The sequence below is a fragment of the Anopheles arabiensis genome, chromosome 2 (assembly GCF_016920715.1).
Source record: "Anopheles arabiensis isolate DONGOLA chromosome 2, AaraD3, whole genome shotgun sequence".
Lineage (NCBI taxonomy): Eukaryota > Metazoa > Arthropoda > Insecta > Diptera > Culicidae > Anopheles > Anopheles arabiensis.
This window is the reverse complement of record NC_053517.1, coordinates 97,062,329-97,285,783: the sequence shown is the minus strand read 5'-3', so window position 1 is coordinate 97,285,783 and position 223,455 is coordinate 97,062,329. Positions and strand designations below refer to the sequence as shown.

Genomic DNA, 223,455 nt, shown 5'->3' with positions numbered 1-223,455 from the left:
ACAGGACCGGGGTCTTGCTTTGGCAAGGAATACAGCGGGTTTGTACAGTTGCATAGTTGACCTCGAGCTTACTATCCGTTCTGATTGATGGTTCCCGGTTCCGGTAAGCCGTTTAAACTTCCCTTCAAACGAGCCGGAGATGTTTATTTATAAATTCACCCAACTATTGCGCAAAACTGTGTAATTTCAGGACAGTTCTGGGTAAAAGACGTTTACGCAGCTACGATTAAAACTCCATTATAATGCCGGCGAATCCTTTAATTGATGAGTGAAACTATTTTAGCACAGTTTTTATGTCCGTTAGCTGCCTCGAAGTCTTGAAGTTTCTGCTTCCACGCCTTAAGACAACTCTGACACCTTGAACAGTTTGACGTTTGCTTCCGTTTCTTTAAATTTAACCCCTCCACACAAAAGAAAGTGCCTAGGAACCTGCTAGGAATTCTTGGAACCAGTGCGCTAGTTTAATGCGGCTAGCCTGACGAACTTCTTCTCCACATGGCAGCCCCTGCTTGCCGTTTTGATACAAACGATAAAACCCCACAGGCGGTTGCTCCAGCACCGTCACCACCGTCATTGTCGCCTTCGCATGCATCTTCAACAGACATTCTCCATTAGAATTAGGTCCGGGTGTTGATGAAGATAAATTACACTCAACCAGACACTCCGGGGTGCCGCGACCATCCACGCGAACGGAATGTGAAGTTGACGTCCCGACGGGAGGGACCCACTCATCCGCGCCCACAGACCAACCGCGCCAGTCAGGCCCAGCGTGTCTTTAGTTGCTTTTTTATGTTTTAAATAAAGATTAAATTTCCTTCCATCTCCCCATTGTTGCTTGCCACTGTCCATGCACACGCACAACCCGCATTAAACACGAGAAACTACGGAGGGCGCATGAGATGCCGCACGGAAACTCCTGCCCCAGAATGCGTACGGCGTAATCTTCTGCCCAACCATGGAATAAAGGCAAGCCACCGATGTTGACGTTCAGATGACGACGTTGCTTTCGCCTGGCAGGATTAGACTAGCCTATCCGCAGGAGCTTAACGTCACTGATTTACCGCAGACTTCGGGGATGGACTCCCCTTGCGCCACTAATCCACTTTCAATTTGTCCGCATTTGACAAGTCTTGGCCACAGATTTCTTTACCAAATACTCACCCAGAGCTCAGAGCCAGCTGGCTAGCGTGATGATGTGACATCGGAACGGCGGAAGCTCTGTACCTCGATGTGCTGCAATGTCACCGTGCCGCGCTTAAATGTCCTTCGTCATTACGCGGTTGTGGTGGTAGAAGGCAAATTTTCCATTAAATCCCATCACTGTCGTGGTCATGCCATCAAACGTAATTGAGCGGTGAGCATACATCAGATAGGCAAACGAGGATGATGCAACTGATTTGTTTCGCTTTTTCTCTCAGGGGCATTGTGATGGTAGCATATGGCTATTGACTGGATCATTGCAAGCCATTTAGGACAGGATATATCAATTCAGTATTTGATGCATATTTTATTATAGGTATTCGGTGATATTCACACATACTTTTATAAGTTATTGTCATCGGAAGGTCGTTAATTTAAGCATTCTATTTAAAATTCTAAAAATTGTTCAAAAAATATATTTTGGTCTGCAGATGAAAGCCTGAATGTATGCAATATATTGTATCGCTAACTGTTATACGATGATCGATAATGAAATTTTGTGCTAATTGTTAAAGTATTATAAACATACACATGTAAACTCTTTCTGAGTATGATTTAAAAAAACAAGTATTAAAATGCCTTTTGGAATCATTATATTCGTCAAAGGTATCGTATAATCAGATGTTTCTACTTTTTCTAGCCTTTAAAGAGTTACCAATATATACTATTGCATACCTTCAGGCGCTTATCTACGCTGTAAAGGAGAATGCTTCATATTCGACGATATGTTGCATTCATTCATAGTTTGGTATGAATGACTAAGGATACCCAACATTGTCCGGGATAGTTAACATATGCTCATGACATTTCAAAAAATAGACACTAAAAATAACTTACATTAAAATGCATTCTTTCATTACTTCCCAACGGGTCCTGATTCCTTGCCACTTAATTTACAACCCACAGCCAGCATTACTAAGCAGCACTCGTTTAATAGCCTACTGCCTGCGACCATGAGTTTGCAAAATCGCACAGCAAATCACAACCGCTCGACCGGCTTCTTAATATTCTCACGTATCCTGATTCCTTCACATCGGTTGCTGCCCTTGCGTCTGGGAATTTCACCAGCAACCCCTTCCATACGCGAGGGTTGCCGATTTAGGGAAGCCGCTTGGAGCGTGATTTGTAGCCGGTACCGGTTTCCGGTGCAATCCTTTTCCCGACCCAACTCCTGCTTGTCTAGCTAATTTATTCTACCTTTTTAGTAGATATCACTCTTTCGAACTTATTGTAGAACTGTCCTACTCCCCTGTTCTGTCAAAGCAAGCATACAGAAGTTGTATGCAAACGGTCAAATCCTTCTTGATGGACTCCTTCCCGTCTTTAATTATTGTTCCTTAAGGTGCGCTACCATAAAAACTGCGTCCTTTTCCCGCGGCTTTCAGTGTGTCTTTCTCCCTCTCGGACACACGGAATCCAGTCCTGTTTCAGTCGGTCAGTTCGGTGGCTGGTACATTCCGTTTCCGCGACTAAGTACACCATTCCCAGGGCTTACATTTGCAACTCCGGCCCTATACCCGGATTGACCGGAAACCGAACTCTCCATGACATGGGCGAAAATATGTTGCCACCGAGCACGCAACGAGTGGGCATAATTTAACGTTTGCTTCTGGTCTATAAATTACAACGCAGCAACGCGGTATCCCTTCAGCTTGCTGCTGAAGGAACATCTTTCCCGCGCGCCGTTAGTTTGTTGCATTGCCATTTTTAACCAATCCTAGCAGCGGTGAGCGAGAAAAAAGAGGATAATTTATGCAAAGCACAAACCGCAACCAGCAGCAACAACCAAATTATTCGGTTCATCCATAACCGTACAAGTACACAACCGCCAATGTTCTTCACAGGATCCACAAATCTCCGCTGCCACGCGGCGTTTGGGGCTTCCGGGGTTTCTTCCCTTTCTCGGACAGCTGACATTGTTTTTGCAAGCATCCGTTTTCAAGTATCGAACAGCTCCGGTTTGGTGCTCCGGTGTGGTTTGGTGCAGAAAATACACATCCCACCCGATCGGTGTGCCCTCCACTCCGCCTTATTTATGGGTCGCTAAATCATGCCCAACATCAAAAACAGAACTGCATCCGTTCGGTTCGATTGTGGTGCTCTTTGGTTCGGTAGAAACAGTCACAAATAACAGCAAGAATGTTGCTAATTTCCACACGAATTTAGATTGGCCGTGGTGAAAATCATTGGGAATTATCTTGAGACTAGGAACAGTTAAGAACAAAATTATGCTTAATTAAAATGGTACGAGTAGCCCAATTACGTTGTTTACGCTATGAGTTTTTTTATTGTTTGTTGTAATAAACACAAAAGTCATATTTTTTGGTAAATACGTCCAAATGTACTCCATATCATAGTAAAAATCATTTAAAATTTCCATTATGTCAAGTAAAAACTAAATTTGCAATCTTTCAGGCGAATAATTGAACTTAACAGTGAAGAATATTTTATTTTCTTTATTTCTAACTAAGTTTTAATAGTCCCTCCCTTATTTATTGCCAAAAGTAAACTCAGCAATGCACAATCCAACGACCCATCTTATCACCTTCTGTGCAGCATTTATTAGTCATGCACTGTAACACCGGCACGATAACACCGTTCACATTTCGAACAGGGGTTTATTGCTCATCGCGCTCTCACAACAATGTCCATTCCAGCGCGTCATCGTCCTTCTACGAAGCACCCTTGCTGCCCTTTATAGCGGGCAAAATAGTCAATCTTCCATATCTTACCCACATCGCTAACCCAGTTCCCAGTACTCGTCCTATCTCAACCGTGAGCTCACCGACTAATATCACAATTGGATCCACCTTCACCCGTATGTGACAACTCGCCAGAGACATCCCGCGCCTTCCCACACTTCATAGCGACGACACTGGAAAACCCTTTTCAAGCGAAATCATCTTACATTAGTCGGTTTGGCGGTACAATCCATCGCACTTCTATGTAGCGCACAGCGTTCTCCACACTCCCCACACACTACATCAAACACTAGCAATGACAAATATGTAGAAGAATTGATTTCTTCACCAACCAACCAACCACATGTAGCCAGCGGCTACAACCCTTTTCCCCGAATTTGCTCCGGTTGGCACCTTCTGTGCAAACCAAGTAAATATAGCAGAAAATTGCATTATAATGCCTGTCACATTCGATAAGGACGTTCTGGTTTTGCACTTGTCATAAACAATTGCAATGAAAATCAATTTCGCACCGGTACCGTTTCCGTTGTGTCTGTTGTCCTATCTGGCGTGTACTGGGGAGCTATATCTGCTTAAAGCTCCGAGCTGCCACGTTCATACATTCGAAAAGGATTATTTCGTCTGCAATAAAAGAACACAATTTGTAACGAATATCGCTCGGTTGGAATGCATCTTTTCAACATTATTATTCCTCCACTCTACCCAGAAGAGTTGTCGAGCTGTAATTGTAGAGACAAATTCCATCTCTGCTACTAATGGCGGTTTATTAAGACCACCACCACCACCAGCACCACTCAGCCAAACACACTAGCTGTAATTTACGATTTTTGTTATATTAATTGCTAAACTTACTCCCACAAGAACCGACAACGGATCCAAATTCAAAACAATATCGATTGTTTTGCGTTTGAACGATGAATGCAATTCGCTCTTGCGTACTCTTGCGCAACCACTCCCGACAGACGGTACAACGGTACTATCTACAAACCACTACTACTTCTACTACCCCCAAAACACCAAACACCATAAATACCATTGTTTCCTAATATTCAAATTGCATCATAAATTTCCCGTTGGAATGTTTTTGTTGTCCGGAAAACGGACGGATGCACATCTTTTACCTTCTATTCTGCTACTCCCGCTTCCAGCGAAGGAGCAGATTCGAGTCGCGCTGCAGTAACGACATCGGAACTTCTACGCAAGAATCTCTGCCACCTTCTTAATCTTTGCAGCCGCGTGTGTCTTTGAAATTCGATGCGATCTCATGGTGTACCAACAACATCAACGACTTTTTGCATCCTCGGTGCGCTCGGTTGGTGCCTGGTTGCGCTGGGAGAAGAGTTTTGTCCCGTCATCTCCAACTTTTCTTATAAAGAGTACACGGAAACACACATACGCGCGCGCGCTCGTTGGGGTATGATGTGGGTGCTTAATGTGAGTTTTCTGCAGCTTCGTTCTGTAAACTGTTGCTTCACAGGCTTGGTTCGGGGTGCTAGAAGGGTTGCTACATGGATGAGCAACGGGTCAAAGTTGTGTTAGGAAATGCACAAGCGTGGTGACTTTTAAAGCGTAAAGTTTGTGTATTGGTTTGCATAAACGAGGATTAAAGGTTGGTGTTTTACTTTGGAGAAGATTTACTCGCTCGTAGCGCAACAATTGAGCGTGACTTTCACAGAATGTTACCACACCGGTACTATACGTTTGGAGGATTTAATGGGAATATGTACAATAACAAATGAACTTCATACAGCTTGTTTATGTCGGAAATACGTTAAAGTACAAAACTGCAGTCTGCTTATCACATAGTTGAGGTTGAGGTGAGGTTAAAAATTATAATCTTATACTACAGGAGCAACACATAGGTGAAGAACGGTTAAACTAACGGAGAATCTATGCCAAATGTCAAGGATGGTCTAGACATAAGTGACACTAGCAATGCCCTTCTTCGTATACCCAAGGATAGGGCATTAACGAAGGTCTGAGGTTGGCAATACTTCTACAAAGTCAAAGGCTACAGACAATGGTTATGTTGTGCTACTTATAACTATGGAACCTTGCAGATTGTAGATAACTGATAACTGATTGTTGAGTGCTACAATAATCAGATTCTGGACAACAAGCGATCAATTGCTAGAAGTTTAGATCTAAAGATGATATAATAATGATATGATCAGCAATCAATGGTCTTGAATAGTTATGAGGATTCAAATTTCTACATGTAGTTAGAGCAAATTCCTGCTGGTAGTCTTTTGAAGTATGACTGCAATCCTAGCATGTACTTAGGCTCTCTTCTATTGTTTGACTCTGTAATCGTAGTAACTCTAAGTCTCCCTTAGCACCTCCCAGTCTTGCCCATTGTTTGAAGCTCCAAAGGTACCGTAACAGTTGTAGACGAATTTTAATATCTCGTGTACATAAACTCAGATTTAATACCTTAATTTAGCTCGATCATATAAATACTTTATTGTTGTTTTTTTACTTCTTTTCATTTTGATCGTTTCAGTAAAATCCAAAACATCACTGCTTCAATAATTATGCCAAAAAAGCCCGAAAGAAACTGCGATCCACTGAACTCTGCTCTGCAAACGTTCACACCCATGGTAGCCTTAAAGTTTACTTTGTGGCCGGATGAATCATCCATCCACACCAAAATTGGAACGCTTTTAGTACAGCATTTTAAGTAGCAGTAAAGTGATGCCCGCACCCAGCATACTCCAGGTGACGCCACTCAGCTTGGACGAACCCTACGGAAGAAGAAAAAAAAGACAACAAAAAGCGAAACAACGTAACGTAAACATGTAACATGATAAAAGCTATTCGAAATAGAAACACCAAAGCATGAACGTCACCACGACGTGCGGGCGTTAATTTCTTAATACCATACCGAGCGGCTTGTGGACACGGATGACGAACCCATCCCGTTGGGGAACTTGTAGATCGTCGTTTGCGCGTAACCGTTTTTGTTCTGTTGCGTGTCTTGCGAGACTATTTCCGGATTGCCGAAGGGAAACTGTGGTCTGCACGGGGCAGAGAAGACAAAACAAAAGGTTACATTAAGTCCATTGTGCCCAATCGATCGCTTCACACCACTTACGGGGGGAAATTCGGGAACCCTTGGGGTTGCTGTGGACTTCTCGCGATCCTCACCAAACTGCCCCGGTTGATATCACTCGGTTGAAGATCATCGATAGCTACGGAATGAACGCATACGGAGCGTAGACAAACGTGCGACAACACTGTTAAATAGCTCTACAAACAAAATCACCACTCCAGCAAAACTAAACCAAACAAACCTGCGGCACTGGTCAAAGCGATCACCGCCAAGACGCTCACAAGCAGAAGCGAACACTGTACCGAAAACGAAGCCATCCTATCGCGACAAACTCGGAAGAGAAACTGAGCCCAGGTTTATGCGCAACACACGATCATTCCCCTTCCCTTGTGGGGGGCATAAACATGTAGATGACGATGACGATAGGTCCATGCTCCAATGGACCACCGTTTAGCACTTCTGTGTTGGTGAGCGTTGTGGCCATGCTGTAATGCGGAGCGTCGGACACATTTTTGGAGCTCGCACTTGCGACTGACTCACGCCAAACTGCGTCGTTATCTTAATTTGACGTTGACCTACGCACCTCCCCCCACGGGGTTCTGTAGTAATTCGTACACCTCCATTCAAGGTTTTAGCGTTTTGTTCTTGTGATGCCAGGGTCCATGTTCGCCGACCGGAACATAAACAAAACACCAACACAGATCTAGCGAGTAGTGGGGTGTGTGTGTGAGTGTGCGTTTCCGACGCATAAAACATTGGAGATCGCGGTTGATCTTGTGCCTCTTCAGGTACAGCAGGTGTGATGCAACACCACCACAAGCGAATGGGGCAGACAAAAACAAGACCCAAACTATGGCAAAGAACGAACGATCAAAATAAAACCGCGTAAACTGGTTTCGGTCCAGCGGTCACGCACTGTAGCAACGAGGTGCGTTTGGTTATGGACAAAATTGTAACAGTTTAATGATTAGATAACATTGGCCCGCAGCAGTCGTAGTGAAGTTGTAGCAAAGAATCAACACCTTGTGTTCCATTTTGGCCGTGAGTAAGCAAATGAGTCAAGCACCAATTTGAATTTTAAGTAAATACAAGCTCAGGTTTACTTTGTCTAATGTGTCACCAAGGAAGTTCGAACGAGTGTGACATGGAATATGGCTTTATCTGTATGAACTTGGAACAAAAAACAACAAGTGGTTCAAACGCATGTATGTTTTGAAATGTTTAAAAATGGTATGATATGACAAAGACATCACGTCATTGGGCGATGGATGAAAACTGTTCCAGCTTGCATTTAAATCTAAATTTTAATCTAGAATTAATCAAGAAGTATAGAATGACTAGAAAGACGTAACCATTACGCCTAAGTATACACTTTGGAACTGGTTTAACAATTGGATCATCAAATAGAATGCAATAATCACTTGTTGGAATGATTTAAATTTTTAGACGCATCTTGCATCATGAATAGTGCCAGGCTTCGGTATGGCTCTTAGTTGCAAAACTTCATCGTTTTTTTGCATTTTTTTGGCTCTACTGCAACCGTGACGCCAAGGTTTAATTAGAAACACGGCCTACAATTCGGCAGGTTATAAATCTATAAATCTTCTATCGCAAACTGCGTTACTTGACTGAATTTCTAGAATTTATAGATCCAATATCCATTAGAGAACATTAGCCAGGCACACATCCTGTACCTAGAATCTCTTTTGAGGAAGCAAGTACTAATACCAACGTCCAGTTTTAGGCAACTGAACAACTATTTTTTAAGCTCTTTCTAAATTCTGAAGCGTGCTATTTTCCTTTTACCCTTGCCCGTAGTCACCAATTTCTATCCAAAATTCATATGTATCCCAATCCCAGACTCTCTCACGGTTCATGTCTAGTTTTCTCAGAATATGTTACAGAATGTGTATCACACGTTAGTACACGTTGCTGTTCAGCAAATCTCGTGTCCATTATTAGTCTCTTTTTTTCCTGTTACTTCAATTCCAGTCCCAGTCAAGTCTTCATTTTCATCCTGTGCTTTTCGTTGAATTACGTTCAAACAAATAATACATCCCTTTTCTTTCCAACGCTACACATTGATTTTATTTTTAGAGCCAGATGTGTCAGAGCGATATAAATCGAAACACAAATTGATAACACAATTGGAGCTGCCCAATCCATTCGCGTCTGAGTTATGCTAGAAATAGACACTTACCCCAAATGATATCTACCAACGATGGAATCGAGATTGAAACACATCTTAATACGATTATACATCGCATGGAAATGGACCTTTGCCAGCGGATGTTTCAGAAGTCGCCTGGAGATTGCTGGCACATGAAGTGCTGGCCTCTTGGTATGAACCAACCTCACACACAAACACGTGCTAGCCCATAACCTATCCCAACTGCGCAAACAGAACATATTAAATGCTCCCACCATAATGATAACGCTTTTATCGTCCAGCACAACGGGACACAGGGTCTGTCCTCTTAACCCAAAAAACAAACAAGTACTGGCCACTTTCCCGACACACGAGTGTAATGTAATTAAGAAACCGGACACTACACAGCACGGGTATGAAAATAAAAACTGCGCCAACTTTCCCAAGCCCTTTCCCAGCAGTCTCACACACGTGTACACGTACGGAGCCCGCGGGGAAGCACATAAACATAATTGTGATAATTGAAAAGAGTGCGGTTTTCTGAAACCCCACACACCACTTAGACCGGTAAGGACGGCGACTCTCTTTCCGGCTGCAACGGATGACGTTTTGGGCTAATTTTCTAATGTCTCCGCACAGTGCTGCGTCCTGTGCCGAGCCACTGCCACGTAGGATCGGAATGCGCTGGTTTCAATTTGTCAAGCCCGGGGAAGTGGGTTCATTTTTGTCCAAATTAAACACAAATTCAATTTGTGCCCACAAAGTGCTTGAGACACCGAGAGCCGGAGACACTGCGGATGGACATTTGAAGTATGAAATGTTGCCGATCCTTAATTGAAAGATCATTTAATGTTTTTGGAACACATCGAATAGCATGAGGCCAATGCAAAAAATTGCTTCATCGTGTTCGGGGTTTAGTGTCCGTTTTGGTGAACTTTTTAAAACGAAAATACCTGCAATTGCCCAACATGTCCCAAGCTTTTATATCTTATGCTACGCTGAATCATGTTCATGGTTATTTTCCCTTTTTTCTGATCGAAAAAGCCATTACATGGCTCTAATATTGAATGTAAGCCTTTGTTAAGCTCTTCTCACATTCACACCTGCCAACTACCAGATGGGACGATATCCCTTCCCTTGAAGATGAATCCCTGTAGAGTACCCAAGTGAAGCCCTAACCCAGATTGCAGCAGTACTGAATTTATAATCACATTTCCCTCAACTTTACTCGCGCCAAATACACGGGAGCATTGCCTTTCCTGTTCCCTTGCTCCCAGCGAAAACTTCCCCATGGAACTACTGGCTTCACGACCGTAAAAAAAATCCCCCACTACACACTACCAACATGAGATAAACCGAAATCCCGGTGCGCTAAAGGTCAGATTCTTACCAGAGCTGGACAAGTTGACTTTGGAACTGTGGTTTGGAAAGGAACGGAAAACCCGTTCCGGAACCACCACCAACACCACCCTCAAAACACCACACTGCTTGACCAGTGACCAGGACCGTTGCAGTGTCTGTGGTGAAAGTTCTCTTCCCCCTGGGCTGAGCCGCGCGACAGCTATATTCCCAAAATTCCATCCCAAACCGGGATGACACGTCTGTCCGCTTCCCGAAAGCAGGATCCGTCCTGTTGCCAGCGAATGGATATTCCTGGTATGATAAATGTTTAATTTTAATTTAAACTCCTTCAGCCCCTTTAGGGAAAACACACTCACACACATACAAAGATAAGGCCCTATGAACCAGGAAGTGACCAGACTGGCCTGCTTTTAATAATTTTGCCAATTGACCGTACCCGTAAATCGAGCGATTAATTATGAAAGTGCACCATTTGGAAGGGAGATGGTTGTTGTTGTTGTTGTTATTCGTGTTGACCAGCTCACGATTAGATCAGTATGGATCAAAGTATGCCATCAGGATGGTGAATGTCTCCCACAAATCGGTGTGGTGTAGCATGCTGCAGCCTGGATACACCTGGACCAGATGCAGCTTTGGGCTTGTTTCTGGAAGCGCGAGTTTTAATGCATGCATAACGTCAATCAGTGGAAAGTTGGGCGTGTAATATCTTATGCTAATTAAGTCTGTCATATTTGATGATGCCAGTGATGCTTTGCTCCAAGGTGCGATGATTTATTTGGTGTTGGTTGTGGATTCGTTGCTGAGGAAATGTGATATATTTGATGAACGGTATATCAATCTGTTGTGTGTAAATTTAAATTATTTTGAAACCGTTCTTTCATTCCAGCAGACAGTCTAAAAATGAGTAATATGTCTGAAAATCCATTACGAATAAATGATTGTTCTACATACAATATTGCAATCTGCGCAGTATAACAGTATAACAGAGTTCTTAGTGATCATTTCATTGCGATCATGATCAAGTAAATTCAATTATATTGATTTCAGCGACAAAAACTTTGCAATAGCTCAATGTGAGGATCGTTTTAGACTTAATCCAAAATCTAAATTAAACAATTTAACAAATGATTGGTAATCGTTACAATCAAATATTATCTATAAATATTTCAAAATATTGTCAGTTTTTTGAAATTTCAAAAAAATGACTAAAAGCCTCTTTAAATGAGACAAAGAAGAAAGGTGACATTGTCCGTAAATTAAACTAGTGTAATTTTGATTTTCACTAGCGCATTTGGTGGCGGCTGGTGGAAGCTTTTTTGGTCATCTAGGGAATGGTCGTTCTGGATTTCAAATTTAAGTAGCTTTTTCATCGTTTTTGACGTAAAAATGACTTAAATGCGCGCAGAGCATTTGCATCAACCTATTACAACACATTTTTCGTGCAGTTTAAGTAAAACACATGGAAAAATAAAATATTTTGTGAAACGATACAAAATGTTGTGACAAAATGGTTCTACCAGCCGCCGCCAGATGTGCTAGTGAAACTTGAAATTACACTAGCGAGTACGGACAACGTTCCCCGGCCTTAAAGGGATGATTTCCTATACCCAATATTCTTTCGACCTTCCTGATCTATCGATGCATTCCTCCCTCCTTCAAAGCTCAAGGTACTGCAAAACTCTCCATTACGCATCTCGCACTGCCGGAAAACCATTAGCTTCCTTCAGTGGGCTCAAGATTATCCAGCCAGTACCGCCTGTACCGGAATGCCCCAGAAAATAAACTGCTTCTCCCCTCCTAATGAAAATATATACTTACACATCTACACGGGAAACAACGGGGGGGTCCATTCGGCAAATCCAAAACCTACCAAAGATCCGCCCCACACTGAAAACCGTATGCCAGCCGTACGTACCCGGCCAACCATCAATAAATCATAAATTATTATGATTAGGAAATATTTCTCCTCCGGCCGGCCAATGAAATATTGAATTTGTTTATTACCCGTCCGCACTCAACAAATTCCAGCAAACCTAGCACGTGCCACCTGCAGCAGCAGCAGCAACAACAGCACCCTTCAAAGTACGCACAATCACCACCAACGACGAAGCGAATAAGGCACCAACCGTACACAAAAGTTTAATTTTCTACCGACGCTTTTCCCTTCACACCGACATACACCTTAGCGAAGGTCTTTGCAAACCAAAAACACCAATACAGTAGGAGAGCAGGTTGGGGGACAAATAATTTATTACGCAAAATGCACACCTACCTCACCCCGTGATTACCGTTTTGCTTAACGCAAATGCAATTTTGGGCCCGTTTTTTTCATCGCATCGCGTAATGGCGCTAAGGGTGAATAATCTTGTAGCCCCGTTCGCCCAGCCCGCTGTGGCCGTGCTTGCGGTCGTAGCTGGAAACGTCATGATGATGCTCCTCCTGTCCCTGCCCGTTCGCGAACTCCCCATGATGCTTATCGTACGAACCGTGCTCCTTGCTGCCCGCCTTCTTGTGTGCACTTTCCCGGTGAGCGTGATCCTCGTGGCCACCCTTCGCATGCTGTCCGGCCTCATTGGAGTGTTGCTCGTGCGACGACCCGTACTTCTTAAACTGCCCGCTGTGATCGCTCGTATCGTAGAAGATGTGCTCCTTCTTGTACTCATCCTTGTGATACACGTTGTGATAGCCCGTCGTTTTCGAACCCTTCTTGTGGTGCTTTTTCTCGTGATGCTTGCCACCCTTGGTACGCTTTGCCTCCGCGTGATAATCGTTGTAGTGGGAGGCTTCGTCGTGATGCGCATGCTTGCGATCCCCACCGTGCGCGTAGTGTTGCTTGTGATCCTCCTTTCCATACGATCCCTTGCTGCCGTGTTCTAGCGCGTGCTTCTTGTCGTATCCTTTCTCCGACTTGTCACCCTTCTTTGCGTGATGATCCTCATCGTACGCTGAGCCACCTTCCTCTTCGTGGCCGTGTTCTACCACCCGATAGGCTGCATGATCATCCTCATCTCCATCCTCATCACTGCTCTCTAGCAATGCTTTTCGGTGATGATCATCCCCTTCGTCGTGATGGATGTGCACCGAGGGGAAAGATTTCAGTTCCGGCAGTGTTGGAATCACCGACAACCCATCAAATGGTGTGCCAAGCTCAAGCGAATGTCCTGGTGAACGACTGAAGTAGAAGTAGCTCGATGCAGCTTCATTTGCCGAACGTTGTACACGTGGAGCAGCACTCACTGAGGCAAGCACTAAACACGCACAAACCAAAGCAATACTTTGGATTTGCATCTTGCTAGGCACAAGTAACACAACAGATCACAACAGATCACAACTCACAAATCACACGTTCACTTCCCAACGCGGCTGTTCAGAACCGACTACGACACAATCGATCGGTGCACCTATTTCTTATACCCTCGTTGAAAACTACCACCCCAAAAGCCCCCTTCGCGAACCTAATCGAAGGCGACGAAAAGCTTACGCCGGCGGTTAATCGTGCGGGCTTTTGACTAGGTCTTCACGCCTCAACGCTTGTTTTCTTCTCGCTGCTACCCCGGGCTGGCTCCATCTCAATCTAGCTAAGGTGTGAGATCTCTGCTGATCAAATCAATGAAGGATGACGGATTTTTTCGGCACCAAAAACCTTTGGTTGTTTCGCACATTAACTTTAGTTGACAATAATTTAATCAGCCATGGGGTATACCGGTGTACAAAAGACCCTACTGTTTACTCAAGGCCCTTCTGTGGTGTGCTTTCTTGGTAGAAGTGTTGGTGTGGAAAATCATTATCAATGGCACTTGGGAAACAAGACTTGGGGGGCTTAGTTTCATTCTGAGACTTTGAGATTGAAGGTTGAGGATTTTTTTGGTTTTTTTTCTGTATGTGGAGATCGGAAACCAATTTGCATGTGAAGATCACTCCACTCACATCGGTTGATGAGTTTTCTATGCTTGGCGTTTCCTTAAACGCTTCATTTTCATTGAGGAAGGAAGCTATTAATGACGACAACATGTAATCAATGATATACAACTTTATTTCTTGGTTTATTTCCTGCAAATTTTTAATTAAATCGCAGCGAATTATAACAAATGACGTTTAAATGTTAACATGGCGACATTGTCCCAAGAGCACTTAAAATTAAGTAAAAGAAGAAAATAATAATGAAATTGGTTTTGTAGTAGAAAAGGCAATCTAAACGGTATTATTTAAGTATTAAGTAAACAAAAATAATAAGCATTAGGAATAGGTTAATTACACCGATATGGACATGAACATGATCCTAAAAAATAGCCCAAAAGTCTAGGCAGTTACTTCTGCCATTATCTCAGTCATTGGTTCAGTTCATCTTTAGGTACACTTTAGGTTGTATTTCTGAAGCTTTACTTATATCTTAACTAATCCTCTTCTTCTTCTGTTTAGAGTAACGTACTACGTGGACATACCGGCGGCCTATACAGCGTTTTGACTCTTATTCAGTACCACGCATTCACCCTACCCGTATTGCCTAACCAGTCCTTGCTACGGGGGGACTCATGATTAAAGCCTGAGTCTTGAACCCATGAAGGGCATATTATTAAATTGTACGAGTTGACGACTGTATTACGGGACCGCCCGAAGAACCATGGCTATGATTACTGAATATATTGTTCTCGCTGACCCAATCAGTATTGGTTACTGATACAAATCACGTTCAAAAGATCCTATCTTTTTGAGTTCTTAGGTCCAATTCCAATCGCTGTTTTGATGACTCTTCAAGTTCTGGTTCTGGCTTTTATTTCTAGAAATTGGAGAATTTATGTAAAATAATGTCTTTTATACCTTTTTATGTGGAGAAATTATCAAAATTCAAATACAGTATTAGTCAGTCTTTGGAGCCGGTCTCGTAGTACAGTCGTCAACTCGCACGACTTAACAACATGCCCGTCATGGGTTCAATCCCCAAATAGACCTGTTAGAGATGTTTGTTAGCAATTCTGGACAAACACAGTTGAAGAGACACGAATTCTTCGGACAACAAAACTCGTACTTTGCGAACATTCGTACATTTTCCCCAGCTTCGAATGATCAACTTCTACAAGCAAAAGATTACACCCCGGGTAGTCTCTCGTACTTTGTAACCATCACAAAAAACACACGCTCCTGCTCCCAATGGGTGTCTGCAGCACTCGTATTAAAACATTAAATTCACACAACACTTGACTCAGCAAATAATCGTAATTTGTTGCATACCACCGCCCTGACCCCCGTGAGCAAAAATACACCCAACCCTCATCATTAGCGATAATACCACGAAACACGTACCCGTTCCGACTGTGCTTTACCCCACTGCACACACACACACACACTCCCCATCCCACATGTAGCCAGGATTAACAACAACAAATACATTTTCTCACCTCACCTTAACAAACCCTCGGGCTCAACACAACACTTTCCACCGTTCCCCCGTTTGAAGTCAACCTTTCGCGTTGGCTTAATGCAGTACGCGACAAATTAAGCACTGTAGCGTTCTATTTTTTCGGCAGTGGCCAGATTTGGCGCCCTTCGGATGTGCCCTCGCGGTGGTGGGAAGCAAGCAAATGCAGCAACACACTGTACATGTGTGTGTGTGTGTGGGTTTTTATACATGTACTTGCAACATAAAATCTGGTATGTAAGTGGTTTTTGTCGCTTGCTCAAAGGCAAAAGCTCTCTTGCCCCGCTTCTCGGTGCAAGAAATGTTCCACACCAGAATGTGTCGACAGTTTGCAAGGAAGCAGCAGTGCTGTATCGGTAGTATGGGTGTAGTAATGTGTGGTTCAGGACATTGCCACAGACCATTCGTGCCTTTCTCTTGCCCACAGCAGTACGCCCGTGTGCCGCTCACCACCAGACAACGGCTGTACAACGAAGCTTTAAAGCAGTTGAATGCTCTACTGCATAAACAACCCAACTCGCACACATACACACACACTCAGAGCGACAATAAGGACATTGAAGAACGGAAAAGAAAAACAAACGTAATAGGAAATGCATACCAATCCCAGACGGTGTGCTGTTCCGCGGTTTCGCTTCGTAATAGAATTTAATTAGCCACATGGGTGACTTTTACCTTCGAGCGATGCCACAATAACGGGCAACGGGCGGCCACAAACAACACGACGTTCCTCGTTCGTCGTGACGTGCAAGAAAACGGTTCTAACTTTCGTGCCGAGGACAATAGTCCAGGGTGGAGAGAACTAGGAGAGAAACTGGAAAATAAAGCACATACACACACACACACACACACACACACACACACACGAGCGTGCCCGCAGCATGGTTGATATTGTTCTCCACTCGATCACTCTTTCACACGTTTTTCCAGTCCCTCGTTGTTGCTGGACCGAAATCTTAATCAGTCTAATTCAAACGAAAAGTTTCGGTAGTGTGTTTCGGAACCCAGTCTACCCCGTGTGCTGATGAATATGGATGCCGTCTCCGTGGATGAAGCTCCCTGTTATATCGCTTACCGATCACAACAATGGTCGAAAAGCGAAGGCAAAAACACACACAAACGCCCGCACAGAGCGATGCCATAGCGATATCCCTCCTCATAATCTAATCAACCGGAATACATCTTCGTCAAACGGAACGTGTCACGTGCATTTTTGTGCTAATGGGTGGAAATGGTGGAACCACTTGGAGATTATTGGGACAGCGAAAGCTGGTTTCTCCGGCGCTGTGAAAACCTATTATTCTGCTGCATGATTTATGCTGCATTTTCAGACAACATTTATGAGCTCTGAAAAGGGAGCAGGAGACAAGAAGGGAGAAGCCGGTGCGGTGGAACTGTTTGTTTCGAAGGAATCATTCATTTATTCTGGCACGTTGTTGGCACACCGGTTTTATGCGCGCGAATCCCTTCGGGCGTTCGGGTGGACATTCGGTGAGCCGTAATTTCTGGTAATTTGTGTGACACAAGAAGAATTACATCTCCTAGCGACGATGATTTATGGAACGGTGCTGGCGAAATGTCGTCTGAAGGATGTGGCGGTTGTACAACGCCCTTTTTCGTCTTAATGCAAAGTTTTTTTGTTTATTTATTTTGTAAATGAAATCTAATTGCTTCGGGAGGATTCATAGAGTATCATAGTTTTGTGTTTGCCAGAAAATTAAGCAGTCAATAAGGTCAATGAGGTTCGCTGACATTTATTTTTATGAATCTATACCTCATCACGCTGATAATAAATTAAAAGCAAGTTGAAAGTATGCACTTCATGTTTCTGTACGCGTTCACAAAGAAATTCTGCTTCAAAAACTGTGAATTGCACTGTTCAAGTCGTGGATGCATGTTCTACGGTGGCGTCACCTAGTGGAGAATAGCTCAAACATCAAACAGTGCACTATGGTCGATTATTGGCGATCGTTGGTCATGCAATTCCATACAAATTAAAAACTTCGTAAGCAATTGTGCATTCATAGTTAAAGGAATATCGCGTACGAGCAAATCTTGCTCTTTAGGATTTAATATGTATATTGAATAAATCTGCCGTTTACCTTATTACACCTGGTTTCAAATCAATCGGAAAGAAAGAGCAACACACACATAAACGATTACTCGCAGTTCATAAACATTAAAATTTATTTGACATTTTAGCTCAATGCTTAATGTTGTTTCGAATTTGTTGATAATGAATAATTTAATTTAAAAAAAATAAGGCTACGGTAATTTTTTTACTGTAAACGTACCTAAAACATTCGATCATTTTATATGCCTTCAAAACGGAGGTGCTGGTGGCATCTTGACGATTAACTGTTGTTCAATAAGTCGAATACCATCGTGCAGGTATTTGCTCATAAAATAAAACAAAGCGTACAACGGATCTACTCTATTTACCTTTAGTGGCCCTTGGCATGGAATTGGTGCCTAAAAATTCACTTCTACTAGAAACTGGAAGTATCCATCTTTAAGGTGGACAGTTTGCGGCCCGGTGCCAAGCTAGTGGTTCTCGTACCGCTCACCGAAAACAGTGCCTGGTTGCGTTTTTGCACTTCCTTACCGCTAAGCCTGCAATCAAAAAGAGAACAACGGTCGGTAAGCTTATGCCCGTTCGTCTTCCAGTGTTTCTCGCGCTACTTAACCTCTGTTGCAGCAGCTTCCACACTTTGCGCTTCCACACAAACAGGAAGAAGATAAACACACCGCTGATGCAGTTACAGACGTCCGTCGCATACACTAGCCAGTTTTGCGTGTCAGCGAACCAGGTAATGAACTCAAACGTCCACGTTACACCCATCACTACGAATAGTCGGACGTACAGGCCATATCTGCGATGGACGAGCTCAATGAGGGTGTCTAATATGGTTTACTTCATGTAGCTCACTCACCTATTTCGTTCGTTCGTATACTTGCTGTGTCGTCCCGACTCTCCTTGAAGAGCTGCCGCTGTCGTGCGCTCTATGCTGTTGATCTTTGCAGCAGTGCTGATGAAGAAGAACAGATTGGCACTCACCAGCAGCACCAACGGAAGGTACAGATACAAAAATGATACAAATTGCTCTCCTAAAATAAAAAAAAACGCTAATTGTCATATGTAATCCAACATTAAAACCCTTCCATACCCTTAAAAAGACACTGCCCATCTCCGAACCCTGGCCGCAGGCTCGTATACATCAGTTCGGTATGATCAGCCACCAGTGCGATCGCCAGGAAGATCAACGGACTGCCAAACCCGTAGCAGCAGTACAGTAGAAATTTTCCCTGATCAGTCGTTCGTCGGCGCCTTCCACCGAACGTCCAGAAGATATCGAACGCCATCAAATTGAGCCAGAAGAAGCTTGACATTACCGAAAAGTAGTACGCGTATCCGATGCCCGTACACCAATCGGGTGAACCATCGAACACGCTGCGCTTGATCAGTATCAGTGCCAGATAGCTAACCATCAGCATTAAGACGTAACACATCAGCGACTTCCCAGGGATGTTACGTAGGTCCGGTATAAGAGCGTAGACGATCAACGTTGCTACGAGAAACGGTATGGAGATGATCATGCCTAGAACCCAGAACAGAGATTATTCATTGTATAGCTTAACGGGAAATAGTTGTCTACTAGCAATACAGTGCTGATCATTTCATATCATGCATCAGCTTCGTTTTCCAGCACACATAAGATCATGTTCTATTTTGAGATTCTGTGCAATATGGGTTGTGGTCGTTCTAATGGATAATTCTGAATATCGGAAGATATCAGGGAGTTGAAGATTATCTTCAACTTCACAACAAAAACAAGGACGCAGGCCAACTCCACGCACAACAAACAGAAGATCTCATAAACCACAACCTCAGCATCCCCAACTCACCCAGGGAATGCCACCGATGCACCTCCAGATGCTCGTCTGTTTCCATTATCCACACGTGCGGCGTCGAATCTTCGGCGGGATTTATGCAGTACGTTCTGCTCGCGTACACTTTCGCCCCATACGCAAAGCTTCCATCCTGCAAGGCATCATAAACATCACATAACACATTACCGCACTATCGCTTTCTCTTCCGCCACGCTTTCGGCACCCATACATTAATTAGTTCACCTTCGTGGCCCGCGATCTGTAGCGAGTAGCCGGGCATGCTGCTCCAGGCCGGTGGCGTCGCATAGATCAGCCAGTACTCGCTGCTCTCCCGTAGATCAACCTCCTCCAGCAAGTCCACGTCGCTCCAGCTCGCTCGGTTTAGGCTGGTTCTATTTAAGGGCAGGGCCGATTGTTCACATTCTGTTCGATTAATGTGATAGCAACACACGTACACACACTTGCGCACGGCACACACGCAGCTGTAGCGATGGTTGTGGTCCGAGCGTTGGGTGTAGTTCTCGGACGGATAAACATTCCCGGCGAATCGAATAGAACCTTGGAGATCTGGGACACCCTCCGTTAGATCGATCCGTTCTGCAGCGGGACAATCGAAGGGATCCATCTGGTCACCGTAGACGACTTTAATTTGAATGATTGCACAGTAAATGATCAAGATCATTTCAGCATAGAACCGACTGTAGAGCTGCATCACACACACTTTTTACTACGCACTTCTTCACCATCGACTTGAGTGGACCACGTTTCGATTAGCACTGCAATGGTTGTATCTGCCACCTGTAAAACCAACCGGAGATCGTGACCAATCGCTTCACTACATCTCCAACATCCTCTGGGGGAGATCTTGCGGCTAACAATCGCCACCGCGTGTGGGAGCACTGAGAACGGATTTCGGCACCAAGAGCACACAGAAAGAAGCATCGACGAATCTTTGTTTATACACAAATCCGAAAAGGTCCTATTCCAGACAGACACCACCACCACCACCCCTGGAGAAATTACTTAACACCTTAGCAGCCGAACAGATTTGGAGCAAAACAGTGATACTACTCTCGCTCTCTTTAGCCCGGCTGGTAGGTAGTTCTATTTTAAGTACATCGCCTTGCTCTCGCCCCCACCCACATCCCAGAAATCCGTAGGGGCGATAAACATACTTACGATTGTGTACCGAGAGTTATCGAATGTCCATTTGTGAAGAAAGCGAGGTAGAAGAAAACGAGCAACAACATAAAAAAAACTCCACACACTGGCTAATCACTTTCTCCAAACCACTGCGAGGTGAAGATGTTTCAGAAAGTGGGAATTGAATGGTACATACACGAACAGTAGTATTGTTCTCATTTTGCTCGTCCACATAGAACTTGAAGCACAGAAACGCTGATGGCTTGACATTGAACAATTAAAGATTTATTCTTCGGCTTAACACAATACTACTATCTCTTGTATCGATGCAATACTCTTTACACGTTGTGTTGTTGTAAAATTCGTAAACTAAACATACACTATTTCAAAACGTACAAAGCAGTTTTGTAGTTGAATTCAAACGACCAGCGACGATACCGCACAAAACATACCAAAATATACAGAATGTAAAGAGCGCACACTAGCAACAGATGGTTGTTATCTGGCTCTGCATGGTTGTGTTTACCTAATGCGTTGAAAATATCAAGATTTATGAATCACTTTAATGCATGCATGTTGGTGAGTCATTGTGGCTGTTGGTGCGATCGCTTGTACTTCTTCGCGTATCTAACTGGAATAGTTTAATCTGGATATAGAGAGGTAGATAGAACTACTCTGAAGAGTACAAGGAATTAACACTGATTTACATTGCGAATGTCTTACATTAAGCTATTTTCGAATAACTATTGTTCAAATGCTTGATGCTCGTTAAGTAACTTTTCATATAATTTAGTCGATTACAGTTAAACATACAATTAGGTAAGTATTTTTGCATATTTGTTGTTCTTCTTATCAAAATCTCCCGCCAAAACGTGATTGGAAATGACGGTTGGAGTTAAATTTTTAAATGAAACTCGATGAAACTGTTGCTCGACCGACTCGATTTGAAATATTTCAAAGCAGCTGTGAAATATTTCAACAGTTTGAATTGTTCCTATCGATTTACCAGTTTTTGCATGAGTATTCGCTATTCCATTCGTGTTGCGTGTGACTTTGGAATACTTAACGATTATTTTACGTACGGCTCGTACGACTCAACAACATGCTCGTCATGGGGTCAACCCTAGAATGGATCGTCCCCTCGTAGCAAGGACTTACTATACGGGTAAGTTATACTGAATTAAGTCTCAAAAGCCAATATATGCCAACAGGTCCCTATAGGACATTAAGCCAAATAGAAGAGGAAGGATTCATAAATTTAATGCTTTTTTTCAAAACGATGTAGTCAATGACTGTTTATCTGTGAAGAAAGTCTTTATCCGATATCGACAGAAAAGGAAAGCCCTACAATACAATGAGGTCATGTGATCGAAGATGCATCATTTCGCACGCTCCACACACACACACACACTTAAACCTTCCCCAAAAGATCAGACGAAATGTGCCATAAAAAAGCAAATAACGATATACTTGCACTGATTGCCAGTTAAGGTTGGTGATCATGGCCATGCTCGCACGCCTAATGGTCAATCATCATCCGTACATGAAACAATGGTCGATCACCAATTGAAGACGGCAGTACATTAGCCCGCGGTTTTCGCGAATACATTAACTGCTGCAGCCGGTCGGTCGCTCGGTCGGTGCGTCGTGCTCGCGTCCATTGTGTAAACATTCCATCAATTCCCGTGAGTCACATCCGTCAGGCGCGTCTCCGCGTTTGCCTTCAGGTCGGTCGTACGCGTCGTGCTGATGGTGCTGTTGGTGTGCTGATCGTTCCGACTGGCGGAGGCCTGGGAGAAACCGAATCTGCGAACGGGTAAACACGGCGTCACGGCCATGGGGCTGACTATGTGTTGGCGATCATCATGACCTGCCCGGAATGCGGACGGGAGTGGGGGCACGCCCGCACGCCCTTCAGAGGGAACAAGAGAGGGCTGGCACTACTGGGGCACACAAAAGGGAGAGGGGGGAGCATCGGAAGGAGTGAGGTACTTACCGTTTCAGCAGCAGCTGCTTCACCTTTTGCTTCCACACAAACAGCACGAATATGAAGATGCCCGTCAGACAGTTGCAGATATCGACCAGATAGATCAACCAGGACGGTTCGCGCACCAGCCAGGTAACGAACTCCACCGTCCAGGTCACGCCCATGATGATAAACAGCCGCAAATACAAACTATATCTGCATGGGGAGGATGTGAAATGAGCACAAAGTGGGTCGCAACTTCCAGTACACTAATGGTGGACCCGGTCCACCAGGGGCACACCCTTACCTGTTGCGATCCTTCTCGTACTTGGTGTGGCGCCGGGATTCCCCAGACAGGGCGGAAGCGGTCGCCTGCTCCATGCGAAAGATGCGGTACGCCGTCACGGCAAAGAACGTCACATTGGCACTCACGAGCAGCAGCATGGGAAGATACATGTACAGGAACCCAATCAGCATCTCCGCTGGGACGGTGAGCGCACAATGGAGAAAAAACCACACAACGGGGAACGATAAGAACGATAAACTAAACCCTTCCGGGATCTAACAGGTGCTGACACTTACTGCTGACGAAGCACTGCTCCGCACCGATCTGGGGCCGCATCGACTCGTGTACGAACTCGGTGTTGTCCAGCAGGGCTACAAGCGCCACGATCGCCAGCGGTGCACCCCACCCGTACAGGCTGTAGTACAGGAACTTGCGCCGCTCGCTCGACCGGCCCCGGCTGCCCCCGAACGTCCAGAAAATATCGAACGCCATCACGTTCAGCCAGAAGAAGCTGGCGAGCAGGGCCGCGTACACCAGATACCCGGTCGCGACGCACCAGCCCGATCGGTAGCTGTACACGCTGAAGCGCAACAGCGCCAGCAGCAGGTAGCCGACGGTCAGGCAAGCCACGTAGCACATCAGCGACTTGCCGGGGATGTTTTGCATCTCGGGCAGCAGGGCGTACACGACGAACGTTGCCACCAGGAAGGGAAGCGACAGGATGATGCCTGTTGGGAATAAGCCGCACAGTTTCGTTGTTCTAGTATCGTGTTACGGGACGGGGCAAACACAGAGAGCGTGGCTGCAAACATCGTTAGCAGATCCGCTCATACCCCATGGGGAGACGACTCCATGGTGTTGTGGCAGAAACTCGGCAAGATTACCATCTACGTTTTGGGGTGGAGTGCACCATCTCGTTACTTAAGGCGATTGGTGCGAGCTTTAATCGATTCCACCTGCACTGCATTAATGCGATATTGTTTGTGGTGGTGTTTGTTTTAAAATATTGCTTTTTACAGAGTTCTTCAGGATATTTGCATGCATAATAATGAATTTAAATTTAATGCACACGTTTTCCCATTGGATTTTACTCCTCAAGAAGCCTTATTAGGCACTAATTTTAATAATTTCAAATTAACACATACAGACGTCCCCAGAGTTACGACCCCCTCGAGATACGACGCTTCGCAGATACAACGATTTTGATTTTGACAGTTAAAAGTTGTCATTGAAACGAAACTGGTATATTTTTTGAATTTCTGTGCTGATACAGGGTTTCCCACGATTTATTGGTTGGTTCCCATCAATTTTTGGTGGATTCCCATATTTTTATCGTGCGTTCCCACGATTTTTTGGTCGTTTCCCAGAATTTGTTGGTCTATTTGTATTGATATCCAATCGGAAAATACCAATAAATTATGGGAACGAATCAAAAATCTATGGGATACGACCAAAAAATCGTGGGAACGCACCAAAAAATCATGAAAACTGACCAATAAATCGTGGGAAACCCTGTAACCGTTACAAACACATTTCCACAGATTCCACAACTCTCCGGTCATGAATATCTATATCGCTTTTGAAGGAAAATTAATACGTACATTATTTTAAATAAAATACACGATTTCATTAATGCCGACTCTTCAATTTCGGTTATAATCTTTATATTCACAGATATTCGACATACGACTATTTCGACTTACGACATTTTTTCGGTTCCAAATACAGTCGTATCTCAGGGGACACCTGTACTAATAGGCTATTCATAGGGTGTTTGGTTGGATTATATCTTTTCTCATGAAAATAAACCTTTTCTAGCTTACCTAAACCATCGAATTGCACGCGCGCCCATGCGGGACATGTAAACATTTTCCTGCGTGTGGCTGTGCCCCCAAGGACGACCCCAGAATACGCCCAAAATACGCGTGTACACAACAAATGCACGCCTGCTTGGATCGTCGCCGCTCCCCGCCAACTTACCGATCGAGTACATGCGATGCATCGCGAGTACATCCACCATTTCACAGTAACCGGCGAGTGCGGTCGGTTCGCCGGCTTGGGCTTGCAAGCAGTAGTGCCGATAGTCGTACGTCGACGCACCGTACGCCAGCAATCCGTCCTGAAAGAAGGAGAGAGCACGTGTCCCAACATGTTTGCATGTTGCATCGAAATTGAAACTTCAATGTTTTGGCGACATCGCCTACCGATCGCACGATGTAGTCTTTCCCGTGTAGTGTTAGCAATGAACCCGAACATTCCGGATTGAAGTAAAGCAGATGGTAGTTCGGGCTGTCCAGCAGGTTGCGCACATCGTGCACCGTCCCATCCGGAGTCATGGAGAAGTTCACGTTCAGCGCCACCGGTGGACAGGGTTCCCCTTCGGGCGACCCCATTGGGCAGCAGATGTGCAGACACTGGCGCACGAGACACACACATCCGCGGACGGTTGAGTTGGCATCGCGAAAGTACTGATTGGACCCGTACCGAACGCCATCCAGCTCGATGGAACCGTCTGCATTCTCCACGCCGTTGCTAATATCGACGGACTCCACCAACGGACAGGGAGTTTTTGCTGCAGCGACGTCACCGATACGGAGGACCAGCGTCCCAAGGCAAAGCAATGCCATCGAATGCCACCACCAATATTGCCGCCGCTGTGCCAGACGTGGTCTCATCATGCCCCGATAAGAAGGCACACGTTGCGTCACTTCACCGCACATCATCATCACAGCTCACTTGGGGCTTTTGACGCGCGCGCCCGAACCCAATTTGTACCGTAAGAATTTGTGACCCTTGTTTTATTAACACGCTTTACTTTCGCACCGTTCAGACCCTATCATTTAAGTCATCAAAACACACACACACACACACGGTTTTGCTTTTTTAATCACACTTACTAATCAATCATCACTGCACCGCCTACTTGCTGCTGCCCGCATGCTACTACAACCATAGCAACGCTTGCACACCCTTTTTTCGCGCAACACAACTCCCCAAACCAGGAAGTCCAGGAAGAGGAACAGCTCGCGGCCACGGTCGAACGCGTACTGCTGCGATGTTGTCCGGTGGTGGTGTGTGTTGTGTTTGATCTGGAACACCCTCCGTTAGATCGATCCGTTCTGCAGCGAGACAATCAAAGGGATCCATCTGGTCACCGTGGACGACTTTAATTTGAATGAGTGTACAGTAAATGATCAAGATCACTTCAGCATAGAACCGGCTGTAGAACAGCATCACACACACTTTTTACACCGCACTTCTTGCGCATCGACTTGAATGGACCACGTTTCGATTAGCACTGCAATGCACAGTGTAAAAAAATAATTATCGCTCACAATATTGCATTATTGCCTAGTAGTCAACAGCATCATTAACAATAGTAAAGAATTAAACCAAAGGCGGAATAAGTTTCTTACTAACCACTATTTCTGTATTACGCGCTAAAAATGCCGAGTTTTTCATGGTTGGTTTTGAAAAGAGCTGATTCCTACCTTACGACCTTTTTAAACTGTTTTTCCTCTGTTCAGTTTTAATACAATAGAACGTCGTTTATCCGGGCAATTCGGGACCAGACGGTTGCCTATTAATCGATTTGCACGGATAATGGTCCAAGAAATGTCAAATTCATATAAAAATTATAAAATTCACTAGTTTTATGATTAATTTACCTTGAATCAATCGATTAATCGTTAGTAGCATATTATTTTAATCAATAACTATAGGTTTAACAACTGTTGATGAACAAAAATGAATTTCGAAAATACCACTAGACACTACAGAGCTGCACAAAAAACTGGTTTCCCACTTGGATATCGCTGCAAATGTTCGCTTGAACAGCTGTCACATTTATGCGCACGGTTAAACCGCCCACCGGTTAATCCGCCTCCGGATAATCGTCGTTCTACTGTATTTATGCCTGTTTGTTTCAAATAACCGTCCCCGAGATACACGGTTAATGGGGACCGAAAACGGCCGCAAAATACCGCGTATCTCGAATTTCCGCGTAAGTCGAATCTCGTGATTTCCTGCTGAAATATCACAAATTTTCGTGTAATTTTGCAAGTAGGGGGCGGTTTTAGTCACTTTATTAATTATTTGATATGATTCTGACTGAATATAACTGTTTTAAACCTTTTGAAATAGTTTTTAACATTCGATCAAAACGGAAATTATTTGGCAATTTGAAATTGATGTGTCAAATCAGTACAATTTGCTCAAAGAATTGTCAAATTTAGAAAACCGCGTATTTCCGAATCCGCGTATAAGAGGTACCGTGTATCTCGGGGACCGCCTGTAGTTGGATACTGGTGCTGTATGGCTCCTACAACAGCACATGTCAAAATCGCCCGCGCTTTCAAGAAAAAGTTAAACAATTTTCGGGGTCGCGGATGATCGCAGCTAATTTCAACAACAAAACGAAGGAAAAACATTAATCTTTTCTATGATATACGACTCACGAGTGAAATCGATTCGAATAATAAAAAATCACTCTTCAAAATGGCAATATAACAAAAAATCGGTAGTGATGTTTGGTTTTCGATCATTTATAAGCTTTAAAAACTTTTTTTGCATAATATTCAGACATAAAATAAAAGTATGACAAAAAAAACTTTCCAACGAAACAGTGATGGTCATAATCTGACCATAATTCACCAAAATATGATGGTTTATGTTCGGTCGAAAAATAGTAAAAATTTGGACCAAAAATCATAAAGTTTGTACTTTGATGGCCTATATCTCAGTAAGTTTAAGATAACAACGTGAAATATTTTGGTTTTAACTAAGTTTTTAAGAAATTAATTTTAAGAAAATGTGTATAGTATTAGCCTGCGATAAAGTTGGTTTTTCGATTTTCATACAGGCGTTTGCCCAATGTGCAATGGTTGTATCTGCCACCTGTAAAACCAACCGGAGATCGTGGCCAATCGCTTCACTACATCTCCAACATCCTCTTGGGAGGGAATCTTGCGGCTAACAATCGCCACCGCATGTGGGAGCACTGAGAACGGATTTCGGCACCAAGAGCACACAGAAAGAAGCATCGACGAAGCTTTGTTTATACACAAATCCAAAAAGGTCCTATTCCAGACAGAAACCACCGCCACCACTCCTGGAAAAATTACTTAACACCTTACCAGAGCCGAGTGATGTTTCAGAAAGTGGGAATTGAATGGTACGTACACAAACAGTAGTATTGTTCTCATTTTGCTCGACCACACAGAACTTGAAGCACAGAAACGCTGACGGCTTGACATTGAACAATTAAAGATTTATTCTTCGGCTTAACACAATACTACTATCCCTTGCATCGATGCAATACTCTTTACACGCTGCGTTGTTGTAAAATTAGCAAACTAAACATACACTATTTCATAAAGTACAAAGCAGTTTTATAGTTGAATATAAACGACCAGCAACGACGCCGTACAAAACATACCAAAATATACAGAATGTATAGAGCGCACACTAGCAACAGATGGTTGTTTTCTGGCACTGCATGGCTGTGTTTACCTAATGCGTTGAAAATATCAAGATTTATGAATCACTTTAATGCATGCATGTTGGTGAGTCATTGTGGCGATCGCTTGTACTTCTTCGCGTATCTCACTGGAATAGTTTAATATGGATGTAGAGAGGTAGATAGAAGTACTCTGAAGAGTACAAGGAATTAACACTGATTTACATTGCGAATGTCTTACATTAAGCTATTTTCGAATAACTATTGTTCAAATGCTTGATGCTCGTTAAGTAACTTTTCATATAATTTAGTCGATTACAGTTAAACATACAATTAGGTAAGTATTTTTGCATATTTGTTGTTCTTCTTATCAAAATCACCCGACAAAACGTGATTGGAAATGACGTTTGGAGTTAAATTTTTAAATGAAAATCGATTAAACATTTGCTCGACCGGCTCGATTTGAAATATTTCAAAGCAGCTGTGAAATATTTCAACAGTTTGAATTGTTCCTATCGATTTACCAGTTTTTGCATGAGTATTCGCTATTCCATTCGTGTTGCGTGTGACTTTGGAATACTTAACGATTATTTTACGTACGGCTCGTACGACTCAACAACATGCTCGTCATGGGGTCAACCCTAGAATGGATCGTCCCCTCGTAGCAAGGACTTACTATACGGGTAAGTTATACTGAATTAAGTCTCAAAAGCCAATATATGCCAACAGGTCCCTATAGGACATTAAGCCAAATAGAAGAGGAAGGATTCATAAATTTAATGCTTTTTTTCAAAACGATGTAGTCAATGACTGTTTATCTGTGAAGAAAGTCTTTATCCGATATCGACAGAAAAGGAAAGCCCTACAATACAATGAGGTCATGTGATCGAAGATGCATCATTTCGCACGCTCCACACACACACACACACTTAAACCTTCCCCAAAAGATCAGACGAAATGTGCCATAAAAAAGCAAATAACGATATACTTGCACTGATTGCCAGTTAAGGTTGGTGATCATGGCCATGCTCGCACGCCTAATGGTCAATCATCATCCGTACATGAAACAATGGTCGATCACCAATTGAAGACGGCAGTACATTAGCCCGCGGTTTTCGCGAATACATTAACTGCTGCAGCCGGTCGGTCGCTCGGTCGGTGCGTCGTGCTCGCGTCCATTGTGTAAACATTCCATCAATTCCCGTGAGTCACATCCGTCAGGCGCGTCTCCGCGTTTGCCTTCAGGTCGGTCGTACGCGTCGTGCTGATGGTGCTGTTGGTGTGCTGATCGTTCCGACTGGCGGAGGCCTGGGAGAAACCGAATCTGCGAACGGGTAAACACGGCGTCACGGCCATGGGGCTGACTATGTGTTGGCGATCATCATGACCTGCCCGGAATGCGGACGGGAGTGGGGGCACGCCCGCACGCCCTTCAGAGGGAACAAGAGAGGGCTGGCACTACTGGGGCACACAAAAGGGAGAGGGGGGAGCATCGGAAGGAGTGAGGTACTTACCGTTTCAGCAGCAGCTGCTTCACCTTTTGCTTCCACACAAACAGCACGAATATGAAGATGCCCGTCAGACAGTTGCAGATATCGACCAGATAGATCAGCCAGGACGGTTCGCGCACCAGCCAGGTAACGAACTCCACCGTCCAGGTCACGCCCATGATGATAAACAGCCGCAAATACAAACTATATCTGCATGGGGAGGATGTGTAATGAGCACAAAGTGGGTCGCAACTTCCGGTACACTAATGGTGGACCCGGTCCACAAGGGCCACACCCTTACCTGTTGCGATCCTTCTCGTACTTGGTGTGGCGCCGGGATTCCCCAGACAGGGCGGAAGCGGTCGCCTGCTCCATGCGAAAGATGCGGTACGCCGTCACGGCAAAGAACGTCACATTGGCACTCACGAGCAGCAGCATGGGAAGATACATGTACAGGAACCCAATCAGCATCTCCGCTGGGACGGTGAGCGCACAATGGAGAAAAAACCACACAACGGGGAACGATAAGAACGATAAACTAAACCCTTCCGGGATCTAACAGGTGCTGACACTTACTGCTGACGAAGCACTGCTCCGCACCGATCTGGGGCCGCATCGACTCGTGTACGAACTCGGTGTTGTCCAGCAGGGCTACAAGCGCCACGATCGCCAGCGGTGCACCCCACCCGTACAGGCTGTAGTACAGGAACTTGCGCCGCTCGCTCGACCGGCCCCGGCTGCCCCCGAACGTCCAGAAAATATCGAACGCCATCACGTTCAGCCAGAAGAAGCTGGCGAGCAGGGCCGCGTACACCAGATACCCGGTGGCGACGCACCAGCCCGATCGGTAGCTGTACACGCTGAAGCGCATCAGCGCCAGCAGCAGGTAGCCGACGGTCAGGCACGCCACGTAGCACATCAGCGACTTGCCGGGGATGTTTTGCATCTCGGGCAGCAGGGCGTACACGACGAACGTTGCCACCAGGAAGGGAAGCGACAGGATGATGCCTGTTGGGAATAAGCCGCACAGTTTCGTTGTTCTAGTATCGTGTTACGGGACAAGGGCAAACATCGTTAGCGGATCCGCTCATACCCCATGGGGAGACGACTCCATGGTGTTGTGGCAGAAACTCGGCAAGATTACCATCTACGTTTTGGGGTGGAGTGCACCATCTCGTTACTTAAGGCGATTGGTGCGAGCTTTAATCGATTCCACCTGCACTGCATTAATGCGATATTGTTTGTGGTGGTGTTTGTTTTAAAATATTGCTTTCAACAGAGTTCTTCAGGATATTTGCATGCATAATAATGAATATAAATTAAATGCACACGTTTTCCCATTGGGTTTTACTTCTGAAGAAGCCTGACTAGGCACTAAATTATATCATTTCAAATTAACACATACTAATAGGTTTTTCATAGGGTGTTTGGTTGGATTTTATCTTTTCTCATGAAAATAATCCTTTTCTAGCTAACCTAAACCCTCAAACGGCACTGCCCTTACAACCAATACATATTAAAAGTAATTAAAATCGTCCATTTTTAAATAATTTACACAAAAAGTAATTATTCTTCATCATAATTCCTGTTCAGTCATGCACTGATTTGAGTTTAAAAGATGAAATATCCATTAAAATCACAAAACATCCTCAATTGTGAATATCTTAAGTATCTGACCAGCTCATATTGACTTTCCGCTACATTGCAACGGGACAACACACCTTGCAAAAGTACCTATTCCGATGAAATCGAGATGTTGTTACCTCCCAATATTTGCCTTGTGACTTAGAAATAGATAAAACCGTTCGGTTCGTTGTCAATAGCTAGTTTGCTCCTGGAGGCATTAAAACGTGATCTAACGCTTATTTACAAATGCAAGCTACCGTAAGCTAATAATGTTTTGTCCGCTTTGTCTCTGTGACTTTTATCTTTCAACCCCATTTACTGTCAGAAAGATTTATAAATAACAAAGGTTCTCTATTGAAATAAGAAAAGCAAATGCCTATCTATTGCTACCTTTCATTTCACGCTTATCTAAATCCCGGTTCTCCTCCCCAAAAAAAGAACCCTCACTATCGCGCTAAACTCGTTATCACCTTTTTGACCTAGCTCAATCGGAATTCTCCCTTGCCGTGTCGAAATCTACAACACAAGCAAGGTGCCCCACCGTTCGAAAACAAATCCACTAATGCATTGCACGCGCGCCCATGCGGGACATGTAAACATTTTCCTGCGTGTGGCTGTGCCCCCAAGGACTACCCCAGAATACGCCCAAAATACGCGTGTACACAACCAAATGCACGCCTGCTTGGATCGTCGCCGCTCCCCGCCAACTTACCGATCGAGTACATGCGATGCATCGCGAGTACATCCACCGTTTCGCAGTAGCCGGCGAGTGCGGTCGGTTCGTCGGCCTGCAAGCAGTAGTGTCGATAGTCGTACGTCGACGCACCGTATGCCAGCAATCCGTCCTGAAAGAAGGAGAAAGCACGTGTCCGAAAGTGTTTGCATGTTGCAAGATCTAAATCGAAACTTCAATCTTTTGGCGACATCACCTACCGATCGCACGATGTACTCGTCCCCGTACAGTGTTAGCAGCGCGCCGGAACATTCCGGATTGAAGTAAAGCAAATGGTAGTTCGGGCTGTCCAGCAGGTTGCGCACATCGTGCACCGTCCCGTCCGGTGTCATGGAGAAGTTCACGTTCAGCGCCACCGGTGGACAGGGTTCCCCTTCGGGCGACCCCATTGGGCAGCAGATGTGCAGACACTGGCGCACGAGACACACACATCCGCGGACGGTTGAGTTGGCATCGCGAAAGTACTGATTGGACCCGTACCGAACGCCATCCAGCTCGATGGAACCGTCCGCATTCTCCACGCCGTTGCTAATATCGACGGACTCCACCAACGGACAGGGAGTCTTTGCTGCAGCGACGTCACCGATACGGAGGAACAGCGTCCCAAGGCAAAGCAATGCTATCGAATGCCACCACCAACACTGCCGCCGCTGTGCCGGACGTGGTCTTATCATGCCCCGATAAGAAGGCACACGTTGCGTCACTTCACCGCACATCATCATCACAGCTCACTTGGGGCTTTTGACGCGCGCGCCCGAACCCAATTTGTACCGTAAGTATTCGTGACCCTTGTTTTATTAACACGCTTTACTTTCGCACCGTTCAGACCCTATCATTCAAGTCATCAAAACACACACACACGCACGGTTTTGCTTTTTTAATCACACTTACTAATCAATCATCACTGCACCGCCTACTTGCTGCTGCCCGCATGCTACTACAACCATAGCAACGCTTGCACACCCTTTTTTCGCGCAACACAACTCCCCAAACCAGGAAGTCCAGGAAGAGGAACAGCTCGCGGCCACGGTCGAACGCGTACTGATGCGATGTTGTTGTGTCCGATGCTTGTAGCTATTTTCAACAATATCGCACGCGCGCACCACACATCACACCCTGCACAAACGCGGGATGACGCGAATTTGGGGTTGGGGCACGCGGTTTTGGAGTCGAAACAACGGAACAGATCATCCAGCTGCGCTGTGCCTGTGTGTATATTTCAATTCCCGCGGAATTCTTATCGTTTCTCTTTGCACATCACCAACCGAAATGGTTGGTTCGCATACTAACCACTACCTAAAGATATTGGAGCCGCGGACACACTTACACATCACCGCGATCCAAGCCGCGCGGATGAATCATTTCTGTGGAGCAGCCGCTTAGTCCACCCCAGCGACCTTCCCTTCACACGGGGGTGGAAGTTTTATGTTTCGTCGTCCTTCACCAACGACATAATTACACCAAAGTGTGAACACAGGAACTCAAGATATTTAGCGCGCCGTTCGCTTCTGCGGCCTTTTTATGAGCTCCTCCTGCACCCAGTCCCTCAGAGTCCTAATAGTTGCACAATGAAAGTCTAATTAAATACCGATGCTCTTGCTCTCTTTATATTGTCCAAACACACACACACACACGCACCCTCTGGTCTTTTCACCGCCATTAGACCCGATCAGCCAGAGTGTTTATGTTACAGGGAAACCCGTTGGCGTTTTACACTTTTTACAGTCAATAAACAATCGACACGACCACACACACGCCCGCATTTCCTTATGCCTTATGGTTTCTGTTGTATGTTTGTGTGCGATTGTTTTGCTTGCCTCTGCTTCCTCTTCCAATCATTTTTACCACAATCTCAATTTTACAATTTATTTTATGTTTCACTTCACGGCACTTTACACCAAACAACGTCCGATTGACCCAGTCTCGCGCGTGTGTAAAAGGCGACGATGTCACCCTCTGCGACTGCAAGCCAACCGCTGCATGTAATGTTTGCGATAGCGAGATTGAGAAGCACCGATGATGATTGATAAGAAAGTGTTTGGAAAATAAGTCGTTCCATTGATATCGCAGGGTTTTTGTAGGGAGCCTTTTTTCTGTTAAGATTGTTTCATGTTGCTTTTTTCGTTTTTAATAGCATAATAATGTTTCACTTTATTCAATATTTGATTTTTGAATATAATAGCGCGTTTCTTTTTTATGTAATATAAAATTGAGAAGCATGGGAATGTAGAATTTTTAATTAATTCAATCTATTCGGTTCAAACTTTTGGTCCTTTTGAATTATTCTGATTGGTTTCATTCAATTTTACAATATTGTGTATTGAATAATTTTAGTGTTTTCCATAATATTTTATAGTTTAAAATTTGTATTCAATCCCACATGCTAACGACTATTTCAAACTAATCATTTTCCAGCTCTTCACAACAATACCTCCAAATGTTTACATTTACTCACACCATTTATGCAGATTTTTCCAACAAAAAAAATCCTATTCCATTTTTATTGTTCGGGAAACCCCCATCCAACATAACGTCGTTTCCCGCCGGCAGACAGTGATGAATGTTTGTTTATGTTCTCGCGAAAAAAAAGTAAGAATTCCCTCTCTTCAACGCAAACCATACCATCACGATCATTGGTTTGGCTGCCTTTGGTCCCATCATCATCATCATCCTCATGCTACCACCGCCACCGCCCGATTTCGTTGGAACCAATTGTTTAACAATTTGCGTGTGAGTGGTTCCCATTTCCGTTGCCAGCTCTTCCCTCCCGCAGCTACGGTGCCCGGTACCTTACAACCAGTAAACAATTGGGGCGTGTGAAAGAGGATCTTCCTTATTTTCGGAACATTTCATTGTACGCGTTTGAACTTCCGCTTTCATCCTGGGAAACTGGCCCCGGAGAAGATGAAACAGTGGTGCGTGAGTAATGTGCGATGGAGTCATAATATTTATGGCAAATTCAACAAGCACCACATATGCCGGTGCAGTGTTACGATCGTAAGTGCATTTTGGTGTAACTATGGGTTACGGTTCCGCGAGGATCGATCGCATTACAGTACATTCTTTGCATACGCATCCCAATCCACTGAGACTCAGCTAATGAACATTTGAACTTGTTTTAAAGTTTCTACATGCATTGTTTATTGGTTTTGGATTCGGGTGATCCTCTTAATTCAATAACGTCTAAGTACACTTTACAAACTACGTCACATCGGTTAAAACTAAATCTGTCAATTTTCCTCTTGTCATCCTGTTCACTTTCCACATAAATGCGATCTTCACGGTGAAACAACTTTTGCAAAGGGGTTTTTTGTTTACTTTTGTTTTCCCCTGCTTTTAGCTCTTTTCAGAAGTGAGGTAGGTTTGAGTTGTTTTACATTCGTTTTTCCATTTCACACACATTTTTTGTACTACATCTAACAAGAAATACTGTTTTTATTGTTGTTGTTGTTGTTGCGCTTATACGTTCCTTGCACACATCAACAACATTGTGGTGATGATCGTCGCAGTCCAGAAGGAGCTACCGTCAAGAGCCAATTGGTAGAGCCGAGCTATTTCGCCTCTCTCTCACGTTCGTTCTTTGGTTTGGAACAATGTCTCGCTCGGTCATCGTATATGAGATTTGGCGCAAAACCTTCGTGGGGATCGAACGCCTGTTGCCGATCGTGCCTTGCGCTTACTTCCAGCCGGCTTAGATCGCGTTCGACTCACGCGTAACCAGCGGGTTGTCCGACTTGGACTCCTGGTAGGACGAAACCATGGTGGCCGTTGTTCGCGTACTGCACGATGACGTCTTCTGCTCCTGTCGGATCTCCCGTATACCGAACCTGGACGGGGAGTAAGAAACGAAGCAAGACAAACGTTTTCTTCGGTTAGGCACACAACGGGCAGAAAAGCGGCAAGCGCTTAGCGTAGAAGTTATTAGATTTGATAATGAACTTGTTAGGTGGTTTCCAAACACCTTTACAATGTTTGTTAATCAACAGAGTACAGATAAACGTTATTCCGCAGTAGTCACCCAAAATAAGGGAGTGTAGAGAGAGTGTGAGAGGTTAGGGGCAGCAGAAGAGGGAATTATGTTAGAATTCACCACCTTGGGACATTCAAAGCTTACACAAAAGACAGGATTATCGCAACGATCATCACCAGAAACCAAGCAAAGCTACACACCACTTCCGCCCATGGGAGGGAGCAATTGTCAGTAATTGTACAGTTTGACAAACCAAACTAGCGCCCAGTTCGGTTTCGGGTTACCTCTGATCACCTGACAAACATCCCCACGGCCAATGAAAAGACGACAGCACGAACAGCACGCCGGAAGCAAGAGACAGCACAATATCACAAGGGAGAGCATCATCATCGAGCATCACAGCACGAACATATACACCCGGGTCACGTAGTAGTATTGTCCCCTTTCCTTAAGATCCACACACAAAAGTCACACGCACACACACACACACACACACACACACACACACACACACACACAAACAGGCACACATAAACATGGATCGCAATGGGCAATAAAGAGACAAACAAAGAAAGAGAGAGGGTAAGAGAAGGAAAAGATTCAAATCGCAACAATCGCGAGATCAAGTGGTATCGAGGTACGGCACGGATTGTTCTACCACAATAGCTAGACACCATGGTTGACATATACTAAAAGCGGCAAAAGGTTCTTCCGGGTCTTCGAGTCACAGCGGCACAATAGACATACTCCGGGTGTCAGCGCACTACACACTAGCGCGATGATACTTACTTTTTGTAGATTAATCGTTTAATTTTCTGCTTCAACACAAACAGGGCGAAAATGAGAAATCCTTGAATGCAGTTACACACGTCCGAGACGTAAAATATCCAGGCATTATTATCGACGGCCCAGGAGATAATCTCCAGCGACCAGGTGACTCCCATCACGATAAACAGTCGCAGGTAGAGTCCGAATCTAGAAGAGAAATAAACAAAGCACAAGGTTAAACCACCTGTCTGTAATGATTTACGTGTCACGGATCTTATCAACACGTGTTTACATCGTTACGATTTTGAAGTTCTCCTTGTTCCTATCGTAATTAATTTTGGTTGTTTACTAGATACTGATCTTGTACAACAAAACGCTACTGAGATAGTGTGTAAGAGATTCAGAAGGTTGGAATTACATTTCACGAGCGTTTAATATTGCTGTTGGAACCTGTCTCGGAAAACAGTGTCTTATCATATCTACTTTCCTCTCATTTTATCCTATGACCTTTATCTCGGCTTGGTTATCAGCTTGGTTTCTATTACAATTATAAACTATGTGATTATTTAGTTTGAGATAAATTTTAAGTCCGTCAAATGGAATGTGGCTCGCCAGCTAGAAATTTAAGCTCAAGTCGCACTAGTAAGGTTTACGAGCATAATTGTTGTGACTTCCTGGATATTTGGAAAGCTAAACCTAAACTATGCTGCGTTTTTAAGCAACTGCTGCCGAGTATTGGCCAGTATGGTAGCTGAATCAGTTATCAAGTTCATAGGATGAAAGCAGTTACTGTACTGGATCCTGGGCCAGGACTGAGACAGGCCAGGTACAGTTTTTTTTTTTTGCAAAATGATATAAGAAAACCGTCACGGGTGCAGAACCAGTTCCAGGTCCGTTACGAATTCGGGATCAGTTCCAGGACTGGTATGGATTCTAAATCATCGCTAGGACGGCAATGGATCCAGGATCAATTATAGATCTGGTATAGGTGCATGTAGAGGGGCGGTCCCGTGGTACAGTCGTCAACTCGAACGACTCAATAACATGCCCGTCATGGGTTCAAGCCTAGAATGAACCGTCTCCCCGTAGCAAGGATTGACTTTTCGGCTGTGTGGTAATGAATTAAGTCTCGAAAGCCTGTATATGCCGGCCGGTCCGCGTAAGACGTTACGCCAAATAGAAGAAGAAGAAGAAGATAGATGCATGTTCAGCTTCAGCACCAATAATAACGATCAGCTCCCAGTATCAGTATGGAACAGTTCTAAGACCTATATGGGAGCAGTATTAATTCCAGAACGGGTTTGAGTTCATCGACCAGTTCCTTGTCGTTAGGGGTTCAGGATGAATATTAGGATCGGTATAGGTTAGAAATTAACTTCAGGATTGGTAAGGATGCATGCATGATCAGCTCCAGGATTAATGCGAGTTCGGCATTATTGCCAGATCCAGCATGGGTTTAGCGTCAGTTTCATTTCCGGTACTGGTTCAAAATCAGTGTCCTGGGATGTGCATAATTGCTTCGTTTGTACCGTGCACTTTCTACTTCTGTTAGGCATCCACGCTGCCAGATAGTCAATCCTTCATACGGAGGGGGGGGGGGCTCATATGAGACTTGAACCCATGACGGGCATGTTATTAAGTAGTACGAATTTTGGACTACGGGACCGCCCCTACGGGAGTTTCTAAATATCCTCGAACAAATTAACTAGTCAACATCAAAAACTGATAAATATTCTAATTATATGCTGGGTTCTGTCATTATCCTGTTTAATTACAATTGTATTTACATGCCTAAATGGATGGTAAAATATCGGTAAGACTACTTAGAACGTTACCTCAAGAAGAGAAAGTAAGCGAATTCAACTCTGCTTTACATCTGCGTCACATATTTGACGATCGTCATTCTAAAACATTACATACTCTCAACAAGTTCTCTATAATAATTCTATAATATTCTTTTTTTGAAATTTTGGATATTAAGTACTTTCAATTGCCACACTAGTGATCTTTCTATACACTAACTATAGGTGCTGTTCTTATATCTTCAATGGCTCCTACCAATTTTTTGGGAATTCGATGTTATTTGTTTATAGCTATAAACCATTCCAATACAACCCCTATCTTTCCCAATTCTTATGATTTTTTACCTATCACGGTCGTTGTCAAGTTTGGTGTGCCGTTTCGAGTCACCCCGGCGCACCACCGAAGTTTCGCACTGTATCTTGTAGATACGCAGCGCAGTAATGACGAAAAACACCACATTCATAAACACCAGAATCAGCAGCGGCATGTACAGATACAGGAATTCAATCAGCTTGTTTTCTAAAATCCAGAAACAGAACATCGGTTAGCATTTCACCCGCCCAATTCACCAATTACAATTACTTACCAACAAAGAGACACCTGGTCGTACCAAACTGGGGCCGCAAATAGATCGGCAAGATGTCGGTGTAATCCGCTATAATTGCCGTCGCTACCAGCAGGATCGGGCAGCCCCAGGCGTACAGTGAGTACAGGAGAAATTTCTTCGTTTCCGAGCTGCGAACACCCGTGACGCCTCTGCGGGAGCGATGGGAGAGAATCAAACAAGCATAACGCTTTCGTTTAAACACAGCCCACGACGAAGATTGGCACAGCGGGTCCACCTACTTGAACGTCCAGTAAATGTCGAACGACATCACATTCAGCCAGAAAAAGCTGACCATAAACGAGAAGTAAACGATGTACCCGGAGATTACGCAGGACGCGCTCAAGCCGGGGAAGACACGCAGCTGCACCATCGACAGTACGGTGTAACCGACGCTCAAGCCCAGCACGTAGCACATCAGCGACTTGCCGTGCATGTTCCGCAGGTCCGGTATGCAGGCGTACACGAAGAAGGTGAGCAGCAGGAACGGAACGGACAGCAGCATGCCTGCGAACGATCGACAGCGATTAGTGTGAGTGTGTGTGTGGGATTGGCTAATCATAACGACCTCGCCCCGCACATACGGGGCCGGCGGGATACAATTAGCAAACAGGACGCTGATTATGATTGGCATTCGATTTGTGGCGGCTTCCAAACAGTTGGGAACGCCACCACAGGAAAAAAAGTACTTTATTGCCACCAGTAAATTGGGCGATTAGGGTGTACGTGGAGCAGATAGGCATAAGCCATGACCACCCAACTCGGCCACATTCGGGTCCAACACATTAGCAAGATTAACATGTGCATTGCGGTAAGGGAAATGTCAACAGTTGATAAGGTTGCACCCCATGTGGATACGGATGAGTCTTGTGGCATGAAAGTAACTCCAAATGCCATCTGTGATTCGTAGCACCATCCTAACTTCACACCTATCCCGGAGAGCTTCACCATGGGAAACGGACACTAGCCAACGATCAAACGATACGAGTTTTCTAATTAATCATCACCACTGTCTCCTGTTACTACATCAGTCATTCCCGCAGGGAGCATCAACATAGGGAAGGAATGATTAAACTCTCTGGAAGCGCCACTCCATTAGGCTAATAAATGATAGTTAAGGGAGTTACAGGCTGAATGAAAATAGAATGCTCATTTACTGCTGATGACGTTAGTGAGGTTTATTATTATAATGTTTTCTTCTTGTAAATTGAAACCTTTGTAGAAGGATTTAGCATTTTAGTAAATAGAAATTTCTACAGCAATTTTCCACCCCAAAAACTACACCATAATTGGCGCCCCATATAACCCTCTATCGCGCACCGACCCAATTTGATATGGTTTTATCAGTGATCCCTACCCGAAACCAATCTATTTACCGTGGCATCGGTATCACATACCATTTTGATGCTCACTCGCCCCAGCTGGGAGAGCAAATACGATGTAATTTAATACACCTCTCCACCTATCGGCTGCACCACCAGTGGCATTTTTGGATGGCGCCAAAAATTTTAATGAATGACAAAAGATGATGACCATCTAGCCACTGCTGGCCACCCCTTACATTCAAATGCAGCATATGGTCACGCTGCACGAAACAAGCCTGGAGCGGGAAAATTGTATTTAAATTTGGAAATGCTGCTATAGTTCACTCGCCCAGTAGACTCGCCCAGAGTTACATCAGTGGCGAAGGATGTCACGGCGGTAAAAGCCCTTCCTGGCCACTCCCTTCACTGTGGGTAGCGTAAAACAAACAGTATACCTCGCAGTTACGCCAAACCCCACATGCTTCCAAAACAAATAGCGCTGCTTCCGTTATCGTACGGTAGGGTGGAGGCTTTCTTTTACGCGTTTAGTACCATTCTTCGATCCCTGATCAGGCTTGGTTTTATGTGTGGAAAGAATTTTTATTTGGTTGGTTTGCCTGTTCACAAATGTTCAAAGAACCTGTATTTATGAGAATTTATTCAACTCCTAATTCAAAGTATTTTTCAATTAGTTCTGAGAACGCTTATCGAGAAGAGACTATTAAATTAAGAGCGTGTTAATAAATTGAAAATGGTAAATAAAGGAAAATAATACAAAATTAAGACTGTTGAAAGATTCAAAATTGTTCGATAGATGTTATAATATACAACTGAACAATTACCAAGAAGAAAACTATTATAAGAATGTGAGAAACTAACTTAAGAGCATCAAAAACAATAAAAAGTTAGTCAAATTATAGTCAAACATTGTATGATGCATAATAAAAATGAAAATAATAAATAAAGTAAAAAAAAAAACAAATAGTAAAACATATCCAAAGAGAAAACAAAGGATCATAGCAACAGAATACAGCATTGGTCTCATGTTCTTCTCAATTGGACCAATTTAATCCATTAAACAAGATACAATACGGATCATTTCAAGTATGATAAAAATGAGTGTGGGATCTTCCCTAACAACACCACGGCCACTTAACACGTGCCAATGCAAATTAGTTTTTACGTCATCGGAGTTCGCCCGAGCATGATTGGCAATTTTTTTAGCTGTCCTCTTCCCAAGGGGAAACCCAAACTGTCCCACCGAGTCATCGTTCTGGCTTCTGGTGGAATAATTTAGAACTTTTACCCTGGAATCTTCCAGTCATTCTGCTTCTCACGATCTATGCCCTTCGGTACCCTGTGCCTATCTATGCCATAGGGTGTGACCTGTGCCCAATGTGTCAAACCGTCCGGAACCCACCCATCCCGGGTTATCGATAATTGGACGCGACTAGGTTATTAGCTTTGTCTGGATAGTACCAAGGCCAGACATACAGACAGATGGCAACTGGTCGAGATTATTATCGGGCCGGAAAACATTAAAAGACTCGGGGAGCGACAGAACAGCACCCCGCGGCGTAGATGACAACGTACAATTTGGCCACATTTGCGAAACACTACACAGAGGGTCATATTGTTCGGGGTACGAGATGCTGCATGTAAAGCCAAGGTCACACTGTACGATAACATGGGGAAGTGTATCTATGCGTAATACCATAAGTGGTGCTAGCTCAATACACCCGGTACAATGTCAATATTGTGCCCGGTTGTCGTTTAGCAGTCATAAACTTCGTCTCGCCTTACACATTGCCAGTTGGGCAAACACACGCCCAGTGTGATTCCTGCTCACTGGAAATTATACCAAACCGCACAAAACCTCCAATTAAGCCGAAATTGGTCCCAACCGATCTTTTACTTACCGACCGGATAAAGATTGTACTTGAATTCTTCGTTCGTGGTGAAGCAGACGAGTCCGGAGGCGAAGCCATTATTCTGTCTCGGCGCTAGGCAGTACTGGTTCCGTTGGATAAGCAGCTCGTCCGCAATGATAAGGCTGCCGTTCTGTTGGAGAGCGAAGAGGTGCACATTAAATTAGTTATTCGGAATTTGGAAGTTTGGAGTATATTAACCAAAAGCGAACAGAAGCATGACCTCAATGACTTCTTGAATCATGCCTATACTCCATCAACAAACTAACCCGCTATATTTAGAGAAGCTTTTTGCCGATTTACGTCACACAGCATGGATGGTTTGCATGTGATCTTTCTCGAGTGTTAGTCATCTGAAGATGGTGCTCACGTTTGACACGCTTGTGTACAAAGATCAACCGGAAAGGAGGGATGATCATGTTAGCATCATCGTATTGTGTTTTCTTTGCGAGTCTTCAGGTAATCATTTGCGAAATAAGGAGGAGGAACAAAAATATGTGTGTAGGTAGATTTCAAAACAATCTTACAGAAAAAAAAGCTACAACATGACACAATCTACGATTGATCGTTTCATCCTTCCGTGATCTTTTGACATCTACGATCGGTTGATGTTTCGTTATGCTTTGCCTGGGCTTTGCTATAGCACCGCTTACTACACATCGAAATAAAATGTATAACTTTATCTACAGCGAAGGTGTTAAATCAAATTAACGCTACAAATGGGCAAAAACCCGTACCATTCTCAATCAGAGAAGGTGGGAAATCCACCCAACAGCCAATATCAAGTGTTGCGACACTGTGTAAACCACCCCAAAAGCCTCACCCGCGGACCAGATGTGCTAAGTGTATGGGTAAATAGTAGAACCCACTAAAGCCGCACTCGACCCGTTGCAGGAACGACTCATCATCGAGCATCGGGATTGCATATCTCAGCATTTATCATTATTATCGTAGCACTTCAAATTTGCACCTCAGCTCAGTCACCTTCCGGCCTTCGGTGCGTACGTTCGCTCGAACGTGCAGAGATACGTACTGCGGATGAAGAATGTCATAAAGTTTACTTCTGCATGTCGGTTAAGTACATACCGTGATTGCTTCCATTATTATTTGAGCCATCCCCATTGATTCCTCTTTCCTAATGTTCTTTCCCATATTTGTAACCGTCGTGTGTGTCAAACTCCCGATCAGTCACATGATGATGATCATAAAATTAATTCGAATGATTTGCGACACACTGCTTCTTACGAATCTTCACGATCAAGTTAACACGCGCTTGTGTGTGTGTTTTGGCAAATTGTTGTGCCACTCACACGTTCGTACGCGGCAGCCGCTAAGCAAATCAAAGGTGTTAACAACAGACCACAATCTAAAAGCCTGACTGCAAAACTAATTCAAAAATAAAACAACCAAGCATTGCCAAAACCCTCATCCATCATTTCGAAACACGGTGAAGGAAGTAACAATACACAATCAAACCAGGATTGCGATATTAATTCTCATTCGTTAATACGTTCCATCTTCGAATCTTCTATCAATCTCACCACCAGAACAGTTGAAGATAGATCATATGGAAGCCCACCCGTTGGAACTTGACGTATTCCGAAATAATCTTACTTCCTAGACCTTGAGATTCGTAAATGACACGACGCTACGTCACTTGTCAAGCCTATAATTATCTCCAAATCAATGGGATTTTAATGCGCTTTTAAGCTCTTAAGTTGCCATGCACTCGAAACGCCTGTATAATGAATCTCCCTAGTAACGATTCCTCTTGAAGCTTTGGCCCGTCCTAACATAAAGGTGCCTACTTAGATTTGGTCAACCTGTGCCTGTGCGATCTTATCGACGGGGGCTTATTTTGATGATTAGATGATTGATGTCTTTGTTCATTTAAAATGTTTTGCTTAGATCATTAGAAACTATAAACAATGTTCAACCTAAAGTGGTATTGCTAAAAGAATTCTCTCGAATAAATGGTATTTATTCGGAAAAGGCCTTGATGTCAAACAAAGATTTAAATTAAAAGACTATAAGAACTTTTTCTGTTTCTGGATCACGATCTGGAGGTTTGGATCAGGATCTTCAAGTCTTAAAATTTCCTGAACATTCTCCCTAATAAAACTGCAATGAAACAACTTACGACTCCCAACGACATCCCCAAACTTACCCTCGCGATGCTCCACTCGTCGGCCGAGCTTTCCTCCGGCAGCAGCTCGTACACCTGCTCGCACGGCTTCCCGTACAGGAACCCGTACAGTGAATGGTTCCGCAGATCGACCGCTTCCGTCGCGCTCACGTTCACCAGGATCGGCAGATAGTCGTCCGTGTGCGTGCACCGCTTCCCAAGATACTCGTGCTCGCCGCAGCACAGCCGCACACAGATCCGCACCGCGCACAGGCAACCGCGCACATAGTTCGGCACGTACCTTTTCGTAGCAAAGTCCTGGTAATCGTAATCGATCACCCGGTAGTACGTCTTGTTGTAGATCACACCATTGTGCCGGATCTCATCATTCGGCAACCGTTCGCCATCGGTAATGTTGACCGAATCTATGAAATCGCACGGCAAACTGCACACACTAGACCGCACACCGAACAGGACGAGCAGGCAGGCAACTATCCTGGCCGCATGCATCCTTGCTCGCGTCTGCAATCGTACTGAACCACCGAAACGCGGAACTGAGGGAATATGTACCTTTTTTTTGCCTTCTACTGCTTCCACTTCTCCTTCTCACGCCTACCTGCAGTCCATCTTTATCCCGCCAAAGCACACGCTAAAAATCGTCCACAGCTTCCGAAGATAGAGGTTTTTTTTGCATACAGACAGCGGTTATGTCTACCGAAACCTGTTCCGGTGTGGAATTTTTGGAAGAACGGGCCTGATTCGGGAAATTCAAACACTTCTCTGTTCTCGTTATGTACACCACAGCCTTTCTAACGCAGGTCAGCGAGCGAGTCCGGTTTCTCTGGAGGAAAGGAAAATGAGTAAAAGAGCAGAGAAAGAGCAGCAAATCAGATGGTCGTAAATTAAAACTGGTGTTGCGACCCATCCCACACGGGGACATCATCAGGGAAGATGGCAATAAAAATTAAATCCATCGCTCGATTCTATACCGGAAAAAACGTGCCTCCTAAATTTAAAAAAATGCAATAACTCCCCCCAGAAAGACAGCCACACGGTCATTCACATATGCCACCTGAGCCGAGGAGCTTCTGTTTACCCCGGTGAGTGACCATGCTGTTAGACAAAGAAGCGCCGTTTACGGTGTTTACGCTCACCATCGGTATCACGTGTGATCGAAATATGCTTTCCTGGCAGGGAACTACAGACAAATATTGGTTCAATTTTGATGAATTGGTATCGCGTTGTGTAAGGTGAGTTAAAGCAAATAGCATTCGAACTCTGACCTTTGAAAGAGTAGGAACGGCAAACATCGGGGTACCGTGGTGTGTAACGGTCGATAAATCAACCGTTTTTGGGTAGTATCAACGGTTGGTGTAAAATAAAACCATTCAGGTACAGAAATTAACAATAAAAATGTGTTGATAGTAAAACAATAGTGTCTTTTGCTAAAATGTTTGAATATCAACACAACCATTACAATCCACTAAGCATCCTGTAGCCAGATACGTCACCAATCCAATGGACTCAGTCCTCAAGCAACAAGTGTTCATCGCGTGACGCCAACTCAATAAAAGTCGTTAATTAACATTTTAACATCACGGTCGTTGTCGTTGTCCTTTCCGCTCCATTTGATCCCTTTTCGGCAACGGCGTTGTACGGCTTCCAGCATCCTTGTCTGCGTCGTCCTGTTGGCGCCACCCAAGCATCCAGATCAACGCCGACATAATTTCGACGAATCGACGAGATGTGTGAACAAATAGCAATGAACAAGCCTCTAGTCGCACAGCACCCCTCGCTATGCGTTAAAGTAAACAAAATCAACCGAAAATAGCCCAAACTGTGCATGATATTATCATGACAGAAATGTTTCATTTCACGCCCGATAACAACTTCCCTCGTTCCCTTTCCTTGCTTTCTTTCTTCCTTCCTTCCGACTACAAATCAAACAAACAACGGCAGGAAGCCGTTTTTTGCTGCACAAACAAAGCCCCATTCGAAACGCCAATGGGGATAAACGAAACGGCCAAGAGCGAGCTCTAGTGTGTAATGTTGGCTGCAAAAGAGTGCAATTTGTGTTTTATTTTTATCCATTCTGCGCGATTCTGGGAAGGCGATTATAATGCGGTCTTTTACTTTTCCAGCTTTGAAGCTGCTGTAAGGGTAAGCACCATCTTTTCTCCGAAACTAGTTCTCCAGCTGTTCGGTTCTGTATGTGGCGATCAAGTAGACAAGTTTACAGTGTACTAACTGCACTGTGTCTACATGATTGTGTAGAACTCGTTCAAGAAAGCAAAGCAAAGCTACCCCATTTTGCGTGAAAGATTCATAGTTCATTGGAAATAAACAAATAGCATGTTACTAAAACAACATCAACAGCTATGATCTATGAATGAATTTTTTTTTTTTTGCTAATCAACACGAAACAAATTTCCCTCGAGTGAAAACCGTTGCTAGGAGCGATCTCACGTGTTGCACGCGATCAATGCGATACATCTAGCACACATCACGCTAATGGAATTGTGCTGCAAAAAAAAAGCGGTAGATGGAATGAACATTCTCATAATTATCGGTTGATTATTCGCGCGCTGACGTCAGGAATGGAAATTGGTGATGGGGAAATATGCAAGAGCTCAATCCACCTTGTAATTATGCAATCTGTACTCCAAAGTAGAGACGTTCATTTGGCAAATTGTTTGGTAATGTAGATCACAAACAATAATTATTAAATTAGGAACCATTTAACTTTAAGACGATTCCCATTTTAGCCGTAAATTAGCACTAAATCGAACATATTGCACACATTTTCGATATTGGTGATCTGTCCATTCTGTTTGATCTATTACTTTGATCTTTCTATTAATTATTGAAAGGCATGTATACTTCGCTTGATTAGTTAAAGATTCATTTTTGTTTTTCAATTTTTCAACAAAGCTGACAGTAGTTCATGAATGTCTACTATCAACAATTAATGATTAGTGATAATATAGTGATAATTTATTGATCATTTAAAATAATTAAGCTGTTTGAAACAAACTAATTTCAGAATAATAAAAACAATTTTAAAGATAATGAAAAACGTGTATACAATTTGTAGTTAGTTGCCATTGGATTACGTTGCCATTTATGATAAGTTATTCTTACAATGGAATGAATGAAGACAAGAGGTTTCAAATACATACAGTTTTTCGGATCATTTTACAGTGTTTTACAGTGTGAGATGTTTTTCAACAGCACAAATTTACGACAGCTGTTGAATCACACATTGATAGTGTTGAAACTATTGCTGGAACATGGGAAACTGAACATCAAAAATATTGTAAATCAACTTTGTACTACAAATGGTTAGGCTCTTTCGCCAATGACCCATACAACCTGTCTGATCGCGATCTCTTAGTACAAGGCCGAAGCAGATCAGTCATTATTATTTCTTTCTCGTAGCGAAATCATTTCCCTAAACAATGCCTCTACACTCTTCCGCTGTTCAATTTGTTATACTACATGTTCTGCGAAACTATCCAAATCTCTATACTCCTTTACTCCTTTACCCTGTACCGGCTGCTTGCTGTTTGCTGAAAGATATTCAAAACAATCCACACGGTGTTGCCATGCTACACATGGTATCACTATACCCGGTTACTAGGTACCAAAATGTGTCAACTGATTTGTACCACCCGTCTCCGTATAGTAAACATTTTACAATGGAATAGAAGTTGATAGTGATCTGCCATTGAAAGATGACCCGCTGGCGAACGGGACTATCCCACCCCCAGCCCTTGTCATTGCAAACCGGATACAGCCGTGTCACGAGCGCATATTAATAATTAGCAACTGGAATAGTGTAATTCCAACGCTCGATGAGCGCGGAGTACATTACGCTGCCTGGGAAAAGCCATCACGAGCAAACGGTTTCGTTACTCAGAAATGCGGAATATTTTGCCTCTATTGAGGCGCCGGTTACAAAATAAGCCGCTGTAACCTGCTAAAAACAGCATCCCAATCGAAGATCACCTCGCTTCCGCTTGCGTGGCAATCAACGTGAAATTAATCTGTCCAGACACACTAAACCTGTTCGGGCGAGACTAAAACAGCTCTGTTCCATTCTTCCTCTTTGGTCGACATTTTCCTTGAAAAGGTCGTCTATTTTATGGGAGCTTTGAAGTGACCTTCAGCGATCCTTCAGCGACATCAGGCAGCACGCAAAAGGTCGTGCACGCAGAAGAATCAAAGTTTGAAATTGATTGTCTACAGAAAACCATTCGAAAAATAAAACAAATGCAATTAGTTGGGGAATTTAATTACTTTTGTACAAGATATCACTTCCTGCTGCTTCCTAAGCATCCTCTTTAAATGTCAACTCGTCTTCGGTCGCCATTCTTCTGGCTAGCCTACTATGGTTTAATGCTCTTCGCCGATAAAACATTGATCAGTACTTCACGTCGCGTCGAAGCCTCACCTTCCAAAAGCGTCTTAAAATCATTTAAACAACATACAAAAAACACCCATCCCCAACAAAAGCGTTTCAACATTTCAACCAACCAACTAACGACGACGGAGCTGGGTAGCGGAGTTTTGTTTTGATTCCACTTTCCCCCCTCACACAAAATACCGGTTTTGCGGTGGAATATTATAGTGACTGTTTTGTCCCCAAAATGTGTTGATGTAAGCGCGCGGAATCTTGGAAACTCAAACATCATCTCCGCAAGGGTTTTGGCCTCGTTGATGCCTGTGTTCCGTGATGTCTCTCCCTCGGTGTGTGGGTTTGTGCTATTTATCAAAAGACGGTTAGAATTGCCCAAATAACATGTTAATCGTAACGTGTTTGAATTGTGTGATCGTTCGTTCCGAACTGAGGATCAAGTTGAGAACTCATCAACAAGCAACCAGTTACACAATATTACCAAAAAAACTGGTATTTATAGCTCAACGCTGCCGTACCTCCAACTCCAATTTCAACAATGATGGAGCAGTTTGTGAGAACCACACAGCACAAAACAGAAGTAAATGTCACTTTTTGCTTCACCGGTACTCAACTCAAGCGCCATTAAACAGGGAATCGGTACAAGAGTAATCAATACGACAGCGAGAAATAAAAACCACACTACACACAACCTGTTCAGATGTGTGTCTCTCCCGCATCGTAATGCATCTCCCACCCCAAGGTGAGTTCCTTTCACTTCCATACAACACGCGGGATTCCGCCCGACTGCCCTGCCCATCATCGTCATAAACCCGGCTACAACCAGGAAAAAACCCGCACTGGTTTACTATACGCCTTTACCAAACAGTTACCAAATGGTAATGTTTTAGTTTGACTGAATTACCATATATACATGCACGCATAGAGCTGCAGTAAACAGCAGCTCCACACGAGTAACTCATCGGTGTTTCTCTCCCTGTGTCCACTGACAGTCCAGAGATAGAAAAAAAATGATTCATTGATAAAGAGGCGCGAAAGGTACCAGCAAAACAACACGCGCGAAACGGAACCAACCTCCTCATCATGGGACTTATCCACTAACGGCTTCGACGACGACTGATAAGCGAACGAACCAATATCTTATCGAACTTCTTGGGTGCATCTCGAGTTGCTTTCATATACACCGATAGCAAACCATCGTCAACCTTAACGGCACTGTGTACCATTTGCCTGATTTGCCTCGGTCGTTCTTCTGATAAACACTTGACATGCACTGTAAAACCTTGTCCGGTAGACTCACGCTCAAGGATGTGTTCAGAGCAGATCAATGATCTTTTCTGTTGTTCGAGGATCACCTCCAATAGCACAGTTCTGGAGCGGAAAGATCTGAAGTTAACTTCAGCTGAGCTTTCAGTGCCAACCAGTTAGACCTGTGGACCTGTCCACCAAACAAATTAACACGACATCAGTTCCGGTTTCTCGATCGTACGATCGTTCAGGCAAGTAGCACGAATGTCCAATAAAATCAGGACTACTACAACTCACACCACGCGTGATCAGTATCCCGCGGTTCAACGATTAGAAATTAATTTACCAGACAACCAACCAACCTTATTTCCTATCTTGCCCGGCAAAGATGCCCCTTCTAACCGGTAAGATCACACACACACTGCTGTTGATCACTCGCGAGCCCGCGTCGCTAACTTTGCTTGTGGGGCTATCGGGGTTGATTATCTTCGATTTTGTTTTCGGTAAGAAATTCAAGAATTCCCCAGACAAGATATTGCGGTCACAGACACACTTACACAAAATCACCCACACGCGGAAACGACTCGCCGACTCACTGTCACTCCCGTTTCGCACTGGAGAACCAGGAACTTCCGACCGGTCGAAAATCCCGAAACTCCCGAAACTGGCACACAACTTCTGAGCCCGTACCGGCCAATAACTTGTTTCACCACAAATCCACCTATAAAACTCAATATAGAATGGGGAAGATCACACAACTTCGATCCACACAAACAACACCAGTAAACAGGTTTCGATTAGGAGCCCCCGAAAACTCTTCACGTTCGGGTTTGTTGGCTGGCTCACGCGACAAAGTGTTTGAATTGTTCAAACGGATAGTTTCGAGTATTTCTTCAGCACGATGAAACCACGCACGTATCACACACTTCGAAAACTCTGTCCACACACCACGCTTGCTCGGACGCGCGAGTTCGCTAGCCGCACGTTCGCCTTCGCTGGCCGTTCGAATCGGATTGAGCGACGGGCGATGCGCGAGAGCCCACCGAGAGCCCGTCGTCGCGCCGGAATGCAACGCACGACGGGCGTGCAAAAATGGTGGTCTTTGTTGTTGTGGTTGGTGTTGAGGGTTGTATCGCGGCACGAGATACGGTTTACAAGGCAAGACGACAAAACATACAAACACACAGACGTACACACACACACACTAGACTAGCAGCTGAAGTCAATCATCGGCAGAGCCGACAAGGGGTGTCGCGGAACGTCCGTTGCACGCTGCGCTTGCACGGTGGACGCGATTGATGGTGGTTAAAATTTGAAAACCGTTAGAATGGTTTATGGGGAATTAATTTGAGGATTTTGAAAACATAACCACAAAAATATATTTAAAATAACACACACATTAACGACAAAATCATATAGTTTGGGGTAAATTGATATGACATGATATATACCGTAAGGCTTTTTAGAATACATTAACGTTGCTATATTTAATCCTAATTATATTACTACGATTTTTATTTTTTTTTTCTTTGGCTCAACAACCGATGTCGGTCAAGGCCTGCCTGTACCACTTATGGGCTTGGCTTTCAGTGACTAATTGATTCCCCCCATAGCAGGATAGTCAGTCCTACGTATGGCGGCGCGGTCTACTTGGGGATTGAACCCATGACGGGCATGTTGTTAAGTCGTACGAGTTGACGACTGTACTACGAGACCGGATTACTACGATTAACCTTCTATAAGTTTACATTGATTTAACTTACAGGGGTTCTGATAGTTGTGGGACACTTCCTTGACTCTTACTTATGGGAAGTAAACTTCATGTGATGGAAATTTGACTCTATGGCACCCTTATTAGACAGGTCCATTCGAAATTCCTATTAGATTTGTCCAACAAGGGTGCTATATAGTTCGAGTCCCATTACATTAAGTTTATTTCACGTTAGAAAGAGTAAAAAAAAGTGTCCAATAGATAAGATAACTCCTGGAAAATCCTGTATATATACTTATATTTATTTAATTATTTCACCAAATTTTTAATTCAATAAGATAACTTGAATTATCATCAGAATGACACTTTTCTCTTATGTGTATAATGAATAACGAAAAAGAAGGTTATTTAACCTGGAAATATGTCATGATTACACACAAGGATTTTTCAGATATAGTTTCATATTATTATTTACTTATTTTTGATAACAATCGTTATTTTGATCGTTGTAGTCAATAATACCAGTTTCCTGATTTCAATAATCCTACAATATCTTCTAAATTTCTAGCTTTATTGACCGCTCCGCCGATTTACTGTTCTGTTTGATTTTACACTTCCTCTACACTGCCGGATGATAAGACATTCGCTTTGCTTGTTAGGTGTCTCTCACAGCAAACATACACGATACACCTTTACAAGCATCTCTCTAACGGCGTTTGTGTGTATGTTATTCAAATAAAGTCACGTTTCTACCGATTAGAAGGTGAACACTGAACTAAACTTCCGTTCGAATAAAGCCGGCTGGTTTTTCCATCCTCACCACCCAGAACACATGTATTGTAATCTGCGCAATAAAAAGAACAAGAAAGCAACAGCCGTGAACTGCGTGTAAAGACGATATGTCTATATTTTGAATCCTAATCACGAACGCAGAAATCCTTGACATAGAAAAACCTGTATTTAAAATTTTGGCCCCTTGGCCAAAAATTCCAAGATCGCTCTAAGAGGTCCAGAACCACGCACACACATACTCCTAGAACACGATCGGCCGCACGCGTTACGGGCATCCATAAATTAGCGCAGGAACAAGTTTTGCCGATCTCGAGAGGACAATGCGTCGCATATGTTATACGCCGAACGATCACTTACTCTGTTGTAAACATTAACGCTTTCTCTACCACCACCCCCCGGGATTTCACTGGAGTTCTTCACTCACATCCACCTCCGTTAGGCGTTAGGGTTTTTTTTGGTTTGTTTGATTTTTATTTTTAGCGATGCGTTTTTCCCCCCCCGGGCTTTTACTATCGGAAGATTATCCGTTTGAAATATTTGCGATTGCACCGTGCTCACATAAATCTTATCCGCGAGCAGAGATTAAAATGATGGCAATAAACGTTCTTTGGTGGGTTTTTATTTTATTTTGCATCTACATAAATGATCTCTTGAGAAAAAACAGATTTCGCTGCTAATTTATGTTTAAGCTTAACTCATTTTTCTCTTCAAAGATACACTAATCACTTGACGCATTATTATGTATTATGTTTTAAGCGTTCTTTTCGGCTTATTTTTGCCAATATGTATCATGGTTTTATTTTATTTCAGTCCATTTCCTTCATGGGAATGATCAGTTAATGGCCTCAACAAAAATTATGATCTGTTCTGATTTACGGGGAAAGCTATCATTGGTCGTAGACGGTGTAATGATCTTCCAGTTTTCCCGTTTGATTTAGAACTCCTAAAACTGTCAGTAAAAGGCAATTTATTATAGACTTGTTTTTTATGTTTCAACCAATTAACGGGTGCTGAAATATGTGTGAAAGTTGTTATATGTTGAAATTATTAAGATGTAAATTAAATCATTATTTTTATTATTCAGGAGGGACGGCTGTAAATTAAATCATATCCACCCCACAAAGTAGCATAACAATGGAAATGTAAGATCAATGATATTATCTTTAAAAGGTTTTTTTATTCGTCAATAAGCAGAAAAAATTAAAATAAATTAAACAAAAATGTTTCTCCAACGGGTTTCCAACGAAACAATCAACCACGGTTCCACCACAGTTGATTTACCAGTACGCAGCCAAACACACAAAGTGCGCAGCCACGTGCGTCGCGAAGGAGTTTTCCACCGATTGCCCAGTTTTCCATATCCAGTCCCCGACGGTGAAGAAAAACTCACGCACACGCACACTGCTCAGTTGTCCCGTGTCATCTCATCGTGACTGTACACACAAGCCAAGTCTGCCAGCCGTCCAAGCAACCGAGCGAGTCTAAACTAAACAGAAGGAATAAATGTAACATTAGGATTTGTTCGTCCAGCGGTGTTTATCGTGCTGAAATGTAGTGAGCGTGTGAGTAAAGCCCGGAAACAAGTCACCATACATCAAATCGAGTGATATAAAGCATTTCAAGTTGGATAAAGTCGAACCGATTCGATAAGGGAGGAGGGGCGTTTGTGTGCTTCTTTGTTAATGGCTTGGAGGAAAAAACAGGAACGACGGTGAGAAGCTAAAAAGTTAACAGGGAGCTGATGTGCTATTGTCCGTTCTTTATGTGGAAAATTGTGCATCTTGCGAGTGGTGGGGTGCCATTTTTACTGTGTAAGTGTTTTCTTCCCCCCCAGTGCACTCTGTATTTTTTCTCTCTCCTTTGTGCTTCATGCGAAGGATAAAGTTGCATTACCGCGTAATCCAGAGCTTACTATGTTGTATCGTAGTATCCGCGTATAGCGGGCGCAGCAAAGCCACCACCACACCAACACAAACCAAGCGGCTCGATTGACCTACGTAGTTGTAGTAGTGTTGGTATTTGTTTGCTCAAAGTGTGTATCAAAGTGTGTATTGGCACTCTCTCTGTACAGGGCGCATCCGTTTAAACATAAAGCATAGAATGCTCTTTCGAACCGCGCACAGTCGCGAGGCAGCATCAAAGGGGGAGTAGTGTGCCGACAAATGCACCGCCGTATCGATGCCTTACCGTATTCTTCGTGGGTGAGCAATGCTATTAATGCTCTTCGCTAAACGAGGAATGCAGTAAAACGGTACGTTTTTGAGGACCCCTGGTGAAGAAATGTGAAATGAGTGTTTTGACATCGGGAAATCAGGTGGGAATGTGATTAATGGTTGTTTTTAATGTGTTTGTGTGTTTCTTTTTATGGACGATAGCTTAGAAGCATTATCGACCTCACACAGGGTATTATTTCATAATACACTATTGGCTTATGCAGTTGTGAAACTAAAACTGGCAGGAAAATTTTGTTTAAATCTGATTTAGCCGAATTGTTTTTGATTGTGGTTTTGCGTATGAAGATAATTTTTCTTAACTCGTCCAGCAATCTTATCTTATATATTTATCTAAAATCAACTCTAAGTTGATAATGATGGAGATATTTTGATGGGATCATTTGATAAATTTCTTTATAATTTTCAGTGTTTCTTTTTTTAAACCAAATAAAACTATATAATTTCAATGGTTTTAATAGAAAGCACACCCATTAAACAACAAATGTAATGCTTCCTCTTACAAAATGTGATATTGTCCACTGTCGATCGTATACGATCACACATTGACGATCATCAAAACGGTACGATATGTACATCATTTTCCAAAAAGCCGCCAATTTCGCTGGCGGTTGATTGACGCGGTTGATTGACGCGCTTGTTGCCGAACCGCCACCCTGTCTAACGGGCTGTGTGCCTGCTATCTGGTGTCGATTTTATTCTGCCCAAAACTGAGTTTTGAGAATTAGCGAGAATTCCAACAAGTGGTTGCATGCCGTCTACTGTTTGCACAGCCCGATGTGATAGTTTCGCTACCCGCATTTCGACCACCGAATTTTGTCTCCACAAGTCGGATCTGCCGCTGTCTTGCAACATGTCATGCAGCTCCGCACGAAAGTTGTTTAAACTATTTCCGACGCCGGAAAACAGTTCCGGGAAGATGTATGTTTCCCGAACACAGACAGTTTTGCTATTTGGCAAACATAGCGCACATGTCAACCGACACTCACGGATTACCTAGTTTATTTTGGGGTTTGCAGGCTTCCATCGGACGCTCAAATCATGTTTATTTGTTTTGCTGCCTAAAAATTGGTTTTGTTTGTTTGTGATAAAAATCTGCTTTTACTTTGCCGGTGAGTGCGGCGGTACACATTAACGAAGAAGACTTTGGCATCTGACATGCGGCAAACATACGGCGATAGGGCATAATACATTGTAAAATGTTCATAAGAAGCAGATACATACAGCTGTGAGGTAAAGCAAATAGAAGAAAAACGCCAACCATGCACGACACGGGCAAGCATTTATCGTTGTAATTTATAAAAATGGGATTTATGATCAACATGGTAGCTACTTTGATACCTTCTATTTGATAGGTTATATTTCAATCTTTGTTATGCAAATTCGTCAATTCTATTTCATGAAAGTATATTATTGAAAACCAAATATCATAATAGATAGTGCCTTAGCTTTTTTAGCATAATAGTAACTAAATTTGGTTTTAAAATTTCCTCCAATTACTTCTCAATGTTAAATTATAAATTATAAATTCTAACTGCTTCTATACTTAAAATCAATTCCAAATGTAGTAAATGCATTTTTGTATCGAAAATAATTTATTTGTGAAACGGAAAACAAATTTAACCGAACGTTCGCAGCCAACAGCTGCCACAGTTGAACTCACCCTTTTCTCAAAACACACGATTCATAAAACGAGTGGCTGCGTACTGCCTCACACCGTAAAAACAATGTTTGACACATGCAATGAATAATTTCGTGTCCCAGCGTGCTTACCGGCAATCTCGGTCACGAAAATGACCAAATGAAATAATCTTAATAGATCCAATGTGAAAATAAATAGCTCTGTAACAATCGGATTTTAACATCCAACCGGTAATTTCAACCCCCTTGTGTCACATCCAACGCAAACAGCTGTACAAACCTTGACCAAAAACATAAAACAGCCATCCCCCTTGCTGGTGCAGCTGTGTTGGTGAGCTCGGTTCCGTTCGTGTGTGTTGTGTGTACCACCAGCAGAAGCAGCAGCAGAAGCAGCACCAGTAGCATAGCAGAAGCATAACTTTCTCGTCCTTTACACCGTCGATGACACACAAAAGCGTGCAGAGACACAAAGTGCAACATTTTTAAAGGGGGGCACAGCAGGGCAGTGAGTGTGCGTTGTGTGGTGTGGTGCGGCAGATGCTTCTAGTGGGTGTGCTGCTGCTTTGTGTGGTGCGGCTGAGCGTTTGTGCAGCAAAAAGAAAACGTCTTATCCACCAAACGTGTTGTAAGTGCAAATCAAAAGCCAAATGAAAAGTGTGTATGCATGTATGTGTGTGCGTGTGTTTGTATCGGGGAGAAAATCTCACACGCACTCGATAATTGTCGTGGGTTGACTTCGCTTGTTTTCTTTCCATTCCATTTCGATACGGTACGGTGAGAGGGTGTGTTTCGTTCGTTCAGCTGCCTCGGTTCAGTAGCATTAAACCACGCAGCATTACCACCAATACCAACGGGAATACATCAAGGAGATTCTTCTCCGCTGCCTTCCTCCCTCCTTCCTTCACTCCGAAGAACCTCAACTCCAAGACACAAACAAACAAATTACGGCTTCTGGGGGTCTGTGCATTTCTTCCACCAATTTGGCTCACGGTAAAGCGCATCCAGTGTGCACATGTGCAAGTATTGACTGTGTGTGTGTGTTTGTGTAAGTGTGTATAAGGAGCAAACGAACCGAAAAGAAAAGAAAGAAAAAAAGTTATACCCAACTTATGCTTTCTTGAGTGCTCTCCTCCTTCTCCACTGCTTCCGAGCGTTCCCGTCATAATTTCCAGCTCCGCCGTCGCCGCGTTATTGGCTAAACACACATATCCGTCGTCGTGAGGAGGGGCAGAAACGAAACAACCAGCCAGCCAGCCAGCCAGCCAGCCAGCCAGCCAGCCAGCCAGCCAGCCAGCCAGCCAGCATAATCCACTCCCGGCACGGACCACGAACCACCGATTCTTTTGTGTGTCGGTGGCAGTGTTCAGTGTTGCTTGCTTCTGTGACGTGCGTGCGCGACTGTGCACTATGCAGTTTATGCTTCCCCGCCGAAGCCTTACTACACACCCAAACGCGGGGGGTGCTTAAAGTCATAAAAAAATTGGAAACAAAATACAAAAGTCAGCTTCTTTCTCCCTTCTTTTCCAGCGCGTGCTCTCTCTTGTTCCGTCGTGTTATACACGCAATCGCCGCCGCTCTACCACACGGCGTAACTTTTCCAGCCAAACCACCAGCAGTGCAATGAAGTGGTAGGTTCCGTTCGGGTTTTAATGGAGTGTTAGAAGGAGTATTTATTGAGTGGATATAGTGCTCCATCCCGCCCCCCGGGATAATTCTTAAATTCCAGTGTTTTTGAAAGCAAAGGGAAGCCGCTCAGTGTGTGTTAAAAGTGACCAGAGCAACAACGGTTACCAAGCAAAGCAGGCGGCCCGCTGCCGAAGCTGTTGATATCATCATCAATCGTGAAGATCGAATTTCCTGTGCGTTCCTTTTTCCGATACCGGCCGCATTGAGTGCGCGTGAAAGTAGTGGCGTGGAACGCTATTTCCACCTTCTCTTCCTCTCTCCTTTTCAAAGTGTATATGTGTGTGTGAGTGCGTTTTACGGCGTGCAACCGTTAAAAGCATAAATTCTAATCGACCCCAAAAACCCCCCAATCCTCCCCAAGTGGCACGGTTCAATTCGGTGCTTCGTGTAAAAACCTGAAAAGTTAAAACCATTCAACCTAGCCCCTGTGTGTATGTTGTGTGTGTGTTTGTGATTGCGTGTGGAAATAAATTTCCCTTTACCGACGTGCTGGAGGGTACACACATACACAGTGTGCCTCGATTCGCTCGTAGGCCGGCAGCGGTCCATTAGAACAGTGCGGTGCGCGCCCATTTCCCACACGGACGCCGACCGTCGCGGGTCCGGGGGCCGTCGAAATTATGTTAAAAGTGATTTACATCCTCACGATTGCCGGTTGTTTACACACGCCAGTGACTTTCGGTCGCGAACAGCAGCAGCAGTACCAGCAGCAGCAGCAGCAGCACCAGCAAAACCAACCGAACCATTACACCTCCGACAGTTCCAATGGGTAAGTGAAGCCCTGACGGGCGTTTATGGGCATAGATTTTAAATACGAAATTAAACACATACACCCCACTTACTGGTCCTTCATCCCATACCCACTGGACGAGAAGGCATTTAAGGATTGACTAAGGGGAGGAGGAAAAAGCCGAAATATATAAATCGCTGCGGACTAACTCGACCAAACGGCAACCGGCAGCACAGTCCCTTTTCGGCATGGAGATTAGTTTTATGGCTTTTGCAGGATTTTTACTTCCTTTTTCGAATGGTTTTATATTATTCCGCTCACGGTTACGATTATTGCCCGGTACATTGCACGCCCCAATATTGACCACGTCCATTCCTCCCCGTGTGGAGTGACTCAAGAAGTGGTAAAAACGCAAAAAACCAATCTGGAAGAACGCCCAAAAACCCACCGACCGTACTGACCTAAAGCCGGTCGACGTCGTCGTCGTCGTCGTCGTGGTGGCGGTCGTTGTCGTGCAGCTTCCACCCGCACAGCCTCGGATAACTAACCCAATGACCTCGGTTGGCAGTGCGCTACCGGAAGTCGAATTCGGTCGAAATACCATTTTGCTCGACTTCCGACCACGGTTGTACGGCGGGCGACGATTTGTTATGGAATGCCAAATTTGTTGGCCCTAATCCAATATCCATCCAAGAATAATGCTTCCCAGCGCAGAGAGAGAGAGAGATACAGGGTACTGGAAGGAGGAGGATATTAAACTTTTCCTCCCTCAGTTCGATTTGCTGGTATTATATAGAGGTGGGCATGGTGGTGGTAGGAAGATGGGTGGGTATTGTGCAGCCCAATTCAAGATAGAGATAGGGACAGACATTAGGACGCCAGTGGAGCTTTGCTTTCGAGAGATACGGGAGCCTGTTTTCCTTTCGCTGGGAAAGCAAACATTCCGCACCACACATCGTCGAACTCTCCCGTGGACGGTTGCTTCCAATACGCACTTGGAGATAATTTATGTCAAGCGATTTAATATGTAGATGAGGTTTTGGTCTTAAAGGGAGTGTGAGATTGAATTAGAAGAGTGCAAAAAAAAACGCCCGTATCCTCCACCCCCGGAACAACAAGCTCTAAATGCCCACACACCGCAGAGAGCGAGGAACTGGGGGTCATCTGCAGCCTGCTTGCTTGGTGGAAAGCTTAGAATCCGTGTGGGGAATTGAAAATTAACTTCCCGCAAAACTCTCCCAACGATCCTATTTTTCCAGTCTGGTTCCATCGGGGTTTTGTCCTTTTAATAAATGCAAATATTTGTCGCCCCAACCAGCCATCGGCCCTCTCCAACAGAGGGTTTTGGGGTTGACAGCAACCCTTTTTCCGCCGTTGACTTTAAATGATCTCTCCAACAAGAACAAAAGTCACAGCTTTTTTTTTATTCCAGTCATTTTCCTCATCTTCTGCTTGTCTTTCGTGTGCGTGTCCCCGCTCGGGAAAAAGGACAGACACAACACGTACGCACCACACCTCACCCACAGTTCGATTTTATCCCGCACCAGGATGCTACTATGCTGGACACGAACATTAATAATCCTTGTTTATGTTTCGGATGCCAACGCACTCACACTCTCCATCCTTCTCGGGCACACTGAAACGCTCCGGATGGCGACGATAGTCCTGTCCCATCCCACCACACACACACACACACACGGAGAAACCGGATATACAAGATTAAGCCATTAGAATAACTAAACAGTAGAAGCCTAACGAGAAACCGAGCAGCAGCAGACCTTCCCGAAATCTGTCCAGGCTCCACCGCAGCAGCAGCTTCTTGTTCCGAAGAATCGGGTCGGAAGATGCGTGACAAACGCTCCAGGAGAAAGGGACAGGCGGACAACAGCAGGATGGCAAATGGATTTGTGTTTATCGTCAAGCTCGTTTGCTTCCGGGTTCCGGAGTCCCTCGGAAGAGCGGGTAAACGGGAGTGGATGTGCAGAACAAGGATGAATTATTAATACATGCAATCAATAATAACGACATAAAGTCTGCCGTTGTTGATGAACCGTTATTTGATCGCCGTTCGTTCCGTGTGTGTGTGTGTTTTCATATTTATCCTCACATTTGGTTGTCGGTTTGTGGACATGATGCTATTTGAACTTTCGTATAGCTGCTACTGCTACGCTTACGGAGTGATTTGAGTGGCCATATTGAACCATTTTCCGGTCATAAAAATTGGCAGAAGAAACTATTCTCGTTACTACTACTACTGCTACTGCAGTGTAATAAATATTTCATTCGGCAAGAGAGTTGCAGATAAGGTTATTCACCGTTATCACTAGATTAGGAGGTTCATTGTGGTGGATAGGAGGCACTTAAATCACTTAGAAGAAGGAAGTAATCAGGAAATTTATACAACAATTGGATAAAATAATAAATGTGTAACAACTCTTCAGGATAACAGGAGCATCCTTCCCTTTTTGTTGTTTCAATCTCGGTTCTGAACTGCCAAGAGACCTCTATGGGAGGCTATCTATGAATTATTGATTTTGCTATAATAGAGTAATCATCCGGTGTATGTGAGTACGTTAGTGAAGCCATGGGTAAAGCACAATGCTCTGGGAAAGCATTAAGCTTGGTTGCTCATTTAAGCACTACTAAAATACTAAAACTTTAGCTCAGTGGTTGAGTTGATAGTTGGAAATGATTTTAGCCAAACATACCACAGACTAATATGCGACCTTAAAGTAGATGTCTAAGCGACTTTTAGTCAAAAAATATATTCTCTTTTTGGGTCCTGTTTCGATTTGATTTAGATTTGAACTAATAGTCATTGATGTAAAAGAACGAGGACTTATCAGCATCAGAAAATTGCTATTTATTGCAGTTCTAGTTACCTCAACTGAAATGTTTGCATTTATGCAGATATTTTGTTGATAGCATCTGTTGCAGGATTTTTCAATTCATTTTCGTCAAGAAATCGTCAACTTTGTTTAGAATTTTAAAATTTTAAAGTTCTCTGATAAGCCAAATTATCTATCTAACTTCATGGCACATTCATGCACGCCTTGGATTTAATAGGTCCCATGTTATTACTTTACAAAGTGTAAAATATCACTTCACTTCGAGGAAAAAAACCCCAAAAAACCTGCCATGTTGCTCATATTTTACAATGTTTACTTTAAACATAAAACAAAGCCAACAGAATGCCTTTAGCAGATGACAAAATCACCACCAGGCGCTAGCTTAAAATAACCACTGTTTTGTATCTAAAATAATCCCCCCACCAAACGAAATGGACCTATTTCTTTCTCCCCGCACCGACGGGAAGTAATGTGGCGACACGGCCACAATCAAACAGCCATCCATCAGTCAATCATTCTGCTTTACGACATCGTCCCATCCATACTGTCTTTGGCCATTTCCTGCTCCATAACAACGAAATTTACTACCTCCCCTGGCCCACACCCGAATTCATCACGCTCTCTCCCCCTGCCAGGGTCCATCATATTGCGCCACGTCCCCAACGTGCCCGGGCGAGTGGACATGAATTTGTCATCTTAGTTTTTAATGAGCAACCGCCACTGCAGTCCAGTAATGTTGCTGCTGCTTCATCTCCTCTCCGTAGTCCTCCACTTGGCATGGAAAGCGACCACGGATGACAAAACATTTACGATGCCCACTGATCTAGATCCGAGCGAGATGCATTTGTTTACACTAGAGCGCGGTGCACGAAGGACCTCCGAACCTCGCTCGGGCGATATTCGAGACGCAAGACCAGAGAAACGGACACTGGATAATTAATGTGATGAAAACGGCCACCACGAATCGAGGGGGAAAACGGTGGTGGTGTTGTGTCAGGCGACACGACTTCTCAATCATTCAGAAGCTCTCCGTTAGCGAATTGGTCGTCCGGGTCGTTTCCCTCTCCCCCCACACTGTTTCATTTGCCATTCCATTTTACGGACCCGTGTGCACCGGAAACCGTTCCAGGCGACACTTCGCTTGGTGTGTCATTTGGAGCGCTTGGGACGTAAATTTACAACCACCATACGGGCCCCGCCACGTACGACCGTTTTCCGGGGCCGAAAGACCCCCAAAGTGGTCGTAGTGGCAGTGCAGAGACATTCTACCCGTCTAGTATTCGGTCCTGTCTGCCAGCTCTGCGAGATTGATTGTTCTCTAGGAGATTGCAAGAACGGACGACAGGCTTTTAGTACCCGCGCACGAAACAAAAAAAACGAAAACAACCATACATTAAACCTTAGAAAGCTTTTTTTCATTACATTTGCTACACGCGCTCCTCTGCCCCTGCTGTTGGTGTTAGCGTGTTCTGTAGCGCTACCGGGGGGGGGGGGGGGGGGGTAGTACAGAAAGTTTATTGAATTTTGGCGTTCGTCCTAGCGGTTTGATTGCATATTTCATTAACTGTTAGCTCATTACCGAATTGTGTTAAGTGTTGTTGAATTAAAGATGGCCCCCGGCCTTTTCACACCGAACCGATTTGCATATAGGGGAATTCTATTCTATATTCCATAATAAATTCAGGAACTACTTTTGAGGGAAGGAACCACATTTTCAGGAACCATTTTCATTACGTTGAGTAGTGACTTCAATTATTAATTTATTCCCAAATAATAACTGTAAGTGCGCGATTGACACGTGATTTCCATTTCAATTTGAACCTCATATGACCTTATTACGAGCACCAACAAGTTCGTAACGTTTTGAAGTCAGATGTAGCAAGTTGATTGTTAAATAGATTTTTAATCAGGCAACACCCTCAACCAAATACAATTGATACAATATAAGTTTTATAAGCTCCAGAAATGGCAAATTTTGTAACGAATAGTGCATTTTTACAGAGAAATTGGCCTGCCAAAGGCCTATATATTTTAGTGGATGTTTATGGTAGCTATGCTCTAGCTGAAAGAGCTTGTTAAAATTTACTTGTACAGGTTAAAGATTATAATTTTGAAGTATAAAATGAAAAGGATGACTTTCAGGATGGACATCTTGAATAGGGAGTTCCATCAAGAGATCCTGAAGAGTTCCATGAAGAGATAACACGCAAAGACATTTGAAGTAACTCAGCAAGTCATTTCCCATCTTCTAGCTTCAGCTTCGAGCTTCAGACTAACATATTTGAAACCATGACTAAATAACCAATTTTCTACAAAAAACTGTCAAACTTCGCTGAAAAAACTGAACTTATAGGTACAGCAAATAAAAATAGGAAGTCGCTTTGTTGTTCTGGGAGCCTTATACAAGAAATTGTATTGATTTTGTCCACTATTCAACTAAACCTTTCATGCACCAAAACCCATCCCATCATCCCCAACTCAATATCAATTATCTCTTATCGAGCATAAAAAGAGCATCAAACCTTGATGACCCCACCGGGGCTGACTATAAATGGTTCCAGAAAGTAAACATGCAATTAAACTCCATCGTACAAGCAAAAGCACGCCCTCGGAAGAAACGCCCCCATGAACTATACACAACGTTTGCCACCGTTGTTTGTTCACTATACTCATATTTCTTGTTCCGTCGAGCAAAGAAGACTCCGATACAAAACGCTCCAAATGTACAGCCGCACAACACACGGTAGCGTATGCGTATGCGTTTTGTTTGTCTTTGAAGCGTCAGTCAGTACGCTTCAGCAGAGGATCCATTCACGGGGAAAATCTCCGCGCGTCCACCAGCAGCAGTACGTAAAAGTGACGCAACCCGAGCCCGCTCGTGCTCTTGCCGAACGCGCGACTAAATAAAAGCCAGATGGTGGCGTGGTGCTCGACTTTTTAATAACGGGCCTTCTATCGCTTCTTTCCATCTAAAAAAATAAAGGAAGGGAAGGCTACTTTACCGACTGCATACTTCTTTGCCTGTTTTACGGGAGGAAGCCCCCCAGCAAACCACCACCACAGTTCCATGGAAGGACGCACAATAGCCAAGAAGCAAGAAGGCCCATAAGCCATCAACGGCAGGCTTGAAAAGTGAATCACTTAAAATTCACATTTTCCACAGCACACACACACAAACACATGCACCATTTTCTTTGGCTCCTTCCAACACACCGGGAAACCTATGCGAGCGTGTAAAGTTTCCACCGCCGACGTCTTGGAATAAAAGTAGGGACGATAATTTCAGCATTTTGTTTGAACTTCTCTCCATTCCCGTGCCATTTCCTTCTTCCATAGTTCCGTGGGCTTCCCTAAAGTTCAAGCTAACTTTCCATCGCACCATCCATGTTTGTTTGCACTTCTTTTCTAATTGTTCACTCCCCTTCTCTCTCTCTCCCTCTCCTTTTTCCAGGCTGACATTTACGCCGTCCGGTACGGCCGGATTCGCCCGCACGGCGTCGACGGGCAATGGCAGCAGCAGCAACAGCTACTCACCAAATGGCAAGTTTAAGCGGCGAAAGAAGACGGAAAAGCTGCACCAGCAGCAGCAGCCGCAGGATGCGCTTGAGGAGGACACGATCGAGCCGGGCGTGTGCCAGGTGTACACCGGCACCACCTGCGAGCAGTACCTCCGCAACCAGACCGTCTTCGTGACGCCCGACATCACGATGGAGATACTGGAGGAGCGACTAAAGTCGGCGTACGGTGTGATCCGCGAGTCGAAAGACATGAACGCCAACTGTCGCGTGTACGCACTGCCCAGCCTGTGCTACAGCATCCTGCCCGTCTGCCGGACGCCCGAGCTGACCAACCATCAGTACTTTGCGAACCGTGCGGCCGCCGAAGCGGCCCAACGGGCCGCCACCATCGGCCGGGGGAAGATGCGAGCGCACGAGAAGAAAAGCAATCGCAAACAGCTGCTGGTGAAAGCGGCCCTTTCGACAGTCGCAACACCGTACGAAGAGCGCGGCAATGGAACACTCACCACCACGGAACGACTGCGGGTGTACTTTAGCGGTGGCGTAACGCCCGATCTCGGTGGGCGCTTTTTTGACGGTGAAATTGTGACGGAAAACTCGTTACCACCGCGGTACGATAATGCGCGCCGCGGTCGACGAGCTGCCGGCCATCAACAGCAGCAGCAGTACGTGCAGCCGGGCGAGGAAATAACCGTCCTATCGTACACCTCGTCCTCATCGGGGCCGAAAAAATCCTACCCACCAACGCGGAACACGGAAAACCTGCGGCGCATCTGTCGGAACGACTGTGAGCTGCTGGAGAACGAGCTGTGCCAGAAGGAGTACGCTATTGCGAAGCGACATCCAACCATCGGGCAGAAGCTCCCACTGGAGGAGTGTGACGATCTACCGCTGCAAAAGAGTGTCGATGGGACCATCCTGAACGGCATCGGAGGGCTAGGGAGTTCGGGCGATATGGAGTGCATGCGGTTGGGGATTGATTTGGACATTAAACCGAACGATGACTGCTACTGGGAGAATGGCGCTAGCTATCGGGGCATCATGGACCGGACGAAGTCTTCGAAAATTTGTATGCGCTGGTCGAAGCTGATGCACACCATGTCGGAATTTCCACATCTGGCCGGTCACAACTACTGCAGGTTGGGTTGCGATAAAGACACCAGTCTATTAAACACAACTGTTAAACTCCAATCCCTTTTTTTACAGAAATCCACCACACGCCGGTCCAATGGATGCTCCCTGGTGCTACGTGGACATGCAAAAAACCATCGAGTACTGTGACATCCCGAAGTGCTCGGAGCGAATGTGGATGTACATCATCATCGGGTTCGTCGCCGTCATCTCGCCCCTGTTCATCGGTATAGGCGTGTTTTGCTGCCGAAAGTATCGCAAACATGGCGTCTCGAACATCCAAAATGTAAGTTCTTGTATACTGCTTTCTAGAAGAGAAGTTATTGAAGCTTTCACTTCTCCACAGATCAATCTACCTAACGCGGACAAGAACATCTACGGTAACTCGCGGCTCAACTCCCCGATAGAGATGACCTCCCTTATTGCTAACCAGTCGTCTGCGGGGGCCGCTAGTCGTAATGCCGAAAACGGTGGCATTCAGGGGTTAACGACGGGCCAGCCCGGGAATGGCCATAACCCGGGCCAATCATCTCAGTCGCGTAACAACGGTATCTCGCGCGTCCCACAGTACACACTGCAGGACGTACGGTTCGTGGAGGAGCTGGGCGAGGGTGCTTTCGGCAAGGTGTACAAGGGTGAGCTAACGCAGAAGAACGGCGAACGAATCTTCGTTGCGGTGAAAGCACTAAAAGAGAATGCGAGTGCCAAAACGCAGGCAGACTTCAAGCGGGAGATTGAGCTGATATCGGACCTGAAGCATGACAACATCGTGTGCATTCTGGGGGTGGTGCTGAAGGAGGAACCACTCTGCATGCTGTTCGAGTACATGGCCCAGGGTGATCTGCACGAGTTTCTGATCGCCAACTCTCCGAACGAGGGGAAATCGCTTAGTCAGCTGCAGTTTCTACTGATAGCACAACAGATCTGCGACGGAATGGAGTATCTGGCTAGCCATCATTACGTGCATCGGGATCTGGCAGCTCGGAACTGTCTGGTGGGTGACAACTTGACGGTGAAAATCTCCGACTTTGGGTTGTCGCGTGATATCTACAGCTCGGATTACTATCGGTAAGTAGGTTCTTGGGAGGACTCGTATAGAAAACGTGTTTCTGATACAATTTCTGTCCGCTTTCTTGCAGTGTTCAGTCAAAGTCACTTCTTCCCGTACGCTGGATGCCTTCGGAATCAATTCTGTACGGGAAGTTTACCACCGAGAGTGACGTTTGGTCGTTCGGTGTGGTGCTGTGGGAAATCTACAGCTACGGTCTGCAGCCGTACTACGGATACAGCAACCAGGAGGTGATCAATATGGTACGCGCCAGACAGTTGCTACCGTGTCCCGAGTCCTGCCCAAGTGCTGTCTACTCGCTGATGGTGGAGTGCTGGCACGAGCAAGCAGTACGACGACCCACGTTCCCAGAGATTGGCCATCGGCTGAAGATATGGTACCAAGCGCAGAAAAGAAGTAAGTGTTAATGCGTCTACATTCGACAACAGTGGCAATTTGAAAAATTAATCACCCGCCTGTTCTTTCCAGGTGAACAAAACGAACAGGGAGGTTTCAACCGCAAGGGCTCGATGCTGAGCGTCAACACGAATCGCATGTCCTCGCAGGGCAACTTGAACATTGCCACCCCGTCGTCCTCATCCAGCCATCATTCGCTGAGCCGGGAGCGAAACGGAGACGGTCGCTCCGATCAGCAGCTGCAGATGCAACAACAACAACAGCAAGCACAACCACTGCTTGCCCAATCGCAGCAGCGCAAACATCATCATCATTCGTTGGAGCGCGAAAAAATCCTACGAACAAATCAATTACAACATCAACAGCAGCAACAGCAACTCCAGCAGCAGCAGCAACTGCAGCAGGCTGGACCACCCCATACGGTCACTTCCCGGCCGCATCATCAACATCACCAGCATCACCATTCGCTGGACCGTAGCAACAGTGCGGCGGCCGGCCGGCTGGACGAATCGAACGTCTCCGCTGGCGATCAGTTCGAGACGCAAAGCAACCGCAGCTTCTACCACAATGCGAGCGCGAGTCGAAGCAACAAGAGCATTCACTCGATGCAGGAACCGGGACAGCACCATCACACCAGCAACCACCATGCCCATCCGCACCAGCAGCAGCACCATGGGCACCACGGCGGCCAGCAGCAGCCATCGATGGGACACCCGCAGGGATACAAAAACTTTAGCCTGCCGCGGAAAAGCATCGACAGCGGGCACGAGTACGGGCTGGACGGTGCGTCCGGTGCGGATCTGGCCAGCCTGGCTGCCGCCAGCTGCAGTCCCGGCTATCCGGCCGCCGGCAACCGGGCGGAGATGAAGGCGCGCCCACCAAAGGACCCGCACCGGCATCACCACCATCATCACCATCACGGTTCGGGCCGGAGCAGCCGGAATCGGATCGATGCGGTGGCGGCCGTTGGCAGCTCTATCTCGTCGCTGCCCGGTAGCAGCGATCTAGCGTCCGAGCTAGACCGTCAGGCACAGCACATACCAAAGAACAGCACACAGTCACTGGTTGCCGGTCAGCAGCAACAGCAGCAGCCGATGGCTGGAGCAGCACAACCACCGATGCCACCGATCGGGCGCAAACCGAGCCACAGCGGTAGCATCCTCAGCGTGGCCAGCAGTACGAGCGAGCAGGCGTGTGGGATCAGTTCCTTTCAGCCCGGTTTCAGCTCACCCGCGCCGACAGTGACGGCGAACGGAATCGTCACTGGTGTTGGTGACGCCCCAATGCTGCCACAGAGCGCTCTAATGCAGTCGTCTTACCACGAAGGCTAATGCGTTTCGTTTCAGGAAAAAAGGCCGTTTTATCAACTAGCGTAGCGTAGATAAGGATAAACAGATACTCCCCACACCACATCATCCCCAGTGAATATGTTCTATATGTCACCTCCTGTGTGGCATAGAACACAACCAAATAGAAAGAGCGTTGGGAGTTGGCAGTAGGCAAGTTCGGTTTCATTTCAATTCACATACATTCACATACATACCCGCTCAAAACCACAGCACCGGATCCTCGATCATTCTGGATGGTGTGCCATGTTTCTCGATCTCAAACATTGGACTGCTAGTGCATTAGGAATTAGGCGTTAGGGAATGGGACACACCACGTGTTCATTCATTTTCCATTCAAATCTCATTTCGTTTGTATGTGCCACGCATCTTGGCAGGATGTGCTGCTTCAGACGCTTGGAAGCTCGCACATCCGAGGCTGTTCCATAGAGTAGACATCGGTAGCTATTGCTACATCCCCACAACAAACACATCTTTACCATTTCCCACTCTTTACAACTGAGCATAGGTAAATTAATTCACTGTTTTAAGGTACTTCCGTAGTTCCAGTAGAGCGAATGTCAAAGGAAGAAAGAACCTCAAAGCAGATACTAGCCCGTGTTCTCTACTAGCTCATTTTTTCGACTAATTTATTATCATCTTAAGTTGTATTGTAAGCCACGAAAAGGGGAAGTAACTGAAACGACCGTCTACGTGTACCCGTGCACTCTACGCGGTGCATTTGGATGACATTTTTAACCCGCACCCAGCAGTTCGAGATTGATGCATTTTAAGTGAACTGCCAAACCACGCAGAATCACACCAGGAAGAAGCAGCAGACTCAATTGAATTCACAATTTCAACCAAGTCATCGATAATTCCGTACCATCAGAGCCTGTATAGTCTTATGTAGACGAGTGGGGCACAAACATGTGAAGAGTTACAGCCGCAGCACAGCAACAACCAACAAAACAAACAGAGAACTAAGAGACTATGCATCTGTTTCCGGGATGGCAGTATGCATTTCCCAAACGCTACACGCCGATGGGAAGAAAGGATGCATTAAAGAATAAATAATTTAAATATCATAGTAAGGCCAGATGTTTAATGTTTAAGAAGGACAGTGAACGGAGAAGCGCACAACAAAAGGTAGAAGAAAAAAACGCTCCAAGGAATGGAAGGAACTGTTGTGGTCGCAGCCAGGAACAGAAGGAATAGTCAGTCAGTCAGTCAGTCAGGTGCCGTTCAGGGCAACAACCCGCAAAGGACAACGTCGCATTTAGCGACATTTTTATGAAGTGAATGAAAACCAAAACCGTGTAATAATAATGTACTATTAGTAAGGATGATTCATTCTTTTTTTTTTTTGCATGTGAGAAAATAAATTCACCAACGGCAACAAAACCAAAACAAGCTCACCCGAGAGAAATGATGCGGGAGCATTAGCCAGGATGAACGAATTTGTCGGAACAATAACACACCTGTGTTGCGTGTTTTGATATGGAAAGAAATTGTTTAGCATATCTTCAAAATGTATTTTATGCTTCAATTATCACCACGGTAAGTTCAATGTACAGATAATAGTTATCGGACATGTATAACGTCTTTAAATTAACATAAATCAACGGTATACATGGACTGGGTTCCAATCTCGTAGGGTCCGAACATGACCTCACCCGTACGTGTGCCGCCTGAATTTGTAAATATATTGCAAAAAAAGATGATAGATAATTCATCTTCATTTTCACGGGTGTATTTTATAGCTCTGAGTAACGACATGAAATTGATTTGATAAAATTTATGACGTAAAAATTACAGATTAACGCAACTTAGCAATGAAATTTCAAATTAAGGATGGTGACTCCTCTAATTCGTTTTTAATTTAAAAAAAACAATCAGCATGCAACATGCACTAATGTTTAGGAGTGATCATAAGGTTCCATTCCTAAAGTTGTCATAACAATGTCATTAAAGCAATCAGAATTGATTGCATTAGCTTTTTTAAATTAATTTATACCGGTACACGGTGTACTAAAGAGCATTATTGCACCAAACCATGCAATTACTTTCTTTAATGTGTTCGATCGATCGATGAGCACACCTAATCAAGCAACATTACCGAGCAGTCTGGCGTGGAATCGGATAGTGAATCCGCGAAATGGGTTTGTTATTTTGAAATGATTCATCTTTTTCTTTACAAACAGCTGATAAGGCCATCAAGCAAACTGCACCGTCTGAGCTGGTGTAACCGGTTATTATCATATCATTGAGAGAAAGGGCAGGGAGGGACGAGTGCATTACAATCATGCTTCTAGAGAGGTGAGTACTGCAGCTTGCAAGGGAGAGAACCATTCATTAATTTCTTCACCCAGTGGTGCTTAATGCATACGGAAGATAGATTTTAAATATTTGCTTTTAAATACAATACCGTTCTATGTTACATGAATGATTATCGAAACACGAATATTTTGTGTGTCATATGAAACTAAATTTGCAGCTTTCAGATTTGCAGGTCTCTTTCAAAAGCCATCGAAAATAAAGGTGCGTGCAATGTTTCACCTCGTCCCTGATTAGTGTCAACACACAAAAATACACAGCACATCGCGACCCTTCAAAACAAACAAGAGACTGCGTCCACTGGAACTGTCTACTCTCGCGACTCGCGCAACAAGAACCTCACGCGTTCGCGCAAATCTTCAATCTCTCTCTCTCTCTCTCTATCAACACAGCGCCAAAACCCTTTTTGCGCGATGTGATCATCACTCGCTCACGATCAGTCGTAGTGAGAGGAACGTGTCCAGCGTCGGTCCCTCGTGTTTTGTTACGCGTTTGTTTTTTTTTGTTTTGTGCAGTTCTTTTAGTGTTGCTTCTTGTGGTGCTTCGTATTCATATTACCCTCCTATTGCTGTTTGTCCTTGAAGCGGTCAATTTCACAACTTTCGCCTTTTACAGCAATTCTACACAAAGTGTCCTAAAAAAGGGGTTAAATTAAAGCAATGTTCTCAACACTCGGTAGCTACATTTGGGGAAGTTCGGAAGGCGATAGGTAAGGGATGCTGCTGTGAAACTCCAAATTCCTAGCCAAAAGTGTGCGTGTGTATGTGTGTGTGGTGGCTTTGTGCCCCGAAACTACCATCCAATCATGTTTGCGAACCGTGCAATCCATCATACTACACCATCTCGTTTCTATCCATTACACTCGTTCACACGCCGAGAGTGTGGCAGAAAAAAACAGCAGCAGTTCTTGAGACCGGTTTCAAACCCGAATCCAACCGTACCACCATGTACACAATCACCCTTTAGCATGACGCGAAAATTGGCGTGTGAGAGCTATTGTTGGATTGTGTCTGTGTCCGTGTGTTTTTTTTTTATGTTTTGTTATGCTCTTCCATTCGTCATGTCTTTTTTTGGGGTCGTTTTTTGCATCTGTTGCTGAGCTATTGAACATGTTTAAAGAGCAAAAAAAAACATGCACGACAACAACCTGGTGGAACACGGAATTGCGTGATTGCGGTTGTTTGTGCACATTTTTTTCCCCTACTTGTTGCATTCATCGCCCGGCCCATAAATCTCGTCCGGCGACGTGACAAGCGTCGTTAAGCGACCGAGAAATAGCGGCGGGTAGATAGCAATCATGCACGGACGACTAGATCCTGCACTGCCTATGGTATATGGTAGAGACGTCATAGTGCACCGATCATGTCACGAACTGCATACCAGCTTCCTATCAAACACTCTATAGTGGAGTAAACAATATTGTAAATAAATGCTACACTCTTGCGCTTACTCCACTTCAACACACTCCCCCTTATCAATGGCAATCATTGCCCGATGGACATATAATGATAGGTTTTGTTGTGGATCATTTTTTTTCCCCTCAGCCCCCTAACGGAAGTCACCTTTACAATCAACGGCAAGCCCTACACCGGTAAGTGCGTTGGTGCAATTAGCGCTGAGAAAAGATGCGATATGTGAGTGAGCGTGTCTGACTGAACGATCTTGAATCTTGATTGCAGTTGATGCGGGCAAGATTTCGGTCGATACGTCGCTGAACACGTTCATCCGCAACCATGCCCAGCTGACCGGTACCAAGTTCATGTGCCTCGAGGGTGGCTGCGGTGCCTGCATCGTCAACGTGAACGGGCTACATCCGGTCACCAAGGAGAAGAAATCATGGGCAGTCAATTCGGTAGGCTTTAGGTGCTTCCTTCACAAGCAATTTTGATTGCAAAAAAGGCTTTGCTTTTAGTGCCTGTTCCCGGTCTACGCATGCCACGGGCTGGATGTGCTAACGGTGGAAGGAATTGGCAACCGCAAGGATGGCTACCATCCGATCCAGCAACGGTTGGCGCATCTGAACGGGACGCAGTGTGGCTACTGCTCTCCCGGTATGGTCATGAACATGTACAGCCTGATGGAAGCGAACCGCGGCGCCATCTCGATGGAAGACGTTGAAAATGCGTTCGGTGGCAATATCTGTCGCTGTACCGGGTATCGGCCCATACTGGATGCGTTTAAATCGCTGGCAGTCGATGCCGATGAGAAGCTGCTCGATGCCTGTCAGGATATTGAAGATCTGACCAAGACGTGCCCCAAAACGGGAAGTGCGTGTGCGGGCAAGTGCCCGTCAGCGCGGGATCGTGCCGAAGCGAAGCGTCCGGTGCGGTTGGTGTTTGAAGATGCGAAGGAATGGCACCGGGTGTCGCAGGTAGCCGACATCTTTGCGATCTTTGAGCAGATTGGCACCAAACCGTACATGCTGGTCGCGGGCAATACGGCGCACGGTGAGTGTGGGATATCTACTGGTAGCTTCCAACGACTCTAATTAGCATATCTGTTTGAACAGGTGTCTATCGACGTAGTCCATCGCTGCAGGTGTTTATCGACATCAATGCAGTTGAGGAGCTGCACACGCACTCAGTAAGCAACAGCGAGCTGGTGGTCGGCGCCAGCGTGTCGCTGACGGAGTTTATGCAAATACTAGACACCGCGGCAAACAAAAGTCCAAACTTTGCCTACTGCAAGCAGCTCGAGAAGCACATCGATCTAATTGCCAACGTGCCGGTGCGCAGTGCTGGCACTATCGCGGGCAACTTGAGCATTAAGAACCAGCACCATGAGTTCCCGTCGGATATGTATCTGATTTTGGAGGCGGTCGGTGCCAAGCTGACACTGGGTGAGCTGCTTCTTCAAAGACGTTCTTCGAAAAAAGATGTTACTGTAATTTAATCAATCTTATTTGTTCCTTCAGTTGAAGCGGGCGGAAAAACGAGCCTCATATCACCGTCCGAGTTCGTCCAGCTTGATATGCAGAAAAAGCTGCTAAAATCGGTCACTCTGCCAGCGCTTGATGGCACGCACTATGTCTTCCGATCGTTCAAGGTAATGCCACGATCGCAGAATGCGCACGCGTACGTCAACGGTGCCTTTCTGACCAAGTTCGCTGAGGACGGTGTGACGGTAGAGTCGATCCGTATCTGCTTCGGTGGAATCAATCCAGAGGTAAGGCACTTATTACATTGGAAAGCCTCAAACAATCTCAGAACACTCATGGCCGTCTTCCCATCTCAAACAGTTCACCCATGCCACGGCCACGGAATCATTCCTTGTGGGCAAGAACCTGTTCGACGCAGAAACGATCCAAGCCACAATGAACCAGCTGAGCAACGAGATCCGTCCCGATTGGGTCCTACCGGATGCTTCGACCGAGTATCGCAAGAACCTGGCAATGGCACTGTACTACAAGTACCTGCTGAATGTAGCCCCGGACGGCACCGTGCTGGTGAAACCGTCCTTCCGTTCTGGCGGTACCGTCCTGGAGCGACCACTCTCCTCCGGCCAGCAGTCGTTCGACACTTACGAGCGTAACTGGCCCCTCACGAAGAACATTCCCAAAATTGAGGCACTCGCGCAAACATCGGGCGAGGCTAAGTTTACCAACGATTTGCCTGTCCAGCCCGGGGAGCTGTATGCCGCGTTTGTGATCGCTACCAAGCCCCACACGCGCATCGGCAAAATAGATGCCACCGATGCGTTGGTAAGTGTGTGAAGAGTGGTCTTTTTGGAGTATGGGAAGAGTTCTTAATTTGTCCTTTCCCTCACAGAAATATCCCGGCGTGGTTGCTTTCTACTCCGCGAAAGACATCCCCGGCACGAACAACTTCATGCCCGCCAGCCTCGGCAACCAGGAGGTGGAAGAGATATTCTGCAGCGGTGAGGTCCTGTACCACGGTCAGCCCGTCGGTGTGATCGTGGCAGAAACGTTCAACCAGGCCAATCACGCTGCCATCCTGGTGAACATTCTGTACGAACGCATCACGCAGCCGCAACCCATCTATCCAACGCTCAAATCCCTCGTCGACAATCAAACCAAGACGCGCATCTTCGACGAACCCGTCACAACAACGCGCCGCGGATCGAGCTACCGCGTGAAGGTGTCGGCCGCCCGGAAGGTAGCGGGACGGTTCGAAATGGCCGGCCAGTACCACTACACGATGGAGACGCAAACCTGCGTGTGCGTACCGATCGAGGACGGTATGGATGTGCACAGCTCAACGCAGTGGGTCGACCTGTGTCAGGTGGCGATCGCATCGATGCTGAAGGTGCCGGAGAACAGCCTCAACTTTACCGTCCGCCGGCTGGGCGGTGGCTACGGTTCGAAGATTTCACGCGCCGGACAGATCGCTTGTGCCTGCGCATTGGCCGCCCATCTGCAGAATCGCCCCGTGCGGTTCGTGCTGACGATCGAGTCGAACATGAGCTCGATCGGCAAGCGGTACGGCTGCATCGCCGACTACGAGGTGGACGTGGAGAGTAGCGGCCGGTTCGTGAAGCTGACCAACAACTACATGCAGGATTATGGCGCGTCGTTGAACGAATCGGTCGGCGAGGCGACGTCCGAGTTCTTTAACAACTGCTACGACACCAAGACGTGGAAGGTGGTGGGCAAGGCGGCCAAAACGGATGCACCGAGCAATACCTGGTGCCGAGCGCCGGGCACAACGGAGGGCATCGCGATGATTGAGAACATTATGGAGCACGTCGCGTGGGAGCTGGGATTGGATCCGCTCGAGCTGCGGTTGGCCAACATGCCCGAGGGTAGCAAGATGCGGGAGCTGCTGCCACAGTTCCGCGCGGACGTGGAGTACAACCAGCGGAAGGCAGCGATCGACCAGTTCAATGTGGACAATCGGTGGCGCAAGCGTGGCATCGCCATTTCGCTGATGCGCTATCCGCTCGGGTACTTCGGTGCGTTGCATGCGCTCGTAGCGATCCATGCCGGGGATGGGTCCGTTTCGGTAACGCACGGTGGCATCGAGATGGGCCAGGGCATGAACACGAAGGCGGCCCAGGTGGCGGCGTACGTGCTCGGACTGCCGCTGGAGAAGATCAGCATCAAGCCGACGACTAGTTTGACTTCGCCTAACGCCATCGTCACCGGTGGCAGCATGACCAGTGAGGCCGTGTGCTATGTAAGTGTTTGGTGTGCAAGTAAGCCCGTTGCGTTAAGCGTATCTAATCTGATCTTCTCTTTTATAGGCCGTCAAGAAAGCGTGTGAGATTCTGCTCGAACGCATCAAACCGGTTCGCGATGCGCATAAGGACGCACCGTGGGAAACCGTTACCCAGCTCTGTTACGCAGGCAATGTGGACCTGTGCGCTACCTATCAGTACCGTGCGACCGAGCTGAAGCCTTACATCATCTGGGGCTTAAGCTGTGCCGAGGTGGAGGTGGATGTGCTCACGGGCAATGTGCAGCTGCGCCGTGTCGACATACTGGAGGATACTGGAGAAAGCTTGAGTCCCGGCATTGACGTTGGACAAATTGAGGGTGCGTTCATAATGGGCGTCGGGTACTGGCTGACTGAAGCGTTGTTATACAATGCAGAGGACGGTGCTCTGCTAACGAACCGTACCTGGACGTACAAGCCGCCAGGTGCGAAGGACATTCCGGTGGACTTCCGCGTGCGCTTCCTGCAGAAGAGCTCCAATCCGGCCGGTGTGCTCCGGTCCAAGGCAACCGGTGAACCGGCGCTGAATATGTCGATCGTGGTACTGTTTGCACTACGCAACGCGCTACGTTCCGCACGGAAGGATGCGGGACTGGCGGACGATTGGATCTCGATGGGTACCGCGTCCACGCCGGATCAGGTACATCTGCTTGCCGGGAATTCGATCGAGCAGTACAAACTTAATTAACAACAAGATAGTGATTTCCCTATTTTACATGACATATGGTGCTGGATATTGATATTGAATATTCATTTATGAGTATACATTCTATACATCTCTACATATTCTATATTTTTGCAAATAGAAAAAAAATGCAATAAACATTATCATTTAAACATGTGCCATGCGTTTCATGCCTAATTTAATTTACGAAATTATTTCATACCTGAATCGTCGTAATCCAATGGCTGGGGTTTGACAACCCTGTATCAGTGTACAACTTCATTATGGGCCATAATTCAAAAATTAAAACTATTAAAAATACCTCAGCATTTATGATGACCATGTTAAAATTAGAAGCTACGGTTATAAATATTCATCAATTGATTTTTTTTTAATAATGTATTATTTTCCGAAAAAGAAACACACTAACAATTCCACAAGATAGAACCAAAAGGGTTGATCGTGCAAAAAAATGGATCTCGATCTGCAACGGCAAACGATGTTAACCGAAATCTACAGTCAGTCGCTGTTGATCGTTAGACTTGGACGGTAGTGTGTCTTCATTTGTGGTTATCATTCTTACAGAGTTTGGTGTGCGGAAAGGCAGTTTAAGATGCTTTCATCAATTGGAACGTATCTTTGGAGTAACTCGAGCTCAGTTGAAAGGTAGTACCCGTTACAGTAATACATGTAGTGTAGGTTCAAAAACTACTTTTGCCGGTCTGGTGGTACTCGTACGACTTAACAACATGCCCGTCATGGGTTCAAGCCCCGAATATACCGTGCCCCCTATGCCCCGTGTATAAAAATATGAAAAATATTTAAAACAAGAGGAAAAAGTTGGTTCATTATAAAAAAAATATTGTTATACAAAACAAACTGCGTCATATAGTTTGAAACCTGGCTAACGACTAACTACGTATTTCTGTAAATTGTCTTTGAACTTGATGTTATATACTTCCGCGTACACTAGTTGCATGTTTTAATAATAAAAAAACACCAATTTTAACAACTTAAGACGACCGTAATATATAATACGCATTTTATCTACCGTAAATTTAAGTGATATTTCATTTCTTCTCCACATATCTCATTCCACTGATGTTCGTTCTTAACGATCTTCACTCTGGATCTCTTTAGTTCTTAATTTCTTTACTTATCTCTTTTTTCTTAAACGCTCATCCTTTCACTCGGACGTGTGGTCACTGGTTCTATTCCGAAAAAACTGGTTATTTATGGTTTTTTAATGATCGATTCTTTTTCATACGTTGACATTTCATTTGCTTTATCTTCATTCTTGCATTCGTGGCCAAGGCTTGTTGATGAGCTATACGCAATATTTTGCATACGATATTGGTGGAAGGGTTTTTATGGCTTTCGTCGTTAAAAATTCGTCTCTTGTGCGTTTTATCTTGTTCCTAACGTTCCAGAGCTGATGAATCTTTTCACTGTATCTATTTTTAGTCCCCTTTCTGAAGTAACGTTCACCATCAATGGGATTGCTTACACAGGTAACGGATACTAAAATGCAAATTTAAATGTAATGCAAACTTAAACACCAAATCTAAATACCTACAGCCAAAACTGAGAACCTTTCTTTGGACACTTCGTTAAATACGTTTATACGAAACCATGCACACCTGTCCGGTTCTAAGTTCATGTGTCTTGAAGGAGGATGCGGTGCGTGCATCGTAAACGTATCCGGGCTCCATCCCGTTACAAAAGAAACTAAATCCTGGTCCGCGAATTCGGTAAGTTAATTCCACAAATAACCTAGGGGCAGTACTCTAACGAACTCTACCTAGTGTCTCTTGCCCGTCTTCGCTTGCCATGGTTTGGACGTCAAAACTGTCGAGAGTCTCGGCAACAAACGCGACGGTTACCACCCAATACAGGAGCGTTTGGCACACATGAACGGAAGCCAGTGTGGCTATTGCTCACCCGGCATGGTCATGACCATGTACAGCTTGATGAAATCGAAGCAGGGAGCTGTTTCGATGGAGGACGTTGAGAATGCGCTGGGTGGAAATATCTGTCGTTGTACCGGCTATCGTCCGATTCTTGATGCGTTCAAGTCCCTTGCGTCGGTGTCCGAGCAAGAGCTGCCTGACATTGAGGAGCTTAAGATTTGTCCGAAAACGAACACCGCCTGCTCGGCCAAGTGCCCCGTGGCGGCCAGTCTCATCGAACAGGGACGCCCGGTGCACCTTGTGGCTGGGGATGATCGAGAGTGGCATAAGGTTTATACACTGGCGGAAATATTTGCCATCTTTAGTAAGATTGGAACACGGCCATATATGCTGCTGGCAGGAAATACAGCACACGGTAAACCGTCAGAAAATTGTGGAAGATTCAAGTTAAACTAAATGAGTAATTCAATCGATTTGTCACAGGTGTTTACCGGCGTAGTGAGTCTCTGCAAGTATTCATCGACATTACCTCAGTCGAGGAACTTCGTAACTACTTCCTGCGAACAGGAGAGCTGATCGTCGGAGCGAACGTTACACTGACCGAGTTCATTGAGATACTGGATAAAACGGCCACAAAACGACCAAATTTTAGATACTGTGGAGAAATTGCTCGACACTTGCGGCTGATTGCAAATCCTGCAGTACGAAATGCTGGAACGATTGCAGGCAATCTGACCCTCAAGAATCAACACCCACAGTTTCTATCCGATGTTTACATTCTGCTAGAAGCTGTTGGAGCAAAATTAATTGTCGGTAAGGTACACGATAAGCTATTGAAAAGGTAACAATCACTCAAACTATTGCCTTTTATTAATTCATTTCAAAAGCTGACTCTCTGGCAACGTACCAGGCAAAAACTGCGCAGGAATATTCGCAAATGGACCTGACGAAGAAGTTGCTGAAAGTTGTATCACTTCCCCTAACTGACTCGTTCAACACGGTTTTCAGATCGTACAGGGTGGCACCACGTGCTCAAAACGCTCACGCTTACGTTAATGCAGCGTTTCTACTACGTATGGCCAGCGATAAAATGACTGTCAAGTCGGCTACACTCTGCTTCGGCGGTATCAATCCTAAAGTAAGATGCATTACAGTAAATCTTCCTTTAACAAGCGCACTCACATACACTGCATCTTATTGGACAGTTTACACACGCCGCTCGCACGGAAAAATTGCTTGCTGGTAAACAGCTTTTCAATAACACCACCATTCAGCAAGCGATCAACACACTTGCATCGGAGCTACAACCTGACTGGATCCTACCGGACGCTTCAGCCGAATATCGTAGCGGTCTTGCAGTTTCTCTCTTCTACAAGTTTCTGCTTAGCGTAGCGACGGATAACAATGTTCCGCTTGATCCTCGATTCCGATCAGGATCCGCTATGCTTCAGCGCCCCCTATCGTCCGGACAGCAGTACTACGATACGAACAAGAAAAACTGGCCCGTAACGAAATACGTCCCAAAGCTGGAGGGGCTGGCCCAGACGTCCGGTGAAGCGAAGTACACAAACGATTTTCCACCATTTCCTGGGGAGCTGTACGCCGCATTTGTTGTTGCAACGCAACTGAACTCATCCATCGGCAAGATTGATCCCACGGAAGCATTGGTATGGATGAACAGATTAAACGCCATTTTTAGTCCATTTTTCATGCCCACATAACACCCATTTTTTGCAGAAACTGCCCGGTGTGGTAGCGTTCTACTCAGCGAAACACATCCCGGGAGTGAACAACTTCATGTCCGACGGTATGCACTTCTACTTCCCAGACGTGGAGGAGATATTCTGCAGTGGACGCGTACTGTTCCACGGCCAGCCGGTTGGAGTGATCGTGGCCGAGCGGTTCGATCAAGCAGTACGTGCTGCCAAGCAGGTGAACATCATTTACGAACGTATCTCCGACGCACCTATCTGCCCCACAATTAAGGCGGTGTTGACCCATCGATCCAAAGATCGGATTGTAAGCCAACCGGCCAGTAGCCGCACCAGTCCACAGGTAGACGTTCAAGTGTCGAAAAAACTGCAAGGAACCCTTGAACTAGCAGGACAGTACCACTACACGCTCGAGCCCCAAACGTGTGTCTGTGTGCCGATGGAAAATGGTATGGACGTCTACGCGGCAACGCAATTTATCGATCTGGTGCAGGTTGCGATCGCTGCTGCACTCAATGTGCCGGAAAACAGTCTCAACCTAACCGTGCGCCGCTTGGGCGGTGGCTTTGGTGCAAAGCTAACGCGTTCCTCTCACATAGCCTGTGCGTGCGCTTTGGCAGCCCATCTTACCCGACGACCGGTACGGTTCATCATGACCATTGAGGCCAACATGAGCACGATCGGCAAGCGGTACAGCTGCGTCAGCAACTATCAGGTAGAGGTTGATAGCAAGGGCAAGATACTAAAGCTTGCCAATAACTTCATGCAAGACTACGGCTGCAATCAGAACGAAAACGTTGTCGATGATGCTAAGGTAGTGTTCGGACTGTCGTACAATTCCAGCGCGTGGAAGGTGGAAGGCAGTTCCGTTCTTACCGATGCACCTTCCAATACCTGGATGCGGGCCCCGGCCACTACCGAAGGCATTGCCATGGTAGAAACAATCATGGAGCACATCGCCTGGATCACTGGGGTCGATCCGATGCAGGTCCGGCTATCGAATATGCCGGCCGGCAGCAAGCTGGTTACGTTGATGCCTCAGTTCCGTAAGGATGTGGAGTTCGATAAACGGAAGCAAGCAGTGGATGAATTTAATGCGAAAAATCGCTGGCGTAAGCGCGGCATCGCCATGGTTCCGATGCAATTCCCATTGGTACATTACGGTGCTCTACATGCACAGGTGTCCATTTACGCGAAGGATGGAACGGTAGCGATCAGCCACGGGGGTATAGAGATTGGACAGGGAATAAACACCAAGGCGGCACAGGTTGCAGCCTTTACACTAGGTATTCCGTTGGAGAAAATTGCCATCAAACCTACCACCAGCATGACGTCCCCGAACGCCGCAATGACTGGGGGTAGTATGACTAGCGAGGTCGTATGTTATGTGAGTAAAAACCGGAATTCCTCTTTTTCATCCTAATTCACGAGCGTTTTCATTACACCTTTTCAGGCTATTAAAAAGGCGTGCGAAATACTTAACACTCGTCTGCAACCCGTCAAAGACGAGCTTAAAACTGCCCCGTGGGAAAAGATCACCCAGACGTGTTACGCTCGCGACATCGATCTAAGCGTTCTGTATCAGTACAAAAAGTCCGATCTTAAGCCCTACAGTATCTGGGGTTTGAGTTGCGCCGAGGTGGAGATCGATGTACTTACCGGACAGATACAGCTTTCCCGTGTAGATATTCTCGAGGATACTGGCGAAAGCATCAGTCCAGGCATTGATGTCGGCCAGATCGAGGGAGCATTCGTGATGGGAATCGGCTATTGGCTAACGGAGGTCCTCGTCTACGATATGAGCAACGGTGCGCTGCTAACGAACCGTTCCTGGAACTATAAGCCACCGGGCGCGAAGGACATACCGGTGGATTTCCGCATTCGGCTGATACAGACCGGTGACAATCCGTACGGGGTGTTACGATCGAAGGCAACCGGTGAACCAGCCTTAACCATGGCCATTGTGGTGGTGTTTGCACTGCGATATGCCTTGCGTTCAGCGCAGAAGGATGCCGGACGGCCGGATGATTGGATTCCGCTCGGATCAGCATCAACTCCGGATCAAATTTTCCTCAAAGCGTCCAACGCCTACGAGCAGTACAAGCTTAAATAGAATGCATCCTTTAGCAGAATTAATCAATTAATTGGTGGAGGGATATACATAATATACATATAATAACCTGGACAATACTGAAATCTTTTTTTAAGTAATAAATACGATCTACACAGATCAAATATTACAGTAATCTGATCTCACGCCTCAACATTCTCAACAATGAATCACTCTAATCTTCAAGTATCTGCCAATGTCTAGAGATAATCAGAATGACAATCAACGTTTGAGTCGCACCGACGCGTTGAGATAAAAAAAATGGATAAACACAGCGATGATTTGCAATAAGTCTCAACACTACACACACTCATCATTACGCAGCAAAAAACACCAACTCTTCACAGATTGTGCCTGTTCGTTCGGTCGATTCGATTCAGTCTAGCGTTGACCGTGCTATGATTAACATCAATTGAACCTAGGGGCCGTTGTGTGATACGAAATGATATCTTCCAAAAATAATGTTGCCGCGGTGGCATTCCTATGCCTGGTATTTGTGATAGGGAACAATCGTGTGATGGTGGAATCGGCCAAAATTCTTGGCATCTTCCCCACCGCCTCCAAATCGCACTGGATTCTTGGTTCTTCGCTCTTGAAAGAGTTGGCTCAAGATGGACACGAGGTAAAGTCTATCAACGGATCAAAGTGAACTTATGTGATTAAGTGTTTTGTTTATCGTGTGATAATCTTAGGTAACAATGATAAGCCCGTTCCCGTTGAAAAATGCTCCCAAGACGTACCGGGATGTTAACATTGCATACAACACGAATCTGTTTGATGGTACGAGCACGCGACAATTCTTTTGAATTAAAAGTTTATAAATTCATCACACTCATGTTGCACCTCGCTTTCAGATATAATGGACGAAGTGTTCGAAAAAATCGATGACAGTATTGTGGAGAAAATGATGGAGCTAGGGACTTTTGTGAATGAAATCACCAACACTACGCTCTCATCGCCGGAAGTTCAAGCACTGATACATTCCGACGAGACTTTTGATCTACTGATCCTAGAAATATTCCTAGATGATGCGTTGCTTGGCTTTGCCGATCGGTTTAACTGTCCAGTTGTCGGAATGTCAACTTTTGGTGCTTCCTCGTGGGTGAATTCGCTTACCGGTTCCCCACAGCCCTTATCGTACGTACCGCATCCAATGTCAAGTTTTACTGATAAGATGAACTTCTGGCAACGGCTCGGTAACGTACTGTTTACCGCGTTTGATGAAACCCTACTCACTGCCATGTGCAATCCAATACAGCAGAGGCATTACAACCACTACTTTCCCAACGCTACTCGCTCACTGGATGAGATGCGCCGCCACGGTGTCTCGCTCGTGTTGATCAACAGTCATTTCAGCTTGAGTTTTCCCCGACCATATCTGCCAAACCTGATCGAGGTCGGTGGGTTCCATGTCAACCGTAAAGTGAACCCTCTTCCTGAGGTAAGTCTTACAGCACACGCTCATTGAACACTTTTGCTTACAAACCGTCTCTAATTCTTCCCAAGGACATCAAATCCTTTATCGAACAATCAGAACACGGTGTCATCTACTTTTCGATGGGATCCAACCTTAAACCATCCAAAATGGACAAGCAAAAGCGAAACGACGTCATTAAGGTGCTCTCAAGTCTTAAGCAAAACATCATCTGGAAATGGGACGACGATACACTTGTGGTCGATAAGAAGAAATTCTTGATCGGAAAGTGGTTCCCTCAGGACGATATCCTGGCACACCCGAACGTCAAGCTGTTCATTACACACGGTGGTCTGCTGAGTTGCACCGAATCGATCTATCACGGTGTGCCGATCGTGGGCATTCCGATTTTCGGCGATCAACTGCTGAACATGGCACGAGCGGAACAGTCAGGCTGGGGTATCGGGGTTACCTATACCGAGCTCAATGAACAAACGTTCAGCAAAGCGATCACCACCGTTCTCGGTGACCCAAGGTATGTATTATCGTTCAACTCGACTTGAACAGTTTCTAACTAAGATTGTATCCTTCAGCTATGCTGCAAACGTTAAGACGATTTCCCGTCGAATGAGAGATCAACCCCTAGCGCCAATGGATACAGCTAAATTTTGGGTTGAGTACGTCCTCCGGCACGATGGCGCAAAGCATCTCATATCTTCCGCCCAAGATCTTAACTTCGTTCAGTACAACAATTTGGACGTCTACTTGTTTATTGGAGCAGTACTTCTGACTATCTTGTTCGTCATTAGGTCAGGATTAAGAAAGTTGTATAGAACACTTTTAAAAAGGAATCGGAGCACGCAAACTGTCAAAAAGACTAATTAATTTTAGCAAAATTATAATAACTGGCTATTTGTACAGTAAAACTTCAAAAATGATCAGTAACAACTTGCTAGAATAATTCAATTTCGCATATAAACAACAACAAAAAATGCCAATAAACAAAGGATACACGTGTACACATGATAAATTATTTTCCCAGCCCAGCCCGTGCGTTTACGCGTCGATAATAATTATCTCTGACACAACAATGCGCCGCTCAACTATCTGACCACATGAGATTGCGGGTAACATTCGGCTCTCAGCCAATCCAAACGCCAAGATGAACTGCTCTCAGTCGTCAGTCGAAAAGTGAAAGTCGCTCCGAATAGTTGAGTGTTGTTGTGGCTTGTTATTTATAGTTCGCAAGCGGTCGAATTGAGACGGTAGCAAAAATGGCCGTAGTGTTTACAATAAATGGAAAAGTATTCAATGGTAAGTAAAAGAATCAACGCATTCTACAATATTGTATTCAATTATTGTTTAGTTCAAGCGACTGAAATCAACGTCAATGTTTCGTTGAACACCTTCGTCCGCAACCATGCCCATCTCAGTGGCACCAAGTTCATGTGCCTTGAGGGAGGCTGCGGTGCTTGCGTCGTCAATCTGAGCGGAGCACACCCGGTCACCGGAGATGTCTTCTCCTATGCTGTCAACTCGGTAATACACACTCCCTATCATGCCCCTATAACGGCCACGTGACTAATTTTATCTCCACTTCTGCAAAAACAGTGTCTATTTCCTGTTCTCGCCTGCCATGGCATGGACATTACCACCGTCGAGGGTATTGGTGACAAGCAGCGGGGCTACCATGCTACCCAAAAGCTGCTGGCCCACTTCAACGGTACCCAGTGTGGATACTGCTCCCCTGGCATGGTCATGAATATGTACAGTCTGCTGGAAGCGAAAAAGGGAAAGGTCACCATGGGGGAGATCGAGAACTCTTTCGGTGGTAACATCTGCCGCTGTACCGGCTACCGACCGATTCTGGATGCCTTCAAGGCGCTGGCCGTCGATGCTGATCCCAAGCTCAAGGCAAAGTGCCAGGATATTGAGGATCTTACCAACATCTGTCCCAAGACCGGATCGGCCTGTGCTGGCAAGTGTGCCACGGCAGGAAAAACTAACCCCAACAAAGGCCTCCATCTGAGCTTCGAGGAACAAAAGGAGTGGCACAAGGTGTACAACGTAAGCGACATCTTTGCCATCTTCGAGAGCATTGGAGATAAGCCGTACACGCTCATCGGAGGTAACACTGCCCACGGTGTGTACCGTCGAAGCGATGGAATTCAAGTCTTCATCGATATCAACGCTGTCCAAGAGCTGCGGACCAGTTCCGTTGGAAGCTCTCTTACTGTTGGAGCTGGAACTTCGCTGACTGAGTTGATGGACTTGTTGACCAATACGGCAAAGCAAAACAACAACTTCTCCTATTTCGAGCACATGGTCCGTCATATCGATTTGATTGCCAACGTGCCTGTCCGTAATACTGGAACCATCGCTGGTAACCTCAGCATCAAGAACCAACACAACGAGTTCCCATCCGATCTCTACTTGATCTTGGAGGCTGCCAACGCGACACTGACGATCTGTGAGTATTTACAATTGTTATAATGGACATTGGAACATTCCTTCATCAAACATTCTCATCCCTATTTCAGTGGAGCCCCAAGGCAAGACATCTACGGTCCGACCGTCCGAGTATGTCACCATGAATATGAACAAAAAGCTGCTCCTCAATGTTATCCTTCCTCCGCTCTACCCATCCGTCTACGTTTATCGCACATTCAAGATCATGCCCCGTGCTCAGAACGCTCACGCATACGTCAACGGAGCCTTCCTAATCAAGCTGGAGGGTTCTGAGATCATCTCCAGTAACATTTGCTTCGGTGGAATTGATCCTCAGTTTACCCATGCACTCAAGACGGAAGAGTTCCTCAAGGGTAACCTTCTTACCAACGAAACGATTCAAGGTGCTCTCAAGACTCTGGCCGCTGAGCTGAATCCCGACTGGGTGCTTCCGGATGCTGCACCTGACTATCGTAAAAATCTTGCCCTATCATTGTTCTACAAGTTTACGCTTCAAGTTGCTTCAGTATTGCGCTTTCCACTGAAAAATGAGTACAAGTCCGGTGGATCAGTGCTGAACCGTGCCATTTCTTCAGGAGCTCAACAATATGAAACAAATCAGCAACAGGAACAGTGGTCACTTATGAAGAAGATCCCAAAAATTGAAGCATTGTATCAAACTTCAGGAGAAGCAAAGTATATCAACGATTTACCCACATTGCCCGGGGAACTGTATGCTGCTTTCGTGCTTGGTACTAAAGTTCACGCCAATATAGCTTCCTTTGATGCGGAAGAAGCTTTGGTAAGTATACTCAGGGCTCGATGAGAAGGGATCCTTAATTACATCCCCTATGACAGCAAATTCCAGGTGTGATCGCGTTCTACACGGCAAAGGACATCCCCGGTGTTAACGATTTCATGCCCGTTAAATCAGAGTTTAGTCCCAATGTAGAGGAAGTGTTCTGTAGTGGACGGATTCTTTACCACGGACAACCTGTAGGATTGGTGTTAGCCGACACGTTCGAAGCCGCCCAGAAAGCAGCGAAAACAGTGTGTATCCACTATTCCACCGACACCGTAACTGAGACGATCCTTCCAACGGTCAAGGATGTCGCTGATGCCAAGCGTCACGATCGCGTTGTTAATATCGATTACGGATTCACTGGGCAGTCTTACGGCGAAGCTACCATTCCGGAGTCCGCGATCCACGTTTCCGGATCGTATGAATCCGGCGGCCAGTACCACTACACGATGGAAACACAAACATGCGTATGTCTGCCGCTGGAGGATGGTATGGAAGTACACACGGCTACACAAGCGATTACTCTCACTCAAATTGCTATATCGCAAATGCTAAGCGTTCCAGAGAATAGTCTAAACGTATCCGTGCGCCGAATTGGTGGTGGATACGGTGGAAAGGCATCACGTGCTGTTCAGGTCGCCTGTGCCTGTGCGCTGGCATGCCATCTAACGAAGCGTCCAGTGCGTTTGGTAATGACGATCGAAACAAACATGGCCGTGGTTGGGAAGCGATACGGTGTCGTATCAAACTACACAGCTGAAGTAACTCCCGAGGGAAGAATTCTTCGTCTCCACAACGAGTTCCTGCACGATGCGGGATGCAACAGCAATGAGGCACCCGATTTCATGCAAGGCTATTACGGCAATTGCTACAACAAGGACATGTGGTGCGTAGTGTCCAAAACAGCTCTTACCGATTCCGCCAGCAACACGTGGTGCCGTGCGCCGGGATCAACGGAAGCGTACGCCATGATCGAATCCATCATCGAGCACATAGCGTACGTCACCGAGAGTGATCCGCTGGCAGTGCGTCTTCAAAACATGCCAAACGATTCCCCAATGAGACCACTGCTGCAAACCTTCCTCGCGGACATCGAGTACGATCGGAGGAACGGTGAGATCGCTCAGTTTAATTTAGAAAACCGTTGGCGGAAGCGTGGCATCGCGATCGTGCCGATGAAGTATCCCGTGGGTTACTTTGGAACACTGCACGCGCTCGTCTCGATCTATCACACCGATGGCACGGTTGCCATTACGCACGGTGGCATCGAGATGGGTCAGGGCATTAACACGCGTGCGGCGCAGGTTGCGGCCAAGGTGCTCGGCATTCCGGTCGAGAAGATCGCAATCAAACCGACCACCAATCTTACAGCACCGAACGACTTTTGCACACAGGCCAGCATTACCAGCGAGGCCGTGGCTCATGTACGTAGTTGATGTTTCGGTTAAAATGGGTCCTTTCTTGACGCTCGTTTTTTTTTTTTTTCATTTCTTTCTTTCAGTCTGTGCTAATTGCGTGTGAGACACTGCTCGAACGGATTGCCCCCGTCAGACAGCAGCATCCAGACGTTTCCTGGGAAAAGCTGACCCAGCTCTGTCACTCACAAGGTGTGGACCTTTGCGCCACGGCCATGTACAACGGAGTGGAGATACCATCTTACAAAGTCTGGGCGTTAAGCTGTGCCGAAATCGAACTGGACGTACTTACCGGTTGTGTGCTGTTGCGACGCGTCGACATACTCGAAGATGCCGGCAAAACGCTTAATCCCGAAATTGAAATCGGCCAAATCGAAGGAGCATTCATGATGGGCGTGGGTCTTTATCTAACAGAAGCACTCATCTACGATCGAGCAACGGGCGAGCTGCTTACTAACCGGTCCTGGAACTATCGTCCACCGGGAGCGAAAGACATACCGGTCGATTCGCGGATCCGGCTGCTGCAGAACACCATCAACCCGACGGGCGTACAGCGTTCCAAAGCTACCGGCGAACCGGCGGTAAATATGGCCGTGGTTGTACTGTTTGCACTGCGGAATGCTATCAATGCGGCTCGGACGGATGCGGGCATGCCTCGGGAGTGGATTCCGCTTGGGGTGCCCTGCACGCCGGATCGAATTCTACGCCATTTGGGCAATGTGTACGATCAATATTTGCTTCATTAGGGTAAAAGCAAGCGGAAACAGGTGTCATATTTCCCTGGAAGTAAAGAGGAAACAGTAACATTGGAACTTCGTCGTTAGTAAAGTGGATAAAAGGAATTCCTTCTTTGGGGAGTGTTGAAACGCTTTCATAAATGATAATAAATTATGTACTTTTACATCCCGCGTCCAACAATATGTCCATCACTGTATTACATCACACCGAAAATAGAGGCAAGCGAAGTTCACAGCATGCCTATCTAATCAACATTTGTGCCGGTGACGCACACACCCTTCCCGGCTGCTCCATTCCCTTTCCGCGAGCTATTTTATTTTACCGGCACGCCAACGCCAATGCTCGTATGTAGTGGTTCTAATGTCGTATCGCGTCTGAGAGCATTTTGCGCGCTTGGCGGGAGCATAATTCTCTTGCGTGAGCAACAGCATGCCCACCCAACGTGTGCCGTACGACATTGGCTCACAACACATTTAACCAGGCGCGAGAAACTGTGTTTGAAAAAGCGATAGAATAAACAAATGGATGATTTTTGTATAGACCGGCTTTTTTCGTGTGTAAAGGGGGGATGGTCTCTCATCCCCTATGTTTTGCTCACCACCATCAACGTAATCGCGTGGCCGAGCCAAAATTTGCCTCCACGGCCTTGGTGCTCTCTCGCGGCGCGTTAGTTGTAGTGCCGGCGAGCTACCGAAAACGTGTGGGGCCGAATTTTGATAGAGGGGCGCGATTGGACTTTTTTTTCTTTCTAAATCTATATACCCCTTTTCATTCATTCGTTTGCAAATTGTTTGTGGAGTGGACGATATTTCATACAACAAAAAAAAGGAACGGTGATGGTGCTGCTGGAGATCAACTTCACGATCAACGGAAAGGTGTACAATGGTGAGTGGCGGAAGGAACAATCGAATCTATGCCATGATACAGCGAAAAAAAGCGGGTCGAATGAAAGGAAGGGAGAATTGTTCGCTGATTTGACTGTGTTAGATCATATTAGTTGAGTTTTGTTGTAAGGTGTGAGTTGAGGTTTTGCACTTGAACAGAGATCTGCAGCTGATCTTTTTCGGATATTCGAAGTCTAGAAAAAGATGTGGTTTTCATTTTAAATTAAATACATTTTTCAGTTCAATGATAAACAAAACTGTAAAATAAAACCATTTTTTCCATGAAAATGGAACAATAACAAATTGTTTACAAGCTTTTTCTCACACGACGCCTGAAGTGCTGCTCAAATTACAACTCGAGAAGTAAATTGTTTTGTCTTGCCGTTATCATCCTTTCAAGCACTGTACCTCAATGGCACTGCAAACATAGCAATACAGTGCCGGCGTAGTAATTTACTACGATTTCATTACTTTATACTCAATTAACTACACCGCTCAGTGTATTCGTGTGTCTATCCCAGTTACGATTATACAACGGATCCCGATTATCACCATAATAGGTCCCCCGAAGGCAGAGGTTTCATTACTCACCGTGGTCGACGACTGTGCGATTCGATTCCAGTAGTAGATGGACAAGATTTGTCCTCAACGTCGCGTTCCGGTGGGTTGGGTGGGATGACGGCGTGACGCACACGCACACACACCCACCACCAACCACCATTAGCCGGCCACTAAACAATTGACCAAGGTGACAGAGCACATTTTTGCACTAGAACCTGCCCGTTCGATAAGCGTGGCGTGTGTTTATCGCGATTTTCTGCCACTACCAAATCGTTGCAATCTTCGCGCACGCTCCTCACTCGCTGACGATCAGTCGTAGTGAGCGGAGCTACTTGGATTCCACAGTGCTTTTGTTGTTTGAAATCGCTGCGCGCCAGTGCTACTTCGATTCAACACTTTTGTGACAGTTTGATTTCTGCAGTTGTGCTCATTTGTCAACCACTTCCAGTCTCCAGTTACCGAAAGTGTTTTTGAGTGATTTTTGCACAGTGTTGTGAAATTAGCTGCAAATTATCTTTCTGTGCCCAAAAACCGTCCCCATCATCATGGAGGTGATTTTCTCTATCAATGCGAAACCTTATCAAAGTGAGTATCGTATGGTGCGGGGCAGAACAAAAAAAACTTAACGACCATATCGATAAGATTATGACATCACGCTATCATCAAGGAAATAAAAGACACGATGATATCGACGTTTTTGCAATTTCATAATCAGCTATTCTTGTGATTTGTGTGTCTTTATATATATTTCATTATTGCAGTCAACTCGACGAGTGTGCCGGTTGATACGTCCTTAAACACTTTCATCCGCAACCATGCCCATCTCAGTGGCACCAAGTTCATGTGCCTTGAGGGAGGCTGCGGTGCTTGCGTCGTCAATCTGAGCGGAGCACACCCGGTCACCGGAGATGTCTTCTCCTATGCTGTCAACTCGGTAATACACACTCCCTATCATGCCCCTATAACGGCCACGTGACTAATTTTATCTCCACTTCTGCGAAAACAGTGTCTGTTTCCTGTTCTTGCCTGCCATGGCATGGACATTACCACCGTCGAGGGTATTGGTGACAAGCAGCGGGGCTACCATGCTACCCAAAAGCTGCTGGCCCACTTCAACGGTACCCAGTGTGGATACTGCTCTCCTGGCATGGTCATGAACATGTACAGTCTGCTGGAAGCGAAGAAGGGAAAGGTCACCATGGAGGAGATCGAGAACTCTTTCGGTGGTAACATCTGCCGCTGTACCGGCTACCGACCGATTCTGGACGCCTTCAAGGCGCTGGCCGTCGATGCTGATCCCAAGCTCAAGGCAAAGTGCCAGGATATTGAGGATCTTACCAAGATCTGTCCCAAGACCGGATCGGCCTGTGCTGGCAAGTGTGCCGCGGCAGGAAAAACTAACCCCAACAAAGGCCTCCATCTTAGCTTCGAGGAGCAAAAGGAGTGGCACAAGGTGTACAACGTGAGCGACATCTTTGCCATCTTCGAGAGCATTGGAGATAAGCCGTACACGCTCATCGGAGGTAACACTGCCCACGGTGTGTACCGTCGAAGCGATGGAATTCAAGTCTTCATCGATATCAACGCTGTTCAAGAACTGCGCACCAGTTCCGTTGGAAGCTCTCTTACTGTTGGAGCTGGAACTTCGCTGACTGAGCTGATGGACTTGTTGATCAATACGGCAAAGCAAAACAACAACTTCTCCTACTTCGAGCACATGGTCCGTCACATCGATTTGATTGCCAACGTACCTGTCCGTAATACTGGAACCATCGCTGGTAACCTCAGCATCAAGAACCAACACAACGAGTTCCCATCCGATCTCTACTTGATCTTGGAGGCTGCCAACGCGACACTGACGATCTGTGAGTATTTACAATTGTTATAATGGATATTGGAACATTCCCTTATCAAACATTCTCATCCCTATTTCAGTGGAGTCCCAAGGCAAGACATCTACCGTCCGACCGTCCGAGTATGTCACCATGAATATGAACAAAAAGCTGCTCCTCAATGTTATCCTTCCTCCGCTCTACCCATCCGTCTACGTTTATCGCACATTCAAGATCATGCCCCGTGCCCAGAACGCTCACGCATACGTCAACGGAGCCTTCCTGCTGAAGCTAGAGGGATCTGAGATAATCTCCAGTAACATTTGCTTCGGTGGAATTGATCCTCAGTTTACCCATGCACTCAAGACGGAAGAGTTCCTCAAGGGTAAGAACCTTCTTACCAACGAAACGATCCAAGGTGCTCTCAAGACACTGGCCGCTGAGCTGAATCCCGACTGGGTGCTTCCGGATGCTGCTCCTGAGTATCGTAAAAATCTTGCCCTATCATTGTTCTACAAATTTGTCCTTAACATTGCTCCCGAGCTGAATGCGTCCGTAAAAAATGAGTACAAGTCCGGTGGATCCGTTCTCGATCGACCACTTTCGTCTGGCACGCAATCGTTCGACACGATTAAGGAGAACTGGCCGCTCACTAAGAACATCCCGAAAATTGAAGGGCTGTTGCAAACTTCCGGCGAAGCGAAGTACGCGAACGATTTGCCCGTCTTTCCGAACGAGCTGTATGCGGCCTTCGTCCTAGGTACGGAGTCACAAACGACGATTGTCAACATTGATGCTTCGGAAGCGCTGGTATGTTGGGCAAAGCAGTACGAGGAGTTAAGAATTCTTTGTTATTTATAAATTTTTGCTTTTGATTTAATTCTAGAAACTACCGGGCGTTGTTGCTTTCTACTCGGCAAAGGACATCCCTGGGGCCAACAATTTCATGTACTTCAAAGGATTCATGGGACCTCACGATGAGGAAATTTTCTGCAGCGAGAAAATCATCTACCACGGCCAACCGGTTGGTCTGATTGTCGCTGAAACGTTCAGTCTGGCTAACCGTGCCACCAAACTGGTGAAAGTACAGTACGCAACAACGGCGTCCGTACGTTACCCGACCGTAAAGGATGTGCTGCGCGCTAAGGCCACTGAACGGTTGCACGATATGCCGTACAGTACGCTGGGCGAAGAGTTTGAAGCTGCACCCGCAGGTGCGATCAAGGTGAAGGGAACCTTTGAAATTGGTGGCCAGTACCATTACACGATGGAGACGCAGACCTCCGTCTGCATCCCTATCGAGGACGGTATGGACGTGTACTCCGCAACGCAGTGGATCGATTTCACGCAAATTGCCATCTCCAAGATGCTACAGGTGCCGGAGAACAGCCTCAACCTGTACGTCCGTCGCTTGGGCGGTGGTTACGGAAGCAAGGGTACAAGGGCCACCCTGATTGCATGTGCGGCGGCCCTTGCTGCCCACAAAACCCGCCGGCCGGTGCGTCTGGTGATGACGCTCGAGGCTAACATGGAAGCCATCGGTAAGCGGTACGGTGTCGTCTCCAACTACGAGGTGGACGTCCAAAAGGATGGCAAGATTACCAAGCTGCACAACGAGTACGTGCATGACTTTGGATCCTGTCTGAACGAGTCGATGGGCCACTGTGCCGAGTTTTTCCGCAACTGCTATGACAACAAGGCGTGGAAGACGGTCGCCAAGGGTGCCGTTACGGATTCGGCTAGTAACACCTGGTGCCGTGCACCGGGCACGACCGAGGGCATTGCCATGGTGGAAACAATCATGGAGCACGTCGCACACGCGACCGGGCTGGATCCGCTCGACGTACGCATGGCGAACATGCCGAAGGATTTGAAAATGTACGAGCTGATGCCGGAGTTCCGTGCCGACGTCAAGTACGATCTGCGCAAAAAGCAAATCGACCAGTTTAATCGTGAGAACCGCTGGAGAAAGCGTGGCATTGCCATCACGCCGATGCGCTACCCGCTCGGGTATTTCGGTTCGATCCATGCGCTGGTGTCGATCTACCATACGGACGGCACGGTCGCCATCACGCACGGTGGCATTGAGATGGGCCAGGGCATGAACACGAAGGTCGCCCAGGTCGCGGCCTATGTGCTGGGCATTCCGATGGAAAAGATTAGCATCAAACCGTCGGCCAACATGACGTCACCGAACGCTATCTGTACCGGTGGAAGCATGACCAGCGAGACCGTGTGCTTCGTAAGTGGAATTGTCGTATGGTTGCCTAATCGTATCAAATGCTAACGTTCTAACTCTCCTTGCACAGGCGGTAAAGAAGGCATGCGAGATTTTGCTGGAGCGCATGAAACCGATCCGGGAGGAGCTGAAGGACGCACCCTGGGAAACGGTCGTGGAAACGAGCCACTTCAAGAACGTGGACCTGTGTGCGACCTACATGTACAAGGCGGAAGATCTGCAGGCCTACATCATCTGGGGTTTGACCTGCAGCGAGGTGGAGATCGACGTGCTGACCGGCAACGTACAGCTTCGTCGGGTTGACATTTTGGAGGATACGGGTGAAAGCTTGAGCCCCGGTATCGATGTCGGTCAGGTGGAGGGTGCGTTCATTATGGGCGTTGGCTACTACTTGACCGAAGCGTTGGTCTACGATCCGCAGACGGGTGCACTGCTGACGAACCGCACCTGGACGTACAAGCCGCCGGGCGCGAAGGACATTCCGGTGGACTTCCGCGTGCGCTTCCTGCAGAAGAGCTCCAACGCGACCGGTGTGCTCCGATCAAAGGCAACCGGTGAACCGGCCATGAATATGACCGTGTCCGTACTGTGCGCTTTGCGCAATGCAGTGCTGGCCGCACGTACCGATGCGGGGCTACCGAACGATTGGGTTCAGCTCGGTGCGCCATCCACGCCCGATCAGGTGTATCTGATGGCGGGTAACTCGGCGGAGCAGTATCTGCTGAACTAATGCATTTTGCGTGGTCCCATACCATTTGCTTTATTAATTGGTGTTTTATTTGGTTGAAATGCAATGCTTGCATCACCTGTATTGTAGCATGGAATCAATAAACTATAACGAATATAGAAAAAGAGATGAAGAAATTACAATTTACCGGCATATAGGAATGCGAAATGGTTTTAAATGTGCAACAATCAGTCCGAACATCTGCATTAATGAATTGTGAATATTGGGTCTCAGGCTCAGCCGATATTTGAATTCGTGAACCGGCAGAATTCCATTCGAATTCCATTTTAAGATATCATATGGAATAATAATATCTTGGTTAATTAATAATATATACATTCCTTTGAAGGCGTAAATTAATACTATACGGGGGCGGTCGCGTAGTATATAATCGTGAAACTGGTGCCGCTTAATACCATATCCAGGCCCGACATATGGCCTCATTTGGACCGTCTCCCCGTCGTATCAAGGGACTGACTTATCCGGCTGCGTGGTATTGAGAGAGAATAAGGTCTCGAAAGTCTCTGTAGGCCGGTATCATTGCGTAGGACGTTAGCTAAATAGTAGAGAAGAAGATGATATATTACTTTAGTTCTTCTTCTTCTTCTTTGGCTCAACAACATTCCTTTAGTACTTCCACAATATTATGGCACAACACCGACCTTTATTACAGGCATGGCGAGTCTTAGCTGTAGATTGGGAGTAGATTAAAATGGGATGCGATACATGTCCGGTATGATAGGAGTCGGTGAGGCTACCATTAGACCACCAGGTAGCTCCATCTTCTCCTGTGCAATTAGCGTATCATATCTGATGACGATATGTTTCCCTTACTGCTTACTTTCCCCATTATCATTGTATCCTCACAAGCGAGAACATTCTACGATAAGTTGGTTGATAAAATAGCGATTAATAGAAATCTATTTTATCACTCAGTTAAAGATATCTGGAAGACGCTTTCAATCTATTGATAAGATACAACCATCGAGGTTTCGATAAAAATAAATAACATAAAAATAAACGAAAGCCGCATTCATTCTCTTTCCCACGCATCAACGATTCCCGAACAAAACCTACGCCAATTTAGTGCCCTTGGCGTGTGACCTTAACCCGTTCCAATTATAGGGTGCCAAAATTTCGAACTCCAAACCGTTCGAACCGGTTCAATTCACGCCGGGTTGGGCCAAGCACAGCAATCGAAACGCCTCCCAACCGGTGATGATTTAAATTCCGTTCACGTGGAAACAATGCCGTCGATCGTACCAACACACGGTCACCTGTACTGAACGGCTAAACACACACGCAAAACCCCACTTACGCTCTCAAACGCTCTCTCACGCACCGACAACAACAAGCACGTGAAACCTCTACGCCTCCCTGCCCCGCGATACTGTCACGCAAACACAATAGGCCGCCCGGCGTTGATAAGGTACGTACGGGCTCGGAGTGTATAAAAACCCCCGGCGCGACACTGCGCTGCGTTGATGAGAAGTCGCGACTTTAGTCTCTCGCTAACTCGCGACTCGCGTGCACGTACGCCCGTTGCTCAAACGCTGTTCTATCGCGCAAACCTACAGCAGGGAGAGTGTTGTGTGTATTCTTTCATCGAACCGCGTTTGCGCTAATCTTCGTCTGACACGCGCCACAAGGAAAAGCCAGCCCCAAATAGCCATGCAAATAGTGTTCACCATCAACGGGAAGGTGCACAAAGGTGCGCACAAGCAAGTATACGAGAAGGGAAATCTTATCGGGGTGCCTCGAACGATCGTTTTGGTTCGATAGGGAATGGCGAGTCTCGGCCGTATCAGTGATAAATTGCCATCCGTGGTTGTGCGGGAGGGGTTCAATACGCCGGCGAGTTAATAATGAGGGAACTGCGCGGTGTGTCTGTGTCCGTAATAGATATACCATCATGCCCCAACAGCTCTGCTAAATCGGTTGTTATCACCCAGCCTATCTGCCGCACAGCTCTCTCTCTCAGTCACAGCAGGTGCCTAAATTCAGTGTGTTATTATATATTTCTGCGTTTCTCGTTTTACCCCATCCACCATAGCTAACAGCAGCACCGTCCCGATCGATACCTCGCTCGGCACTTATCTGCGCTACCATGCTCAGCTCAAAGGCACCAAGTTCATGTGCCGCGAGGGTGGCTGCGGCGCCTGTATCGTCAACGTTAGTGGTCAGCATCCCGTCACGAAGGATGTCATATCACGGGCAGTCAACTCGGTACGGTAACATAGTGGCCAATCATTATACTACCATTGCTAAGAGCTTCTTCCCTGGTCTTTTCAGTGTCTATTTCCACTGTTTTCCTGCAACGGGTTGGATATCGTCACCATCGAGGGCATCGGTAACAAGCTGGAAGGATACCATCCTGCCCAGCGTCGGCTGGCCCACTTCAACGGTACCCAGTGCGGATTCTGCTCCCCAGGCATGGTCATGAACATGTACAGCTTGCTGGAAGCGAAGAACGGACAGGTCACGATGGAAGAGGTGGAGAATTCCTTTGGCGGTAATATCTGCCGCTGTACCGGCTATCGGCCGATTCTGGACGCCTTCAAATCGCTTGCGATCGATGCCGACCCGAAGCTGCTGGAGGTATGTCAGGACATAGAGGAGGTTCCCAAAATTTGCCCCAAAAGCCGGGAGGGAGCGCCCTGCACCGGCAAGTGCTCGCTGGCAGCACAGGGCGAGGAGGCGAACGATATTCATCTGCAGTTCGTTGGAGGGCGCGAGTGGTACAAGGTGGAGAATGTGCAGGCCATCTTTAGGATATTTGATAAAATAGAAGCACGATCGTACATGCTGGTTGCGGGAAACACTGCCACAGGTACGTCCAGGTGATCCTCACTCAAGATCAATGCGAGCTTCACACATCTACCTTTTTTCAGGCGTTTATCGACGACCCCACGATCTGGAGGTGTTTATCGACATTAACTCGGTAGCGGATCTGCGTGTAAACTATTTCAACGATGCACTGACGATCGGTGCGAACGTTTCGCTAACCGAGCTGATGATCATTCTGGAGGAAGCGACCACTGCCAAAGGGTACGAATACTGTCGCGAGCTGGTCAAACATCTGGACCTGATCGCTAACGTGCCGGTGCGCAATGTGGGCACGATCGCAGGCAACCTCAGCATAAAGCATCAGTACCGAGAGTTCCCGTCCGATGTGTATCTGCTGCTCGAGGGCGTTGGTGCACGTTTAACGATCGGTAAGTGCTTCTTTGTGGCCTTATGTGATGTTATGATGCTCTAAGATAACGCCTTTTCTCAATTTTAGCCACTTCTACCACCTCCACAAAAATCGTCACGGTGGAAGAATATCTGTCGATGAACATGAGCAAACGCATCATACTTAACATCCTACTGTACCCGCTCGACCCCGAGCAGTACTCGCTGCGCACCTACAAAGTGATGCCGCGGGCACAGAATGCACACGCGTACGTAAATGCGGTATTTCTACTGCAGTTCCAGGACTCAAAACTCCGCACCGCTTCCATCTGTTACGGTGGCATCACGCCCGGCTTTACCCATGCCGTGCAGCTGGAAAGCTTCCTCGTTGGGAAGGACATCTTCGACGGCTCGGTATTGCAAGAGGCGCTCGAAATGCTCCACACAACCATTGCACCAAACTACGTGCCACCAGATGCTGCCCCCGAGTACCGGAAACAGCTGGCCCTGTCACTGTTCTACCGTGCCGTACTAAGCATCGCAGCAGATCGCGGCGTACCGATCAACCCACTGTACGCGAACGGTACGCAGCCCGGCAAGCGGATGCTGTCGAGCGGCCGCCAAACGTACGATACGATTCAAGAGCATTGGCCCGTAACGAAGCACATGCCAAAAGTGGAGGGACTGTCCCAAACGGCCGGCGAAGCGGACTACACCGATGACCTGCCGAACCTGCCCGGGCAACTGTTCGGGGCGTTTGTACTCGCCACCAAACCACGCACCTGCATCGTAAGCATCGATCCGTCCGAAGCGCTGACACGTGCCGGGGTGGTAGCGTTCTACTCTGCCCGCGACATACCCGGCAGCAACAATTTCATGCCCACGGAGCTGGGCAACAAGCAGGTGGAGGAGATATTCTGCAGCGATCGTGTGCTTTACCACGGCCAGCCGGTAGGCATTGTGCTCGCCGAAACGTACGACGAAGCGTACCGTGCCGCGAAGGTGGTTGAGATCGTGTACGGTCCACCGGACGGGGAACCCATTCTGCCCACGGTGAAGGATGTGATTCGGGCAAATCGCACCGAGCGCATACACGCGAGCGCTCAGCTGGAAGTGGGCGAACGGTACGAAACCGGCGCGGGATCGATCCGGCTCGAGGGCAGTTTCGATCTGCCGAGCCAGTACCATCTGTCGATGGAGACGCAACAGTGCGTGTGCGTACCGATCGACGACGGCATGGACGTGTACAGCTCGACCCAGTGGGTCGACATCTGCCAGATTGCGATCGCGCGCGCCCTGCGCGTGCCGGAAAACAGCCTCAACTTCCGCATACGCCGGCTGGGCGGTGCATTCGGAGCGAAGATATCACGCGCGTCCCAGGTCGCCTGTGCCTGTGCCATTGCGGCACACTACTCGCAGCGCCCGGTACGGTTGATCGTCTCGCTGGAGGATAATATGGTGGCGATCGGCAAACGTTCGGCGTGCGTCAGTCGCTACGAGATCGAGGTGGACGAGCGTGGCCGTGTGGAGCGATTGCTAAACCGTTTCTATCAAGATTCTGGCTGCAGTTTGAACGAGCCGGTTGAGCAGGTTACCTTTCTGTTTTACCGCAACTGCTACGACACGAGCAGCTGGAAGGTGATGGGGCACAGCGTGCTGACGGAGTCTGCCAGCACCACCTACTGCCGTGGCCCGGGTACGAACGAAGGCATCAGCATGGCGGAGAACATGATGGAGCATATCGCGCACCGGCTCGGGCTCGATCCGCTAGCCGTGCGGATGCAGAATCTTACCGAGGATAGCAAAATCCGGGAGCTGCTGCCCATGTTTGCGCAGGATGTGGAGTATGAAGCGCGGCGCGATGAGATTAATCAATTCAACGCAAGCAACCGTTGGATTAAGCGTGGTCTAGCGATCGTACCGATGCGCTACCCGCAGTATTTTGTCGGTACGCTGCACGCGCTCGTGTCAATCTACCATGCGGATGGTAGCGTGGCCATCACTACCGGTGGCATCGATATGGGTCAGGGCGTTAACACGAAGGTGACGCAAGTTGCTGCCCGTGCCCTAGGCATCCCGACGGACATGATACGGGTGAAGGCAATGGCAAATATCACCTCACCGAATGCGATCGTGTCCGGTGGCAGTATGACGAGCGATGCAGCCTGCTATGCGGTGCAGAAGGCGTGCGAAATGTTGCGCAAACGCATCGATCCTGTGCGCGAGCAGCATCCGGAAGAGTCGTGGGAAGCGATCACACAACGCTGCCACCAGCAGCACGTGGATCTGTGTGCGCTCTATCAGTACAACGTGACGGAGATGCAGCACTACGTGGTGTGGGGTCTGACGTGCTCCGAGGTGGAGGTCGACATCCTTACCGGCAGCGTGCAGATTCGTCGCGTTGACATACTGGAGGACGTAGGGGAGAGCATCAGCCCCGGTATCGACATTGGACAGATCGAGGGTGCGTTTGTGATGGGCATCGGGCTGTACTTTACCGAGCAGCTCGTCTACAGCGGGGAGTCGGGCCAGCTGCTGACTAACCGCTCCTGGAACTACAAACCGCCTGGTGCGAAGGATATTCCGGTTGACTTTCGCGTCAAGTTTTTGCAGCGCACACACAACGAAAACTTTGTACTGCGATCGAAAACGACCGGTGAGCCAGCGCTCAACATGACCGTGTCGTTGCTGTTTGCTCTGCGCATGGCACTGAACTCGGCACGCAAGCAGGCCGGTCTGCCCGATGAGTGGTATCCAATCGGTGAGTAGTGTTTGGTTGAAGGTGTGACTCTAGGAGGAGTAATATCATTTTTGTTTCTTTCTCTCTTTTCCAGAGGTGCCAGCGACTCCCGAACAAATATGTCTGCTGGCAGGCAGCACGATCGAGCAGTTTAAATTAACGTAAAAAAAGGAAATCGATGTTTTATTTTGATAAACTCGATAACGCATAATTCCTTTGTAGCATTTTAGTGTTCAATCGAACACTTCTACGTTCTATATGTCGACAATTGTTTAAGTTTCTTGTAAATTTATCTTTAAACCAACCAACAACGACATACATGAAAAATTTAATAATTTGATTTATCAATTTAATAAAAAATATAACTACGATATTTAGTAAGCTACTAAAGATGCAATCAAACTGTACTACCAGCACCGTATAAAGGGTTTACCTCTCTTAATACAACTGTTCCCGTTTATACAACGAATCCCACAGCTGCATGCGTCTCATTTCCGGCAAATCGATAAAGCTCACACCACCATTGTTAATGTTTAAACACTTGTACGGCTCCACCTTTGCACCGACCGGTTGCCATATGTCGCCAACACTGCCGCCAACATTCGGGCTGCCCACGGTCGCAAAGTTAGTAAACAACTCGACCTGTTGCGAAATGTTTCTTTAAAGTGCTTTTAAATACTACGCAAACACTACGCAAACCATATTACTTACCAGCGTTTGCATCGTCCTGTGCTCCATCGTGCCCACATTCGGCACCGGGCTGAACACGTTCTTAAACAGGTACGAAAGATCATCCGCATGGGCGGTACCGCGAGCGTTACGATCGCAGAAATAGATGCGATAGTGATTATACGTTTCCGAATCCACTGCAAACCGGTAGACGAACGTTTTGGCCGGCGTTTGGGAGCTGATCCTCGAGCAGACGGTACGGTGCAACCCGTGCCAGAAAAGCTTATCGGTCATGAGCTGCAGAGAAAGGAAGGGAGGAAAAAACAAACATAAATGTTTGACAAAAAAGTCAGATTTGTGGTTCTCATGTGGCTACCGTTAAATAGCCGTCCCGATTGTCGAACGATGGTTGGGATTCACCGTAGTAGAACTTTTTCAACTTCAGCCCATACTGCTGGCATGTTTGTGATCCACGCACCAGCTCTAGCTCGGTAGGTACGAGATACTCGAAGTTTTTGAGATTATCCATTATGGCGGGTTTTTCCTTAATGGAGCTCAAGCAGAACAATCCTTCCTCCGAGTTGCCCCCGATCAGTATGTCGATGTCGTTGCTCCATGCCTCACGGCACATTTCTAGTGGTGCCTTCGGAATGAAAGTGCTTTCCGTTACATACGGTTCCACCACCGGACCAAAAGCGAATAGGATACGGTTTTCCAGTTCCTAAGAATACATGAGAAATCAACATTCTTTCCTTTAGACACCATATCGTTGCTTCGTATTCTTACATTCGGAGTTAGTAGCAGATCCTGATGCTTAATGATCTCCTCGGCCGGTGCTGCTCTCAGCACCTTCAGCACTTCCGCCTCGCCTCCCTTCCCGTTCCAACCGAGCGCTTTGGCCAACCTTTCCGCCATGCCGCGTCTCGGCACCGTAGACCAGTTGTTCAACGTACAGCCCGACATCACTATCGCCCGCCGGAACAACTGTCTCGATTGGCTCGATACCATATGGTAGTGGACCGAGCAACCACCGGCACTCTCACCGAACAGCGTCACATTGTCGGGATCGCCACCGAACTGTGCGATGTTGTCGCGCACCCAGCGAAGTGCCACATTCTGATCCTTCAAACCACCATTTCCGGGTATACCAAGCTCCTTCGAATCGAGGGACAAAAATCCTGAAAGCAGAAAACGGTTTGCTGTGTGAGAAAAGAGAATCACATGGGAATGCCACACATCCAGCCGTACCGAAAGCTCCAATGCGATAGTTGAACGTAACCAGCACAATGTCCTTTTCGATGAGATAGTCCGGTCCGTACATTTCGGTCCCGCTTGAGCCGCGCATAAAAGCGCCCCCATGAATCCAAAGCATTACCGGGCGCAATTTTGCCGGTTTGAGCTGAAACAGAAGAGAAAAACAGTAAGTTGTAATCTAGAGCACAAACGTGTTGAAATTGACCACATCTTTGTGACCACAAACAATGTCACTGCCTACTCGTAAGATAATAGAGCAGGGCTGGAAGAGATTTCGCCAGAGAAGCATGAGAACACACTATTTGCTATCGTGCCACCATGATTAGACACAATTGCGAAGGAGTCATGGCAACTCTGACCGTTTTGTTACCTCTTTCGTGTACACATTCATGTACAGGTGATCCTCACTGCCCACGATCTTGTTCAGCAACTTGTTGAACTGATATCCACTGGGGCCCTGCTGGGTGCAGTCCAGCGGCTCCGTCCATGGCTCTGGCAGCTCCAGATCCTTCCGAAGATGATGTAATCAAACAAACAATTAAATACACTTTCTCAAGAGGTATCCACCCCCGTAGATATCTGCTATCTATTCTACCTTAAAGCGTCGCTCACCGATCGGTGGTTTACAGTAAGGTATACGCTGGAAGTTCAAGTACTCGACACCGGTGGCGGCCGTTTTCTTCACGCCTCGCACTGGGCCGTACTGCGTCACAGCGACAGGGTGATCGGGCTGGCTCATTTTGAATACGTTAGCAAACAACAACCGGAGCAGATCACGTTTGAAACACGTCTGTGAGACCGCACCACACCGCTAGTAAGGTGGCGGAAAGATACCTTTGCTCGGGAAGTTGGTAGCTGGTCCACGGTTATGGCTGAATGTAATCTAGCGGGTGGGGGGGGGGGGCGTTTGCTGATAGCACTCTATCGATAAGGGTGGCAAATCGTTCGCTACTCGGTCTATTATTAAGTTTTATCAAAGAGGCGGCAATTGACAGTGGTGAGATAATTGCACAGGTCAGCCGATCGATGATAAAGGTCAACAGTGTTATATTATCGCATATGCTTCTATTTGCATGAAAGTGCTGGGTTTATCCATTTCTTATTTTATGACTATGATTATCTACTTTTAAATTTTACAATAATTTTTATTTATTAAAATAAATATGTTTTAAAATTATCCATCTTCAACACTCTCTTAATATATTCTGTAATATTTACGCTTCAAAATAATTTAAAATATTATTTTACAAAAAAAAAACGCTCTTGCGTAAGAAACACTGACCTCAAACGCAATCAGCGTTGTTGCGTGCGCAAAGCACCCCATCAGTCGCGTAAAAAAGGGAAACGACGATCACCACAGCATTATCGCCCAAACCGCGGCCTACTGCACAACCACAACTCTCGAACCATTTGTCATCTAGAAATCTTCCAACAGAGGTGGTTCAGTTTACTTCTTGCACGGTTCGGGTTGTGATTGTACCAGAGCAGTTGGTGCTGTGTTGTGTCCCTTTTTTGTTCGTCTGATATTTTAGAGCTTTGAAAATCCAAATCATATCAAGCTGCAATGGCCAACAGCGAGCTGATTGTTAGCACCGGCTACGGACCGGTTCAGGGCACAGCCCGGACATCGCTCTACGGGACTGGGTACGTCAGCTTCCAGGGCATCCCGTACGCGAAACCTCCGGTCGGGGAGCTACGTTTTAAGGTAAGATGAAAGAATTCATTTAAACAATTTAAGACAGTAGACAGTAAGAAAGTTCGCAACTAAGTGAGTTGCTGGTATTAGTGAGCAACACCCTTTTCCCAGTGTTAACTATGCTCAGAGTGTTTTGCCGGTTGATTGAATGAGTTGGCTCAGTGTTGTTTTATCATGCACCGGGGCTCTCTTGATGCATGATGTCATTCCATTATCGTTTACTCTCAAAACAGTGGTTCTCAAGCGAAACAGTTTGATATTATTTTTATTTTAATAAAATAAACAAAATAAATAAACATCTCTTTCCAGGATCCCACGCCACCTGAAAGCTGGACGCAGGTTCTCGATTGTACCGAGCAATGTGACCCTTGCTTTCATTTTGATCGGCGCGTTAACAAAATTGTCGGCAGTGAGGACAGCCTGAAGCTGAACATATTCAGCAAAACGGTAAGTATTGTCTGCCTACTGCCAACATAATTACTTGCATTAGCAAACTGTTATGATGCAACTTACTAACCCTGTTCCAGATTAAACCCACCAAACCTCTGCCCGTCATGGTGTACATCTACGGCGGTGGATTCGTCGAAGGTACCAGCGGAACCGAACTGTACGGTCCGGACTATCTGATCGAAAAAAACATCGTGCTGGTAACGCTTAACTATCGCGTCGGAGCACTCGGTTTCCTCTGCTGCCAATCACCCACGGCCGGTGTCCCGGGCAATGCGGGCCTGAAAGACCAAAGGCTGGCGCTCCAATGGGTGCGGGACAACATTACGTCCTTCGGCGGCGATCCCAGCGCGATCACCCTGTTTGGACACAGCGCCGGGGGAGCGTCGGTACAGTATCACACGATTGCGGACGCGTCGAAGAATTTGTTCCAGCGTGCCATCATCATGTCGGGCAGCACAATGTGCAGCTGGGCCCTTACACCCCAGCGCAATTGGCCGGAAAAACTGGCCAAAGCCATCGGTTGGCAGGGTGAGGGTGGTGAGGAGGCGGCGCTGCAATATTTGCGCCAAGCTTCGCCGGAAAGCATTGTGGATCATCAGGAGAAATTATTCGGTCCGCAGGTAAGTATCTATTTTAATGTCAATGTCATTTATTGAAAACTGATGCGCAAATGTTTACAAATTGCAGGAAATACAAGAAGGTCTGCTTTCTCCGTTCGCGCCAACGATCGAACCGTACGAGAGTGAGGTCTGTTTCATCCCACGATCGCCGTTCGAGATGTCCCGTACTGCGTGGGGAAATTCCATCGACATCATGATCGGCGGAACCTCCGAAGAGGGCCTGATACTCCTGCCGAAAGTAAAGCCACAGCTTCCAAGCATGCTGCAGGATCCGCGACTGTTCGTAGGCAATGTTCCCTTCCATCTCAAGCTAAGCCTCGAACAGCGGATGGCTTTCGGGGAGCAGCTGAAGCAACTCTACTATCCCGATTCTAACCCCTCGATCGACAACCTGGGTGGATTCGTGAACATGGCCTCGGATCGCATCTTTTGGCACGATCTGCATCGTACCATACTGGCACGGGCCAACTACGCCGGCACTGCCAAAACGTTCGTGTATCGCTTCTGCGTTGATTCTCCATTCTTTAACCACTATCGTATCCACATGGTCGACCCGAACGCACGTGGGACGTCTCATGCGGATGAAATTTCTTACCTGTTTTCGAACATCTTCGCGAAACCACTGGACAAGAGCACGCTCGAGTACCGTGCCATCCAGCACTTGGTGGATATCTTCACCAGCTTTGCCACCAACAGCGATCCCAACTGTGACAGCACCGCCAGTCTGTCGTGGACGGCCGTCCCGAAAACGGCACCGCCGTACAATTGCCTGAACATCTCCAACGATGGTGTGGAGGTCGTGGAGCTGCCGGAATCAAGACGTCTGCAGCTGTGGGATTCGTTCTACGTAAATGATGCACTCTTCTAGACAGTACGATATTATTCGACGGAATTTTGAACAATAATAAATTCTATATGAATCGTGTGCAACTAAACCCTATCTGTATGCACCTTTCTATCGCCCGTCAACAGCTGACAGTGGAAATGTCACAACAAATCCGAACAGCAACCAAAACAACACTGACTCATTCCAAAACAAAAAAGTCCATTATGCGAATAGGAACGCACTGTTTTACGATTCTATTCTTTTTCTAAGCGTATTTGATAATTCAATTAGGTTCCTCCAGCAACCAGCCAGTCGCTTTTGCGGTCCATGCACGATGGGAAACATTTTCGGAAAAACTAAAACAAAACCCGTCAGTCGGGTGACGGAGCAGGACAAAGCTGTTCTGGTAAGAAATCTTCTTTGTCACAAGTTGTACGGAACTTCTAAACCTCTTTTTGGTTTCTTATCTCTCCAGCAACTAAAACAACAGCGTGATAAGCTAAAGCAATATCAAAAGCGCATCGAACTTTCGCTGGAAAAGGATCGCGAGCTGGCCAAGAAATGTTTAGCCAGTGGGCGGAAGGAGTACGTATACGGTTTCCGGTTTCTCAATACAACGATAATTTTCACTACGGTATCTGCTTCTCCCACTTTCCCTAGACGTGCCAAAACGTTGCTGCGCAAGAAAAAGTACCAGGAGAAGCTGCTGAGCAATACGGACGCGCAGCTGGAAACGCTGGAAAAGCTTGCCTCCGACATTGAGTTCGCACAGGTCGAAGCGCAGGTGGTGAGCGGACTGAAGGTAGGCAACGAGGCGCTTAAGAAGGTCAACGAAATCCTGTCCATCGACGAGGTGGAGCAAATACTGGACGAAACAAGGGAGAGCATCGAGAAGCAGCAGGAAATCGACGCCCTGCTCAACGGTGTGCTGAGCGAGGAAGACGAGGACGAGGTGTTGGCCGAGCTGGAGGATCTTATCGGTGCGGAGCAGCCAAAGGAGCTGGAAACGGAGGACATCTCCACCCGGTTGCCCGACGTTCCGGATGAGGAGCTCGTTCAGGAGCGCAAGCGCAAGGAGAAGGGTGAGTCCAATGCCGCGTGATTCGCTAAAGAGATAGTAAACCATCAAACTACTTATTCACTTTTGTAGATACATCCGGAGCGAGCAAAAAGGTTGCCTTGGAGGCTTAATGTGGATGTTTGGGGTAGGCTGCACCTAACACAGGGCCCCCGTGGCTGTTCCGTGGACTGTTGCCATCGGTTTGTATGTCGCAATTTTGCAACGATTTGTGTATGCTTCATATACATATGCCTTTATGAGCGTTTTATGTTTTTTTTTCCAAACGTTTTGGAAAATCTGTGTAAATAAACATATTCTAACTATGGGAAAGCGGTGCGCAAACTTTGTGGTTGTATTGTTTACTTAAATAGAATAACATCACAGGAATGCTAAATGTTTTAGATAAACCTTTTTTCGGCATGTATTAGAGTAAAATGTTTCGCTCGAATTGAATAAAAGCAGCGCTTTCGGGTCAAAAGCCCAAAACCGAAATAAACAAATCAAACGGATTATGGCGATAACAGCTCCCACTCGGATTTCAAATTTATTTGACAGCTCGGCCGATGCTCCCCGTCTCGCTCACACACGCCGTCTTTGACATCTCTGGTTTTGCTACGTGAATCGGCGAGAGCAGGGCGAAGAAGAGGAAGAAAAAGCTGCTAGCTTTCATTTGCGGCGCCCCGACAGAGCGGCATATTTTCTTCCCTAATCCAATTGAACTGAAAACTCAAGAAACAGGCAGCAAAGCAAAGCCGAACTGATCTGTGCAAATTTAGTCGCCCGATTCCGCTGCACGTTTGGCCCGTGGTGTGGCGCGCGTGTGTAGTGTGTGTGTGCGTGTACGTGTACGTTTGCAAAAAGGTGAGCGACAACGGCACGGTGCGTGAAAATTCGTGACCACAGCAGGCAGGGGGCAGGGAGCCCAGCAGTCGCTTGCTCTGGTTCGTGCAGGTTGAAAAGAGTGCCGGCGGAAGCGGCGGCGGCGGTGGCGTGCACGGTCAAGTCTATTTGCTTCCCCGGTCCTAGCGCGTGTCCGTGGCTGTGTGTGTGCGTGTGTGTATGAGTTTTTCTCGGTTGCCAAAGTAATGTAGAGTGTCCGTAGCCTGCCCTTCCCCGACTGCCTGTGGCGTGTGTGTGTGTGTGTGCGTGTGTGCAATCGATCAAAGGAAACGCAGAGCGCGGTTCCTTCGCAAATAGGAGTCCCAAAGCCTCCGGAAAAGTGCAGTCTTATTACGCCAGAGAAAAGAGTTGCTCCTCATAGTTTTAAGAAAGCAAAGTTCAACCGCTGGTGACGGTCACGCACAAGTTGTCGCAAGCTATCTTTAAGATATTAATTTTCGTACCACACGAGATGGCCAAAATTGCAATAATTGCTCGCTCTCTCTCTCTCTCGTATCATCGCGCAGAAAGGGCACCAAGCCGCTCGTAATTTCTTCCTCCTCACAGGGTGGAGTGGGGGGAAGTACAAGATATGAGACACCTCCCCCTTGGACCCCCGGGCGGACGGGTAGGCCACCAAGAAGCAAGAAGAAATCACATTTGCTATCCTGCCTCCACGTGTCCCTGTTCTGTGCGTGTCTCTCGCTCCCTCTCTTTTCGATATTCCCCTCTCCCTTCGGCGTCAACATCGGTCGTCGTCGGTGGTGGAATCTGCGCGCTCCTGTCCCGGTTTTTCTCGCCTTTTTTCTTTACTCATTTCGCTTTCTGTAACCGCGTACCGTCGCTGCGTGTGTGTGTGCGAATATGCTGCAAGTGCGCGCGGACGAAATTTTAGCGTGTGTGTTAGTGTATCTGCACGATGGAGTAGAAGGGACTGCGGTTACAACTTATAGCACGAGATAAAAAAAAGTCCTCTTATTTTGTATTATGTTGCCCTTGAAGAAGGAAAAAAAATCGAATAATTTACTTTTAGAGTTAAAAAAACTAGTTTGTGACGGACCCTTCGCAGCGCATCCTTTTCGGCGCGCGGGAGTGTTTACTTAGAACCTGCGAGAAAGAGAGAGAGAAAGAAAGCAAGTCCGAGAGAGGGGGTGTTTTTTTTTTGGAATTAAAGGGTGTTCCTATCAAACATTTCACTACAGACTGGTATATTTTTTATTTTTGGGAAGTAATTAAACATGGAAAGGATCAGATATTCATCATTTTTACGAATATTAGTCGCTTGAAGCATAAAGCAATTTAACTTTTCTTCATATAGGATTTCTTAGTAGAATGTTAAAAATAGCCGTTGGTACAAATTTTGAACGGAACACCCTTTATCAGGATATTTACTGGCGCAGGAGCATCAACAAAATGCGTAGATTCGCTTTTGTTGGATGGTTGTTGATCGGCCCGGTCCTTCCCAGGAGTGTGTAGCATAATTTGCCTCAAATATTCTCTAATCACAACTAATGATTACCATTTCTCTATCATTTCGTTTCACACAGACGTCCACACGGAGGAAAGATCCCTTTCCCTCTGCATAACATGGTGACTTTTTGCGCGTTGGAACTGCATACGTACGATAAACAATTTCAGCTATGTTCGCCCCAAGCAGGTGTGAAAGAATGAACGTACATAATTAGTGAAAAACTGAAACGACACGTGTGGAACAAACACAAAAAAGTGCGTCTCCTCTCCCTGTCCGTAACGTGCGTGCGCGACTGGCCCGCGTGAGTTTGTGTGTGAGGAAGTGTAACTGTGTGTAGTGATTAGAAGCCGGTTCCGGATTTGCCAGGATACTCGACACCGGTACCACCAGATTGTTTTGGCTGGACGCGTAACGACGAACACAAGACCGACCTGCTGGACTGGAAAGCAATACGAAAACGAACGAACAGTGTATCGCTGGCTTAGCAATCGCGTCTTCCCAGCTGCGCAGAGCAGGAGTAGGAGGAGGACGAGAAGGAGCCGGGTGGCCATCACCTCACCGTACCATTATTAGCACCATATCCGTTGGAAGCTGTTGCAGAACGCCGCTGCCAACTCTCTTTATGCACTGACCCTCGGTGGCTGTGAAGATGCCAATGTTGTCACACTTTCAAATGAACTTTCGCGTGTTTCTCGTACTGGCGTCGAAGTTATGGACATGCATCTGCTTCATGTTCAAGCGGCAGGTTCGGGCGGTAAGTTCGGTGTCCCACCGGTGAAATGGGGCGGCCTTTACTTTTTCTGTTCCTTATATGCACCTGTTACTTCTCGCCTTTTGCGTTCGATTTGTGTTCAGAGTAGTAGTAGTAGTAGTAGTACCAGCACCACGTGCGCTTCATTTAGTGTAATTCGTTTCAATGCTTTTCGTTTCCGGTGCAAGGTGGCTGGTAAAATGCTGGACCCAATACGGTTCATTGGGTTGGCTTTTTTCATAATAATTATGTTAAAAAATTCAATGGCAGAATTGGTAAAACAATAATATTAAAAAAGAAAGCAATTGACATACCAGCGCTTCATATCAACGCTGAATACATATTGAGATAGAACACATAAACATAAGCGGATAAGCAAGGGTGTTGTTTGTTATATCAATTTATTCCGTTGTTGAAAGATACTGCACAGCCTGCATAATGTTAGCCCCCTGGCTGAAGAAGATGGAGGAAACAATCCAACAATCCGGGCCACAAATATGTTAATACAGTCATCGCTCGTTTAGCGAAGAAACGAAGAGCACTTTGAAAGATGCTTAACTGGTCCATTTTGCTTTAAAAAAAAGCAAACACACATTTCACACTTGTCTCAAATGTGAATCGAAATATGGAGAACTACCATATCTCATCCGTCTGTGGCTCGTTTTTGTTTATTTTGTCCTTACTTTTGGCATGATTTTGTCGAGCGATGAACGCGCCAAGAGCATGAGTTTGTGAGCGTGCCAACGAGCGTGGCGGTAATGGGTAAGAAATATCAGTTTAAGTATAGCAACGGAAGATTTTGCCCGCGTTTGCGGGCGGGTGAAATGACGAACACCACAATAGTGGACAATTATAAATATCTCACCGAAGCCGAAGTTCATTCATGCCATGCCGTGTATTATTACGTTTGGAGCATGTGTCTTTCCTGAATAGTTCAGCGTTTGTGTGGAATGAAGCAATGAATTTAATTTCAAAATGTTGCTTCGAATTTAATTTCAAAATACGCTTCAAAATACGTAATTACTATATTGTTTTAGTTGCGTTATAAAAACACGACCAACTCGGAAATAAGGCTCCTTTCATTAGGAGGCATTGTAATTAAAGCAAAACAGCCTTATCTCGTTGCATATATCGCAATGTGGACCTGATTATCAGCCGAGTTGATTGTGACCAATATACGCGCACCACGGCGACGATGTGTGCGGGATAGAATTACCGCGTCATGCTGACTAATGTGTGAACCACCAACCGACCAACCTTACCGAGAAACATCCAACGAGGTTGATAAATCCACCTCCAGCACACACGAGGCCATACGGTTGAAGTTCCCTTTAATTTGATAAATGATAAATTAAAATCCGTTTCACATGTATCTCCTGCATATGGCAGACGGTTGCTCAAAATTTGACCACCCAAAAACATGCACCCAAAACTCGCTTGGATCGTCGTCCCAAATGCGAACCCTCCACACGATTGACGTCCGTATTAAGGGCCGTTCATCTTCCGCAGATTAGTGGCCCATTAGCTCATGTCGAAATCGTACCCAAAAAAAAAACGAGCGGCTCTGACGCGCGAAACTGAATTGCGTTTGCCGCTGTTAATGTTAATTCAACAACATCGCATCGGTTTTGAGTGATGGCAACGATCGATTGCAAAATCATCAGCAGCGCGAACCGTACATTCGTCCGACGCAGCACATCTGGTGGCCCCGAGGGAGACGGCATTAAACGGAATGACGCGGTGCTGAAGTTTTGACTGCATTTCAACTGCAGTTTGCATTTCGGGTTGGATTGCATTTGTTTGAAATTGAAGCGTTCAAGGAGAAATGGGGAGGTTCGTTTAATTAAGCGCTCAGGCCGGTTTCAGTTGCAAGTTGTAAATGTTTTTTAGCATATAAACAAGTTTGACAATTTATTATAAATTTTTCAAAAGTCAACTTTAACCACAAAACCTTTTACATCACTCAATCCTCTGTTGGGCCTCTTGTTGGTCTCACTGTTTTGTGGCTCTCCGGCTAATCAATTTGTTTCACGATTGCGATGGTGGCGCAACCAACAATTAGAGGCATGGAGGAAAAGCAACAACAAACCCCGCCGGTTCCGTCACACCTTGCAGACACAGGCCACAGGTTAAATTCAATTACCATCAAGCGGGGACACACACTAGCTTAATGGGTGATAAAAACGAATCGGAAACCAATCGCTTATCCAGCGCACGACACACCACTGCAATTGCCGCTGCTGCTGCATCGTCGCAATGTCCGCTGTGGTGTGGTCAACCGTACGCTGTATAGGGGTCACCACCAACAGCACAGTTCACACCCAGCACAAATTGCATAACCTCCCGCCTTCACCCCCTTTTATGCAATTGGCGCCTTCACTCGCCGTTCGATTATCCGCTATTAAAAATGACAAACCGCCCCGCGACTTTGCAGCGGGTTTAGAGACAGCCAGACACAAATCCGAGCGCGCTCGCGACTGCGGCGCTCCTCGTCGCCTACTATGCGTGTCCCTTGCACTGATTGTTTGTGGCAGCACGTGTATGTTATGTTCATAGTGTTCATGCAATGCACACACCGTGCTGTCGATCACAGCGGCGTTTCCCGTTGTGCTTCGTTGTGTGTTTGTTTGTGTCCTGTGTGTCTCTCTGTGTGTACGAGAACACCTTCACCTTTCTCCCTTTACTCTGCTTGCGGTCGTGCCTGCCGCTGTATAAACAAACTGCGCTCGTGCTCTGTTACGGCGGTTGCTTCGCTTCATTCGCTTCGTTCACACATTTCTCGTTGGACGAGGCTGGGGTTCCATTCATAAATTCTCGCGTACTAAGCCGCGGACACAGCGGGCTCGTTTCGATAAGCTGTGATGACTGATACTTTTTTAAGTGTGGAACAGTAATCACAAATTAAATATCATTTTAGCCAATTTAAACATATTTTGTTGATGCATTTCACCATCACCAAGCAGTTTCCGATCGATGACCAACACATAATTTCTCATCATGAAACCAAGCACACACCTGTGAGACTGCTCTCCCACATTCAATTACTACCCAATATGATCTAATTTTAGCTGGTCCGGGCTTTGCATCTCTGTGCTTGCTTTTGCGCGTGTCGGTTAATGAAAATGGTCGTGACGAACGAGTTGTTTCTTTCGGTTTATTTTGTTTTGGAAAAGCTGGTCTGCTCTTCGGCGGATATAAATAATGTTACATTCTCATGAAGACAATACTAAAACGAAGATTGGCACTAATGATGATGAAGTGTGTGCTACAGTACTAAAGAATTATGCTTGCTTCTGCTTGGCGGTCTTAGGCAGCGATTTATCACTTGTACATTAATTCGCTTTCTGTAGTAGATTTTTGTGTGAAAAGAATCTTAAACTCCGTTACAGTATGACTTCATCCCCTTTCGGTTGTTTGAGTAAAAACATCACTGGTCCACATTGTCATACCAAAGGCCGTGTGTTGTAATTTTAGTTTTTTTTGTACGCTTTACTGCTTACTACCTTGCCTATCTTTTTCACGCTACAATTATTGAACAACACAAACCAACACCACGTAGCCGATAAGCCACAATATGTCACGAACTCACACTTCCATTTAAAAAAAAAAGGCATGCAAAGTAGTAACACTCCCCTCCTGCCACTACCACCACTACTTCTACTACCCCGCGTTCTGAACCAATATTTTGCCAAACACAAGCACAAGTGCGCCATTAGCCACCATCGCCCACCACCACCCACCGCCACCCACCCGCGAAATGATACGCTTTATGATTTTCTCTTCAACGATAATTGAACTGCCTTAGTTTGTACAGCATCAACCGGTGAGGTATCAGCTGTTCCCGCTGTCGCCGGTCTCCCGCCACCGGCTGAGCATGGTCCAGCGGAAGACGCTTGTGCTGGACCTGGACGAGACGCTCATACACTCCCACCATGACGCGATGCCGCGCAACACGGTCAAGCCGGGGACGCCGCACGACTTCACGGTCAAGGTGACGATCGATCGACATCCGGTGCGCTTCTTCGTGCACAAGCGGCCCCACGTCGATTACTTCCTGGACATTGTAAGCAGTGTGTGCGCGAAGCGCGTCTATTTGCTTGTCCCCTTTCATTTCATATACTTTTCCCTCTTTGTTTGCCCAGGTTTCACAATGGTACGATTTGGTCGTGTTTACCGCCAGCATGGAGATTTACGGTGCAGCCGTAGCCGATAAGCTGGACAACGGACGCAACATCCTGCGACGGCGCTACTACCGACAGCACTGTACGCCCGACTTTGGCTCGTACACCAAGGACCTGTCGGCGATATGCAGCGATCTTAATAGAGTATGTAGTGGCGTTCTATTCCCTCCCTTTTCTCTTCTAATCTTCTTTTCTAACTCCCATCGCTATTGTGCCATTGCTTCTAGATATTCATCATCGACAACTCACCGGGTGCATACCGATGTTTCCCCAACAACGCAATACCGATCAAATCGTGGTTCTCCGATCCGATGGACATTTGTCTGCTGTCACTGTTGCCACTGCTGGACGCGCTAAGGTTTACGAACGATGTGCGATCGGTGCTGTCCCGCAATCTACACCTTCACCGTTTGTGGTAGCAGGTGAGCAGGAAGGATCCGCGCCCAAACTCCTCTCTCTCTCTCTATCTCATGCTTTGTGTGCTAATTGTCGATCACATCTCTTTTCGTTGCAGAATTTAACTAATTTTTTATGGTGCGCTGTGAGACTTCTAAAATCTTACAAATACTTTTTTATTTTATTCTAATCTTATGATTACTTACCGGTCTAGTGAAGGGATTGTGTGTGTATGTGTCTGTGAGAGTTCTACTTCTGAGTACGGCGTGAAACAAAAGCGTTAGTAGAACGGAATGCATGCAAAGACCATCGTCCTCTCCGGGTTGTGTTTTTAGCACAGCCGAAGATGGTAAAAAGTATCATCGAAAGGGGGAAGGGATAGGGTATATGCTCTTCTCCAACTGTACTGTACCCGTATACCCGACAAACTTCCTACGTGTGTTACGTAGCTTATTGACAGGCTAACACCACACACCCACCACCACTCCTCCTTGCTGCAAACGCAAAGCGGTACCGGGGTGGTACAACACACCCTATTTAAGGTTAACGAATCGTGGTGGACATCGAAAAAAATTAATGCCAAGCTGCTGGTACTAGAATGGTGCGCATATATAGCGAGGGAGAGGGAGAGCGAACTCTGCTACTATTGCTAGTGATGAATTCTAGTAAGAAAAAAAAGTGGTGTGTCAAGCATTTGGTATGATTCCTACATTTCAAGGTAATCGCTTCAAACGCGTGAAGATTGTAAAGCACACCTTGGAAGGTATCCTCGCGGAAGGGAAAGGGTGTGTGCTACAACAGTAGGGGAAAGGAGTAGGAGAGAGAGAGTGTATTTGCTAAATATGTTTTGTTATTATTTTATCGTCAACCGATCAACTTCAAGCCAATGGTTAGTACCATGATAACCATTAGGATGAGCGCTTTTTCGTTTGAAGGGTTCCCGAAAACCACATCCTAAACCGCGGCGGTGAGCATCCTCCACACTCGTGTTTGGATTACCTTTTTTTGAAAATATTGTGTGTAAAATAGTAGTTTATAGTTCCAATCGTTTTTGGATATGATTATTTGTACGAGGCTCTCCTTTTTTTTTTTTTTTGTTATTCAATCAACTAAAGTGCGCTATGTTACGTTTTCGCTTTGTTGTGAATAAAAAAACGAATAAAAAAACGAAAAACAAAATCCCGATTTGAAAGGACGCCGGGAGGAATTCGATTCAAAGCTAAACCAATAAGAAAATCACGATGTATTATTGGACAAAACTGTAGCTGTACAGGGCTCGCGCGCGCTTTCTATAATCAAACATAGTTAATTTTCTACGAAAATTAGCAATTAGCACGGTTAAGTTCTGCGTTTTTCTGGAGGGGACTGTTGTGTTTGATCAAACGCCTCCAACATATAAAGTTACGTTCACTTTCAATGAAAGCGATCAACGGGGGGCGCTAAATCAGTATCTATAACCACCGCCCGCCGCGTGTATGAAGTAATCGATGTGTGAGTAACAATCAAGAAACTGCATCGAAAATCGTCACCCTTTGCCCTCTCGCTGCGTGTGACAGCGCAACAGCAATTTGCGTCCTGAGACAGCAGCTTACAGGCCGCCCATTCTGCGCGCTACCATCATTAGCTATAAGATTTCAATCGCGAAAGAGACATTCTCAGCAGCTTCAAATGTGGTGTAGCCATACGGGAGGGTATGAGGAAATCGCTATCACAAAAGCTATCGTCGCGAAATAGCTAATTTAATTTGCTCAATCAGTCGCAGCAATATTTGGCGATAAAGAGAACGGTTGGCAGAACTTACGGTATTGCGTCCAAAGACAGACAGACAGAGGGAGATAGAGAGAAAGAGAGTATGGATTGTTCGTGAATATTACTCAGTATATGGATGGTTTTAATGCTTCCGTGTTGTATCTATCTTTTGAACTGGATAGTAACTGGATTTGTTCGTTACATTTTGATCCACTTTTCATGGTCAGACTCCATTTTGATTTTAGTAAATTTTGTTTGCTTGATTTACGTGTTTGCAAAACGAAACGGAAAATACAAAAGACACCGATTGGCTCATCTTAAACCTGTAAACGATGCCCAATTACACCATCAAAAGAAGAACACTTGAGAAAAAGGAGGAAACAAACATGTATTTACATATAAGTGAACGACACACGGTACAAATGAAGTAAGCAAAAGAAACACACACACACAAACAATATCATGACGTAAGTTCGCCGGCACAATGTTGTGCGTGCGTAATGATGATGATGAAGACGATGATGCTGCAGATGTAAGCATAACATCTAAGCAAATTAAGTAAGCGTAAAAAAATCACACCCAAACACAAACACACTCAACGCGCAATCCAAAGAGAACGTGCAGAGGAAATATGTATGCGAAATTAGGATGAACAACACAAACACATGATGAGCATAGGGGAAAAGGGAAGGAAGCAGCAGCAGTTGTTACACAATGTGTTGCGATATCGGTTTGTTTGCACATGTATAAAATGAAACACCAGTACATACCGCCCCCGCCCAGCCCGCGCCAATCCATCCGGTCAGCCGGTTTTGGGTTTTGATAAAAGATCAAGAAAAGTGTAACCATAAACCGGATACATTCATTGCATTTTCTTTTGAAAAATAGAACCGTTTTCTAACACACGCAACGCAGAGAAAATGTGGCAAGCGGCACCACACACATGTATTTCCCATTCATCGTCAGTCAGCCAAGTCAGAAAGGCAGCAGATACTCTTGTGTGTTTATGGATGCGAAGTACTGCAAAGTACTGCTGATAAAACCAGAAACCAGAAGGTACCAGAGTGACAAAAACAAAGGTGTTAATGCACACATACAGAGAGAGACATTCAAATGAGCTCTCGAGATAGAACGATGATGCCTGCTGGGCATGTCGAAATAGACAACAGATTGTAAATAGTACTTGTTAGCATGATGATTGAAAACGTGTGTGCAAACAGAAGCACATTTAACCGTAAGCGAAGCATGTGAAAGGAGCAAACAAACTCGACAACAACGCATACCTAGAGGGGGGAGAGCATTAAAAAGCATTAGGACATACCGGCAACACACACACACACACAAACACAGTACAGAAAGATGGCGAAGCTGGGCACACATTTGTGAGGACGAAAATGGAGCGGTGGAAAGCAAAAATCTGGAAAAACAATAGAACGTAATGGAATGTACTTGAGGGATGTGTTTTATTTGTCCATGGGGCGTTGGATATCTATTGAGAAAAAAAAGAGTTCTTGTATTGTAAAACACGCGCTGTTTTAAACTGCATAGACTTGAGTTGATTTATTTTCCTCTAAAAGGTACATCGTTCTGTATTCATCAGTTCCCGGGCGGACCGTCGAGAAAGCTAATTTTAAGTCATTTCTTTGCATATTACGCAGACTATTGTTCTGTTCGATCCCTTTACCTCTGTCCCCCTTTTACTGCAAATAGGAAGTATATGCTTGCTTTCTTGTGTTATTTTTTCTCTCTCTCTACCCAACCCAATGGCTTGTTATTTATGTTTCTAATTACCCAAACTTATCCCACAAAACTAAACACAAACAAACAAACTATTTACCAATTGAAGAACAGCTATATGTACCCGATTGTTTCCCTCCACAAATCCACGTACTGAACCTGACTGAGCGCTGTTTCGAGAGAAAGAGAGTTAAAATTAAATCCTTACTATCTGGAGCGTTTCTAGTGAACATTGAACTAGATTGTGGAAGCAGCAGGGGGTTTCGTATAATTAAAACATAATGTACAAATTCAAAAACAAAATAGTTTCTTATGTCGTCGACTGTGTGTTAGGTACGGGTAGGACAAAAGGGAAAAAAACTTTAAAATCCTTTGCTTAAAGTTTTACCCCATACTGGACCCGACATACTGGGGGGCACACACATACGGGTTGGCGTGATGATGGTTATGGAACGTTTCAACATATTGCAACGATTTTGAGATCGATCGATATCCTTCCATCTAAATGTGTCGCTTTTCAGTTTCATGTGATCATCGCTCGCCTTCCTTTGTCATAAATCGTCAAAAAATGCCGACGGTGTGAAATAGATGGCCCTTTTACAAAGTGCCTCCACCGTGTTCCGTTCTGTTTTGGTTTAGATGCGCGCTCCTTCGTACGGCGGTTGTTGCCATTTGCGGAAGCTTCACTCCTCTCCAGCGATGCGGTGCGTTCACATTGTTCGACCGATTTAAGATCTGTGATGTAGGACGAAAAGAACGATTGTTATTAGCACCAGCCGTAATGGGTATTGTGACGATGATTTTAAACACATCGCAGCTGTCTTTTTTGTTTGAATTACATAATCTCCAGGCTGCTGTCGCTGTTCTTCAGGACGACATCATTTTCACTCGACCCAGAACCCGACCCGGTGTCATTGTCGTCGTGCTTGTCGTGCTCGCCCTCGCTGCTGGCCGGTTGATGTTGCTGGGAACGTAGCTGCCATGCCGGGATGGACGGTGGAACGACCGGAAGGTTTGGTGCGGCGAATTGTTTTCTAATAGAAGGAATGGAGGTAAATTAAAAACAGATCATCACCAACAGACCTGCCCTTACCTGTTCAATAGGAGTCCCTTAATCGAATCAAGATCGCCCTTAAAGTTGGCCAGCTCCTTTACGGTTGCATTGGTTTGGTTGACCTGGTTCAGTTCGGCCTTGATTTTGCTCAGCTCGGCACTCAGCGTGTCAATCTTCACCGTCATCGTCTGATTAAGCTCCGTCAGCTGTTCGGTGACGGTTTTCTTCTTCTTGCTGCGGAACAACAGCGGTTCAATGAATTTCTAGAAGCAACAAAAGAAAGCAAATAATCAAACAACTGTGCCCCTGTGCCTGTATCAGATACGATGGGGCTTTGGCGTGTAATCTGAGAGACACATACGGGGTACTCAACACACATAAAGCAAAGCGCATTTAATGAAATTGAAAGCAAACAAACAAAAGAAAGAAAGCCCAACCACCAACCGTGTTGTCGTCACACAGATAAGCGTGTGCGAGAGAGTGATTTGTGTCTTGTATTTTTTTATATATGCATGACGACGAGTATTTGGGAGGCAAACAGAAAACATCAATCCGTCCTAGTCAGCCGAACGATGCAGGCACACGTCTTCTACTTTTAAATACCTTATAGAACAAGTACACGCCATACATCAGTCCGCTCAGTAGAGCCACCGAGCTGAGCATGTCCTTCATGCGGGTTAGGAAGTTTTGCCTTGGCTGAATTTGGTAACCGGGCTTGGCATAGTTACCGCCACCACTCGACTCCACACCCATGCTGATGACCGTCTGTTGTGTGGGGCTGGTCGTAAAGACGCCCGCTCGCTCGCACGCAATCTGTATCTCATCCTCCGACAGTCCTTTGGAGCGCAGGAAGGCCTGCTTCTTCGTTATGGCACTGCGAACTACGTTCGGGTTGTTGAGGAACTTTACGGCAGTCACGATCTGCGGGAACAATTGTGAGACATGAGAGAGAAAGTAGTGGCGGGTCATCAAACTAGGTGAACGACACCAATAGATGAGACGCAAATGACCTTTGGTTCCAAGGCATTGAGTGGAAAGTTCTACTTACCAAATGTTCCCGCGGCGGCAACGGTGGTACGGGTGCTGTGGTTTCGGAGGTGCCAGTCGAGTCAACCCCCGCGGAACACGACGGCGGCGGCGATTCCGCGCCCTCGTTACTACCGCCTTCGCTCATGTTGATTTTCACCGAGAGATTAATCTTGACTGATGTCAACCGCCGCGAGCCGGACTGATAATGGGTGGCGTGCGGCGTTTCTGCTGCAAACAGGGCGAGGATTAAGCGGTGCCGCTTATCATCCCCCTGTTACGGTAGCACTGGCGTTTTTACTAGCAAAGGGGTACACAACGACGCAGCCCCGCAACAATACGAATAATCACAAATTGTTGAGAGAAAAATCACGTTTACAGGGCACACGCACACACTAAACACATCACTGCGCGGTACTTTTGAGGGAATAGATGGTTTTCCTTGCTTTGCAAAGGGTTGTAAATGCGTGAAAACTATTTTAACTACTCAGGATGGGCGCATTTACGCAAATTAGTAGAAATCGTAGCTAAAAAATTATTTGTTTTCATTTCCCCTTTTATCTGTCACAGCGAATGACAGGTCGTTTTGGCAGATTGCTCACGTTTACATGCTCGGTTCAATGAGTTGGAATTTTCAATTCAACGTAATATCACGCTCAATCGTTGGTTTTATTGGATTTTTAGGTGTGAAATAGCAAAAAATGTCATTTTCTGTCTATAACCTATATCTCCTGTCCCATTTTCAACGTATGTACGGCTTTCCGGGACTGAAAATGAATTGATAACGCCTGCGTTGACAGCTACAAGCCGGTAACGTTTTGTTTATGTGTTCCCGGAAAAGCAAACAACGAAACCATTCCACAGCGGCGTGCTCGCTCAACTCAGCAATGGACGCGGTACTGCAGCCCTTTTTAAGCTTTTTTAAAAGCAAACCAGGCAAATTCATCATCGCTGGCGGATTGCTGATCGTGTCGTCGGAAATCGTGTACGAGCTGTATCTATGGGCGCGTAAACCAAGGCCAAGGCAAAAGTCATGTGAAGTATTTTTCATCAATCGGCGCAAGCTAGCGCAGCCCCTGCCGAGCCCGCAGGAGTTTACGTACGAGCATATCAATCGCATCATAAGCTACATAAATCGAGCAGAGAAATCCATCTGCCTGGCGATGTACATATTCACCATGCGCGAAATAAGTGAGGCTGTAATACGCGCGAAAAAGGAACGGTCGGTCGTGGTGCGTGTGGTTACGTGCGAATCGATGGTCGGCAACGAAGGTTCCCATCTGCGCGATCTGATCGCTGAAGGTAAGGATAGCATTTTAAGGTAAAGAATTGAAACCCCACGATAAGTTCTTTCAATCTTTTGCAGACATAAAGGTGCAGTATAAATACAAAAGCGAGTACCTAATGCACCATAAGTTCTGTCTGATCGATACCGACTGGTACTGCGCCAACTGTCTGATCGAATACCATACCGAGCAGTACGGGGAGCCGAAGAAGAATATGCAGCACACCATGTTCGATAAAGCAGTAATGAGCGACCGGGCAGGATTGTTGCAGCGGTTCGGTAGCTCGTGTGCCCGATGCAACCCGTCGAACCGTCCAAAGCAAGCCGTTCCGCGGCGAAAGAAGAGCAATGATCCGCTGCCGAAGCATGGAGTTCTCATAGCGGGCTCCAGCAACTGGACATTTCCCGGCTTGACCACGCACTGGGACACCGTGACCATTTCCTCGCTGCCGGAACTGATCGATCCGTTTGCAGCCGAATTTCAAAGAATGTGGTACGAGCTGAACGATCCTTTGAAGGAGCATGCTACGAGGGAACCGCTGTACAAAACGAGACGCGGAATGGAAGGGGCACACTCATAGAACGTGCCAGCGTCGTGGATAAATGGATAGGCTGTATGAAATTTGCCACATTGCATTTAATGTATTTGGAAGATTTGTTTGTTTGATTTTGAACTTTTCTTTGTGATGCAACACGCTTTCAAAGCAGAGAATTTGTATTCCAGACACGTGCTACGAACTCAATAAAACATTATACTACTCTACGCTAATTGTGTCTCATGTGGTGTCTTTAGGTTAGGTGGAATATGATCGGGAAAGCCACGCTACGGGTTTGGCGGTGTTGAATTTCTTATTGCACGTTGTATACAGAAAAAGTGCAACTCAGCAAAATTATCATACACGTTCATTCGTGGTGGATTACGTTTGCTTTTTTAGACATGGTTACATTTTTAATCTAATATCTATATCTTTAACGATAAATAAAGGCAACCGAATAAAATTGTATCACACAATACTCACTTAGATTTCACAATAATTCGGTATAAACCGTCAATTCGTATTGCGTCTGTCATCCACGCGACAATCAACGTACAGCAAATATTTCTTTTGGTCCTTTTGCAACTGGAGCACACCCGCCAAAGCACGTGTTGTTGGTAAACAAGTTCCCAACACGCGTCCCACACTTTCTTTCTACAACGATGGAAGATAATTTAAGTTTTCGTACAGTTTTGGAGTGCAATCATATCGACGTATTGCTGGATCTACCCGAGCTTGATCTAGAACATGAAAGTAATCTAGTGTTGGATGTTTTTCCCAACGAATGCACCTTTACGGCAGCACCGTATCATGCCAGGTATGAAGCAGACACGGTGCCGTAAGAAGAGTGGGAAATAATTGTAATTTCATTATTGTTTGTAGAATACCTTTACCCCAGCCAGCACAACCGGGGAAAGCGTTTCCAGAAAGCATTGATTATGAGAAAAATACGGTAACGTTTCGTGTGCCACTGGAAGTTAAAGCTAAAGCTGTTGATAACGACACACCATCTTACCCGTACGGTTTCTGCCATTTCTATAGCGGTCCCCTTGCATTGGTAAGTCTTTTTTGGAATCTACCGAATTCTAAACAAATGATCATTATGATTTCTTGTATTTACAGGAAACAAGCCAAGAGCTGAAGGTGCTTCCCAATCCGCAGGAATGCAGCTTTTCCCAACGGTTGGAAATGAAGCAAGCGGCCGAAAAGAGTGACTTTTCCGCCGAACACTACGGCATGGACTATATTCAGTTCAGCATCGATCAGCTGGGCCTCGATTTGGACAACTTGCCCACTCCCAGCAAACTTACGGCCGACCAGTCGTACCGAATCCGGGTGATAGTGGATGAAAAGGTACGTGAGCAAGAAAGCTACACCTCGATCGAAGATCATCGCGCAGTGCTGCTTGGATTGATCGATATACTGTTGGCGGCTGTGTACGATCAGCTGACGAACAGCAACGAGCTTAATGAGGCCAATTCGCACATCAACATCCATCGAATATCGGGCACGCTGGCGTACTTTGTAGAGTACGACGGTGTGGAGCAGATGTTACGTTCGTTTTACCGTCGGTCCTGTACCTATCCTTACTATAGAAACAAGGACATTGCGCTGACCTGTGTGAAGCAGGTGTTGTACAGAGTGTCCTCCGAAGGCAGGAAGCAGTGGATACAGCAGCAGCTAATACACACGTACGAAGCATTCAAGCGAACGGACTGTGCCGTCCTGAACCATTACTTTATCAAGGATTTTATTCGCTACGTGGAGCTGGGTTTAAACGAGGAGACATTGCTGCAATGCGTAGAAGAGGTCGAAAAGGTACAATGGGTGATGTTGGGCTGTTTGCGGTAAATAACTAAATTTGATTCATTTTTCCTTCTCTAGATGCTTCCTGATATCCATCAAGCAAGTCTTGGGTTCGGCGAGGAGAGCTTGCTTCAAAAATTGCTGCAGGATATAATGGGACAGGAGGAATCCGATTCTACCGACTCAGATGATTATGAATCGTCCGAAGAAGATAGTGAGGAGAGTGACAGTGATAATGAATCGGTTGGAACCGATACGGACGCTAATCCGAATGAAAATGTACTGGAGAAGCTAATGAACCTTAAGCTGTCAGGATGAGCCCTGCGTTGTAAAATTAATATTGGAGGAAAAACACATCAAAATTGGACTCAAAACTCAAAAAAATAGTTCAACTCAGCTGTGCAGAGATGTGGGATTTTATTTATTTCATTTTTGAGAAAATGTTTTACAACTAAAATAGTGTTGGATATTCATGGCCATCGCCTTTGTCAAGAGTTTTCAAAATAGTGGTATTATTATGTTGCACACAATCACACGGTCTTTTTAAGGTGTTAAATTAATACATTTTATATTCTCCTCTATGAGGAATTACTTACCAGTTACACACACGCGCGCGCGTCTAGACGCGATAGAGATATAGCACTCAAAAACTATGAGATTTTGACTTTTCCGTTTATCTTTTTAGTAATCCACATACACACCTCTCCTCGCTTGCTCCCAGCTCCTCAAAGTCTTCGGGTGTTTTAACCTAAAACAAAACAAAAACCGTAAAATTAAACAGTGTACCAAAAATCGTTACAATTACTGCCACAACACACGCACCTCCACTGCCTGTTCGTGCGTCACACACTGTAACGGCATCGTATCGCCGATAGCGGCCTGCTCACGCAGCTTCCCCTCGATGCGGTGCCACGTTTTTGAACACTTTGCCAGCAGCGTCATGTTGCCCACTATATAGAGCCCTTCGCGTGCACGCGACAGCGCTACACAGATGCGATTTTCATGCGCCAGAAATCCGATCGTATCGGTACCGCCGTTGGCACCGGTTCCGCTGCGCACCAGCGAGAGTAAAACAATTTTACTCTCCTCGCCCTGGTAGTTGTCAATCACGGCAATACGTACGCCGTGCAGGGATGGACGATTTTTCTTCTCCTGTTGACAGTAAAAACAGCAAAGCTATAGCAAAGCGCCCGCTCAGCTCTTTATATGGATGGTAATAAAAACTTACCGCAACGAACTGCAACATTTGCCCGTTGTAAGCCGTCAGTATGACAATGTCCTCCGGGGTGTACGTGCCTTGCGCGAGCAGATACTCGCACAGTCCGAGCAGGAATCGACATTCAAAAATGTTTTTCTTCGATTTTTCATCCCCTCCATCGTCTCCCACCGACGAATCGTTCGCTGGTCCGCCTCCTTCGGGGTAGTTGTGCGTCAAAAAGAACAAATTCCGCATCATCCCAGCTACGTTGGGACGTGTTGCAACCGTTTCAGCATCGTCCAGCACCGGATAGATGAGGGGACGCAGCAGGTCGGCCATCTCCGGGCGCATCCGATGCTGTACGGTCATCGTGGCAACGCTGAACCGGTTATTGATCATACGCTCGAACAGCGACAGATCCATCCGATAGCGACTGGAAAGCACGTACGTGCTCGTGGTCGGTCGCAATTGCTTGTGATCACCGATCAGGATGCACTGCGCGGTGTGACGGGTGAGAGCGGCCACAATGTGCGCTTCAAGCACTTCAGCCGCCTCCTCGATCACGACGATCGGCGTACGCAGCAGCTCTAGCAGTGTGCGATTGCGAGCGGCAAAGGTGGTCGTCATGGCAACTACACGAAAGCCCTGTATGAGCTTCAGCGTGTTGAGCTGGCTCAATTCGCTCAAACGCCGGGAAGCGTCCAACAGCTCTTCCTAAAAAAAAAGGTAAAATTTGATTATTGAAAATTGCTTTATTTTAAAAGCATTTTTTTTGGCCCTTACCATACACTCCTGCATTGCCTGCGTCATACCGTCCAATGTCTCCTGCTCCTGCTGCAGCGCATCGAACCGCTCCACCAGCTTCAGGTACTCTTGCTTCGCATTGTAGTAGCTGATGCGCAACCTTCGATCGATCCGTTCGTCTTCCTGCAGTTGCTTCACGTTGTACGCATCGAGCAGTGGGTGCTTCGACTGGCCGCCCATCCGCACGATGCTGTCCGTGAAGCGGGTCACACCGCACAGGAACTGATCCAGCGCATGGTTGGTGAGGCAGATCACCAGTATCTGCTCGCCCGTGTTCGCCAGCAGCGTCTCAACGATCCGCAACCCGATGAACGTTTTCCCCGTGCCCGGCGGTCCTTGGATGAGTGAGAACCGGCTCGTGAGCGCCATTCGGTACGCGTCGAATTGGGACACGTTCAAGCCAGCCGCAGCAGTCAGCGCTTTCGTCGGCCACTCGTCGGGCTTCTTCAGATCGAACTGTATGCCGGCGTAGTTGAAAAGATGGCCACCTCCCTGGTACAGATAGCCGGGCAAACATTTGCCGGGCAGTGTCACATCGACGATGTACGATTTCAGCGGGAAATTGTCTTCCCGCAATCGGCTCAGCGCGTTAAAGGTTTGGTGGTACGGTTCGAAAAAGATTTCACTCTCAATCATCAGCAACGGTCGATTGAACAGGTTCATACCGTGATCGGCACCCATCGGCTGATCCTGCCCGCCTTCCCTTTGCTTCTCCATCCGTATCAGCTCCACGTAAATGTACCCGTTCAGCAGCTGAGCCGCATCGCGATTGCTAATGACGGCGACTACCAGCTCTTTCAGCCCCGCCCCATCGCAGAACAGTACCATCGACCCGTTCATGAAGCGTTTCGTGTTCGGCAGCGCTAAGCGTTTGTAGCGCGCCGACAGGTTGGAATAGCCGCGCTCGGTCGGATCTAAATCGACCAGTATGAGCTGCTCCTTCGCCGTCCGACGATTGACCGTGCTGGGCAGCAGCAGCTTGACGGGGTAGTGGATGCGAACGTTCTCACCGACGAATGATTTGCCCGGCCCTTTCGTGTCCACGTGCTTGCGGTACTTTTCGATGCCGGTGCGCAGGGGAATTAGAAAGTCTTCCTTCAGCAGATTCAAGTGTACCTCCAGATAGTGCTGCACACTTTGGTACTTTCCCTTCACGATGTTTTGCTTCAGATTGATCGGAGGACCGGCGCCGTCCTTCAGCTCCCGGATGGTAGGATAAATCTGTAAAGAAAGGAATCGGATTGTTGGTTTTCCGCCTATACGCGCACAACACTCTTGCGCTTACACTAATCTGCTTGGTTGCCTGTTCTTGCTGTGTCTGCGTGTCCCTTGTCAGCTCTTGCAACAGCTCCACCTGTGCTTTATCATCCGGAGGTGCACATTTCCTCAGCTTCTCACAAAACTCCACCGCCTGTTGGGATAACGGTGGCGCAACGTGCCGCTTCGCTTCGAGCAGAAACTTCAACAACACCTCCATCATATCGTTCCGCGCCACGGTCGGACGGATGATTTTGCTTTTCTTCTTCTTCTTCTCCCCCTCAGCCGGCTGCTGGAAATACTTTAGCAGCTGCTCCCAGAAGTGTGCCTGCTCGAGCAGCACCCCGAACAGCTGGCGCACCGTCTCGTACAGCGGCAGCGTGGCAAGTTTGTTCATGATTTTCATCAGCACCAGCAGCAACTCCTCGCCGTACGTTTTCTTCGCAAGCGTGGCGAGAAACTCTTCCTTCTGCACGCAAATGTCGGCAAACATGGAGAGCGTTTCATTTTCCAAAATGTTGGCCAGCTTCGTGAGGGGAATGGTTTGCACGTACTTTCCGGGCGGGCCCTTCGGTAGCTCAAATTTGGCGGTGCGATCGGTGCCAGCACTTTTGATCGAATCCACGTAACTGCCCCCAACGTCTGGAATGAAAGGCACAAATTAACAGGAACCAGCGGTCAACAGCTTTTCTCCGCCCGCCCGTCTAATACCGTTTAATGTAAACTTTAAATTTTCCAACAATTCCCGCACGGACGTTCCCGGTCCTTGCGCATCATCTTCCTTGTCGTCGCCTGCCTCGTCGAAGCTGTCCGCGCTGGTTTGGCTGGGTATTTTTACAACGAAATCTTCCTCGTCCTTGTTGAACCAATCGTCACAATCATCGTCTTCTTCAACATTTTTCGAGTTCGACATTAAATTTGTGCGGCTTTTTGTGCAAATTTTCACAATGCTTCAGTGCAGAGAAATGGAGAGATTGTATGGAGAAAACCAAACTAAACGTATCACAACAAAAGCTCAATGAAAAATGTCAAACTGACAATATGGTTTTCTTCTTCTTTTGCACACACACACAACAATAACAAAAGCGTAGCGAAATTGGGAAATAAATATAAAAACAAATTGCTTTCTTTTGCTTTCACTCTTGTTTCAGTAGTAAAGCGTTGAAACTAGTGATGGGAAAACTGAAGTTTACTTCGGAATCGATTCCGGAAAGTAGGTCCGGAATCAGCTCCGCAATCTGAATCGGCTCCGGAATTGATTCTAAGCACGGAATCGGAATCGGATAGGTCCGATTCCGAGCTCCCACCACTAGCCAGAATTCTTAATACTCAATTCAAAGCATTTCTTCTTTTATTATTTTAGTACATCATTTAGAGTTAATTCAATTTAAATAACTAAAATAAAATAAACCTACCTCTGGCACAAACTACTCAGTTTTGTCTTCTACCTCCGCTTAACTAAACGAATGAGATCATTAACATAAAACGCTTCTCGCTGGATCGTTCCCTTTCCCAGCCCTTGCAGACCTGCTTATCCCGTATCCGAGGTACAATCCGAAGAATCGTCGGTCGAGCTGCTCTGCGCGGAACGGAACGAACGTCGCTTCTGTTCGCCGCTCGATCCACCGCCACCACCACCACCACCAGATTTACGGTTTTCCGGACTTTGTTCCATCTTCACATAGCCAACAGTGGAATTTTCCCTGCTACCACCTCCGGCCAGCACTTTCTTCCGCTCCTTTGCACCACCCTCCGGTGCTTCACTCTTGCTTGTGGATGGTTTGCCGCTTCCGCCGGACGATCCCTTAACAGGAGTGGACACAGCAGGCGCTCCACCGCCAGCACCAGCCTCGGCACCCGCACCGTCCGGTTGGTCCCGCTTCTCGTCCAACGTTTCCGCCCGGCTGGCCGTATCGATTTCGTCCTCCTCGTCGAAGCTGATCGGTTTGTTCTTCGCTTCCGCCTCGGCAAACGCGGCCGGATATTGGTTGCCGATTTTCGTCTTGATCGTGCGAATCTTGCGGAAAATGTAGTCCAAATCCTTTTTCATGTCGTGCAGCAGTTTGGTGTGCTTTTTGAAATCATCCGTAGCCAGCTTCAGCCGGCTAGCGCTGAGCGCGTTGCAGTTGAGCAGCATTTCGTTCGTCTTCTCGAAACGCTGCAGCCTGCAAATGGGAGCGAAGGTATGGAGCGTGTTAGCCCCGTACAGTGGACACGGCAACCTAAACTAAAACACTGCTTACATTTGCTTTTGGGCGCGTATCATAACTTCGACGTCGGTTTGATTCACCAATCCGGCCAAACCCTGGACGAACACTTCCGGGGCGGTGTAGTTCTGAAAGCACTCGATGCTGAAATCACTTTCCGGCCGCCCCGAGTGCATGCTGCTGCTCATTTCCGAGTTCATCATGACTGCGAGGGTTTCTGGTTTCTGGGTGGTTTCGATATTGCAAAGGTTTTGAGTGAAAATGTGCAAGATAGTTGCGATTTTTTACATTTGGTGCGCGAACAGCTGTACAAAGAACAATGTTTTCCGTAAACAAAGACGGTCGATATTGTTATTGTAATTGTGCTGTAACGGTACGTCACTCTAGTAACGCATACATTTTTCACCGGGGTGATTTCGAATGACTTTTCTTCCCGCAGCAGATAAATCTCTTTTCAAATGTCGATTACGTTTTACCCCCTTATTTCTATTTATTCTTCAGCTTAAAATCTACAAAATGGATACGACCGTGTCTTGTAACGACAGTTCGCTTAAAATATATCATCGTGATCGTAACACACCAGCTCACGATTGTCCTTGTGTTTGCCCTTCTGCGACCGGTTGGTAGCAAGCGCGGACCAGACGGCCGACGAGCCGGCATCGTTGATCGGATTGATCTGGGGCTGACGGCGGGCCAGCTGCACCTGCAGCTGTATTCCTCCGACCGTCTTCGAATGCAGGTCGGCGATCGCCTTGTCGGCCGATTCCGTCTTCGAGAACGTGATAAACCCTCGTCCCTTCTCGATCTCCATCGATATGTTGAGAATTTCGCCAAAGTCGCTGAAGTGCTTCTTGAGAAAGTTCTCCGTCACCTTGTTGCCCGACACGTACACCGTGTTCCCGGAGCGTGGTTTGTCCTTCGATGCATCCGCGCCCGGTTTCGATTTGTCGCTCTGGTCCTCCTTCTCCCGCTCGTTGGCAAATTGTTGGTAGAGGTTCTGCACGCGGCTCGTTTCCTTCTCCGCCGGACTGTTGGGAGTTTCGGCCGGCGTCGTCGACGCACTGGTCGCACTGCTGGACGGGACGGGAGGCGTTGCGCTGGAGCTTTCAAACTCCGTTGACGCACCGAACGATTGATACTGACCGGCGGGGGACATTTCCGGCTGGGTTCGCTTCCGCTCCTGGCCCTTCGGTCGCTTGAAGGAACCCTCCTGTTTGGGCTGAGGTTTCTGTATCGCCTGTATGGCGCCGCTCTTCAACAGCTTACGGGCCACCTCCCGGGCATCTCTCGCGTCGGCCGGACGCTTGGGAAGCAAGTTCTTCTCTGGTTCCTGTTTCGGTGCCTTCAGTGCTTGGAGCGCTTTTTTCTTCTTGCGCAGCTTGGCGTACTTTGCCTGAAGCATCAGCTCTTCTTCGGTAAGGTTTGACGGGAAGTGGATGTAAACCATTTTGGAGGCGAGTACGATTTGCACTAAAATACTCTCCAAAAAGTGTTTGAAGAACGAACGTGCACGAAATGTTTTGCTTTGGCAAAGTTTGTTTGGATTGTTGACGTAAATAAAAGAGAAGCGTTACACCCAAGGTTACTATATAGTGCATAACTGCTAATTGTTCATTTACACGTGCGGATAGTGAAATGAGAAAAAGCATGTACAAAATACAGCCATCGACTTGAATCACATTGGGAAAATAATCAAAAACCAACTCAAGTGGATACAGTTTCACTTGTCCAATCGTTTTAGGCGTGCTGTAAATAAAAATGAAAAGAATTCCTTGTGTTATTCTTGTGCACGTGTGCACTCTGCTGCAGTTCTGCCATCGCTCGTAACGGCTTTCTGTCAAGAAGATGGCTGTCATTTGGTGACACTTGACAATGCGTTATTTCAAAGACCGAAATTCAAAAGATCAAACCTGTAACGGCCAGCTGTGGAATGTTCCACAAATGTTCTATCGTTTTTGTGGTTTAATTTTGTGTGGTAAGTTATTTGTAAGCGCAATAATAACCAAACCATTGCAAGTAAATGTGTTCTATTGTTGGATAATACATTTTCTTTCATATTTTCCCCATTTTTCTCCTGTGGAATCTCATCCGGATCCCTCAACCAGTGGCTAAAAACACAGCGCCCGTAAGAAGCATCCTCGCCCTTTCGGAAATTATTAAATGCCAGACTCAGCAAACTGAAACGAAGGCAATTGTTGTAGCGAAGAAAGAGGGAACGAATCGCATCGCGCTCAAGGTAGCCTTTGGCAAAAAAAAAACTGCTGCTGGACCAGACCGAAGGACGAACGAGTTATCGAACGCCTGCAAAAGGTTGTGAATAAGCGTACAGTTCTAAACGCCATCCCAAACCAACGCCATCCTCCATCGAGTCGCTGTGCCAGTTTTAGGCGTGTACAGGGAGAGAGAGAGAGAGTGTGTGCGTGTGTCGCCATTGGGAAATAGAAAACGGTGTGCGCGTTCGGAGCGGTGCGGCACGGAAGCGTAGCGGAGTGTGTTAAAGCAACAATTCTTCTCCAGACTTGCATCTCAGCGCCCAGCTGGGGAGCTCTCGGTCAGTAAGAAAGCCAGTGGGCAACACGTCACTGGCGAAGCAGAACGCCTCTATCGCCGTAATTATCGCGCGTTTGACATAAACGTACGAAAGGAAGGGCAGACCAGAGGAGGAGGAGGAGGAGGAGGAGCAGCTGCATCTATTCACCATCCGCATTGCTAGTGCGCTAGAGTGTGCGGAAGAAAAGAGGTCTGGGGCAAGCGGAACCACAACGCGTCCTAAAAGAAAAGGAGAAGGTGTGCGTGTGTGCGTTTGGTTAGCGCAGATCAACAAGAAACGGGAGGAGAAAGAATGGCCCAAAACATCAACCCCGAGCGCGCACAGTCATCGAACCCATCGAAACAGAACGATGAGGCGCTGATAAACAACAATAACCAGGCGGTTAGCAAACGGTGAGTGCTGTTTCCACTATTTTCCGAACCTGCGGCATGTCGTCAGGAAACGGATGTGCGGAACTACTAGTAGAAACACAGATGAATTTGCGCGCGTGTGAAAGAACACAGCCAGCTGCGCCAGATGGCCGATGACTCCATCGTGAAATGATGGAAAACGTAGACACCCTTGTCGTACTGCTGCCTTTGGGTTTTGGCAATGGCGAGTGTCTCTTGCACAATTTTGTGCAAACCGTCGTTTATGTTTTGATGTTAGTCAATCGCCAAATTGCGCAATTTGTTGTGCACTATTTCGATGAATCTCTTCCGTAGCTCCATGGGACATGCATTGTGTGTTGCAGGAGAAAGGCAAGGGTGGAGCACAGTGAGGGTGACGTAGTAGGGGGGAGCCCTATCTGTCATGGCGTTACGCGTCTCAACATTCTTGTAACTGTTTTTGAAAATGGTAACGGTTTCTCTGCCGCCGCCTCCTACGTGTGTGTTGGTGCATATTCTAGCGCAACGTATAATCTTCGCTTTCGCTCGTGAAATTTAGGCGCAATTGAACGGCGGATAGGGCACAGTTCTAGCGCATCAGAAAATGCGCGCTGGAAGAATGTTTGGTTATGATTTGCATGGAATACCATTAAGTTCATTGACCTTTGCCGCCTTTTCCTTAGTTGCAGGTTGTATACAGATTTACAGTGCAAATGAGATCATTGCAATAGCTCTGGTACGCGAGTTTGTATCATTAAACGTTCTCTCGTTCTCCTTCCCACAGACTCCAAAAAGAGCTGATGGCGCTGATGCTGTCGTCGGAAAAATCGATCTCCGCCTTCCCGGAGGGTGAAAACTTCTTCAAATGGATCGGCACTATCAGCGGCCCGGACGATACCGTCTACAAGGGGCAGAAGTACAAGCTGCTGCTGGAGTTCCCCAACTCGTACCCGTACTCGGCACCGAACGTCAAGTTCATCACGCCCTGCTTTCACCCGAACGTTGACCTCAGCGGTTCGATCTGCCTTGACATACTGAAGGACAAGTGGTCCGCGCTGTACGACGTGCGGACGATCCTGCTCTCGATTCAGTCCCTGCTCGGGGAACCGAACAACGATAGCCCGCTCAACTCGCAGGCCTCCCAGCTGTGGCCGAACCAGGTCGAGTACAAAAAATATTTGGACGATTTCTACGAGAAGAACAAGGACTCCTAAAGTGGTGGGCGTGCGTGCGTGCGGGACTTGTGAGTGTAGCTTTCCTCTCTCCTCTCCCTCCCCGATTCACCGGATGCTTTTTCGCAGCCACCTCCTCACCAATTGGATCCTTAAAACTACCGACCCTACACATCCCCCCTTTAATTAGTAGAACAATTTAATGATAGGAGATTAGCCAGAATCAGCCTTGTCGTCGTCGTCGTCTGAGTCAGTCCCATCAGGAACCGGATCGGTCAGTGGGGATGTTCTTGATGTGTGGGTTAATTTATTCGCTTTAAAAGTGCACTTTTCGGATATCATTTGGAAGGATAGGAAGGAAATTAGCTCAGTTGCAGAAAGAATAGAAGACTATTGCTCTCAATGAATTTCAAACGTTTTCAAACAAGTCCAACAAGGCAAGTCCGTACTAAAAGCAATGCGTTAAATTTAGTTTATTCAACAGTTTTAAAGCCTTCTCTTTCAATGACTCCGAGAGGTAGCGAAGGCGAAGATTAAACTACACCATCCATCATCACCGCCTCACCGATTGGAAGGAACCGACTTTGTGTTTATTGTGTTAGCTTTTGTTGTACTTTTCGTACTGTTAACAGCAGCTTAGGTTTGAGGAAGCGGAAGGGAGATTTTGATTTACTTAAAATGGTTGCGACCTGAACTAACCGTTCGCAAAACCTAACGCGTGTTGCCCTAGTAGTTTATAGTTAAATGAAATTCACCATGTAACATGCTTGTTTTTAAGGCTCATTTTAATTTTGACTATCATTGTATTTGCGTGAACCTTGTTACTTGAGTCGCAACAGTTTTGCGTGGTTCAGATTTTCTTCGGGCACCACTTTATTCTCATTCAATGTCAACAATCCAAAAGGTTTAGCTTAGCATTAATGATTTAGGCACATACACAGAAACACACAGGCTACGATTCGGAAAGCTAAAAAAGCGAAAGACGGTGAGACAGTTTAGTTAGTTTGTTTGTTTGTTTTTTTTTTTTATGTGACCGTTAGCACATGGATGGCACGTAGCTAGCTGATGGGACGATAAAAAAACAAAAAATCAATATCCTTAGTTGTGTGGTGGCTGCTGGCCTCATCTCCCTCTCATACACTGCAATCTCGGCCAGAGTACGGGGCGCGGGCAGGCTGAACGAATCGAATACAGAAAAGGCTAGCCAGTTTCAATAAGGGTCTGGAAAGGGAAAGAATTTATGTATTTATTTATAATTTTGTGTGCAGTAGAAAAGCGAAATATGAACTTGGTCGTTTAAATCACAGCAACTAAGCGGAATCAAAATCTGGGTGCGCGTGTCTGTTTGGTGTTTTATTATTGACTGATGACAAAAAGGAGTGCTATTTTAAAGATGCATCGTGTTCGAAGGGAAATTATGAAAATTCCGGAAAAATTGCCAATGATTTTGCCAAACGAAGCGCGATAGCCTGCTCTGTTTCGTTTCTGGTGACGTCATCGCCGAACGTAAACAATCAATAAACAGCTGTCAAATGGGCCGAGGGCAGCAAAAACAGCACACAAATTTGTCGCACAATGGAAGAAAACAATTCGCTCGTGTATGGGCTCGAGTTTCAGGTGAGTGAAAAGGGCTGTACACTGATCCGCAGACTTGTAATTCTTTTCACCATTTACGATCCGGGCCGCAGGCGAGAGCTCTCGCGTCGCAGCAGGCCGAAAGTAACGACGTCCGGTTCTTCGTTGCCACGCAAAGCCTCAAGCCGAACAATCAGCTGCACGTCGTCGATCTGAACGAGGACAGCTCCGCGCTACAGTCGCGCATCTTCGCCCATCCGTACGGGGAGGTATGGCGGCTAGCGGCAAGCGCTCACGACCCACGCCTCCTGGCCAGCTGCTACAGCTTGCTGAAGGGCACGCAGGTGGTGATGGAAACGGCCCTGCTTACGTTGCCCGAATCGCTCGAACCGAAGGACGGCGAGGAGCAGGAGTTCCTTGCGTTCGAAAACGTGGAAAAGCTGGCCACCGAAGGGTACGGGGTGGAGATACGTACCACCGAGTTTCATCCGACCGACGCAAACCAGCTGGCCTGCGTGGTGGATGGAAAGATAGTGCTGTTTAACCGGGCGGAAGCGGCGACCCGCGTCGTGGCCGAGATAAATGCCAAAAATGTGCCCAAATTCACGACCGGCCGGTGGTCTCACTTTCACCAGGGCAATCATTTCATAGCGCTGCATGACTGCAGCATAAAGTAAGTGGGGTGGAGGGGAGGGAGAACGTGCTAGAATAACGCTCCAGTTGTGCAATGTTTAATGTGTGTCTCGTCATACCTTCCAGATCGTACGATGTGCGAGATCCCAACCACGTCGTGTGGAGCATCGACGAAGCCCACAGCCAGCTGGTGCGCGATCTGGACTGCAATCCGAACAAGCAGTGCCACATCGTGACTGGCGGGGACGATGGCGTGCTAAAGGTGTGGGATTTCCGCAACACCAAAGAGCACGTGTTTGCGCGCAGCGACCATCACCACTGGATATGGAGCGTACGGTTTAATACGTACCACGATCAGCTGATACTGTCCAGCGGGAGCGACGGCAAGGTGCTGCTTACCTGCGCCGGAAGCGTTAGCTCCGAAGCGCCGGAAGTGATCACAGGCGACGGAGGGGGTGGTGAGCAGGGTGCTGGCACCGAACCGAGGGAACATTTGGCGGACGGACTGCTGCAGACGTTCGACCAGCACGAGGATTCCGTGTACGGCGTGGAGTGGAGTACGGCCGATCCGTGGATGTTTGCGTCGCTGAGCTACGACGGACGAATGATAATCTCCAAGGTGCCCAAGCAGTACAAGTACCAGATACTGCTGTAAATGGCTCTCGTTTTTTTACCAGTATCCACAGCACAGAGACAGCCACATGCCACTTGTTTTCACCAATAAAGCATTCCTTAATTTATTGCAAAGCTCGTTCAACGCTCTCAGCATGCACTGGATGCATATCGTTTCGAATGTAACACTAAACGGCAGCTGCGACGATTCATGACGGTACCGTTCCGTTTTGGGGGAAAGACATACCAAGAAAAGATAGTAATTTATTTCTATTATTTAAATTTCACTTTGCTTCACTGCAGATTGGTTACAAAATCCCTGACCATGGGTGGTGCTACAGACGAACCTATATCCACAGACGGTTATAGCCAAGGACGTTACAATACACGCTACAAGAACGGACAGCGCAGATCGCGGAACACGCACACGAACGGGAAGCTTTGAAAGAATAGTTTGTAACACAACTGTTGCAGAAGAAGGGAGGGGAAAAGACGGGGGGTGTTTTGTTTGTCTTGTTTTGTTTTCCATCGTCGCCTAGAACTTAAACTCCTTGTACTTCTTCGACTGTTTGCTGGTCGTATCGGTTTGCTGCCGTTTCCGTTTCGATTTTTGCCGCGCCACGTGCTCCGCCAGCATGTCCGACAGGTCCTCCTTCTGCAGGTGGCTTTGCTGTTCGCGCATCTGCTGCTCGTACCGCTGCGCCATCGCTTCATTGTCCAGATCGAGCTCGGACGGATCGAGCGCCAGCTCGACCATACCCTCCCGATCCACCGGCCCACCGCCACGACCCGGTCCGCGGCCACCGCCCGCACCAGCCGCCGGGCCACCTCCCGCACCGGCCGGACCGCCCCCACCGGCGGCCGAAATGTCGTACACGTGCGTCGACGCCATCATGGCCGCACCGATGCGCTCGTTTCGCTTCTCAGGCAGCACGTGGTACAGCACTGGCGTCTCATTATCCTCCATCTCGCTCTCGATCTTCTTCTTGCGCAGCTCGATCGTGTCCGGCGTCTCCATGCCGGCCGGCACACCGCTCGTCAGTCCGGACGGGGTCACCAGTCCCTCGGCGGGCGTAATCAGCCCACTCTCGTCCGGCTGGGCCGTCATGTCTTCCCCTTCATCCTCCTCCTCCTCGGACGATTCTTCCGATTCTGACTCGAGCTCGCCCCAAACCGTTCGATCGATCTCCTCCTCACCCATGCCACCCTCCCCGTCCATACCGGCCACGCCGAACACGTCGCCGTACAGTGGCTTGCCGGTTTCGTCGACCGGCGGTTTGCCCCACCCGCCCGCATGGTACCCGAACGAGCAGCCCTCCGGGATCGGGGCGTTCAGCCCCGGTATCTTCAGGTTGGGATAGCTCGGCGGCGGCCCGTACCGCTGCTGGGCGATAAGCCACGGCGGCGGTATCTTGTGGCAGGCCGGCCCGATCGGCATGCCGAGCGCGATGCGCAGCTCCTCCGACAGGTCGCCCGGTTTCTTCTCCTTCAGGCGCGTCTCGAACTCCTTGCCCTCGTAGTACAGATCGCCGTGGATCGTCATGCGCGGCTTGGTCTGCCATTTGAAGAACGCGTCGTGCAGCTTCTGGTAGTCGATGTCGATCTTGCCCATCTTTGGCCGGGCCCGCTCGCGCATCTTTGCCTTCAGTGTCTTCGCCTCGTCCTTCTCCTGCAGCGAGGCGCGCATCTCCATGATGCCCGTCTTTTTGATGAACGCGGGCAGATCGAACGGCGGCTTCTCGATGCCGCGCTTGCCCTGCAGGTACTTGCGCTTGAAGCACCAGTGCCGCGGCACCTGCACCGTGTTCCGGTGGCTCTTCAGCTGCACCAGCAGCTTCGGGTCGCGCGCCGTCACGTCGTGCATTTCGACCACGTCCGGGCGCGTCACCAGCTGCTTCAGCTCGGCCACCGTCAGTCGGTTCAGCTTCTTCAGCTTGCGCTTGGAAATCTTCTCCTTGTCGTCCTTCTCGTCCAAATCGCCCAGGTCGTCGTCGTCGTCATCCAGGCCGTCGTCTACCTTCTTCGTCTCGGCGGCCGCCTTCTCCTTCTCGGCCTCCTCCGTGCTCTTTACCGCCTCTTTCGATTTGGTGTCGAGCTTGAAGATTTCAAACACGCGGTAAAACTGACGATACATCGGTCCGAGATCCGCTATGGTCACCTTTTCCGGCACGTACTCAATCTCCACATCCTTCAGGATGTCGTCATCGTTGGGTGTGCTTTTCTTTCCCTCGCCCGCTGGCTGTGCTTTCGTCGCTGGGGCTGAATCTTTGTCGTTTTCTTCCCTCTCGGCACGATCAATCGGTTCTGCGTCGCCGTCTTCCTTCTGTCCGTTTGTACGATGAGCGGCTTCTTCGTCTTCCGCTTCGTCCGCATCACCGTTTTTCTCTTGATCGCCATTCAGTTCCTTGCCCTGATTCGGTTCCGTGTCCTCTCTGTCTTCACTTTCCTCCACCGAGTGCGCTGGATCCTCCGACTCGGTGGCTGTGCGTTCCTCCTCTTCCCCATGTTCGCCACCGTCCCCACTCGGCTCTTGGTCCGGTTCATTCGAACGGATTGGTTTATGCTTCGAATGCTGCGTTTTGTTGACTCTCTCGGGCTGCTTCTGTTGCTGCTGCTGCTGCTGCTGCTGTAACCGCTGTTCGTGTGCTTTTTGCATCTGCTCACGACGCGCCTTGCGGTTTTCCTTCTTTCGTTTCTTTTTGCGCCGATTTTTGTCCTGCTTGCCTTCCACGCGCGTTTGTCCCACGTCTGAAAATGCGCCATGCAGTGACGAATCGTCCCCGTCCGCGTCTGCTGCGCTCGGTTCGTTTGCATTCTCATCGTCCGATTCGGCCTGTCCTTCCTGCTCTAGATACGAGCCCGGCAAAACGGAACCGGCTGCGGCCAGCGTTTCCTCGGCTCCCAGTTCCTGGGCGCGTATGGTCTTCAGTGCCAGTACGTCTTCCAGCGCTTTCGGCAGTACCAATTCGGACGGTTTCTTCGCACTATCGTCGGGATTGTCCACCTGCAGCGACATCAGTGCTGGCGGTGGGGACAGCTCCGGCTGTGGCTGTTCTTGCGAGTCCTCTTCCTGCGGCACGTCCCTCTCGTCCACCAGTTCGGTTTGCTGAGCGTAAACCAGCTGCTGTTCGTCCTGCATCATCGGGGCCATTTGAACGGGCCATCCGCCACCATCACCACCACCACCGTCCATTTCTAGGGGCATACCACCCATCAGCATCTCCGCGGGCGCCATTGGCGGTGGTGCCAAGGTGCCATTCGTTTGTTGCTGAAAGCAAAAGGAAGCAAATGAGTGTTGTTTCTTCTGCACACGATAGTTTTCGTTTCTTGCCGCTAGACACAAACAACACTGCATCTGGAGGGTGAAATTTGACGCCTAGCTGTATAACTTACCTCAAAGTTATTGTCCATCGTGGTATAATGGACCTACCGAGCCCGGTTACACTACACAAAGCAAGATTATGCGACAAAATCACAGCGAAAACTAGTAATTTTCATCTATCGAGAGCGGCCGAGCAGAGAGTTGTTTGGTATTGCAACTTGACATTCTGCTGCGGGATAAACCGCGACGGGCTACCATGGCGCACCTGTCAGATGGCTGTCAAATTTGGTCCGCTTTGCGATATGGAGTGGGTGAAATTATATCCCACTCACTTTGGTTAAAATATACACCAGAAAACATTAATTATTGCGTTAATTTTGCTTTTTGAAGAACGGAACAAGTTTTGCTAACAATTTTTAATTACGTACCGTTATCGACGGCTCGGGAATATTATCTCGCTGATTATCCCTCTAGCTCTCTCTGTCTACCAGTTCCTGTTCGTTCTCGCGTCACCCCGGATAATCGAGAGACGCCATTTTTAATTTGAACTACTACACCGACAAGCATGCCGTGAGCTCTTTCAAGTTCTTCTGTCCGATCAAAGAAACAGAGAATACCACCCGGACAGTACCCGGAGTGATCGATCCATAGAAAATCGCCCATCATGTGCTACTGAAGCGAACCGGCGTAGCTTGTTCCGAATTTCCAAGTGCTTCCCCGTAACATTCGCATATAACAAGCAGCCCAACAATAAATACAGCATCAAGATGCTTGAGTTTGTCAGGCCGTTGCAGAGCATTCTGCAGATCAAGCAGGTCAACTCGACCGATCTCGTATGGCGGCTTCATTGTCGTGTGACGGTGTTTCTGCTACTGCTAGCGTCACTGTTGCTATCCGCCCGCCAATACTTTGGCAATCCGATCGACTGCGTGATCGGATCCGGCACAGTGTCCTCTTCGACGATGAACGAATTCTGCTGGATCATGGGCACCTACATTAGCAGCGATCCGAACTTCGGTACTGTATTCCATGGCACGCCGGCGTTTGTGTGTGCGCTGGATGTTAGGTTACCTGCTGTAATTGTTTTTGCGTGTGCTTGCGTTTCTTTCCTTGCTCTTTCTACAGTGTTGGATAGCACCGATTTGGTGAAGATCAATGCCAAGATTGGACACATCCCGGAGAGTGAGCGATCCTACCAGAAATACTACCAGTGGGTCGTGTTCATACTGGCGCTGCAGGCGTGCATGTTCTCGGTGCCCAACTTCCTGTGGAAGGCCTGGGAGGCCGGTCGTCTGCAATCACTGTGTGATGGTTTGAGTAAGTATCCAAAGTTTCGAGTCATCCAAACAGTCCAAGGACAAAATTTAAGCTATTTCTTTCCACTGTCAGCTACACCCATCCTTCCGGATCACTGGGAGAAAACACGCAAGAAGCAGCTGATCTCCTACTTGTCGGCCGATTTCCCCCGCCTGCACCGCACGTACCTGCTGCGTTATTGCTTCTGCACGCTGCTCAACTTCTGCAACGTGCTGCTGAACATCTTTCTCGTGAACGTGATCTTTTCCGGCTTCTGGTCGAACTACCATCCCGCCGTCAAGGCACTGCTGTCGTTCGATTTTCCCTCCTGGAACCGGTACAACTCGCAGGTGTTTCCGAAAATTGCCAAGTGTGATTTCCACTTCGTCGGGCCGAGCGGTTCGAAGCAAAACCGGGACGGACTGTGCCTGCTGCCGTTGAACGTGGTCAACGAGAAGATCTTTGCCTTCATCTGGCTGTGGTTCCTGGGGCTGCTGGTGATATCGATGCTGAATCTACTCTTCTGGATAGTGGTGCTGTGCAGCAAAAGCTTTCGCCTTTGGCTGCTTACCGCTCCACTGTACCCGATTCGTACGTCGTACGTCGTACGTGCGCTGGACGGTCAGGGCGTCGGACAGTGGTTCTTGCTTTATCAGCTGTGTCGCAATCTGAACCCGATTGTCGGTCGAGAGCTGGTCCAGAGTGTGTCGAAGGCGAAGGGACACAATGGTCACAAAACGTTCCGAATGCCGAAGGGCGGTGAACCTGACTTTTACACCGATCCGGAAGGATACGATGAGGAAGGCGTATGAGAGGACGGCGAGAAGTTATGATATGTCCGCATTTTGCGCAAACCAGGCGCTTGGACAATTTGCGCGTAAGCACATTCGAAATGTGAAAAGCTGAAAGCAGTGGTTTCGCCAGTCCGAGTTCAGCGAAACGGATTCCTTCCAAGTGTTTGCATTCCTGGCGGAGTGTTCCTCCCAAAATGCACTCACCCCGCGTGCAGTGCCAAATCGTGAGTTTCCTAATTTTTTCATATTGTTTATTACCTACCAACTTAAGTTGTTGTTATATATTGCGTTTTACGTACGACAAATAAGTTCGTATTCAGAAATATTTGCGATAAGAGAGAACTCATTTGCGATGAATCTCATTGTATTTAGCCTTGTAAGTGCCTTGATAAATAAGCGGAACAGCAGGAATATGACACTCCTTGGGAAATACATGTAAGCGTCTGTGAATTAGATATATATATACGCAACCAAACGGTCCATGGTTGATTTAAGCACTGCCTGTTGTCGAACATTGCTATGAGCAAAATAAAGAAGCATTCATTAATCTAACATTTCTTCAAAGTGACGTCAATGATGATCTCTAGGCTATGGTGAACGCTAGAAAGCTTATTCAACAATGTAACGGAAAGTAACGCACGTGCGTCCCCTGGGACTGCGCGCATCTATTCTCTCAGCTAATTCCCCTAATCATAAGTAATTGACGGCACGATTTCTGCTTCTTACTTCCTTTTACTTTGGAGCTTTTCATCAATAAAACCCACGGCAGAACGCACAACGGAAATGCATTCAAAAAACCCGCGTTCCTCGAGTGATTCGTGTGTGAGTGGCGCCATCTATTAGAGAATAGCTGTACTACATCTCGTGGACGAAGGGGTCAGGGAAGTTGAAAGAGAGCTTGATCGACTGCTATCCAAGCTAGGCGAGGAAGGGAGATCGCTAGAGCAGAAGAAAAAAAAAGCAAATATCTTTTTTTTATAACAAATCGACGTTAGCGAAATATGTTTGAATCGATTTAACGGTTAGAATTCCCTTTGGTCCGTTCATTATGCGATAAGTAAAAGAACTAGTTGAATCAAAATCTCTATAATTCTATACCCAAATTAGCCAAAAGTACATTGAACGGTTTGAAGTGCATGCAGTTGAGCATACAATCCGGCATTTCTGCCCTTTCTCAACAACATAGAACTAGTTACCTAAGTAGCTGTTGCCATATGTTTCACGAACCCCCCCCCCCCCCCCTAGCAACGTCTACTGTTGCTACCAAACGAATGCTAGCTGTTATTACGTTGCCAACAAACGGCGCCACAGCTCACACGCTTCCCTCGCGGCGCACCGACACATACCATTTAGGCCTATTCGCATCTAAATTACCCGGCAGTAACGAAATTCCGATGGCCAGCAATCCACCAACCACCACCAGCAAGGTGAAACCTCCAACGCTGTCCTCAATGTTTACGCTGTTCGCCAAGTACCGTCCGACGCTGAACTCCTTCCAAGGCGATGGAAAACGCATCCTGCTATCGCAAAGTGACTACTGGATGCAACAGGCCAACCTGATCGGGCCCAAACATTTCACCCTCACCCAGACGGGGTTAATATTTTTCGAGTTTAGGTAAGGTCATGTATGTGTGGTGGCACACGCTGTGGCAGGATGCATCGCGTGATTACAAGCATTTCCCAATCGCTGGAGGAGCATAGATCGAACTTTGCGTGGCACCATATGTGTGATGGGATGGGCAAAATTGCAACCTTCACTTTCACTGCCTGTTTCCTTCACACATTTACAGAAAGTCTACCCTGGACTACGACGAGTACCTGCAGTTCCTGGCGCTGCTTTGCAACGAAAAGCAGATCAGTGTGGAGGAGGTGAAGGAAAAGTTAACCAACTGTGGGCCGCCCGGTATCACTTCCTGACAGTTTGGAACGCACACGCTAATGTCGTACCTGAGCAGCATCCTGGACGATCGTGAAAGTACGCAGGAATGTGGCCTGTCTGTAGTAGGCTAGCGGATTACCAGTTTGCACCACAAGTTACCAGAATGTGTAAGCATTCTTCCTTTCATTCTTAAATGGAGTGGAGTTCCAAAGCCATCCGATCGGTTATTGTATCTAAATTGCCTTTATTTCTGCTTCATGCATTATACAGCTCTCGGCCAGAGCTCGTCACCTACTAGTGAGAAATTGTGGAAAGCGTATTTTATATTACTTTATTATCGGTTCGAGTGTCTTGCCCTCCTCCCTGTCAGTCCCAAGTCTCGCCATCATTTGCTCGATCGTGTTCGTTCGCTCGTTCCTACGGTCAAGGATCGCATCTACTACCCCGTCTGGGAGAGGGGGGACAGAGCATTCTGCATCCGCAATACATCATTGACACCGTTACCGGCGTTCGTTTGGTACCATTTAATATCGCACACAAGCTCACACAACAACACCAACCCTGATCCTGATCCTGCTGCTGCCGCTGCTACTTCCTGAATTGTTTGCATCGGAGTTTTTTTTTTATCAGCGCCAGGGGTTTTTGCAAAGTTGCACAACAAATATTGCAATTATTAGAACGAGGGCGGTACTCGGCTGACTATAGCTTACATTTCTCAAGTAGATTAACATTGGTTTAGAGGAAGGGGGAGGGGGGAGCAACATTTCCGAAGATAGGAGAAGGGCACACGACAATTTACAGCATTCGTGTTCGATACGTAACTTAATTATGTTCAATATTTAGTAAAACATTTGCTAATAACCACGGTGTGTGTTTATGTGTGTGTTGTGTGTGTATATCTAGGCGGCTCTCGAAAACCCGAAACAATTCGTATTTAATGCAGATTGCAGCATCAGTTCCTTATCTTCAGCCAGAGCTCGTTTCCCCGCTCCCAAACCGGTACACGCTTATGACACTAGCACTAGCAGTTAGAGCATCTTCCCCGGCCCCTAGCACGTGAATGCACGTGTATGAAATGTGAAGGGTATGAATTTATGTTTCATATGTATAATATGGATGAATAAATGTGTTCCTCTCTCTCTCGTGCCGGCTATCCCTGTTGTTGTAACTGAAAACAGGCTAACTTTTGTTTCTTTTGATACGCTTTTTACCTAAAACATTTAAATACCCTTCCCCCCATTCATGACAGGGATTGCCCAATCCGGCATCATTCCTGCCTTCCTGAGCACATCAAACAAGCCTCATCACATCTCATGGCCACATCCAATGTTTCACAATTACCGTGTGGTTTTGTTAATTCTGCTTAAACCTGCCCCATCTCCGCTCGAATATCAGTTATGTTGTGTTAATGTTAATGTGTGTGTTTTTTAGCTTACTTTTCTCACATTCACATGCCTCCTTCTTATGTTTCTGTTTCTTTTTTTTTTCTTTTTTTTCATCTTCTCTAGCAAACTCTTGTTTTATACAATCATATTAAACTCATAATATACATGGCTAAGTGCGGTAAAAATAATAATTCAAGACTGTATAAACGTTATTTAAAAAAGAAATGAAGAAAAACACGAACAACACATAATCAAAGGACAGTAAACAATATTGCAAGCCAGCGGCATCGTTAATTGAAAGGATATTCTCTCAAAACTGGAAAAATTGCTACACAAAAACCAACAGGAAAGTGATGGGAAATTGTCCACCACACACGCACACCACCAAAAAAGGTATGATTCTAACCTGATTACAAAAAAAATCAACTCAAAAGCACGCACAATTGGATTTGAAAAAGCGTAGCCATATACGCTACTTTCGTGCACTTTTTTCGCTATCAATCTAAATAGTTAACCTGGACCCCGGAGGGTGGGCAGAAACCCGGGGTTCCACCAAATGTTCTACGTAATTTTGATTAATCTTTTTCCCCTTCTATTTGCAACTGTGCTGCATATTTGATCGGTCTTTTTAGCCTGCTGTGCCTCCTTTACTAATCTCTTCTAGTTTGCTCGCAAACTGTAAATTTTGGTCCGATCTGCGCATGCGCGACGGGTTTTGTTTCCTTCCATTTGGTGCCTAATCTCTTCCTGCACTCATTCCTCCAGTGGAGCTGCACTTCCAAACTGTTTCTTCACACACACGCACACACACCACTATTTTGTATTGTTATCTACCGCTTTTATCACACCGTGCTAATGCTAATGCGCATCCATCGACTCTATAGCGAAACGCACACGCGCACAGGCACGGGCTGCGCAGCAAAAGACGCCGCCGCCGCCGTCGGCGCTTGCTGCTTGCTCATGTTAGGAATGTGTTGCACTTTACGGTAGTCTGTTTTAAGAAGTGACCGTCGTAAACGGCCCATCAATGTTGCTAATCTTGAGCGAGCAGTAGTAGAGCGCCTTCGCAAAGAGCAGCACGGAGATGAGATAAAGGCTGATGTACGCCACAAATATGCCACCGTAATCCTGCAAAGAAGTGCACAGTGGAGAGAGGGTGGTTAGTGTGGAAGAGCACGCGTGAAAGGAAGGACGGACCGACGGAGAAACTTACCCTCACGTAGGTGTAGGTGGCGAATGTAACGCCGATACCGATTGCCAAAAATATAATTCCACCAAGGAAGTGTAGATTGCGTCGCTTGCGGCAAAAGTCGGCCCCGACCGACGAGACCTTGCGACAGTGCGGGCATCTCGCCAGATTGTTCTTCAGCGTATCAAACTGTTTTAAAATGGGAGAAAGTAAGAGCGGTTAGTAAAAGCGGCAAGGCAAGAGCAACGCTGGACAATATCGCTGGACGGCGGCCGTACCAAGAACGTGTCGTGACAGTGGCCGCAGGTAACGCGGCACATCCCGGGCATTGGGAGCAGCGGCGGCGTGACCGGGCTCGGGGCCAGATTGATGATGCGTTTGCAGTTGGGCCGCGGGCAGGCCACCCGCTGGGAAGAGCTCTTGCAAATCAGCAGACAGTTGCACGGGCATCGTACGTACTTCTTGCCGGCCGGTGCATTTCGAATGGGCTAGAAGAAGAGATAGGGGGGAGGGAAAAGGTGAAAATTGTAGCAATCAAAATAGGGGTGGCCGATGGGTGGTAATGGGGTATCCCCTGCTTTACTATGGTACTGAAAATTGGGCTCAATTTCAAGCTTAGCAACTTAACTTCTAAGGTTTTTCTTAGACATGCATCTGGCAAAGGTTAGCGCCTGTGTATAGCTCGAAATGTCCAATCCAGCTGCACACACACACCGAGAGAACCACGGAACCACAGGAAAGCCTACATTAAACAGAAACACCCGTCCCGTGAAGCCGCCCGGGAACGTGTCCACAAGCGTCAAAAGCTATCTCGTTTTCCATCCTCACCGCCATCATCAAACATACTTGCAGCGCAGCAGCGTGTGTGTTAGTATATCATATACCCAGCGAAGGAACAGGAACAGTTCCAGCAAACACACTGGGCCTGGGTGGATTAAGTGGATCATGTTTCATTGTACCAAAGCCAGCCAGCAGCCGCACAGGGGACAGACACAGTGTGGGGAGTTGGGATTCCGGGTGAAACAAAACAAATATCGTCCAGACCGGTGTGTGGTGCTGTTTTGACCAGTAAAAAAAGGCTTCACACACAGAGGCGTTTCGGTGTTTGGGTCTGCGGCTAAAGATCTTGCAGTGTGCAGTGGTGGGCCAGCAGGACAGAAAAGCAAAAACTGCACATGCAAGTAAATTGAGCAGCTGCGGTCAGGCGGCAGCGGCGGCAGACATGCACAGCTTACTTGCACAGCATTCCAGCTTCCTCAGCCCTCACCCCTCCTAAAGGTCCTCTACGTACCGTCGCTTCGTTGCACTGCAGACACTTGACGACGTGCTGTTCCTTCTTCCAGGAGATGTCGATCAGTGCCTGGCACACGCGGCACGTCACGATAATACTATTCTGTTGCTCCTGCTGATACGACGGCGGTACCTCGTCCGGCCCGATCGGGGATGCATTCACGACCGCTGCAAATGGAAAACCGGAAAAGATGGAAAGCAAATGGTTAAATAGTGCTAATTGAAATAGGGGCAAGCAACAAAACGTTCAGTTGTTTACTCATAAGGAACTTGAAGGAAGGATTGTTTCTGACACATTCTTTACCGATAAATTGCCGTAGGTCATTGATGCAATAAATGTTTTGTTAAAACGATTATATTAGAGGATGAAGTAATCGTACGTGAGATGGCGATAATGTTCCCATTCCCAAGGGGAGGCAAAGGATGAGGGTCGATCGGAGAATGTTTGCATGGCAGAGTTGACTGTTTCACCACATCACCACCAGTCAACGGCTGGAAGGTCCGTCGTCCCCGGGGCCTACTGCTATCTGCACGCGTCCAATGATGGGGGGCACGAGGAGACGCGGCAATGCCACAATCGTTTTCGGTTCGCAGTAGGCACAGAGCTCTCTCCCACCACCAACGAGCAGCTGATAAGGAGCAGCGGAAGGCACTGGTGTATAAAAACAAAAGAAACAAACCGCTGCCTACACTCGACCCCCCCCCCCTTCCTCCCTGACTCATGTTTTTGTTCCCCGCAACCATCCAGCAAAACAAGCCCACAGTTTCCTTCTGTAAGCTAATTTGACCGGTGATTTTCATTCGTCAAGCCCTAGCGCGGTCTCCTTGCCTTCTGCCTCCTACCTCCTGTCTCCTGTCCACACAAACGGAACAGCAACGAGAGAGCTGTATACCTTGCAGCGCTGGCCCGAAAGAGACAACACACAACGGAGGGCTGACTCATCGCATAACCCGCAGCGCTCTAGATGTAGGGGAACAGAAAACACGGTCGGGGGAGAGACAGAAAAAATGTAATAGAAATGACAAACCATCCTCCGCTTCTCGCTAGAACGCTTTTTCGATGGTTTAGCAGCTACAACGGCCTACGGTAAATTCAACGGAGAGAGATTAAGTTTTCACGCAAGTATTTTACTAACATTTGATAAGGGGCCATCACGCACCACGTTCCATTACTCATAATTGAAGCGTTTGTTCTAGATTCCCGAGAAAAAAGAACGGCCTTCGGTTTTTGGGGGAACACGCCCGGATAGAGAACCCGCCGAACCCCGATCGACCGCAAATTCGATTTCACGGGTCCGGAAGTGTGCGCGAGCCCGTTCACACAACCCACCCACCCTGCTGCTACTTACGCTGCACTGATCCTGATTCCTGCGACTGTTGCTGTGCCGCTTGCTTCAGGAGCGGCTGTTTTTCCGATTCACCATCCATCGCGAACTTCCGGATTGTGTACGCGAGCGTTGAGTGTTGCGCACACACGAAGAAAAAATTGCACTTGCGACCGCTGCTCGGTGTGTTGGTGCAATCCCTGCCCCGCTCTCTCACTCTCTCTTTCTCTCTCTCCTTTCACACACACACTCCCCCTCTCGTTCGCCACTAATTTACTGGCACCCGCTTGCACACACTGTCGTGGCCACCACCACCACCACCGCTGACTGCCCTCTCTCGTCGCACACTCGTTTGCTTGCGTTTCGTACGTGCAAGCAGCAGGCAGGCAAACAGTAGGCAAGGACAGAAACAAAGAGAATTTCTCAAACAGGCACCTCCTTACAAAGCACCACACCGCACACACACACACGACAGGCAGAACGGTTTAGAAACAACGCTAGAAAATTTCCTTCACACCCAGCGGGGGGAATCGGATTCGCTCTAATCTAATCTGCGGTGCCGTTTGCCTCGCGTTTGCCACAATTCACTCGACAAATCTGTGTACAAATCGTGCAGGGATGTGCGGGGAGGCAAAAAAATGCGATTCGCTTTCGCCTCACTTTGACATTTGCGATGATTTTGCCCTTTCCGTACGCATCGAACGAATTTCTATTGCTTCCACACCATCGTACTACCACGCTTCACACGCCCTCTCGGTGAGCAGCTACTCGGAGCAGGAACTCGGCGTTCTTGTCGTGACTTTTTTCTTCGTTCCTTTGCTTTGCTCCACCGAACCCTTTGCCACTGATTTCCACCGACCCGCAGTTGTAGCGTAGAGTGTACAGTGCTAACGGCAGCGTATCACCTTGCCTAGTTGGGAGGCGCAATAGCTGACCGACGGACGAACAATGAATGGTAAATATTGCACAGAGTGATGCAGCGGACGGGGTGTCGCTAGAAAGTTACACCATCGGCTGCGTTTGACAGCTCGGGCGCAAGAGTGCATGCATAAAAAACGGCGAACGATCGGCCGGGCTGGTCCGATTCGTTTGGAATAGCCTACGAATATGGCTTCATCGCTACCCCTCCCCAAGTAGCAAACCGTCCTGACAACAGCTGTCTGCTTTCAGTACGCAACGTTTGCACTAGATGGCGCTGTTTGTTGATGTTTTGGATTTGTTTTTCTTTTCGCATTTAAATGGGGCGGTAAAAAGTTGTTAAAAGTTATGAACCATTTGGGAGAGGGTGTTTTGGTAACATTGAATTGGTGATGGGAAAAGTTGGAAGCATCGGCAACGAATTATACCATCGCTGATCTGTCGACTCTCTTCATTGGGCCGGTCCCAGAACTGTTCTAAATTTCAAAAATATATTAATTTTTGTTAGAAAAACACAAGAAATCATACTCCCATTGCGTAAACCTCGTCATTATTTAATTAAATTAGTATTTCAAAACTGTTGCCCAAACGTTCATGGCAGCTAGCACTAGAACGCGTCGGACGATGTTGTACGAGTTCGAATGAAATCATCAGTTTAATTGAACAGAGAATTGCACAGTTTAATCATCAAACAGTGCCGCAACTATCATTAACGAATTGTGTATAATCACCGTACAAAGGATATTGACATTGAAGCACGTAGAGATCAGACCCCAGAGTTATGAATGGAACTCACAAATGACTAAAAAGGACCCTTTCCATTGAACATCCTACTGAATCTGAATGTCATGTTTGTTTTGTAATACATAAAACAGGTTCTAGCAGACACCTAACAAACAAACGGTAAACATATTCGAAAGAAAGAAAATATAAATCTCCTAAACTTTACAACCTCAAATTACTTAGGCCAGTAACTCATGAAAATGTTGAAAACTGTTGTAAGCGTTGGGATAACTGTGTTAAGTAAAACCATACACTGCCGATCGAAACAGATGTGTACTGTGCCTTTTTACACTTATCGGTCACTCTGTTCAATACATTTAGCCTAGCTTAAAACGATGCCTTACTCTCCTAATGTTACAAATGCAAAACAAACTCTTCCTGCTATTTTTTATCTTTTCGTCGTTTTAAATTTAACCCTGTGTAGCGTAGCTTAACAATGAAAAAATCTGCCACCGCTCGGTCGTCAATCGTACAGTGGCGGGTGGTGCCTATTGTTTTAAACAGTTGAACCACCGCCTTGTACCGTGACATCGCTAGTTTGGCCTGCTTCCCCTTGCCGGTCCAGGTAACGGTACAGAGAAACTCCAGGGTAAACATAGCACTCAGCGCTCTGGACATGCGTTTTTTGCTCTCATTCGTGCATAGCCGCGCTTGCAGCCACTGGAGCAGATTCTTGGCGTACTCTTCATCCGTTTCCAAACGCTCGTTCAACAGCTCCAGATCCTCGCTGTTGTCGATTGTTTTAAATTCGAACGAGTTCAGCATCGGTGTATAGTCCTCCACCTCGCCGTCGTTAGGAACAGCGACACTATTCAACAGCAAACCGATCGAACCCTCGATGCTGGCCAACCGGATATTTATCGAACGCAAGTGGGTCTGAAAAGCGTCTGTAAATAGAGCATACAAATGCCAACTGCGTGTTACCGTGCCTGTCCACCTTTTAGCATCGACTGGCCAATATGCTAACCTTTTATAATCTCTCGCAACTCTCGCCTGGTGGTAACGATCGGAGTGTCATCGTCGATCTCGCCTCTGCAAACGCCGTATTCTGCAACATATCAAATGTACATTAATTCGGATACCGAACATTGCCAGCGCTACCAACAACACCGACCAATGATGTCCTCAAAGTCTTCCATCGTTTTGACAGACGTGCCTGGGTTTACGACCAGTTCGGAAAAATCGTCGGTTACATCCGTGGAATCGGAAAAAGAGCTAACTATACCCGCCTCTTCCTCCGATAGTGGGTTATGTTCCCAATTGGGCTCATCTTTTATCGCTACCGTCGGTGCGCTGGTGTCTGAGAAGAAAAGGCCCAAAGATGTTGAGATAGGCTCGGCCCAGTCTGGCAAGCTTGAAGTGCCTGTTCAATTGTACTGACCTGAAACCGTACCGTGAGGAACCTTGGTTACGCCAATCACTTTGCCCGGCTTGCCTGGCTGTCCCTGCGTAGCCATTAACTCTGTAAGGAAAGTTTGTGAACGAGTTGTAAAGATTAAACGGTTTGAAATCGATGACACGGTGTAATACGCACATTGCAGCTCCGACGCCGAAACCTTCTTTACACTGCGAGCTGCCGGTTCACCATTGGCAGGCGGCTTTTTCTTCTTTTGCCTTGTCGGTGTCGGTTTTGTGGTGCTCATGGTAACATCAGCAATCGTACGTATCCTTCAAGAGTGCAAACTTAATAGATCAATTCGGCTAAAACCCTACCAACCCGTGGGGACACTGCACATTGCGCGCTGTGGATGCGAATGGTTTTGTTTGTGTACATTTCGCCGATCCCGCGCTTGACAGTTACGCACACTCACTCGCTCTATCCTGCAAGCGGAAGGGAGACAGCGAACTCTACATCAAGCTGCACAGTGGTTCGTTCTCTTCATCAAGCTCGACGAACGATGAGCAACAAAAAAAAACTCGAACAAACAACGACAAAGCACGACTTTGACAGCTGCTGGGTGAAGAAGCGACGCCAACAGCAGCAATAACAACAGCTTTGGTGCCGGGATCGCGTCATCTTGGTGGAATGTTTTGAACGAAACGGGGAAGGAAGCAATTAGCACCAACGCCCGCCCCTGTAAGCGAAGTGAAACAGTAGTTGGACGCTGTCCGGACGACACCCCAGCACGAGAGTGATTCTGCCACGATATGGGTTGCTTCGAGAGCAAGCCCGACCAGCAAGTGCAGCCAGTGACGGTGCGATCGCCCACCGACATCTTTTGGCTTGTTCTGTACGTTGTCTTCTGGATTGCATTGGTACGTAAAAGTGTGTGTTGGGAGGGGGGGGGGGGGGGGAAGAAATGGGCACATCTAGCACCCATCGGAAAATGTGCCCCGGGTATCATCTCCTTTATAAGCCAGCAAGAATCCTTTGTATCTATTATTAACCGAAGTTTGCATCGAAGCGCGTGCGTGCAGTTAATTACAGTGTATTGACACGATTGCTCCCCCAAGCAAGCCGTGGCATGCAATCGTTTTGGGGTGTTGTCCCCTTCTTGTTTTAATTTCCATTACCTGGCACATGCAACATATGGTTTTTCCATCGCACCCTGACCCTGACAATAACTTCCTCGCGGAAGGAGTGTCGTTTGTATTTGTTTCAAAATAAAAGGGGGAAAACACACCCCACACCCCACGCTCACTCTTCAAGGTCAAATTTAATGATCCACCACCACCACCACCTGTGTTACGACCCCTTCGAATGCTGACACACTAACTAACTGATGTTTTCCTTTCTTCCCTTCACTCGCTTCCCCCAGATCGTCATTGCAGTGTTTTCCTTCATCTACGGCAATCCGCTACGCATCATCAATGGGTACGATTCGTTCGGCAACACGTGCGGTGTGCGCAGCAACGACAAGTTCTCCAACTTTCCCCTGTCCGGCATGAACACGGAAGACAAACCGTACCTGTTCTTCCTCGACATCAAGGAGCTGCGCCACACGCTCAAGATCTGCGTGAAGGAATGTCCCCAGCGCGAGCTGCTGAACGCGGCCGAACTGTACCGCTACTACGAGGACCGCAAGACGAAGCTCTGCCGGTACGACTTTAACATGAGCATGCTGCAAACGCAGGAAGCGAACCAGGGGGCCAAGTACTTCGACTTCAATGGGCCGTGCCCACCGTTCCCGGTGTACCAGTCGGCGCCGGTACTGCACCGCTGCATCCCGACCGGCGTGAACGCGCCGCTGCAGCAGGTGAAGAAGATGTACGCCCTGATTAACTCCTGGGAGGCGACGCAGCAGGTGTTTAGCGATCTGTACAAGGCGTGGCCCACGATCGTGCTGATCTGTGCGCTGAGCCTGGTGTTCTCGATCGTGATGATTGCGCTGCTGCACTGGCTCGCGACGATCGTGTCGTGGCTGATCTGCATCATCGTGGTGGTGGCCAGCGTCGGCATTACGGGCGTGCTGTGGTGGAGCTACTACAGGGCCAAGCATACGCTCGACACCGACCAGCAGCTGTCCTACCTGGAGGAGCTGGTGCGGAACGAGGCCACGATCTACGTGCTCGCGATCGCTGCCACCTGCATCATGATCATACTGCTCGTCGTCATCTACTATCTGCGCGAGAAGCTGACCGGCCTGGCGGCCCTGTTCGAGGAGGCGGGCAAGTGTATGCTGCAGCTGCCGGGGCTGGCCGGACCGCCGCTGCTCGCCTTTCTCGCACTGTCGATCTTTCTGGCCTTCTGGGTGGTGGTGGTCGTATGCTTGGCCACCGCCAACTATCCCGGCGTGAAGCCGTTGCTTCCGTTGGCCCAGCTCGAGGACAGTGCTTCGATTGCGAACGATCCGAAGCTGAAGCCGGAGCTGGCGGGGAAGAATGATACCAGCTTCAAGTGTAAGTAACTGCAGTGGAAGGAAACGTGGTCGCTCGAGATGCAATTAAATTTATACATTCCCCCCACAAAACAGCATTCAAATTGGTAGAATATCACGACGTGAACGTGCTGCGACACATGCTGTGGATCTACATCATTGGGCTGATCTGGACGAGTGAGTTTATCTTCGCCTGCCAGCAGCTAGCCATTGCAGGTGCCGTCGCGTTCTGGTACTTCCGCAAGCCCACCGATTCGCCCGTCCTGCTCGCGATTGCCAAGCTCGTTAAGTACCATCTTGGGTCCGTTGCGAAGGGTTCGCTCATTATTACGATCTTCAAAATCCCCCGCCTCATCCTTACCTACCTCTACGCGAAGTGAGTAAAAAAAAACAACCTAACATTCAACAGCAAAAAGGGAGGTTTTTAAAATTAATTTCCATTCCACCCATTATTCGCTTGCAGATTGAAGCGTCACCAGCAGGAAGGATCGGAATGTGCTAGTTGCTGTTTGCGGTGCTGCATCTGTAGCTTCTGGCTGCTGGAGAAGTTCATCCGCTACCTCAACCACAACGCGTACACCGTGATCGCGATCGAGGGTGTTAACTTCTGTCCCGCTGCAAAGATTGTACGTGCGGCTCGCTCGACCATAGGGTGGCAACGAATGGCTTTTTGATTGATCTTCTTATTTGCTTTTACGGCTCCCCATTTCCCAGGCTTGGAATGCACTCGTCACAAACGCACTGCAGGTCGCCACCATCAATGGTATTGGTGATTTTGTCCTATTCCTTGGCAAGCTGGCGGTGGCATCGATCTGTGGGCTGATTAGCATCCTGCTGCTGCGCGACAATCCCGATCTGCACTTCTACATGGCGCCGGTGATCATTATAACCGTGTTTGCGTTCTTCATCGCTCACATTATACTGTCACTGTACGAGGTATGGGGATAATGGGACAATTTTATTTGAAGATAAGCGCTTAATTCTCCCATTCATTCTCTCCTCCAGATGGTGGTTGACACACTGTTCCTGTGCGTGTGCGAGGATCGCACCATCAACGGTAACAGCGGCCGCTGGAAGGAAAGCAATCTGGCACGACTGCTGGGCGAAGCGCCGGAAGAGGACGCAGTTGAGGCACCGATGCAGGAGGTGCAGCTTACCCCGATCACGAAGCAACCATTCTCCGCCCAATTCCTGCAGGCGGAGATGGAAAACAGTAAGGCTTAAGGATCATGCATCACCAAGTAGTACGCCACCGCGACAAAGGTTTGCGGAAGTGCATGAAGCAAGTAGAGAGTAAGGTTTTTCATTATTTTTTTTAATATTAACTATAAAGTGTATTTAAAAAGTTAAGGGTAAAACTTCCCTTTTACATATTTACATCTTCCGCTACATCGATATTTATCTACATTGGCGTGCCGGCCATTAAGGCTATTTGTATTTGTATCTCACAATCGCCCGCGGGTGGAATGGAGAAGTTTTGAACGCCCCAACGATAAATCTCATCCACTTAAATAGTATAATTATTTCGGCCATGCACACCCGGTTAATTGCTCACGTTCGGTCGTCGTAACCATTTACTTAAATTACTATCTTAACCGTCGTTGTAATAATTTCGCCAAACGGAAACAACCCGATCACCGATCCGGAATGGAATGAAAACAAAGCATTTACACTACTGACTATCACGATCACTGATGCACGATTCTAGCGCTCAAATACAAAGAACAATGAAACGAAACAAAAGAAACAAAACAAATAATGCAACAATTTACTCAATAATAATATGTTCTTCTTTGAAAAGATGTACGGCGTGCTTCCGATATTAAGTGTGGCGCAATGGAAAAAAATGCACAAGACATGAACGCTGCCGCCGGGGCATTTGAAACTGTTTGAAGATGTTGCGAATCTATATTTACAAAGTTGTGCTTATTGCAAACGATATATATAAATATCGCCTGTTGAATGTTTTTTTTTCTTATATACAATAGAAGTTTTGTAAGGGCCGTTTTTGCTCTTGGCGCCGTCCTTTGTAACAATGAGCGTACCACAACGTCTAGCCAGAGCAGAAAAAGTAGAGGACAAATAGGAAGCGAGGGATTGTGCGAGAATTTCTACTCAAAATATTTGCTACAATTTGTGCTATTTAACTATTGAACTACAAATAAAGTTGCGCACCAGCCGAATAATGTGAAACGAAACACGACTTGTGGGTGAGAGAGGGCACCCAATTTGGTCTTTAAAATAAAGTTTATTCTAATATACATTCCTTCGTCAGTTACAATAATAGGTCAAATACGAGTTATTAGTACCACCGGGGGGGTTTGAACAGATCCAGCAGGAGCAACACATTGGAGACGCTGCTAACCTTCCGTTTCTGTAAAGCACGTTCATTTCGCCTGTATGGTATTTAGTGTTTAGTTATCGGTGAGCTCAGTAAACCATGCGACGGAAACCAGAAGAAAATGTCCTCCACGACGCCACCGGTCCATGGCATTGATGTAGTAGTGACCCTCGTGAGCCACTTGCTCTGGTGAGGAAAAGGAAATTGGGAGAGTGGGGCGGAAGGAAGGGACAAATGGGACAACCCTAAATACCCAACCCGTGTTCAGTTCTTCTTCGATCCACCAAACCCGGCAAATCCCATGATGGCAGCCATCTCCGAGCTGCCCGCATCCAGGTCCGGATCCGTCTCGTCCTCGTCGTGCTTTCGCTTGCGCTCTTTTCTCTTGTCGCGCTTATACTCCCGGTAGCGGTCCTCCTCCTCCTTGGCCTCCCGTACCCGCGACTCCAGCTCGTAGTCTTTCTTCTTCTCTTCCGTCTTCTTCTTGTTAATCTTGAACCGCTCCTTCACCTGGTCGAGCGAACTGCGCTCCACCTTCATCGACATGCCGAGATTGCGCTGGTGCTTCTTGCCATTGATGTGGTCGAGAAAGTTGATCGAATCCTTCACGACACAGTCGCACACGTTGCAGTAGTAGCCGCCGGACTGGGACGACGGTGTGCTCTTGTTGATGACCATGCTCTTGCCCAGCTTGCTGTCCAGGTCGACCTTGTATTCGCGCTGCTTGAGCAGCTCCTTCGTGACGGGCTCTCCTGGTTTAGAAAAAAAAAGCCAATCAACAGGTTAAAAATCGCAACCAGGAGAGGAAGCATATGATGCCACGGCAAGCCATCTTACCATCGTCCTCGTTGCCCTTATCCTTGGCAAGAATGCGCTCGTGCGCGAGCCTTTCGTACTCCTTCCGGTCCCACTTCCGGCGATGATCGTCCGGCCGCATTGACGACATCCTGATTGCACCAAGCAGTGGGCTGTTTTGCGGTCCCAACGGTAACGTTTTATCCGCGCTTTCCGCTCTTATTTTACCACGAATAGAAAAGCTGTTTACAGCCCAGAAGGACTAACTGAGCGATTGCAAAAACAATAACAATGCCGAACAAGCGTGTGAAGGACGGGTGATGCCATGTCGAAGAAGCTGACAGATGCCATTGAAGTAAAAATGGTTTTGACAATTGCTGTGTAAGTGCTTTATTTATTGATAGGAATTATTTTTATCATTTTTTTTGTAACTATTCTCGCCTATTATTATATCAGATTAAGAGAACACAGTTTTAGACAGTATTTCGATTAAAGTTCTCAATGAAGCAAACACAGTATTGAAACATTTCAACGAAACCCTTTTGTAGAAAGATTAAGGGTGTTTCTACTGCTTTGTGTACGTTGATGATTTACAGTGCGTGACAAAAATGTATGTACACCAGTTTACTTGTTTTCTCAACAGGTCTGTCGGTGCGTTTTTAATTGTTTTATTTCATTATATCAGAATTTGAGTCGACATTAGCTACATTGAAAACATTAGTCTGAATGAAAGATATAAAAAATCATTCAAAATTTGAATTTCCGTCAACATTTTTTTCGCTAATATTACATTAAATCGAAATAAAACAGATTTAACGGCTTTTTCTCACATTAAACACGAAAATCCATTCATATTAGATAATAGTACATTTATTACCAATAGAATAAAATACAATAATTTTTTCGTCGTTGTTGCCATCGCCGCCACCACCGGACCCCGCTCGCTACTGCTACCTTCGCTCAAGTTACTAAGAGAGCCCGCTAGTAGCTAGCTGCCCCACAACCCCCACCCCATCATATTCATTCAGCACAATCTGGCGGCGGTTGCGAAAAACTTACACCACACAAGACGACGACGACGACGACGACGACGATAGCTCCAATGCGCAGAAACCATTGCTAATCAACTCAAAAGATATAACTGGCTCCAGCAGAGTACACACACGAGCAGCACAGGGGAATCGCTCTCTATCTCCTCACGGAACCCAAGACGCATGTGGATGATGGGGGCCCGCATTAATGTTTGGCATGCATGTTTGCCGCCCTTTCCCAGCCTGCACCACCTTCCTGCTGCCTCCACCGGCACTACTTGACGTACAATCTCCGTTTCCGCACATGCCGTTTGCTCTAGCTTTTTGAAGTAGATATAAATTATGACGCATATATATGAGTTGTTGTTCTATCTGTGTGTGTGTCTGTGTGTTTGTGTGCCATTTTCTTGTGTGTCTAGTTGAACCTTCTGCTGTACTATTACACCTTTCTCCTTCACTACGATACGATGATTATTATTGGTGTTACGGGCATGAGGAATAAGTTAATGAATGTTAACCGGGTTTACAGTACTTTTGCTTGGGCATCATTTGTTGCACTGATTGTTTCTCGTCTGCGTCCGCTTGGTTTGCGGGTGATTCCCCCTCCCTTCAGCGAGTTCCTTTCCTCTCCATCTGAGTGTTCGTTCTTTTTGATTCTCACAAAAGCGTATTTCATTCAACTGAATAAGGCTCATCCAGACAAACATCCGGTATCGTCCATTCTCTCCGGGCCAGGTCTTTCCGTACTTCACACATCTTCACACACACACACATCCTGGTTTTGTGTTGTCGCTTTGTCGCTTTGTCCGTTAGTAGAATACTTTAACAGTGAATCATTACCGTGCTTGACTTTATCGCTGCCCCGTGTTTCTGTTGATGTGTTGTGTCGGCTGTGTGTCCGTGTCCAAGTGTGTGTGTGTCTGTATGTGTGTCTCGGTGTGTGTATGTGTGTGTGGAAACGATAGCGGTTAGGTTAGGAGCATCGAAGTTCATTCGGCCTGACTGTCCCCGCCGGCACAGTTTTAGGAACACATGGAGAGCGCGATGCCGAGAAAGTCCTCGAATCCGATCGTAATGATGCCCTTCTGCTCGGTGTCCCGGACGCGGAACGCGTCGGTAAAGCGCTGTATCTGGATGCACGTCACGATGAACTGGTCGACCGAGATTTCCTTCCGGTTGATGGGATCGTTTTTCGCAATCAGGTACTGTATGAACTGGGGCGAAAAGCGGAAACCCATCTGCGTCAGCGCTTGGGTCAGCTCGGACTCCTCGATGTGGCCGGATGCGTCGCGATCAAAGTTCTTAAACACGTGCAGCCACTGGTTGATGTAGTTGTACAGCTTCTCAAAGTCGTAGATGTCGACCGTGCCGGTCTTGTTGCGATCGAACATGCCTATACACGCACCGGGGAATGAGAGAAACGGAACAGAGCAAAGAAACGGTACAGTTGAGTCATCAGCACTTCCTCAAGCACTACCTCTCACATTACACACACTCGCGCGCGCAAGCACAAAAACTCACTGATCATCAAATTGCAGGCCGTGTCGGAGAAGTGGTCGCCCCGTCCATTGATCAGCGCTTGCTGCAGCTCCCGGTTGTTGATGCGGCCTGTGTTGTCTTTGTCGATGTTGCGGAAAATGTTCTGGATTTCCGGATTGACGGGCGGTTGCTGCGGTGGCGGTGCGTAACCACCGTACCCGCCTCCGTACCCGCCCGCTGCAGCCGGGTTTTGTCCATAGCCTCCATACTGTTGTTGCGGGTATCCTCCCTATTAGAAAACGTCCCATCGAGACACACAAAACGACACAATTAGAATGAATAAAGCTGGGCGTATACACAAACACACACGAACGCAGCGGAAGGGGGGAGTCAAGTGTGCACCAATGATTCACACCATTCCAGAAGTTTGGCCCAATGCTGGGGCTCTCTATCAATCTAGTTAGCATCGCAAAAGTCGCGTAAATAAATCACCACAGTGACGGACGGGTCAGGTGCACCCTCCCCCCAAACAGAGGGAATGGGGCAAAACAACACGTCAGCTTTTATCAAACAAGCCGAAATCGGCTGGCACTCACCTGATAAGCCATCGTCGTCTAGATTTCTATCTTCGCTCAAACACACAAACACTCCAGAATGGGAATAATAACTTAATCACGTACAGATAAAACGAACGCGAACAACACGGTGCTGCCTATTGCCGACGCGATTTTTTTTCTCTTTGCTCTACCTAGCTGGCGAACCAAATGACAAATGACGGAACGGTGGGCACTGTCAACTGTCAACTGAAAAATTGGCAATATTTCTGCACGTACTCTGCGGGCGTGCTCCAAACGGTAAAATTTGCAGCTCTTTCCCGCTGCGTAAAAACGAGCTCGCCAACGCTCCAAATCGGTGCGATTTTCCCTCGCTGGCGAGCGTTTTTGAAAGGCGTTGTGAGGGTTTTTGAGAGTTCAAGATGGCCGCCAAAAAGCTCGCACTAGTGTGCGAGGAAAATGCTCAAAAGGATACTTGGCCCCGTATGTGTGGAAGGACAATGGAGGAGCCGATATTATGACGAGCTATACGAGATGTACAGCGACCTCACTGTCGTACAGCGTATTAAGCTCGCCAGGCTCCGGTGGGCTGACCATGTTGTACGTATGGAAACGGACGACCCAGCCCGTAAAGTCTTTTTAGGCCATCCACAAGGACAGAGGAGGCGTGGTAGGCCCACATTGAGGTGACACTCCTGAGGCAGGCCAAGACCGCAAAGCGGTTGTAGCGCCGGATAAGAGAAGAGTGTGTGAATGTGTTGGTGGACAAAATTCAATGGCAAAAAAATTCTCACCGCCATTCCCACCACCTCCCTCATTGTCTTCCAGGGTTCCTTCATTACATGTGTGTGCCATGTAAGCATCTGAGCTCCGCCGTCTCACTCATATATGTTCCGCTATTGCATCAGCTGATCCGGCGGTGGTTTTTTATGCATTGTCTTCAATTACTGGTGACCTTGACGCTGAGGAAATCGGGTAAAGCCGGTATTGAACTTTTAACGGTGCTTTTATTAATGTATTTATTTCGTGCCAGTTCTGCTAATGATCAACTGTTCTATGAAGGTCCATTGTCATGGCTGTCTCCTTCCACAGAGGCCATGCGTGCAGCAGGTCCACAAGATCGGAGTCGGAATCAACGAGTGTCAACCCAAACGATTGATGCAAGAAATCATAAACAACTCCGACCCATTGTTGCAGCGAGTTTAGGTCGGGTCTTGAACCTATTTTGGTCCGATTCCGAACCGAACTCGCGACCCAACGGGTCGGACTCGCTTATGCTTTTCTTGCACCAAACGGGTTGATCCGAACGACATTACGGGTCATAGCGCACATCACCGGCATGAACCGCACGCTTGCTGACGGTGAACTGAATCGCACTCGAGGGCTGGATCAGGTTGAGCTGCGTCTTTTGTAAATCGGAGACAGACGAAGACGGAAGCGAAGCAGGCCTAGTTATCTTTCCTACGTGCTCAACCGTGAATAGTCCACCTAAAACGATGAGGTAAATGTGTTGATTAAACATCTTATAATGTAAATTTTTGCGTGTGTCTTTTTGAATTGAGGTCCTACACGTTGCTCAGCTTTCCTACGGCCCTTACCCAGCAATTTAATTACATTTGTACATTTGACTTTAGGCAATATTCATTAAAATAACACAAGAGGAACACTATCAGTAGAACATTTCTAGCAACAAAATACGTTGTTACATTCGGTACCGGCCGGTACAATTCGGCCGTCATGTAGCTACCTGTTGTGTTTGTCACTTTTGCTTTTATTAAAACACTTATAAACGAACATATATAAATAAAAGACACAATGAACAAACAATTAACACTTTAAAACCGCAAGTGCGGTGGCCGCGCACCAGCCGCACCGAGCGCCCCTGCTGAGAGCTCCTGCTCGATCGGCTCGCTAACACACTCTGCCTGTATGGCGCTCGGCACACACTAAGCCTTGCGCTGCTTAGTGTGTGCGACAGTGTGCGTGTACACTGTCGTCCTCCTGGACGTTGACCGGTGGCAGCGCAACTGCCACGGCAAGTCCAGGGGTCGGCACGGAATGGCCGCATGGAATACCGAATGGCTCGAACCGACGCGGGGGTATTCCACTAAGGGAATACCGGCGTGGTGAACCCTTCCGGCCGATGCTGCCAAGATGTGGGGACCCCGATGTTGGCGCGCTGAGCAGCGCTTGCTGCTGCTCTCGGGCCACACCGCGATGGCGCTAACGCGGCGGTGATGCTGCTGCTGTGCCGCTCCCTGGGACGGCGGCGATGGTGTGACGGCGATGATGATGACGATGATGCTAACGATGATGATGATGATGATGATGCTGCGATGATGAAGGTGCCGCGATGATGATGATGCCGCGATGATGATGATGATGATGGTGATGATCCTTGCCCCAGGGCAGCAGCGATGTATTTTTTTTCCGATGACGGGCGGCAGAGATGAAAATACTCGGGCGGCATGGTTCCTCGCCCTCCTACGATGCTTTGGCTCATCGCCCTTCTTTTGTACTGTGGCTGCAGTCGGGGCGCAATTGGCGACGCCCGTTCGACTGCAGCCGGGACGGTATGCTACCTCGTCGCCTCTAGACACTGTGCCTGTAGCCGAGGCGCAATTGGCGACGCCTGTTCAACTACAGCCAGCGCGAAATATGATTTCGCCCTTCCGGACACTGTGCGGCAGCCAGGGTGACATATGTCCTTACCCATCTGGAAACGGTGGCTGCAGCTGGGGCGGCATGGCACCTCGCCCGTCCGGTTGCTGTGCTGCTACTGCTGCAGCTGGCGGAATGCGTTCGCGCCGATGTGGGGCTGCTGTGATGCAGCCGATGCAACTTTTGCGTTGCCGATCCATATTGTGCTGCCGAGGCGGAATGTTACGTCGCCGTGATTAGAGGCAGGGATCGAGCCGCGGCGGAATTGCTGCCTCGCCGATGATGTGCTGAGCTCGAGCCGGCGGTATTGCTCGTCGCCGATGGATCCTTGCACTGCTGCTGGGCGGAATGTGTCCTCGCCCGATGAAGCTGGGGGCTGCAGCCTGGATGGAATGACCCTCATCCGATGTTCCAGCAGCAAGGCGGAAAGCTGCCTCGCCTGTGGTGCTGCTGGCGTTGCTGGGGCTGCAGCCCGACGACCTTCCATGTCGCCGAGAGTGTGTGTTCGGCTGCCCCTGTGGTCGCCAATGATGGGACGGCAGCCGGGGCCTCGGTGTTGGCGGCGGTGGCGGCCTGATGTTCCGCGGTATCCCAAAAGCACAGGGAACCGTGCCATCGCGATGACTGCTGCGATGATGCAGCAAAAACGAGATGGGCCCGATCGCGATGGCGTCCGCGGGTTCTTGTTGGGATCCCCCTTACACAGGAGAATCCCATCCTCGTCGCCACTGTTGTGTTTGTCACTTTTGCTTTTATTAAAACACTTATAAACGAACATATATAAATAAAAGACACAATGAACAAACAATTAACACTTTAAAACCGCAAGTGCGGTGGCCGCGCACCAGCCGCACCGAGCGCCCCTGCTGAGAGCTCCTGCTCGATCGGCTCGCTAACACACTCTGCCTGTATGGCGCTCGGCACACACTAAGCCTTGCGCTGCTTAGTGTGTGCGACAGTGTGCGTGTACACTGTCGTCCTCCTGGACGTTGACCGGTGGCAGCGCAACTGCCACGGCAAGTCCAGGGGTCGGCACGGCTGCCCACAACACTACCATTACAATAACATTAGAAATCGGAGACATTCTTTGTCATTATAGTGAACTAGAACAAACAAGCACTTGGAAATTTCACTCACTTTTAAACACTGATCCTAACAAATAACGCACCCAAACGAATACGAGAGATATATTTATAATCAATATAGTTTAACTCACTGATATTACGGTGCGCCATTCCGCTTATTCCCGCATCCTCTTCATCCAACATGTTCTGCCGATCATACTCTATGGACATAGCTGCAAGCTTCTTGTTCCGCCGGGAAGTAACTTTTCTGCTCATCTTCATTGGTTGTGTAGCCATTTTACTGAAAAAAAATCAAAAAATTTCCGCAAAACAACAGAGCACTAAATTTATTTTCTTCTTTCTTCAAACACCAAAGCCAATTAAATGACAGCTGAAACCGATGCCATCGTCGCTCGCTACAAGAAGATCACACGCACACAATCATACTTGCCACTTTCTACACGGTTGATCACACACACACACACATCCACACTTTTGGACGGTTCGAGCACCAATCGAGCAAAATTAAAAGTGAAGTGGGCGAGGGGGGTACAAAACCTCAGTTTAAAACGAGTAAAGGAAGGGTAGAGAAAATGAGCGAGATGCAGCGATATTCGTATGTCAAAAACCATCGCCATGTTGTACGGGCGGGTTGACATGAACTTTCTAGGAAAATAAAAAGAATAAAAGATTGATGTTGCTGTATCGAAGCGATCGCTCCTGCTGCAGCTAAAAACTGAAAACAAACCCAATAAACTAGGCGAATCTCGGTTGATAGTACACCAAAATGGCAGACGATTTGCAGAATTACAAGCTGCAACTACAGCAGGTAATATTAGCATGCGCTAAATGGCGGTAAAGGGTGCGATTGGTGATGCCACAGTATACCAATGCAGCGCTCCGTTTTCGTAACCCTAGGTCGAAGCTGCCCTGCTTACAGATCCGGAGAACTCGGAACTGCTCAAGCTGAAGGAGGACCTGAACGAGGTGATCGAACTGACGAAGGATCTGATCAAGGCGCAGCAGGAACCGGAACAGAAAAAGTCATCGTACATTGAGCCGGCCACCAGCAGCTACTACGAGGGCGTCTCGGGAGCGGACAAGAAGCAGCCGAAGCCAGCGAAGGTATGGAAGGTGGGTGATAAATGTTCTGCTAAGTGGATTGAAGACGGTCAGTACTATGATGCTACCATAGAGTCGATCTCGGAAACGGGCGAGGTGAACATCGTGTTTGAGGCGTACCAGAACCGGAGCAACACCACGATTAGTGAGCTGAAGGAGCCAAAGACACGGAACGAGGTGTTTCCCGCCAACAGTAACAAGTGAGTGGAAATCGCCTCTACGCAGGCAGGCATTTTGGAAGCTCATATGCGCTAATCATTTCTTTTCAGACGCATGCGGCACAATCAGAAAGAATACCTGAAGAAAAAGAAGATGAAAAAAATCCAGCGATTCAAGGAGCTGGAGGAGGAACGGGAATGCGAGAAGAACAAATGGCTTCAGTTTACCGCCAAATCATCGAAAAAGTCCGGTGGCGTGAAACCGAAGAGTATTTTTGCTTCGCCCGAAAATGTGAACGGCCGGGTCGGTATCGGTACCTGCGGTGTGTCCGGCAAACCGATGACGGAGTTTTCACACGGAGAAAAGTACAGGAAAGGTGTTTAGGGACGCTTTTGCTGGCACGAACGAGTGCTGGGGCTGAGAGCTTGAGTGCTCCACACGAATCGTTCTGCTTCTTTTTTCAATCGAAGTAAATTCTTGATATAGCTTAGAAATTAAGATTACTGCACACACATACACACACACGCACATAGGCTTGTGTGCAGTTTGTCTACACCTTTTTACCTAATCATTTTACACAGTGAAATGATCCGTCTTTGCCATCGCAGTTCCGGCAGAAACCCCGTTTTTGCTGGTGAAGGATTTAAATTCCAGGACGAGCAATTTGGGTGCGTGTTGCGAGCATACTGAGTGGGTGGAAATTATCATTATGAACTACAAATAAAACAAAAATTAGTTAAAAGCTGCTGTTTTTATTTATTTTTTAAATTATTTTGTTTCCAAAAAGCCCTCTGCTACTGCTGATAAGGCTAACCCGAGTTGAAGTACTGAACTCGAAGCGTTAAACTCAAATTAAGAAGACAAAAAAGTTTGACGTACGATGCGAGTGAAATCAAAACATTCTTCACAAATAAATCCACCCGCGGTCGTACGGTTCCCTTTTTTTCTGCTGCGTCTCCGAAAATATTTCCCCCTTCAAGATGACTTCGCCGTTGGAAAACCTGGAAAATCATCTGGAAATGTTCATCGAGAATGTGCGCCAGATCCGCATCATCGTGAGCGACTTCCAGCCCCAGGGCCAGAATGTGCTAAACCAGAAGATACAGTCGCTCGTGACCGGGCTGCAGGAGATCGACAAGCTGAAGAACCAGATCGACGTGAACGTGCCGCTGGAGGTGTTCGACTACATCGACCAGGGGCGCAATCCGCAGCTCTACACGAAGGACTGCATCGATAAGGCGCTCACGAAGAACGAGGAGGTGAAGGGCAAGATTGACTCGTACCGCAAGTTCAAGAGCAACCTGATGAAGGAGCTGAGCGAAACGTTCCCGGTGGAGATCAGCAAGTACAAGGCAATCCGGGGCGACGAATAGTAGTGGCACTCGGTTTGAGCGACGGTTGGACCGCGTCGACGTCAAGGAGTGATGAAAGTGTGTTTGTCTGTGGTGGCAACCCCGCTTCGTGTACTAGACGGCACAGCGGGGGGAGAAGAAATGGCTGGTAGCTGGTATCGTAACAAACGAACTATCTTAGGATGTAACTGTTTATATTAATACACGCGCGTAACTTACTATGTACAACAAAATAAAGTTTTTTCTAAAAGCTTACTAATGCAATCGTATTCCTTACCCGGTATCTTTCAACGGTCCAAAGCTATCCGAAGCTACCTATTTTAATTTCTTTCCTCTTTTGTTCTGCTTACAGTGCTAGCAACGTATTGTCTTACATTGTCAGTTATATTTATTTAATTTTTTTTTACACAGCGTTAGTACATCCCAAGTGGTACCAATGGGGGACGTTCAATGCTTTACGATCGTCCGAATAACAATAGAAAGGAATCACTTGCATATTTATTGTTCTCTCGTTCTCGCTGACGAACCGAAACGTATAAAGTTTATATCCATTAATTGTACTTATCTAAGATTGGTTCCACAGATACGCTTCCCCCGGGGGATGGTTGGGTTGATTTTTAAGCAGTCTATCTACCTGGAATCGACAGGGCAGGGCAGTTCGTGAGGAGCACTCGCAAGCCAATGTGCCAGAAGAAAAAGCAATACTGTATGCCAAACAATGCAACGTTTGGCCACTATTACGCCATCTGCCCGATGGCAAAACATAGGTTAGTAATAGTTGCTTCTAATCTCAACGTTAGCTTTCACTGGAACGTAATTTTTAATGCTGCACTAGACGAGGGGAATTAGTTTGCGCTGGTCGTCGGGAGGGTATGTTAATAAATTAGCTGGAAATGCGTTATTTAAAAGGACAAACTCAATGTACAATTCTTACGCTAGTAGTTGTAAGCTGCAACACAATAGGGAAGGGAACAACGATACCTTAACTTCTTCGTATGTACACATAATTTCATTTGTTGATCCTATGCTACGGTTTCTTGTGTTTAGATGACTGATCATTCCCTTTTCTATCTCTTCCTAATCAATTTTGTCCGTTATTTGTTGCATACGTGCGCGTTAGTGATACGTTGGACATTTTGATGTGTAATGCTCGATATTGCTTGTTACAATCTCCTATACAGTGGACTAAATATGTTTTACATTGAACTTTTTTTTTTTGTCGAGCCGCTTTGAGAATTTACAACCAATCTACGCTTTTACCCCCCACAGCGCTTTCCATCATCAATACACTTTGGCGATCGATTATCATATACGGCGGGTTACACGAAGGTTACACGAAAACGAGGGTTGGGGGGGGGGGATTACATCGTTTACAACGGAGCAGACCTTGCGCTGTACTTACTGGTCTGTGGCTAGTAAAAGGAGTTTCTCATTTGTTTTTTTTGCGTTTATAAGCGCCTTCTAGAGGGTGCTGCTGCTAATGCCTGCATCCCTACAAATCACATCTCTCTCCACTTTGTGTCTACTTTTTCTGTTCACACTTCATCCACATACCTTCCCTGCACGACTGCAGTCTGATGGTATCGCCGCCGGGAGGCAAAGTCTTCATTTTCTTCATTCAGTTGAGCAGACGCGAGGTTTACGTTCGGGCAGGTTTGGGTAACTACGACCTGTTCGTAATCGTGCATACGTTTTCTAGAATAAAAGCGGGATTGGATGTACCGGTTATAACCTCTTTAAATGAGCTAGTATTGAACGACTTACCCAAAGCAACGGAAAACGACATTTTTTAACCACACAAAGAAGCGGAACTCGTGAGCCAGGCCCGGCTTCACTGCTGGATTCGCCGTACCGACATAGAACCAGACGATAAATACGGTCCCGATGCAGATCAGTGCGTACACCCAGCTTACTAGCAGCATGACGAGAATTTTTATGCCAGCCTGGAAACGAAAAAGGTTGTTTTGAGTCAGTTGCCATGCCAACGAAGACGAGGTCGAGATGGGCTGCACTTACCCCAATTAAAGAGGCCCACCGATTGCAGAAACCGGAGTACCAGTTTTTAGTCTTGGAGTGAATGGGTGGTCGAATCGGTGCGATAGGCTCGTCGTCCGCTTCGCTCACGGAGTTGGCATTGTTCGCACTGTTGGTGCCATCGCGGAACACCACTTCCGAATCGGCACTGGTAATCGACGAGCTGTGAGGTATTCCATTTGGTTGCTGCGATCGTGCGCTCGTTGCCGCATTTGAAGGCACATGTTGTGGTGAGTTGGACGGGGTCTGCAACAGAAAAAAACGACACGGCGTATAAAAGAGCTCTAATAAGCACAGTGTGCACATTTCCACTTACACCTAGATTTTTGTGACGCGTCCGCTCGGGGAACAGCTGATCGAGATCGTTGTTTTCGTGATAGTCGCCCGTCGCGCCGTAGTTGCGCGTCTCGTACAGCGGACTCTGCGCCTGTATCCGGAACCGCTCCTCGCGGTTGTTCTGTATGTCGAACGTTTGCGCCAGTGCAAAGTACGAGTAGTCGATGCAGGCGTACGTCAGCAGGAACGGCATCGTGACGATCGGAGCCAGCGTGTTAATGTCGCCGATAATGATGAACGTGGTCGTGACACCGGCCACTACCGCCATCGCGTACAGCGGCACCTTGTTCGGGCCGCGTCCCTTGCCGAGCTTGCCGATGCCGGGAATGACGTTCTCATTGGCGATGCTTTGCAGCACGCGCGGCGTACCGTACATCGCGCCGAGGCAGGACGACATGCTCGACACGTAGATGCCGGCCAGCAGCAGGAACTCGACCGCCGACACCTGCACCGCAATCTGGTAGTCCGTCAGCAGGTGGCTCCGCTGGCACGTCGCGCCAAGGAACAGTATAAACACCATGTACAGGAACGTGGAGGTGCTGAGGGCGGCCAGCGTACCGTTCGGGATGTCCGTCGACGGGGCGCGCAGATCGCCGCTCATGTTGATGCCCGACAGAATGCCCGTGATGGTCGGGAAGAACACACCGAACACGGTAAACCACGAGGTGCCTTCCGTGTAGGCGGACCACAGGTTCAGTCCCATGTTGCCCGATCCCCACCCGTCGAAACCGTGCTCGGGCGCCTCCCCGATGAAGCTGCCCACCATAAAGTCCAGCGCGGACATCAGTATCACGATCAGCAGCGCAAACTGCAGCTTAACGACCCACTTCACGCCGGCCACATTGATCACGCCGAGCAGCAGGACGGCGGCGATGGCAAAGCCACGAATCGCCCACTGGTTGCCCTCCAGCCCGACCAGCCCGGCGATCGATTCACCGAAACCGAGCACATTCAGCGCACAGCCCACGGCCTGCCCGAAGCAGTACAGCAGCCCGAGCGAGCCACCGAACCGCGAGCCGAGCGTGTGGGCAATGAGAAAGTACACGCCACCGCTCTCCACCCTGCACCGTTCGCAGATACCGACGGCCGACAGTACGGACACGAGCGCGATGCCGACCGCACAAAACACGATCAGGATGGCATGCATGATGCCCGCCTCGGCCACGATCCAGCCGGACCGCAGGAACACGATCACGCCGAAGATGTTGATCAGGCAGGAGGTAAACACGCCGTCCCACGTGCCAAACAGCACCGGCTGCGAGATGAAGAAGTTGCTCCTCCACCACGGCTTGTCGCCCTGATCCTCGGCGAAGATTTCATCCCGCCCGGACGCGTGATGCCCGCCGGCACCGTAGTCGTACTCGTTGCCCAGATCAACGAAGCCGCCGCCGCCCCCGCCGGACCGCTGGCCGTGCACACGGTTCCGTTCGGTTGGCGATGAATCATCGCTACCAAGCCCATACCTGCAAATTGAGAATTGAGAAAGAATGTGAGTGTTTTGAAAAACAGTGCCTTACAGGGTCACGTTGCGGAGGACTCTTTGCGCTCACCTGGACCAGTCCACATTCGTCCCGTTGGGCATGCCTTGCCCAAGTTAGTGCAGCCACGTCACGAACGCAAAGTAAAGTGGCAAGTGGCAATATAGCAGCAACAAGTACTCCCCCGAAGCTCCGGTAGCGCCCGTACCGTGTTGTGCTACTACTTTTCGTTAAAAACAATAATCCCGCTTCGGCACTCGCGCAAACCCACCCAAAGTCCGCATCTACCGCGCGCTTCGGTCTAGATTTCTCCTCGCCTTTATCCGCCGTGTAAATTCCGTTGTTTTCACACCGCTTCACTAAACACACCCGCGGGCACACACACATGCACACACATGCACAACAACAAAAAACTCTCTCGCCGCTGGTTTCCGCTGTCCGGCCAACGTATCAATCGTCGACGTAGGTGGCTGGCGGTGGGTGTGATGTCATGTTTTACTAACACCTTCCAGAAACTGTACGATACGCACTTGCTACTTCTGTTGATGATAAGGATAACTTATACAGGGCCCCTCCTCGGTACACCTTTGGTGGGCGCGATACTTTCTCCTTTTTCTGATTCCAAATGTCACTAACAAAAAAGGCCGTTCCCTGTCGTCACAACAAATAGCGCACTAGGGGTGTTTCAGGGAAAGGGGAATTGCGTGGGGAGGGCAGGCAAGAGAAAGAACGTAGGGAAAATTTCTACCAACTCACTGAAGGCTGGAGTTGTGCAGACGGGAAAATTTGGTCCATTTTGCGTGACATTGGATGAAACAAAATTCTTTAATTGCGATGTTTCTGTGTGGGAATTGTCAGGCTGAAATATGCAGCGTCATGAGAAATTGATTAAAATTATCAACAATTGATTACGCAGAGCGATAATACAGTCGGACGTGAGGCAGAATAATCGTTTACATTATTTCCAATATTTTTTCTCGTATGGAGTGACCTGTTTAATTTCTTTTGCAATATTGAATTCATATTTAGAAATTAATTTCCTTTTTTCCTCTTGTTCAAATTTGTTTATGTTTTTCCAAAAATAAACTGATCCGGATGGATCCCATCCAACGACCATCACTATCCGGAACAGTTTGACAGCACCATAATAGGTAAACTCAGTGAATGTAAACAAACAACCCGGTGTCTTGGAAAACTATTCCCAGATGCAGGGAAAAACTCGATACACCGTTTCTGAAAGATCACAGGAATAGGGAAAAACTAACACCTAAAGTTCAATAAAAGGCTTGCACAGTATGTATCTTAACCTTAATATTGGCATACTGGGCCACGTGGACTCGGGAAAGACAACGTTGGCGAGAGCACTGAGCGCAATTGCTAGTACGGCTGCCTTCGACAAAAATCCCCAGTCCCAGGAACGGGGCATAACACTCGATCTGGGCTTCAGTGCACTGCAGGTGGAGCTACCGGACCACTTAAGGGAGCAAGCGATTGCCGAAGGCTATGAAAAGCTTCAGTACACCTTCGTCGACTGTCCCGGGCATGCTAGTCTGATACGAACCATCATCGGCGGTGCGCAGATCATCGACATGATGCTGCTGGTGATCGATGCGGAGAAGGGCATCCAACCACAAACGGCCGAATGTCTTCTCATCGGTGAGCTGACGTGCCGGAAGATGATCGTGGTGCTGAACAAGGTGGATGCGCTGCAAGATCCGGCTCAGCGTACGAAAACGCTAGACCGACTGCGAAAGGGCATTGCGGGCGTGCTTTCCAAGATGTCGTTCGATGCGTCACCCATTGTGGCCATTTCTGCGTCGACAGGTGAAAACGTTTCCGCGCTGGTAGATACGATGAACGGCAAATCCTTCATGCCGCAGCGCGATATGGCGCTACCGTTTATGTTTGCCGTTGATCATTGTTTCGCCATCAAGGGACAGGGGACCGTCTGTACCGGCACGGTACTGCAGGGCAGGTTGAGCGTGAACGATGAGGTCGAAATACCGAAGTTGAAGCTGCAGCGCAAGGTCAAATCGATACAAATGTTTCGCAAAAGCTACCAAACCATTCGGCAGGGCGACCGGGCTGGAATATGCATTACCCAGTTCGATCCGAAATCGCTGGAGCGTGGCATCGTGTGCGTCCCGCACTACGTGCATTACGTGTACGCGGCAATCGTGCCACTGCGCAGCGTACGGTACTACAAACGACCGATCAAATCGAAGGCAAAGTTTCACATCACCTGCGGGTATGAAACGGTCGTGGCCACGGTGCTACTATTCACCGGTGAAAGCGAATCCTTCTCCTTCGCACAACAGTACGAATACTTGGAGGAAATGGTCGCCGGCGCCAACAGTACGCAAAGGAACGTTTTTGCGCTGCTAGAATTTGAAACACCCATTCTTGCGTGCCACAATGCGCTCATCATTGGTTCGAAGCTAGACAGTGACGTACATGCGGCCGATTGCCGGATTGCATTTTCGGCTAGGTTGACGGACGTCATACGGGATAGCAAGTACGCCGAAACGGTCCTGCCGGAGCAGCTGCAAGTGTACAAACACAAAAGCAAAAGCGGCACGATACAGCGTGTAGTCAGCGAGCATGAGCTGATCGCGGTGGGACTGTTTAAAAAGGCAGCCAACAACCGGCAAGCATTCGTGGGGCTGCACATAACACTGTCCAGCGGTGAGCGTGGCATCATTGAGGACACTTTCGGTGCGAGTGGGAAGGTGAAGCTGCACTTTGCGCAACCCATTTCGGCCGACGTTTTAGAGCGATTGCGACAGAAGGGTCCAACGACGGGCGGCGAGGAAGCGATCAAAGTGGAACTTAACTTCAAAAAGTTTCTGTTTCGTAAAAATGTAAAAGACAAGAAAGTGGTTCAATAAATCGATTTGTTGAGAGTTTAAATGCGATGCATCCAATACCGCTTGTGATAAATCACTCGTGGGCGCTTTATAGAGAAACGTTTTTCATACAAAACCATGGCATATGTATCTTTCATTCCTTTATATTGCATTTACTTTAATCATGAATGGCTACGCGACAAAAATATTACTTGGAATTTCAAAAAACTTTACCACACTACTACTTTGTGTCTTTGTTCGAACGGCGCTCCCGCAGTGAGCGCGCATTCTCCTCCTACATGCTACGTTTAGTCAGGGCCTTACACCGTGTTAAGAAGGAAGACGTCCTCCTCCTTAGTGTTATTTCCTACACCTACATCGCCCACTGGTCAGCTTTTCGCTTCTTTTATCCACAACTCCGCACACATCCTCTCTGCCGATTGAACCGGTTCTTAATTGCTTTCCGTTTTTGCTCTTTGCTACCACACCTAGCGGCGTCTCTATTTGTTGTTTTGCGTGTGTGTGTTGTAATGGTTGACGACGACTCGGGGTTTAAATATAGGAAAATTTGGCTGTCTCAAACGGAGTGGTTAAATCTGAGCTACATTTAATACATTTCACGAAAAATATATGCAACGATCAATCGCTCAAATCGACTGTCTCTGATCGCGCCTGTTGCTTCTACGGGGTTTGGTTTAATATTTATTACTCTGCTATTACAGATGTGTGTGTGTTGGTAGTTTTGTTTAGAAAACAGAAATAGTTCAAGTTGTAATACTAGTAAATCCATTTCTCCATTTTGTTTGCATACACTCTTTCGCCATCTTACGTGTGTGTGGGGAGTTTGTATATGGTTTGCTTACATGGAACGTATGACTAGAACGAAATCTTTACTGTTCCCAGAAGGATTAAATAAGCTGATGATGATATTCGCAAGAACCGATTTGAAATATCATTCACCAGAGGAATGGGACTTTAAAACGAGTGTATTCTCCTTTGCCAAACACGGAACAAAAGTGATCTTATAAAAAAAAATGCAAAATTAGACCGGACTTATCAAACCTGAGCAGATGATCCCGCCAATACGAAATGATGAGTACGATATTTACAATGTTTTTCAGTGTTAAGTAGCTACTCTTAGGATGAACTTAGTGGTACGAACGTTGCGTCACGTGTAGTTTACACACGTTTTACAATACAGCAAACAAAATCAGAGAAAACAGATCAGCAACTTCTAAAAGTTTTAAAAGAATCGATTGAAACTCTTGAGCTGGTGTTGAGGGAACCTTTTTTCCTACTAATGATGTAAATTAAGAATTGATCTAAAAACTTATGTTAGAAATTAAAAAAAATCACAATAATTATATCTTTACGCTTTAAACGAAATAGTAAACTACTAGAGTACGATACGCTCTTCTTTTTTTGGTTTGTTTCTTTAACATACTCCCTATTGCAAAAATAACTTACACCGCCTAACTTTAGCTTACTTCCCACTCGCGCCCACTCCTACCATAACCCGGGTAATCATCTTGTTGTGTTCTGTTTTACGGTAGACAGATATAGATTAGAGAATGATGTAAATAATTATCACAACTACAAGTGCTATCGATAGAACTACGATTGCTGTCCACTGTCTCCGGTCTGCAGGAAAGTATAATATAGGAAAAAAATGTTTTTATTCATTTCTAGTCAATCGATTCCCTTTCCAGTATCATTTATCACTTACCGTTGGACATGTGCAGTACCTTTGCCACCTTTTTCATGGTAGCATCGAGCTTGGAATCAGTTTGCTCCAGCTCGTTGCCAAACTCGTCCAGCATGCTGCAAAAGCAAAGAGAGAGAGAGAAAGAGAGAGAGAGAGAGAGAGAGAGAGAGAGAGAGAGAGAGAGAGAGAGAGAGAGAAACATGCATTAAACCGCAGATAGAACTTAGCGGGGACAATCAACTTACACAGCCTGCTCATCCAGCTCGATGCCAATCTGGCGGGACACCGTTTTAAGCGTGCCGATCGAATCGCTTATAATGTCCAGCTGCTCGTCCTGTCCGACCAGAATTCTGTGCTGCGTTGCGAGCGTATCCTCGACGAACCGGCTCGAGTTGGAATCGAGCACGGTACCACCGGACGCCGACGGCACATAGTGGCTCGGGCTGTCATCGAGGTTGTTCTCCAGCTTGGAGTACTTCGCCCCACTGTGCCTCGAGGCCATCGCTGCGCCGGCCGAGCTGATCAGATGTTTACCCGTTTCGGCAAGATTTAGATTGTTCACCTGGCTGTTGTTGTTCAGGTTGCAGTTGAGCGTGGAGGAGCTGCTGCTGTGTAGCCCACCGCCGGCGGTACCGTTGTTGCCGTTCAGCACGGCCACACCACCACCGTTTGATATGATGCTGTTGTTGTTGATGTAGTTTTTGCTTTGCAGCTGCTGCGGCGACGATTCGACGTTATCGAGCAGCGGCTGGCGGGCGGTAATGTCCTGGTCACGGTTGCGGCTGATGCTCATGCGATCCTTCATCGACTTCACCTCATCCCGGGTGGCGTCGATGAAATACCGGCGGCTGGAAAGTTCCCGGTTGTCGATCTTGAATTTGCTCGGATTTTTCTCTACAATACGTGCGCGGTTACGGAAGGGTTAAGGGTTAAGGAAATATTATACGCAGTAGGATAATAAAAAAAGAAAGACCAAAGTATGGAATCGTCATTGGAAAAGGATATTAATAGTGTCCTCTAGATCTTCCAAATCCCATTCGATGCTGCGGAGCGAGTTCTTCAGTTCAGTCGTTGTCCAGTCGGCCTCGGCAGTTGATCCACCCGAATGTGCATCGTTTAGTTCACGCCAGCGAATGTACAACCCACGTGTTTTATTCAATGCTTTGAATACTTCGCTGCAATTAGGGAGAGTGAAGAAGAAATACGGTAACGTCGTATACTTTCTAATATCATACGGTACTTTCGATCGAGAACGTCGATCGCCGGTATGTCAAACACAACTAACAACTCGATCGCAATGATTTCAACATCATACGAACCGAGCACGATGTAAAACGTTAAGCAATACGTTTGGATAGCAGCTTTGATTGTTTAGGCGGAGTTGTAAAGTGGGACAAAACGCCCAACGATTAATGTTTTCTGTTGACTTTCTCTCGCAATGACGTCGAATTTTGTGTAGGTAAATCATAGAAAGATTGAAGACTATATAACAGGTGCATCGTCCACGATGAGGGTTTAGTTCTATGGAGTTTTAGAAACAAATTTAAAGAACAAGACAAACGATGAAGTACGTGAGATGCATCTCGTTAATCGCATTCGTTGCGCTGATGGTGACATTCGTCCACAGCGAAGGTAAGTCATCTGCCTTCATACATATTGCATTACTCTCTGTGGTGCAAAACTAAAGCATATTGCATTTTTGTTTTCCCATAGATTGCACCGTCGAGAACGAGGAGTACTACAGCTGTGCATCCCCGTGCCGCCGAAACTGCACCAATCTTGGGCAAATGTTGAGCTGCACGGGTGTGTGCGTTTCGGGATGCTTCTGTCGACCGGGCTACTTTCGCCGGGACGACAATGCTTGCGTGAAGCCATGGCTATGCTCTAATAATTCGTTGCAAAATCAGCTCACCGCTGGGAACGGCCTAGACGTACCACATTAGCGAAAACGGTGGTGTTCAATTTTGCCACCAAGACAGCCGCAACCTTCCACCGCACGGGTGTATCTCAGGCACGGCAATTGTTTGTGCAGTATGGAAACCCCCAAACTGTACAAACAATTCGCTTTAAAATGGTGCTGGTGTTTCTGTTTCAATAAAAAAAACCTCCTCCTTTTCCCAATGTACTTGAGCATCTCGAAATTTGGTTGATTCATAGTATGAGTAATATCTACGAAAATGAAAAATGTTCTATAAAACTATGAAAATAGACTACATAGACTGCCGAAAGTCGGTCTCCGGCTTGTAGCACAAGCAGAAATGCAAACACATACCCTTTCCGAAGAAGGTGGCCTGTTACAGTCTGCTCCCCACGAATTCGAGATTCAAGACCCCAGTTTTGTCGAAGAGCAGCTGTGCCAATACTGGCCCAACTGCATGCGGGACGATATAATGCGGCCGTCGGAACGTTACTGAACTTAGTCTGTTCCAATACGTTGCACAAGGAAAGCAATTTCGAACGTTCTTCAAAATGCGCGCCATCTTCGTCCTGCTCGTCGTTGCCGTCTTCGCTTTCCTGGGTGTTTCGGGTAAGTGAAGATTTTGCTATCGAAACCAAACATCTTACTTAGAATAATTTTCTCATGGTCTGTCTGCCGATTCCAAAACCACCCACAGCCCAGCAGCCCAAGAAGTGCGGTGAAAACGAAATCTTCCAGCGCTGTGGTACCGGTTGCGAGCGCACGTGCGATAACGGTGAGACCTGGGACAAACCATGCAAGGCAGCCTGCGTTGACAAGTGCTTCTGCAAGGATGGTTTCCTGCGCAACGAGAACGGAAAGTGTGTCCGTGCCTGGCACTGCAACCCCAACCTGTAAAAGGGAAGGCATTTAACGTGTCTTTCGCATAATTTCGCTGCCACCTCACACTACCAACAACAACCGCGGGGTTGGCACCACACATACACCATGAGGATGTTTGCGCTCTGCCACCCGTATGCAAATAGTCCATCATTCTGGTACTGTGGCGAAATAAAGCATAATTAAGAACCGCATGCAAAAATACAAAAACACACAACTCGTACACACCGAATGCGTCTCTCAGTGGTCCTGTGTGAAGGATTTTTTTTGTTCGGCGTTTCTTGCGTCACACTCTCGCGTGCGTAGTGAGTGGAGGGCAGATTCAAGGGATGACACATTTCAGCTTCGGGAAAAGGGAAAGTTATGCGGACGATTATAGATTTCACAAAGTGCCATACGGTTGGTCCGTATGGTTGGTCGCCCTTGAGGCACAATTTTGCACTCGTTTCAGTAGGCTGCGGGAATGTGCGGCTACTGTGATGTTGAAAACACGAAACTCCACTTTCCAGTTTCACATGCAATTAGAGCATCATTTTGTCCGTCTTCTTTCAAACAAATTGCAAGAAACCATACTGGCACTCTCGATTCACCTAGCATTCCAGCATTGAAACAATCAATACCGGGGGGTTCGCGTTGCACAGCATACCCCTCTGGCGATGATGCGTGAATGAAAAACAACTCCCCCCGTTGCGGAAAACTTACTCTTTCACCACGAAAAATGGATCTTCCATTCTAGGGATTTAATTCGCGACCGTATCACAAAGCTGTGCTCTCTCATTAATGCACCAATGGACGATGCTGCCGGATGACCACTGTTGCTGCTGCTGATGTTTGCTGCTTTCCACTGGCAATCTCGTGCAATTTCACCAATTTCTTATGGCTGCCTGCGCTGGAAGTCATTGGACACACGCACACGCACTTTTCTATTTTCCGCCTTAAGCCAATGTTTCCCTCCACGGAACGCTGTCGACACAGTGGAGTGCTGGAGGTCCCCTTCCCCGATGGTCCTTGCCCTGTGTATGGATATCCTTGCTGGGCGATGATTATAACATAACCATCGATTCGATTTCGAATGCACTGACGATGATAAGACTAACGCTTGCCTATGCCTGTGTGCATGTGTGCGTGTGTGTGTGTGTGTGTGTGTGTGTGTGTGTGTGTTTGTAGGAAAACTTGCTGGTCAAAGAAGCAATTTGCTAATTTTTTCCTTCCTCGTCGCCAATCACACTTTTGCTACAACACACCGTGTCGCTACTACTACTACCACTACCGTTTTTGCATCACACACGTACGGAAAAGCTGCTGCGTCGACGGACGGCGCGACGATTTTCCACTTTGTGTGAGAGAATTTTCCTCGCATCCTGGTGGTGCCAGAGCGCCGCTCGGGAGCGAAACAAGGAAAACCGTGTTTGCAAGCCATCGCATCGGAGATGCCGATTCTCGCCGCTTTCCACTTGTGTTTCTCACTCTCTCTCTCTCTGTTTCTTCGCCCACTCACACCATCTGCCTTACCTCTCGATCCGTCCAGTGGGGGAAAAACTTCGGCTTCCTCACATTGCGCCGCTTCGCGCACGGTTTCGGTGGTTTGTTCCTGAATTATTTTCCTCGAGGGAACAGGGAAAAGCTTGGATGACACCACAGTGCTGGTCCGTGTTTGACAGGAAAACAAAGCCGCGCGTTTATGGTGCGGTGTCGAACGGTTGTGTGGATGAAACGGATGCCTATTTCGTCGGCAACGAGTGCATTGTGCTTGCATTGGGCAACGAGTTGCAAAAGTTTTGCGAGAAAAATGATTTTATTTTTTAACTAGGCAAATATAGGGTTTTCCAGGAGTTCTAATAGCTGTGGGATAATTTATTGAAATGCGTGAAATGAACTTAATGTAATGGGAATTGGACTCTATAGCACCCTTGTACGACAAATCCAATAGGAATTTCCAAGGAGCCTGTCCAGAAAGGTTGCCATAGTCAAATTTCCATTAAATGAAGTTCATTTCCTGTAAGAAAAAATCAATTAAGTATCCCATAACTATAAGAACCCCTGGAAAACCCTTTAAGAGGCAAAGGGTTAATATTTCTTTAAATTCTTCTTATTATTTTTGCAAGAGCGAATTCATACAGTCATGCCGACCCCTATACAGGTTTTCGATACTTGGGGGACGGTCCAAACAAGGCTTGAAACCACAAAGGACATGTCGTTAAGTCGTGCAAGTTGACGACTGTACGATGGGCCATCAGTCACTTAGCTTCGAATTATTGAGTAAATATGTTTTATTTCCTTGGCTCATGTGGTTTCTTCGTGGTTCTCAAACTATTTTCCAATTATAGCTCCCACATTTCGGATTTATTGCAAGATTCTCAACATAATAATACACACATTTCTTCTGTTTAAAGTAATTGTAAACCATTTTTTTGCTTTAATTGTAACATTCATTTCAAAATTCTTATCTAGTAGATCGCAGATGAGTCGATAGAATATAATTCGACTGTTTCTTACGCGTAAAAATTACAACTAATTGCTACCGGCCCGTCTGTGCGGTGCCGACAGCTGCAATTATGTACAACTTTCGAAGAGGACCCAGGGTAAATATGGATGAAAACTGATGGATCCTCTTCGTGTTGGAGGAAAACGTTAGCGCTACCGGATATGCCGCTCCGAGGGTGCGAACCATTTCCTAGGACATATCAGCAAAAACTGTGTTGCGTATGTGTAAAACCCGCGTAGGGAATCAAAACAGCGCGCTACTAATTAGATTATCTCAAAACTTTGTCATTTTGCTATGTACAATGCTTGCTTGCTGCACGAAATTAACACCTGTCGATTGGGTGGTAACACCAAACGTATGAAAAATAAGTAATTCGTGCTACCTTTCTCTCTACAATTTAAGTAACAGAGCTTCGACAATCCTGGCGTGCGTTCGCGCATGTGTTTGAATCATTTTGGAAAGTGTAATATTATTGTTGCTTTTCTTGTTCTTTTCATGTCTTCCTAATAAAATATGTTGCCATTATGTATCCCGTGTTCAGAAAATCAATCATACCGATATATGTTGGAAAATTAGAAGAAAGGAAAATAAAGCCTGTCATAGCAGCAGCTCCCACAAACCCACCCATCCCTAAAGTAGGAAAATCTTAAAAAATAAACAACAAAATCCATTCCAGCTAGCTTCTAACACTCATTCTCAAACTGAAATACACCACAACTCTGTCTGTTTTCAACCTTTCACATCGAAGAGAGTGAAAATGCTTCAAAATTACGCTCCAAGATGGAAGAGGAAATCCTCATAGTTCACCCAAGTGAAGGACTTCCTCTACCCAACTACTACGCCAGCGAATTTACTTGTCCTTCGCGGAAATGTGATCGGGTCGTTCGCCGCGCGCAAACCGTTCCCACATCTTGTAGAACAGCATTTCCAGTCCCTGCGCGTACTGCTTGCAGTCGAACAGGGGACTTTCGCAGCGGGCTACCCACACCTTGGCACGCATCGCCTTTAGGTACTCCCGGTCGGTACCGAGTTTGATCGCGATGTCCTGATACTCTTGCCGTGATTTGGCGATCAGTTCCGGGCAGCCCAGCGTTGCCAGCTGCGATGCAGCAACTCTGCGGGGAGAGAAGAAGAGCGAACGAAACGGGTCGTATAAGTAAAACGTACAACAAAACCTTATCGAATGTGCTTTTTGGCTCTCTCTGTCTCTTACCTGGACGCTAGCGTTTCTGCCGGCAGCGTTACGACCGGCGTTCCGGTCCAGAGCACATCCATCGAGGTGGTGTGTCCGTTGCAGAGCGGCGTATCCAAGCAGACGTCCGCCAGCTGACCCCGTCGCACGTGCTCCTCCTTGGCGGCCACGTTCGAGAAGATGATGCGCCCGGCCGGGATGCCCATCTGCTGGGCGGTGGCCTGAATGTTGGCCTCACCGACGGCCGGGAAGCGAAGCAGCCACAGCACCGAGTTGGGCACGTGCTTCAAAATCGTCACCCAGGACTGCAGCGTCAGTGGATCGATCTTGTACAGCTGGTTGAAGTTGCAGTACACGATCGCGTCGTCCGGCAGGCCGTACTGCTGTCTCGTCGTGACGACAATGTTCTGCGGCACTTCCTCCCCGGTGGCCGCTTTGTTGTTCGTCTGGGTCGTCGCTAGCCCGTTCTGTACCACCACACCGTTCAGCGAAGTTTGCACCTGGCCGGAGGCGATCATCGTCTCGATCGGCGTAGTCGTTGGCAGCTCGGCCACCTTGTGCTGGATCTCGACTGGCTTGTTCGCGAGCACGACCTCCCGCACCGTCTTCACGTCGGTGCTTTCTACCAGCGGGGAAAGATCGGTCGCATTGATTACGGCCACGTTGTCAGCGAGCGAGTTGTTCGTTTTGTTGCTCACGATCACCCGCTCCTTCAGGTGCGGGAACATCTGCCGATGGTCACCGATGAAGTAGGTGTGCGGCATGTACGCCAGCTTCTCGCTGTACTGTGACTCCAGCGACAGTGGCGATGTGACCGCATCCGTAACAATGTAATCCATGAACGAGGCGCCGCTAGTGCCCGGATAGCCGAGCCACATCACCTGCACCGGTGCGGGTCGCAGGGCAAAGATTTCGTTGCGCGCTCCCTTCGTGTAGCCGTTCATGTTCACCAGGATGTGTATGCCGTCGGCATGGATGCGGTCGGCCGCCTTCCCGTTGCAGGGCGTCTGCGACAGATCGATAAAGTGCTCCGCCTCACGGCTTATCTTGCCACGGAATGTTGTACCATCGTCGGGGCTGAGCGCGTAGCAGAAGATCTCCACGCGGTTGCGGTCGTGCAGACCGGGAATGGACTGCATCAGATGGGACGTCGGATGGTTGCCGAAATCGCTGCTCACGTACCCGATGCGCAACCGGCCGCTCAGCTCGCGGCCAAACTTGTATGGCGGCTTGTGCAGCACGTTAATCTTTTCCAGGCACAGGTTCGCGTGCCGTGCCGCGATCGTCTTGCGGAACTCGTGCGACAACGGGTACAGCATCGAGTGGTGCGGATGGACCGACGGTAGCCGGTTCTTGTCGAGCTGATCGGCCACGATCGCCACCAGCTTCTTCATGCGCGCCTCGTAATCGGTCCAATCGCACACGATCTGCAAACAGTGCGCCAGGTTGCAGTACGCGTCCGGGAAGTCCGGCTTCAGCTTCAGCGCCGTCCGGTACGACTGGATCGCCTCCGGGATGTTGCCCGAGTCCTTGTGAATGCTCGCCAGATTGCTGTGCGCGTCCGCGAATGCCGGATTGATCTGGATGGCGCGGGTGTAGCACTGCAGCGCACCGGCCACATCCTGCATCTCCTTCAGCGTGTTGCCCATGTTGGAGTACGCGTCGGCGAACGTGGGCTGGATGCGGATCGCTTCCTTGTAGTGCAGCAGCGCCTCATTCAGCTTGCCCTGCTGCTGCAGCACCGAGGCCAGGTTCGAGTGCGCGGCCGCAAACTCGGGAAATACCTCCAGTGCCTTGAGGTACAGGCGCGTCGCCTCCTCGATGTAGCCCTGCTCGCGCTTGATGTTGGCCAGATTGTTGAGCGAATCGGCATGGTTCGGGCAGAGGCGCAGCGCAATGTTGTAGCTTTCTTCCGCCTCCTTCACCTGGCCCTTTTCCTTGAGCGCGTTCGCGAGGTTGCAGTACGCGTCGGGGAAGTTGTGCTGCAGGTCGATCGCACGGCGGTACGTATCGATCGCCAGATCGATGAGTCCCTGCTCGTAGTACACGCAAGCGAGATTGCCGTGCACAACGGCATTGTTGGGCGACAGATTAAGCGCTCGTAGATACGCAGCGACAGCTCTGGAAATAAAAATAAATACTTTAGCTGCTACACAGTTTCAAAGGAGCTATTCAAAACACTCGAGTAAAATATTCCAAATATTTGAAGCAACCCTTTACTCTTATCTCTCTATTTCATGCTTAATTTGCATCGTTGAATAATTTCTCCCAAAAAAAAAAATGGGTCTCGCAAGCCGGGGGAGCGTGCCCAATTTATCTGGGATTGCTTTTAACGCAACAATCACGTTCGGTTGACACAAAAGCCTCTACACCCGCAAAAGCCGAAACCTCTCTAAAAAGATCCCCTACCGCCTCCATACATCCTTGTCCGGCCTAGTCACCTCGTAAATGGTAGCTAGAAAGTAAAAGGGCTCTTCAAAAATGTCACCACGAGGTAACAACACCCACATTTCGTTCATTTCAATTTGAAGCTTGCGCCCGAAAAAAGGGCTTGATGAGGTTTGGGGTGCTCCTTCGTTCCGGTATACCCGCCCCACACAAAAGGTTGCTTCTCCCTCTCTCTTTCTCGCTGATTGCTCTTGTCCCAAGTTCCGCAATTGAGCGGAACATAAAAGTGGAATAAATTGAAAACGGCTTTCGCCAAACGCTCTCCCCGTTGTAACAGGATTGGGAGGATTATGTGCTAGCCAGGCCAACGCCACCATACTCAACCAGTGCGGGGAGGTGCTGCCGGAGTTAGGACCAGCTTGGTTGTTGGCGGTGAAGCAACGAGTTTCAAATGCTAAGAATCAGTTTTCAATTTCTGCCATTCTCGTACCAGCCAGCGTGCGCGGCTCCAAAGCTTCCCTCGGTCGACCGACAGACGGATCGAACGGATACACGTTGTTCGTATCCTCCTATCCTTTCTCTACCTTGGCGATTGGATGGGTCGATATGGATCAACCGGTGCTTTCTTTACCCATCCCTCTCCCTTCCTCCTTCATTAGGCATGTTCCCCGTGTCGGGTGGGCGACAGGAAGTTTAATAAATTCCATTACATCAACAAGATTATTTTTAGCAAGCGCGTCCCGACTTCGATCTGCATCTTTCTGACAAGGGCCGGGGAGTGGTGATGATGAAGCGACGGCGGCAACAGGTCTAGTAGAGTGAAACACACACACACACACACACACACCCACAAATACCGCGTCGGTGGGACGATTTGATTCGCACCAAAGGCAACTGTAGCAAAAAGAATTCCAAAAACTCATTAAACTGTAAATAATGATGCTAGCTTAAATTGTGTAAACGGCGTAGCTGGGAGCTTCGGAAAACAAGTTCAGCAAATAGCTGTTTTATGCGCCAAATTGCTTTTTAAAACGCTGAGTGATTTGTAACAAACTTGTGATTGGAGAAATTTTAGATCCTTTACTAAGAAACTAATTTAAACATGTAAATCATATCCTGTGCTTAATGCGGAATTCGCAAACACTGCTGTCTGTCTAATGGTTATTTTTAACGATAATATGAAGTTCATTCAAAGACTTGAAGGGCCCGAGGGCTACTGAAATGCTGCTGGAATAATAAGTTGAAACAGTATTCCAGATCATACACATTAACAAACAACATACATGCATAGCATACATCTTTTTGGCGCTTGGAAGCGACAGTACTTCATCTTTTCTGACTCTGACTTTTTCTCCTGGTACGGCAGGAAAATAAGTCCCCCGATTGAATTCCATTCCATACCTTGAGCCTTGTGAATAGCTAAGATACGTGACTGCTTCCTCGAACCCGAAACAATGCGTACCGAGCTACTGAGGAGTCTTCAGATATGTTTTGTGCGTGACTATTATGTGTAAGAATATTTCGAGTATAAAACGACAAAGACAAAAGCGACATACCATACCAACGCACAAAAAGCTAGAGCAAACAAAAATGGCATTCTTAAACTTCCCTTCTCCCTTTCTCAAGTGCATCAGCATCATCGTTGAACTGCGAAAACTCGGCATTGTGTATGTGATACAAAATCAAAATGGGGACGAGAACTGGCAAAGGCACAAGATTATCATAGCCTGCCAGTTTTCCATTTTATACCGAAAGTATCATAAACCATGGTCTCAAATGGGGATAGAAAACAAAAATAGAATGTTTAATGTCGTTGCGGGCGAATAAAATGGAGATGCAAATTAATGCAAATAAATATACTTGAAATCCGAGTATGGGCAGGATTGGATGGATGTACAGGAAGGAAAATAGCCATTAGGACAAAGTAATGATAATGTCAGAGACAGTCCCGTGGTTCAGCCGTCAACTCGGACGATTCAATAACATGCCTGTCATGGGTTCAAGCCTAGAATGGACTATTCCCCCGTAGCAAGGATTTGACTATTCGGCTGCTTGGTAACGAATTATGTCTTGAAGACCTGCAAAGGCCGCCGACATGTCCGCGAAGGACGTTTACGGCCAAATAGAGGAATGACAATGCCAATAGAAGAATTATTATTGTTGATAATAACAAGAGCTAAGTATTTTTGGAACTCTCTGAAATGCTCTTTTCGATTGCTAAACCTTACAATATATTGGTACGTGATTGCAAGAATAATCCTATAATTCACTCGATATGGAAGCTCAAAAGTGGAAGGAGTTAAAATTCGATGGGCAAAATATTATTAGCTTATTAATGCTCTCAAACCCATTCGCTCAAAAACACGCTCATCTTATCATCCTTGTGCATAAAAGGCTTATCCCACGCTTCTATTACAGCCTCGTACCCTCATCGGATCAGCTTATGTTTTGCTAGCTAGCAGCAATAAAAGCTTCTCTTGTTTCAACATACACACACACAGCCATTACCCATCATCATCGTCATATGCTCGGGTGCGTAGGCTGAGTGGTTTGCTACTGACTCCCCCCCCCGTTCTCTTAGCCCCACGGGTGGTGTGTTCTTTCCGGCTAACCTTTTGATGTAGAACTTAATCCAATCCAAACAGCCTTCCTGGCTCGCCTTCAGCTCCGACAGCGAGTTGTACGGATGGTACGGCGTTATACGCACAATGGTGTAAATTACAATGCACTGATAATCCATCGCTGCACTGCGCTTCCGAACGGGTGAGGTGAGTAGTTTGTAGACGAAGGTTTTCTGCTTGGCACGACAAACCGAATTCTATGCTGCCCTCCTCCTCATTGACAAGCACACATTGTTAACTCTGTAGATAATTTGGCACAGAGTGGGTGCACTGCCCACAACTAGAACCGGGTCAATTCGTTCCTTCGTTTCACTCCTATCCCAATAACCCAGGTTCTCTCTTTCACTATTAATTATTCCGTTAGCCTTGCGCTGCTGCTGTTGTCACGCTCGTTAGATTTTGTCCTGACAATATGCAACACACACACACGAATGGGAACTAGAATTTACACGCAAATTAGAACAATTTAACAGTTCGTTTGAACCACCCACAAAATTGGCATCGAGTTTATATAGTGGGAGTGTGTGATGATGTGCTACTGCCACCGTTTGATCTTTATGGCTTTCGAGGGTGGGGGTATAGTCTCATGGCAGGCAAAGAATCTTGTTGACATGGTTTAGCTTGTTGGCCGGACGATTTGGCAACCGTGCTCAGAACACCTGGCATCATATCCACACTTGCCGTGTGTTCGCGTAGTTGCGCGGGCACTTTTTGCTGTGTGCACACATATGTCCAGGTGGTTTATAGTATTAAAATAGGACATGGCAGCAAACACAATAAAGTACACCACACCTCACGCAAAATGTCAAAGTGAATATCGTGTGACCGCAACATCATTTCCCAGGAGACAGTCAAACACACACACACACAAAGGGAAAACGGACGCAAACAAACCAACTGTCCTTTTTGTCCTTTCGCACATCCACAACCTCTGCGGATGAACGGTGGGTGCTAGGCACAGCAGGCAAATAAAACGGTTCGTTTCGCACATTCAAGAGTTCTAATTTCCTGCACAACTTGGCACTGATTGAAAAGTAAACTTGTTCACAACCTGCTCTTGAAATGGAATGCTAGAATAAGATAGGGGATACTGTCCCTTAGAGCCAGTGCTCCAACATCATCATCGGTTCCTTTTCTTTTCCTCGTGTTGTAATAGTAATATGCCATCTTTTACGCATCTCTTCTCCACTTTCTTTCTATCGACAAATTAAATGTCATCAGGGGGTCATAGTCGAGAAGTTTGTCAAGACCTTTCCCTTCCAGATCACTTCTGTCCCTAGTTGTGTTCGTTGCTTTTCCTGCTTTTTCTAGCACCATGTCGCTTGTGTTCGAAACGGAGAGGAAGAAGCATCTATCCCTAGTCGTCCTGCAATTAAATTTGCCAACGCAAACACATCTGCGTTGCCTTCTGATGATGATGATGATCCAATTAGATGGTACAATATAGGGACTCTATTGTCCTATCGCTTTCGTTACGGCGACGTCCGAATTTTGCATCAATCTTTATCTTCCACGAGCGGCGGGAGCGCAAGAGATAGCGTATGTATGGCGTCAGGACCGATAATTTCCAGGCCAAATGATTTTAAATTCAAGCTTCAATAAGCATTCAGGAAACACCATGGGTAAGGGATAAAATTATGAATAAATTTGTTCCTTCAATTCTGCCGAATAAATAGTCGTTAGTGAATCATTTTTTAAATGCATGAATCATATCCTCTTGACGAAATTGGCGAAAAACTGTACGATAGTGTGCCAACGATTCAAAATCAGCAATCATTACACATCTTGTCATAAGAGTGTAAAATTAGACAGTTGCCGTTTGCTCACTGTGTGCAACACAACCATCATCTATGGCCGGATTCAATTTTCTTGATGCAATCAAAATCATTAGTACGTGCAACCCGAACAACGAAACGGTACTACACACACCCTTTCTGTCTCTTGCAGTGCGACCATTCCGGTACGTACTCTGCCAGGGTTAGAAAAATACATCGGCCAATCAGCAATGCAGTTGAATTTTAAAATTAGAACATTTCCGTTACAGAAAACGTGGTGGTGGTTGGTGTGTGGAAAATTGTGTCAAAATCATAATTAATTGATTGGCAAGCGTTTCTCGACGAAGAAGAGGTGGCGCACTTTTTATTACCACCGGCGAGTACGTTTCACCGGGTGTTGTTTGTACCAAAGGGAGCAGTAAATGAAAATTGTAATTCACTATTTTTAGGAAGTCATAAAATTCGTCTTGCCATGCCTTTCATATGAGTTACTAAACCGCACTCCACACTAATGCCACTGATGTGTGTGTATTTCGTACACCATCATACTATTTCACATAAAATTGCTTCTCCATCGAACTATATTGTATTGAAATATTGTATTGTATGAAATCAAATTGTATGAAAATGAAACGTGTGCTACGTGTTTCTACTGAAAACACGGTACAGCAGCAATACACGTATTTAGTATTTGCACTACTAGTCCCGCACTCTACACGCATTCGTATCCTACCAAACTTTCAAAACAGCTTTCCTAATGTTTGCACTCGCTCGCTTGCTCCCCTTGAGCCACTGACTGGTAAGCGGATGTTTTAAGTAAATATTAATTACTTCATCGACAACGCAACCGTTTCAGCGCTTTTGAATCCGACAGTATAACACGGAATGTGTTTTCCTTTCCCTAATGCTAATGGTTGGAAATCTATCTTCCCCTTTACTCTTTCGTTTCATAATTCCAAAGCGATTATTTTGAAATTACGCTTCAACCTAAACACTCCCGATTCAAATTTAATCTATCACAATCACACGAAACGACGAAAAAATAAACGATGATTAGTGATCTTCATTGAAATGAAACACTGACAACACAAATGCTTCGCACGCGATAAACGCAACCGTTTCCGTTGTCAACCGAATCGACACTGAGCGATATACACGTTACACACGGGGCTTACAGGTGGATTCGCACAGACGACTGCGGAGTCCCTTTCGGAAAAGGACACGCTTTTCTCTCACAAACCATTATCCATACCCAAAACGATGCTATCGTTGTGGCGTGCCGCTCTTCTCTCTCTCTCTTTTTCACTCTCTCTTGTACTTTTGCCACGGTACACAAGCTAGACGAAGGGTTGCGTTCTATATTATACTCCCACAGGTTCATGCCGGCCGCCTCTCTCTAGTATTGCATGCTGCCACCTGCTTTCTCCTACTTTTAAAACCCGCTCGTAGGACATCTCGAACCAGCGCATAATACTTTTCCATCCCCCAAAAACCCCTACCAACTCGCGCGCAACTCTAAATAGCGACGCACTTAGCGAAGCGCGCTACGAGTACGGAAAATCAGCGGGACATAAAATAAAAATTGAATGCAGTTCAGAGCAGCGGGGAGTAGCAGCGTCTGCTGTTCCGCCATTTAGTACCCATGATGTATGGGTAAAAGCAGCCACGGTGCTTGAGCAAATGAACGACAAGAACGTCGTGCCTCAGCCACATCCGCGGAAAAGCACAATGTTGACGACCCCAGAGCAGCACGCTGCTGCCTATGGAAGGACTTCTTGTGCTCCTCCCTCTTTAGAACCCATCGGAACGAATATAACCATCATAGACATTTGCCAACTTCTGCCATGCCGGTGCGATGTCGGTGCGAATGGGCACTTGAACGGTGAAGTTGAACCGATTCGCGGAAGCGTAATAGATTTGCGTCTGTCCCAGCAGGTTGCGTTGGGATTTTTTTTTTTTGTTATGCTAAACAGATCCCGGTGTGCTATGGATTGGCTTTTCCGGGGCCAAGTGAAGATGGGATAGGGCCATAGGATGGGGATGCTAGTATCCGGTACAGTGGCTTTTCCTTTTTCGCATCCATCCATATCGCGGTGCCATTTAGTGTTGATACACTGTGTTCCTTCATCCTTTCATTGCCGTGGATGGTTGAAACATTAGTGAAGCGTGTAAGCAAAAATAAAGCCTTTGCTTATTCGCAACGTCGGTGGGTGTGACGTTTTGTTTCAGGATTTTTGCCAATACTGCACGTTTTATGAGGATTTTTTTGATTAGTTAGCACTGTATACTTTATACTTTATACTTAGTCTTAGCACTTTATACTGTGTATTTTTCTTTTTGCATCAAACTTCCAACGCAATCAAAAACGACCGCCGGCTAAACTCATCGACCAGAAACAGCAATCGCGTACACGTCGCTAACTAAATTATGCATCGGTAGACATGAAGGATAATAACTCACCGAGCACAATAGGCATGCAATAAAATCATCATTACATCCAGCTGAAGGTCGAACGTGTGACAAATGTTTGTCCGGTGAAACTGGTGTCACCAGTCTTCGAAAGAAAGGACTAGCATCATCATTCAACATGGTTCCATCCATTGCCCTTCGTATCGTCTCGCTTAGATAAAGCAATATAAAAAATGTATCAGCATCGATTCGATTGTGTAGCGGCCGCATTCTAAACCGATGTGCGTTTTCATGCTCCATTCGGGCATAAAACCTCGATAGGGCACTCCAGCAACATTGTCATAGTACATGCACACATATCACATCCTACTCGCTGGATCGGAAAGGACTCGCTACGAATGAAAGAACAATGTCTCGAGGGCTAATGTTGACATGCCCGAAAAGATTATACGCTTCTCTGCTTAATCTATCAAAAGGGCAAACAAAAAAGAAATATCATGCTCCTCCCTTGTGTGGTCTAATTTAAGAATGTCCCACAAACTCTCAAAAGAGTAGGAGCCGTAGGTCGAGCTAGATATCTTCTCTCACTAGTGATGGATTCATTAGTACCGTTCAACCACCATCAAAGCGGATCGTGTGTATGTCCTTGCAATTAAAACTCTCACACACATTATGAACAGAGAACGCGGTTCGCAAGCAGAAGGAAGTTTGCGGAAGCACAGCTGTTGGGAGTTTTATTTTTAAAAACTACACACTGACACACATTGTGCGTCCCATTGGAAACGGAGCGTATACGTTTCGTTAAGCTCAAAGGGAATGTTCCCTTCAAGGTAGTCGCGATAGAAATCCCCTTCACAGAATATCGGATCGTTCTGAATTGAAGTAGCACGGTGGTGCGATATAGAAGCATGTGATCCATTTACGATACCCCATAACATAATTATGATATAATTCGCTCTTCTCTCCCCGCTCCCATACTTATACTAAGCACAACACTCACCTGTCGAAGATGCGGGCTTCCTTCAGCACGTTGCCAAGATTGATGTACGCATCGAGGAAGTTCGGGTCGAGTGCAACCGCCTTCTCGAAATGATGTATCGCCAGCCATATCTCACCCTGCGCATTGAAGACGCAGCCAAGATTGCTCCAGGCCACCGCAAAGTCTGGTCGAGTTTCGATGGCTTTTAGATAGCATGCCTAGCATACAAACGCAGCAACAACACGTAGTAAGCAGTAAACACAACAACACACCACAGCCAGCACGGCAAGCACGCGGAATGCATGTGGTGGTGCAAGGGGAGATAGAGAGTTTTCGGTACGGTTGGTTTTGTGGTATTCGTAGCAAACGTTGCGAGTTTACATGTAGACGTAGATCGGAAAGCAAATGAACGGAACGATGATGTGTACGGTTTTTGTTTTCGTCAATTTGAAACAAACACAATAGACAGAGAGAATACCGAAAAAGAATGAGAGAAAAAGAAAAAAAGATACAGAAAATACATTAGTACTCTTCGTGCGATGGCTGCCGTCCTAAAGAACATTGATTTTTGTGTATTGAAACGATTCATGGATTGCAATCCACAACTCTTCTTCCTATTTTTTTTGTTCTTGCTCATGAAAATGTACCAAAGTATGGTTGGTGTGCGATCTTAGCGGGTTTTTTTAAATACTATTTGCAATGAACAAATCATAATGGAATTACTAGTAATGGTGAATAGAGAGACTGTATGTTTTCAATGAAAAATTCGAAAGTAACAGAAAATGTATGACAAAAAAAAGTAAAACAGAAAACTTGTGATCTGTGCAAACGGCTAGAGTGAGAGAAAGAAAGTCATTGGAATACATACACACACATCTAAATTATAAACTAGAATATTATTAAAGCACTTGTTCTAAAATCGCAATTGTTTTGTGTCGTGCTGCAATCTACCACTTTCTAGCTCTCATTCTATTCGTTTGTAGCCACGTTTCCCCTTATTGGTGCGTACAATGCGATCCGGCGCCTGTGTAGATTTACTTTTCTTCATCGAAGCGTGTAACGGATTCAGATTCCTTCCAGTGCAAATCCACACGCACGCACGTATCGTTTCCCTTCGTTTGTCGTCGTGGCGCTGTCAAAAGTTTACCCCCCAAAACACGAGCCACGAATCTACAGCCCCACCAGAAGACCACCAAACATAATGAAATGCACCTGAAGGGATTTGGGCGAGGTTCAAATTTTAATGTACAATGTGACGACGTCTCCGTTGCTGTGCCATCGTTGCTACCTGCAAATGCAACGCTAGGAGAAGAGCACGTATGCATGTGGCACACGACAAGTTCCCTTCTCACTAAAGGTACACGATGCGCTCAGGGTAGCAAATTATGTAAAGAAAAGTAAATGGAAATCTTGTATGCCGAGGTTGCGCGCGGTTGTTATACCGGCAGGATATATAGTTTAAAAAAAAAAAAACCGTTTCAACAGCTACAATATGCTTAAGAAAATATGTTTGTTTCGTTGTATGCGTTTTCTATACATTTCCTCGTTTTGTTTCCGCCACTCGGTTGCAAGCACGGCTAAAATGTATCCGAGGGCATTGTAATAACAGGGACGGACGGCGGTTTTGAATAGCTAACGATGGAGGAGAGGAGTTGTTGTGCAGCTAGTTTCATCAGCATGGCGAGCGAAGATTTAAAACATTTTGCAGTTCATATTATAATAGGTGGTGAGGCAATGAAAAGAATGAATATGCAGAGATAATCGAAACAACAACAGTTACTGCAGTAACAAAACAGTTCATAAAACAATGTTTGACAGATTTTCTCTGAAAATTGAATTTACCATTAAAAAATGCATGATGATTTCTTCTTTGTATAAAAAATGAACATATAATAAATAGAAATGAACGATGTTAATCAAAGTTTTATGAAATAAGCTGGGAGATTCTAATAAAATATTGAGAATTGGAAAAAAAATAATCTAAATCGATTTTACAATATACTAAAATGAATACAATTACAATTTAGACCACTTTGAAATTGTTATTAGACATTTCGTTTCGGGTATTCAGTGGTATTTCATGTTATACCTCAACTATTCGTGGGAACAAACCATCGTAAGATACTTATATTAGGTCTTACAATATAAAAGCGCTAATACTTTGTTATTGCCCTTGTTATGGAAATGTTGCAATGTGATCTTGTTATTACCAAACCACAGTAGAGCTAGACTATCTTACACTAGTCAATTCATTGCGGAAAAGTTGTTGAATGATCCCGTTTATCTCGAAACAAATAAAGACACTCGCGAAACAGAAGATCGAGGTCTGAATGAACTTATTTTTTTCATAACAAAGAGATGTATTGATTACCGCCATGCATACAACATTTGGTATGGTTTGTACACAACCGTTCGAAACAAGCGACTGCCATCTTTCCTAAGATATATTACAATGGGATAAACTGAACTACTCGGAAAGTTATGGAATTAACCCTCACAATTCCCTCTCTCTCTCTCTCTATTTATCATAACGAAAGTAGATATTTTATCCATTTGTCATTTGTCAAACCTAATTTCTGTTCATTCGCCTCCAGCTTTCCATCATTTTGCATTTCGATCGGCACTACATACTGATCCCGCCAAAACCTGATCGCCGTATGATAGATTAAAATGATTTTTATCTAAACCATTTTGCCCGCCATTTTAGAGTTTATGCATTGCATGTTTATCGCCGCTTCTGGACCTGAGAAAAATGATCTTTTATGTTATGTAAAATATAGTCAATCAAATGCTGAAATTACAGGAATCGCTGAAATTTACTGTAAGGCTGAAACATCTTAATTGTACCATTAACATCTAAAAGCAAAAATTCATTTAGTATACAAAGATAATGAAATCATCATGTATCATATAGATCAATTGAATTCAAAACAAATCACTAAGGAAAATAAATAGATTGTGAATAGCTGGAAACGGCAATGTCAAACAACTCGAAACAATCGATTCATTTTCCAGAGTTTAAGAAGCCTAAAACAACTGGTCACACCTGATATTTTAACATTCACATAAGAAAAACAACTTCATAACAAGCTTATTCGAAAAAGTGTGACCATTTTGTTTTAGCCTCCTATTATAAGTAAATATAGTATAAAAAGAGAGGACAAATATAATATACAGTAAATAAAATAATGTGCATATCAGTAAAATATATTCAGAGAAAATCTGTCAAACAGGATGCACGCTGCTCTGCTTATCCTTTCTTTTCAATTCTGCTCCACAATTGCTGCATCTTCGTCGCCGAGCCGAGGGAAAACGGGCGCCACATGTAACTGAAACATTTTCTTAAGCCTAAGTAGCTGTTTGTTGATATGGTTTTTCAACACAAATATATATCCTACCGCTTCCAATCACAATCCACAATGTTTTTCGTAAAATACCAATGCCGTAATTAGAAGTTAGAGAAGAAAAAATGTATTTTTTACAACAAAGAATTTGATTAAAAACAAATTTTACGAAAAGGGATGCGTGGATTGTCATTGAAAGGTAACAATAGAAAAAAGGTATAGAGAGAGTGTATAGCAAAAAAAGAGTAATAAGAGTTTAATAGCAGCAACAAGTTTTCCATTCATGAGGGATCGGGAAACGTTGGCACAGCAGCAGACGGGGTACGTTGTTGAGCGCGTTCGACTGGATACCGGTAAGGGATGGACGTTACAAACGGCGTGTGGATTCACAGTATTTCTAATATTATAAAACTAGTATAAGCGATTTGAAAAAAATATTTTCTGGAGCAAATTCCTGTTGCAAAATAAGAAGGCTACGTATTGAATAATAATTTTAAATTTCGTTGACAGGCATCGGATGCTGGAAGGAATCATACAATTTGTAGTCAATGCCTTGAGACCACGAACATAAACAAGTTGTTTCTACAAATAGCAATCTGTTACAGCCATCGAAGATTAATCCTAAAACAACTTATGCTACAATAAGTCTATAATCATGTTCAGAACTAATAAGACAAGAACGACCCAGAAATTGAATGCTAGTTGGAAATAGGTGCTTGAGTCCATCAATCGAGCCGCAGACGCAGATATTTCCACCAGAACGTGATTAGCGCGTTATCATGCGAATCCCATAGCAGTTCTTGTCCCGTATAGCGTCCAACATATTACGTTACCTGCCGCGATCAGTGATCCGGAAGAAGACTAATTTATTATCTTATCATTTTGAAGTCTGTTTCCCATGGTTGTTGTGACTGCTCTGCGACACAGCTACTACACACGCACAGTTATCTTTTTTTTTTTTTCATTTGCTGCCGAACCATTTCTGGACGATCAATAACTGCGATCGGCTGGATCCACGATTTGTGATACGATATAATAGAAAATAATGCAAGCGAGCGTTTCAATCAATCGCATTCCTTCGCCCTCCTGTCGAGACTTGTTCGTTCGCCGTCGACAGTGGTTTTGTCAATCCATCATCATCATCATCTGCCTGATGGAAACGCTCACGTCATGCAATATAATAAACTAAAGTTATGCGTGTGTGGCATCTCGTGCTGAAATAGTTTTGGGCAAGAATCGTACACGATCAATCAGAGTTGGTTTTCCATGAGTACCATCTTCCCGCAACCCCCCCCCCCCCCCCCCCAGCACCATCCATTTACGGCCCCCTCCTCCCGTAGTAAACACAACATATCAGATTTGTAGTGAGCCTAACGCGATTTGAATGATGTTTTGAATGGTTTCTTCTTCTTTTTTTCGAGAGAGAAATGGATCAAAAACATAAAGGATGAACTGTGGCGGTAGTTGTGCATTAATCTGCATGACGAGATTCATTTGTTTAGATAATTTTAATATGCAAGGATGCACCTATTTTTTGAACGTGCTAGCCATTATTCTCATTTTAAATTTGCTTGGTTTTGTACATTGTCAATATTGTAATTTTTGTACTGAATTTTAGAATCATAGAATTTACCGTTGACACTCAAAACAACATGGCATCAAACGGATGCATACTAATTGGCAAGTGATTTTTTGCCATTTTTTTTTTTTTTGAATTACACACATCTTCTGCCTTGGAGACTTTACACAACGACCGCCACAACACAATCAATGACACGAAAAATGAATAGTGATAATGACGACCTTTCTTGATGGGACGAGCCTTTACTTACCTTCGCTTCGTCAAGCCTTCCCAGTGCTTTCAGTAGATTTCCCAAATCACTTCTCACGCAGTACAGATCCTACCGGATAGAACAGACGGGGAAATGTTAGTTAACATTATACACTACACAAAACAACAGCAGTTTCTGGGTTCCAAACTAACCGGGTTGTATTGCAGAGCGGTGACGTACGCTTGCACTGCCTGTTCCATGTCACGAGCGGCAACTAATGCAGCGGCCAAGTTGATGTACCCGTCAATGAAATCGGGCTTCAGACGCACTGCATGTCGGTAGTTTTCTAGGGCTTCCTGGAGCTGTCCGCGCTCCTTATAAACATTACCCAGATTGCTGCAAGAAGGGCAGAACAACATGGTGGTGAAAAATACAATTACGCGATGCATACAATGTTGGTGCAGCTAAATGTGGTACGGGGCTAGTCGCACTGGAGACTAGAGAGACAGAGAGAGAGGTCGCGAGAGGTCGTTATTACCTGTACGCTTCGGCAAGCAGCGGGTTCTGCTTGATGGCCAGTGTAGAGAATTGAGCTGATTTGTCCAGCCGTCTGCACTGGAAGTGTATCGATGACAGTAGCAGCAGTACGCCCGTGTTGTTGCTTTCCTGCCGCCACAGCTGCATGCAGTGCCGTTCGGCGTTGTCGTAATCGACCGCCTGGTATTCTCGGTGTGCCAGCTCCAACAACCCTGCAAGTGGAAGGGGTAGGGATAAGAACAGAAAGAATGATGACAAAGTTTAGTGAAGCTGGTTTTTTTTTGTTGGTGAGTCCAATAATAGCACATGATGCCGGCAGTTGCAAAAATAAACTTAACAACTCTGTTCTCTGCCGCCCATGGTCGCGCGGTGGTGGCGCGCCGGGTAGATATAGAAGTAGTAAAAATTTTGCTACCATGATTTTTATTTCATTTGTTCGAGTTTAATTCGCTCCTACACAATGGCACAGGGGCAGAAAGCCGTAACGTGACCCGTTACATCGGATCCATTCTACACAGACGCGGCGTGCCACGGGCCCGGTCGACGCGCGCTGCGCCATGTAATAGTTTGCTCTATCGCTAAGGTACGGGGAGTAGTCACGTTGCAGCGAGAAAACTGCAGCAATGTTTGCAAAGAAAGAGCATCGAATGTTAGCGTGTAAGAGAGCGCACCGAAGGCGCGTGACCGGGATGATGGTGGGAAAATCAATATGCGCGTTGTCGTATGACAGCGGTCTGCCCTTGAGGCACACACACACACTCACACATACACAGGGTATATTAAAAGATACTTTTTAAACATTCCTTTTACATTAGCGAAGCTTTTGTGTTAGATAAAAGCGTTTACTTTTAACAGCTTTAGCTCCTGCGCATTGATAAAAGCAATGGCAGGGAGAAACATTCGATTGATTTTGTGTACAACATCTATCTTATCGCGAACGCGAAATGTGCCATTGTTTTATCTAAGATTAAAACACGTTCAATGAAACACCAAATTGGAATCTTCTCGAAAACGGACAGCACGATGCAAGCGCGTTCCAATCCAAATCCCCACAGTACTTACCAGCAGAGGACAGCTGATTCGCTGGGTCCATCTTTACCGAAATGCTTTGTTGTTGCTGCTGCTGCTGCTGTTGTGCTGCTAGGGCTGCGGCTTGGGGTGATCCACCCTGGACCTGCACCGCAGCGGCACCGGGAATTTGTCCCTGCATCTTTATTGCCTCGATTCTCCGACGCTTCCGCGTTAGCTCACTGTCGACCGCTGCAGTAATCTGTGTGTAATGTCCGCAGGCCCGATGGATGAAAAGGTAGTCGCCGTTCGCAGCCAATCACCACATTGTGTAGCAGCAGCACCGAGGGAAGTGAAACGGAACGTAGAAGGTAGATGGGAAATACAAAACCACGTTTGCTTGCCGTTAGTATCAATTTGTTATATAAACTACGTGCCACACACCACACTCCAGGGGAGCCAGATCAACAACACCTTAGCCTCTCGATTTCAGCACTGATTTTGACACTATGGCGACTTAGGAACAATATTGCAAATATCGCACACATAAACACACACACTCACGCCGCTATTTTACTCTTTTTTGAGGCTAATAATTGCCGAGCGATTTCAATCACGAAGCACACCAACTAATCGCCATCTTTTCTGAGAATTAACATCGTCAGCAGTGGCTTGCTGCTGCTGCTGCTGTTGCCCGTGTGCTCGCAGCTGCCATCCCAAAGCGAGCGGCGCTCTCTTTCTATCTCGCTCTCTTTTTTTCTCTACCTTTTAACACTGATTGTGTGTATCTGTTTCTTTTTCTAGCATGCACGCACTGTTGCCGCATTAGAACACCTTGTTGGGTTCGGTCTCTCTCTCGCTCTCTCGCTCCTTCTTTCTCATTGGGCATCGCAAGCCTCTTTTTGAAGGGTCGTGTGCGCACGCGAAACTGTGGAAACTTTTTTTTTGTACGGTGCGTTTATAGTTCTCACTTGAGCATTCCACCTACATCTATCAAAGCGGAGCATTGAACTTTTCATCACAATCGTGCGCATCATATCGGGATTTCGAAGGGGAAAACCTTCTAGAAGGTTTTTGGGTGCATTCTTTTTTTTTTACTATAAAGCATCCCATCAGACAATGCCCCTTCCGTTTGGTGCATATATTGTACTCTAAATATTGCAAGATAATTATGCCAATTGGTATTGGCCATCTATTTTGCAAGATATTTACAAAATAATAATAAAAACTAAGACATAATTTTCGAAAAGACCTTCAAACAAAGCAAAAAACTGCAAACGTTCGCTTTCACCTTGGACATTCAGGGGCTGGTGCTGCGGCGGACGGGCGGCGGTGGGCAATTATTTTATTGGCCAATCAGTGCTGACGAAAGGAGGTGGTCTGTACCCTTCTTTGGCGTTGCGTTTGCCCTTTACTTCTCGTACGACCCATTAATGCCCTTCTTCCCTCCGTCTCTCTCTCTCCCTTTCATCCCGTATCTTACCGCGTGCAAATTTTCCACCTGATCCGATTCGCCTTCTTCGGTGCTGTTGTTGTTGTTGTTGGTTATGATGTAGTACACCGTCTGATAAGAGTATTTTCCTACGCCATTTTCTGCATTTTCCACCGAGGACATTGTATCTTGCCACGACACGCGGCGATGGTGTGTTGCAACAGACACTCTACTACGCTTTCACATGAACAAAGCCGCTGCACCGCTGAATCGCTTTGTCACTGTCACTGCACTTATCACGATGAAAGAGAGCTTAACTTGGGCCCGTCTGGCTACTTCGCGAAAGCCGCGATATGAATTTAGATTAAATTAGCAAAATCGGAAGTTAGTCCGAGATCGTGAATACTACTACAGAACGTGTCTAGGTTCGGCCGATGGTAGGATTGAAAATGATTAGCAATTCACCCGAAAATCGATTCCTCTAGACGGCGATCTGTTTGCACGGTTTCTAACGTTATTGCCACAGCAACCTCGTTACGCGCAGCCCTGGTTGATAATCACGGGAGTGGAGGAAAAACACTTGATGCATGCACGTAGCCGACTGGCCCGGCGAACAATTGCGGTCGCTCTAGTTCGTGGTCGATGAAACCGAAGTCGACATACGAAATGTCAAATGGTGTTGAAGTAATTTGTTTAAAAAAATGGAGTTTGTTTAAAGTTTATTTAAATATTATTATAAATGTACAAATTAAGTTGCTTTTTTTAATTTCAAATATCATTTTGTGCATGGTCGTTTAGGTCGAAAATCGTAACAATCGACGAAACACTGTCAGCAGCTGTCAGCGCCGTTCGTCGATTCACGTCGGTTCTACTTTTTTGATGAATCACAATCTCGCGCTCACTGCTGGGGGAAAAAACGGTGTGTTTGCTTCAGTGTGTGCGTGCGTTGTGCGTTGCTACATGCAGTCCCCTGCCATACCATTGTGTGTGTGCGCTGTTTGTTTTCATCACATATCGTGTGTGTGCCATTGAAGATTGAGCAGCGAATTATTTCTCCGTCGTAGGCAACGCGCGTAGCTTTGCCTAGTAAACAGGTAGGTGATAAAGTGATTGCCTTTTTCATTGTCCCATCCCTGGTAGTGCTGTGTGTAATGGTAATTTCCCGCAAGAATGAAAGTGCTGCCCACCCCGAGCAGCCCATTTGCGTTGCATTTTGTCTTCGCTTTCGTCGTTGCTTCGTCTTCTTGCTGACGAAATCCGCCTGTGATCCGCAATGGTGCCACCACCAACCTAGCCGTGTGTGAGGTGAATGTCACACACAGTGTTGGCGATCAAAGTGCGCGCAACCAGTTTTGATTGATAGTTTTCGTTGGCTTTTGCGAAACCATCGTTCCGTCGTGCTTATGTAAGTCTAGTGCTGTGCCTAGGGAGAGTGTGTGTGTGTGCGCGTTTGTTTGGATTAGAATGTAAGGTGGAAATTTTGATTTTCCACAAGCCAACACAATCCAACCCGTACAGCAGAAGTGGAGCGAGGTACGAAGTAAAAAAAATATACAAACAAACACACGCACACACGCACACGAGCAGAAAGTCTTCCTGTTTGACGTCACGGACACTGTGTGAGGCTGTAGTGAGGGGGAAGGAGACTTGGCAGAAGGGAGAATAAAATGTCGCCAAAAGTCAGAAAACCGATGAAAAACGTTTCTGTTTTCATCTGGTTTGTTTACATTTGCTGCATTGATGGGGCCATTTTTTGTGCACTGTTTTACACTGCCATCGCACACACTGTGCACTCCCGTGTGGCTGAAGGCGGAAATGTTGTATGCATGCAGCTGGGATGCATCTCCGTAAAAGGTCAACAACGCGAGCCGAGCCGTCCGGTTTGCGGTGGGTCCTTTTCTGGAAATTTCCACTTCCTTGTTTCGCTGCGTGCGAGCGGAAGTGTCTGCGTGTGTGTGTGGCCTGTGTGGCGTTGTATTGGATGGCGCAAAAAGAGATACGGTTGCGTTGTTTGATTTGATCGCTTGCGTTGTTTTTGGTGTAAATTATTCATTTATGAACACACATGCTTTTCCAAAATCGTGACCATGCGGTTGTTTACGTTACGAAAGGTTTTGCGGCTGTGTTTCATGTTACAGCAATTTTGGTAGCAATTTTCTTATTATTTTTTTTTCCATTACAGAATATCTGCAAGAAAAGTTGAATTTAAACGTAAGCAAACGAGGCAGCCAACCCTACCAATGGTTATGTGAGTGTTCTACCATTTCTACTCACCATCACGACAAGGTACTTATGTCCCCAAAAATACATTACATTGCATCAGCTAAAATGCAACTCTTATTTTGCAGCTTTCTCAAAAGAAAGATAAAATGGCTTCCGAAATCGATGAGCAGCTTCGGCTGGAAGATACGCTCAAAACGCTCGAGCAGCTGCACGCCGACCCCTCGACCCGCAGCAAACTGTCATCCCTCACCGGCAAAAACCCGTTCCGCACCGAGCTGGACAGTGGCGGCGAAACGCGCCTGAAGGATCGCCAGCTGATAAGGAAAATATTCGGCAACCGGTGCGAGTGTGGTGCGGAGCGGGCCCCGCTCGCCGCGACCACGCTGCACCACGGCAAACACAGCGCCTCGATGCACCTGGAGCACGGTATCCGGAATCAGCCCACCTTCAAGCACAAGCACCGCACCGATCGGAAAACGATCGTGCGCGATTCCATGCTGCGCAACATCGGCCGCTGTGTGCACCAGAACCTGCGCAAGGCCATGGCAAACGAGGGCAACGCGAGCGTGGTGCAGGCCGGTGCAGCACTGAAACCGTCCCTGTCGGAGACGAATCTTACCAAATGCTTCGCCAACGAGGCCAGTGACGATTTGCTCGATTTTAGGTTACTGATTGCGCAGTGTAACGAGCTGTCGCCGGCGGTCGCGGGCTCGTGCTCGTACCGGCCGGTGGACGAGGACGCACCGAACTACACGCACAACAGCTTCCGGGCACTGCGCTCGACCGAGCTGACCTGGCAGCAGCTCAGCCGGACGACGGCCAGCGCGCGGCACAACCGAAAGCGGCAGCTGAAAAAGTCCAACAGTACCTCATCGCTCGACAGTGACGGCAGCGGCAGTGCGGAGGCACACTTCAAGGGCAGCCGTACCCGGTGCGGCACGTCGCAGGGCAGCGTGACACCGCCCGATGGTGGTGATGGTGGGCTCGGCATGGCGTCACTATTACCGGCCCTACCGAGCGGTAGTGCGACGGTGCCGGGCGTACCCAATGGTTCACCGTTGGCCGGTGGTAGCAGCGGCAGTAGTAACGGTGCTGCACCATCTGCTTCCTCGTCGGCTGCAGCGTCCTGTTCGCAGCAGGCCCGCCTTAACGCCATGCCGTGTGATGTGACGATCGACGAGATGGCGAGCTACTTCGAGACGCTCGTTTACATCCCGAAAAAGATGTCGACGATGGCGGAGATGATGTACATTTAGGGTGTGTTAGGGGGCGAGAAGAGGAGGCACTTACCACGTGTGCACGGCACCGATCGCGCGATCTGGTTCCGCGCTTCGGGTGGTAGTGGTTCGGTTCGTAAAACGGTGTCGTGTCCTGTACATTTATTTCACTATTCCTTTGTTGGGTGTTGTAAGCATTACCGTAACCGTGTCGTTCTATGGGTCCCGCCTGTTGTGTCCGATGTAAGCCTGCGCAGGAACCGTTCCTGCGGGCGAACCGCGTATCTAGGCCATGTGAAATTTTATTATTTTTTTACACTAAATCTATCTGTAGGCAATTTTGTTCTGTTGCTTCCTGCAAGCACGCTCCTCAAATGCAAAGCAGTGTGGGTGAGTTTAAATTAGCCAACAATACACAGCATACTCTTCAGAACTTTGTATGGAAATATCAGTTAGTTTAATGTGGAATGTCTATAATTCTGGCCAACGCACCTGCGTACGCTGGTTTTACTAGCATGTTCGAACGGGATAAAGAGTAGCGAAAAATGAAAATGATCTGTATAACTGTCCCTATGGAAATGGGTTTGATTTGAAGAGGCCACACTGAACAAATCGATAGAACAATTCCTTCTGCCAGTGTCTATGCTATAGATGGGGAGTCGTGCTAGATAGATAGATGTTGCCTGCACAGGTACGCGACCTCGAATGTGTGTGTGAGTGTGTTTTGTTTTCTCTACCAACAGTTCAGCCTATTTCGAAGGGTGACGATACGATCAATATTCCCGGGTTTTTCCATTTAAATGTAATCCTGAACTCTGTAATCCTTATTTTGTGTCGCATGGTCACACTTTTCATTCATGCTGCATTCATTGTCGATCGATCGTTCGGTACGTCATTCTAGTGAAAATGTATTCCCAGGTGTACTCTATCCATGTATAAGGTATTGCTCTGTCCTTAGTGATAAGCTTTTATTCTCTTTCTCATATGTTATGCCACAACCACAGTCATATTTTATGCGCAGTAGTAAAACGAACAAAAAAACAGTCTCTCTCTTTCTCTCTAGAACCGCGCAGCACCTAGAAGAGCATGAAGATTAGTGTAAGCAAGGACATTAGGAACGGGTGAGAGAAGGGGGGGAAATGTGTAGATCGAATTTATCAATCGTTCTTAATTTTGTATTCATTGTTTTACTGAATAAAGGAAGCATATGATTCCAGGTTTAAAATTTGGAGTAAAGTTCAAGAAGTTCATCGCTGAGAAAATAACATTGAGAAAAAAGTGTAGTAAAAGTAGTGTACGATGACGGAGCAGCACCAAGAAGGTCAGTCTTTAACAAGAGCAACAAATGATTTACCAACAAGCACTATAAATTGATTATTCTTTATACTGCAAAGGGAGGTGCCTTCATATGCGACAATCAGTGTTGCAGTTGCAGACGAAAACCTCGAAGATTTATTAAAGTGCACACAAAGACATCAGCAATCAGGAGACTGCATTGTTCACCATTACTGCTACCATTACACACATGTAAAACCCAGAAATCTTTACAAAAATTTGAAATGTCGCTACACGTGAGATCCAGCACACAACGTGGAGGAGAAGCATGATCTACGAGCGTACCGTGGTGGTTGGTGGTTTGCTATCCCGATAAAATCGAGGTAAGTGAGTAATGTCTAATATTTGACTACTAAAACATTTTTAGACATTAACACTACTAAACATTCTATATGATTTTACAACTTCAAATATAAGTTAGTCGCAAAACTGTTTTTCGATCGTACTTCAAGTGGTTTTGGACTAGTAGCTTTTTTGGAAATCACTTAATAACTCTTTTTGCATATCACTCGGACGAAATGTTACTCACAGTTAGTTACTCGTAGCTATTTGCCGTCAACTAGGTACTTTAACTTGATTTCAACTAAACAATCAATTACTGCTACTAGTTACTGTTACTAGTGAGTTACGGACAAGTAAATAGCATTAAAGTAAATATGCTTTTGTTCCCTTTTTTTCAAATATTCTTCTGATCTTTTGATAACTGCTTGCTAATTCATGGTTTTTGGACTTTCAAGATGTGATCAAGTCTATTAGATCTTCGATGATTTTCATCCTCTATTTTGGATCAGTTTCATCTTTTGTTTTCCTGTGACTAAGAATATTTAGCTAAGATTACTAAGACAAAATATTAGATACGTAATCTGGTCTTTGAAACTGTAATTTAATAGAATTTGTAAATATTGAGCTCTATAGCAAGTTGTAGATATACGTTAACTAGTATTTTTCGTAAAGATCTGGAACTTTAACTAGGACTAAACAGTAAACTACTTAGATATTTCTTAGAACTGCTTGAGAGCCTCAACACAACTGGCCTTAGGCTTTTAGTGTCTTGATTAACTGATCTATATCATGATATTAAGCGCTACTTGTTAGGGGGGGGTCGCTTGATTTGAGGGTTGAAACCATGACGGGAATGATATTGTGTCGTACGTATAACGACTAAACCATGGGACTCACAAGCAATCTGGCCGTTAAATTGTCTTTATCAACTTCTCCTATATTAAAACGTCATAAGAATAAAATTTCAGGACAAGTAAGAGATACAAAGAAGACTCGTAAACAGCATGTCTACTTACATTGTGAATCCGAGACACTGTTAATAAAACAACACCATAATTTCACTTTACAACAGTTTAATTTAACGTTACCTAGTGCTTTATTTACAAAAAACATCAAATGCAGTTAACACGCACGTTCCTATCAAGCCGTGAACCGCGCGAAGGACATTACGTCGATGGTGGCATGCGCAGGAACCTTCGGAACACTTGATCGCGCTTGCAGTAGCTGCAGCGGCGGTGTGTGCTGCCTAACAAAAACAACACGTAGCAAGCAGAGCCTGAGGAAGTTGATGCGTAGTTTGGCACGTTTCCGTTCTGCGCACATAGTGTTCACAGATGCATGAGAGCGCGTAGTTCCCTCATCCCGTTCCATCTTGCGTATACGAAACGCCAAATAACAAAGGTTCACTCTTAAAAGTAGCAATAAATATGTTCCTTCCCCATTCTCCTTAATAGTAGCTTGCTCTATTGGCAAGTGTCAGCTTTGTCGGATGTCCCTGCTGCTGCTGCTGCTGCCGCTGTGGCGGTAAACATGTTCTTGACCCTCGGTTGACCAACGGTACGGTGCCGGTTGGTTTGGTGCTTTGCAGCACAGAAAGGGAGCTCGCGTAGTGTGCGCAATGGCTTGCGCGTGGAGTGAAGTTAAACAACCAGTGCCTAGTTTATGACTTGTTTGTACAGACTTTTAAAACATTGGCCACCTTGGCCTTTGGTGGCTACAGTGCACCGTAGATGGGTTCGGTGTAGAGTACCGGTGTCGCACTGCCGTAGATGTCCGAACCAACGATGCGCTGCGAGTTGATCGTTGATCGCACCTGGTTTTTGTACCTGCAAAGAAGGGAAAACATGCCCGTGGTCGGTGAGTGGCTGTGGACTGATGTTGTAAACTCAAAGTCATATCTTACCGTTTCGCCAGACAGCAAGCCGTCATGGTGGAGGCAAAGGCGGCAAATCCTATCAATCCCGCCAGGATGACTAACCAGGTACCGGACGACGCGATCAGTGCGGTGGCCGGCGGTTTCTTGCTCACCGCACACGAATCGATCTTGTGCACCGAGTACCGGTGGTACACCTCCGCAAGCGTTTCCTTCATCTCGGCATCATCCATGATGCGCATCATCTCGACCGGCGTAAGCGCGGAACCGTGGCGCGTCAGCTGGAAGCAGGAACTGGTCGAGCTGAAGTCCAGACTGTGGTCCGGCTGGCTTAGCACCTGCGCATCGAACACGGACAGCTCGAGGTTAGCGTTCGCGAGCCGCTCCTGCATCTCGACCGTGAACCGGTCCAGCACGCCGCTCACCTCCGTCGGTGGGCGCGAGAACACGAACCGCAGCAACGATTTGTCGCGTATGACGAATATCTTCATCTGCGTTTCGCTGATGCGCTCCGCCTCGTCGGAGTTGGCCGCCCGGACCATCAGCTGGAAGTAGCCGTCGACAAAGTTGGACATACTGCGCGTCGTGCGTATCTCCGCCGTGTCCGGGTTCAGGCTAAACACGTCCCCGTACTCTTCCGTCCGATTGTCCCGCCGGTAGAACTGGGGCACAAAGTTGATGCTCTGTATCGAGTACACGATTGGCCGGGCCGTTGGGTCCTCGTCGAACGCACGTCCGTTCGCGATCGTTGTATCGATCGGAACGTTGTGCCGGATACCGATCGTTTGGTTTTCCCGCTCAAACCGCGGAGCATGATCGTCAATGTCTAGCACCCGGATCAGTAGCTGCAGTTGCGATTTATCGTGCCGATTGTAACTCTCGTGCACAAGCGGATCCGGTACGGTGTTGAGCTTGAAGCAGCGGATCGTTAGCCGGACCGATTCCAGCGTTTCCCGATCGAGTGGTTTCTTGGTGCGTATGATCGCTTGGTTATCTTCCGTGCGGGTAACGTTGAACAGGCCCAGCTCGTTGCCGTCTATGATGATGTAGTTGATCGCACCATTCGGTCCCACATCTTCGTCCAGTGCGGACACGTTACCTACAATCGTACCGGCGGGCTGTTCCTCCAGCACCTCCAGCTCGTACGGTTGCGCTTCAACTTCGCGCACAAACCGTGGCTCGTGATCATCGATGTCGAGCACGTTAATGCGCAGCACCACGGTGGAGGCTTGCGGAGGTTCTCCCATGTCGCTCACCTCGATGATGATGTTGTACGCCGATTTGATTTCCCGATCCAACGACCGGGTCGTAGTGATCAGGCCCGTCTTGGCGTTGATGTTGAACGATTTCGCGTCCTCGATGTCGGATTGGATGCGATAGCGTAGCGTGCCGCTCGGTGTTGCCGGACTGTCCGGATCACTTGCGATGACCTGGAAGACCGGTGCACCAACCGTTGCATTCTGGGAAGCGTGACAATGATAAGGTTCACATTGAGCATTGGGCATTTGAGAAAGAATTTAGCATTAGGAATACCTCAGTAACGTTGGCCGTTTGTCCGACTTGCGGTGCAATGAAGAAGGGAATGCCATCGTTCGCACTAATATCTCCAATGTACAGCGTAAAGGATACGTCGTTGTACAGCGAGCTTTGCTTGGGAAGCTGACCGCCACTGTCCTGGGCACGGATGACCAGCTCGTACGGTTCCGCTCGTCCCTTACCTGTTAGCATTGCTTTCGTTTTGATTTCTCCCGTTTTGGGGTTGATTTGCAGCAGGCCTGAGGTTGAGAATTTTGATTTACTATTACCGTACATAAACTAGAGAGAGAGCTTAAATCCACAATCACTTACCATTCGCTTCACCTTCGTTCAAGATATCGTATCGGACCTCTCCACCAAGTCCCTCGTCCGGATCGTGCGCCGTAATAGCGATCACGAACGTATCCACCAGCACGTTCTCAGGAATTACGGCCGTGTACGATCGCTGTCCAAAGATTGGTGCATTGTCGTTTACGTCCAGCACGTCCACCATTACCTCGGTGGTCGCTTTCTTGGCATCCTGCGGCCGTCCTGGTGCATCTTCCGCTACCACGATCAGCTTCAGTACCGATTGCTTCTCGCGATCCAGCACCTGGCCAGATGCAATGCGTATCTCGCCCGTCTGATTGTCGATCGTGAAGAGGTTCGAATGAGACCCGAACAGACTGTACCGGATAACGTTGTAGCCGAGCAGTGTGTCCTTCTCCGTGCGCACCACATCCTGATCGGTCGCCCTAACCGTAGTTACCACGTGCGGATACCGGTCGGACTCGAGAACGGTGACGCGGTACGAATCCCGCTCAAACACCGGTGCATTATCGTTCACGTTCTCTACCGTCACGTTAACGTACGCGAGCGAGTGGCGCTTCCGGTTGCTGGTGATGGCTTTCACCACAAAATCGATCGTCGTTTTGTTGTACGTTTCGTAGTCCAGCCGCTGGAGTAGCATAATTTCTCCCGTACGCTCGTTCAGCCCGAAAATCCCATCAACGTCCGGCATCATGAGCTCAAAGTCCGTAATCGGTACGTCGGCGACGGGATCGTCTGCCTCGATCCGGAACACCACACCTCCAACCGGAGCTTCCTCCTTTACCTTCACCTCGATCTTGGGCCGCACCGTAGACCAGCCTTTGTTCCTGAACAGTGGGTTCGTGTCCTTGAACGACTGCACGTACAGCGTTACCTCCGTTTGATCGAACTGCCGCTCGGGGTATAGCTCCGCTGCCGTATCGGTGGCCCGCACAGTAAGCGTGATGACTGCGGCGTAGTTGTAGTTGAGCGTGCTGTTAACAAAGATCGTCCCATCGTCCCGATCGATACGGAAGGCTTGCCGGTAGTCGTAGGATGAGGTCGTCAGCAGCGGGATGCCACCCTTGGTGACGGCCGTGATCGGTTCCACTAGGGCGTACTCAATTCTGGCACTCAAATCCGTATCCTTCGCGGTGACACGCAGGACCTCCGAATCGATCGCACTACGCTCGGACACGTACGCAGTGTAGGACTGTTGGGTGAATTTGGGCGGCTTGTCGTTGATGTCTTGGATCTTGACGTGCACCGTCGTGGTGGCAGTCTCGGGAATGGGAAAGCCGGCATCGATCGCGTTCACTACGATCGCGTAACTTTCCGGGTTAGTGTCTCGGTCTAGCCGAGCATCGCGAGTAACTGTTATCAGGCCCGTGCTGTGGAAGAGAATCGAAAATAGATACATGAACCATAAACTTCGCGGACGAAGGGATCCCGCATACTTACAGATCGTTGATTACGAAGTTATCGCTGGCACCGACGATCTTGTACCGCAACAACTCGTCTAGCCCATCCGGATCGGTAGCACTGACCTGGGTAACGTTGTACCCTGCCGGAGCATTCTCCGGAATAGACGCACGGTACGAAGGTGGTCCAGGGATGTCCCGATTCCCTGCCGTTGCATGCCCGCGGAAGATCGGGCGTTGATTGCCGGAAAGTCCTACACGCACCAGCACACGCGTATCATTCTTCAGTGGAGGCACACCATGATCGGTGGCAACGACCAGCAACTCGTACTGCCCGCGATCCGTATCCATCGAACTGACCGGTCGTGTGATCTTAATCTCTCCACTATCCCGATCGACCGTAAACACGTGCCCCGAGATGCTGTTCTCCGATTCGATCGCATACGACACGCGTCCACCACCCTGCGTAGGTCCATCCACATCGACTGCGCGCACGAAAAACTGAGGCTCAAATTCCGTCGCACCTTCGCGGATCGTGCGCGTATACTCGAGCGCCTCAAACGCTGGATGGTTATCGTTCTCATCCATCACATCGATAAAGACGTTCGCGTTCGTCTCGCGCCCACCACCGTCACGCGCAACCAGCGCCAAACTATAGCTCTTCTGCTCCTCATAATCCAGCTGCCGCTCCACGTAAAGCCCGCCCTCGGTTGGGTGCGTGCGGAAAAACTCCGCCCCGAAGCCCTTCACCGCGTACGCCAGCTGACCGAACATGCCGGCATCGTGATCGGTCGCACTCAGGTCCGCAATCTTAAAGCCCTGTGGTGAGTTTTCGCGCACCTGCAGCGAGTAGCTCGCCTGCGGGAAGGTGGGCGAGTTGTCGTTTGCGTCCTGCAGCCGCACCGTCACGTTGGCGGTCGATTTTTCCTCCCCATCGACCGATGCGACCAGCTGGAAGCGGAACGTTTTCGCCTCCTCGCTCGGCACATCGTAGTCCAGGCGGGATGAATCCAGCACCTTCACCACGATCGGAGTGCGACCTTCGCCCTGCGTTGGCACAACCGCAAACACTCCTTCCGAGTTGTGCAAGTTACGCAGCGCGAGCGTGTAGTGGCTGTTGGGACCGAGATCCCGATCCGTCACAACGATCGCCAGTCCGGGCAGGGGTGTGTCTTGCTCGAGATTTTCCGGAATCGATACCTCGTACGCCGGCTGGCTAAACTCGGGCACATGATCATCCACATCGGTCAGCACGATCGTAATCTGCGAGGTAGTGGAGTCACCGGGCAGCTCGTTGTTGATCAGCTCCGTCGCCCGGATGGAGAACGTGTAAGCGCCACCGTTCTGCGTGATGATGGGATCTTCACGATCGAGCGGCTTACCGGTAGTGATCAGCTCAGCCACACCGGACCGTGGATGACCGATGTAGTTAAGCTTGAAGTGTCCCATCGGTTCGTTTTCCAGCATCAACATGAGCGGGTTCGGGCTACCAGTGTCACCGTCGGTTGCGTTGATTGTTAGCACGCGCGTACCCTCGATCGTGTTCTCCGGTATGGTGGCCGAGTACGGGGCGTTGATAAAGATCGGCGGCTGATCCTGCACATCCAGGATGGTGATCGCGACGGACGCAACCGCACGGAGCGAGTTGGTTGGTGAACCATCCCGCGCCTGGATGGTGAGGATGTAGGAGGGTCGTGTTTCAAAATCGAGTGGCTGTCGCAGCTCTATCCACGCTCCGAACTTCCCCTGCGCGATCTTTTCCGTGTGCACGGTGAACACATCGCAGATATCGTCCGCACCCTTGGCCGGGTCCTGATAGCAGCTGAACGTTAGCTCCGCGTTCGCCCCTTCGTCCTGATCGGTGGCAACGATATCGGGCGTCACCGTGACATTGCTGCCCGGTTTCGTCGCTTCACTAATCGTTGCACTGTACGGGCGGCCGACAAAGACAGGAGGATTGTCGTTGTAGTCGCGGATCGGGATCTCCCGCCGCAACGAGACGGTGTTTGGTTCCGTGCCTAGAACTCCCTCATCTAAACGATGGAAGAAAGTATTATAGTTTACGGACATTTATTGTGGACCCAATTATATGGACGATGTAATGACTAACAACTCACCGGTAAGACTGATGATGACTTCCACCGTGTCCTGCTGTTCGCGGTCGAGCGATTGGCGCAACCGCACCACGCCACTGTCGCGATCGACGCTAAACACCGGTCCGGAGATACTGAACCGTAGCTTACTGCCCTCGGGGTCAACACCTGTACGCAAGCAAGAGAGAGAGAGAGAGAAGGCGTGGAACGTGGCATTAATAGAACACACTTTACAACAACCTTAGCTAAGTTAACGGCATCTCAAGGGGTTCTACTTTATTGCTTCGTGCCTTCCCAGTGTGCCAATTGCGTAAACGACCCAAAATTACTGCTGTTTGTACAAATGGTCACACAAACACACACAGTGGAGAAGGGTTAAAATAGAGCAATGGAATAACATTAGCGGAAGCGGTCAGGCCGCAAAACACGGAGGAGAAAACTGCCAGCAAAGCGTGCGTAGAATTCTGAGCCACTAACTGCTGCTGGGGAGCATCGATCGGTTGTCAACTTCTAGGTCGACAGGCACCTGCTTCGTTTTTTACACTCCTTGCGAGATTTCTTTCGCGTTGGTGTGCGCAAAAAATAAAGAGGAAAGGGGGCGTTACGATACGAGGTGATGATGGCCTTTGCTGAATTTTAATGTGCATCTTCAGACAGATCTTCAGCGGTTTTTTGTTGTTGCTGTTGCTGTTTGGTAGGCCACACGTAACACGAGGTGCATGAGAAATGGCACAATGTTTGCAAAGCGCATACAATGATACGGAACGGCTTGACGGTTGATACGTTTATGGTAGATAAGTGATATTATTTAAGATTGTTGTTCGCTACGTTGGTGCTGGCGTGATGCGTCAAACAATGGTTACTGTCAAGTGTTACAGTTTTGGGGCTTTCGTCCAGCGTTATCTAAACCTTTTTAGTGGTTTTTAAACATTAATTTAATTTCCAAGACGTCTTCATCCCAACCCAGTGTTCACTTCAGTGTATTTAAACCCTACAATAGTCGGTAAAATTGGGGTAACTACTAAAAAGCTCAGATTTTATATGAAAAATACTAAAACTTCCCTACTTATACACTCAAAGCTTCATTGTCATCATCTAAGAAAAAGAACATTAATTCAAAATAGTAGCTGTTGGCAGACTGTTTTTATGTTCCTCTTTTTAACACATGCATTTAGCTGCATTAGTATGTACGTGACGTGACGTGATGCGAGTGGATCGTCTGCCTCGATTGTTCACGCTTGTTCAATAGCACGTGACTAATGGTGGGTATTGTTTTGTGTGTTTGTTTTTTGTTTGTTTTTCTTAGCTGTCTCAAACAATCCAACGACTTCCATTACCATGCGCTTGCAGAAAGCATACTTTATTCAACTTTGCTCCCATCTAGTATCACTTTGGGTAGGTTCTATTAACCTTCGAAAGAGGGAAGGCATTATTAAAAGCTTGTTTATAAAAAGTAAAGCATTTAATGGTTGTAGTTTTCTTGTCATGACTTCATGATTCGGGATTGATACGGGAAGGGAAGGAGATCACTTCAGTATTAGCTTCAGCTCTGGTGCAGGAAATTCCGTCAACTCATTTCAGCTCGCCTCAAACGGGCCGTGGGAATTGATGCGTCGCAACAGGCCGCACACACTATACAGCGTTTCCATTTTCCACCACATCAACCCGAACATCAGACTGGATGGGTTTCCATCATGACATGCTTGAGCGGGAAATGCCACACCGGCACGGGGCGCAAGGCGCATGGTGGAAAGAGCGACAGCGAAACCTTATATGAGCTGGACCACTTTTAGAGTGACACCTGCAGTGCAAGGAGGAGTCTTGGGGCGAATGGTTTTGGCCATGCCTTTGCCCTAAAACGCGCAGGCTAGCAGTGAACTTCACCTTACCTTGATGCAAAAAGGGGCCCAGAGAGGGCGCAAAATAGGCCACCTAAGCAGGGCCTGTTGTTCAATGCTCGAGAACGAGAATGCGCCGCACGCGTTAGTGGAGCTTCGAAGGCCACGCGATCGGTTCTGAAGCGAAAGGCGAATTCACGCTCGCGGGTCGCAAGTACGCGCTGACCGCCGGGCGCGCTGGTTGGTAACCTTTTCCGACGCAGGCGTCAAAACCTAAACGGTCACCGGTTTCTTGTTCAGAAATTGAAAGAGCCAATGAAGCAAGCGGTTGTACATGCAGTGTTCGTTTGATGTGGTAAGTGCGTGAAACGATATACACACCGTTTTCTCACTCAATGCGGAGGATCATGCCGAGGATCACTTTCGTTTTTTTTTGTTTGGTTGAAGAAGCCCACGTTTCCTTCACGGCGGAATAAAAAGATGGCTCATCAAGTAATTGGTTTGGGGAAGTGGTGTTTGGTTCAGCGTTCAGCAGCGCAAATTGGCTAATGGAGATGCATGACGCAAAGCCGCAACAGGCGGCGGTGGGGTAGTTTCGTAAGGTCTAGCGGACAAAACTGTTGCTGATTAATTATTGTTCGGAAACGATTCCACCTTGGTGTGCGTGTGTGTGGAGTGTTTGAAGGAAAATATTTTGGCGGGCTAAAGGTAGAAAGCGCACTTAGGACATAAAGCTCACAGCAATTCTATTTGCTCACCCCTGCACAGCGAGGGACTTTGACAGCTCACCACAGCCTACTTAGCATGGCAGCGGGGGCACTGCTTGATCATTAGCCATACAACGCGAGAAGTTGATGTCGTCGCCTGGGCGCACGAGATGTTGAACTTTTCCCTTAGCTTTCGAAAATCGCCCGAAAATCTATCGGCAAAAACCCAAACGACGTACTACGTACTAACGTTTCCCGGGGAGCAGATGATTCGAAACAAAACAGATTTCTCCCGCCTAGGGTCGCATTCCTTCCTTCTTTTCCAAAACGTCGATGCCCCAGGGGGGAGAAGGGGTACTGGAGGCTGACTTTATAGACTTTTTCTCTTCCCCGCCTGCTTCGTTTGCTGCTCTCGCTCTCTGTCTCTGCTATTCACAACAAGTGAAAGCCTATGGGGTGGTGTCAGCTCCGAGCGTCTACTTCTTGCCCTGGCCTTCAGCCACCCAGCTATTGTTGGCCGTGAAAGACGTTGGAGACGCTCGGCGACAATCAAATTGTTGGCAGAGACTAGGGCCGTGCAGCAGCAGCAGCAGCCGTAGACGCAGCAGCAGCACCACCATTTCATTATCAACTCTTCTTCCCAGTGCTGAGGGCTGGGGAGTCGATTGGAGCTTTCTGACGTGACCTACTTTGACGCGGGAAGGGGATGTGAAGTGTGCTTTTTCGTTGTTTATCTCCGTTTCCGTTTTTTCCCGCTTCCCGCCGGTATGTGGGGTGTTGTGTTTCGTGACAGTTTCGGGGCGATTGGGTGTTCAATCAAGGGTGTTCAGGAGAGTGTAAGGCGCCCTTCGGATTTGGTTCGCCATAGATATTACAGCACCATTTCGAACGGGTAGAGGAGCGAAAAAGAAGAAATAAAATCAACAGTACGGATTCACGAAAGTTGGTTAGTGTTAGCTATCAGTAAAAAGACGAGCTTGGCTAATAATCTCAGCTATATGTTTTTAGAAACTAAAAAGAGCAAAACCACTTCAAAGAGCCTTTCGAGCGCGGGCAATAAAAATGCAAACTCTCATGCTTTTCGATTCATCAGCATCACCACTGCCGAGGACTGGGCTTATATTCCGGTTTGTACTTCCAATTTCCTGCATTGACTTTCGTTTGCATTGCTTCGGCACGATATGACCCACTACCGGGTTTTTTTTTCATTTCTTCTGTTGATCCGTTATTTGATTTGGGTGTTGCGAGTTTTTGTTTCTCCCATTTGGGATCGGGGAGGATCATCTTCCAACAGATTGATTCCGGCCGACTAATGGGGCATCATGGTCACAAATCATCGCTTCCGGAGTTATTAATCCGGACCGTGATCGTAGCGGGATCGTAAAGAGTGTACGAAAAATTGAAACATCTGAACAATCGAACAAACGGTGTGTGAAATGTTGGCAAATGAACGGTTGTTATAGATGTTCGGTTGCAATTTGCAAGGGTAGAGAGACCCCTGGGCTCCAAGAATTTTAATAACGGTATAAGAATGGACTAAGCCCAGCTAGGGAACCGTTTAACGTTAATTTCGCATTCCGGTAGGCAAGCCAAAAAAAAATCGACCGGTGTATCAAACCAAATGAAAGTAAATGTTGTGGATCTTTTTAATTGGTAAATTGTGCAGCAGCCTTCCAAAATATTAAACAGTAAATATACGAATGTAAGATTGCTTTTCTTAAATCAGAAAAATGCTAATTTCCTCTTTGGAGCATCTGTGTGCTGTTTCTGTTTTCCATTCCCTTTTCAACTAGCGGCAAGAGATGAGAAAACCCCATCCAATCACTTGTTCGGCGTTGGCACGGTGGAAGCGGTTGCGAGATGTAATTACACATCGTTTCGCCGCTGAGATTTGGCAATGTACGATTTTGAGGCAATTTCCTAATCAAACACACCACTAACCTACAAAAACGATGCTAAAGAGCAGGTGTGAAAAACAAAACTCAACCAGTCCTTCACCCTCGACCAAAAGGCTTTAAACCAGTTGATCATTCATCATTCGATCGTCAGCATCGAAACGCTCCCCCTCCCCTGAGCTGCTGCAACCTACCATGCTCTGTCTGGCATGAAATGCAGCCATTATGTCTATGTGTGTGTGTGTTGTGTGTGTACAGCGCGCAACTTATGCAACTAATTCTCCTCTCGTTTTCGGTGCCACCTTATCGGAACGAAACTGAGCGATCATCATCGTTCCGGTACGCCGTTGGAGAGGGAAAAAGAAAAATTGAAAACTCGTAACGCCTTTATCACGCTTGTTGAGGAGGTTTTCCTCATCAAAAAGCACTCGTTTGCCTTATTCCGCTCATTCTAAACGATGAGGGAGGCCTAATGAGCGGAGTAAATCCTCTGGAACGGATACTGTATCGAAACGGATCTAGAGCATAATTGAAGGAGTGAAGGCAGGAGGAGAAGGCTTAGCTTGTGTTAGCTCCGATTTATATCCATAGGCACATTTTCCACTTTATCGATTTAACTGGTTTCAATCGATGGAGCAATTACTATCCGTTTGGTTGCAGTTTTCTTTTTTTCCTTTTTGATTTATGTTTAAATTATAGATTAGTTCAGGGCGTTTAATTCATCCAGCCGTTGTCTTGCAACATCCCTCACTCAACGGGGTTGGCACAAGTCAGGAATTAATTTTGAAAGAATAACGAGGCAAGGAGAATGGCATGGACAGAGGTATTTCCTTGCGTCGAGTTGACCACCATTTCACGACAAAAATGTCATTCCAACATTTGCTATGTTTTTAGTCTGTATATATGCCACTGAACGGTCCCCGTTTATGACGTTGACCTTTTCAATGTGAAGGTAGTTGAAGGCAGCGAGGCAGGTGTTTCAGTTTTTCCCATAAAGTAAGAGCGTAGCTTGAACTTGTTTACGATCCAAATCGTAAATGTGTCTTAAATTTACTGTAGCTCAAGTTTATTATTATACTTTCCTAAGACAATGTCATCGTTATTTGAGATTAGTTTCGTTGCTTAAGTTAAGATCTTGTAAGCACTGCTTTAGCTGGTACAATCAAGACTTGACATTAGAAAGCATCTTAATATTAGAAACCATTGAAATTGCAGTGGAATGTACCACTATTAAGCTATGAAGAAATGCAAAATAGGAGAACTTTAGAGGAGTTATAATAAATGCTCTTGTTTCCACCAAAAAAGTCGTGATCATCATTCGTGATCTTTTCTTACTCCTCCACCCTTTCACAATACAAACCCACCCGACGCGCTTTTTTTTAGATTTACACGAAGCTTCCGGTGCCCCCAAGAAGCTGACCATGAACTGCATTCATGGGAAACGCCACGAAATGGAAACAATTTTCTCATCCCACCCTCTGGAAGACACATTTCACTTCCGTTCTCTTTCTTCAGTCTCAAGCAGACAAGTACGCAGGGGGAGTTCAAGGCAGACGCTTGTTGAGGAATAGTGTGTATCATTGGTTTTCTTTTTTGTTGAGTGAAGAATCTGCACCAGACCGTAACACTCGTTATTTGCCGGGAGTTAAGGGATTGGATAGTGAAACAAAGCGTCTACTTTTCGCTGTTTGTGTGTGCGTTTGACCGGTGACAACGAGGCAGAGTTGTGTGGGAAGTTGTACAGGTTGAATCGAAAATGGCACTAAACTGGATCAGCAGCGCTGGTTTTGCGTGATTCGGACTGGTTGAAAAAGTTGCTAATGCTAAAGACGATGAACTATAGGATTGGTGAGCTGAGTTTGGGATCGCTACTAGTAGCATTTGGTTTTATTTGTTTTCAAACCATTCTTATGATGTAAAAAAGGTTAGTCTTAAAGATTCTATATCATTTTCTATAAAGGTTTAACATAATTGTACCTCTATTCATTTTCAATATTTGCCTATATCAGTTCATGAAATAATTAGAATGAACATAATGGAATACAGCAGATACTTTCAATAATGATCCCTAGAGTAATAGATCCTGCAACCAATTATTTTGGTTGAATTAAAAGAGTTTTTTCCTTCTCACACGACGATTTTTCTCATAATGAGTGGAAGACTAAAACCAATTCAATTTGCACTATGAAAGTTGTAGAGATGTCCTACTTGACTGAAAGGTTCACAAACCAAATACATAATTTAAATATTAAAGACTATTTCTCAGATTTTAAGAACTCAGCTTTGAAGTAACCAATATAAAATTATTGTAAAATTGTGCCTTCATCTTTAAAAACCCACTATTTCAACTCGCTTTCCAAGCTAATTCCAACTTCTCAAGACAAATTTTGATCTTCTTTCATCGATCAATTTGACTCAATCGTAATCATTTGAGACCCTGCAGACACCGTCAGACTTTCAATTGCGACGAAAAAAGTGAAATGAACTTTGCCGACTGTCACGGTACACGTCGGTGTAAAAAAAGAAGCAAACACCACCACACCGGACCCGTTTCAATAATCCGGATATCTAACCGGAATCAACGCTGCATAATTAAACGAAATCAAGAGTGGCCAAAACGGTTTCGCATTGAATCATCCATGTCTGTCTGCCCATGGCTGTGTGTGCAGGGAGATAGGGGCAAATTTTCGTGTTGTTTTCTGTTGGCTCTCCGAACGACTAATTTCATTCCCACACCGCCTTTCCCGCTACCACTTACCTCGCAGCTGGTACACCACACTGCCGACCGGTGTGTTTTCCAGCAGACTGAACCGGGCCATGTCTCCGCTGCCCGGGATAAAGTGCGGCGTCCGGTTGATGATCTGCGCCCGGGCGCAATGCTGCAGCAGCACCAGCACCAGCAGCGAAACCAGTTTCACCCTCGGGTGCATCATTCTAGTGCACGAATGCACCGCCATGGTTTGTTCGGCTCCTGCTCGCGCTGCCAGCGAACCAGCCAGTACCGGTTTAGAGGAATCGTCGTCTGGTGAATGTGGATGGCTCGGTCTTGGTCTACACCACCATTCAATCGCACACGCCTTCCGGAACTGGTTAGGCTCAGTTGAAAGCAGTGCTTTGAGCTGTTTTTTTTATGCTACAGTGTTTCCTTGACTTTTTTTAGCTCTTCGAAAGGTTACCTCACTTGTATGATTGAAATGCTTCACACTGCCCGAACCGTACGATTGTACACCTGCTGCTTTGTCATTCTGCGGGTCTGGAGCTGATTGGGGTTTTTTTTGATGAATTTCTGTGCCACTCACCCGCAGCTTCTAGGCTAACAGTGGCCACTCAACTCACCCCAATCGAGGTTGCTTCACCTTGATCACACGCCTCCCTTATCAACCGCTCTTGATTCAACCGCAAAAATTGCACACACAAACACATACACACGAATGAAACCCTACGAGATCGTAAAAATTGCACCACTACTGTGTTGAGAGGTAGATCACTTGTTTGTGCTATAAGAGGTTATTTTTCATTTCACAAGCTTATGCATAGGGTTGTTTGCTGCTTCTTCTTCTTCTTTAAACAATTCCACTTCACTCAACGCGCGTCGTCTGCAGGATGTACACACGGACGTTACAGATTTCCTCACGGTTTGGTTTTCGCTAGCCCGGAGCTGCCCTTAGAAAGATCGTTGACTCACTTCCACTGCTCTGTGCAAAAAGATCGCTCGGCGGCCCGTACCGATCGGTCTACAGCGGTCAGCAAACCGGCGGCGGCGGCGTGACCGTTTTGTTTCGCCTTTCGCCTTTCGCTGCTCGTCACCAGCACAGCCGTTTGGCCCGGCGTTGAATAACCAAATCGAAAGACAGGAACACTCAAGAAGGGAGAGAAGATGAAGCGAAAATCGCCGTGCTGCTGTACCGTGCAGCGTGTGACTCAGCCCGATCACGGGACAGGAGGATGAGAAGTTTCTCCCGCTAACCGGTTTCCTCTCCGTGTCGGCGAGGGAAAGAATATGGGCCAAAGTGTGTGGAATTTTCGGTTGCTGAACGACGGTTCGTCGCTTAACACGACGTTGAAATCTTTCGTGTGTAAAATTGTATCACACTAAGCACTGTGGTATGAACCCGATGATCACGATCTTCTTCACTACACTACGCGTAATTGTGCTAATCGGGACGCTGAACTATTGAGGCTTCACACTCACTTCCTGCTTGACATCCGTGCAGGTGTCTTGGGCAGGGACCACACGCACACACACACACACACACAGGTGCACTCTCACACTTCTTCCGAGGGTGAGTTTGAGTTGATCTTTCTACTCCACACCCTTACGAGCGCCGGTACAAGACGTGCGTTCGGTTTGAACGTCGCTCACGGAATGAGTCTTGCATGGTGTGCTCTCCGATGAGCATCTTAAGCCGACTAGCCTTCGCTTCGCTGAGAATGCCACGAGCCACGAGCGAGTGCGGTCGGGCAGGAAAAATTATGCTCACCGCTATACCTGCGCTACCCGTGTGGTGCGATTGTTTTTCATTAGCCAGAAGGTTTTTGCTTTCGTTTACAGTCCCGCAGCGGCGGCGGTTCGTGCCTTTGCAGGGAAAACATACCTTCTTTCCCCGGGCGACAGCAGTGCGTGCTGT

At 46.8% G+C, this 223,455-nt stretch overlaps 43 protein-coding genes across 58 annotated transcripts; 23 read left to right on the top strand and 20 right to left on the bottom strand.

Annotated features, from left to right (window-relative positions):
* Window positions 1-6,327: 6,327 nt before the first annotated feature.
* Window positions 6,328-7,472, bottom strand: LOC120893515. Its single transcript, XM_040295467.1, has 4 exons — window positions 7,196-7,472; window positions 6,997-7,093; window positions 6,787-6,919; window positions 6,328-6,646 (listed from the first exon to the last, which is right to left on the bottom strand). The coding sequence occupies exons 1-4, from the start codon at window positions 7,269-7,271 to the stop codon at window positions 6,566-6,568; spliced, it is 387 nt and encodes a 128-aa protein (XP_040151401.1). The 5' UTR covers window positions 7,272-7,472; the 3' UTR covers window positions 6,328-6,565.
* A 5,235-nt stretch (window positions 7,473-12,707) lies between these two features.
* LOC120894707 (histidine-rich glycoprotein-like) lies at window positions 12,708-14,503 on the bottom strand. The gene has a single exon (XM_040297463.1). The coding sequence runs from the start codon at window positions 13,751-13,753 to the stop codon at window positions 12,815-12,817; it is 939 nt and encodes a 312-aa protein (XP_040153397.1). The 5' UTR covers window positions 13,754-14,503; the 3' UTR covers window positions 12,708-12,814.
* A 3,541-nt stretch (window positions 14,504-18,044) lies between these two features.
* On the bottom strand, window positions 18,045-21,080 carry LOC120908551 (G-protein coupled receptor Mth2-like). The gene is made up of 6 exons (XM_040319699.1): window positions 20,002-21,080; window positions 19,788-19,923; window positions 19,049-19,480; window positions 18,815-18,989; window positions 18,569-18,754; window positions 18,045-18,494 (listed from the first exon to the last, which is right to left on the bottom strand). Exons 1-6 carry the CDS (start codon window positions 20,482-20,484, stop codon window positions 18,371-18,373), a joined length of 1,536 nt encoding a protein of 511 aa, XP_040175633.1. The 5' UTR covers window positions 20,485-21,080; the 3' UTR covers window positions 18,045-18,370.
* A 98-nt stretch (window positions 21,081-21,178) lies between these two features.
* Window positions 21,179-26,409, bottom strand: LOC120908549 (probable G-protein coupled receptor Mth-like 3). The gene is made up of 6 exons (XM_040319698.1): window positions 25,372-26,409; window positions 25,148-25,286; window positions 23,464-23,895; window positions 23,189-23,363; window positions 22,912-23,097; window positions 21,179-22,721 (listed from the first exon to the last, which is right to left on the bottom strand). The coding sequence occupies exons 1-6, from the start codon at window positions 25,891-25,893 to the stop codon at window positions 22,592-22,594; spliced, it is 1,584 nt and encodes a 527-aa protein (XP_040175632.1). The 5' UTR covers window positions 25,894-26,409; the 3' UTR covers window positions 21,179-22,591.
* Window positions 26,410-28,413: 2,004 nt separating this feature from the next.
* On the bottom strand, window positions 28,414-51,673 carry LOC120894807. Its single transcript, XM_040297638.1, has 15 exons — window positions 51,004-51,673; window positions 45,019-45,817; window positions 42,843-42,984; window positions 39,862-40,126; window positions 39,602-39,771; window positions 39,360-39,534; window positions 37,234-37,419; window positions 36,175-36,301; window positions 33,392-33,548; window positions 32,675-33,201; window positions 32,454-32,586; window positions 30,692-31,123; window positions 30,417-30,591; window positions 30,140-30,325; window positions 28,414-29,949 (listed from the first exon to the last, which is right to left on the bottom strand). Exons 2-15 carry the CDS (start codon window positions 45,484-45,486, stop codon window positions 29,820-29,822), a joined length of 3,273 nt encoding a protein of 1,090 aa, XP_040153572.1. The 5' UTR covers window positions 45,487-45,817; window positions 51,004-51,673; the 3' UTR covers window positions 28,414-29,819.
* A 2,915-nt stretch (window positions 51,674-54,588) lies between these two features.
* LOC120902766 lies at window positions 54,589-71,198 on the top strand. Of its 4 annotated transcripts, none has more exons than XM_040311764.1 (7): window positions 54,589-54,706; window positions 58,544-59,471; window positions 65,733-66,938; window positions 67,006-67,216; window positions 67,277-67,998; window positions 68,070-68,395; window positions 68,468-71,024. In XM_040311764.1, exons 2-7 carry the CDS (start codon window positions 59,323-59,325, stop codon window positions 69,724-69,726), a joined length of 3,873 nt encoding a protein of 1,290 aa, XP_040167698.1. In that variant the 5' UTR covers window positions 54,589-54,706; window positions 58,544-59,322; the 3' UTR covers window positions 69,727-71,024. The 4 variants fall into 4 exon arrangements, with proteins under 4 accessions (XP_040167698.1, XP_040167718.1, XP_040167706.1 ...); XM_040311784.1 differs by lacking the exon at window positions 54,589-54,706 and adding an exon at window positions 54,713-54,855 and having other exon boundaries at window positions 68,468-71,198; XM_040311772.1 differs by lacking the exon at window positions 54,589-54,706 and adding an exon at window positions 56,973-57,641 and having other exon boundaries at window positions 68,468-71,198.
* Window positions 71,199-72,417: 1,219 nt separating this feature from the next.
* Window positions 72,418-78,072, top strand: LOC120902756 (xanthine dehydrogenase 1-like). The gene is made up of 9 exons (XM_040311755.1): window positions 72,418-72,766; window positions 73,602-73,648; window positions 73,737-73,909; window positions 73,970-74,504; window positions 74,567-74,896; window positions 74,972-75,222; window positions 75,296-75,757; window positions 75,825-77,192; window positions 77,260-78,072. Exons 1-9 carry the CDS (start codon window positions 72,717-72,719, stop codon window positions 77,917-77,919), a joined length of 3,876 nt encoding a protein of 1,291 aa, XP_040167689.1. The 5' UTR covers window positions 72,418-72,716; the 3' UTR covers window positions 77,920-78,072.
* A 105-nt stretch (window positions 78,073-78,177) lies between these two features.
* On the top strand, window positions 78,178-83,727 carry LOC120902793 (xanthine dehydrogenase-like). The gene is made up of 9 exons (XM_040311795.1): window positions 78,178-78,561; window positions 79,360-79,406; window positions 79,474-79,646; window positions 79,701-80,220; window positions 80,289-80,618; window positions 80,693-80,943; window positions 81,011-81,472; window positions 81,543-82,904; window positions 82,971-83,727. Exons 1-9 carry the CDS (start codon window positions 78,509-78,511, stop codon window positions 83,628-83,630), a joined length of 3,858 nt encoding a protein of 1,285 aa, XP_040167729.1. The 5' UTR covers window positions 78,178-78,508; the 3' UTR covers window positions 83,631-83,727.
* A 274-nt stretch (window positions 83,728-84,001) lies between these two features.
* On the top strand, window positions 84,002-86,060 carry LOC120908480 (UDP-glycosyltransferase UGT5-like). The gene is made up of 5 exons (XM_040319472.1): window positions 84,002-84,249; window positions 84,320-84,407; window positions 84,482-85,068; window positions 85,134-85,576; window positions 85,635-86,060. The coding sequence occupies exons 1-5, from the start codon at window positions 84,070-84,072 to the stop codon at window positions 85,924-85,926; spliced, it is 1,590 nt and encodes a 529-aa protein (XP_040175406.1). The 5' UTR covers window positions 84,002-84,069; the 3' UTR covers window positions 85,927-86,060.
* Window positions 86,061-86,115: 55 nt separating this feature from the next.
* LOC120908477 (xanthine dehydrogenase-like) lies at window positions 86,116-90,607 on the top strand. The gene is made up of 6 exons (XM_040319469.1): window positions 86,116-86,355; window positions 86,408-86,580; window positions 86,653-87,511; window positions 87,582-88,291; window positions 88,348-89,715; window positions 89,793-90,607. The coding sequence occupies exons 1-6, from the start codon at window positions 86,316-86,318 to the stop codon at window positions 90,450-90,452; spliced, it is 3,810 nt and encodes a 1,269-aa protein (XP_040175403.1). The 5' UTR covers window positions 86,116-86,315; the 3' UTR covers window positions 90,453-90,607.
* A 534-nt stretch (window positions 90,608-91,141) lies between these two features.
* LOC120908478 (xanthine dehydrogenase/oxidase-like) lies at window positions 91,142-96,844 on the top strand. 2 transcript variants are annotated; one of them, XM_040319470.1, is made up of 6 exons: window positions 91,142-91,329; window positions 92,651-92,823; window positions 92,896-93,754; window positions 93,825-94,531; window positions 94,608-95,963; window positions 96,031-96,844. In XM_040319470.1, the coding sequence occupies exons 1-6, from the start codon at window positions 91,281-91,283 to the stop codon at window positions 96,688-96,690; spliced, it is 3,804 nt and encodes a 1,267-aa protein (XP_040175404.1). In that variant the 5' UTR covers window positions 91,142-91,280; the 3' UTR covers window positions 96,691-96,844. The 2 variants fall into 2 exon arrangements, with proteins under 2 accessions (XP_040175404.1, XP_040175405.1); XM_040319471.1 differs by lacking the exon at window positions 91,142-91,329 and adding an exon at window positions 92,189-92,474 and having other exon boundaries at window positions 96,031-96,690.
* A 1,335-nt stretch (window positions 96,845-98,179) lies between these two features.
* Window positions 98,180-102,858, top strand: LOC120894535 (indole-3-acetaldehyde oxidase-like). Its single transcript, XM_040297182.1, has 6 exons — window positions 98,180-98,398; window positions 98,741-98,913; window positions 98,980-99,517; window positions 99,579-99,902; window positions 99,971-102,622; window positions 102,696-102,858. The coding sequence occupies exons 1-6, from the start codon at window positions 98,359-98,361 to the stop codon at window positions 102,764-102,766; spliced, it is 3,798 nt and encodes a 1,265-aa protein (XP_040153116.1). The 5' UTR covers window positions 98,180-98,358; the 3' UTR covers window positions 102,767-102,858.
* On the bottom strand, window positions 102,758-105,350 carry LOC120894536 (esterase B1-like). Of its 2 annotated transcripts, none has more exons than XM_040297183.1 (7): window positions 105,120-105,347; window positions 104,895-105,032; window positions 104,519-104,669; window positions 104,057-104,448; window positions 103,647-103,991; window positions 103,313-103,567; window positions 102,758-103,243 (listed from the first exon to the last, which is right to left on the bottom strand). In XM_040297183.1, the coding sequence occupies exons 1-7, from the start codon at window positions 105,261-105,263 to the stop codon at window positions 103,040-103,042; spliced, it is 1,629 nt and encodes a 542-aa protein (XP_040153117.1). In that variant the 5' UTR covers window positions 105,264-105,347; the 3' UTR covers window positions 102,758-103,039. The 2 variants fall into 2 exon arrangements, with proteins under 2 accessions (XP_040153117.1, XP_040153118.1); XM_040297184.1 differs by having other exon boundaries at window positions 103,118-103,259; window positions 105,120-105,350.
* A 496-nt stretch (window positions 105,351-105,846) lies between these two features.
* Window positions 105,847-108,225, top strand: LOC120898803 (esterase B1-like). Its single transcript, XM_040305159.1, has 4 exons — window positions 105,847-106,229; window positions 106,530-106,667; window positions 106,748-107,290; window positions 107,358-108,225. Exons 1-4 carry the CDS (start codon window positions 106,089-106,091, stop codon window positions 108,156-108,158), a joined length of 1,623 nt encoding a protein of 540 aa, XP_040161093.1. The 5' UTR covers window positions 105,847-106,088; the 3' UTR covers window positions 108,159-108,225.
* Window positions 108,226-108,284: 59 nt separating this feature from the next.
* Window positions 108,285-109,518, top strand: LOC120898808 (charged multivesicular body protein 6). The gene is made up of 4 exons (XM_040305167.1): window positions 108,285-108,522; window positions 108,592-108,701; window positions 108,777-109,198; window positions 109,267-109,518. Exons 1-4 carry the CDS (start codon window positions 108,451-108,453, stop codon window positions 109,305-109,307), a joined length of 645 nt encoding a protein of 214 aa, XP_040161101.1. The 5' UTR covers window positions 108,285-108,450; the 3' UTR covers window positions 109,308-109,518.
* A 274-nt stretch (window positions 109,519-109,792) lies between these two features.
* LOC120898806 (CTD nuclear envelope phosphatase 1 homolog) lies at window positions 109,793-120,051 on the top strand. 4 transcript variants are annotated; one of them, XM_040305166.1, is made up of 6 exons: window positions 109,793-110,037; window positions 111,603-112,280; window positions 116,092-116,340; window positions 116,420-116,602; window positions 116,686-116,880; window positions 116,973-120,051. In XM_040305166.1, the coding sequence occupies exons 2-5, from the start codon at window positions 112,176-112,178 to the stop codon at window positions 116,875-116,877; spliced, it is 729 nt and encodes a 242-aa protein (XP_040161100.1). In that variant the 5' UTR covers window positions 109,793-110,037; window positions 111,603-112,175; the 3' UTR covers window positions 116,878-116,880; window positions 116,973-120,051. The 4 variants fall into 4 exon arrangements, with proteins under 4 accessions (XP_040161100.1, XP_040161097.1, XP_040161099.1 ...); XM_040305163.1 differs by having other exon boundaries at window positions 116,083-116,340; XM_040305165.1 differs by lacking the exon at window positions 109,793-110,037 and adding an exon at window positions 110,460-110,481 and having other exon boundaries at window positions 116,083-116,340.
* A 66-nt stretch (window positions 120,052-120,117) lies between these two features.
* LOC120898805 (peroxisomal membrane protein PEX14) lies at window positions 120,118-122,978 on the bottom strand. 2 transcript variants are annotated; one of them, XM_040305161.1, is made up of 5 exons: window positions 122,443-122,978; window positions 121,998-122,315; window positions 121,434-121,657; window positions 121,180-121,374; window positions 120,118-121,075 (listed from the first exon to the last, which is right to left on the bottom strand). In XM_040305161.1, exons 1-5 carry the CDS (start codon window positions 122,566-122,568, stop codon window positions 121,069-121,071), a joined length of 870 nt encoding a protein of 289 aa, XP_040161095.1. In that variant the 5' UTR covers window positions 122,569-122,978; the 3' UTR covers window positions 120,118-121,068. The 2 variants fall into 2 exon arrangements, with proteins under 2 accessions (XP_040161095.1, XP_040161096.1); XM_040305162.1 differs by lacking the exon at window positions 120,118-121,075 and having other exon boundaries at window positions 121,176-121,374.
* Window positions 122,979-123,236: 258 nt separating this feature from the next.
* Window positions 123,237-124,474, top strand: LOC120898804. Its single transcript, XM_040305160.1, has 2 exons — window positions 123,237-123,722; window positions 123,787-124,474. The coding sequence occupies exons 1-2, from the start codon at window positions 123,245-123,247 to the stop codon at window positions 124,284-124,286; spliced, it is 978 nt and encodes a 325-aa protein (XP_040161094.1). The 5' UTR covers window positions 123,237-123,244; the 3' UTR covers window positions 124,287-124,474.
* Window positions 124,475-124,840: 366 nt separating this feature from the next.
* On the top strand, window positions 124,841-126,452 carry LOC120894589 (protein SHQ1 homolog). Its single transcript, XM_040297274.1, has 4 exons — window positions 124,841-125,058; window positions 125,124-125,298; window positions 125,364-126,059; window positions 126,126-126,452. The coding sequence occupies exons 1-4, from the start codon at window positions 124,904-124,906 to the stop codon at window positions 126,363-126,365; spliced, it is 1,266 nt and encodes a 421-aa protein (XP_040153208.1). The 5' UTR covers window positions 124,841-124,903; the 3' UTR covers window positions 126,366-126,452.
* On the bottom strand, window positions 126,432-130,369 carry LOC120894588 (NFX1-type zinc finger-containing protein 1). Its single transcript, XM_040297273.1, has 6 exons — window positions 130,018-130,369; window positions 129,335-129,948; window positions 128,029-129,270; window positions 127,276-127,959; window positions 126,870-127,199; window positions 126,432-126,795 (listed from the first exon to the last, which is right to left on the bottom strand). The coding sequence occupies exons 1-6, from the start codon at window positions 130,217-130,219 to the stop codon at window positions 126,721-126,723; spliced, it is 3,147 nt and encodes a 1,048-aa protein (XP_040153207.1). The 5' UTR covers window positions 130,220-130,369; the 3' UTR covers window positions 126,432-126,720.
* A 270-nt stretch (window positions 130,370-130,639) lies between these two features.
* Window positions 130,640-131,876, bottom strand: LOC120894590 (kxDL motif-containing protein CG10681). Its single transcript, XM_040297275.1, has 2 exons — window positions 131,550-131,876; window positions 130,640-131,471 (listed from the first exon to the last, which is right to left on the bottom strand). The coding sequence occupies exons 1-2, from the start codon at window positions 131,714-131,716 to the stop codon at window positions 130,838-130,840; spliced, it is 801 nt and encodes a 266-aa protein (XP_040153209.1). The 5' UTR covers window positions 131,717-131,876; the 3' UTR covers window positions 130,640-130,837.
* A 102-nt stretch (window positions 131,877-131,978) lies between these two features.
* Window positions 131,979-133,080, bottom strand: LOC120893385 (negative elongation factor E). Its single transcript, XM_040295222.1, has one exon. It carries the CDS (start codon window positions 132,958-132,960, stop codon window positions 132,064-132,066), a length of 897 nt encoding a protein of 298 aa, XP_040151156.1. The 5' UTR covers window positions 132,961-133,080; the 3' UTR covers window positions 131,979-132,063.
* A 569-nt stretch (window positions 133,081-133,649) lies between these two features.
* LOC120904290 (ubiquitin-conjugating enzyme E2 C) lies at window positions 133,650-136,930 on the top strand. The gene is made up of 2 exons (XM_040314182.1): window positions 133,650-134,456; window positions 135,217-136,930. Exons 1-2 carry the CDS (start codon window positions 134,356-134,358, stop codon window positions 135,644-135,646), a joined length of 531 nt encoding a protein of 176 aa, XP_040170116.1. The 5' UTR covers window positions 133,650-134,355; the 3' UTR covers window positions 135,647-136,930.
* A 98-nt stretch (window positions 136,931-137,028) lies between these two features.
* Window positions 137,029-138,565, top strand: LOC120904282 (EARP-interacting protein homolog). Its single transcript, XM_040314173.1, has 3 exons — window positions 137,029-137,221; window positions 137,293-137,852; window positions 137,939-138,565. Exons 1-3 carry the CDS (start codon window positions 137,180-137,182, stop codon window positions 138,465-138,467), a joined length of 1,131 nt encoding a protein of 376 aa, XP_040170107.1. The 5' UTR covers window positions 137,029-137,179; the 3' UTR covers window positions 138,468-138,565.
* Window positions 138,566-138,652: 87 nt separating this feature from the next.
* LOC120904266 (splicing factor 3B subunit 2) lies at window positions 138,653-141,992 on the bottom strand. Its single transcript, XM_040314150.1, has 2 exons — window positions 141,818-141,992; window positions 138,653-141,692 (listed from the first exon to the last, which is right to left on the bottom strand). The coding sequence occupies exons 1-2, from the start codon at window positions 141,833-141,835 to the stop codon at window positions 138,960-138,962; spliced, it is 2,751 nt and encodes a 916-aa protein (XP_040170084.1). The 5' UTR covers window positions 141,836-141,992; the 3' UTR covers window positions 138,653-138,959.
* A 166-nt stretch (window positions 141,993-142,158) lies between these two features.
* LOC120904276 (innexin inx4-like) lies at window positions 142,159-144,390 on the top strand. Its single transcript, XM_040314162.1, has 3 exons — window positions 142,159-142,763; window positions 142,872-143,063; window positions 143,136-144,390. The coding sequence occupies exons 1-3, from the start codon at window positions 142,514-142,516 to the stop codon at window positions 143,852-143,854; spliced, it is 1,161 nt and encodes a 386-aa protein (XP_040170096.1). The 5' UTR covers window positions 142,159-142,513; the 3' UTR covers window positions 143,855-144,390.
* Window positions 144,391-145,111: 721 nt separating this feature from the next.
* On the top strand, window positions 145,112-146,012 carry LOC120898886 (tubulin polymerization-promoting protein homolog). The gene is made up of 2 exons (XM_040305338.1): window positions 145,112-145,451; window positions 145,627-146,012. Exons 1-2 carry the CDS (start codon window positions 145,231-145,233, stop codon window positions 145,751-145,753), a joined length of 348 nt encoding a protein of 115 aa, XP_040161272.1. The 5' UTR covers window positions 145,112-145,230; the 3' UTR covers window positions 145,754-146,012.
* An 8-nt stretch (window positions 146,013-146,020) lies between these two features.
* On the bottom strand, window positions 146,021-151,937 carry LOC120898884 (type 1 phosphatidylinositol 4,5-bisphosphate 4-phosphatase). The gene is made up of 5 exons (XM_040305336.1): window positions 150,929-151,937; window positions 149,581-149,747; window positions 148,568-148,777; window positions 148,314-148,478; window positions 146,021-148,228 (listed from the first exon to the last, which is right to left on the bottom strand). Exons 1-5 carry the CDS (start codon window positions 151,005-151,007, stop codon window positions 148,097-148,099), a joined length of 753 nt encoding a protein of 250 aa, XP_040161270.1. The 5' UTR covers window positions 151,008-151,937; the 3' UTR covers window positions 146,021-148,096.
* Window positions 151,938-152,350: 413 nt separating this feature from the next.
* On the bottom strand, window positions 152,351-154,397 carry LOC120898883. The gene is made up of 5 exons (XM_040305335.1): window positions 154,140-154,397; window positions 153,987-154,067; window positions 153,720-153,905; window positions 153,573-153,653; window positions 152,351-153,492 (listed from the first exon to the last, which is right to left on the bottom strand). The coding sequence occupies exons 2-5, from the start codon at window positions 154,060-154,062 to the stop codon at window positions 152,987-152,989; spliced, it is 849 nt and encodes a 282-aa protein (XP_040161269.1). The 5' UTR covers window positions 154,063-154,067; window positions 154,140-154,397; the 3' UTR covers window positions 152,351-152,986.
* Window positions 154,398-154,542: 145 nt separating this feature from the next.
* LOC120898882 (choline transporter-like 1) lies at window positions 154,543-158,621 on the top strand. Its single transcript, XM_040305334.1, has 6 exons — window positions 154,543-154,861; window positions 155,365-156,445; window positions 156,520-156,799; window positions 156,887-157,049; window positions 157,138-157,359; window positions 157,429-158,621. The coding sequence occupies exons 1-6, from the start codon at window positions 154,754-154,756 to the stop codon at window positions 157,645-157,647; spliced, it is 2,073 nt and encodes a 690-aa protein (XP_040161268.1). The 5' UTR covers window positions 154,543-154,753; the 3' UTR covers window positions 157,648-158,621.
* Window positions 158,622-158,658: 37 nt separating this feature from the next.
* LOC120898885 (zinc finger matrin-type protein 2) lies at window positions 158,659-159,859 on the bottom strand. Its single transcript, XM_040305337.1, has 2 exons — window positions 159,602-159,859; window positions 158,659-159,516 (listed from the first exon to the last, which is right to left on the bottom strand). The coding sequence occupies exons 1-2, from the start codon at window positions 159,708-159,710 to the stop codon at window positions 159,029-159,031; spliced, it is 597 nt and encodes a 198-aa protein (XP_040161271.1). The 5' UTR covers window positions 159,711-159,859; the 3' UTR covers window positions 158,659-159,028.
* A 1,087-nt stretch (window positions 159,860-160,946) lies between these two features.
* LOC120895650 (peflin) lies at window positions 160,947-162,850 on the bottom strand. Its single transcript, XM_040299177.1, has 3 exons — window positions 162,666-162,850; window positions 162,112-162,358; window positions 160,947-161,983 (listed from the first exon to the last, which is right to left on the bottom strand). The coding sequence occupies exons 1-3, from the start codon at window positions 162,675-162,677 to the stop codon at window positions 161,613-161,615; spliced, it is 630 nt and encodes a 209-aa protein (XP_040155111.1). The 5' UTR covers window positions 162,678-162,850; the 3' UTR covers window positions 160,947-161,612.
* A 744-nt stretch (window positions 162,851-163,594) lies between these two features.
* Window positions 163,595-166,769, bottom strand: LOC120896431. The gene is made up of 2 exons (XM_040300556.1): window positions 166,501-166,769; window positions 163,595-164,111 (listed from the first exon to the last, which is right to left on the bottom strand). The coding sequence occupies exons 1-2, from the start codon at window positions 166,643-166,645 to the stop codon at window positions 163,936-163,938; spliced, it is 321 nt and encodes a 106-aa protein (XP_040156490.1). The 5' UTR covers window positions 166,646-166,769; the 3' UTR covers window positions 163,595-163,935.
* Window positions 166,770-167,012: 243 nt separating this feature from the next.
* Window positions 167,013-168,371, top strand: LOC120896430 (survival of motor neuron-related-splicing factor 30). Its single transcript, XM_040300555.1, has 3 exons — window positions 167,013-167,177; window positions 167,267-167,670; window positions 167,740-168,371. Exons 1-3 carry the CDS (start codon window positions 167,136-167,138, stop codon window positions 168,011-168,013), a joined length of 720 nt encoding a protein of 239 aa, XP_040156489.1. The 5' UTR covers window positions 167,013-167,135; the 3' UTR covers window positions 168,014-168,371.
* A 152-nt stretch (window positions 168,372-168,523) lies between these two features.
* LOC120894439 (mediator of RNA polymerase II transcription subunit 10) lies at window positions 168,524-169,240 on the top strand. Its single transcript, XM_040297013.1, has one exon. It carries the CDS (start codon window positions 168,610-168,612, stop codon window positions 169,000-169,002), a length of 393 nt encoding a protein of 130 aa, XP_040152947.1. The 5' UTR covers window positions 168,524-168,609; the 3' UTR covers window positions 169,003-169,240.
* A 106-nt stretch (window positions 169,241-169,346) lies between these two features.
* LOC120894438 (solute carrier family 12 member 8) lies at window positions 169,347-173,673 on the bottom strand. The gene is made up of 5 exons (XM_040297012.1): window positions 172,902-173,673; window positions 171,332-172,814; window positions 170,998-171,261; window positions 170,746-170,924; window positions 169,347-170,676 (listed from the first exon to the last, which is right to left on the bottom strand). Exons 1-5 carry the CDS (start codon window positions 172,931-172,933, stop codon window positions 170,517-170,519), a joined length of 2,118 nt encoding a protein of 705 aa, XP_040152946.1. The 5' UTR covers window positions 172,934-173,673; the 3' UTR covers window positions 169,347-170,516.
* A 235-nt stretch (window positions 173,674-173,908) lies between these two features.
* On the top strand, window positions 173,909-175,753 carry LOC120894338 (selenocysteine-specific elongation factor). Its single transcript, XM_040296862.1, has one exon. It carries the CDS (start codon window positions 174,125-174,127, stop codon window positions 175,715-175,717), a length of 1,593 nt encoding a protein of 530 aa, XP_040152796.1. The 5' UTR covers window positions 173,909-174,124; the 3' UTR covers window positions 175,718-175,753.
* Window positions 175,754-175,821: 68 nt separating this feature from the next.
* LOC120894339 (syntaxin-6) lies at window positions 175,822-181,664 on the bottom strand. Its single transcript, XM_040296863.1, has 5 exons — window positions 180,880-181,664; window positions 178,386-178,555; window positions 177,626-178,283; window positions 177,402-177,496; window positions 175,822-177,316 (listed from the first exon to the last, which is right to left on the bottom strand). Exons 1-5 carry the CDS (start codon window positions 180,906-180,908, stop codon window positions 177,240-177,242), a joined length of 1,029 nt encoding a protein of 342 aa, XP_040152797.1. The 5' UTR covers window positions 180,909-181,664; the 3' UTR covers window positions 175,822-177,239.
* LOC120894340 (chymotrypsin inhibitor Ani s 6-like) lies at window positions 178,554-179,665 on the top strand. The gene is made up of 2 exons (XM_040296864.1): window positions 178,554-179,012; window positions 179,094-179,665. Exons 1-2 carry the CDS (start codon window positions 178,943-178,945, stop codon window positions 179,321-179,323), a joined length of 300 nt encoding a protein of 99 aa, XP_040152798.1. The 5' UTR covers window positions 178,554-178,942; the 3' UTR covers window positions 179,324-179,665.
* Window positions 179,788-180,409, top strand: LOC120894341 (chymotrypsin inhibitor-like). The gene is made up of 2 exons (XM_040296865.1): window positions 179,788-179,907; window positions 179,996-180,409. The coding sequence occupies exons 1-2, from the start codon at window positions 179,850-179,852 to the stop codon at window positions 180,193-180,195; spliced, it is 258 nt and encodes an 85-aa protein (XP_040152799.1). The 5' UTR covers window positions 179,788-179,849; the 3' UTR covers window positions 180,196-180,409.
* Window positions 181,665-182,558: 894 nt separating the features above from the next.
* LOC120898039 (UDP-N-acetylglucosamine--peptide N-acetylglucosaminyltransferase 110 kDa subunit) lies at window positions 182,559-202,697 on the bottom strand. 4 transcript variants are annotated; one of them, XM_040303353.1, is made up of 8 exons: window positions 202,171-202,697; window positions 200,742-200,949; window positions 199,681-199,891; window positions 199,355-199,538; window positions 199,203-199,271; window positions 194,048-194,244; window positions 183,876-185,975; window positions 182,559-183,777 (listed from the first exon to the last, which is right to left on the bottom strand). In XM_040303353.1, exons 1-8 carry the CDS (start codon window positions 202,300-202,302, stop codon window positions 183,513-183,515), a joined length of 3,366 nt encoding a protein of 1,121 aa, XP_040159287.1. In that variant the 5' UTR covers window positions 202,303-202,697; the 3' UTR covers window positions 182,559-183,512. The 4 variants fall into 4 exon arrangements, with proteins under 4 accessions (XP_040159287.1, XP_040159288.1, XP_040159290.1 ...); XM_040303354.1 differs by lacking the exon at window positions 202,171-202,697 and adding an exon at window positions 201,132-201,401; XM_040303356.1 differs by lacking the exon at window positions 202,171-202,697 and adding an exon at window positions 201,135-201,401.
* A 305-nt stretch (window positions 202,698-203,002) lies between these two features.
* LOC120898041 lies at window positions 203,003-206,784 on the top strand. 3 transcript variants are annotated; one of them, XM_040303357.1, is made up of 3 exons: window positions 203,003-203,213; window positions 204,302-204,405; window positions 204,468-206,784. In XM_040303357.1, the coding sequence occupies exon 3, from the start codon at window positions 204,489-204,491 to the stop codon at window positions 205,596-205,598; it is 1,110 nt and encodes a 369-aa protein (XP_040159291.1). In that variant the 5' UTR covers window positions 203,003-203,213; window positions 204,302-204,405; window positions 204,468-204,488; the 3' UTR covers window positions 205,599-206,784. The 3 variants fall into 3 exon arrangements, with proteins under 3 accessions (XP_040159291.1, XP_040159292.1, XP_040159294.1); XM_040303358.1 differs by lacking the exon at window positions 203,003-203,213 and adding an exon at window positions 203,242-203,524; XM_040303360.1 differs by lacking the exon at window positions 203,003-203,213 and adding an exon at window positions 203,531-203,652.
* A 1,469-nt stretch (window positions 206,785-208,253) lies between these two features.
* On the bottom strand, window positions 208,254-223,188 carry LOC120895980 (cadherin EGF LAG seven-pass G-type receptor 3). Of its 2 annotated transcripts, XM_040299748.1 has the most exons (7): window positions 221,586-223,188; window positions 214,412-214,555; window positions 212,335-214,327; window positions 210,898-212,264; window positions 210,583-210,824; window positions 209,080-210,509; window positions 208,254-209,002 (listed from the first exon to the last, which is right to left on the bottom strand). In XM_040299748.1, exons 1-7 carry the CDS (start codon window positions 221,782-221,784, stop codon window positions 208,891-208,893), a joined length of 5,487 nt encoding a protein of 1,828 aa, XP_040155682.1. In that variant the 5' UTR covers window positions 221,785-223,188; the 3' UTR covers window positions 208,254-208,890. The 2 variants fall into 2 exon arrangements, with proteins under 2 accessions (XP_040155682.1, XP_040155683.1); XM_040299749.1 differs by lacking the exon at window positions 208,254-209,002 and having other exon boundaries at window positions 209,076-210,509.
* Between the last annotated feature and the right edge of the window lie 267 nt (window positions 223,189-223,455).

Excerpts from the sequence above, each read along its gene's own strand:
- LOC120893515 (XM_040295467.1), bottom strand. The coding sequence starts at position 7,271 with ATGGCTTCGTTTTCGGTACAGTGTTCGCTTCTGCTTGTGAGCGTCTTG. Across the intron at positions 7,094-7,195 it reads CGCTTTGACCAGTGCCGCAG|CTATCGATGATCTTCAACCG; the intron begins GTTTGTTTGGTT and ends TTCATTCCGTAG. Across the intron at positions 6,920-6,996 it reads GGGTTCCCGAATTTCCCCCC|ACCACAGTTTCCCTTCGGCA; the intron begins GTAAGTGGTGTG and ends TGCCCCGTGCAG.
- LOC120894707 (XM_040297463.1), bottom strand. The coding sequence starts at position 13,753 with ATGCAAATCCAAAGTATTGCTTTGGTTTGTGCGTGTTTAGTGCTTGCC.
- LOC120908551 (XM_040319699.1), bottom strand. The coding sequence starts at position 20,484 with ATGCAGCTCTACAGTCGGTTCTATGCTGAAATGATCTTGATCATTTAC. Across the intron at positions 18,990-19,048 it reads TGGGCAGTGTCTTTTTAAGG|GAGAGCAATTTGTATCATTT; the intron begins GTATGGAAGGGT and ends TTTTTATTTTAG. Across the intron at positions 18,755-18,814 it reads TATACGAACGAACGAAATAG|ATATGGCCTGTACGTCCGAC; the intron begins GTGAGTGAGCTA and ends CGTCCATCGCAG.
- LOC120908549 (XM_040319698.1), bottom strand. The coding sequence starts at position 25,893 with ATGATGATGTGCGGTGAAGTGACGCAACGTGTGCCTTCTTATCGGGGC. Across the intron at positions 23,896-25,147 it reads GCATCGCATGTACTCGATCG|GCATCATCCTGTCGCTTCCC; the intron begins GTAAGTTGGCGG and ends TATTCCCAACAG. Across the intron at positions 23,364-23,463 it reads GGAGCAGTGCTTCGTCAGCA|CGGAGATGCTGATTGGGTTC; the intron begins GTAAGTGTCAGC and ends TCACCGTCCCAG.
- LOC120894807 (XM_040297638.1), bottom strand. The coding sequence starts at position 45,486 with ATGCATGCGGCCAGGATAGTTGCCTGCCTGCTCGTCCTGTTCGGTGTG. Across the intron at positions 36,302-37,233 it reads AAACGATTAATCTACAAAAA|GTTCGGTATACGGGAGATCC; the intron begins GTAAGTATCATC and ends CTCCCCGTCCAG. Across the intron at positions 33,549-36,174 it reads TGGTTACGCGTGAGTCGAAC|CTACAAGCATCGGACACAAC; the intron begins GCGATCTAAGCC and ends TGTTGAAAATAG.
- LOC120902766 (XM_040311784.1), top strand. The coding sequence starts at position 59,323 with ATGTTAAAAGTGATTTACATCCTCACGATTGCCGGTTGTTTACACACG. Across the intron at positions 59,472-65,732 it reads ACCTCCGACAGTTCCAATGG|GCTGACATTTACGCCGTCCG; the intron begins GTAAGTGAAGCC and ends TCCTTTTTCCAG. Across the intron at positions 67,217-67,276 it reads GCGTCTCGAACATCCAAAAT|ATCAATCTACCTAACGCGGA; the intron begins GTAAGTTCTTGT and ends ACTTCTCCACAG.
- LOC120902756 (XM_040311755.1), top strand. The coding sequence starts at position 72,717 with ATGTTCTCAACACTCGGTAGCTACATTTGGGGAAGTTCGGAAGGCGAT. Across the intron at positions 73,649-73,736 it reads CAACGGCAAGCCCTACACCG|TTGATGCGGGCAAGATTTCG; the intron begins GTAAGTGCGTTG and ends TCTTGATTGCAG. Across the intron at positions 73,910-73,969 it reads AATCATGGGCAGTCAATTCG|TGCCTGTTCCCGGTCTACGC; the intron begins GTAGGCTTTAGG and ends CTTTGCTTTTAG.
- LOC120902793 (XM_040311795.1), top strand. The coding sequence starts at position 78,509 with ATGCTTTCATCAATTGGAACGTATCTTTGGAGTAACTCGAGCTCAGTT. Across the intron at positions 80,619-80,692 it reads TGGAGCAAAATTAATTGTCG|CTGACTCTCTGGCAACGTAC; the intron begins GTAAGGTACACG and ends TCATTTCAAAAG. Across the intron at positions 81,473-81,542 it reads TTGATCCCACGGAAGCATTG|AAACTGCCCGGTGTGGTAGC; the intron begins GTATGGATGAAC and ends CATTTTTTGCAG.
- LOC120908480 (XM_040319472.1), top strand. The coding sequence starts at position 84,070 with ATGATATCTTCCAAAAATAATGTTGCCGCGGTGGCATTCCTATGCCTG. Across the intron at positions 84,250-84,319 it reads TGGCTCAAGATGGACACGAG|GTAACAATGATAAGCCCGTT; the intron begins GTAAAGTCTATC and ends TGATAATCTTAG. Across the intron at positions 85,577-85,634 it reads ACCGTTCTCGGTGACCCAAG|CTATGCTGCAAACGTTAAGA; the intron begins GTATGTATTATC and ends TGTATCCTTCAG.
- LOC120908477 (XM_040319469.1), top strand. The coding sequence starts at position 86,316 with ATGGCCGTAGTGTTTACAATAAATGGAAAAGTATTCAATG. Across the intron at positions 86,356-86,407 it reads AAATGGAAAAGTATTCAATG|TTCAAGCGACTGAAATCAAC; the intron begins GTAAGTAAAAGA and ends ATTATTGTTTAG. Across the intron at positions 88,292-88,347 it reads TTGATGCGGAAGAAGCTTTG|CAAATTCCAGGTGTGATCGC; the intron begins GTAAGTATACTC and ends CCCCTATGACAG.
- LOC120908478 (XM_040319470.1), top strand. The coding sequence starts at position 91,281 with ATGGTGCTGCTGGAGATCAACTTCACGATCAACGGAAAGGTGTACAAT. Across the intron at positions 91,330-92,650 it reads CAACGGAAAGGTGTACAATG|TCAACTCGACGAGTGTGCCG; the intron begins GTGAGTGGCGGA and ends TCATTATTGCAG. Across the intron at positions 94,532-94,607 it reads TTGATGCTTCGGAAGCGCTG|AAACTACCGGGCGTTGTTGC; the intron begins GTATGTTGGGCA and ends ATTTAATTCTAG.
- LOC120894535 (XM_040297182.1), top strand. The coding sequence starts at position 98,359 with ATGCAAATAGTGTTCACCATCAACGGGAAGGTGCACAAAG. Across the intron at positions 99,518-99,578 it reads TGCGGGAAACACTGCCACAG|GCGTTTATCGACGACCCCAC; the intron begins GTACGTCCAGGT and ends ACCTTTTTTCAG. Across the intron at positions 99,903-99,970 it reads TGGTGCACGTTTAACGATCG|CCACTTCTACCACCTCCACA; the intron begins GTAAGTGCTTCT and ends TCTCAATTTTAG.
- LOC120894536 (XM_040297183.1), bottom strand. The coding sequence starts at position 105,263 with ATGAGCCAGCCCGATCACCCTGTCGCTGTGACGCAGTACGGCCCAGTG. Across the intron at positions 105,033-105,119 it reads TCGGTGAGCGACGCTTTAAG|GATCTGGAGCTGCCAGAGCC; the intron begins GTAGAATAGATA and ends CATCTTCGGAAG. Across the intron at positions 104,670-104,894 it reads TGAATGTGTACACGAAAGAG|CTCAAACCGGCAAAATTGCG; the intron begins GTAACAAAACGG and ends CTTCTGTTTCAG.
- LOC120898803 (XM_040305159.1), top strand. The coding sequence starts at position 106,089 with ATGGCCAACAGCGAGCTGATTGTTAGCACCGGCTACGGACCGGTTCAG. Across the intron at positions 106,230-106,529 it reads TCGGGGAGCTACGTTTTAAG|GATCCCACGCCACCTGAAAG; the intron begins GTAAGATGAAAG and ends ATCTCTTTCCAG. Across the intron at positions 107,291-107,357 it reads AGAAATTATTCGGTCCGCAG|GAAATACAAGAAGGTCTGCT; the intron begins GTAAGTATCTAT and ends TACAAATTGCAG.
- LOC120898808 (XM_040305167.1), top strand. The coding sequence starts at position 108,451 with ATGGGAAACATTTTCGGAAAAACTAAAACAAAACCCGTCAGTCGGGTG. Across the intron at positions 108,523-108,591 it reads AGCAGGACAAAGCTGTTCTG|CAACTAAAACAACAGCGTGA; the intron begins GTAAGAAATCTT and ends TTATCTCTCCAG. Across the intron at positions 108,702-108,776 it reads TTAGCCAGTGGGCGGAAGGA|ACGTGCCAAAACGTTGCTGC; the intron begins GTACGTATACGG and ends CACTTTCCCTAG.
- LOC120898806 (XM_040305163.1), top strand. The coding sequence starts at position 112,176 with ATGCCAATGTTGTCACACTTTCAAATGAACTTTCGCGTGTTTCTCGTA. Across the intron at positions 112,281-116,082 it reads TCAAGCGGCAGGTTCGGGCG|TTTGTACAGCATCAACCGGT; the intron begins GTAAGTTCGGTG and ends GAACTGCCTTAG. Across the intron at positions 116,341-116,419 it reads TCGATTACTTCCTGGACATT|GTTTCACAATGGTACGATTT; the intron begins GTAAGCAGTGTG and ends TTGTTTGCCCAG.
- LOC120898805 (XM_040305161.1), bottom strand. The coding sequence starts at position 122,568 with ATGAGCGAAGGCGGTAGTAACGAGGGCGCGGAATCGCCGCCGCCGTCG. Across the intron at positions 121,658-121,997 it reads GCGTGTACTTGTTCTATAAG|AAATTCATTGAACCGCTGTT; the intron begins GTATTTAAAAGT and ends TGTTGCTTCTAG. Across the intron at positions 121,375-121,433 it reads AAGGGACTCCTATTGAACAG|AAAACAATTCGCCGCACCAA; the intron begins GTAAGGGCAGGT and ends TCCTTCTATTAG.
- LOC120898804 (XM_040305160.1), top strand. The coding sequence starts at position 123,245 with ATGTGTTCCCGGAAAAGCAAACAACGAAACCATTCCACAGCGGCGTGC. Across the intron at positions 123,723-123,786 it reads GCGCGATCTGATCGCTGAAG|ACATAAAGGTGCAGTATAAA; the intron begins GTAAGGATAGCA and ends AATCTTTTGCAG.
- LOC120894589 (XM_040297274.1), top strand. The coding sequence starts at position 124,904 with ATGGAAGATAATTTAAGTTTTCGTACAGTTTTGGAGTGCAATCATATC. Across the intron at positions 125,059-125,123 it reads GCAGCACCGTATCATGCCAG|AATACCTTTACCCCAGCCAG; the intron begins GTATGAAGCAGA and ends TATTGTTTGTAG. Across the intron at positions 126,060-126,125 it reads GCGTAGAAGAGGTCGAAAAG|ATGCTTCCTGATATCCATCA; the intron begins GTACAATGGGTG and ends TTCCTTCTCTAG.
- LOC120894588 (XM_040297273.1), bottom strand. The coding sequence starts at position 130,219 with ATGTCGAACTCGAAAAATGTTGAAGAAGACGATGATTGTGACGATTGG. Across the intron at positions 129,949-130,017 it reads TTTAAAGTTTACATTAAACG|ACGTTGGGGGCAGTTACGTG; the intron begins GTATTAGACGGG and ends CTTTCATTCCAG. Across the intron at positions 127,960-128,028 it reads AGGCAATGCAGGAGTGTATG|GAAGAGCTGTTGGACGCTTC; the intron begins GTAAGGGCCAAA and ends CTTTTTTTTTAG.
- LOC120894590 (XM_040297275.1), bottom strand. The coding sequence starts at position 131,716 with ATGATGAACTCGGAAATGAGCAGCAGCATGCACTCGGGGCGGCCGGAA. Across the intron at positions 131,472-131,549 it reads ATACGCGCCCAAAAGCAAAT|GCTGCAGCGTTTCGAGAAGA; the intron begins GTAAGCAGTGTT and ends TCCCATTTGCAG.
- LOC120893385 (XM_040295222.1), bottom strand. The coding sequence starts at position 132,960 with ATGGTTTACATCCACTTCCCGTCAAACCTTACCGAAGAAGAGCTGATG.
- LOC120904290 (XM_040314182.1), top strand. The coding sequence starts at position 134,356 with ATGGCCCAAAACATCAACCCCGAGCGCGCACAGTCATCGAACCCATCG. Across the intron at positions 134,457-135,216 it reads AACCAGGCGGTTAGCAAACG|ACTCCAAAAAGAGCTGATGG; the intron begins GTGAGTGCTGTT and ends TCCTTCCCACAG.
- LOC120904282 (XM_040314173.1), top strand. The coding sequence starts at position 137,180 with ATGGAAGAAAACAATTCGCTCGTGTATGGGCTCGAGTTTCAG. Across the intron at positions 137,222-137,292 it reads TGTATGGGCTCGAGTTTCAG|GCGAGAGCTCTCGCGTCGCA; the intron begins GTGAGTGAAAAG and ends TCCGGGCCGCAG. Across the intron at positions 137,853-137,938 it reads CTGCATGACTGCAGCATAAA|ATCGTACGATGTGCGAGATC; the intron begins GTAAGTGGGGTG and ends CATACCTTCCAG.
- LOC120904276 (XM_040314162.1), top strand. The coding sequence starts at position 142,514 with ATGCTTGAGTTTGTCAGGCCGTTGCAGAGCATTCTGCAGATCAAGCAG. Across the intron at positions 142,764-142,871 it reads TAGCAGCGATCCGAACTTCG|TGTTGGATAGCACCGATTTG; the intron begins GTACTGTATTCC and ends CTCTTTCTACAG. Across the intron at positions 143,064-143,135 it reads ATCACTGTGTGATGGTTTGA|CTACACCCATCCTTCCGGAT; the intron begins GTAAGTATCCAA and ends TTCCACTGTCAG.
- LOC120898886 (XM_040305338.1), top strand. The coding sequence starts at position 145,231 with ATGGCCAGCAATCCACCAACCACCACCAGCAAGGTGAAACCTCCAACG. Across the intron at positions 145,452-145,626 it reads TTAATATTTTTCGAGTTTAG|AAAGTCTACCCTGGACTACG; the intron begins GTAAGGTCATGT and ends ACACATTTACAG.
- LOC120898884 (XM_040305336.1), bottom strand. The coding sequence starts at position 151,007 with ATGGATGGTGAATCGGAAAAACAGCCGCTCCTGAAGCAAGCGGCACAG. Across the intron at positions 149,748-150,928 it reads GGAATCAGGATCAGTGCAGC|CGGTCGTGAATGCATCCCCG; the intron begins GTAAGTAGCAGC and ends TTCCATTTGCAG. Across the intron at positions 148,778-149,580 it reads TGCAGTGCAACGAAGCGACG|CCCATTCGAAATGCACCGGC; the intron begins GTACGTAGAGGA and ends CTCTTCTTCTAG.
- LOC120898883 (XM_040305335.1), bottom strand. The coding sequence starts at position 154,062 with ATGGCTACGCAGGGACAGCCAGGCAAGCCGGGCAAAGTGATTGGCGTA. Across the intron at positions 153,906-153,986 it reads TCCTCACGGTACGGTTTCAG|ACACCAGCGCACCGACGGTA; the intron begins GTCAGTACAATT and ends TTTTCTTCTCAG. Across the intron at positions 153,654-153,719 it reads AGACTTTGAGGACATCATTG|AATACGGCGTTTGCAGAGGC; the intron begins GTCGGTGTTGTT and ends GATATGTTGCAG.
- LOC120898882 (XM_040305334.1), top strand. The coding sequence starts at position 154,754 with ATGGGTTGCTTCGAGAGCAAGCCCGACCAGCAAGTGCAGCCAGTGACG. Across the intron at positions 156,446-156,519 it reads GAATGATACCAGCTTCAAGT|CATTCAAATTGGTAGAATAT; the intron begins GTAAGTAACTGC and ends CCCACAAAACAG. Across the intron at positions 157,050-157,137 it reads TCTGTCCCGCTGCAAAGATT|GCTTGGAATGCACTCGTCAC; the intron begins GTACGTGCGGCT and ends CCCATTTCCCAG.
- LOC120898885 (XM_040305337.1), bottom strand. The coding sequence starts at position 159,710 with ATGTCGTCAATGCGGCCGGACGATCATCGCCGGAAGTGGGACCGGAAG. Across the intron at positions 159,517-159,601 it reads TAAGGGCAACGAGGACGATG|GAGAGCCCGTCACGAAGGAG; the intron begins GTAAGATGGCTT and ends TTTCTAAACCAG.
- LOC120895650 (XM_040299177.1), bottom strand. Across the intron at positions 161,984-162,111 it reads GGCCTGCAATTTGATGATCA|GCATGTTCGATCGCAACAAG; the intron begins GTGAGTTTTTGT and ends GTGCGTGTATAG.
- LOC120896431 (XM_040300556.1), bottom strand. The coding sequence starts at position 166,645 with ATGGCTACACAACCAATGAAGATGAGCAGAAAAGTTACTTCCCGGCGG. Across the intron at positions 164,112-166,500 it reads AATGGCGCACCGTAATATCA|GTGGACTATTCACGGTTGAG; the intron begins GTGAGTTAAACT and ends TCATCGTTTTAG.
- LOC120896430 (XM_040300555.1), top strand. The coding sequence starts at position 167,136 with ATGGCAGACGATTTGCAGAATTACAAGCTGCAACTACAGCAG. Across the intron at positions 167,178-167,266 it reads ACAAGCTGCAACTACAGCAG|GTCGAAGCTGCCCTGCTTAC; the intron begins GTAATATTAGCA and ends TCGTAACCCTAG. Across the intron at positions 167,671-167,739 it reads TTTCCCGCCAACAGTAACAA|ACGCATGCGGCACAATCAGA; the intron begins GTGAGTGGAAAT and ends ATTTCTTTTCAG.
- LOC120894439 (XM_040297013.1), top strand. The coding sequence starts at position 168,610 with ATGACTTCGCCGTTGGAAAACCTGGAAAATCATCTGGAAATGTTCATC.
- LOC120894438 (XM_040297012.1), bottom strand. The coding sequence starts at position 172,933 with ATGCCCAACGGGACGAATGTGGACTGGTCCAG. Across the intron at positions 172,815-172,901 it reads ACGAATGTGGACTGGTCCAG|GTATGGGCTTGGTAGCGATG; the intron begins GTGAGCGCAAAG and ends CTCAATTTGCAG. Across the intron at positions 171,262-171,331 it reads CGCGTCACAAAAATCTAGGT|ACCCCGTCCAACTCACCACA; the intron begins GTAAGTGGAAAT and ends TTTCTGTTGCAG.
- LOC120894338 (XM_040296862.1), top strand. The coding sequence starts at position 174,125 with ATGTATCTTAACCTTAATATTGGCATACTGGGCCACGTGGACTCGGGA.
- LOC120894340 (XM_040296864.1), top strand. The coding sequence starts at position 178,943 with ATGAAGTACGTGAGATGCATCTCGTTAATCGCATTCGTTGCGCTGATG. Across the intron at positions 179,013-179,093 it reads GACATTCGTCCACAGCGAAG|ATTGCACCGTCGAGAACGAG; the intron begins GTAAGTCATCTG and ends GTTTTCCCATAG.
- LOC120894341 (XM_040296865.1), top strand. The coding sequence starts at position 179,850 with ATGCGCGCCATCTTCGTCCTGCTCGTCGTTGCCGTCTTCGCTTTCCTG. Across the intron at positions 179,908-179,995 it reads CGCTTTCCTGGGTGTTTCGG|CCCAGCAGCCCAAGAAGTGC; the intron begins GTAAGTGAAGAT and ends AACCACCCACAG.
- LOC120894339 (XM_040296863.1), bottom strand. The coding sequence starts at position 180,908 with ATGGAAGATCCATTTTTCGTGGTGAAAGA. Across the intron at positions 178,284-178,385 it reads AGATCTAGAGGACACTATTA|GTATTGTAGAGAAAAATCCG; the intron begins ATATCCTTTTCC and ends GTAACCGCGCAC. Across the intron at positions 177,317-177,401 it reads GGTACTGCACATGTCCAACG|ACCGGAGACAGTGGACAGCA; the intron begins GTAAGTGATAAA and ends ACTTTCCTGCAG.
- LOC120898039 (XM_040303353.1), bottom strand. The coding sequence starts at position 202,302 with ATGTCCTCGGTGGAAAATGCAGAAAATGGCGTAGGAAAATACTCTTAT. Across the intron at positions 199,539-199,680 it reads CTGCTTGCCGAAGCGTACAG|CAATCTGGGTAATGTTTATA; the intron begins GTAATAACGACC and ends CCCTTCTTGCAG. Across the intron at positions 185,976-194,047 it reads GAAGCCCGCATCTTCGACAG|AGCTGTCGCTGCGTATCTAC; the intron begins GTGAGTGTTGTG and ends TTTTATTTCCAG.
- LOC120898041 (XM_040303357.1), top strand. The coding sequence starts at position 204,489 with ATGGCTTCCGAAATCGATGAGCAGCTTCGGCTGGAAGATACGCTCAAA.
- LOC120895980 (XM_040299748.1), bottom strand. The coding sequence starts at position 221,784 with ATGGCGGTGCATTCGTGCACTAGAATGATGCACCCGAGGGTGAAACTG. Across the intron at positions 210,825-210,897 it reads GAACGAAGGTGAAGCGAATG|GCCTGCTGCAAATCAACCCC; the intron begins GTAAGTGATTGT and ends TCTCAACCTCAG. Across the intron at positions 210,510-210,582 it reads AAACGGCCAACGTTACTGAG|AATGCAACGGTTGGTGCACC; the intron begins GTATTCCTAATG and ends CACGCTTCCCAG.